Consider the following 249,277-nt stretch of genomic DNA (forward strand, 5'->3'; position numbering starts at 1 on the left):
ACAGGGCTGCAATAACTTTTAAAAGTTCCCACCACCACCCCATAATGCACATCGAAAGCATCATACATACATCACTTGTGACAGGGTAAAACGTCAGAAAAGGGGAAGGTGCAAGGGGCATTAGCATACAGGTAAACAGGAGCCAGGTGGCGCTGTGGTTAAAACCACTGAGTCTAGGGCTTGCTGATCAGAAGGTTGGCGGTTCGAATCCCTGTGACGGGGTGAGCTCCCGTTGCTTGGTCCCAGCTCCTGCCAACCTAGCAGTTCGAAAGCACGTCAAAATGCAAGTAGATAAATAGGAACCGCTACAGCGGAAAGGTAAACGGCGTTTCCATGTGCTGCTCTGGTTTGCCAGAAGCAGCTTTGTCATGCTGGCCACATGACCTGGAAGCTATACGCCGGCTCCCTCGGCCAATAATGCGAGATGAGCGCGCAACCCCAGAGTCGGTCATGACTGGACCTAATGGTCAGGGGTCCCTTTACCTTTAAACAGGAGGTAAACAGGATTAACATAAGGTAACAATGCACGATGTCCCAGGACATTGATAAGCAAGTCCCAGTAAGTATCCTTGAGTACCTGGCGGGGAAAAACAATGGGTCCAGGTGTGTGTATTGCCTCTGGCTTGGGGGGGGGGGTCGGGAATGGCAGGAGATGGTACCTTAATGTATTATGGATATGCAGAGGAGCACCACCCTGGCTCCGTGACCTCTCGCTTAAAGGATTATGGCTGTTCCCTGCATCCCTGAGAGCCCTCTGCCAGAGTCGCAAAAGGGAGTTTCATTTAGAAATACAGATACACAGTATTCATTCATAAAGAAATATGGTTACATAGAGTCTCGGGCAACAGAGAAAGGGTAGGAAAGGGAGCCTTTATTACACAGGACTTGATCTTGAGGGCATTTGTGCCAATCTTGATTCCCAAATGAAGCCTCGTTTGGGTGCCCCCCCCTATAAAATTCCCTAACAACTTTAAATGGGAATTAAATCAGATTTCTCCCTCATTCCTCCCTTATATGAAAGCCCCCAGGGCTCTCTGCAATGAACAAAAAGGAGGAAAGTCCCACTTCTTTTGGTTGCATTAAAATAATTGTGTAGGGCAAAACCATACAGTCCTTAGATCTAAGGGACTCAATGTGGGAAGATCATATATTTCCATTGCCTGCCCCCCTTAAAGGTAAAGGGACCCCTGACCATTAGGTCCAGTTGCGGACGACTCTGGGGTTGCGGCGCTCATCTAGCGTTATTGGCTGAGGGAGCCAGCGTACAGCTTCCAGGTCATGTGGCCAGCATGACAAAGCCGCTTCTGGCGAACCAGAGCAGCACATGGAAACACCATTTACCTTCCCGCTGTAGCGGTACCTATTTATCTACTTGTACGGTACTTTGACGTGCTCTTGAACTGCTAGGTTGGCAGGAGCTGGGACTGAGCAACAGGAGCTCACCCCATCGCGGGGATTCGAACCGCCGACCTTCTGATCGGCAAGCCCTAGGCTCTGTGGTTTAACCCACAGCACCACCCGCATCCCTTACCCGCACCTCTTCATTTGTTAATGACAGTGATGATGGTTCTTAATGCCATGGTTGACTGCTGTTCACTTTACGTGGTTGAAATCCCCGTAGTTTATTAAATAGTTTAGTACAGTGGTACCTCGGTTTATGAACACAATTGGTTCCGGAAGTCTGTTCATAAACTGAAGCGTTCATAAACTGAAGCGAACTTTCCCATTGAAAGTAACGGAAAGTGGATTAATCTGTTCCAGACAGTCCGCAGAGTACTTAAACTGAAGCGTTCATAAACTGAAGCAAACTTTCCCATTGAAAGTAATGGAAAGTGGATTAATCCGTTCCAGATGGGTCCGCGGAGTACTTAAACTGAAATGTTCATAAACTGAAGCATGGGTGTAATTGGTTCCGGAAGTCTGTTCATAAACTGAAGCGTTCATAAACTGAAGCGAACTTTCCCATTGAAAGTAATGGGAAATGAATTAATCCGTTCCAGATGGGTCCGCGGCGTTCATAAACCGAAAATTCATAAACCGAGGTGTTCATAAACCGAGGTTCCACTGTACAGTGGTACCTCGGTTTATGAACACAATTGGTTCCGGAAGTCTGTTCATAAACTGAAGCGTTCATAAACTGAAGCGAACTTTCCCATTGAAAGTAATGGAAAGTGGATTAATCCGTTCCAGACGGTCCGCATAGTAACCGTTCATAAACTGAAGGGAACTTTCCCATTGAAAGTAATGGAAAGTGGATTAATCCGTTCCAGACGGGTCCGCGTGTTGGGGTTAAAAGCAAAATCAGCAGAAACTGGTTGAGGAACTTACACATAGAGACCAAGGCTTAAACAAATGCTTGGTTTAATGGAGAAAGGAAAAATTACAAAAATTAAATTAGGCTTACACAAAATACCCACACAACCAAACCACCCACCAAGAGCACACTGGGAAAACGCCCAGCACAGAGGCAACACACAACACCCCTGATATACCCTGCATCATCAGCTTCACAGCAACACCTGTAGAGCTGCTCCACAGCTGCAGAGCCCCAGTCATTAAATCTTTCCTGACTCTTAAAGGTACAGTGAAACAATAATGACACTTTTACACAATCATTCAACATATCCCCTGCAGTTCATTATTGTGAAACAGAGACAAACTTTGTACATGTCTTTCATGCGCAACTTTTGGAAGTGCTTTAGTAAAGATGTCTGCAACTTGTCTGTCACCGGGGACATATTCAAAAACAACTGTTTTGTCAGCAATCAAATTCTTTACAAACTGTAAACGTAATCTCAACACTCTAGTGCGCTGTGTGTTGGTTTCTGAGCACAGGATAGCAAGTCCACTCTGGGAATCAAGATAAACTTTTACTGGGAGTGATACTGGCATCTTTAAGTCTTCAAATATTTGTAAATACCACTCTATATCACGGATGGCCTGAGTACAGGCATATAACTCACTTTCAGTTGAAGAAAGACAATTAATCATTTGATTCTGTGCTTTCCATTCAAAAGGACACCCATTATAAAAATAAACCATACCAGATGTACCTTTGTAATTATTTTGCTCTACAGCATGAGATGCATCACAATATATTTCAAAACCTTTGTCAATAGATGGTGTAAATTCCAACCTATAACGTTTTGTGTGTTTGAGGTACATCACCACTCTCTTAAGAGCTTTGAAGCATTGGGTAGTGGGTTTTTCTACAAATTTTGCCAGAAAATGAAAAGCATAAGTTACATCTGGCCTTGAAACTCTTTGAATAAAATTGAGCTTGCCTATGGCAGAGCGATACAAAGTTTTGTCAGAGAACGTGTTATTGCCATCTGTAAAAGTAAAACCACATACCATAGGCGTTTCTTTCCCATTTGCATTCTTTAAACATAACATTTCAACAAGATCATCTATTTTTGCATTTTGATGAATCAGATAAGAACCATTTTTGCCTTCTTCAATTTGCATGGATATATAGTTTTTAGCTTTGCCTAATTCTACCACATCAAATTTTTCTTGTAACAGTGACACTATCTGTGTATATTCATGTTTAGTTCTTGTAGAAATTAGTATATCATCTACAAACACACATAATTTGGTCACAGAATTTCCATTTTCTTTTGTAAATACACAGTTATCTGCCTTGCCTTGTGTAAAACCAAAATTCAGCAATTCCTTCACTAAAGTCTGATGCCAGTTTTTACCACTCTGATGCAAACCATAAAGAGATTTATTTAGTTTGCACACTACTCCTTTAGTGGAGATTACGCCATCAGGAACACGCATAAAAATTTGTTCTTCTAAATCTGCAAACAAATAGGCAGTTTTTATATCTACATGATAGACAGAATGTCCACGCTGGGATGCATCTTTTAACAAAAGCTTAACAGATTCATACTTTACGCTCGGTGAGTAAGACAAATCATAGTCTTCACCTGGGATTTGCTGGAAACCTCTGGCTACTAACCTAGCCTTGTACCTTACAACTTCGTTTTTATCATTCATTTTCACTTTATAAACCCATTTTGAATCAACTCTCATGTCTGGGGTTTGTGGTACAAGAGACCAAGTGTTATGCTCTTTTAAAGAAGCTATTTCATCATCCATAGCTTTGTACCAATTTGCAGCTTCATGCAAAGGTAATTTTTGAACATCGTTGTAGCATTTTGGCTCAAAAACTGCTTTATTGGCATACACAGTATATAACTGCTCTTTTGAAAACCGTCTTGGTTCCTGTCTCTTTCTGTCTGAACGTCTTAGTCCTGAAGAAGAGCTAGGCCCTTCAGAATCAGTAGAACTATTTGGACTTCTAGCTTCAGACTGTAAATTGCTATCATCAGACTGATGAGACTCTTGTGGGCTTTTCTTACTTTCAGAAAACTCAGAAGAACTTAACCTTTCTTTAGGTGTCTGTGTCTTTAAATTTTCAAACAAATCACCAGACACAACAGGCTTTTCGTCTTCAGATTCACTATTATCCCCTGCTCCAGCTTCTTCCTCTTCTACTTCTACTTCCTCCTCATCAGCATTATCTAAACCATCACTATCTTGAAAAATAGCAACTCTATTCCAATTTACAGTTTCAATCATGCTTCTGGTAATATGAAATTTGCCAGTTGCTGGTACATAAACTCTGTACGCCCCCTGCTGGTAGCCCATAAACTTTCCTTGAACACTACGCTCATCCAACTTGTGTCTAGCAGGGTAGTGAATAATAACGTCTGAACCCCAAATTCGCAGGTATTTTAAATTAGGGCGTTTTTTAAACAACATTTCATAGGGTGTAACATTTAAACTAGAATGATAGGATCTGTTTTTAACAAAAAGATAGGCATGAAGAGATTCCGCCCAATATTCTTTCCCCAAATTAGCATCATGCAAGTAAGTTTTAACACCTGCCTGCAAATCACGTTGCACTACTTCTACAATCCCATTCTGCCAAGGACTTCTAGGGCAGGACAACTCGTGAACAGTCCCCTGCGCTTCCAGGAAATGTGAAAATTCCTCAGAAACAAATTCTCCCCCCCTGTCAGAAAACAAATGCTTTATAGGTTTGTTAAAGTGGGTTTTTACCCAGTTGCAAAAAATCTTGTACTTCTCAAGTGCTTGTGACTTTTCAGCAATGGTGTAAACAAAACAATATCTGCTGTACTGATCAATAAGAGTAAGCCAATATTTTGAATTTCCTAAAGAAGGAGGGAGTGGCCCTACTAAATCACAATGCACACGTTCAAATGGCTCTGTTACTTTCCTGCCTGAGCATTTACCCTTTCTTGCAACTTTTATCTTATTCTTACAACAAGATACACATTGCATATAGTATTTACATGGCTTTAAGTTTAGTCCATCAACAATCTTCTTTGTCTTTATCACATCTGTGAAATTTAAATGTCCCAAAAGTCTATGCGCCTCATGAATACATCCGGAGTGAGGCTTTACATTTCTCAGCCCCTGACTTGGCTGGGTTACTCTGCAGTTCACTGGTGGCTGTGAATGCTTTTTAAAATATAGTCTATATAAACCTTCAGACTCTCTGGCATACAATACACGCTTTCCCCCTTTGTAGAACTCACATAGTGATTTTGTGAAGCACACAGTTACTCCTTGGCGTGCAAAGCAACTTACTGATAATAAATTGTCCACTGATGGGCAGTAAGTGCAATTTGCTATTGTTATGTTTAAGGAGTCAAGTTTCACAGTACCTCTGCCAAGCGACTGTAGAACGTCGGAGTTGGGCAGATGAATGGTGCCAATTTCCTCTTCGAAAGAAACAAACAGACTTCGGTCGTTACAAAGATGAATTGACGCCCCGGAATCTACTACAAACGATTTCCACGTGTCATCTTTAATTACTTTACGACCTAATTCACGAGCATGGAATGCTCGCGGCTCACGTCCATCTTTACGATGTGCTGCCGACTGCTGGGTTGCTGTCTGTGATTTACGAACTGGAACGGACCCTGAAGCATTTTGCTTTTTAAATCTGCAGTCCCTCGCAAGGTGCCCCTGCTTTTCACAAAACCAGCAATGCTTGGAAGTTTTGAAAGCAGATGAATCACCACAGACTTGCATACGGCGTTCCTCATTATTTTTAGAAATAGGAGTGCTAATCCCACAAGCCTCCCTTCTGTCCAGCTCGCCCATCAATCTTGCTGTTACCCCTTCCACAGTTAATTGTGCTGGAGGTACAGCAGATATCTGGCTAGCTATGGCAGACGCTGACTCCTTTCTAACGTGCACTGCCGCAAGACTGTCCCACATTTCTTTGGCAGTTTTCTTATTTCCTATATGCACAACTTGCTGATCACTAACAGACAAGTTAATTAATGCCCTTGCTTTAGCATCACCTTTCGACCAGGCATCGGTCACAGGAGCAGGAGGGTCCTCGGTCACGTACTTCCACACATCACGGGAAGTCAGAAGTGCTTCCATGCGAAAGGACCATAAACTGTAGTTCTCGGCCGTTAGTTGTGGGAATGTTAAAGCCTTCTCAGCCTCAGCAACACGGTCTGCCATGCTGGAACTTTTCAACCACCAGCCCACAAAACCGTTGCAGCAAAAAGAAGGAAAAAACCTTTCTAAACCTTTCTCCAAAAACTAACATGTGCAGTTCCACGCTCAACCACTGGGCCCATAACCAAGATGTTGGGGTTAAAAGCAAAATCAGCAGAAACTGGTTGAGGAACTTACACATAGAGACCAAGGCTTAAACAAATGCTTGGTTTAATGGAGAAAGGAAAAATTACAAAAATTAAATTAGGCTTACACAAAATACCCACACAACCAAACCACCCACCAAGAGCACACTGGGAAAACGCCCAGCACAGAGGCAACACACAACACCCCTGATATACCCTGCATCATCAGCTTCACAGCAACACCTGTAGAGCTGCTCCACAGCTGCAGAGCCCCAGTCATTAAATCTTTCCTGACTCTTAAAGGTACAGTGAAACAATAATGACACTTTTACACAATCATTCAACACCGCGGAGTACTTAAACTGAAGCGTTCATAAACTGAAACATGGGTGTAATTGGTTCCGGAAGTCTGTTCATAAACTGAAGCGTTCATAAACTGAAGCGAACTTTCCCATTAAAAGTAATGGAAAGTGAATTAATCCGTTCCGGATGGGTCTGCGGTGTTCATAAACCGAAAATTCATAAACCGAGGTGTTCATAAACCGAGGTTCCACTGTACAACATTTGATTCAGAATATTTTTTTTCTTGTTTTCCTCCTCTAAAAACTTGGTGCCTCTTATGGTCAGCTGCGTCTTATGGAGCGAAAAATATGGTAAACAGAAAACTTTTTAAAATATCTAAATTACACTGATTCTGCCTCAGGGTGGACCCCATCTCTTCCAGGTCAGTTAAAAGCATCACTCTTTGTCTCCAAATCCAAACCTGCAATGCCATCTTTCCTGCCCCTGGTTCCCACCCTTGCAGGTACTCAGTCCGGAGAAAGTCTAATTTAGTGACTTAGACTCCTTGAGGAAGCATGAATCCCTATTAGCAAGCAAAGCAGCTGAGCAAAGGCTGGTTACCAAGTGGCCCTAAGTATGCCATTCCACACTCTCTACATCTTCCTGTGGTTGGAAGTTTCAGGAGCTGTTAATAGGTCATTTTTCTTAAAAGGAGAATTGACACATCTTTTTGTTTGACAAGCTGGGCAGGACAGAGCAAACAGACAAGGGCCACCATTAAAGTTTCATCAGTTCCTCAAATCTTCTTCTTCTTCTTTGGCAATCATTCGTAGTCAAGTAAGATTGTCTTCCACGAAGGAAGGGCAGGTGAAGTTAATGGACTATGCCATATTGGTGAAATTAACCGAGGAAATTCGGACCAGCAGGACCAGACCTTTTTGAAAGACTGGAATAAATTTAGATTCAGGGCCGTCTTAAGCAGTAAGTAAGTAAAACCTTTATTGGCATCAAACAAACTCCCAGACAAAATAATAACAGATTAAAAATGTCACTGTGGCAAACGCTGTGTTAAGAGAGAGAAGGGAACAATCCGCTATCCGCTTTCACGACAATGGGGCTTCAAATAATTCAGATGACTGCAGAGTATAACGACGGGAAAATAGTAAATTAAGATATTGAGCCACCATCTTGGTGAGGACCTGGTCCTTCCCCAGCAAAAGGAATTGTAAGATTTCCCGCTCTGGTCTTCTTCTGGGGATGCAGAGCCGGTCCAGGAACTGTTGACGAAGGTCGGCGTAAAGATTACAATGAAAAACCATATGTAGAAGGCTTTCCACCTGAGCGTCATGACAGAGACAGATCCTCTCATCCTTCGCCCTGCCCGAGAATCTTCCCCACAGGAGGTTCGATGGATTTGCGTTGAATCTGGCCAACGAAAATGCCCTTCTTTCTTGTGGGTTCAGTAGGAAGTCAAGATAATTAGGTTTTGTTTCATGAGCCCACGGGAGGTGGAAAAGAAGGGGGGAACATGTTGTGCCTGCTGCCGCTATAAGATCCTGCCTCTCAATGTCTTAAGCATATTGGGCGCCCTGGCGCCGTGGTGTGAAGATCGCTCCGGCGCGCCCCCCCCACCCTGTTTCCCACCGTGGCTGTCTGGCGGGCGCAGCACCGCTGCAGCGGGCACAGCCATGTGGCGCCCCCCCTGGCGGCCCAGCGCCCTGGCGCCCTGCGCCACCCCGCCTTGCCTTAGAGCTGGCCCTGTTTAGATTGTATTTGAGAGACAATTGTAAACAATTGGCATCGTTAGTAGGGCTACAAGAAGTTTTGTAAGGTTAGAGATATCAATTATTATCAATATGATGTTTAAATGGTGTATTTAAGATTCGGATTTAAGGGAAATAACAACAACAACAACAACAACAACAACAACAACAACAACAACAACAACAAATGCAATATTAGAGTATAATTAGGAAAACCATTAGTTGAGAAGGAGGGAAGTCTCAGGCCAAGAGGTTTTTATATATTATATGTAAGATGGCGTTTTGTCAATTTTTAAAAATAAATTTCAATAAAAATTATTTTTTTAAAAAAATTGTCTTCCATGAACACAGTCTTAAATAGGTGACTGTGGAGGCCAATTCTGGATCCACACGTCCTTCCACAGTGGGGACATTGGTTTCCAGGTGGGAGTTGATCACGGTGTGGATTTGCCAAGCGTGCCTTCCTCTTAGCACGTTTCTCCCTTTCTCTCCAAACTTGACCAGTCCAACGAAGTTGATGTTGAATAATCACTGCTTTGACACTGGTGATCTTTGCCTCTTCCAGTACACTAACATTAGTTCTCCTGTTTTCCCAAGTGATATGCAAACATTTTCAGAGACACCGTTGATGGAATCTTTCGAGGAGTTGGAGATGGCATTTATAAGTGGCCCATGTTTCACAAGCATACAGTAAGGTTGGTAGTACAATAGCTTTGTAAACAAGCATTTTGGTTTTCCTGCAAATGTCCTAGTCCTCAAACACTCTGCACTTCAATTGGGAGAAAGCTGCACTCGCAGAGCTCAGGCGATGCTGGATTTCGGCATCAATGCCGGCCCTTGTGGAAAGATAACTGCTTAGGTAGGAGAAGTGATTGACACTTTCCAGCATTACACCATTGAGTTGGATTTGTGGCACTGCAGAGGGCTTGTTTTATGCTTGTTGATGCAGCACTTTGGTTTTTTGGATGTTGAGTGATAGCCCAAGCTTTTCGTAAGCTTCTGCGAAGATATTTAGGATGGTTTGGAGGACATCCTTTGAGTGTGCACACACTATGTTGTCATCAGCATACCGTACAGCCCCCACCTCCCTGCTGTTTCTTGACAGCCAGCTGCAAAAATGTGGACTTCCTTCTTTTTGCTGGCTCCACATTTAGACAGCCACACTGTTTCTCCTTTCTCACACGCACACAAGTAGGGCGTGCAGTAGCTAATAGCCACCAGTTACCAAAGGCTGATCCAAAAGCACTGGGAGGAGGTAATGGTGCTGATCCAAAGAGGATGCAGGCAATGATTCTTGCAACTCTCTAAATGCCTCCAAGCACCACAAAAGCAGGAGTGGAGAAAGACCGCATTGCCAGCAGAAACATCCCTTTCCTCCTTTCCCTTTTGTCAAAAAGGGCTAAGCTGATCCAAAATTCTGCTCGGCCCTCGGAATCTGCCGCTGACCTTGCTTGAAGGTCCAGGTGAGCAAAAAGAAAAGAGCAGGACTCAACAAACAAGCACCCATCCCCACCCCCACAAGCTTCCACCCTTGCAATGAGCTAAGGCAGTCACAGGCCTCATACTTCCTCTAACAAAAAGCCACAAAGGAAATGCCCTGCATGTGTGTTTTTTCTTTCTTTTTAATGCACCAGACTTAGCCCTAGAGAGATGATTTGTCCGTTTTCAGGGCTTCAGTCCACTTGTTCAGATGCAAGGAAAGATAGTCCACCGTGGTGCTTCAGCAGATGACAATGTGATGGAATGAGCCAAGGACGATGGGATCCCGGATCAAGTAAGAACATGGTGGGCTGCAGGGTGGGGCTTCGTGTCGGCAAAGCCTGCTCACCTTCACTTTCCTTCAGTTTTAATTCTTCCATACAGCAAAGTAAATCAGGATCTACCTGAAACCTTTTCCTACCCCAACTGATCTGAGAGTTGGATCCCACTAGAATACTTTGCAATGCTGGAGGACGTGTTGTGGGCCAATTCTTCAAGTTGTCTGTCGCTGGGATAATTAATTGCTGATTCAGGCCACAATCTCTTGGCTTGTAAACAGTTTTAGGTCCAGGGTGAACAGCCTAGATGCTGCTAGACTACAGCTTCCATTAGCATTATTCCATTATTACCAGTGGCCATGCTGGCAGGAGTTGATGGACACTGGAGTTCAACATCTGTAGGTTCACAGTTGTCCACTCCGGTCTTAGGAGGTCATTGTGTATGGTGGGATTCTGGAAGAATCAACAGTCCTTGGGTTACTAGAGCCAAGACATACTTCACAGACAATACCGGTAGGATAGGAACAGATAGGATAGCCATTTATTTGTCTTCAGAAACTACCGGTAGGATAGGAACAGATCGGATAGCCATTTATTTGTCTTCAGAAACTGGCCATGGTAACAAGGCTATCTCCTGCAAGGCACTTTGCTCTTTCTGTGCCCCAGCCAGTATTTTGTTTTCTGTTGGTGCCACTGATGATATATTGTCTGTTCAGAATGGCAGCTACTTTTTCCAGATTCTCTTGACCTGTTCTGGTACCTGATATCACTTTTTAACCAAAGAGAACCAGGAAGAATAGTAGAAATCTTATCCAGTCTGGTATCTCCAAGGCACAACATTCCTGGCATGAAATCCAGCTCAGGTACTTCAAATAGGCTGCCTATTATTGAATAACTTAGGTGCACACAGACTTGTTTGTTGCTTCAGTTGCGAGGGGCACAATTAACATTTCTGCCCCACTCACCCCAGTCTACCATTTCATGCCTTCTGATTGCCTCTTTATTCCTGACATGTTGGAGCAAAGCAAACTAAAGTCTGGCAACTCCGATTCAAGAAAGGAAATACTCTGAGCATGTGCAGTTTCACATTTCAAACTCACTTATATCACAGCACCCTCATGACCGCAGGAATAAAATATTGTTTGCTTCATTGATCCAAAAAAAATATTTTTTTTAACCTAGGAATAAGCACCATTTTGCAAGGAAAGGGTAAATCTATTTGTAAGGCAAAATTTTAAAAAATGAGCATGTGTAACCATGCATATACCTGATCAGGGAAAACACACCTTCTGCACATGCAGTCAAAGTGCCAAATAGCCACTGTTTTTGGAGACAAATGGTGTATATCTGATCTGATAGGGGAAACGGGGAGATTAACTCCTATGCTACTTTTGTTTTATGTGATTGAGGATAAGAACGATATAGGCTTAGAAATTACTAGTACAGAGGTCCTGTTTAACGTTGCAAAGATAGTGTGGGCTACATGCTAGAATATGGAAATCTCAGCAGCCTGCATCTAATTGGGAATAGTTATTAAACTCCTTGGAACTGATATAAATGGACAAATTAACCAAACTGATATGAAGGAGAGAGAGTAGACTCTGAAGTGTTAACTTTACACAGAGAAAGGGACCTATTTTGCAGATTGTTAAAATATATTATATGGAAATGTAAGGCTGGAGACTTCAGATATTAAGAATTAAGTTTGACTCTATCATTTTTGGTTCGGTTTGATCATGATGAAGTCACAGAATGTTGGGAATCAGATGATGATCATGATTATTTATTGAATTTATACACTGCTTTATACCCGGAGGTCTCAGGGAGGTTCATAGAACAAAATCAAAATATAAAACCACTATATATATATATATATATATATATATATATAGTCAAAATAAAAATAACAACCGAATAACACCCCCCAAAAAAAACCCATACAGTGTTTTAAAAGTGCATAATAATATAATAATAATAAATTTTATTTATACCCCGCCCTCCCCGGCCAAGACCAGGCTCAGGGTGGCTAACGCCAGGTATAAAAACAATTGTTTAAAATACAACTTAAAATGCAGCCTCATTTCAGTGGAAGCTCAGATCAAAACTGCTTGGGGGGAGAAAACGTCAAATCTTCACCAAGGCCAACTATCCAGACTGGTCCTACATGGGCCAGAAAACAGCCAGGGAAGTCCCCAAATAGGGGTTCCATCACAGAAGGAAAAAGGAAAGAGGAGGAGGGGATCAAGCTGATTCCAAGCCAAAGGCCAGGCGGAACAACTCTGTCTTAAAAGCCCTGCGGAAAGAAATCTGATCCCGCAGGGCCCTGGTCTCATGAGACAGAGCGTTCCACCAGGCCGGAGCCAATGTTGAAAAGGCCCTGATTCTGGTTGAGGTTAATCTGACTTCCTTAGGGCCCAGGACCTCTAGAGTGTTGCTATTTATGGACCTTAAGGTGCTCCCCAGGGCATACCAGGAGAGGCAGTCCCATAGGTATGAGGATCCTAGGATGTAAATCAGACCAACCAAAGGCCTGGTTAAAAAGGAAAGTTTTTGCCTGGCGCCTATAGGTGTATAATGAAGGTACCAGGTGAACTTCCCTGGGAAGAGAAGAACATTCCACAGACAGGGAGCCACTGCAGAGAAGGCCCCGTTCTTTTGTTGCCACCCTCCAGACCTCTCGAGGAGGAGGCACACGAAGAAGGGCCTCAGAAGATGATCTCAGGGTCCGGGTAGGTTGATATGGAAAGAGGCGGTCCTTGAGGTCCTGAGGTCCTGAGCCTTTTAAGGCTTTATAGGTCAGAACCAGCACTAAAAATGCATACCCACAAACACGGGATGTGTGACAAAACGTTGCAGTATTTCCTCACCTCCTGCCTGATCAACGCCCTTGCCAGTCTATTGCACCTTCCTCTTTCCCCTACAACCCAGTATCTTGCTTTTATTTTCCAATATGACAGACAACATTTTGCGGCTATTGAGGGTGGGATGGGAGGGGATCTTTTTGGAGGGGTGCCTTATGGTGTGTCTTTTTTTTTAATACCTCTGCAAACCTTGGCGTTTACCAGAGCATGCAGATATCTCCCTGTTATCTCTCAGAGCCTTCTATTGCTGTCAGCACACTCCACCTGAGTTCAATATCACAGGAAGTGTGTGTGAATATACTATATTTGCTCTGGTTCGTCATCACACTATTTCCAAGGGTCTAAAGGCAGGAGCGGGTTAAGAAGAAGTGGGCAGGAATGCGGGGAAAGGGGGTGCCTCGTGTCTGTAGTAAATGATTGCAGGGGTTAAGGGAAGACGGGAGAGAGAAAAGGGTCTCTCGGTGTGTGTGGTGGATTTAATTCTTTGGAGATGGTGGGGGGAGAGAAAGGAGAAGGAATTAAGGGAGGGTAAGGGTGGCATTTGGAGGAATGAGGGAGAATATGAGAGACAGAAAGTTGTGTGTGTGAGAGAGAGAGAGCTTTAGGGTCCTGGTGATCTGGGTAAGAAAGCTGGAGAGGAGGAGGAATTGAGAAGGAGCCTGGCCCACCCATGAGGCGGGGTGAGGCCATTGCCTCAGGCAGGAGAGACCCATGAGATGGCAGCCCCATTGGTGCCCAAGCCACCCCGCCACTGTCGCCACCAGTGGAGAAGCAACACGGGCATTGGCAGTGGATTCCTTTGGGGGCTCATGAGAACTCTTCAAAATATTGTGAGATCTCGTACGCCCCATGAGATCCTGCCAGAACTCGTTGCTGCTTTGCCCATGCAGAGAGAGAGACTTCCCCATCCTTGTAAATATTGTCCAAGAAATCCACGGGTCTGCTCAAAGCTCTTCTTCTTGCCTCTCCTTACCAGCTCTGAGTTCCTTGGTCCCTCTTCTCTCTCCTCAGGGAAAACCCTCAGAAAATATTTGATCTGTTCTTTGAAGCTGCCTGTCCAACGCTTGCGGATGATGGTGAGTCTCGTCTGTGGTGGGAAGCGGTGCTTTTGGGGTGGGATGTTTGTGTATCAGTGGGCCAGATTTTTAGGAGGCTCCAGGTAGCCCTTGCTGGGGGGAGGTGGGTTGAGACCCACCCCAATTCAAAGGTGAGTCCTATCCCTTTCTGTCTCACTGCTACCTCATCCACATCCCAATCACAAAATCATAGAATTGTAGCATTGGAAGGGGCCCTGAGGATCACCCAGTCCAGCCCCCTGCAGTGCAGGAACATGCAGCTGCCCCGTACAGGGTTGGATTTAGGTTTAATGAGGCCCTAAGCTACTGAAGGCCAGGGACGCAGGTGGTGCTGTGGGTTAAACCACAGAGCCTAGGGCTTGCCGATCAGAAGGTCGGCGGTTCGAATCCCTGCGACGGGGTGAGCTCCCGTTGTTCGGTCCCTGCTCCTGCCAACCTAGGAGTTCAAAAGCATGAAGTGCAAGTAGATAAATAGGTACCACTCCGGCGGGAAGGTAAACGGCATTTCTGTGCACTGCTCTGGTTCGCCAGAAGCGGCTTTGTCATGCTGGCCACATGACCTGGAAGCTGTACGCCGGCTCCCTCGGCCTATAGAGCGAGATGAGCGCCGCAACCCCAGAGTCGGTCACGACTGGACCTAATGGTCAGGGGTCCCTTTACTTTTAAGCTACTGAAGGTAATGGGGCCCTTTGTATGTCTAGCTGTCCTTTGTCAACAACAAATTGTCGCTGTTTTTTGTGTTGAATATACGCTATATGGTAATTTATGGACCTAATAGGTATCTAAAGCCATTTGCACATAACAAAATATGTATTTTATCAAAGTAATTGTTGAACTGAAATGCAATTAAGAAGAATATATTAATAGTGAAATCATTATTAAGCCCTAGCTTAAAATAATTTTTTATTCATAAAAAACTTAATAATGCAAACACATTGGCATTTGGCAATAACAAAAGTTCCTTTAGAAACACAATTTACAAAGACTCATAATCTAGTCTCTAGAAACTTGCTATAACATGAAATAATAATAGATGTAAATATATGATGCAAACTACTAATAATTATAAATAGCAGAATTTAGGCATCCTATATATAGAAATGAGCAAACCAGTGATATTTTAGGGAGCCGGCTAGCAGGCGGGGCCCATGACTTACATCATAGAATCCTACACAACCCAAAACACTGTTGCTGTACGTCGGCTTTATTTTATTTGTTTTTATCTTATATTTTGGAAATGTACATCCAGGTGTTTTTTTCTTTACATTTTTTTGGGGCCCCCAAGAGAGTGGGGCCCTAAGCTATAGCTTGTTTAGCTTATACATAAATCTGGCACTGGCCCCATACAGGGATCGAACCTGCAAGCTTGGTGTTATCAGCACCAAGCTCTAGCCAACTGAGCTATCCATGGGGTTGTATCCAGTTCTGTCCCTGCAGCCCCAACATTGCAGGGCTGGGAGACCCTCCAGAGCAGATTTAGGAAGAACACAGAGATGGGGCTGCAGGTGAATTCCTGGACATTGCTCCCCTCCCCATGCCATTGCCAGCTGAGTGACATTTTTGAAACTACCCATTACCTGTGGTGGTCAAAGGAAGTAAAAGGAAGCCACAGCAGTCAAAGTGCTTAGTTCAGCAGCTAGAATTGGTTTGAGGTTGTCTATTTTCGGGTTGCTTACATGGCGCTTCCTACAAACTTCTCTCATGGTGGAATGAAATCCTGCACAATGTGGAGAAAATGGGCCAAATATAATTTTTCTCCCCTCTCTCAGCACCAGTGGATTAGTATTAGATGCAGAACGGAGAAAACAGAGCGTTTCTTTGCACAGCACAGCAAATAATTAACAAATGGACCTCGAAGGTGCAATATATTTATTTTCACGTAACATTTCTACATCACTTGACTTGTACATCAGGTGGAAGATTACAATACATTAAAACATGCAAGAAGTTAAAATAAGAAAACAGATTAAATTCACACCAGCATTTCTAAGTATCTGGGTAGGGGTGCCTAAACAAGAATGTTTTCAGCGGGAGCTGAAAAATATGGCGGTAGCAATTGGCTTAAAGGTAAAGAGACCCCTGACCATTAGGTCCAGTCGTGACCGACTCTGGGGTTGCGGTGCTCATCTCGCGTTATTGGCTGAGGAAGCCGGTGTACAGCTTCCAGGTCATGTGGCCAGCACGACAAAGAATGGAGTTGGTCAAGGGAGCCGTGGACTCAAAAAGGTTGGAAACTTCTGACGTAAGGAAACTGGTGTCCCTATCCACCTGCGCCTCTTCCAGTTCCAGGTGTCCCTATTTGACAGAGATAGTACTTAATTTATGTGCCCCCTTCCCCTTGCTGCTGTGGTTTTCTCCAGATGGCTTAAAATGACTGTTGGATGGCTGTTAAAAATAAGAAAGAGAGGGGGAAAGGGAAGTCTCCGCTTAAGCTGTTCTACTCAAGGAAGCCGGCAAGGGAGAAACCCCGTCTCTGCCCAGAGGCAGCGCGAAACTCTTTCCTCATGTCCCATCCGGTTCTCTCCTTCCTGTCTGCGTGTGCAGGTTAGTCTGTGCAACTGAGGTGCAGGGTCTCATGCGTGCCTGGAAGCCAGGCCTCGAATCTCAGCTGCGCCTCTTCAGTGGTGAGGGAAATGTGCACATCTTCAGCCTGGAGGCATTTTCTGTCGGCTGTCGCCGCTTTCTAGCACTGAAAACCGGTTTCAGAGTTAGGCAGTCCTGGCCAAATTCAAACCATGTACAGTAGCTTGCAAAAGCTAATCAAGGTACTGGGCCTCATGGTTCACCGTACAGAGAGCTTCTCATTTAGGGCATCTCTGCTCTCGGGTTTTGTCAAATGGGTTTCTATTACACACGAGACAGAGGGGGAACTGCACTATTCCTAGCACGTCACAAATGAAAATAGATGTTTTTGTAACATCCTATTCGTACAAGGACTGTCTTCCTTTACTCTTTGAAAAATCAGTTGTGCACAGGGCTTTTGGAGCAAAGAGATGTTAGTGAACTGACCATAAAACTGCTTAAAATAATATTTAATTTTACGACCTCTGATTTGCATAGGACGGGGGTGGGTTCTGGAGGAGGGTGGAGTTTGAGATGTCTGCTTGAGGGTCTCTGGCTGATGATGCACTGTCCCATTTTGCTCTAATGAGAGCCCTCCTTTGCCTGATTCTTTCAACCGGAGATAATTAGGGATTGAATCTGGCTTCCGGTTGGCCGCGCCATCTTGATCGGTCGGGGGTCCGTTCTGCAGAGCGGACTTCGGCGCTTCAGAGGTGGAGGGAATCGTTCCAGCGAAACGAACCCTCCTAAAAAGCCCCAAATCGAGCTTTTTGGGGACAGATTTTGTCTGGCGGCGCCATTTGCGGGCTCTCTCTTTCCCGGATCGGCTTTGTTTAAGCCCCCGAGAGCGAGGAGGTGAACCGCAGCGGACAGACTTAGATTGCTACTCTGAGAGCGCGAAGCTGCGTGACTGGAAGGTGGAGGCGGTCAATTCTTCTACGAAAATTCAGCAATAGATCGGACTGTGGGTAATTGGACTTTTTGGAATTAAAAATTATGGAAATTTGCTTGCGGAAGAGAGGTTCTAAAAATGGAAGCTGACCTCCTTCTAATGATTGCAGCAAGAAGCAGTTAAGAAAATACCCGTTGCCAGGATAAAATTGGATTTGTTGTGTTTATGTATCTGCAAGAACTGAACTGAACTCCCCTTTTGTGGCAGGGATAAGGGGAGAAGTGTGTAATTTATTAAAATCCCTGCAATTTGGGTAATTGAGGAGAGAAAAGCCTCTTCTTGCCGCTGGAATCAGCAGCCCGGACGGACTCAGCGAGACTTGTGAAAGGAGGGAGAGTTGAAACAATGTTGATAAGTTGAACTGCAAGAATCATCTACGAAAACTCCCTCTGGATACTGTAATTACAATTTGGAAATAAGTAACTGATTTTTTTTTAACTTGAGGATATATTGTAACCAGTTTGGAAAATGGCGATGGAATGAAGAAATGTAACCACTTCCTGTGCTTTGGAACAACACTGTGTCCTTGACAGGAGTATAAAAAATGTCAACATGCGAGTATGCCGCTGGATTCAAGGAAAGAACTTTGAGACTCTTATGGGAACTTAGAATTGGACCATATTAAGACAATTTGCAATTAGGAGAGATGAAACAACTTCTCCAAAGAGACAAGGGGAAAAAAATGTTGGATGAAGAGATCAAAGAAGAAATTGATGAAGAACAAGAAGTATGTCAACTTTCGTGTCAGGAGGAAGTTTGCCATGAGAAGAAAGAGGGAAAAGTCTTCAATCAAGCATATCAGAGAAACAGTGCCCCCATAGAAGGGAGAGCACAAATTATGTTTGGACTTCAGAATTCCCATAAGGAACAAAGACTGGTGGAGAAGATTAATCACAATGAACGGAACATTCAAATAAGAAAAGGGCAACAGGGAGGGAATGGAAAATTTGGGCATGTAAAACATTGCAGAAAGGGAGTGGGGTGAAGGGGAAAAGGATGTTATGTTTAAAGGCTGGTCAAAATGGTTTTGAAACTGGTTTGTGGACTTTGGAGCTCGCTGAATCGAGAAGGGATATGCTGTGAACAGGGGGGGAAGAGTCTAAGTTAGAAAGAAAAGATATAAAATAGAATAAGAAAATAAGTTTTGGCATGAGTGTTCTTGGAGAAAAATTCAGGCAAGGGAGGAGAAGTAGAGGATAGTGAAGGTTAAAGTGTTTTTTAGATTAGAAATGGGAATATTAGTATAGCTTTTAGAAAATTGAATTGGAAGGGATAGCTGGGTGCTTCACCCGCCCCTATGAGTCGTCTCCGTTCTGGGATCCCTTGGTAGCAGGGGGGGTTTCCAGAGTGGGGGGGGGACGGGGGCGGGGGGGAGGATCCAGCTGGAAAAGAACCAGCCCCTGCTTGTCTTCCACATTCTGGAAACTCTCAGTGGCAGGGAGAGTTCTGGGGTGCGGGGGGAAGGAGGGAATGGAAGGAAATAAATAAATATAAAAATTAATAGATAATTTGATTAAATGGCTAAATAGATAAACATAAGTTTAACGAGATTGGAATAGTTTGTGAATAGTAAAACTGTAAACTGTTAAAGGTGATTTGGCAAATGAAAATCAATAAGGGGGGGGGGTCTGGGCAAGCCCATGGGATAACATTTAGGAAAAATGATTAGGTTTTAAATTTTTGGTGTTAGTGTTTGATTTAGCGTGTTTTATTTTGTTTTTATTTGTATTTTTAATGTCTTTTTTCGATATTTTTTTCTTTTGTGTTGTGAAGAGAATTATGTTGGGACAATTATGGATAGATTTATGTATGTGAATTATTGTAAAATCTAATAAAAATATTTTTTTTTAAAAAAGAGATAATTAGGGATTGAATCTGGGACCTTTTGCATTGCTCTCCACTGCAGACCCTCAGAGGGAATAAATATCCTGGCATTGTATGTCCATGGGTATGCATTTACATGTATTATTGTCAAGCTGCATCCACCCGGGGGGGGGGGCGGGGAGCTGCAAACTAAACAACTTTGTGTAGGTGTGTATGCATAATTGCATTTTTTTTTCAAAAATGCATTCTCAGCATCTCCTCTAGACTAGAGGTTGAAAGAAATGAGACAGAACAGGAACCATGCTTTCACGGGGATAGGTGACAGAAAACGGGTCCTGTTTCTGTTAAAAAACAACAGTGGGAGCAAGTGAAACCTACAGAAGTGGGCCTCAGCTAATCAATGGTGGATGCAGAAGGGCTGTAGCTCAGGCAACTGCTTTGAATGTAGCAGATCTCAGGTTCAATGCTCATTCCCACTTTTGCTTGCCCCATATTTTGATTACGTACTGATGCATTCCTCCGGGTCTGAGAGCTTTTCTTCCTGTTCCATGGCTGTGCCTTGCAAAAATCAGATCTCACCCACTGAATCAGATCTCATCAGAAGTGCAGACAAGCCAAAGCTTAGCTTTTGATTCAATGGGTAAAGTTGGATTTTCGCAGGCACAGCCATGGAACAACAAGGAAAGCTCTTGTACTTGGGGGAATTAATTGGTATCCAATACTATCAAAATATGGGGCGAGCAAAAGTGTGGGTGAGTCTGCCGGTATCTCCAGGTAGCTGGGAAAGACTCCTGCCTGAAAGTCTGGAAGAGCCACTGAGAACCCAAGGCTAGCCAATAGGGTGCCCTCCAGATGCAGATGAACACCAGCACCCATCAGCACCTTGATCCCTGGTCAGGGTGAATGATGGGAGCTTAAATCCAGCAACAGTTGGAAGGAACCATGTTGGCTGCCTCTGCTACAGACAGCTCTGAGCTAGATGGGCCCAGTGGTCTAACTCCGTAACAAGGCAGCTTCCTATGTTCCTAATATACAGTGGCAATCATGAGTCCTGTGGCCTGTCGCAAGCGAGCTTGGCTCTCCTATAAATCCATCTGAAATTGGCTATGTCTTTGTTCCATATGCTGACTGACTTCTGCTCTCTTTCCCTGTGCAGATCCTAAAGTGCTTAGACAGTTCCCTCCGGAGTTCGATGACCAGGTCAGTCCCCCTTTGCACAATTGCTGCCCAACTCCACTCTGCATTCCAAAATCATTGCTAGCATGTGCTCAAGAGTCACCAGCTTTTTCTTCTTCTTCTTCTTCTTCTTCTTCTTCTTCTTCTTCTTCTTCTTCTTCTTCTTCTTCTTCTTCTTCTTCTTCTTCTTCTTCTTCTTCTTCTTCTTCTGGATTTGGGGAAACAACCCGACACACAGAAATTAAACGGGTGAATCTTTTCCTGGCATGAAGATAAAATGGGAGCAATTAAACAGCTTATACAGGTAGAAGCTAAAGGCATTGGAAGATATTAAATAGAGACCATTCATTCACACTGCCTTGTAGGCTAGTAACTTGGAAACACAGAAGACTTCCCAATTTGCAGGCTGCAAAGCAAGCTGGCTGCTGTGCCAGTCCACTTGCATGAAATATCACTAAGAAATGGATTTTGGAGGAACGTTGTGGAGTATCTGGAAACAGCCCTAGACACTTTGCCCGGTAGATAGGTGCACACACACTCCATATAAGCCCAAGGGTGGGGATTTACAGTCCAGCAACATCTGGAGGGTGTGCTGTGGTTCAGGACGATGGGAGCAGCTGTCCATCAACATCTGGAGGGCAACCGTTCCCCCTCACTCTTGGTTCTAAGCAGGTGGGGAAGCACCGCATGCTTTGTAAATGATTGGCATTCAGCTTGCAAAGGAGGCCATGGCTGCGGTGCTACTTGCCTGGGACTCAGCCCCATGGAACTGGGGTGGGCACTTCTAGGAAGACTTGCCTAGGATTATGCTGTCAATTCAGATCATTCTGTACGTGCACCAGGCTCCTCCTTGGCAACCGAAGGTTTTTCTCAAGGTGCCTATAAGTTTGTCTGCTGGATTCAGACTGAAATAACCGAGGATCCTTCTTTCTTCCTGTAGGATTCAGTCCAGATGCTGCCCAAGTTTTGCTTCCCCTTTGATGTCGAAAGGTATGAATGGGGACTCTCTGGGCACTTGATGTGTGCCAAGCTTGCACCCTTGCAACTTAGGTTCACCAGCTCTTGAAACCAGCTGTTGGAAGCGGTGCCTTTGGCAGCAATATGATGTGCAGAGCGCCACACAACAAGAAACATTATTTGCTGATTTCTACAGATAAAATTGCTGTTGGTCACAATAGTACTTTTCTCCTGGTCAATTAGCAACCCTCATGAAGCCCCCTCTTTCTTTGTAGCTCCCCACCTTCACCCAGCTGGAAACAGCACCCCAGCGATCGGGATCAATCCTTGTGTAACAAGTTTCCCTTGTAATGGACCTGCAGAAGTCTTCCCAGCATTGGAGGGATCTTTTTGTCCTCTGCTTCACATTGACAAACCATTCTCTCCCATTCCAACTACAGATGTACCTTGGAAGTCAAACGGAATCCGTTCCGGAAGTCCGTTCTACTTCCAAAACGTTCAGCAACCAAAGTGTGGCTTTTGATTGGTTGCAGGAAGCTCCTGCAGCCAATCAGAAGCCACGGAAGCCCTGTTGGACGTTCAGCTTCCAAAAGAACGGTCGAAAACCAGAACACTCACTTCCGGTTTTCGATCGTTCGAGAGCCGGAACGTTGGACTCCCAAGGTGTTCAGGAGCCTAGGTACGACTGTATTATAAGGTCAGAAGTTCCCACATGCAGGTACGTACGTCCTTTGATCTCTTTATTGAACAACACAACACCTGTTATTTTGGCTGCGAACTGTATGTGATGAACTACCTGCATGGAAACGTTTTGTGTTTGGGGGTGATAGGAAGCCTCCGTCTGGAAATAAGAAAAAAATTACGGTAATAGCTTTTACACATTGCACAATGATATAAGGTGCTATCATGCCCCCTCCCTACTCACCTTTTTTGCCCTGCATAAAAATGTGCTATAGACCTGTGTGGCTACCTCTTTCTTAGCCTATCGGCCTGACTATATGGAGAATATTATCTCCTCCTGCTTTCATATGACATTTAAACAATTGCTTTGTGCATTCATCCCACTGGGTTTTGCCTACCAAAACATATGTGCTACAGTATTAGCAGTTTGTCGCTTTAGCCGACTTATTGCATTCTTTCTCCAAAACGGCACTCCCTTACCCAGTCTCCCCACTTCTTTGTTAAGGGTTATGGAGAGCCCCACGATCCAACATTTCACTTTTGTACTCACCGATATGGACGGAAAGCAACGCTTTGGTTTCTGCCGCTTGGCCGTGGCCTTCCGCACCTGCCTGTGTATCCTCAGGTAGGACGGTTTGTTCTTCCTCAGCCTCTTCTCATGGATGGGAATTTTCATGTCACTGGGGGAAGCATTTTCTTGGTGTGGATTGACCCCAAAACTTACAAAACTTTTTGACCCACTGGGTGTCAGGGCTGGAGTCGGATGCAGATCAGCACAAAGAAGCAGAGTCCGTTGTCAGTGAAGTTAACGCTTTATTCAAAGAAATGGCCTACAACTCAGCAAGGCTTCCCAGCAGGTCTTGCTCCTATTGAACAGTTGCCAGGACTGAAGGTTCCTGCCTTCCATCCCCTTAAGGCTCCTCATCTCCTGGATGTTTGGTCTCTTGTTCCTCTGGTCTCTTGTTCTGCCCTCCTCATTATTCTGCTCAGTCTTGGAGACCAGGGGAGAGGGGAGCTTGTAACAGCAGGAGAGGAAGACTCCCGGGATTCTTCAGCAGCCTCTTGAACCCCACATCTGCTTCAGCTCCAGAGTCTGAACTGCTCCCTGTCACAGGCTCTCCTTGCCCCCTAAACCCTGCTGCCTCTTCAGCATCCAGCCCCCTTCCCAATCTTCTCCCTTTGACCTCTCCTCAGTGTCCCACCAGAAATCCCCAGGCTCTGAGCCCTCCCCTTCTGGGGGTTCCCTTGGAGGTTCTCCAGCTGCCGTCTCCCACCATTCCTCATTGTTCAGCCAGATCCTGACCATAGCTGTCAACCCTCCCTTTTTTTGGCGGGAAACTCCCTTATTCCAAGCCACAGCTGACAACCTTCCCTTTTTTCTGCCCGGACACTGAGGTCCAGTGCCGAGGGCCTTCTGGCGGTTCCCTCGCTACGAGAAGCTAAGTTACAGGGAACCAGGCAGAGGGCCTTCTCGGTAGTGGCACCCACCCTGTGGAATGCCCTCCCACCAGAGGTCAAAGAAAACAACAATTACCAGACCTTTAGAAGGCATCTTAAGGCAGCCCTGTTTAGGGAAGCTTTTAATGTTTGATGGATTTCTGTATTTTAATGTTTTGTTGGAAGCCGCCCAGAGTGGCTGGGGGAACCCGGCCAGATGGGCGGGGTATAAATAATAAATTATTATTATTATTATTATTATTATTATTATTATTATTATTATTTGCTGAAAATTCCCTTATTCCAGCGCCGTTTCCCACTGCTATCCTGGATTGTTACCGTAGATATACCATAGACCAGGCATAGGCAACCTTGGCTCTCCAGATGCTTTGGAACTACAACTCCCATGATCCCTAGCTAACAGGGCCAGTGGTCAGGGATCATGGGAGTTGTAGTTCCAAAGCATCTGGAGAGCCAAGGTTGCCTATGCCTGCCATAGACTGTCCCCGGGACAGGTGAGGCTGCTGATCCCTTATTTTCAAACCCGAAAGTTGACAGCTATGACCCTGACATCTGGTGTTGCTGAACTACAACTCCCATGAGCCCCACCCAGCGTCGTCAGTGGCCAGGGGTGATGGGCATAGTAGTTTAACAAGATCTGGAGGGCAGAGGTTCCCCACACCTGGACTAACCAGAAGTGCAGGCAGGTGCAAGCCGTTGCAGAAGCCCAGTTGCCACTGAGTTACCCATGTTCTTCTCCACTAAGTTGGCACGGGGCCAATTTCACTTCTCTATGCCCTTTAAAAATGTGGCCCTTTTGAGGGGAGCTGTTATTGGGTGGTTGTTTTTTATTTTGATTATATATATTCTGGTTTTTTATGTCGATCTTTTCTGTGAACCGCCCTGAGACCTCCGAGTATAAGGTGGTATATCAATTTAATAAATAATAAAAATAAAGTTCTAATTAGACACCCTGGCTAAGGAAGTGCAGGAAAATGAAGTCCGTCCCCCCTCCTCCTACAGATGTATATATATATAAGACATGTATGCCTTGAAGCCCAGCACGGATTCTTCTGACTAGCCGTGACTGCCTGGCCCGGGGGTCTTTGCCAACCGGGGAGGGCAGGGACTGGACAATGGAAGCTTCTAGCATGAAGCATGTGCTACCCTTTGCTTGGTCAGTTGTGCCCCCTGATGCTGATTCTCTTTGCAGCTATGTGCCCTGGTTTGAAGTTTTCTACAAGATCTTGAACTACATTGCAGACAGCTTGGCCAAGCAGCAGGTGAGGGCAGAAATTCTGGATTCCTTGCAGAGCCCAGCAAGTTGCCCTGTGCTGTTCCCACCCACCCTCACCCCAGTTTCCTGGCATTTCCATTCAGACACCAATCTCTGCCTTTATCTCCTCTCTCACTAGTTCACAGAGGTGGATGAGTTCTTGTCTGCACTTCATCTCCATCCTGTGCCTGACCTGAGCAGCCCCATCAGCCTTGAATTTGTAAGTCCTCACCTCTCTGACACAGAGGAATCTGCTCCTATAGATATGCAAAAATCTCAAAACAGCTGAGCTTTGAGTCCTGTTGCCATGATTTGTTGTTTTCCTGGTCGGGCCTTTAAACAACTGTGTGGGCTTCCGGTGAGGGATGGAGGCACTCCAAGAATCTTTGCATTTTGCAGGACCCCTGAGGTGCCACCATCCCTGCATATATACACAGGAAAGAGTTAGTGGGGAGGGTGATAATTATTGGAATCTTTCTTCCCCCACTTCATTCCAGGGGGGAATTCCTGCCTCTGAAGTTGAAATTTGCATTAGGAGGGAATTTTCCCCACCTCCAAGAGGTGCGAATGGAGAGTTTCCCTCAATACATTGTCTTTTTTTTTAAGTTTTAAAAATATACTTTATTTATCTTTTAAAAAATGTTTACAGAACTGGTAGGTAATCATCAATACGTAAATCATATAAATCATAAATATATCAAATCCACTCATCCAACATAAAATTAAGTAAATCATATAAATCATAAATGCTTCAAATCCACTCATCCAACATAATATAACAGATAGATACAAAATCATAATAATTCACTCACATAATAACAAATTAAATTTCAAGAAACATACACGAAAAAAAGAAAGAAGGAAAAAAGAAAAGAGAGAAAAAAAGAAAGAAAAAGAGGAAAAAAAACGGAAAATTTCTTCCTACTATTTACGACACGCTTCCCTTCTCCTAATCATTTTTCATGCTATACCTCTCTATTTCCCTCAATAGAATGTCATGGGAGGAGAGTCTTTATTAATAATAATAATAATAATAATAATAATGTATTATTTATACCCCGCCCATCCGACTGGGTTGCCCCAGCCACTCTAGGCAGCTTCCAACAAAAACCACAGTAAAATATCAAACATTAAACACTTCCTTATACAGAGCTGCCTTCAGATATCTTCTAAAAGTCAGATAGTTGTTTATGTCCTTTACATCTGATGGATGTCAAGGAAATCTTAGGCCGTGTACAGAATTTGTCTATTCATAACTGTCAGTAAAGTTAGCCTGCAATGATCCTGATAATTACCGGTACCACACACACTTGCAGCTGATGCTATTTCCTTTTGAAAAAGCTCAAAACCATCATGGTGTTCAACATTTTTGGCAAAACCTTCATATTTTGCACACACACACACACACACACACACACAAATTGCCATAAAAAGCTCAACAGCTTTTGAGTTCACTGGGTCCATCTTGTAGGCGATGGATTGGGGATTAAATATGTAGATTGACATTTCTACATCCCAATCCCAAAGAAGGGCAGTGCCAAAGAAAGCTCCAACTACCCGCACAATTGCACTCATTTCACATGCTAGCAAGGTTATGCTTAAAATTCTATAAGGCAGGCTTAAGCAGTATGTGGACCGAGAACTCCCAGAAGTGCAAGCTGGATTTTGAAGGGGCAGAGGAACCAGAGACCAAATTGCAAACATGCGCTGGATTGTGGAGAAAGCTAGAGAGTTCCAGAAAAACATCTACTTCTGTTTCATTGACTATGCAAAAGCATTTGACTGTGTGACCACAGCAAACTATGGCAAGTTCTTAAAGAAATGGGAGTGCCTGATCACCTCATCTGTCTCCTGAGAAATCTCTATGTGGGACAAGAAGCTACAGTTAGAAATGGATATGGAACAACTGATTGGTTCAAAATTGGGAAAGGAGTACGACAAGGTTGTATATTGTCTCCCTGCTTATTTAACTTACCGTATATGCAGAATTCATCATGCGAAAGGCTGGACTGGATTAATCCCAAGCCGGAATTAAGATGGCCGGAAGAAATAGCAACAACCTCAGATATGCTGATGACACAACCTTAATGGCAGAAAGTGAGGAGGTTTTAAAGAACATTTTAATGATGGTGAAAGAGGAGAGCACAAAATATGGTCTGAAGCTCAACATCAAAAAAACTAAGATCATGGCCACTGGTCCCGTCACCTCATGGAAAATAGAAGGGGAAGAAATGAGAGATTTTACTTTCTTGGGTTCCATGATCACTGCAGATGGTGACAGCAGTCACAAAATTAAAAGACGCCTGCTTCTTGAGAGAAAAGCAATGACAAAACCTAGACAGCATCTTAAAAAGCATTACCTTGCCGACAAAGGTCTGTATAGTTAAAGCTATGGTTTTCCCAGCAGTGATGTATAGAAGTGAGAGCTGGACCATAAAGAAGGCTGATCGCTGAAGAATTGATGCTTTTGCATTATGGTGCTGGAGTAGACTCTTGAGAGTCCCATGGACTGCAAGAAGATCAAACCTATCAATTCTTAAGTTAATCAGCCCTGAGTGCTCACTGGAAGGACAGATCCTGAAGCTGAGGCTCCAATACTTTGGCCACCTCATGAGAAGAGAAGACTCCCTGGAAAAGACCCTGATGTTGGGAAAGATGGAGGGCACAAGGAGAAGGGGACAACAGAGGACGAGATGGCTGGGCAGTGTTCTCAAAGCTACCAACATGAGTCTGACCAAACTACGGGAAGACAGGAGTGCCTGGCATGCTCTGGTCCATGGGGTCACGAAGAGTTGGATACGACTAAACGACAAATCCCTCATGTATAGGAGAAATACAAAAAGTAACACTATGTATCCAAATGCATTTTGCAAACTATTACTCATTTGAGTAATAGTCTCTCCTTTCTTAGCACAGACCAGCTGTTCCACTGTCTATGTCTATGTCTATGTCGCTGAACTATGTCGCTGAAACTGGTATAAAATGTTTTCTATGATGCCTCCAGATTATATGGAAGTGGAAGTATGTGGAGTTTAATGAACGAAGGGTTTTATATATATAAAAAAAATGGATGCATTATCGTTGAAAGACTAAAAATGTAAACAATTCCTCATCCATCTTCTTTTAATTTGTTGTGGTGTGTGTGTGTGTGTGTGTGTGTGTGTGTGTGTGTGTCCCTTTTTTAACAATTTATTGTTGTCTTACAAGGATCTAAAGAGGAGCAAATTGAAAATTTCCACTGAGAAGGATCCAAGCAAACAAGACAAGAGCCGGGATCTGGACTCTGGGACTGCATCAGTGAGTCAGGGGTGGGGGGGTGGGGGACATGTGTCCTTTACAGGGAATGAAAAACCCTAAAAAGGCACCTTGATTTTGCCCATCAGCAGTTAGCATCTGGAAAGCAGACTGAGAAGGCACACAAATCACCTGGTCACTTTCTTGCCCTGCTGTATTTCTACAGTATTTAATTCCCCCCCCCCCAGAGCGGCAGCCATGCTAGTCTCTTGCAGCAAAAACAACTGAGTCTTGTGGCACCTTAAAGACTAACAAATTTGAGCCCACAAAAGTTCTTCCGTAATAAATGAGTTAGTCTTTAAGGTGCCCCGAGACCCCTTGATTATTTAAATTATGGCAATTTTCTAAATTTGCACCGAGACATTTAGTTTTACACATATGCATCCTTTATACCAGGGGTGTCAAATTCAAATTCATCGGGGGCCGCATCAGCAGTTTGGTCACCCTCAAAGGGCCGGTTGTATCTGTAGGACTATGTGTCCACTCTTTATTATCATAAATTATTGTCACTGCATTCAATTATTACTGTTTTTTGTAATAATGTAAGTAATAACTAGCTCTGAAAGCAGAAACATAGTCAGAATAATGGCAAGTAGATATTCAAATGTACAATTATTGTACAATTTATTGAAAAATGATTTTTGGTAACTGCACTGGGTGGTGGAGGCTCGCTAGGGTTTCATGCAGGACCTTTGCAGAGCTACTGGAGATGCTGGGGTCCTTCTGCATGCAAGACAGATGTTCTGCCAGTGAGCCACCACCCTTCACCAAAGGGACTGGCTGAGGTTGACTCACTGAAGCTGCTCTCCTGATTCCAGGGTTTAAGGGCCAGAAGTATAAAGCAGCATCCTATGTTTCTGAGGAGAGGGAGAGGGAGAGGGAGAGGGAGAGGGAGAGGGAGAGGGAGAGGAAGAGGGAGGGGAGGAAGGAAGGAAGGAAGGAAGGAAGGAAGGAAGGAAGGAAGGAAGGAAGGAAGGAAGGAAGGAAGGAAAGAGGGGAGAGAAAGAAGAGTAGGAAATAAGGAAGAGAATAAAGAAGGAAAGAAAAAGAAAGAGGGAGAGAAGACGGAAAGGGAGAAAGAAAGGAAGTAGAGGGAAAGAAAGAATAATAAGAATAAGGGAGAGGAAGAAAGTTGGGAAGGACGGAAGGAAGAAAGGAAGGAAGTAATGAAGAAAGAAAGAAAGAAAGAAAGAAAGAAAGAAAGAAAGAAAGAAAGAAAGAAAGAAAGAAAAGAGGGAGCAGGAGGGAGAGAGGAAGGAAAGAGGTGAGAGAAAGAAGAGTAGAAAAGAAGGAATAAAGAAGGAAAGAAAAAGAAAGAGGGAGAGAAGACAGAGATAAAGAAGGAAGGAAGGAGAGGGAAAGAAAGAATAAGAACGAGAGAGAGGAAGAAAGAAAGGGAAGGGGGGGTCGCCGCCTTGATTCAGCGCCAGAAAAGAGCGCGAAGGGACCCAGGGGCAAAAAGCATTTCCCCGGCCCCAGCTGTTTGTCGGCGCTTTGTTGGCGCGGCGCTTCAGCAGTAAGGTCCCACTGCTGGGTCCCGCTGGGGCTGGGGCGCTCGGCAGGCCACATGACGAGGTCTGGCGGGCTGGATTTGGCCCCCGGGCCTTGTGTTTGACACCCATGCTTTATACAAATCTGTGTCCTTTTTTTAAAGTCCTTCTTCTGGGGATGCCCAAGTGACCATCCTATTGGGAGATCAGCCAACGCATGTAATGTGTGGCTTGATCTGGTGTAATATGCTGGTTGGCCAGACAGCTATTATCCATAAAAATAAGTGTGTGTGTGTGAGAGAGAGAGGGGGGGGGGGAGAGAGAGAGACTCAGACCACTTCCACAAGTTTTGTTTCACAGTCTTCTTCTAGCTGGACCAGATCATCACTAACCTCTTTCTTTGTCTCTTCCAGGTTTATTTCATTGTCCCTGACCAAGGCAAACTCCCCACCATTCCTGAAAGTGTAAGTCACTTTTGCAGTGTCTCGTGGAACTTTGAGAGAGGTGGTTGTGGTTTGTAGGGGCAGTGCTTGCTTTCTAAAGAGAGAGACACCAGCTTTCACAATTGTGGAAATGATGTCTCCTTTATCACCAGCCTTAAGGGTGGAGTAATCTAGGTCACACAAGCCTAGCTCCCTTGCTGGTGCCCAAACTCCACTTCAGCTCCACAGAGGAGGGCAACCAAAATGGTCAAAGGCCTGGAAACGATGCCTTATGAGGAACGGCTTAGGGAGCTGGGTATGTTTAGCCTGGAGAAGAGAAGGTTAAGGGGTGATATGATAGCCATGTTCAAATATACGAAAGGATGTCACATAGAGGAGGGTGAAAGGTTGTTTTCTGCTGCTCCAGAGAAGCGGACACGGAGCAATGGATTCAAGCTACAAGAAAGAAGATTCCACCTAAACATTAGGAAGAACTTCCTGACAGTAAGAGCTGTTCGACAGTGGAATTTGCTGCCAAGAAGTGTGGTGGAGTCACCTTCTTTGGAGGTCTTTAAGCGGAGGCTTGACAGCCATCTGTCAGGAATGCTTTGATGGTGTTTCCTGCTGGGCAGGGGGTTGGACTGGATGGTCCTTGTGGTCTCTTCCAACTCTAAGATTCTTTGATTCTATGGTAGGGGGCAACTCCAGAAAAACCAGATGACATTGAGGAGAAAAAAGAGGGGCAGCAGGCTGTAGATTCTGTGTGTTGCATGACTGCGGAAATGATAGCTCTTGTTGCAGTGGAGCGGCAAGGAGAGATTACCCACACTTTTGCTTTCCCTGTGCCTAGAAAGCATGATTCTGAGAGATTTTCTGCTTGTCCTCTGCTTACTAGATATGTGGTTTTCTCTTTGCACCACTGCTTTCCCCAGGAAGCTCACTCTTCCACACTGTATTGGAGCAGAGGTCAAACTGCAGGAAACCCAGTTAACAGTTGCTCCAATTCCGCGGTAAAGGATGGGTTTCTCCAGGGGAAAACGGTGGGGAAAGTGGAAGTCTGGATGAGCCCTGAATGGGCTGGGAAAGGACATGGTCTGGCAATGCTACGAAGATTTCAGAATAGAGAGAAGAGTGATTCATTGCAAAAGGGCATTTTCTCCAAGCAGAGTTGGGGAGCGGGCAGGAGTATAATGTGCAATGAATGGCAAACATAAGTCAGGTCTTGGGCCCAGTCTTCTTCAACATCTTTATCAATGACTTGGATGATGGGCTTGAGGGCATCCTGAGCAAGTTTGCAGACGACACCTAATTGGGAGTGGTGGCTAATACCCCAGAGGACAGGATCACACTTCAAAATGACCTTAACAGATTAGACAACTGGGCCAAAGCAAACAAGATGAATTTTAACAAGGAGAAATGTAAGGTACTACACTTGGGCAAAAAAAAATGAAAGGCACAAATACAGGATGGGTGACGCCTGGCTTGAGAGCAGTACATGTGAAAAGGATCTAGGAGTCTTGGTAGACCGCAAACTTGACATGAGTCAGCAGTGTGATGCAGCAGCTAAAAAAGCCAATGCAATTCTGGGCTGCATCAATAGGAGTATAGCGTCTAGATCAAGGGAAGTAATAGTACCACAGTATTCTGCTCTGGTCAGACCTCACCTGGAGTACTGTGTCCAGTTCTGGGCACCACAGTTCAAGAAGGATACTGACAAGCTGGAACGTGTCCAGAGGAGAGCAACCAAAATGGTCAAAGGCCTGGAAACAATGCCTTATGAGGAACGGCTTAGGGAGCTGGGTATGTTTAGCCTGGAGAAGAGAAGGTTAAGGGGTGATATGATAGCCATGTTCAAATATATAAAAGGATGTCATATAGAGGAGGGTGAAAGGTTGTTTTCTGCTGCTCCAGAGAAGCAGACACGGAGCAATGGATTCAAACTACAAGAAAGAAAATTCCACCTAAACATTAGGAAGAACTTCCTGACAGTAAGAGCTGTTCAACAGTGGAATTTGCTGCCCAGGAGTGTGTTGGTGTCTCCTTCTTTGGAGGTCTTTAAGCGGAGGCTTGACAGCCATAGTTTCAAGAATGCTTTGATGGTGTTTCCTGCTTGGCAGGGGGTTGGACTGGATGGCCCTTGTGGTCTCTTCCAACTCTATGATTCTATGACTCTATGATTCTAGGTGCAACCTAGGGGAAGGAGGGGATTGTTTTTTGTCTGTTTTTTTTTTTGAAGGAGGGGATTGTGAAAAGTGGGAATAGGAGGGCAAGATGGGGATTTTTGCTGCATTTTTGTGGACAGGCTGCTGCTGCACTTTAAACAGCTGTGTGACAGGTAAGCAATGCAAGAGCTGGACCTGTTCCTAGCACAAGAGATGTAAGAGGAGAGAAAGGGATTGTATTTCAATGGCAGAGCACATGACGCGCAAGCAGAAGGTCCCTGGTCCAATCCCTGCTGTTTCAGAAGATCAAATGTGATGCAACACAGGCAGAACACGAAGGCACAGAAATAACCAAAGTCTTACTGTATTAATAGGAAATAAGGTAAACGCAAAGTACAGGCGATACACGGTGGATCAGCAACGACGCGACAGACAGGTTGCCGGCGTTTAAGACCTGTTTCGCCCAGGAGCTTAGGCCACCTCATTCTCCTCTAACTAAGAATATAAAGAATACAAGATGCTGAATTTGCAAAATTAACAAGAAAACACTGTGGCCTAAGCCTAAATAAGAAACTGTACTTTCACTAAAGAAGATACCACTGAAGAAGCCCAATATTGGGCGAAACAGGTCTTAAACGCCGGCAACCTGTCTGTCGCGTCGTTGCTGATCCACCGTGTATCGCCTGTACTTTGCGATTACCTTATTTCCTATTAATACAGTAAGACTTTGGTTATTTCTGTGCCTTCGTGTTCTGCCTGTGTTGCATCACATTGGAACTCTGCACGTTTTGGCAGCATTGGCCCATTGTTTCGGTTTCAGAAGATCAGGCAGCAGTTGATGGGAGAAAGACTTCTGCTGGAGATCAACTGTCAAGAGTAGGCAGCACTGATTTAGATGCCAAAAGTAGGGAGAGGACCATGATTTCACTCCAGTAGTCAAAATACACCACCATCAGGATGCTATTAAGCAGAACAGTTTCTAGGCAAAATTAAAAAATTCCTTCAGTAGCACCTTAAAGACCAACTAAGTTTATATTTTGGTATGAGCTTTCGTGTGCATGCACACTTCTTCAGATACACTAATCTATCTGAAGAAGTGTGCATGCACACGAAAGCTCATACCAAAATATAAACTTAGTTGGTCTTTAAGGTGCTACTGAAGGAATTTTTTTATTTTGCTTCGACTCAGACCAACACGGCTACCTACCTGTAACTAGTTTCTAGGCAAATAGAGGTGAGGTACATAGACATTGGAAACAGCTGGTCCACACTAAGAAAGGAGAGACTGCAGCTCCAATGAGTGATAATTTACAAAATGCATTTGGATACACAGTGTTCCCCTTTGTATTTCTCCCACACGCGTGGGATAGGAGGTTTAAATCTCCATCTACAGATTTAGTCCTCAATCCATCTCCTACAAGATGGACCCAGTGAACACAAATGGTGTTGTGCTTTTTATGGCAAAGCTTTTTTGTGTGCGCGCGAAAAATATGAAGGTTTTGCCCCCAAATGTTGAGCTTTTTTGAAAAAAATCTCCCCAGCCCCACTCCACAAAAAACACATGATGTTTTTGAGCTTTTTTAAAAGGAAATGTGCTAAAATCTACACTTCCGAGATTGGTTGCCATATGTCTGGATTTTCCCAGACATTAAAGCGATTTCTGCCTGGACATTGTGCTGAGGCTGGGCATTTCCTGGTGTCCTGTTGCCCCTAGAACAAAGACAACAGAAGATGAAATAAGAGAGCTGGGTGCATTGTACTGCCATGGGTGACACAGAGTACAACAGAAGGCAGAGAACAATTGGGGGAGGGGGACATTGTGCCAAATCTGCACTGGAGAGCCTAACCGGACATTGGCTCCTTCCCACAGAGGAACCTGACAGAATTTGTTGTGGCCGTGGATGCAAACAACATGTTGCGCCTGTATGCAAGCCTCCTCCACGAGCGACGGATCCTGCTCACCACCAGAAAACTCAGCACGGTGAGGGCAAGTGGATGCTTTGGGGGGGGAGGGGGGAACCTAGACACATATAAAAAATGCTGCGATAATGCTTTAGGAAAAACAGTGTGTGTGTTTGTGTATGTGTGTATAGTATATATAAAATTTCCCATTAGCTCACCATCGCCATCTAGTGTCACATTTGTAGAATACATTCAAAACACTCTCAAAACGTTGTGTTTGCAGCTGTACAGCTGGGTTGCAGGTCTCAGGGAGGAGAAAGTTGCCAGGTCTCAGGCCCGGCTCTAGGGGTAGTCATGGTGGCGTGGGGCGCCAGGGCGCTGGGCCGGCAGGAGGACGCTGCACGGTGAAGCCGTGCTGCACCTGCCCATCCACCAGGGCGCATACCTGCCAAGTTCCTCTCTGAAAAATAAGGGACCGGACCGGAAGTAGCATACTGGAAGTAGTGCGGCGGGCATTTTGGAACTGGGCAGAGCAGCACCAAAAGTCGCTTCTGAGCATGCTCCGCCCAGTTCCAAAATGGCCGCCGTGCCAGAATAAACCGGGGGAAAACAAAAAAAAATCTGTTTTTTCGGCTGGGGACAGCTGGAAAAACAGGGGTTTCCCAGGGAAAACGGGAGACTTGGCAGCTATGCCAGGGCGGGGGCGCCGGAGCGATCTCCGTGCCAGGGCGCCCGACCGGCTTGAGACGGCCCTGCCAGGTCTCCTGTGGTTCAAGCCCCAAATTGCAAGGGGCAGAGGTCTGGGAGTTGGGGGGGGGAGGCTGCCTGGTAGGGAGAGGTCTAGCGGTGGTGACATAGTGGAAAATGGGCTAGCCTGACACCCACCTACCCACCTCCTGAATCTGGAGGAGACCCCAAAACGTCAGGCCAAAATCCTGGCAATTTTCAGGAAGAGGACAGGGGCTAAATCCACCTGTAAGGCACAGGCTGTAACTTGGAGGGTGGTTCTGGTCTTCCGAGCAGAGTCAGGCCATCCTAAGGGAAATTTCCTAACGCCCCCCCTCTCTCTCCCTGCAGCTCACAGCCTGTGTTCAGGCATCCCTCTCCATGTTATATCCCATGCACTGGCAGCACATCTACATCCCAGTGCTGCCTTCGCACCTCCTTGACTACTGCTGGTGAGAACTTTACGTTTCTTCTTTTTGAAAAACTGGGCAGGGCAGGGGGTAAGACTGAAAGTTGGGAGCGGGTGGCGCTGTGGTCTAAACCACTGAGCCTCTTGGGCTTGCCGATCAGAAGGTCGGCGGTTCGAATCCCCACAACAGGGTGAGCTCCCGTTGCTCTGTCCCAGCTCCTGCCGACCTAGCAGTTTGAAAGCACACCAGTGCAAGTAGATATATAGGTACCACTGTGGTGGGAAGGTAAAAGGCGTTTCCATTCGCTCTGGCTTCCGTCACAGTGTCCCATTGCGCCAGAAGTGGTGTAGTCATGCTGGCCACAGGACCTGGAAAGCTGTCTGTGGACAAACACCGGATCCCTCGGTCTGAAAGCGAGATGAGCGCCACACCTCATAGTCGTGTTGGGGGGGGGGAAGCCACAGGGTGTGTCTGGGGGGGGGAGCTGTCTCCCAGAGCCTATGCCCAATGACCCAGCCATTTAAATAAAACTTAGAAGCCTGTCAGATTTCCTAGGAGCCAGATGGATGTGGGGAGAGACAGGGCTATGAGGCACCCCCTGAGAACAGAGACCCTGTTCCTGTTTGCGTGGTCCTGTTTTTTTAAAAAAATTATTTATGATTTTCAATTTTATACATTTCAATAACTTTACAATCATTTTGACATTTCAAAACTCGACTTCCTTCCCCCCCTTTCTGCAGTTCCTTATTTTTAATATTTTCTGCACATCTAAATTAACGGAATTTGCTCGTTTATTCATCTGCTTTAAATATATGCTCTTATAAGACTGCAGGTTCTTACAACAATCCTGCCAATGTTTTTATCTGTTTTCCTGTTTGCGTGGTCTGAACCCCCTCCCCACAGGGGCGGACTTTGGTCTCAAAATTCCCTCCCAGTGTGGCAGAACCAGCCACACTACTGCCCTAAATCTGCCTTTGCCCTCACCCAGTACCTTCCAACCAGTGCTTCACTGAGAGATATACAGGCTCAGATCATCCTGGCCAGTGCCGGATTTACATATAAGCTAAACAAGCTATAGCTTAGGGCCCTACTCTCTTTGGGGGGGGGCAAAAAAATGTAAAGGGGAAAAAACACCTGAATGTACATTTCCAAAATATAAGATACAAAACAAATAAAATAAAACCTACATACAGCAACAGTGTTTTGTGTTGTGTAGGCTCCTATGATGTAGGTAATGGGCCCCCATCATTTTAAGTTAGAGCTTAATAATTATTTCACTATTTGTTGTCACAACACTATTAATATACTTCTTCTTAATTGTATTTCAGTTCAACACATACTTTGAAAAAATACAGATTTTGTTATGTGCAAATGGCTTTAGATACCTATTAGGTCCATAAATTACCATATAGCATATATTCTACACAAAAAACAGCCACAATTTGTTGTTGACAAAAGACAGCTGGACATATTACTTTCAGTAGCTTAGGGCCTCATCAAACCTCAATCCGACTCTGTTCCTGGCATCTGACTTGGGGGGGGGGGTTGCTGGGAAAATGGCCTATAAATAAACAGGTAGCGATGGTGATGTCTGCAAAGAATCAACAGCAAGAGCAAGGTAGGCACCATGCATAGACCCTCAGCAGCCGGTTGCTGTTTCTTATCCTGACAATCTGAGTCTCCGCTGCTGTGATTTGGGAAGCTGTAGTTCAAATCAAGTCTCTGTTGTAGACAAATGGACGCAGTAGGGATGCAGGTGGTGCTGTGGGTTAAACCACAGAGCCTAGGGATTGCTGATCAGAAGGTCGGCAGTTCGAATCCCTGTGACGGGGTGAGTTCCCGTTGCTCGGTCCCAGCTCCTGCCCACCTAGCAGTTCGAAAGCACGTCAAAATGCAAGTAGATAAATAGGAACTGCTACAGTGGGAAGGTAAACGGCGTTTCCGTGTGCTGCTCTAGTTCACTAGAAGCAGCTTTGTCATGCTGGCCACATGACCTGGAAGCTATACGCCGGCTCCCTCGGCCAATAATGTGAGATGAGCGCGCAACCCCAGAGTCGGTCATGACTGGACCTAATGGTCAGGGGTCCCTTTACCCTTTACCTTTACCTAGTTCAAATCAAGTCTCTGTTGTAGACAGAGGACCGAAAGGTGGAGCATCAAGTTGAACAAAAGAAAAAGAAGTGTTTCCCTGTACTCCCACCCCTGGGCTTGCCCCCATGTCTCTGACATCTGCTGTGGCGAGGCTTGGACCCCTCCCAGTGCCTAGGGGTGGTTACAAAAGGTAAAGGGGCCCCTGACCATCAGGTCCAGTCATGTCCGACTCTGGGGTTGCGGCGCTCATCTTGCTCTATAGGCCTAGCGAGCCGGCGTTTGTCCGCAGCTAGCTTCCAGGTCATGTGGCCAGCATGACAAAACTGCTTCTGGCGAACCAGAGCAGCGCACGGAAACGCCATTTACCTTCCCGCCGGAGCGGTCCCTATTTATCTACTTGCACTTTGATGTGCTTTCGAACTGCTAGGTGGGCAGGAGCTGGGACTGAGCAATGGGAGCTCACCCCGTCACAGGGATTCGAACCGCTGACCTTCTGATCAGCAAGCCCTAGGCTCTGTGGTTTAACCCACAGTGCCACCTGGGTCCCCTCCCAGGGCCTAGGGGTGTTTACAAGAGGACCTTGTGCCTAATTCATTGCAAAGGTAGAAATGTGAGCTGCGAACTTCAATGAACATTAAAAGCAGGAATCTTTGGTGTATTTAAAGACATAAATTTCATATTTTTTTTTTGTGTGTGTGTGTGTGTGTGTGTGTGTGTGTGTGTGAGAGAGAGAGAGAGAGAGAGAGAGAGAGAGAGAGAGAAATATGAAAGACAGTGCTTAGAAGTATCATTGTTTTCCCTGGAAAGCCCTTACCTATCTGATCTGCTTTAAGCCTGCGTGTGTTTCCCCACAGAAGGACTTTTCCCTGTTCTCGAGGCCATGCCCCATGGCTCTAGGGGCAAAGTAAGTCAGGCAGGCTTCAATGGAGCCTGGGTGGCCAGGGCCGTAGCTAGGGGGTGGTGAGGAAGGTCACCGCTGGGGCACAGGTGAAGGGGGGGTGCAAAACCAGCTAAATAATATGTTCATAAAAATGTCTATAAATAAAAATATTGATAATTGCCTCATAAGAAAAGGTTTTAAATAGAGGGTATTTATTGGGGGGCGGGGTTGGAGGAGAGGTGGAAAGAAGAACTAATTTGTCCATGGCTAGGGGACGCAATCTGGACGGTTCTGAGCCCACCCAAATCTGTTACCAGCTCTGACTTTCTTTCCTTCCTCCCTTTCTTCGACAGTGCCCCCATGCCCTACCTCATAGGAATCCACACCAGCTTCATGGAGGTAAGCTTGCCAATCTATTCTGCCCCTGGCCTCACAGGTCAGTTCTCATGAGCCTGCAGCTGAGTCCTGCAATCCCTGGCCCCAGAGGCACAGAACATCCATGTAATGAAGAGTAGGGGAGCCAACATGTTCCATGAATAGGTGCAAGAGGATGGACAGGGTGGGTGGGTGGGTGGGTGGGAAGAAACTCTGGTCAACATCAACGGAACCTCGACACCCAGGGCAGCCGCCATTTTGTGGTCACTCGTAGTGTAGGCTGTACGGTACTGTTGAGCAAAGTCTGTTTGTTCCATACTTCAGTCCATAGCTGCCAAGTCTCCCGTTTTCCCCGGGAAATCCCCGTTTTTCCAGCTGTTCCTGGAGAGATCAGGTGGAGCTGGGTCACATTTAACATTCATGACAGCGGTTTCCAAAGGCAGTGAATAGAAGAGCAAGCAGTGTCTCTCTTTTAGTTTCTCTCTTTTTGTCTTTGATTCTTCCAGAGAGTGAGGAGCAAGGCCCTGGAAGATGTCGTCATTCTCAACATCGACAACAACACCTTTGAGTCACCCTTCCAGGACCTGGAAGACCTCCCAAGTGATGTAGTTAGTATTGATTTCATAAGATGGTGATGATAAATATCAATAATAAACTATAGTGCAGGTAGTTTTGATGTCCTTCTGAACACCCTGGGTCCTTGGTGGTTTCCTTCCTTTATTCTTTTCTCCCACTGATAGCCCCTCTTCTTCCCCACTGCTTCGAATTATCACAGCTATCTTCTAACAGTTGTTTTTTATGTATGCAAAGTTTAGCTTCCAGTACTAAACTTCCACTTTAAAGCAACTGATTCATTGCTGCCCCCTCTTCTTTTCAGAAAATCTATCAGCTGAAAATGTATTAGCAGAACTGGAAGATGGGAAATGGCCCTGCATAAACTCTTGGGCTATTCTGCCAATGTGTGAAAATTGCAGTTTTCTGCTATGTTCTGACAGAGGGAGTTGAGCTATTTGAGAGAGAGTTCATTTATTTTTATTTTTGCTTAGTATTGTTCTTTAACTCTCTAACTTCCACATACGATTCATAAAACAATTCAGGTTTTGAGCTTTTTCAGATACAGTACATCCCATACAGAAGAAGGTCATAAACTCCTAATGATTGCCACATAACTCCCATACAGTGGGTTTTTACAAAAAGTACACTTATTAAAATCAATGGACCTAACTTAAGGCTCATCCACACTCGCGCTTGTCATGTGCCTAGAAAACACGACCCCCCTTCCCCCGATCCTTTCCCAGGGACGACCCGCTTTTTAGTTCTAAATCGGAACAAATGGCAATCCATGAAAAACCCAAATTGCTGTTTGCTCCGATTGATTCTTCCTTTGCTGGGACTTCTTCTTACTTTTTGAAATTTGGCAACCCTACGGCAATGGGACATATGACAGGACCCTGGCACTTGGTTAGGGCTTCTGGGTACAAATTGTGGTTGAGACACCCTCTTGCGATTTGATGGAAGGACCCCCTGATCGAGGAAGAGCTTGTAACCCTCCTCCTCTCCCTGCACAGGTCTCTCTGTTGAAGTTCCAGCTGAAGAAACAGACCGCGACTACTGGGGATGGAGTCGCCCGAGCTTTCCTTAGGGCACAGGCACTGCTGTTTGGCAGCTACCGCGAGGCTCTTGTTTGCAACCCGGTGAGTAGCTGGGCTCCTCTTGGTTCAAAGTTTGTGCGAAGAAGCAATGATGGATGCTCAGTAAACAGGCTGCCTGGAAGCAACTTCTCCTTATCCCACGTGAACACTTGCGATGCATACCTATATTAGGGTGACCAGACGTCTCCATTTCCCGGGGACAGCCCCCGGATTTGCAAATAAGTCCCCGGACATATTCCATCCCCGGAATGTCCCCGGATTTCATCTAATGTCCCCGGGAAATGCAGCTGTGGCAGTCTCAGCAGCCCGGAGCAGTTGGCTCTGGCTGGCTTCAGGAGCTGCTCGGAAGTCCCCATATGATGGTGGTGGTGTAGGGGCACTAAGATGCAGCTTCTGGGCTGCCTCCACCTTCCCTGACCCCAGCAACTAAGCTGCGAAGGGAGGCTTCATGCTGCCCATCGGAGCAGCCTCCCAACTTCTACTTGCGTGCAAGCAGGAGCAAGGGGGGGGATCTCTCAGCTGTGAAGGGAGGCTTCACGCTGCCTATCAGAGCTTGCGTACAAGCAGGAGGGGGCAGGGATTTTTCAGTTAGGCAAAGGGAAGCCTCTCTTCCCAGCTAGTAGGAATGGGATTGGGGCTGCTCAGATGAAAAAGGAGGCATCGCGCTGCCCGAGCCTTGCCACTGCCGCTGCTCTCAGCCCTCCTTCTCCACCTTCCATGCCTGACCCACAGCACACGGCTTCCCCACCACCACCGAAGAACTAACCACTCAGGGGCTGCCCAGGCTCATGGAGAAAGAAGACAGAAGCCTTGGAGGAACGAGAAACATGGTGGTTGAGGTCAAGGTGGCTGCCGCCCCCCTGCCACCACCATCGCTGCAGCATCAGTGTCCCGAACGTGTAGTATTTAATGAATGAATGAATTAATTAAATTGTCCCCAGATTCATTGGAAAAAACCTGGTAACCTTAACCTATATTGCTTGCAAGCGTCTCTCTCTCTCCCACCCTCCAGCCACACTGACTATTACCTCCCAACTTCTCTCTCTTCTCTCTGCAGGGAGAGCCCATCTCCTTTTGCAAAGACACCTTCTTGCAACAAGGCTCCTGTGCCATGCAGGCTTTCCTCCAGCGGGCCGTGCACCTGCAGCTCTTCAAGCAGGTATGGGCTGATGGAGAAACAAAGAAGATGCTCTTCCACAATTTGAGCACCACTATCAAATGGCCAGGCAGACAGAAGGCATTGAACTGTTCTCCCCTTCCTTGTGTGTACCAGTTGTTGACGCTGTGTGTGCTTCCTTCTCCCGTGGAAGATGACTTCTTCCCGCCTGTTTTCTAATGGCTTCCTTTGTTTCTCTCCCCAACACTGCACCCAACCTCAACTCCACCAGTTCGTAGATGACCGCCTGGAGAAGCTGAATGCAGGAGAGGACTTCTCTGACCTCTTTGAGCAGGAGATCAACAGAAGCCTGTCCCCAGGTAGGGCAGAACTTCACTTGCTTTTACTCTTCAGCTGATAAACATGGAAATGGATCCACAAACGATCCACCGAGCCACAGGTCGTATGGCCTCCTCAACACACCTCCCTTTGGGGGGTACTTCAAAGGTTAAGCTTTGACAACAGCGAAGTGAGAGCAAGAATTTACTGGGAGACTCCTGAGATTGTAGGATGCTTCCACATTAGGGATTGTAACCAGTTACTCTGACATAGAGTAGACTCATAGAAAGCAATGGACATGACTCACTTAGGTCCATGGGTCTCCCCTGAGTGTAACTTAATTGGATACAGCCTTAGGGCACTAGGAAGGTGTGGTTAGCAACACTTTCCAATGATATACAAACTCTGGAACTCCCTGCCTATTGATATCAGGCTGGCACCTTTATGGTATTCCTTTTGGTGTCTGCTGAATACATTCTTATTTAATAATAAGAATTATTATTTTATTATTTATACTCTGCCCCTCTGGCTGGGTTGACCCAGACAAGCCTACTCAGATGTTTGGAAAGTCTATAGGAGTTTTAATTAGTTTCCGTCTTATTTTATGGTGATTTTAAGGTAGGGTTGCCATAGGTCCAGAATTTCCTGGATATAGCCGGGAAAAGGTCGCTTAAATGTCCATGAAAATCTGTATTGGCAACCCATGTTGGCAGTTCGCTTTTGGCAATTTCCCTTAAAAATGGCTCAAAACCTAAGGAAAGCTCAACAACTTGGCCACCCCCCCCCCAAAAAAAAACTGAACAACTTTTTGAAATATGGCAACCCTATTTTAATCTTCTGTATATTTTAAATTGTCCATGGAGTTTTCTTGGAAGGGATACTGGAGTGGCTTGCCAGTTCCTTCTCCAGGTGGATCACGTTTAGTCAAAACTCCCCACTATGACCTGTCCATCTTGGGTGGCCCTGCATGGCATAGCTCATAGCTTGTCTGAGTTATTCAAGCCCCTTCACCATGACAAGGCATTGATCCATGAAGGGGATCAATGATCAATGATCCATAAAGCTACGAACATGAGTTTGACCAAACTGCGGGAGGCAGTGCAAGACAGGAGTGCCTGGCGTGCTATGGTCCATGGGGTCACGAAGAGTCGGACACAACTAAACGACTAAACAAATATTTTAAATTGCGGTTGTACATTTTTAGTGATAAGTATATTGTTTTATCTTCTTCTTTTTGGAAACTGCTTTGAGGGGTTTTCCCCTTCAAGTGGTATAGAACAGGCATCCCCAAACTGTGGCCCTCCAGATGTTTTGGCCTACAACTCCCATGATCCCTAGCTAACAGGACCAGTGGTCAGGGATGATGGGAATTGTAGTCCAAAACATCTGGAGGGCCGAAGTTTGGGGATGCCTGGTATAGAATTTCAATAAAATAAGTACGGTAAGTAGATCAGTTTGTGGGAATCCCATGACGTTTCCCTACCAGCACCCACCCACACATTTCGCGCTACATTTAGGAGCCTTTCTGTGTAGGGAATGTGTTCAGGGCTGCTTTCTGCATCAAGTTCTTCACAGGGAATGGGTGCTTTGTATATTGGTGGGCAGATATAAGGAGTTACTCTGAATATACAGTTCAAATCTCTGTGAAGGCAAAGTCAAGGCCCTCAGGGACACTCACCTGTCCTCACCTGTGCTCTCTTCCCTCCCCAGGTAGCATGCATTCCTATCAGCTATGGGTGGAGAACTTAAAGGTAAATTAATGAAGCACCATCCATCTTCTTTTACCTTGTTATCTCTTTTCCTCACAGCTACTTGTTTTGTTTGCGCTGAGGTCTTTCCTAGGCTGTCTTTTAGGGCCAAGCCCCCAGAAAGCAGCTTACATAATATAAGCGTGAAATTATAAAATTGGGACATTTGATTAAAAAGTCACCCACCATAAAGTATCGTGAAAGACCACACTAGGAATAAATGAAGATAAAACAGCAGTGGAACAAAAACAGGGATAAATAACATTCATCTCAGGATAATTCCACACAAACATGTAAAGCTCTTCAGCACATTTTATTCTCATCTTTTAAAAAATGTGACTTGACTTCAGGGAGGTTTGGTTTTGTATTTTTATCTTGAGAGAGGCTACAAAAAAGTCTTGCTGTGATTATTAACAGTGTGGCCATAAACATGCTTGTGCTGTTGAAGAAGAAAACCTAAGAAAGGGGTTTGCCCAAAGCCGCTTTTGGCAGATGTGGGACTTGAACCCTTGTCTTCCAGATCCAAGCCCAGCTCTAGATGTCTGGGTCCGTTGACCATGCAATGAGTAGGTAAACAAAAGGTAAAGGACCCCTGGACGGTTCAGTCCAGCCGAAGGCGACTATTTCATCTCGCTTTCAGGCCAAGGGAGCTGGTGTTTGTCCACAGATATCTTTCTGGGTCATGTGGCCAGCATGACTAAACCGCTTCTGGTGCAACGGAACACTGTGACGGAAACCAGAGTGCACGGAAATGCCGTTTACCTTCCTGCCGCAGCCTTACCTATTTATCTACTTGCACTGGTGTGCTTTTGAACTGCTAGGTTGGCAGGAGCTGGGACAGAGCAATGGGAGCTCACCCCATGGTGCAGATTTGAGCCTCCAACCTTCCGATTGGAAAGCCCAAGAGCAGGGGTTGGCAACCTAAGGCCCATGGGTCACAAGCAGCCCATGGGGGTCGTTTAATCTGCCCATGGACCCCTGCTGCCTACTCAGTCGTCTCCCATGCGCTGCGGAGAGCAGAGCGGGGACCGCCTTCTGCAATGCTGGCCAGCTTCTCATTGGCTGCAGGAAGCTCCTGCAGCCAATGGGAAGCTGCACATGCCTCCTCCACGCCGGAAGGAGCGCCAGAAGTAGCATTTGCTCCTGCATGCACACACACTCCGGCCCACCGCGGTGTCTGCAGGACCGTGAACCAGCCCAAGCCACAAAAACTTTGTCGACCCCTGCCCAAGAGACTCAGTGGTTTAGACCACAGCGCCACCTGCGTCCCATGCAATGAGTAGAATTCACCCAACCATGAGCCACCATTAAGTGTAGCAGAGTGGGAGAGGTCAGGATCCCGGGAGAGGGAATTGCAGTTGGAGCAGGGTCTGGAGCCAAGAAAGCAATGGTGCGATTCTGCCCAATCCACCAGGCAGGGCAGGGTGAGCACAGGCCTCCTGGATTCTCTGAGCTCTGTGTTTTGGTCCTTGATGTGGGCTGGTGAAATTTAATGGCTAAGAGTCAGAGCATGAATCTCCTTCTCAACATCAGTGCACACACACCCGATCTGCGGTTTGGAGGTAGTAGTAGTGACTTAATTTACAAGATTCTTGCTTTTTTGTTTCTTATTTATTTATTTATTTATTTTTAATTATTTATTATTAAGTTATAATCATAAGGACCCAGGTGGCGCTGTGGGCTAAACCACTGAGCCTAGGGCTTGCTGATCAGAAGGTCGGCGGTTCGAATCCTCGCGATGGGGTGAGCTCCCGTTGCTCGGTCCCAGCTCCTGCCAACCTAGCAGTTCGAAAGCACACCAAAATGCAAGTAGATAAATAGGAACCGCTACAGCGGGAAGGTAAACGGCGTTTCCATGTGCTGCTCTGGTTCGCCAGAAGTGGCTTTGTCATGCTGGCCACATGACCTGGAAGCTATACGCCAATAATGCGAGATGAGCGCGCAACCCCAGAGTCGGTCACGACTGGACCTAATGGTCAGGGGTCCCTTTACCTTTACCTTTAATAATCATAAATAAGAAAGAGGCTGCATTTTAATTTTAATGTATTTAATATTGTTTTTAAGTTGTATTTTAATCAGTTGTTTTATATCTAGTGTTAGCCGCCCTGAGCCCGACCTTGGCTGGGGAGGGCGGGGTATAAATAAAATTTAATATTTATTTGTTTTATGGACTGCAGTTTGCACAAGCCGACACACACAGGCCGGGGGACTTGCTTCCTTCCTGCACATCAAATGATTGTCCCAATGGCCGGGAATTATATCAATTATATCAAGCTCCCTTGCATAGCATCCTTGCCCACTAGTGTCTTTTGAATGTGCTGTTCCTAATAGATGGATGCCTATGCTTCATCTCTCTCTCTCTCTCTCTCTCTCTCTCTCTCTCTCCTTAGAAAGGTGGAGGAGCCCTGATAAGTACCATGAAAAACAAGACCAATCCAGCTGTCAGGAATGCATATCAATATGTAAGGCATTTTTTTTCATAGTATTTAGTCAGAATCTCCTTTCTTGTAACTTGAGGCCATTGGTTTGGGTCCTACCCCCAGAAAAAACAAGCTTGCTCCATCCTCCATGTGACAGCCCGTTGGCATACCTGCCAAGTTGCTGTCGGAGAAATAAGGGACCAGGTGGAAGTAGCAGACCGGAAGTAGCGCTGCCGCCATTTTGGAACTGGGCAGAGCATGCTCAGAAGTGACTTTTGATGCTGCTTTGCCCAGTTCCAAAATGGCCGCCGCGCCAGAAGTCGCACTGCAGCCATTTTGGAACTGGGCAGAGCAGCATCAAAAGTCGCTTCTGAGCATGCTCCGCCCAGTTCCAAAATGGCCGCCGTGCCAGAATAAACCGGGAAAAAACAAAAAAATCTGTTTTTTCAGCTAGGAACAGCTGGAAAAATGGGGATTTCCCGGGGAATACGGGAGACTTGGCAGCTATGTGTTGGATATTTGAAGATGGCTCTCATATCCACTTTTCTCCAGGCTAAACATCCCAAACTCCCTCAACTGTTCCTAATAAGGCTTAGTTTCCAGACTCTTGATAGTCTTGATTCCCCTCCTCTGCACACATTTCAGCTTGTCAATATCCTTCCTAAATTGCGGCACCCAGAACTGGACACAAGACTTCAGGTGTTGTCTGACCAAGGCAGAGTAGAGTGATACTATTGCTTCCCTTGATCTCGACGCTAGACTTCGATTGATGCAGCCTAGAACAGCATTAGCTATCTTTTGCTACTGCATCACACTGTTGCCTCATGTTAAAGCTTGTGGTCCACTAAGACCCCAGATTTGTCACATGCACTGCTAGTAATCCAGGCTCCCCATCTTATATTTGTTCATCTGGTTCTTCCTCAGTGTAGAACCTTATGAACCCTATTGAATTTCATTCTGTTTGTCTGGTCCCAGTTCTCCAGTCTGTAAAGGTTATTTTAATCCTGATTCTGTCTTCTGCAGCATTAGTTGCCCAGTTTGGAGTCATCTGCAAGTTTGATGGGCATCCCCTCAGTTCCCAGCAACCCTTAACAAACTACGTTGCCCAGAATTCTTTCAGGGAAAGAATGTGCTTTGAATGTGCTTTTAAGTACGGTCGTACCTTGGAAGTCAAACGGAATCCATTCCGGAAGTCCGTTCAACTTCCAAAATGTTTGGAAACCAAAGTTCGGAAATCAGAAGCTGCGGAAGTCGCGTCAGACGTTCAGCTTCCAAAAATAGTTCGCAAACCGGAACAGTCACTTCTGGGTTTGCGGCGTTCGGGAGCCAAAATGTCCGAGAACTAAGCTGTTCGAAAACCAATGTATGACTGTAGTTGCAGTGAGGGTTTTGCAAATTCCAACTAGTAGGATGCAATGTTGAAGACTGCACAAAATGGCTATGTTTATACACACACAGGGTGAGCATTAGGTTTAGGGTGTAAAAAAGAGAAAGTTTACTCTCTCTTTTTTACACCCTAAACCTAATGCTCACCCTGTTTGTGTGCAGCCTTCAGAAGCTACACATTTCAATCAACTGATCTATTTTTTTTCTTTGTCCTTGAAATTCTGGGAAGTATTGAACTAAGTTTTACTCAGAGTAGAACCTTATGTTAGTTGTGTCTATTATTGTCAATGCACAGGGGCAGTAGGCAAAACAGGAATGGGGTCCTGCTTACTGGGGTCCAGTCGAATCTCGCTGGAATCTGCCACCTTCACTTCTCCTCACTTCTGCAGCCGCAGGGGTAGGGGTAGGCAGGGGGCCTGTGGGGGCACTGCCCCATGGTATTCTGGCACAAGATGGTGGCTGCCTCAGCCCTTCTCATGGGCAGGCCAGCCCTATCAATGAGTCTTCTCTGAGTAAGACTAGCTTTGGCCCCAACCCTCTGTTTGGAGTGCTGCATATCTCCTCACACCCCCTCCGTGCTCTGTCTAGGCCAAAGGCCATGCCAAAATGCGGCTGAAGAATATGCGGAGCCGTCTCAAGGAAAAGGTAAGCCACTCCAGACTTTTTCCTTAAAACGATTAAAGGTGATGTACGGTTGGATGAGTGTTCAGTGGCTCTTGTTTTTGCATTTGCTTAAAACCCAATTGAAAATTGTTTTTAGAGTTTAATTCTTTAATAAAATTTCTGTTTTACATGTTAGAATATTCACTTAAACCACCTTAAAATATCAGTGAATTCCCTTCCCCTCTTTCCATGGTTCATTCTGCACAACATAAATCCCCCCATATTTTATATAAACCAAACCATTCAGTATTCCGTTAAAAACTTATTTACACTGTTGAATTTATCTTAATGCCGCCCACATTTTCAAATAAACACAATTTCCCTCCATATATTCAATAAACATTTTCCAATCTTCTGTAAACCTATGTTCTTCTTGTTCTCTTATTCTATATGTTAGGTCCGCAAGCTGTGCATATTCCATCAATTTAAGTTGCCAATCTTATTTAGTTGGGACTTCTCTTGTTTTCCATTTTTGGGCTAACCAAACACGAGCCACGGTAAAGGTAAAGGGACCCCTGACCATTTGGTCCAGTCGTGACCGACTCTGGGGTTGCGGCGCTCATCTCACGTTATTGGCCGAGGGAGCCGGCGTACAGCTTCCAGGTCATGTGGCCAGCATGACAAAGCCGCTTCTGGCAAACCAGAGCAGCACATGGAAACGCCGTTTACCTTCCCGCTGTAGCGGTTCCTATTTATCTACTTGCACTTTGGTGTGCTTTTGAACTGCTAGGTTGGCAGGAGCTGGGACCGAGCAATGGGAGCTCACCCTGTTGCAGGGATTCGAACCGCCGACCTTCTGATCGGCAAGCCCTAGGCTCTGTGGTTTAACCCACAGCGCCACCCGCGTAGTGGCATACATTAATAACCTTTTCCGACACCTGGGTGAAAATTGTTTTTAAATATGATTTAATGTTTTACGAACAGAAGAAGAGCCTATTGGATCAGGCCGCTGCTCCACCCAGTCTAGCATCGTGTTTTCACCTTGGCCATCCAGGTGTTTGTGGGAAACCTGCAAGCAGGATCTGAGCACAAGAGCAACACTCTCCCTTCTTGTGGTTTCCAGCAACTGGTATTCAGCAGCAGTAATGCTTCCAACTGTAGAGGCATAGCATAGTCATCATGGCTGGTAGCCATCGATAGCCCTCACCTCCAGGAATTTGTCTAATCCTCTTTTAAAGCCATTGGGGCGGGTGACCATCTAAATAAATACTTTCTTTTATGTGTCCTGAATCTTCCAACACTCTATTGCCAGGGGCGGGGGAGAGACTTTTCTCTATACGCTTTCTCTATGCCACGCATAATTTTATAATTCCTTTCCAATTCTCTGCAACTAGTAGACATGCTGCTACTAAAAGAAAACCAAGGTCCAATTGCCCTCCTTAAAAAGAGTTAACAGTCTCAAACTTAGGGTACATTCCACATATTGACCTGTAATATAGCTTATTTCTGTAAATGGTTGCATGACAACATGTGCAAATGGCTTTAGATACCTATTAGGTCCATAAATTACCATATAGCATATATTCAACACTAAAAACAGCGACAATTTGTTGTTGACAAAGGACAGCTGGACATATAAAGGGCCCCATTACCTTCAGGAGCTTAGGGCCTCAGTGACTGGACCTAACGGTCAGGGGTAAAGGTAATGGTAAATGGACCCCTGACCGTTAGGTCGAGTCGTGACCGACTCTGGGGTTGCGGCGCTCATCTCGCGTTATTGACTGAGGGAGCCGGCGTACAGCTTCCAGGTCATGTGGCCAGCATGACAAAGCCGCTTCTGGCGAACCAGCACAGCACACGGAAACGCCGTTTACCTTCCCGCTGTAGCGCTTCCTATTTATCTACTTGCACTTTGACGTGCTTTTGAACTGTTAGGTTGGCAGGAGCTGGGACCGAGCAACAGGAGCTCACCCTGTCACGGGGATTCAAACCGCCGACCTTCTGATCAGCAAGCCCTAGGCTCTGTGGTTTAACCCACAGCACCATGGTCAGGGGTACCTATACCTTTAATAGGTATCTAAAGCCATTTGCACATAACAAAATATGTATTTTATCAAAGTAATTATTACGAGTCCATGCAGAATGTAGACAACATATATATAGAAATGAGCAAAGTGCTATTTTAGGGAGCAGGCTAGGCCCATTACCGGTACTTACATCAGGCATCCCCAAACTGCGGTCCTCCAGATGTTTTGGCCTCCAACTCCCATGATCCCTAGCTAAGAGGAACAGTGGTCAGAGTTGATGGGAATTGTAGTCCAAAACATCTGAAGGGCCGAATTTTGGGAATGCCTGACTTACATCATAGGAGCCTACACAACACAAAACACTGTTGCTATATGTAGGTTTTATTTTATTTGTTTTTTATCATATATTTTGGAAATGTACATCCAGTTTCTTTTTCCTTTAATTTTTTTGGGGCCCCCCAAGCGAGTGGGGCCCTAAGCTATAGCTTGTTTAGCTTATACATAATTCCGGCACGGGTCAGGATGGGAAGCAAAGCTTATGCTCAGAATAATCTTGTCCCCTCTAGGATTCCAGTACAGGCCCTCATCGTCAGCGAGGGCATTCCTCGAACTGTGACCTTATCTCTGGCCCCATCATGCCCACCAGGAATAGCCAGTCTGAGAGCTTGCAAAGCCGGTTGCCCATCACCCAGCACTTTGGGAAGGTAAGGGGGGAATGAGTCATTTAAAATGGGTGGGGAAACTGCACCACTACCACCGCCACCCTGAGATAATAATAAACTTCAATAAACTTTATTCGCATTAGCCAACGGCCATAGCAACAATAAAACAATACAATATGTACAGTGGTACCTCGACTTACGATAAACTCTAGATACAAATGTTTCTACTTACGAAGGGGGGAAATGACCACGCGCTTGCGAATTTCTTCGACTTACAGTCAGGCCCTCGCCGCCACTGCTCTGCCGGCCTCGCAGGATCAGGGCCTCATGAGATCGCCCCCCCCCCGCCGGCCGCTCTACATCCCATAGGGCCGGATCGGGCCCTCACTGCCGCCGCCGCTCAGCCGGCCTCCTGCTGCTCCGCACTCGCTGCCCCTCGCAGGCCTCCTGCCTGCCTTTAAAGTGCCTTTTTTAAAGAACCCCTGAACAAATTAATCCGTTTCCAATGCATTCCTATGGGAAACATCATTTCGACTTACGAATGTTTCTACTTACAAATGTGCATTCGGAACGGATTAAATTCGTAAGTAGAGGTTCCACTGTAGAAATAAAAACATTGGATAAAAGGCACGTTTTAGCATCCTAAATTATCACTCAGTTGGTGGCCCTTCATCTAATAATTGCACCATCTATGTATCTAGCAACCTTTGCTGTTATCTGGTCATTTCGGTCTGATAAGAGGAAGTGCATTATGGCTGCAGATGGGCGTCCTGGGATGGTTAGTAGAAGTGGGGTAATAATCTCGTTCCTCGGGTCTTTGTAGAGGAAACAAGACAGGAGGACATGTGCCACTGTTTCTATACTGCCATCTCCACAGGGGCAAAGTCGTTTCTCGAGTAAGATCTTTTGGAATCGGCCCTCAAGTACGGCAGAAGGCAGAACATCCAGTCTAGCAAGTTTAAAAGCACGTCTAAATTTTGGAATAGTAAGTTTGTGCAAATATGGAGCCATAGAATCAAAATGGGAGGTAGGAAAAGGAGCATACCATGGACAAAATTTCTTTATAATAGCCAGATTATTCTGGTGCTCTATGTCTTTTAAACGTTGTCCAATTAGACTTTTTGCTTTGATGCGGCCCACCGTGAGTAGATGTTGTGGGGATAGGCTGCAGGAGAGAAGTTTTTGATGAACAGTTTTGGTCCAAGCACTTTTGTGGGAATCTTGTGTTACTAAAGGCAATAAACCAGGTGGGTTTGAATTTAGGTGGAGCCAGAAATTAAGAGTTATTTGCCAGGTCCGTACTTCTACAGAAGGGAGACTTGCCTCCAGTCGTAATGATGCATTTGGAACGCATGGTGGGACAGGGAAAAAAAAATCTGCCTTAAAAACTTTGATTGGACAGATTCCAGAGTGCTACGATGGTTACCAGTCCAAATTTGGGCCCCATAAAGTAGCTTCGCTAGGGGTTTGGCTTGAAAAACTTGTAGGGCTGATGGAATATGTTTGCCACCCTTCGTGTGGAAGAAATGGGTCAGCGTTTTGGCACTTTGAGATGCTTCTTCTTTGGCACATTTTTGATGTGCATCTCATGTCCCCATTGACTGGAAGATAAGGCCCAGATACTTGAAGGCTTTAACCTGTTCGATTGGCTAGTTATCCATTTGCCAGCTATTTTCTTGAGAAGACCATGACTTTGGTTTTCTGATAGTTTACGGCCAACTGTTCTCTCCGGCAATATGCTGAAAATTCTCCTGTCAGTTTTTTTCGGCCTATTTTTGTTTGGGATAGGAGAACCACATTGTCCGCATATAATAGCACTGAGATTGGTTTTGCGGCCAGTTTGGGGGCGTAGATGTTAGACCCTTAACCATGTCATTTATATATAGGTGAAATAATGCTGGAGCTAGGATGCTAGACGCTTAACCATGTCATTTATATATAGGTGAAATAATGCCAGAGCTAGGATGCATCCTTGCTTAACTCCCTTGGTAACTGGTACGGGTCCTATGAGTTGGCCATTTAGGGAGCAGCGTACGTTCAGCACGGTGTCTTTGTAGAGGCAGTTAATCAGAAATAAGAATCTTTTGTCTATGCTTGATGTATGGTGGTACGTTTCCGAGCACAATTCAAAGTGCTGGTGCTGACCTTTAAAGCCCTAAATGGCCACTGTCCAGTATACGTGAAGGCTGCTCCTCCCCCCTCCCCACGTTCCTGTCGCTGGCTGCAGCCGCGGAGGGGGCGAAAACAGCCCAATTTCTATAACCCGCAGCTACTTTTCCCCTTCAGTTTTTGGAGGGAAAAAGTGTGGGTTATGGTCCATAAAATATGGTTTTGTTTTTGTTTTTTGCTTCTGGGGGGGCAGCTGCCCCCCGACCCTCGCTGGGTACGCCCATGCCTCCTGTATGCCCATGTTATTCAGAAGGAAGCCCTTATAGTCTAATTGTGACTGTGCTTCTTTGTGTCAAATGTAGAGAGCAGCAGTGTAATCATCAGAGCTGAGTTCACATTTGTACCGAAAAATAAGTTACAATATGCAAAGCAGAAAGTCGGGATAGAAAATTTGGCTGAATTAATTGCACAACACATATGGGCATTGTGTACTATTTAATTGCCATGTCTTCTGCTAAAGAATCCTGGGAATTGTAGTTTGTTGAGAGTGCGCAGGTATTCTCTGTTGGAGATCCTTAGCTCTCCTTGCAGATCAACAATTCCCTGGTGAGAGGGAATGACTGAAAGCGGGTTTGTTGGCAGTAAAGACACATCTAGTGTTAAGGATTGCCTAATGTTTAGGGAAGTTTTTAATGTTTGATGTTTTATCACTTTTCTATTCTTATTAATATTCTGTTGGGAGCTGCCCAGAGTGGCTGGGGAAACTCAGCCAGATGGGTGGGGTATAAATAACAAATTATTATTATTATTATTATTATTATTATTATTATTATTATTCCGAATGGAGAAAGCAGCCTCGCTGTCCTGAGAGTCTCCAGCTGAATCCATGCCCTACCTTACACTAGAGTGGGGAATATGTAGTTTCGAATCATGGAGAAAGGGCCACTAATCACCTAACCCAGACATCCCCAAACTGCGACCCTCCAGATGTTTTAGCCTACAACTCCCATGATCCCTAGCTAACAGGACCAGTGGTCAGGGATGATGGGAATTGTAGTCCAAAACATCTGGAGGGCTGCAGTTTGGGGGTGCCTGACCTAACCACTCAGGACATTTTGTTCTAGACAAGGGGATCAGAACCCTTACAGGTGTGTGTCCAGTGCTGGATTTACATATAAGCCATAGTTGCCAAGTCTCCCGTTTTCCCCGGGAAACCCCCGTTTTTCCAGCTGTCCCCAGCCGAAAAAACGATTATTCTGGTGCGGCGGCCATTTTGGAACTGGGCGGAGCATGCTCAGAAGCGACTTTTGATGCTGCTCTGCCCAGTTCCAAAATGGCTGCAGTGCGACTTCTGGTGCGGCAGCCATTTTGGAACTGGGCACAGCAGCATCAAAAGTCACTTCTGAGCATGCTCCGCCCAGTTCCAAAATGGCCACCGCGCTACTTCCGGTATGCTAATTTCGGTCCGGTCCCTTATTTTTCAGAGAGGAACTTGGCAGGTATGATATAAGCTAAACAAGCTATAGCTTAGGGCCCCACTCTCTTGGGGGGGGGGCAAAAAAATTAAAGGAAAAAAACTGGGTGTACATTTCCAAAATATAAGATAAAAAACAAATAAAACCTACATCCAGCAACAGTGTTTTGTGTTGTGTCCTATGATGTAAGCAATAGGCCCTCGGTCATTTTAAGTTAGAGCTTAATTATTTCACTATTAATATACTTCTTCTTAATTGTATTTCACTATTAATATACTTCTTCTTAATTGTATTTCACTATTAATATACTTCTTCTTAATTGTATTTCAGTTCAACAGTTACTTTGATAAAATACATATTTTGTTATGTGCAAATGCCTTTAGATACCTAAGGTATTAGGTCCATAAACTACCATATAGCATAAATGTTGTGCTCTCTCTTCACAGTCTCGCCCCAGGCGACCACCAAGACAGAGCAGCAGTACAGAATTGGAGGCACAAAGGTGAGGCCTGCTTTCAGCCGAGCTCTCTTTGCTGTTCTCAGCTCTGCTTGCCACATCCTGTGGGTGTTTCAAGGCTGGCCCAGCAGGTGGATCTGAATCTGCTGGAAAATGATCCTACACAAGCCTCACTGCAATGAGTCAGGTTCGGCGACAGGGGGGAAACCATGCTCAGTTAAACCTCTTGGGCTACAGTGCTGTACACCCTTAAATCTGAGAATAAGTCTCACTGAGCTCAGAGGAAGTTTCCTAGTTCTGAGTAAACCCATAGGGTTGGGAGGATTATCTCTAAGGGAAACCATCACTGCTCTTGGGGGTGTCATTGTGCTCCAGAGTTCCACAGAGGTTTAAACAAATAATTTCCAAAATAATTAAAAAACAATCAGACCAGTGGTTTTACTCATCTGCTCTTCCAAAAACACTCAGGGATAAGGGATTTGTTGTGTCTTGTTAAATGATTAAAAATAACCACAATCCAGAAACAGCTGCCATTATCTTTTTGTGGTAAAAACAGAAGCGTCTGCTGGCACCTTGAGGACAAACTGTTCTACTGTGTAGTTATTTTGTCTTCTAGGTTTATTATTTTCAAATCTGAAATAATAATTTAAACAGCCAAACAGCATATCCCCCCTGAATCGCGCTTCTGAGGAGAAATTTATGTACCAGTATTTATTTATAAACCTCATTTTTTGAAAAAAAGAAGAAGTAAACTGTGGCATATTCTCGAAACAAAATTTAAAAAATCCTTCCAGTGGAGCCCAGTGCTATCAAACTGTTGCTCTTTTGCCAGTAGGATTAAATCACATACTAGTAAATTCAAATTGTGCAGTTAAAGTAGATTTGGTTCCCTGTAACTTCGGTTCTTGTAGTGAGTGAACCGCCAGAAGGCCCTTGGCGTTGGACCTCAGTATCTGCGCTGAATGCTGGAGGTGGAGACGCTCCTTCAGGTATACTGGACAGAGGCTGTTTAGGGCATAGCTGCCAAGTTTTCCCTTTTCTCGCGAGGAAGCCTATTCAGCATAAGGGAAAATCCCTTAAAAAAGGGGATAACTTGGCAGCTATGGTTTAGGGCTATAAAGGTCAGCACTGACACTTTGAATTGTGCCCGGAAACGTACTGGGAGCCAATGTAGGTCTTTCAAGATCGGTGTTATGTGGTCTCGGCGGCCACTCCCAGTCACCAGTCTAGCTGCTGCATTCTGGATTAGTTGTAGTTTCCGGGTCACCTTCAAAGGTAGCCCCACGTGGAGCACATTGCAGTAGTCCAGGGGTCAGCAACCTTTTTCAGCCATGGGCCGGTCCACCATCCCTCAGACCATGTGGTGGGCTGGACTATATTTTGAAAAAAATAATGAACAAATTCCTATGCCCCACAAATAACCCAGAGATGCATTTTAAATAAAAGGACACATTCTAATCATGTAAAAATACACTGATTCGCAGACAGTCCGCAGGCTGGATTGAGAAGGCGATTGGGCTGCATCCGGCCCCCAGGCCTTAGGTTGCCCACCCCTGCCGGAGTCCAAGCAGGAGAGAACCAGAACATGCACTGTTTCCTGCCATCTGAGAGCACAGAAAAGCGTTGGAAGGAGAAGAGTAGTAGCACCATCTCTGCAGATTTCCTTAGCACTATTCTCTCTCTCTCTTTTTTAAGGAGAGGCATGTATTTAATGTGCATAGTGACATATTGAATGGACAGAATATATCTGCCCTCTTCAAAGTGTGGAAAGGTGCCAGGAGCTGCCTATGTAGAAATGCCTCTTTTTAAAAAAACCACAGCAATGCAAGAGACAGCAGGAACTGCGTCCCATTAATAGGCGGAGCCCTGATTAATTCCAGAGTGGGTGTGATTAACTTGCAGATAGACAATTGAAGTAAAATTTAAGCTGGTTCCTATGAACCCAGAGAAATGGATCCTGACCCAGGGAGAGCCCAAGGATCCAGGCAAACAGACGAATTTAAGCGTCTCCTGCCCACCAAATAACAGAGACCAAACCAGGACGTACGAAGCAAGGCACTTTTATTTCGCTGTTGCAACAGGGTCCTTCCTCTCACGCAGGAGAACAAGGAAGGGACCCCAAACAGAGGTGTCTTGCCCTTAAAAAGAAATTTGAAATTGGTTTCAGCCCACCCCCCAGAAGCATCATCCATATGTCACAGAAGGGGTGTAGCCCAAGACCGCTCTCCCTAGATTCATCATAGGTACATCATGAACGGGGAGGTCTGGTGGCAGTAATCTGAGCATCCTGGACCCTGCCCCCTGCCCCCCAAACCTAATCAACAAAAGAGAGAGATATTTACATTTCCCTGTTTCCCAGCCAAGTTAATCACACCCTTTTGTCTGGCACTCAGGTATCAGGATGCCAGGGTTATCACTTTAATTCCTGAGACAATGAGAAGGTTCCCCCCACCCCCCTTCTTCCTTGCAGAGGAACGCCAGGTCTGAGAGAGTCAAAATGGTGTCAGTCAGGCCTGTTTTCCTGTGCTGCTTCAGACATGTTTCTGTACATTCATGTACATGTTTTATGAACAATTATTATATATATATATATATGACCTCAAAATTCTTATAACACACCACTGGTGAAGAATTAGCACTACAACAAGGCAGAGCGCAAAGTGGGGCATTGCCTTTCTATAGTGAGATGGCCCCTCCCACAGGATCATATCTGCAATGAATTCCAACTGTGGCTTCTCTCGAATTCTTTAGCAAACAGGACAGTGTCGTACGAGCTGCACAGCCCCTCCTGTAAAGATACATGAGCCCTGCCCTGTGGCTACCCAACCCGAGTTTTGTTTTCGTGAAGTCCCTGTGAGTTTTGCTCCACAGGCGTTTTGCAGAGAGCATGGATGGGGGGAGAGGGTAACAGAGTAGGCCCAAACAAGCTTTTACAGGTCACCTACACCCAAAATAAATTTGGAAGCTGTTTTTTGGTGCAGCACAACTGTCGTGCGGGTAATGTGTTAATTAGCAGTGTCTAGCTCAAGCGCTGCCCAGGGCTAGTCTGTAAACGATCACAACAACGCAGATCCACCTACCAACCTACTGCCTTTCACATGGGAGAGGGGCAACTGAACATAGCCAGGTTCAAAACAAGGATGAATTGCCTTTCCCGGCTTTCTTCATAAACCACAGCAATCAAAATCTTGCTGAGCGGGGCCAGAAACAATACAAGGAGGGGCAAATAAGGCCGGTTCCCTTGGCCGTTGTGTTGCGTGAACATGCTCACCTCCCATGTCGCTTTACATGGACCTTTTTGAAGGTCATTGTTTTCATGTAGTGCAGGGGTAGGCAACCTAAGGCCTGGGGGCTGGATGCGGCCCAATCGCCTTCTCAATCTGGCCTGCAGACGGTCTGGAAATCAGCGTGTTTTTACATGAGTAGAATGTGTCCTTTGATTTAAAATGCATCTCTGGGTTATTTGTGGGGCCTGCCTGGTGTTTTTAGATGTGTAGAATGTGTGCTTTTATTTAAAATGCACCTCTGGGTTATTTGTGGGGCATAGGCATTCGTTCATTCCCCCCCCCCCGGCAAAAAATAATAATAGTCCGGCCCGCCACACGGTCTGAGGGACGGTGGACTGGCCCACGGCTGAAAAAGGTTGCTGACCCCTGATGTACCGTATAGCAGGCATGTCCAACAGGTAGATCGTGATCTACCAGTAGATCACTGGATGTCTGCAGTAGATCACTGGTAGGTCATTGGCTCCCCCCAAAGAAGCTGAACAACTGTGGCTACCCTTAAAAAATCTCAATATTTTACCTCCTCCCTGAAAAAACTCAACAACTTTGACTTGAACCCCCCCCCAAAAAAAATTGGTCTTCCTCCTCCCTAAAAAAAGTTCAACAACTTTGACCTGAACCCCCCAAAAAGGGGTAGATCACTGCCAGTTTTTAACTCTGTGAGTAGATCGCAGTCTCTTGGGAGTTGCCGTATAGCATTTTATTCCTGATCCCATTTCACATGTGAAACATATATTCTTCTAGGGAAGTTTCCAACTCTTCCAGCTCAAGCTCGCTGGATTGTTCTTTGGAGCCTGGAGAAGAAACTGAAAATCTGCACCCGGGGTTCCTGGATCCAGGTGGGATTGATCTCTTAGGTGAAATCTTTGAGACTCTAAACTTGCTGGAGCCAAACCAAGGCCAGCGGCCACTCTATGGGACGCGGAGCCTGGACTTCTGCAACCTAGAAGAGAGGAACTTCTATACTAAGGTAAGCCCTCCTAGTTTGGCTCCCTGTGCACCTGTCGAAGAGGCCAAGCATGGAAAGCAGCAAACCCCAACTCAGTCTCTTTGTCTGTTGTAGCTGAGGCCCAGCAGGAACACACTTCATGAGCCCCTGTCTGAGGAAAAGGATGATGATGATGATGATGATGATGATGATGATGATGATGACTCACTGTCCGAGGGCACCCTGCTCTCAGCCTCTCTGGATCAGGAGCATGTGCAGAGTGCTCTGCTAGTGTCCACCAGAGCAGCAGAAAATAGCTGCGAGAAGTGGGACCGTGACACCGCTGAACCCGAAGAGATTCCTTGCCCTGAGAAGTCAGCAGTTCCATCGCAAGGGGAGACAGCAGTTGTTACCGGTGGCTATGAGCTGCCAGAAGTGGCATGGACCCGGAATATAGACCACGAGAGTTCCAGCGCAAATGAAAATAGAGCTGAAAGCTGCACTGAGGTGGCGTCCGGACAGGAGTCTAGGACTGACCAGATGCTCAAACTCGCTCCAGCCATTGCCGCCGCAAAGGCAGAGCCACCAGCAACCAATTGCTCCGCCATCCAGTCACCTGTGGCATTGTCCCAAAGAGAAGGGAATGTGGACACTGACTTCAAGACCAAGCACAGCATGCCAGCCCTTGGGGTGGTCACTAGACCACCATACTCCTTGACTTCCCGGCCCTTGGCCAAAGTGTCAGAACTGAAGAAAAGATTCGAGGCCTAGAAATGCTGAAAGTGAGGAGTCTGTAGCCTTGGAAGAGGAAAACCTGTCTGTTTTTTTTTTACTTCCAGGGTGAAGTAGTAGCTTCTGTGGCTGCAGGCTACACCAGAGGCCTCTCCCCTGGTGCCACAAAGCAGCTCTGGGCTTTGAAAAGCACTGGGGGAACCCCCCCCCCATCGCTCTGGGCATCAATAGTGATTGCTAGAAGCAGAAGTGGGTTCTACTCCTAGTCCCAGTGGATAGGACCTGCTTGCTGCCTGACTTGCAAGCTGCCCCCTGCTCACTACTAGGAGACAGCAGTGCTTTTTCTGGGGGGACACAGGGGTACGCATACCCCTAAACATTTTGTGACTCTAAGCAAAATAAAAAAAATCCTTCAGTAGCACCTTAAAAACCAACTAAGCTTTTATTTTGGTATGAGCTTTCGTGTGCATGCACACTTCTTCAGATACACTTGAAACAGAAGAGTCAGACCCAGAGGGTGGTGGGGGTGGGTGGGAATGGGTGATGGGCTGATAGGAGTGGTAAACCTGTTGATGGCTGTTAACGACTGCTGATGACTGCAATTGGTCTTGCGGGGGGGGGGAATCAAGGGCTGAGGCGCTAAAGAATGCTTGATCATGCATAATGAGATAAGAATCCTATGTCTTTGTTCATCCCAGGTGGCTCCATGGTTTTAAGCAACTTCTCTTTCCAGTCTGTTTCTGAATTTTTTCTGTAATAAAACAGCTGCTTTGATATCTTGTATAGAATGTCCTGGGAGATTGAAGTGTTCTCCTACTGGTTTCTCTGTCTTGTGGTTCCTGATGTCAGATTTACGTCCATTTATCCTTTGGCGTAGGGTTTGGCCTGTTTGTCCAATATAGAGAGCTGAAGGGCACTGTTGGCATTTGATGGCATACACAATGTTATACCAAAATAAATGATACCAAAATAAAAACTTAGTTGGTCTTTAAGGTGCTACTGAAGGATTTTTTTTTTATTTTGCTTCGACTCAGACCAACACGGCTACCTACCTGTAACTGTGAATCTAAGTTTGGCCTTATTGAGGGGCAGAATTTCAATATGAGTAGGGAAATTAGAGTACCCCCTAAACATTTTTTTTTGGGGGGGAAAGCACCGGGAGGCAGCTCCCTGCTCGAAGTGAATTCCTGGCACTGGGGGAAAGATTGCTTTAGCTGCATTCCTCTCCTAAACACATGAGACCGCTCCTCATATATAGCTTTCCCCAATATGAGAACCATATCAGGGAAAGGACGTAACTAGAAAAGGACAAGCTGTCATCATGGGGTGGTTCAACACATGCACTGCTTGCCACTCAGTGGCTGCAACATCAATTAATTTGGGGGGGGGGTTGCACATGTGAATAAACATAAATAAAACCAAGCAACGTTAGCTCCAGATGTGGTGGCCACTGACTTAAATGGTTTTTAGGTAGCAGTATTCAATAAATTCGTGGAACAGCCCAGGTCTGTCGGTTGCTGTTATTTACGCTAGCCAAATGGACCCTCCAGGTTCAAAGGCTCTGAATACCAGCCGCCTGGGGTAGGGGTAGCAATGCAAGTGAGGCTGTTTCCTCCATTCACTGCTTCTGGCCTTTCCAGAAGCACCTGGCTGGCTGTTGCTAAAATCAAATAGTTGTAGGTAAAAGCTAAAGATAAAGGACCCCTGGATGGTTAAGCCCAGTCAAAGGCAACTATGGGGTTGCGGCGCTCATCTCACTTTCAGGCCGAGGGAGCTAGCGTTTTGTCCACAGACACCTTTCCGGGTCATGTAGCCAGCATGACTAAACCACTCCCGGTGCAACGGAACACCATGACGGAAGCCAGAGCGCACAGAAAAGCCATTTACCTTCCTGCTGCAGTGGTACCTATTTATCTACTTGCACTGGTGTGCTTTCAAATTGCTAGGTTGGCAGAAGCTGGCACAGAGCAATGGGAGCTCACCCTGTCGCGGGGATTCGAACCGCTGACCTTCTGATTGGCAAGCCCAAGAGGCTCCGTGGTTTACACCACAGCGCCACCCATGTCCCACAAATAGTTGTACTTTTGGTCTGACCCACCAAAGGCATCCTTATGCCCCTGATGTTTTTGAACCGAATCAGTTCATTCCATCATCCTGTGCCTGGGCAATCTAGTGAAATCCATGCAGTTTGTGTGATGCTTTCTGCAGAGATGAAGCCAGACAGCCATCTTAGTACTAACTCGTAAAACATGTGTGGCTCTTCCAAGTTATAGCTGGCATATGCAGATGGTAAAACCTGTTTCTCGGAGAATGAATAATGGAGCAGGAAGGTGCGGCCAGGAACAGCCTCTATCAGCTTCAGTGCAATGTTTACACCGTGAAGTGCAGCCCTTTCTCAAGGGGTACAGATGATACCTATATTTCCAGCCATTCCAAACCCCTTTTGCGCACTACAGAATCATAGAATCTTAGAGCTGGAAGGGACCCAAGGGTCATCTAGTTCAACTGCCCGCAATGCAGGAATCTTGGCTAAAGCATCCACAACAGATGGCCATCCAGCCTCTGCTTAAAAACCTAAAAGGAAGGTGAACTTCTTTTCTAGAGGAAAGGATGCCAGAGGAAGACTAGATCAAGCAAGTATCAGATGGAATATCTGTCCACAATCTCTCCCCCTAATAATAATAATAATACAGTAATAGGTAAAGGTAAAGGGACCCCTGACCATTAGGTCCAGTCGTGACCGACTCTGGGGTTGTGTGCTCATCTCGCATTATTGGCCGAGGGAGCCGGCGTATAGCTTCCAGGTCATGTGGCCAGCATGACAAAGCCGCTTCTGGCAAACCAGAGCAGCACACGGAAACGCCATTTACCGTCCCGCTGTAGCGGTTCCTATTTATCTACTTGCACTTTGATGTGCTTTCGAACTGCTAAGTTGGCAGGAGCTGGGACCGAACAACGGGAGCTCACCCCGTCACAGGGATTCGAACCGCCGACCTTCTGATCAGCAAGCCCTAGGCTCAGTGGTTTAACCCACAGCGCCACCTGGGTCCCAATTAATACAGTAATAATAGTAATTTATTATTTATACCCCGCTGCTCTGGCTGGGTTTCCTCAGCCACTCTGGGCAGCATCAAACATAAAAAAACCTTCCCTAAACAGGGCTGCCTTCAGATGCCTTCTAAAAATCAGATAGTTGCTTATTTCCTTGACATCTGATGGGAGGGCACCACTACCGAGAAGGCCCTGTGCCTGGTTCCCTGTAACCTCACTTCTCGCAGTGAGGGAGCTGCCAGAAGGCCCTTGGAGCTGGACCTCAGTGTCCAGGCAGAACAATGGGCCAGCAGTTTGGGGGCACTTTTACTTCACAGTCCCCAGCCGACGCACATGAAAGCAGAGGAAGTGACACTTTGCAGATGAGGGTAAGCTTTGAATTTTCTGAGACGACTTGCAAAGGGAAGGGAGGCTCCCAGTATGACAGGAATGGGGGACCCTGTGCCGCCGCCCCACAATCTTATTGGACTGCAACTTCCATCATCCCTGACTATTTAGCCATGGTGTCTGTTTGGGGCTGCCAATTCCCCATCCATGCAGTACAGTACCTGTCGCTGGCACAAGGCATTAGGGAAAGAAAATCATGTGTACATAAGAACTTGCAGGAGTAGGGGAATACTTATGGACAGGGCAGTGCATATCATAGCTGCCAAGTACCCCGTTTTCCCCGGGAAACCCCCGTTTTTACTTACCTTTTCCCGGTGGTCCCCCGTATCACTTCGTCTCCCGTTTTTCTCCTTTATTTTCTCCTGCTGGCGGCCATTTTTTTTCTTTCCGATTTGCCCTTCTATGGGCACCAAAAATGGCCGCCGCCGGCTTCAAAAGTCGCATCTACGCATGTCCAGAAGTACATAGACGTGACTTCCGGTGTCGGCGGTGGCCATTTTTTGTGCCCATAGATGGGCGGAGCGACACCGGAAGTTGTGTGACGCACTTCCTGACATGCGTACAAGCGACTTTCGAAGCTGGCGGCGGCCATTTTTGGTGCCCATAGAAGGGCAAAGCGACACCGGAAGTTACTTCGACGCAACTTCCGGTGTCACACGGCTGCCGGTCCCGGATTCTGCAGTCCGGGACTTGGAAGGTAAGGTGCATATGTTCTCAGAGCACAAGGTAACAGCACCGGCTTCCCATACATCTTATCTTCTCAAAGCATCAACAGAAACCAGCAACAATATAAAAATTCAGTTTATTTTAGGAAAAGGGAGAGGGGAAGATTTTCAGTGAAGAAAGAATAGTGGGTTGACTTTGCAATGAGAAGGAAGAGAGAGGTACCCTTTCTTCTCTGTAACAGATGCTAACCATTCCTCCTCTAGGGTGGAAGATTTCCATGCCGAGGCATTGCACAACGCTACTGCCTTATGGGGAGATGGATCTGCAAGCAGTGGAGCCTGTTGGCTTGTGGAGGTGGACCTGATCCACCGGGAGATCCACCAGGGAATCATACAGCAATAGTGGTTTCACTTCTGGCATCAGAGTTGCATGTTTTAGCAACTGTCATATTTGATTTGGCTGAGTATCCCACCTGTTCAAGGATGTGAAAGAACAATTGGATCAGGGGTGCAAGGACACACAAGGAGACATCTGAGCATTCAGACTTAGAAGAGTACATTTCTAAGCTGCCTTCTCCCTCCTCCTAAAAAAACATAGTATAACTCGTGCACATTGCCTTGCCTTTGCAAACAGCTTGGTAAAATGCCTCTAATGGCAAAATGCTACTGAGGACACATCACATAGCCCAACGCAACCTCCTGTTACACATGCCTAGATATGACATGCATTTGTACCTTATCAAGTTTACATCTAAAAGCATGTAACGAGATCCTGATTATTACAGTGAAAAGCCAATTGAGATGCTGTTGTATATTGCATTGATTACTGTGGATTGAACCACTAGGCAGAGGACAAAAGCCAATAATAATAATAATAATAATAATAATAATAATTTATACCCTGCCCATCTGGCTGGGTTTCCCATTTCCCAATTGGCTTTTGCTTCATTTGGTCTGCAATTTAATCATTAACACCCAGAATAACTCTTCGAGTTTTCCGTGACAGTGGTTTCAAGTTTGAAAAGATATCGTGTAAATAATATTGTGGGAGAAGCTTAAGGAGACCCAGGACTAAAAGCAAGCAGTGTCCCATAAATGCTGTGTCTTTTTAATGATATATTTTGTTGGAAACGTAACATCTGAGTGAAGCACAGTGAGAGCCAAACCTCTATTCCTCAAGGCTACAGCCACAATTTATAAAGACCTGTGCCAGCGGCTGACACTTCCAAGCGGCAGGCTTTTGGACGGCCTTAGAGCTGCAGATAGCCAATCTGGACAATATTCCCCAGAGATGTTTTCCTACACACATCCTACTGAGGCAAAAGGAAGCTGCACAAAAGCCCCACAGTGCATGCAGGAAAAATTCCTCATGGAAATTTAAAATACATTCCCCCCTCCCCTTCAAAAAAGATTCCCGAGAACTGTAGCTCTGCGAGGGGGTAAGCTACAGTTCTCAGGATTCTAGGGTGGGTGGGGTGTGCTTTAAATGTATGACACAAGTCTTTGTGACCAGCCTTAATTGTCCATTGGTATTTTGGGCTAACTCTAGTTTATACCGAGGCAATCTATTGAGGTGGCCCCTCCCTTTAAGAAATGAAAAACAAAACTAGAAGGCAAGTTCATGAACCAAGTGTTTCACACAGTGGAGACTTCTGAAAGGAAAAACAACAACAGGTTAGCTTGTCTGCCCTCATTCACAGAGGGTCAATGAGGGTGGAAACACTTGCTAGTCTGGCATTTCAAGGGGCTGGAATAATACCTTTCAACTCTACAGTTCTATGATTCAATGGCAGATTTATTCATTTTTTTATGCATTGCCAATTTGAAACTGTGTGTCTGTAGGCAGGTTGCAGTCTCCAGCCAACTTTCCCCAGGTAAAAAATATTGTGTGTTTCCAAACCCAAGAGGGAGGTGGAAACAGAGCAAGGCACAATCACCTTTCCTTGGGAAAACTAAGAGTCGTGGATCAGAAAGGAAGTGCAAAAAACAGAGCTGCCCTTAAAAAAAGGAGTTCCCTTAAAGAGACAGGACGTTGGTGGCACAGAACCGCTGAAGCCAGTTGTGCAATGCAGTTCTGCCACCTAGTGCCTGTGGTGGAATAAAAGACTTTGCCACCCTTTGAATTGTCACTGTTCCACTGAACCAGGTCCTGTCATGTTATTTGGCTGACCTGATCAACATCCCATACCCTTTTAAAATGTGGATTTTGGGGGGGGTATTATTGGGTTATTGTTTTTATCTTGATTTTATATACTGTGACCTTTTTATGTGAACCACCCTGAGATCTCTGGGTATAGAGCGGTATATAAATTCTGATGATGATGATGATGATGATGATGATAATGTGGATGCCAGGGTAGCTCCCACCAGCCCCTGCCAGAATGGCAAAACTGTAGGCCCAGAGCCCCTGGGAGGGCCACAGCTCTCCCCTTCCCTACTACGAAACATTTAAGAGCCACCTGCCAACTCAAACTGGCCAGCTGTAAGGCAACGGGGTAATAACACTCTAGGTTGTGTCGACTTTTCTCTTGCCAGAGAAGGGAGATTTGCTTTTATTAAATAGTGGCATTCTGAAAGGCACAGCGCAATACATTTTCCTTAAAAATAAAAAGGGCAGGCCTGCCCCAGATCGAACGTGGCAGGACCCTTAAAGCCAAGAGCAGCCTCCCCAACCACCCTCTGCTCTTTTCCTGTTCGCACAAAAGCAACAACTCCTGTGTCAGCTCCAGTTGCAATTCCACGCACTCCCACTTAGAGTCAGAAGAGTTCGTTCTTTGGGGCAGCATAAAGAAGGGAGATCTAGCACTGTGCGGTTGGCATTGTGTGGGCTGAGGGCCGGGGCAGCCCTCTCTCTTCTGTGTGCCCAGAGAGGCAGGGTCCAATCTTGCCTTGAACTGTCTGCCTCTAGCCATTCCCGGCAGTGTGCATGTATGAGATCCAGCCGCTCCTCAAAGCCCTTTCTAAAACACATTGGGGGCGTCTCCTGTGTACAGCAGTTCGCATCCAGCCTGCAGGAAAAGCTTTAAGAGGCTTGCCGGGAAATCTCAAGCCTGGCGGCAGCACCAGCTACGCCAACACCAGCAACAGCAGCAGCAGCAGCAGAACCACCCTTTTAAATGTTAGTGTTTTTGGTTTTTTTGGAGTCCAGTGTGTTGAATGGCTCCGTCCAAGCTGAGACCCAAAAGCAGAGCCCTTTCCCCCCATCTCAGATGAGTCGCTCTTCCGGGGGAAGCTTGAGGTTGGTGTTAGTTTCAACGCGGGCACCCACCTGCTCCTCACTGCTGGGCCGATAAGTGCCCTCTGTCTGCCGCTTCTCCCGGATTTTGAGTCCCATAAAAACCAGCAGGCCGATCAGCAGGAGCCCCCCCAAAACGCACGGCACAGCAATGGCTGCCTCCAGCTCCGACTTCTGCCACGGGGAAAGAAAAAGGGGGAGAACATCGTTACAGTGGAGGAAAGTGAGGCAGGGCCTAACATGCCGCGGGGGGGGGGGGGGGAGCCTGGTCTCCCCTGCATGCTCCTTAGACTTGCGCACCTTAACTGCACAAATCAAAATGGGCATGGGCATCTCTTGAAAATGTGGCTGCCCAGATCAATGACTTAGCTTTTTTTTTTAAAAAAAAAAAAAGCAATTCATTTAGTTTTCCAAATAAACACATTAAAGACAATAAACAAACAAACATTCAAAAAACAAATACCACACACACAATTATCTTTTTAGCAATTCTTCCCAAATCTCTCATTCCCAATGCTCTGCCGAGTTTGACTTTCCTCCCTCCCCTCATTTGGTTTTCTTTTCTTATCTCGCAGTTCCTTTATTCCATCCATTTAAAGTCAATTTGTAGGATTTATTTCAGTCCTGCAAGTGTCTTTAAACTTCTACAGTTCTTTTCCATATAGTCCCCAAATTTGCTCCAATCTTTTTGGAACCTTGTCTCCCCCTGGTTCCGGATCCTGCTAGTCAGTCTCGCTAATTCCGCATAGTCTAACATTTTTGTCTGCCACTCTTCAATCCTTGGTAAATCCTGAGTTTTCCATTTTGGGGCTAACAAAGTCCTAGCCGTGGTTGTCGCATACAAAAACATTATATAATCCTCCTTTGCAATCTCTTGTCCAATAAGTCCTAATAAAAATGCCTCCGGTTTTTTGGGAAAGGTGTACCTAAGAATCTTTTTCAGTTCATTATATATCATTTCCCAAAATCTTTTAACTTTTTCGCATTTCCACCACATATGATAAAACTCTCCCTCCTTCTCATTACATTTCCAGCACATTTCATTACTCATCCTATACATGTTAGCTAATTTTGCTGGTGTTAAATACCATCTATACATCATCAATGACTTAGCTTGCTGGTGTAGCTTGGACCAATTGTGAGCAAACGGATGACCAGCCCAGCACCAGGAGGGTCATGTGACAGGTGCAAACCTTAACTGTAAGCCAGGTTTTAACCCCAGAGATGCTGCCCAAACCCAGTCCTTTGACGTCAACATTGCTGCTCAACTGACCACAGCACAGGAAGGAGGCCAAATCCAGCCCTCTTCTATCCCCCCCCTTGAATCTGCTACCATGTTGTCTCAATTGGCTGCAGTCATTTTTGGGTAGTGGTGATAATAGCCGCAAGCCTCAAGCATGTAAATATCTATCCAATTTGCCACTGCAGGCAAGAGCTTCAAAAGACCCAAGGTGCCCTTGCCTGGGGTAAGGAAAGGCAGATCGAGCTAAGCTACAATCAGTCTGCACCTGCTTTGCCCAGACAATGATGTCCCTCTTTTAGGCAGCATTAGACGTCCACATCAAGCTCACCCCCCCCCAAAAAAGCTGACACACACAGACCGTGCCCAAGAGAGGCAGACATACATACCGAAAGGCGATATGAAGTAGCGGGAGGCAAGGCTGTGGTCTCCACTGGAGTGCTGTTAGTGCCTTGTTTTGGAGAGAGACAAACAGTAGGCTTTAGAGAAGGAGGACAAGCTTCCACATGACTCAGGTCATCTTTGGCCAGACAACAAATCATTTTAACTCCTCCCTGTTTCATTAAACCACAGCCAAGAAGTAACATGCAACATAGGGCACTCTCCCCATGGAGAGCCATATTGCAGAATGGACCAATTCATGAGGTCTTCACACACAGACACACTTTTTTTTATTAAATAATTTTATTAAAAGATTTCCATGAATTGCAAAAGAACGTGCAAAGTCTCTTTTTTAGGGGTTCAGATTAGACCATAGCTGCCAAGTCTCCCGTATTCCCCGGGAAACCCCCGTTTTTCCAGCTGTCCCCAGCTGAAAAAATGGATTTTTTTGTTTTTCCCCAGTTTATTCTGGCATGGCGGCCATTTTGGAACTGGGTGGAGCATGCTCAGAAGCGACTTTTGATGCTGCTGTGCCCAGTTCCAAAATGGCTGCAGCGCAACTTCTGGTTTGGCTTCTGGACTTGGCTTTGGAAAGGCGGTGTGTGGGCTCTAGCAGGGTCCTAGAGCCCCCCCATCTCCACCCCCAAGCTGGGAAAGTGTTAACTAGGCTTCGGGACGGAGGCATGAGGGCCCTGGGACACTGCAAGAGCCCTTGTGCTGCCTTCTCAAAGCCCCACCTTGCCAGGGAAGGAGGACCGTTTGAGAGGTTCCCGACTTCATGCATTTTCCCAAATAACGTGTGGACCGCTGGAACTGAACCCTCACACAAGATGCGAGTTACCTGCAGTTCAGTTGTGTGGTGGCAAGGGGAGGGGCACACATGTGACCCTATTTATGGCAGTGGGAGGGGAGGTCGAGCAGCCGGTGCAACTGCAGAGCGGGTAAACTTTTGCCATCTCTGCATTTGCTGCTGATCCCCCTTCAAGGAGAGAAGAGGTCATCCCCCCAGGGCCCACCCCCACTGACATGCAGAGAGGAGAGATAAGGTTTTTTTTGGGGGGGTATTGTTGTTCCTTGCATTGATTTGTTACTTACTACATAAAATGTTTCATACTGACTCCTAACTGTAAAAGCATACAGTGGTACCTCTACTTACAAATTTAATGCGTTCCGAACGCACATTTGTAAGTCGAAAAAAATTGTAAGTCGGATCCCATAGGAATACATTGGGAGAAAAAATTCACAAGTCGAAGCAACCCTATCTATAAATTCATAAGTAGAAAAAATCCTATCTAAACCGCATCCAAGATGGCGGACGGAGCTCCGTTCGTAAGTACAGTGGTGCCTCGCTTAACGAATGCCCTGCTTAACGAAATTTCCGCTTAACGAAAGGATTTTTCGAGCGGAGGTTGCCTCGCTAGACGAATTCGTTTTATGAAAAATTCGTCTAGCGAATTGCGGTTTCCCATAGGAATGCACTGAAATTCAATTAATGCGTTCCTATGGGCAAAAAAAATTTCAAAAAATATTCAATGCATTCCTATGGGGTTCGCTAGACGAATTTTTCGTTATAAGAAAAGACCTGTGGAACGAATTAAATTTGTCTAGCGAGGCACCGCTGTAGAAACATTCGTAAGTAGAGGTACCACTGTACATAATAACAAATTTAAAACAGCATTGAAAAGTGTCTACCCTGTGGCCTACACATTATAGTTTTGGCTTCTGCACCGCAGAGGTTTACAGTGCACCCAACCGACACCATGTACCGATGAAGCACATTTGCACATTTATTTCACTGCATAAAGTTGTTGCCAGAGCATGTATCAGTGATGTGCACACATGGTGAAACAAATAGCACCTCACACGCTACGGTCTCTAGGGAATGGGGGGTGTCCGGGTTTGAGTTTTATTTCTTACCTGCTGGTTAGTGGGTGGGGGGTGTTGCTTTTGCTGAGGCATCCAGGAGTTATTTATTAAGTCTATCACGTGCCTGGAAGAGCAAACCTTGGACTGCTTGAGGGAAGCACCAGACAGCCCAATTCCGGTGGCCATGGACAAGCTTGAGATTTGACACTGGATCAAGGGTGAACCAGTTGAGGAGAGCTCAGTTCAGACCTTTGGAGTCTGGACTGTGGCACGGGCAAATACAGCCTGTGTCATGTTCTGACCCTTTTCCCATCTGAAGATTTGGTGGTGACTATGCCAGCTTGACCTGGGTCTCTGGGTGCGGCTTGAAAATGCCATGTTGGTCCATAATAAGATGTCCCTCACCCCAATTTAATCAAGGATGAAGAAGCCAATGGGGCATCTATAAGTAAGGCCTAGGTGGGGCAGCAGTGTGGGGTTGGCCTCCCCCAGCAATGCCCCCTGAGTACCAAGTGTACCTCCAGGGTGTGCTTGGGGGCTGGTTGGGGGGGCAGTTACTGTTACTGCCCTACCGATTTTCTACCTGAGCTATCAAACATGGTTTCAGGCCTGGCATTGTGTCCCCCAAGACTGTTAGACTTGAAAGATGTCAACAGTCACCACCAAGAAAGCCCTCTGCCTGGTTCCCTGTAACCTCACTTCTCGCAGTGAGGGAACTGCCATAAGGCCCTCGGAGCTGGACCTCAGTGTCTGGGCTGAACAAGGGGGGTGGAAACGCTACTTCAGGTATACTGGGCCGAGGCCGTTTAGGGTTTTAAGACAGCACCAACTGTCTTTGGCTCCTGCTAAAGGTAAAGGGGGCCCTGACCATCAGGTCCAGTCGTGTCCGACTCTGGGGTTGCGGCGCTCATCTCGCTCTATAGGCCGAGGAAGCCGGCGTTTGTCCGCAGACAGCTTCCGGGTCATGTGGCCAGCATGACAAAGCTGCTTCTGGCGAACCAGAGCAGCGCACGGAAACGCCGTTTAGCTTTCCCGCCGGAGCGGTCCCTATTTATCTACTTGCACTTTGATGTGCTTTCGAACTGCTAGGTGGGCAGGAGCTGGGACCGAGCAACAGGAGCTCACCCCGTCGCAGGGATTCGAACCGCCGACCTTCTGATCAGCAAGCCCTAGGCTCTGTGGTTTAACCCACAGCGCCACCTGGGTGACTTGGCTCCCAGTCACCAGTCTGCATTTGGGATTAGTTGTAGTTTCTGAGTCACCTTCAAAGGTAGCCCCACACAGAGCCCTTTGCAGTAGTCCAAGAGGGAGATAACCAGAGCATGGACCACTCTGGCAAGACGCTATATAGACAGGTAGGGTCTCAGCCTGCGTACCAGATGGAGCTGATAGACAGCTGCCCTGGACACAGAATTGACCTGCACCTCCATGGACAGCTGTGAGTCCAAACTGACTCCCAGGCTGAGAACCTGGTCCTTCAGGGGCACAGTTACTGCATTCAGGACCAGTCTCCCAAACCTGTCCGCCCCCTGTCCCCCGCCCAAAACAGTACAGTGGAACCTCGGTTTACGAACACAATCCGTTCCACGGAGGCGTTCGCAAACAGAGGCATTCGCTCCCCGAAGGCATGCTTCTGCGCATCCAACTCCGCGGAACCCGGATGTAAACACTTCCGGGTCCGCGGCATTCGTAAACGGAGGCGTTCGTAAACAGAGGTAGTTGTAAACCGAGGTTCCACTGTACTTCTGTTTAATGACAGCCCAACTAGTCCTCAGGCTCTGTACTGTTCATGCGGGTTCTTCACCAATGACAGGTGATGTGGAGACAGGTGCATTTCAGAAAGGACCTCCCCTTGGGCACCTAAGGCCTTAATTACCAGACCTCCACCTCCTCCAGAAGCCTTCACTTACAGAACTAAGCCCATGGTTTTGAACCTCTCCTGGGACAGGTGTGGTTCTTGTTGAGACAGTTCTTTCTCTGGGGAATTCGGTTTCCATTTCAGGCTGGGCACTGCCCAGGAACCAGAGGGTGCCTGGTGGAGCAACCTGGTTTGTGCCTTCTCTCTTGTGTTCCAGGGAATCCACACCCACCGTGCTGGGGAGGGCACGAGTGAGTCAGACAGAGCTCACTCCTTGAGCCAAGGGAGCCAGAGGCACGCCCTGAAAGTGCTTTGCAATTGACTGGTGAAGCCTACAAAAACACTTCAAGGAAGTCCAAAGTGGCTCTGACACATTCCTAGAAAAAGGAGCTCCGTTCTGCTTTCGGGGATGATCAGGCGTCTTTCCTTCAAACTATTTCAGGACCAAGAAGAATCCAAAGACCTATACACCCTTAAATTGAACCCTAGAAAGAAGGGTGTGTGACTTTGATGCCCAAAATGAATTTGCTTAAAGGAATTTGCTCCCCCCCCTTTTTTGTTGCAAATTTCAAAGTTAAATATTCTCTAGACCAGGCTTCCCAAACTACGGCCCTCCAGATGTTTTGGCCTACAACTCCCATGATCCCTAGCTAACAGGACCAGTGGTCAGGGAAGATGGGAATTGTAGTCCAAAACATCTGGAGGGCCAAAGCTTGGGGGTGCCTGCTCTAGACACTCTACATCTGTATTTGTACCGATTACCATTTTTAAAAAAAATCCATGCTATTTTGATACACTCTCAACATTTAGTAGTTGCTATCTAATAGTACAGTGGTCCCTCAACTTACTAATTACTCGACATCCGTAGGTTTCGACTTACGAACGGGACAAATGGCTGCACACATACGAATTTTTCTACATCCGAACGGAAACCGTTGGCGGCTTTAAATGCGGTTTCCTCGACTTACGAATTTTTACATGCGGTTTTTTCGACTTGCGAATTTTTCCGAATATTTTTTTCCTATGGGAAACCGCGTTTCGACTTCCGAACTTTTCGACCTACGAATGTGCATTCGGAACGGATTAAGTTCGTAAGTCAAGGGACCACTGTATTCTATTGTTGGCATGCGACACTGTTTGGCAAGATATGGCATCTAATGGTGTTTTATATTGAATAGTATCTGAAGGCTGACACAGCGGCGGAGCAAGCCAATCGGGCGCCTGGGGCGATGCGTGTGCCCTGTGCTCAGGGGCAGGACCAGCTACCCGCGGGGCGGGACGAGCTGGGGCAGGACGCTCCGCAGGGCCTCCAAGGAGTCTGCCTGCCTCCTCCCACTCAGCCACCCTACAGATGAGGGGGAGGGGTGGGCGGACCGTTTGGGCAGAGCGGAGCCTGTGCGCACCCAAGCCACCGAGTCTGTCCCAGGAGAGACGCGTGGCTTGGGCGTGCTGCTGGCCCAATGGTGAGTGCCGCCTGGAATTTTGTCACCCCCCCTCAGTGGTGACACCCAGGGCGACATGCCCCCACCCCCCTTCCTCCACCCCTGGGCTGACATTCAGTAATACCTAGGAATTTAAAGGTTCCTAGGTATGAATGGTTTCCCCTGCCCCCCCCGGCTGCCCCCAAAAAAGTTAACCTATGGCAGGCTTGCATTTAACCAATCGACCAGGAATCCCATGCAGGTGAGTAGCTAGCACAGAAGCCAAGTACTGTAAAGGGGACCCTTCCCCCCCACCAACTTGTTTGGTTCAAAACACGTTTCTTTATTAGCTTGAGGAATTCAGCACCCCGCTAACATTACCATTCCATCACACCAAGCAATTTGGCTTGCCAGACAGAACAATCCCCTTCCCCTCCCCCCCCCCTCATGTGTTGTTCTGGGTGTTCTCCCAATTTCCACAGAGCCAATTTTAGGGGGGTGCAGTGGGTGCAAAGGTGTGGGGGCAGGGAAACACCATTGGACAAGCAGAAGTCCTTGCTGTTGGGACTCAGTTGTTGAATCCCACTCTGTGCTTCCATGCAAGTGGGGGGGTTCCCCCTCTGGCCAGCACAAAAACACAGGCTTCTAGCCGTTTAACAGGCTCTTTTCTTTTTTAAGGCATGTCAGTAACTTTTATGACTTCTTTGCATGACTGACTCATGGCAGGTTTCCAGGGGGGGGGGCGCGTTCTGTTACACTGAGATCCATGCTAATGCCAAAGGGGGAGATTTGTTGATAGTGGGGTTGGGAAAGGTGATTTTAGAGAAAGCTTTCTGCCTGCTGGTCACTGAATGCTCTCTAAGCCAGGCACCCCCAAACTGCGGACCTCCAGATGTTTTGGCCTACAACTCCCATGATCCCTACCTAACAGGATCAGTGGTTGGGGAAGATGGGAATTGTAGTCCAAAACATCTGGAAGGCCGAAGTTTGGGGATGCCTGCTCTAAGCACTTACTGTAGTGGTGGGAAACCCTTTTGCAGGCCAAGGGCCACCGTCTCTTCTAGGCAACTCTTCAGGGGCCACATGCCAGTGGTGGGCAACGCCAGTACACAAAAGTGTACAGAGAAATGAATTTACATTTCCCCTTTGTACAGTACACTAATTTCTACACGGACACAACCCTCTTCCCTCTCCATTCTCTTTCCAGAGAAATAAAAGTAATTACTGGAGTCTAAGGACACATTGCAGCCAGGGGTGTACAGAGTGGGGGACAGGGAGGCTGCCCCGGGTGCCACTCTGGGGGGGGGGAACAAGATGGCCCCTGCCTCCCTGCCCCCAGCTGTAGAGCGGCCGAGGGTGCGTACAGTCAGTATGGACGCCTCTCGCACGACGACTGTACGGACTGCTGCGCATGCGCACTCTGTACTGGATGCCGCACATGCGTTGCATGGACGGCGCATGCGAGCGACAGCCTGTACGGACGCTGCGTGAGCGACAGCCCATACCAAGTGCGCACACGTGGGAGCCCATACAGTCGCTGCGCGAGCAGCAGGCATGCGCACCCTGTACGAGATACTGCACATGCACACCCTGTATGGATGTTGCGTGTCACGCATGCGCCACCGGGCGGTTCGTCCCGCCCCGGGTGCCGGAGAGGGTTCCTCCGCCACTGATTGCAGCCAGACAAAAAACACTCAAGGAAGCTGTGAAGCAAGGTAAATGAGGCTTGGGGAAGAAGTTGTGGTTGGGGAGGGGACACGGCCTGGGACTAGAGATATAGGCCAGTGCACACACAGACACACCATACTGATCACTTTTCCTGTTTGCGACAGCGAAGGGAGCACTCACCTTGACACAGAGTGGGCTGTAAGCAGGACTGGAGAGAGACTGCCAGAAGGAATCCAAGCTGTTTCAAGCGAGCCATCACCCTCCTCCCCAGCCAGGAGTGGGGCAAGGGGAAGGCAGAGGTTCCCCCACTGCCTCCGCCAAGGAAGGAAGGGAAGCCGCAGGCCAAGATGCTCCCTTTGCCCTGCAGTAGCCTCCGAAACGCCTCAGCCAGTATAAGGTCCTGCAATATGCGGTGGTGGAGTTAAAAGGCCTGGAATTTTGAAAGAGAGGGAGAGAGAAAGGAAATCTGTGATACTCAAAAATCCATGGCTACTTTTGCTACCTGCATTTGCAGGGATGGAAAACCTGCACACACCCAGACTTTGCTGGCATCCAGCTCCCGTTTTCCCCTGGAAATCCCCGTTTTTCCAGCTGTTCCTAGCTGAAAAAATGAATTTTTTTGTTTTTCCCCGGTTTATTCTGGCGCGGCGGCCATTTTGGAAGTGGGCGGAACATGCTCTGAAGCGACTTTTGATGCTGCTCTGCCCAGTTCCAAAATGGCTGCAGTGCGACTTCTGGCGCGGCGGTCATTTTGGAACTGGGCAAAGCAGCATCAAAAGTCACTTCTGAGCATGCTCCGCCCAGTTCCAAAATGGCGGCAGCGCTACTTCCGGTCTGCTATTTCCGGCCCGGTCCCTTATTTCTCTGACAGCAACTTGGCAGGTATGCTCCCAGCATCCCCAATGACCTGGAAATTATTTACAGTGGTCCCTCGACTTACGAATTTAATCCGTTCCGAATGCACATCCATAGGTCGAAAAGTTTGTAAGTCAAAAAAAGTGCTTTCCCATAGGAATGCATTGGAAACGGAAAAATTCGTAAGTTGAGTAAACCGCATCTAAAATTCGTAAGTCAAGAAAATCCCATCTAAAACCGCAATGGTTTTCCTTTAGGATGTCAAAAAAAGTAAGCGTGCAGCCATTTATTTTTTCATTCGTAACTCGAAATTTCGTAAGTCGAGTACTTCGTAAGTCGAGGGACCACTGTATTTTATTTTATTTTATTTATACCCCACATTTGAGGAGAACTTTCCAATATATAGGAGCTACTTATTTTAAAAGCAATACAGTGGTATCTTGGTTCTCAAATTTAATCCGTTCCGGAAGTCCGTTCCAAAACCAAAGCTTTCTAAAACCAAGGTGCGCTTTGCCATAGAAAATAATGCAAAATAGATTAATCCATTCCAGACTTTAAAAAACAACCCCTAAAACAGCTATTTAACATGAATTTTACTATCTAACGAGACCATTGATCCATAAAATGAAAGCAATAAACAATGTGCTGCAGTCACACAATCAATCAATCAGGAGCTGAAGTGGGTTCCACACAGTCACAAAAACAAAAACTTTTCAGCTACAGGAAGTCTGCACTGTGCCAAGCAAATGGGCTGAGATGCTGATGCAGGAAAAAAGGGAACAGCCCCAAGTTGCAATAAAACAGGATTCAATGAATCCCAATTTGAAGCTTGCACAGTTCTTCATCGGATAAATCTAAATACCATTAATAGCTGGCCATTTTTTGCTAAGCAATTTGCTTGCTAATGATCTGAGGGTAATTTCCCCAGTGGGAGCCAATGATGCATACAGATGTTCTTCAAATGGGCAATTTTGCCAGGGGAAAAGAAGGGGGGTGGGGATCAGGGGTGCCCTCATGCACTCTTAAAGTTAAAGGGACCCCTGACCATTAGATCCAGTCATGGACGATTCTGGGGTTGCGGCGCTCATCTCGTTTTACTGGCCAAGGGAGCCGGCGTACAGCTTCCGGGTCATGTCGCCAGCATGACTAAGCTGCTTCTGGCGAACCAGAGCAGCACACGGAAACGCCATTTACCTTCCCTATTTATCTACATGCACTTTGACGTGCTTTCGAACTGCTAGGCTTGCAGGAGCTGGGACCGAGCAACAGGAGCTCACCCCATCGCGGGGATTCAAACCGCCGACCTTCTGATTGGCAAGCCCTAGGCTCAGTGGTTTAACCCACAGCGCCACCCGCATCTTAGATACAGGCAATGCTTCCAGTGGCAATTCCCTTAAGTTTTCAGCCACCATGGTGGTTGTTGTTGTTTTAAAAAATATTAAAGTTTTTTAAAAGTTTACAAAAATACGTGCACTGTCTCTTTTTTCAAGCTGTGTTTTCTACAGATCAGTTTCATTTGTTGTGAGACATTAGTGTTACATACAGTGTTAGGTTAGGAAGAAAAGAGGGGGAAAGAGGGGGGAATTTTGAGTGGGGTGGGATGGGGTGGCAATGCTCCTATTCTTCTACTTAGTGTGGGGTTTTGTGTCAGCGTCACTTGTGTGGGTTCTCTTACTTGTACAGTATTCGCTTGTTGTATTTCCTTGGTGGTGAGAGAGGTTGGAGGTGGCCTAGGGCAGGGGTCAGCAAACTTTTCCAGCAGGGGGCCAGTCCTCAGACCTTGTGGGGGGCCGGACTATATTTTGAAAAAAAATATGAATGAATTCCTATGGCCCACAAATAACCCAGAGATGCACTTTAAATAAAAGGACACATTCTACTCATGTAAAAACATGCTGATTCCTGGACCGTCCGCAGGCCGGATTTAGAAGGCGATTGTGCCACATCTGACCCCCGGGCCTTAGTTTGGGGACCCCTGGCCTAGGGTGTAGTTGGTTGTCTTTGGTTGGCTGTGTTCACACAAGTTTCCCCAGAAAAACAACAAGCAATAAAGGCATGGGGGTCAGAAGGAGCTGAATCCTTAGAAGTGGCAAGTGTGCCCCATGAGGAGTCATTTCTGAATGGCTACTCTGGCCCCTAGAGTCACTTACAGATTTCATTTTCCAGGTGCACACCGAAGGTACGCCATTTTTGGGTGAGTCCGATATGTACGTGACCGCACACACGTGCATCACGCCGAACCTGGAAGTGACCCAAAAACATCACAAAAAGGGGCGGAAGTGACATGGGGTGTTTGCAGGTTTTTTCAATAGGTGTTCCGAGTATACGCAAGTTCACACAAGCGCGCAATGACCTGGAACACAACCACCGTGCAAACAGGGAGTTGCCTCTACTTAAAAATGTAATGTGTATTTGCAAATACATCTCCCTCTCCCTCTCCCTCTCCCTCTCCCTCTCCCTCTCCCCCCCTCTCTCTCTCTCTCTGTGTGTGTGTGTGCAGGTCCACTCATCAGGGAGCCAGAACTAGTTGCTCCTTCCTGTCCCATGTACTCAGGGATGGCATGTCAGTTTAAGACAGGCGCCAAGTGAGCTTGCAAGGTCTATCCTTGCAACACTCCCCAAGTGGATCTGCGAAGGAGAGCAAGTCCAAGCAGCTCAGCAAGAACCAGCTAGAGCTAGACCAATTATCAGGGTCATAATGCCCTTTTTCCTTTGAAAGCACCTTTGTTATAGGGATGGGGAATCTGTGGCCCTTCCAGAGGCTGTTGAACTCAAACTCCCATCACCCCCAGCCAGCAAGGGCAATAATAATGGGTTTTCTAGTCCAACAACATCTGGAGGGTCCACGGCTTCTGTTAATAATAAGATTGGGATGCGGGTGGCACTGTTGTCTAGACTCTAAACCACTGAGCCTCTTGGGATGGCCGATTGGAAGGTCGGCAGTTCGAGTGTGCACGACAGGGTGAGCTCTGTCCCAGCTCCTGCCCATCTAGCAGTTCGAAAGCACTCCAGTGCAAGTAGATAAATAGGTACCACTGTGGCGGGAAGGTAAACAACGTTTCTTGCACTCTGGCTTCTATCACAGTGTCCCGTTGTGCCAGAAGCTGGCCACATGACCCGAAAAGCTGCCTGTGGACAAACGCCGGCTTCCTCAGCCTGAAAGCGAGATGAGCACTGCACCAGATAGTTGCTTTTGACTGGACTTAAACTTCCAGGGGTCTTTTACCTTTACCTTAACAATAATAAAATATTTATTATTTATCCATTCCTAGACCAGAAACTCATGTAAAATCTAAACAAATGCTAACAATTAAGAATTTAGGTTATCATTTTAGTGTCGTTATGTCAGAGTTCTGGCCAAACCACCACAAGCTACAGGGTCTGAGAGATGGGCAGAGAAAGCGGTGTCTGTCTTCTGAAGAAAACCCATGTGAATGTACACATCAGACCCACCTCATCCATGAAGGGAAGAAGAGATGCATCGCCCTGAGTGCTTTTCCTACTAAATGGAGTCAAGTAAAAGTAGCATAAAATAAATTATTAACCAATACAGTGGTACCTTGCAAGACGAAATCAATTCGTTCCACAAGTCGCTCTGTATAGTGAAAATTTCATCTTGCGAAGCGCGGTTTACCATTTACCCGGTTTACCCGGTCTACCCATTTAATTAATGTGTTCCTATTCATCTTGCGAAGCTCGGCCATAGGAAACTTCGCCTTGCAAGACACCTCGCGCAACGCAAAACACTTTCGTCTTGCGAGTTTTTTGTTGCACAAGGCATTCGACTTGCGGGGTACCACTGTATTAGACTCCTTCTACAACTTCTTGCCTCTCCCCAGTCACCAGTTACCATATATCTGTGGGCCATTTGTTACATTCTGTTGTTGTTGAGGTAAAAGAAGAGGTTTAAAGACTCTCTCAAGGCAAATCTACAAAAATGTACCAGTAGTATAAACAGCGATAAATGGGAAACACTGGCCTATGAGCACGACAATTCGAATACAGCCTTTACCAAAGGTGTCATGGACTTTGAAGACGCTCGAACTCAGGACGAAAGGGAGAAATGTGCTAAGAGGAAGGCACGCTTGGCAAACCCTCACCGTGATAAACTCCTGCCCGGAAACCTATGTCCCCTCTGTGGAAGGATGTGTGGATCCAGAATTGGCCTCCACTTATGGATTCACTGTTAAGATCGTGTTCATGGAATACAATCTTACTCGGCTACGAGTGATCACCAAAGAAGAAGAAGAAAGACATTCTGTTGTCACCAAAGTCCACTCAAAGCAACCCAATGTGAGACAATTTTTCACATATTACACTATCAAGATAACCCAAGTGCAATGAGCAGGTGTTAAAAAATGTGTACCTCATTTAGGTATACTTGCTGGAGACCCAGAACTGGCCGTAACTCATTTTTCAGAATACACACAGTGGGGGAGACCTCAGAACTGTTGCTAGGAAATGTGTGAAATGACAGGCAGAGGAACCAAGCTGACAAAGGGTTGCAATCTTTTCACGTTTACTTCAAAATAAGTCCCACTGACACCTATGACTTAACTCCCGCTAGCATGTGGTCTGAAGCTCAACATCAAAAAAACCAAGATCATGGCCACTGGTCCCATCACCTCCTGGCAAATAGAAGGGGAAGAAATGGAGGCAGTGAGATATTTTACTTTCTTGGGCTCCTTGATCACTGCAGATGGACTGCAAGAAGATCAAACCTATCCATTCTGAAGGAAATCAGCCCTGAGTGCTCACTGGAAGGACAGATCGTGAAGCTGAGGCTCCAATACTTTGGCCACCTCATGAGAAGAGAAGAATCATTGGGAAAGACCCTGATGTTGGGAAAGATTGAGGGCACTAGGAGAAGGGGACGACAGAGGACGAGATGGTTGGACAGTGTTCTCGAAGCTACGAACATGAGTTTGACCAAACTGCGGGAGGCAGTGGAAGACAGGAGTGCCTGGTGTGCTATGGTCCATGGGGTCACGAAGAGTCGGACACGACTAAACGACTAAACAACAACAAGCATAGCATGGTGGTTCAGTAGCTGAGCTATGAACCAGAAAACCCCAGTTTGGATCACTACAGGCAGGAACTCTTTGGCCTGGGCTTTAGGCAAGCCACCCATTGATCTGTCCATGCACTGAGGGGCCACATAACACAGGCCTACATAACAAAGAGTTGCAAAACTGACCCAGATTAAGCTTGAAACACTCCAAGGCAATGTGATATAAATGCACATAAAGGCAACAGATTAGCATTTAAATGATGCTGCCTAGAGGGGTAACAATGGGCTTTCCTGGATTTGGAAGAGTTGAGTTCACCGGGTTGCCTCTGGCAAAACACATTCTCAGCCTAAACCTCACCTCCGGGAGGTAGTGGGGAAAGATGAAGTGACACAGGCCCTATCATCATCATCATCATCATCATCATCATCATTATAGGGTTATACTGCAATTTAATGCTCAAACCTTCAGGGTTGGGTGGGGAAAGAGGTCTAAAAATAGCCAGCTTGCATTCACAAACTGGGGCTAGGCAAGAGTCACCGGGAGTGACAGACTTATTTCACATGATGATGTACAGGTAAGTCCCTGTGTAAGCAACATCACACTTCCAGACATGGAGGAAACCAGAGGGAGGGAAGAAAACATGGCAGAGGAACAGAGCTTGGCATTGCAACATCACACAGGAACTGGGAAGGAAGGAAGGCAAGCTAAGAGCTTATTCATTCATTCATTCATTCATTCATTCATTCATTCAAATCACACCTGGGCAGGATCTCTCTTCCTGGCTCAACTTCCCCCACTTTTGGCAAGCAGCCCAAAGTGAAGTGGGGAGTCTTGTTGAACAACCTTTAAGCAGGACTCCCTGCCTCCCCCCCCCACGCCCCACTGTTCCCACCCACCTACCTTTTTTGAAGTATTGTACCCAACCTCTTTCAAGGTACCATAGACCCTAGAGTTTCATGCTGTACCGGTACTATTTTCTGGTTACAGTACAATATTATTGCGCCATTGTTGTTGCTATTTCTGTAGGACACCCTGGGAGTGCCAGCAACATTGGAGGGGGAGCGATACAACTTCAGAAATAATAAAACATACAAACATACCTGTGACGTGCTATAAAGTTATCGGTGATTTGAACAGTCACCTGCTTTGCCAGTATTCTGGCTGTTTATGTGTATATATTGTTGTAAGTTTGGGGGGGAACCCACCCCCCAAACCCTAGAAATTAATAAATGGTAGGATTTTGATTATTTGGGATACGAAGGGAGAAATACAAACTGCAGAGGAATTCCTGAGCTAGCCTCTGCAAATGACCTGGCCAAGCTAGAACTATTAAGAAACAACACAGGGCCATTGAGGGTCATTGGCAATGGAAGAGAACTGTCCTCCCCCCTCCCACCACTGTGAAAAGAGTTTGCCATTTCAGAAATGAAGATCCATTTTAGAGGAGGAGAAAAATTGTTCTGAGCAGAGGGAGGAGGAGGAGGAGGTCAATTTTTTTTATATTACTTTGCTCATCGGTTGGCACTCTTTCACTGCCAGCCTCTGCTGCAAAACAGCACAGCTACATTTCCACCCACAGCTGCTCTCAACTGCTCAAACAATGTGTATCTGTACTCACCCTTAGTATGCCATCACTGTTGTAGGAAGTCCTAACGCCACCCCATCCCTCTCCACGACTTAATCCCAATGCAAAATGGTTGCCACTTTCTCAGGCTGAAGAAACGCTCCCGATTCAGATGGAAGACATCTCTGTAAGCCTCTACACCCAGGAAAGGGAAGCCCACAGCAACTCCTCTCTGCTGGGTCATGCCCCAGTGAACTACAACTCCCTCGGCCCAGTATACCTGAAGGAGCATCTCCACCCCCATCATTCTGTCCGGACACTGAGGTCCAGCGCCGAGGGCCTTCTGGCGGTTCCCTTGCTATGAGAAGGCAAGTTACAGGGAACCAGGCAGAGGGCCTTCTCGGTAGTGGCACCCACCCTGTGGAATGCCCTCCCACCAGAGGTCAAAGAGAACAACAATTACCAGACCTTTAGAAGGCATCTCAAGGCAGCCCTGTTTAGGAAAGCTTTTAATGTTTGATGAATTTCTGTACAGTATTTTAATATTTTGTTGGAAGCCGCCCAGAGTGGCTGGGAGAACCCAGCCAGATGGGCGGAGTATAAATAATAAATTATTATTATTATTATTATTATTATTATTATTATTATTATTATTAGGTAAAGGGGCCCCTGACCATCAGGTCCAGTCGTGTCCGACTCTGGGGTTGCAGCACTCATCTCCCTCTATAGGCCGAGGGAGCCGGCGTTTGTCCGCAGACAGCTTCCGGGTCATGTGGCCAGCATGACAAAGCTGCTTCTGGCGAACCAGAGCAGCGCACGGAAATGCTGTTTACCTTCCCGCCGAAGCGGTCCCTATTTATCTACTTGCACTTTGATGTGCTTTCGAACTGCTAGGTGGGCAGGAGCTGGGACCGAGCAACAGGAGCTCACCCCGTTGCAGGGATTCGAACCGCCGACCTTCTGATCAGCAAGCCCTAGACTCTGTGGTTTAACCCACAGCGCCACCTGGGTCCCTAGTAATCATCATGCAGACTGAGGCCAACTGAAACTGTAGTCCAAAATATCTGAAGGGCATCATGTTGGGGGGGGAGGCTGTCTTATGCCATAGCTATCTCCCCAATGTTAGCAATCCTCAGGCCTTATGCACATTCTAGACATTGTTGCTTGCTGAGAAGCATGACTTTCTGCCACCGCCAACTACATCTAAGTCTTCAGCCCTCTATAACTGGGGGGGGGGGAATCACATATTTATTCTTGCTGCTCCCACTTCCTGTGTGTCAGGTCTTAGTCTGCAAGCTCCTCACACCAGGGACCTGTCGTCTTGTTCTCTGCAAAGCACCCCGCACCTTGAAGCCACTACAGTGGTGCCTCGACTTACGAATTTAATCCGTTCCGAAGGCACCTTCGTAAGTCGAAAAATTCGTAAGTCGAAAAACGCCATTGGAAACGCAATTTCCCATAGGAATGCATTGGAAACGAAAACATTCGTAAGTCGAAGCAACCCTATCTAAAAATTCGTAAGTTGAAAAATCCCTATCTAAAACCGCCGCGGTTCTATTTCAGATGTCGAGACATTCGTAAGCGTGCGGCCATTACGCCCATTCATAAGTCGGAAAATTCGGTTGTCGAGTCGTTCGTAAGTCGAGGTACCACTGTATATAAACAACACTCCAAGGACCTTTCACGCCCTTGGACCTCAAGGAGCTCTGTGAAGTTCTAGTACATGGGTAGGCAAACTAAGGCCTGGGGGCTGGATCCGGCCCAATCGCCTTCTAAATCCAGACTGCAGACGGTCCGGGCATCAGCGTGTTTTTACATGAGTAGGAATGTGTCCTTTTATTTAAAATGCATTTCTGGGTTATTTGTGGGGCACAGGAATGTGTTCATCTCCCCCCCCCAATATAGTCCGCCCCCCCCCACAAGGTCTGAGGGACAGTGGACCCGTTGGTGCCTTCCATTTTCAGAAGATTTCAAACAAAAACACACAAGCACCCCACCAGTTTCGCAGCAGAACATTTCAAACTGAACATTCCCCAGATTACTGGTTCAGTGGGAGTGCATGTCAAGCGCTCCATTTCCAGCGCTGGAAACAAAACTGGAGCATTGCACAATAGTCATGTCGGCAGGAATTTTAATTTACTGAGTCAGATCCATCAATCGTCCACCTAAGCCCAGCTTTCTGCCTGCAACAATACCACGAGATGTGCCTCGCAAGTTCACCAGCAAGACACATCTGGCAGCCACAACCGTCGACACAAAAGGTTGCCCCTTGTAGTTACTGTGTCTGGTACCCACCAGTGAATCAATCTACCGGTTAATCCTTTTCTAAAAGCTTTACCACGTCCTGTGGCGATGAATTCTTTTGCTTAATTACACGTTGGAGGGGATCCAAAGGGCTGCTTTCGGTACGTTCATGGGCTTCGATGTGCTCCCCCCCAGCATGGGATTTTTGCCTCCCACACCACCACTTGGAACTGCAGGCAGATCACACTTGCACAAACCATTGCCACCACATTACAAGCTGCGCTCGGAAAGATCTGGAGGGCCCCAGGTTGGGGAAGGCTGATTACCTAACAAATTTGGAGATAACTCTTGGTTTACAAACTCAATCCGTTCCAGAAGTCCGTTCTTAAACCAAAACTATTCTTAAACCGAGGCGCGCTTTCCCTAATGAGGCCTCCCGCTGCCGGTGCCCTTCCACTGTTCGGATTCCATTCTTAGGCAGAGGTAAAGTTCTCAAACCGGGACACTATTTCCGGTTTTGTGGCATTTGTAAACCAAATCCTTCTTAAACCGGACTGTTCTTAAACAGAGGTACCACTGTATAGTTAAAATTTCTATAAAGGTAAAGGGACCCCTGACCATTAGGTCCAGTCGTGACCGACTCTGGGGTTGCGTGCTCATCTCGCATTATTGGCCGAGGGAGCCGGCGTATAGCTTCCAGGTCATGTGGCCAGCATGACAAAGCCGCTTCTGGCAAACCAGAGCAGCACATGGAAACGCCGTTTACCTTCCCGCTATAGCAGTTCCTATTTATCTACTTGCATTTTGATGTGCTTTCGAACTGCTAGGTAGCAGGAGCTGGGACCAAGCAACGGGAGCTCACCCCGTCACAGGGATTCGAACCGCCGACCTTCTGATCAGCAAGCCCTAGGCTCAGTGGTTTAGCCCACAGCGCCACCTGGGTCCCTATAATTTCTATAAAAGACAATAAATTTCTATAAAATTTCTATAAAAGACAATAAAATCGCAAGTAACTTGCCATAAAATTTCCTAAAAATTAGATAATAAAAAAGATAACACAAATAAAACTGAACATTGTACAAAGTGATTTTTGAAAAAAAAAATAAAGTACCCCGGAAAGCTTGGGTAAACATGTTTTTAAGAGGCATATACAGGTCCGCCACTGTCTGTGCCTCACTAGCACACTGACTGTGCCATCACTGAGAAGGCCCACTTGTCTAGTGTCACCAAGTTACAATCTGATAGTCATGAAGAGACTAGCAGGGTCTCCTTGGAAGATCTTAAAGATTAGCTTTATCTGATCTTGCATAGGCGCTTATTTTTTGACCCGCTTCTTAATGTTTCCTAACATTGGGATGTCCTTTTTCAACCCCACAGCCTTGCAAGTTGATGCTTCCAGCGCTCCAGCTATTCTGAGCTCAAGACTCCTTGCCTGCATTGTTTCTGCCACTTTGGTGCCCACCAGTTTATTACAAAGTTGACGCTTTTCCGCCATTCTCATGCATACAGGCCCACTATATATAAAGTCAACAAAATCAGGTGCTGAACTGCATTGGGCTGTATCTTGCAATGACCACTTTGAGGCGCAGGGGACGGGGGCAGGACTCCCTGCACAGAGAAATATAGCCTATCAGGAAAAAGGCTAAGGTGCGGTCTTCTTCCCTGGTGTGCTCATTTTCTGTGTGCAAGGCTTTTGTTGTTGTGGAAGGATTAAAATATTCAGTTACCTAACTGTAGTGTGAAATGGAAAGTGCACCATTCCAAAACTCTAGGCCAGGGGTTGGCAACCTAAGGTCTGTAGGCCACAAGTGGCCCACAGTAGTCGTTTAACCAGCCTACGAGCCGCCCCCGAACCGAGCCACCCGCTCGGTGAGTCCCCGCCCGCTGCGCTAAACCGGCACAGCGTGGCGCGGGAACTCGTGTCCATGGCGCTGGAAATTGTGTCTGTGCATGCGCAGATGCCGGAAATCACATCTGCACAGATGCCAGAAATCGCGGGCGCACGCACAATCTGGCCCACGGAGGGATCTCTGCTGGAGTGAACTGGCCCAGGCGAGGGAAACCTTGCCGACCCCTGCTCTAGGCCATGGTTTTGGCAAGATTTGCATTCATCACACAAAGTTGTCCATCAATGCCTGTTCTTTCCCCATTTATTCAAAGGCTAATTCTCTTATCCCACAGTTAGTTGCAAAATCTCAAATTATTCATGTTTCCATAGGCATCTGGTTGGCCACTATGAAAACGCTTCAAGTTACAAACTCCGCTAACCCGGAAGTAGTACTGTACCTCGGGTTGCGAACTTTGCTCCAGGATGAGAATGGAAATTGTGCCACTACTTCCGGGTTAGCGGAGTTTGTAACTTGAAGCGTTTGTAACCCAAGGTACCACTGTATAGGAGTGAGCTAGAGCAGGGGTCCCCAAACTAAGGCCCAGGGGCCGGATGCGGCCCAATCACCTTCTAAATCTGGCCCGCAGACGGTCTGGGAATCAGCATTTTTTACATGAGTAGAATGTGTCCTTTTATTTAAAATGCATCTCTGGGTTATTTGTGGGGTATAGGAATTCGTTCATTTTTTTTCTTTTTCAAAATATAGTCCGGCCCCCCTGCATATCTACACCATAGTGTGATATATGCTGGTTCATTTGTATATTTAATAAAATCATACCATACAGTGTAAATATTGTCTTGTTTTTTTTTTCTCCTCTTCCTGCCTTCAATTTTTGCAACAACTTTTCCATTATAGCTGTTTTCCAGACTATGTTACACCAGTGATCAACATTCATTAATTGCAAGTTAATTTTCCAAGTTCTGGCTATTACTATTCTAGCTGCCATTAATATAAAGGTAAAGGGACCCCTGACCATTAGGTCCAGTCGTGACCGACTCTGGGGTTTCGCGCTCATCTCGCATTATTGGCCGAGGGAGCCGGCGTATAGCTTCCAGGTCATGTGGCCAGCATGACAAAGCTGCTTCTGGCAAACCAGAGCAGCACATGGAAACGCCGTTTACCTTCCCGCTGTAGCGGTTCCTATTTATCTACTTGCATTTTGACGTGCGCTATTAATTCTTTACTTTTGATTAGTCCATATCTGAAGTATATAAATTAAGTAAGGCTAAAGCTAGAGTTATTGGGATTGTCTGAACTGTAATCTGAGGTAACTCTTTAAAAACTTTCTCCCAAAATTGTTCTATTTATGGACATTCCCTCCACATAAAGGTAAAGGTAAAGGTGCCCCTGACCATCAGGTCCAGTCGTGTCCGACTCTGGGGTTGCGGCGCTCATCTCGCTCTATAGGCCGAGGGAACCAGCGTTTGTCCGCAGACAGCTTCCGGGTCATGTGGCCAGCATGACTAAGCCGCTTCTGGCGAACCAGAGCAGCGCACGGAAACGCCATTTACCTTCCCGCCGGAGCGTTCCCTATTTAGCTACTTGCACTTTGATGTGCTTTCGAACTGCTAGGTGGGCAGGAGCTGGGACCGAGCAACGGGAACTCACCCCGTTGCAGGGATTCGAACTGCCGACCTTCTGATCAGCAAGCCCTAGACTCTGTGGTTTAACCCACAGCGCCACCTGGGTCCCTCACATATGCTGGTATGTACCTATAATTTAGCATCCTCTCCAACATGACAAGGAGCTATTGGGCTTTATATAAGATAGGCACTTTGGTGCTACCATATGTAAGAGCAAACATTCACATTGTATTTTGCTCCTTGCCCGAGGCTCCTATGAAAGACATCATGGCAGTTTCAAATTCCTTGGCAAAGAGAAGTCTAGGTCAGAAAGGCAGCTTCAAGACAAAGACTCATTCCCATGACCTTTGGCAGGTTTCTGTGAGTCATCTCTCAAAATGGGAGGTGATACCAATTCTATGCAAGCATGACAAGCTCCTTTTACGTTGAGGGAAGTTAGCTGTGTGACGTTGAATCACTGTGCGAGGCTGGATCCTTGTCAGGAACAAATCATTACCATTTATATTACGTATTTATTCATGCCCTGCCTTCTTCCCTGACGGGACTCAAGATGCCAACACCACAACCAATGGTGCAAAGCGAGAAAGCAAATATACCCAGAGAGACTGAGCAGGCACCAGAACCACATCATGCACAAATTGCCCACAAGGCTCACGGCTAGCTAGCCCAAGACATTTTGCTGCCTTAGATGAAGGACAAGATAGTGACACATCCCACACACGCCCCCAGTTCCACTTACAGAAGCTGGCCAAACTGGCAACTGGATCTTACTTCAACAGCAGGGCCAGAAAAAGGTCCTCCGCCATGCCCGAGGGCAGCAGGCGACTTTAGGGGGCACAGTGCAGACCATATGGCACATGGGGCTCTCTTTGCCAACTGAAGTGCCTGTAGCCCAGTGGGTGAGCCGCCATCACCACAGAACTTTTCCCTGCCTGAAATAAACACACCATGGAATAATCCTAAAGTAAATAAAGTTTAATTGCCTGCAAATAGTTACTGGGTGTCTCTCTTTTAATAGCTAGAGGCATACCAGCACCTGTTTGCACTCAGTTCAGGAGTTGGTAACTAGAAGGTACAAAATCCCTTTGAACTCAGTACATCTACAAAGTTCTGAAACACTTGAGAACTATTTGTATATTTCAGCATATGCCAATCCAAGGCATTTTTTTTTTAAACAAACTGTATGAACTCAGGAGGATGCAATTTCTAGTGGAGTTTTAATAGCAGCAGGTCAGGCAAAAATTCAGCAGGTAAAGCTTTTCCAAACATGCAAACAACGTTCACCTGGTCATTTCTGCCTGTCATCCAACAGTCAAAGGGCCAGGGAGTCACAGAGGCCAGGAGAAAGAATACTGGCAACCGTTCTTCTCAGGCTTGTTAAAACGTGAGTCACCAGACCCTCAAGAAACATAATTATTTGCCCACAAAAACAGAGCAATGCTACTAGTGAATGCCTGGCCCGAAAAGTTGGAAACCTAGGCATTTACTCTGAAAACCTGGCTGTACCAGCCAGAAGTCTGACATAACTGTATTAGCCCTAAATGAAGTTTCAGAGGCATTTCCAAGGGACTCCGTCAAGTGAAATGAAGGCCCCAGGTAGGCCGACCCATAAGCAAACAACACATCAGGAATCATAGAGTTGGAAGAGACCACAAGGGCCATCCAGTCCAACCCCCTGCCGAGCAGGAAACACCATCAAAGCATTCTTGACATAAGCCTGTCAAGCCTCTGCTTAAAGACCTCCAAAGGAGGAGACTCCACCACACTCCTTGGTAGCAAATTCCACTGCCGAACACTTCTTACTGTCAGGAAGTTCTTCCTAATGTTTAGGTGGAATCTTTCTTGTAGTTTGAAAGTCAGCATGGCTCTAACCAGGAAATCAAAGGTGAATGTCAACCAAGAGAGGATTAAAAAATTAATTCGGCACCATGCATATTTGACAAATTTGAAAAGGAAATACAATGGAAATACGAGGAGGAACAGCCACCACCCCAGATGTCTGTTCTGGTCTCCATGCAGCGATTCCAAGGGTGCTCCAGATTGCTGCCATTAACTGCCATTAAGCAAAGCAAGATGGGGTGCTTTGCCTCTCTTACCATGGGCAGGAACCCAGGGCTTCGCCAGCTGAAATTCCTCCTCCTATCCCACAGTGGTGGTTTTTATGGGCACAGGAGTCCTGCCCTCCTTTGCATATCGCCACCTGGAAACCAGGTGGGCCGAATGTAAAGTGCTAGCGAGTTTCCTGCAGGCTATTTCATGCCATTGGTTGCAAAAATGAAAATGAAAAATGCTGGGCTAAGCAGACCTTGGTCTGGCCCAGTAAGGCACAGCTCCTCACATCCTTAAAACTAGGAAAGTGCACACACAAACATACCCTAGAATTGCTTAGCAGAGTAATTATGTTTTTTTTTAGCTGCTGAAAGGTACTAACAGATACACACAGCCCAGCAGGGTAAACAGAACACACACTGCCTGGCCATAGCAATTTGAGGTGTGTTTTTAAAAACACAACAACACCGAGGAACACACCCGCAGCAGCAAGAAGCACAGCCGGCTCGGGACTATTGCAATCCCAAAGGCTGAAGAATTTCTGGGTTATTCCCAGCCTGCAAGGCCCAGGTTGGGGGAAGGGGGGGGTCGAGAAGGTGCTCCCCCCCCCCTCTCCCCGGGTTCCAGGCTTAGGTTGCGATCAGTTCAGGCGTGCTGCTTAATGGTTAACTCGGCCGGTTAGGAAAGCCAAAAGTCACAGCGAGCAGCGGCAGCAACTCTCCTCTTCCCCCTCCCTCGGCCCCGCAGCCGGCTCTCCTCCGGCGCCTCTTTGCACATGCCACGCAAAGCTGCCTCGGTTTCCTCGCGAGCTGGGGAGGTAGGTGCGGGGGAGGAGGAGGGAAGAGGAAGAAAAGGGAAATCACTTTCCCCCGCCGCTGCCCCCGCCCCAGATCCGGGGCAGAGCAGAAGCGCCCCCTTCCCAGGAGGCTTCGGACTGCAGACACCTTCTTTGCTCAGGAAGGAACGGGAAAGTGGAGGCGGGGGGGGGGGGCTTAAAAGGGACTTGGGGGGGGGGCTACAGACGCGTACCATTTGTAGGGAAGTCCGGGCCGGACGATGGGAGCAGCAAAGGCCCCGGGGGGCAGGAAAGGTCCAGACACCAAAGTGGGAGGGGAGCCTCCATTTCCCACTCTACTCTACCCCACCCTACCTGTGCCACGAAAATCGCCCTAAGAGGAGCAAGATCGGCGAAGGAGAAACTTAACAACCCACACACGCCCGTCCGGCAGGTGTCCCGGGCAAAACTTGCCTCCCTGGCCGCGGGTTGCCAGGCCGCGCGGTGGGGCTCTTCTGGGGCAGGTACCCCCCCAACCATTTCCCCCTTCCTCCTCCCCGCCCCGACGCCTCTCACCTGCTCAGCCACTGTCGGGCCCTTCCCGATCCCGGAGCTGCTTCGGCCAGAGCACTTGTTCCCCCGCGAAGGCGACACCGCGACGGCGCCGCCTCCCGCTCCTGGCCACGTGACCCGCCCAGGTACTTCCCTCCGTGCACCTGAGTCAGGTGAAGCGCCGCCTCTACGTTTACCTAGCGGCGCAGGACGGCATGGCCAGGACGGCGGCAGCCAGCCAGCCAACCCGCGGGCCGGAGTTCTCACCATCTGCCCTGCCTGCCTCCTGTCAGCCTCCTGCCCTGCGAGTGTCCGATCGTCGTGGTGGGCGCCGCCCTTCCTCGATTTCGGCGGCGCCTTGCCTGGGATTTGGTAGCCCTGCTGGAGCTATTGGTGCGCCTGGAGCTGGACGGAGTAGAAAGAGATGGAGGTGGGTCTCTGCCCCGAGGAGCTCAGGACCCAAAATTCCTCCTTCGGCAATGCTACAAAGGGGAGCAGATGGACTCCCGCGGCAGGAATATTGATAGGTATATTGGGGTGGGGGCTGAGGAAGAGATGCTGTTCCAAGATTGAGTTCCAAAATCCTTTATATGTATATATTAATTAATTTATTTGGCTCTTCAGGTTAAAATTTTACAGTCACATGTCCAAGATCCCCATCAATTGGCTCTGCCGTTTTTAAGTACGTACGCTTGGCAGCTTTTCTTTCTGGCAAGGGTCTAGCACAGGGGTCAGGTCCACTGTCCCTCAGAACTTGTGGGGGGCCGGACTATATTTTTTGGGGGGGGGAAATATGAACGAATTCCTAAGCCCCACAAATAACCCAGAGATGCATTTTAAATAAAAGGACACACTCTACTCATGTAAAAACATGCTGGTTCCCGGCCCGTCCGCGGGCCAGATTTAGACGGCGATAGGGCTGCATCCGGCCCCCGGGCCTTAGTTTGGGGACCCCGGGTCTCGCATCTTGGCCTTGCTGCCTATGTTAATTTCGAAATTCTCCAGGAGAAGCTTACAGGTGCAGGACAGAAATAAAACCATCACCTGTTGAGTTCCGCTTGGCAAGAAGCTGATGAAGAAATAAAAGAGGGTGGTCCAGCGTGTGGCCTTCAAAGCCGTTTTGGGTGGCCCTTGGCAACTTTTTATGCCCCCCCCCAGCCCTGGCACTGGGTAAGCAAGGCACTGGGCTTAAGAAGGAGGTTCAAAGACTCTGGCAGGGTCCTAGGGTCCTGCCTAGTTAGCATTTTCTCAGCTTTAGGAAAGAGGTGGGAGGGCTGAGGGGAGCATCAAATTTTGGCCTCGCTCACCCCGCCCCCTCATGCGACCAAACAGTGTGCAGCCCACGGGTTCTGTGTGGTAAAAGGTAAAGGACCCCTGGATACTTAAGTCCAGTCAAAGGCGACTATGGGGTTGCGGCGCTCAACTCACTTTCAGGCCGAGGGAGCTGGCATTTGCAGAAAGCTTTCCAGGTCATGTGGCCAGCATGACCAAACCGCTTCTGGTGCAACGGGACACCGCAACGAAAACCAGAGCGCACGGGAACGCCGTTTACCTTCCCGCTACAGCAGTGCCTATTTATCTATTTGCACTGATGTGCTTTCAAATTGCTAGGTTGACAGGAGCTGGGACAGAGCAACGGGAGCTCATTGCATCGCGCAAATTCAAACTGCCGACGGCAAGCCCAAGAGGCTCAGTGGTTTTAGACCACAGCACCACCCGCATCCCTTTCTGTGTGGTAATACCTTTGCAGCTCACTTAATATGAAAAGTTGGACCACCCTGAAATAAAAAGTCTGTTTTGGGGTGGGGGTCCATTTTACTCCAAAAGGTAAAGGTAAAGGGACCCCTGACCATTAGGTCCAGTCGTGACCGACTCTGGGGTTGCACGCTCATCTCGCATTATTGGCCGAGGGAGCCGGCCTACAGCTTCCAGGTCATGTGGCCAGCATGACAAAGCCGCTTCTGGCAAACCAGAGCAGCACATGCAGGGCCGTCTTAAACGCCGTTTCCCAGCGCGGTGGGCGGGTGGGCGCAGCGGCGGGCGGGCAGGCACAGCGCGATCTCTCTGGCGCCCTCCCGCCCTGTTTCCCAGCGCAGTGGGTGGGTGGGCGCCACGTGCAGCGCGGCGCCCACAGGCACAGCTGCGCGGCGGGTCGGCCGGCCAGCGGGCGGGCGCAGCTCGCGGCGCCTTTCTGGCAGGCTGGCGCCATGGTGCCCTGCGCCACTGGGGGTCTACCTAGAGCCGGGCCTGAGCACATGGAAACGCCGTTTACCTTCCCGCTGTAGCGGTTCCTATTTATCTACTTGCATTTTGACGTGCTTTTGAACTGCTAGGTTGGCAGGAGCTGGGACCAAGCAACGGGAGCTCACCCCGTCACAGGGATTCGAACCGCCGACCTTCTGATCAGCAAGCCCTAGGCTCAGTGGTTTAACCACAGCGCCACCTGGGTCCCAGTTTACTCCTACAAAACCTTTAATAGCAGCTTGATGCACAGAAATGAGCAGGTGAAGGTCTTTATGGTATGGGATTAAGCAGCAGCACCTGCTAAAATTTACACATGGAGGTGCTGTGAGAGCAGCCCTAAGTGTATTGGTCAATAAAGAAGATGGTTGTTCTGGTCTTGAGGCAAGGTGAGGTGATCAGCTCAGGCGGAAGATCTTACATGCTGTATTTCCAAATTGTCTAGCTTCAGTCATTTGCAAAAAACATAGAGGAAATTTAGTAGCTGAAACTTTCTGGACACTTACCATCATGTCAGATAAAACTTCTGCTGCTAAATTTGTGTGCATGTGTCAGTCAACCAAGAGATCAGAAAATAACTGTCCTGGCCTGCTGCTGCTGTGCCTTCACTGCATCTCAGTGTGCTGAAGTCGGCAAGGGAAGTATTTCACTGCATGAAAATGTGCAGTATCACCTAACTGCTATTAAAAAGCACAGCTACAGAGATGGGTTGAACAGTTGGCATCTTTGATGTCAGGCTGCTTTTAAAGGCGCAGAAGAGGAGCAGAGCCAGTAAAAGAGCTGAAAAGCTTCCAAACAAGGATGGGGCTATGCTCAGGAGGCAAAGGGTTGCCAACTTTTCAACCTGCTCCTGTAGCTGGGCCTTTAAAAGCCAGTTGATGTGGTAAGCAGATCTTAACGTACCATAAATCTCCATGCTGTGAGAAGTTTCACCGAGTTATTTCTGCGTGCTAAGCAGCTGTAAAAGACATGAGAGTAGGCCACACTGCTTTTTGCAGTGGTGGCTGCTGTACACACTTTCTTGAGAGTAATTCCCACAGAACTAAAGTGATGCTTTCTTCTGAGTAAACATGCATAGGATCCAGCTATGCGCTGGGAATCACAAGAGTCTTCATAATGACCAGGGAGCCACTAGATCCCATTCCACTTCTAGTGCTGAGAATAGAATCCAAAATTCTTGGACTGCATTTACAAGTCCATTCTGCTCTTTGCCAATAACTCTCAAGTCCTATTTCCAACTTTTCATGTTTTAACTCCCCACTTGACACCTGTTCATATTATTTTCTAGTGAAACGTCTCCCCCTAGTGGGGGAAAATGTACTACACATCACATGGAAGGTCTGTTTCCAAAAGGGGAATAGAAAGCAAAGGGGCAAGTCTCTCACAACAAAAGCTACCTACCTACCTTAGGGTTACCAGACGTCCTCGTTTCCCAGGGACAGTCCCCGGATTTGCAAATTTGTCCTCGGACAAATTCCATCCCCGGAATGTCCCTGGATTTCATCTAATGTCTCCGAGAAATGTGTCAGGAGCAGTGGCAGTCTCAGCAGCCCCGAGTCAGCCTGGTGGCGCAGTTGGCTCTGGCTGGCTTCAGGAGCTGCCCACTGCCGTGGCGCCCACCATTTTGCCTTGCTGGAAGTCAATAGACAATAGAATAGAATAGAATAATTTATTGGCCAAGTATCAACCATACTTGGAATTCTGCTTCGAGTACATTGCAATGTAAAGAAATACGCACCTCATACAAACACTATTCCCCTCACAATACAACAGCACAGCGAAAAAACCCCATACCGCCAACTGACCTCCCTTTAGCCCACAACTACAGATTCAACAATTTGTAGCTATTCCTGTGCCTAGACGTTTTTGTATATAGAGTCCTGTACCGACGTCCGGATGGGAGTAAATCAAACAGGTGATGACCAGGATGCGGAGGGTACAGCAATTCTCTCTGCACTCTTCCTGACTCGAGCGGCATAAAGTGTCTCTATTGGAGGCAAACTAACACCAATCACCTTCTCAGCAGTTCTTACTGCTCGTTGGAGCCGCCTCTTGTCCAGCTTAGAGGCTGTACCATACCAGACAGTAATGGAATTACAGAGGACAGTTTCAATAGTACCTCTATAGAATTGGACCAGCGGTTCTTGGGGCAGATTAAATTTCCTTAGTTGTCGCAAGAAATACAATAGAGCCCAAGAACTTAAAGGACTCTACTACTACAACTGTGTAGTAGGGACAGTTGTACAGGTGGCGCTGTGGGTTAAACCACTGAGCCTAGGGCTTGCCGATCAGAAGGTCGGTGGTTCGAATCCCTGCAATGGGGTGAGCTCCCGTTGCTCGGTCCCAGCTCCTGCCCACCTAGCAGTTCGAAAGCACATCAAAGTGCAAGTAGATAAATAGGGACTGCTCCGGCAGGAAGGTAAACGGTGTTTCCGTGCACTGCTCTGGTTCGCCAGAAGCGGCTTTGTCATGCTGGCCACAGGACCCAGAAGCTGTCTGCGGACAAAACGCTGGCTCCCTCAGCCTATAGAGCGAGATGAGCGCCGCAACCCCAGAGTCAGACACGACTGGATCTGATGGTCAGGGGCCCCTTTACCTTTACCTTTACTACAACTGTGTTACCAAGAATGGAGATTGGCAACGAGATGGGAGGGTACCTTCCAAAATCAATTATCATTTCCACTGTCTTTTGGGCATTTAGCACCAAGCTATTCTTGCTGCACCACAATGATCTCCTTCCCGCCTATATGCAGATTCATCCCGGAGGAGCCCAATGACTGTTGTATCATCCGCAAATTTCAAGATCTCAACCGACGGATCAGTTGAGCTGCCGTCATTTGTGTATAGAGAAAACAGCAGTGGGGAAAGCACACACCCCTGGGGAGCACCTGTACTGATGGTATTATTACTTGATGTAATTTCCCCCAGCCTCACCTGCTGCCTCCTGTCCGTTAGAAAGCTGCATATCCATTGGCAAACAGAAGCAGGTACATTAAGCTGGAGTAATTTAGAAACCAATTTGGATGGGACAATGGTATTGAAAGCTGAGCGAAAATCCACAAACAAAACTCGCACGTAACCCCCCCCCCCCGGGGAGTCCATATGTTGCAAGATGTAATGCATTGCCACGTAATCTACTGACCTATTAGCTCGATAAGCAAATTGCAAAGGATCCAGCTCTGGGTCAGTAGTATCCTTCAAATAGGTAAAGGTAAAGGGCCCCCTGACCATCAGGTCCAGCCGTGTCCGACTCTGGGGTTGCGGCGCTCATCTCGCTCTATAGGCCGAGGGAGCCGGCGTTTGTCCGCAGACAGCTTCCGGGTCATGTGGCCAGCATGACAAAGCTGCTTCTGGTGAACCAGAGCAGCACACGGAAACACTGTTTACCTTCCCGCTGTAGCGGTACCTATTTATCTACTTGCACTTTTTTTTGATGTGCTTTCGAACTGCTAGATGGGCAGGAGCTGGGACCGAGCAACGGGAGCTCACCCCATTGCAGGGATTCGAACCGCCGACCTTCTGATCAGCAAGCACTAGGCTCTGTGGTTTAACCCACAGCGCCACCTGGGTCCCTAGGCCAACACTAATCTTTCAAAGACTTTCATGATGTGTTGCACACAAGACACATCATATGGGGACTTGGTGTAGGGGCTGAAGACGCGGTGCTGGGCACTGCCGCTGGGCAAGAGCTGTGCGGGGTCGTTGAGCTCAGTGCGCCGCTGTGACTTGGTGCTCAGCTCGCCATTGGTACTGCTGTCCAAGGCCATCGGCTTGGGCTCCAGCTCAGCCTCCAGGTGGTGCTTGGGCGGCTGCCATTGTGCTCCTCGACTTGCAAGCGGCGGCTCAGCTTGTTGGCCAGCTTGTCATTGGCCATCGCAGATGAGAGGCGAGGAGGAGACAAGCTGATCTGACCCAAGCGTGCCTCCTCCCACTCACTCACCATTCTGCTAATGCTTACTCCCGAGTAAGCCTTTAGGGGATCTCAGTGCAAGGAGAGAGAGGGAGGGGGGGGAGCATGGCTAGTGCTCCAAGAAATGCCGGGACCCAGAGGAAGGCCGCGCAACAGAAGAGACCACAGAAGAGAAGATACTACTTCTTCTTTTTATAACTTTTCCACTCTTTTTTATTGATTGATTGATGGGTCCCCGGATTCATTGAAATAAATCTGGTAATCTTAACCTACCTATTTATCTACCTATTTAATGTATTTTAATTTTTTGTCAAAAGCCGTCCAGAGTGGCTGGGGAAACCCAGCCAGATGGGCGGGGTACAAATAATAAATTATTATTATTATTGTGACTCAGTATAGGCCAAGAACTAAGTTCAGAGTGAACCCATTGACATTAACGAATATTACTAAATTAGGTTCATTAATTTCAACTGGTCTACTCTGAATAAAACTTAATTGAATACGAACCCAACGTATTTATTACAGGTTAAGCACTTTTCCAAATCCATGAAGTGGTTGCCTAGGTGAGTGTGTAAACAATGGGAGGCCAAAACCAGTTAAGAAATGTGTGAGACGGTGGTAGGTGTGCTATGGGCATAGCCAGGATTTATTTTAGGGGGGCAGGCTATATGTTTGGGAGGGGGCAGAACAGAGTTATTTATTTGCTCCCACCACCACCTCCCCTGGCTACACCTGTGAGGTGTGCCACAGTGCTATGAGGAACACAAGTGTACTGAATAATCCAGTCATGAGTGAAATGCTTTGGGTGACAAATACTGAAGTTTCCAAACAAAGAAAAATAATTTTCTGTCAGGAGTTAGCGATTTCCAGGAACTGTTGAGACCAAATCCCTCAGTGTCAAACACCCTAATAAATTTTAATATAGTGACTATAAGCTTGCTGGAGTCTTCCTTTGGTTCTGATTTTTGTTTTTTGTTTTTAAATTTTTTTAAAAAGACATTTTATTAAATTTTCTGATTAAACACATTAAAACAATAACATAACAAACAAAACAAGCAACAACAAACACAACATAAACATACTAAACACAAAAATTTTCTTCAAAGCCTCTTATCAATTATTACAATTTTCTTTGCTCTGCCGAGCTTTGACTTCCCTCCCTCCCCCCAATCGGTTTTTTTGTCCATTCCTGTCTTGCAGTTTCTTTACTCCTTCTATTTAAAGTCAATTCGTAGGATTTATTTCAGTCCTGCAAGTGTCTTTAAACTTCTACAGTTCTTTTCCATATAGTCCACAAATTTACTCTAGTCCTTTTGGAACTTTGTCTCTCCCTGGTTTCGGATCCTGCTAGTCAGTCTTGCTGATTCCGCATAGTCCATCATTTTTGTCTGCCACTCTTCAATCGTCGGTAACTCCTGAGTTTTCCATTTTGGGGCTAACAAAGTCCTAGCCGCGGTTGTCGCATACATAAATAATACTTGATCTTCTTTCACTATCCCCTGTCCTATAAGTCCTAATAAAAAAGCTTCCAGTTTTTTGGGAAAGGTGTATTTAAAAATCTTTTTCAATTCGTTATATATCCTTTCCCAAAATCTTTTGATTTTTTTCGCACGTCCACCACATATGATAAAATTCACCACCCTTCTCTTTACATTTCCAGCATGTTTTACTACTCATCCTATACATATTAGCTAATTTTACTGGTGTTGAATACCATCTATACATCATCTTCAAAACATTCTCTTTCAGGGCAGTACATGCAGTAAATTTCAATGTTTGATTCCACAATTTCAACCACGCATCATATTCAATATTATACCCCAAATCTTTTGCCCATTTTATCATCACAGGTTCTGATTTTTGTTTTTAAAGGGGTTGGAGTTTGATGACTCAGAGCAGGGCTGGGGAACCTGGGCTCTGAGACTGAAATTCTCCCTCGTCTGGTTTCAACCTGTTGCAATATTTCACATCTAGTGGATGTCCAGTTTTTCTCTGGAGTAGAGGCTGACCTGTTTGGACTATAGAACTGACAGAAAGGCACTGTTTGCAGATGATATCCTGTAACAAACAAGGTGTGCAGGTGAACGAACTTGTGGTGAATGAACTGGCGGTGTTGCCTGAGTAAATAAGGGGAAACAGAGTTTTTGTCCTGGGACTCAATAACAGCTCTGGCAAGCCACCTGGGGTAGCTACCCTCCCCCCTTGTTTCACTATTTGACGTGAACATGCAGCTGAGTAAGAATTCCAATAAGCTTATTAAACCCAGATGAAGCAGGGCCTGACCCAATTTTAGATTGGGACTGTCCTGGCACAGAAGATCGTTTCCCTTTGCCCCAAATTGGCAGTAGTTCAGCTACTTGCAGTTTCCATTTTATTTCTAATGTTACACACAGACACTAATCAGGGAAGGCTATTGTGCTACCCAGGGACATACCAAAAAGTGGTGCTGTGGGTTAAACCACTGAGCCTAGGGCTTGCTGATCAGAAGGTCGGCGGTTCGAATCCCTGTGACTGGGTGAGCTCCCGTTGCTTGGTCCCAGCTCCTGCCAACCTAGCAGTTCGAAAGCACATCAAAATTCAAGTAGATAAATAGGAACCGCTACAGCGGGAAGGTAAACAGCGTTTCCATGTGCTGCTCCGGTTTGCCAGAAGCGGCTTTGTCATGCTGGCCACATGACCTGGAAGCTGTACACCGGCTCCCTTGGCCAAAAATGCGAGATGAGCGCGCAACCCCAGAGTCGGTCATGACTGGACCTAATGGTCAGGGTTCCCTTTACCTTTACCTATGTTTATCCTAAGTCTACAACACCAGCTTTTCTGTGTTCATTCCATATTTGCACACACTGCTCAGACAAATGCTGCATTTTCTTCGATAGGTGGGTGCATACCTGCTCGTCTCAGTCACTAAGAGCATACAGTATTTCGATGTGCATCTAAATTACATCATGTGTTAAACAGCTATTGTGTCCCATCATTTACCCTGCAGTCCTAAACATATACATGTATTTATGAGTTCAGTGGGACTTGCTCCCACCTAGAGAACTGCAGCCTCATATGGCATATATCTTTTCAGCTGGAAAACATGGGCTCAGTGTGTGAGCTGGTGTTTCACAAATATACAGTATTAATGATGCAGACCCTCCTACATTTTCTTCCTAGTTTACTGCAGACTTCTCTCCAAGGTTACAGTTTTCTGATGTTGGTTTCTAATTCAACAAAATATAGTGTTACCTCGGTTCTCAGTAATCCATTCCAGAAGACCGTTCAACTTCTGAAACTTTCGACAACTGAAACTGCAAGTTCAGTTGGAAAAATCAGAAAAAATACAGCGGAAGCCGTTTGACTTCCGAGGCAGGTTTAAAAATGGAAGCAATTAGTTCCAGGTTTTCAGCATTCGAAAACTGAGACGTTCAGCTTCCGAGATACTCGAAAACCGAGGTACCACTGTACTGTAACAACCATATCAAGTGATCAGATCTGACTGTGCTCTTCTTGTTTTTCCATTCAGATGGTATATGAATCATATCTATTTACCTATAGTTATTTATAATTTATTTATAGTTGTAATTACAGGTAGGTAGCCATGTTGGTCTGACGTAGTCGAAACAAAATAAAAAAATTCCTTCCAGCAGCATACCAGATACAGTGGTGCCTCGCTAGACGAATTTAATTCGTTCCACGGGTCTTATAACGAAACATTCGTCTAGAGAATCCCATAGGAATGCATTGAATTTTTTTTTGAATTTTTTTTTGCCCATAGGAACGCATTAATTGAATTTCAATGTATTCCTATGGGAAAGCACGATTTGCTAGACAAATTTTTCGCAAAATGAATTCGTCTAGCGAGGCAACCTCCGCTCGAAAAATCCTTTCGTTAAGCGGAAATTTCGTTAAGCAGGGCATTCGTTAAGCGAGGCACCACTGTACCAGTGTGCACGCACACGAAAGCTCATACCAATGACAAACTTAGTTGGTCTCTAAGGTGCTGCTGGAAGTAATTTTTTTATTCATAGTTGTTTATCGTTATTTACTTGAGTTTCTTTATTTATCGTTCATTCTTTTTACAGACACACACATCCTGTTTCTACTTTGAGGGGAAACAAAGTACTTTGGATAGTTTCTCATGCGAGTGATGAAACATTAGCAGGAATTTAAGAAGATTTATAATAATTAATTTCAAACCTAGACCTCCACCTACATTGAAGCTCATACTTGTTTTACATGTCATCACTGTTGTTGTTGTTTAGTCATTTAGTCGTGTCCGACTCTTCGTGACCCCATGGACCAGAGCACGCCAGGCACTCCTGTCTTCCACTGCCTCCCGCAGTTTGGCCAGACTCATGTTGATAGCTTCGAGAACACTGTCCAACCATCTTGTCCAGGGCCGGCTCTAGGTAGACCCCCGGTGGTGCAGTGCGGAAACCATGCATCACCCTGCGAGGGCGGGGGTGCCGGAGCGATCTCCGCCCCTCAGCGCTAGAGCGGCCGACCTGCTCGAGACTGCCCTGATCTTGTCCTCTGTCATCCCCTTCTCCTTGTGCCCTCCATCTTTCCCAGCATCAGGGTCTTTTCCAGGGAGTCTTCTCTTCTCATAAGGCCAAAGTATTGGAGCCTCAGATTCAGCAGGATCTGTCCTTCCAGTGAGCACTCAGGGCTGATTTCCTTAAGAATGGATAGGTCTGATCTTCTCGCAGTCCATGGGACTCTCAAGAGACTCCCCATCATTACTTGGGGGTAAATTAACCCCCTCCCAAGACAAAGGAAGCCCAGGGTGCACAAAATCAAATCGGATGAAGTTCTAATACAAATTATGCAACGCATCAGGAGGAAGAGATCAAAGTGAGCAGCAAGCTGGGTGGCAACAGGTCCCTGCGGAGAACTATTGTACTGTTTCACACCATCCCAATCTCCAAGCACCGAGAGACTTTAGGGGCTCCAAGTGCTTTACTGAGGGTTCGGTTTCCTTGGAATGAAGGTCAGCAGAGACTGGAGTGTCTTTAGGATACATGGTTTTATTTATACATATATTTAACTTGAGTTCAGGACATAGGGACTCACAGCATCATCACCCCAACAGATCTTGTTTCTCCTTCTTAGGTTTCCAGGGAAGCATCCAAGTCACAACTTTGGATCCAGCACAGAGCAGGCACAGTTCTGTCTCCACCTTCTAGCACAGTGATGGTGAACCTATGACACACATGTCAGACATGACACGCAGAGCCCTCACTGCTGGCACACGCTCCATCGGCCCATTCCCCCATTTGTTCTCCTGCTCCTCCTACAGCTTGTCTGTTGCTGGTAGCCAGAGATTGGGTTTTTTTAACCCTTTCTGTGCTGTTTTTTTCTGGCGCTTTGGCAGACTATGATTGGGTGTAACAGCAGTCATTTTTTAACCCGTTCTGTGCTGGGTTTTTTGGCCAACTAGACCAGCGAAGGTATTATTCATCATTTATTTTTGTTCTCTTCCCCCCCCCAAAAAAGCGCAGCAGCTTTGGGGCATCCCCCCCAAAAAAGCAAAGCAACTTTTGCACCCCCCAAAAAAACCTCCAAAGGTTAGCAGCTCCCCCCAAAAAACTCAACAACTCTGGGCACTTTGTGATAGATAAGGGTTTTTTGGTTTCTTTTTTTTTTTTTAAGAAAACCTTTATTGATTTATACGAATAAAAACAGTAACAAATAGCAAACATTTGTGTAATCCAAGCATATTACCATAACACGAAACGATAAAATTGACAAAAAGAGGAAAAAAGGAAAGGAAAGAAGAGGGGGGGAAAAAGAAAAAAGAAAAAGAAAAAAAGAAGAAGAGAAAAGGAAAGGAAAAGAAAACTAATGTCCAATAAGGTAGGTTACAACTTCCACCGCTTCTTCATACAGTTACGTCCGTGATATATAGCCTGTCTTTTTATAAATAACATAATTATATCACCTTAACAATTCGCAAACCATCTAGTTCCGATTCTCGTATCCGGCAAGATCATTCAAGGCACAACCAAATTTTGGTCCCCTTGCCAAATTTCCCCAGGTAGTCATTTAAGCATTCCCATTGCTTTCTAACTTTATTTTTAGGTTTTTGATGAATTATATCCGTTAATTTAGCCAGCTCTAAATACTCACACACTTTATCGACCCATTGTCCTTTAGATGGAATGTTGGTACTCTTCCAATTGCTGGCTATTAACAATCTTGCAGCCGTTGAAGCATACAAGAAAATACTTTTTTTTCCACTCGGTATATTGTTATTCAAAATACCTAATAAATACATTTCTGCTTTTTTTGTAAATGAAATTTTTAGTAATTTTATAATCTCCTCATGGATTACTTCCCAGAAATTTTTTACCATCGGGCATGTCCACCATATGTGAAAAAGGCTACCAGGAGCTGCGTTGCATCTCCAACATTTGTTACTTAGAGATTTATTTATCCTGGCCAGTTTCTCCGGAACCATGTACCACCTATAGTGCATCTTTATGTAATTCTCTCTTAACGTATAACAAGCAGTAAAGTTTATATCTTTTGACCAAAATTTTTTCCAATTTTCGTATGGAATTTCGTAGCCTAGATCTTGTTCCCATTTTACTAACCATTTCCCTTTTTTTTCTTCTTCCTGTTCTTTTTCACCTAGCAGCTTATATACTTTGGCTATAATCTTATCGTTGTTTAGCAATATTTCCTTTTCAAATTTGGTTATTAATTCCTCGTGTTCTAACATCTTTGTCATATGTAGCTTTCAATTGGAAGAATTCTAGCCAGCTTATCCCTAAAGATTTTAACACCTCGTATTTTTTTAGGTTGTTGATCCCTTCCTTGTTTTCGGTCAATTCTCTGTAAGTCGGCCACAATTTTTTCTTGTTACACCTCAGCGTGGCATTTGCCTCCACTGGGGATACCCATCCGGGTAGTTTGTTCATGGTTTTATCTTTAGTTCTATCCCATACCTCGAGCAGGGCTTTCCTCAAGATGTGGTTTTTAAATCCTTTGTGTATCTGTGCCTTCCCATACCATAGGTAGCCATGCCACCCAAAAACCTTATCCCATCCCTCAATGTTCAAGGTTTCTGTGTTCTGTAGAAGCATCCATTCTTTAAGCCAGCTCCAGCAAGCTGCTTCATAGTATCTTTTTAAGTCTGGGAGCGCAAATCCTCCATTATCCTTTGATTTTATTAAATTTTCCATTTTTATTCTGGCCTTCTTCCCCTGCCAGATGAAGTCAGCAAGGTCCTTCTGCCAGTCTTTAAAATGTCTAAGTCCCAAGATTATTGGGATATTTTGAAAGAGGAACATTATTTTTGGTAGGACCACCATTTTTATCATTGACACTCGTCCCCAGATTGACAATCTTAGTTTACTCCATTTAGCCATCTATCCTTAATTTCTTGCCATTTTTTAAGATAATTGTCTTTAAGTAAATTGGTGTTTTTGTTCGAGATCCAAATTCCCAAGTAGTTAACTTTTTTCTCTATTTTAATTCCCGTATTCTTTGCTAATTCTTCATTGTCTTTCTCCCTCATATTTTTAGTTAATATTTTAGATTTTTCTTTATTTAATTTGAACCCCGAAACCCTACTAAATTCTTTCATCTTGGTAAGCGCTTTCATGATGCTTTCTTGGGGCGTTTCTGTGACTATTATTAAATTGTCTGCGAAAGCTTTCGTCTTGTAACATGTTGGGCCCAAGCTGATGCCTTTTATCTCTTTATCTTTTCTTAACGCTGTTAAGAGTGTCTCAATTACCATAATAAACAATAGGGGAGACAGGGGACACCCTTGTCTCGTCCCTCTTTCTATATTAAAACCTCCCGTAATTTCGTTGTTAATAATTATTTTTGCCTTTTGTTCTTTATATATTGCTCTTATTCCATTTAGTATTTTATTTCCCATTTTCAGGTTTTCGCAGACATTAATCATGAAGGGCCAGGATACACTATCGAATGCCTTTTCCGCATCGACAAGTAGCATCGCGATTTCAAGGCCTGGTTTCATATCGACATATTCCAAGATATCTATAATTATTCTGATATTGTCTTTTATTTGCCTTTGGGGGAGAAAGCCTGCCTGGTCTTTGTTTATTATTCTGCTCAAGAAGTTTTTTAATCTGTTCGATAATATGCTTGTAAAGATTTTGTAATCTATATTTAATAAAGAAATTGGCCTGTAATTTTTTATAAGCTTCGGATCCGCATCTTTTTTAGGAATTAAGGTAATAAAGGCTTCCCGCCAGGATTCTGGTAATTCTCCCTTGTCTAATATTTCATTCATTATAATTTGGAGTTTGGGTGTTATCACATCTTCTAGTTTTTTGTAATACTTCACCGGGATCCCATCTGGGCCCGGTGATTTACCTTCTTTTAAATTCCTAATGGCTCTTTGGATTTCTTCTTTTTCGATGTCGGCATTTAGAATTGCATATTCTGTATCATTAATTTCAGGTAAGTTGTTATCAAGTATGTAATTTATGGCTTCCTTTTTATCGATATCCACCTCTTTGTATAAATTCTTGTAATAGCTCACAAATTTATCTTTGATTTGGTCAATGTCCGTAATTTCCTTTCCTTCATCTATTATATTATTTATTATTTTATTAGCCTGTCTTTCTTTTATCGCCCAGGCTAACATTCTTCCGGGTTTGTTTGCCTGTTCAAAGTATTTTTGTTTTGTCCAAATAATTTTTTTCTCCACCTCTTTGTTGACCAAATCCATCAAATGTGCTTGCAATAATTTAATTTGTTGTTTTATTTCGTCATTTTTTGGAAATTTAACCAATTCTTTTTCTTTACCTCTTATTTGTTCGTTAATTTCTAAAATGTTTTTCTGCTTTTCCCTCCTTATCCTGCCCATCTGTTGTATCCCAAACCCCCTCATATAAGCCTTACTTGCTTCCCATATAATTTTCCTATCTGATCCTTGGCTTTCATTTATCTCAAAAAATTCCTTGAGCGTCTCCTTGGCCTTAATAACCCTTTGTTCTTCCCTCCATATCTCATCATTAAGCCTCCATCTCCCCTTTGTTTTACTTTTAAATTTTAATTGAATTGTTACAGGGTTATGATCAGAGACTGACTTATTTAATATTTCGGCCTTATCTAGATGTAGTGTTAGTTTCCTTGAAATCCAGATTGCATCAATTCTTCCTCCCGATTTCTGTGCATCCGAATAGTGGGTAATGTCTCTAACATTGGGATTTTTGATTCTCCAAGCATCATGCAGGTCGTAGTTTTCCACAAATTGAAAAAATGATTGAGGGAGTTTACCTGATTTAATTTCTTTGTCCCTGTGCGTTCTATCCAGCTCTATTGAGACCACCCCATTTAGGTCTCCCATCACTATCATATTATCTCCCATGTGGTCCCATAAAGCCTCTTCTACCTTTTTAAAGAATTCATCTTTCTTGTCGTTGGGGGCATAAATGCCCACTATTATTATTTTTCCTTCTCTTGTATGCGTTTCTACTCCCAATATCCTACCCTCCTCGTCCTTAAATAATAGTTTTGGTTTTAGCACTCCATTTATGTACATAACTATCCCTCTTTTTTTCTGTACCTGAAGATATAAATTCGAGACCCAGCCTGCTGTTTTTTAGCACTCTTATATGGTTTTGTACAATATGCGTTTCCTGCATACAGATTACGTCCCATTTCTTTTTTTTTAATAAACATTCTGTCTTATTCCTCTTATATTTACTATTCAATCCGTTTATATTCCAAGAGATGCACTTCAACATGGTTGCCCTTTATTATATATATAATGAGTTCTATATTACTGCCCTATATCCACCTGTCAAGTGGTAACCAGGTAGATACAGAGGGATAAAAAGGAGGATAAGCCTAAAAAATATCAGTAAACAATGAAACAATGTCAGGCAAATCACTCTCTAGATGAAAATTTAAAAAAAAGAAAAAAGAAAAAACAGAAACAACAAAAAGAGCAAAACGTAAACCGTTAACAGAAAAATGTAAGCAAATGTAAACAAATAAAATTCCTTTGTAAGGGAAAGAAAAAAAAACAGAAAAAAAGCTTTACTTTACAAATGCTAAAAAGACTTTCATTCCCCACAGAATTACTTGGTGTCTCCCTTTGCCTCTGGTAGTTTCTCCCCACCTAGCTCGTCCCAGTATTTTCTCCAAAATATTTTAGTCTCCTCTACTGATCTATAAGTTCGTTTTCTGTCTTTATATGTAAATGTAATCCCTTCCGGGAATTCCCATTTAAACCTAATGTTATTTTTCCATAACGCCGATGTTATGAATCTATAGTTCTCCCTCTTTTTCAAAATTCTGGTAGGCATCTCTTTCTTTATCTCGACTTGTGTTCCATCGATGTGTAGTGGGTCTGTTCTGCCTTTTGATAGTAATTTGTCTCTTAGTAATGTCGAGTTGAGGAATAGTAGGCAGTCCCCTGGGCCCTTTCTTCCTTTACCTTTGTTCGATCTTATTCGAAATATCTTTTCAATGTCTAATAGTAAGTCTTCCTCCTGCACATAGAGCCAGTTCGCAATAGCTTTTACTAATTTGGAAGATATGTCTTCGTCCTGTTCTTCCTTGACGCCTCTCACTCGGAGAGTAAGCTCTTTTTGTTTCATTTCCAAGATCGCAATTGCGTCATATGTTTCTTCCTGGATTCTCTTAAGCTTGTCGATTTCCTCTTTATTTTTTTCCTGAAGCCTTTTCGCTTCTTTCTGGTCTTGTTGTATCTTTTTCATCTGGTCCTCTTGCTTCTGTGTTTTGATTTTAACTTCTTGCATCGAAACTTCTATTTCTTTATTTTTCCCAGCTATTTGATTGATTTGTTCAGAAAGGTCCACAATCAATTTGGAATTATTTTCTATCTTTGAACCCATATTCTCCATTTTACTGTCTACTGGTTTCGTTAAATAATTAATTTTTGGTTTATTAAATACAGTTATATATTACAATTATACATTTTTGTTATTTAAACTAAAATATCGCGAAATTATGGGTTTTTTCTCAAAGTGACACACCACCCGAGTTATGCTTGGGTTTTTGGTGAATTTTGACACACCAAGCTCAAAAGGTTGCCCATCACTGTTCTAGCATCATTCCAGCTCTCACACACACCTCCGATACCTAGCACCCCTTCACCTATTGTCCTTCATTCTTATTTTTGGTTATATGGTGTAAGCGTGGTGTATATACCGTATTTTTCCATGTATTGGACGAGGTTTTTTGACTCAAAATTCACGTCAAAAAAACCTGGGGCTGTCCAATACACGGATAGTGGCATGGGGGGGGGAGAGAAGCGGCACCAGCCATTTGGTTGGTGGGAGCATGTTTTTCCCCGATACCACGGGGAGCGGGGAGCGATCTGGGGGGTGCTTCCTGCCCGCAGCTGCGTGGGGGGGGAAGAAGCTGCGTGCCTCGAGCCAGCTCGTTGCCGGGAGCGCAACTTCCCCTGATGGCACTGCGTGGGGGAAGCACTCCCTGAAGAATTGTTTCCTGTGCACGGCGGCATTGGAGGAGATTCCGCTCCCGCAAACTGGATGGCTGGCAGGAGTGCAAATTCACCTGATGCCGCTGCATACAGAAATGATCTAGGGAGTGTTTCCTGCCCACAGCTGCATGGGGGGAGAGGCTCAACAACTTTGGGCCATCTCCCCTCATTTTCTTAAAATTGAGCCCCCCCCCAAATAGGGGGGTCTTATACAAGGGCGAGTCTTATAGACGGAAAAGTACAGTAAGTTGGTGTAAGCTTGGAGCTGCATATTCCTGGCTTGCAGGGGGTTAGAAGAAGAGGAGGAGTTTGGATTTGATATCCCGCTTTATCACTACCCGAAGGAGTCTCAAAGCGGCTAACAATCTCCTTTCCCTTCCTCCCCCACAACAAACACTCTGTGAGGTGGGTGGGGCTGAGAGACTTCAGAGAAGTGTGACTAGCCCAAGGTCACCCAGCAGCTGCATGTGGAGGAGCGGAGACGTGAACCCGGTTCCTCAGATTACAAGTCTACCGCTCTTAACCACTACACCAGACTGGTTAGATTAGATCAGGCATCCCCAAACTTCGACCCTCCAGATTAGGGTGGGTCATAAAAAACTTTATTTATTTCAAATTTGGGACAAATCGGTTAATATTTAGACCCTGCTCCTACAGATTGAAATTTTGCCTCACTACGAGTGATGAAAACATAGGAATTTGACTCATTTATTCTCAGTATGTTAAATTGTGAACTAATAAACATAAATTTTAGGTTTTATGTAGAGCAATAATAGTTGCATACTATTATTTTCTGCAATATTTATTTATTTAAGATAAAACATGTTGATAATTTACATGAAAAACCAATGGTTTTAAACAAATTATATGGAACAATTAAGCAAATGGTGTACCAAACAAGTAAACATAAACATTAAACAATAAAACACCACTCATATTATGTGTTGCATCACATTATACTAAATATATTTAGTATATATTTAGTATATATTTAGGGTCTAAATATTAACCGATTTGTCCCAAATTTGAAATTTGACTATGTTTATACCATACGCCTGATATAAGATCAACGGAGGAAACATTTTCCAAAAAAAGTTTTTTATGACCCACCCTACTCCAGATGTTTTGGACTACAATTCCCATCTTCCCTGACCACTGGTCCTGTTAGCTAGGGATCATGGGAGTTGTAGGCCAAAACACCTGGAGGGCCGCCGTTTGGGGATGCCTGGATTAGATTATCCTTGGGGTCCCTTCCAACTCTGCAATTCTGTGAATCTATCCTAAGTTGACTTGCCATCCAGCCACACGAGGGGGGGGGGAGCCCACTGATTTGCCTCAATGGCCACAGAGCTGCTTCTTTGGATATGTTAAATGACAACACTTAACTGGCCAGCCTTAACAGAGAAACTGGTTTGGCTGGTTTCCTCTTCTAGATTCTTTTACACACACCCCACTGACACAGTATCATAGGTTTGAAAGGGTCTCAGGGGATCATACAGAATGATCCCCCAAACCCTCTTTTAACAGTATGTTATGAGCTAATTACCTAACTGTAGTTGTTTTTTTAAAAAAAATCCAAAGCACACTTACTTGGCTGTGAGGTTTCACTTTATGTAGTGCTTTCAAGCATTCAAAGCACGTCACCTGCATCATTCAGTCATAATCTTCCTTACTCAATCCTAAAGTAAGCTGGCGTTATTATCTGCCATATCGCAGAGGACTACGGCTGAGAGGGGGCGGGGAGGGCTTACGTAAAGCCATCCAGCGCATACGTGGCAGAGGGGGGACATTCAAACCAGGGGCTTCCTGATTTTCAGCTCAGCCTGCTAGTCCCTTCACTCTGCCAGCTCACTTGCCACCAGGATAGCAATGGCAAGAATCAGGCAAAAGAATGCAAAGGGGTGCCGCAGAAAGAATGTACTTGGTCAAGGGATCCATGGACCCAAAAAGGTTGAAAACCTCTGCAGTATGGCAATATTTTTGCTACAGTACAGCCTTTGCCAGCTCTACAACTTCCACAAGCCCCCAGGCAGCACAAAACAATTGGGAGAGTACCAGATTGGCAAAGGCTGCTGTATTGTAAACTTTGTATCATATACTTTGCAAAACATATTTGATATAAATTATGATGAACTGCCTGTGACTAACCGGGGGGGGGGGCACTTCTTGGGTTTGTGTAGATAGTTCACAGAAAACATCAGCTCAACAACGAACCACTCAGCAAATCCCATATTTGGAATTGCTAGGAAAGGGGTTAAAAATAAAACTGCAACATGCAGAGTTCTGGGATGACCCCATTTTTCTTATTTATTTCACTGCTACCACACTACTGAGTTCAGAGTCACTGCTCTCTTTTTTTTAACCAAAGTCTCACCTTCCCTTGTGCCTTTAACACAAGGCCAGCCCAATACCTTTTTGCTGTCTGAAGGGAAGTACAAGATTTCCTCCTCACTGCCCCATTCCATATACAAAAGCCAGCTGGATGCAGGGCTGCCTCTGAAGATGGTTGCTGATCGAAGCAAGACGGTTTCAGCATATCACACCAATCCTGCTCCAACTGCACTGGCTACCAATTAGCTTCCAGGCCCAATTCAAAGTGCTGGTTTTGACCTAGAAAGCCTTAAATGGCTCAGGACCACAATACCTCAAGAATCGTCTCTTTCCATATGAACCTACCCAGATCCTGAGATCATCTTCTGAGGCCCTTCTTCGTGTGTCGCCTCCTCAAGAGATCTGGAGGATGGCAACATGAGAACGGGCCTTCTCTGCAGTGGCTCCCCACCTGTGGAATGCTCTGCCCAGGGAAGTTTGCCTTCATTATACACACGTAGGCGCCAGTCAAAAACGTTCCTTTTTAACCAGGCTTTTGGTTGATCTGATTGACATCCTATGCCCTTTTAAAATGTGGCTCTTTTGGGGGGAGGGGGGTTATTGGGTTGTTTTTATTTTGATTATAGATATTGTGGTTTTTATGTTGATCATTTCTGTGAACTGCCCTAAGACCTCCAGGTATAGGGTGGTAGGTAAAGGTAAAGGGACCCCTGACCATTAGGTCCAGTCGCGACCGACTCTGGGGTTGCACGCTCATCTCGCATTATTGGCCGAGGGAGCCGGCATATAGCTTCCAGGTCATGTGGCCAGCATGACAAAGCCGCTTCTGGCGAACCAGAGCAGCGCACAGAAACGCCGTTTACCTTCCCGCTGTAGCGGTTCCTATTTATCTACTTGCATTTTGACGTGCTTTCGAACTGCTAGGTTGGCAGGAGCTGGGACCGAGCAACGGGAGCTCACCCCGTCACAGGGATTCGAACCGCCAACCTACTGATCAGCAAGCCCTAGGCTCAGTGGTTTAACCCACAGCGCCACCTGGGTCCCTTATAGGGTGGTATATAAATTCAATAAATAATAATAACTATAACTGGCAGCTCTTGGTGGGAAACAGAAGAGGTCTAGGGGCTGGCTTTTCTTTCCACTTCCTCCAAGGCTTGCAATACTCCAATCAAGAGCTGGCAAGAAGCAGGCAGGCCCCTTGGGCAATGCACTGGTTCCCATTCCTTTTCCGCATGCACAGCAAGGTGGTAGGAAAGATGGAAACATCCGTCATTCCCTTCTCTCCACCCAACCTCCCCTCCTCTCCAGCCAGACAAATTGCCCCACCAGAGCTGTAGAAGGAACAAACAAAAGCATTCAAGGCTGAAGGAAGATTTGGAGGCAAGGTATGTACGAAAGCAGGAATTAAACCTGGGCATGCTTACGACACTTCCAACGACAGCAACAGGCAGGGGGTAGAAAATGGAAAAAAAACGAAAACCTGCGTCCGGCTAATTCATGGGAAGAGATTATCTTTAGCGTCAGTCGGTGGGCAGAGCTTGCTGGTGGGTTGGATCCAGTCTCGAGATCCCACTCCACCTACCCACCCTCCTTCCCTCTGCTCTGCCAAGAACTCTCAAATCTTGGTAGAAGGAGATGAGGCAAGGTGGCTTTCTCACTAGCAGTTGTGACAGTGCCACGAAGGAGGAGAGCTTAGAGGGGTTCAGGGAAAATAGGCCATATAGCTTAGTGGCAGGTCCAACACAGCAGAACCTCCAAAGTTCCCCTTGCTAGCTGGCTTCAGCCCATTTAAACATCCATGGGCAACTTTGATCTGAGGCAGCAATCTTATACCGTGTCAACCTTGTGTTATTGGGTTGTGGTTTTCATTTTGATTATATATTTTGTGGTTTTATATCTTGATTTTGTTCTGTGAACCGCCCTGAGACCTCCGGGTATAGGGTGGTATATGAATTCAATAAAAAATAAAATAAAAAACCCATTGGTCCACCTTTCCCACTATTGGCATCTCAACTGGCTTTGATCCTCTCAGGTCTCAAGTAGGGCTGGGGTTGGGGGATGGTATTGTAAAGGCAATCTACCTAATGTCCAGTTCCCCAAACTATGGATTGCAGGTGAAACACAGCCTTCTCTGAAATCTTGCTAAGCCACTGCTGGACAGTAGACTGGACTAGATGGACCAGTGTGGTCAGACTCTGTCAATGGAGAACTGAAATTTAAGTAGTGGCTTCCCTAAAACCATTGTGAGATCACGGCAGAAATGGCATGTGAATTGCCAGGGTATTGAGGGCTGCCAACCCTTTAAAAAGTGAATCTGCAAAGCTGTGCAGGATAAGACAATTCGAGAGCTACGAGTCATTGCAGGGGGTTGGACTAGATGACCCTTGGGGTGCCTTCCAACTCAACAAGTGTGTGAGTCATCACAGCTGTGGTTTACCTGCCGTTTGCCGGAAGCCGCAAGTGAGAGCCCTCACATCCTATTCACAGGCTTGCAACAGACATCTAGCTGTCCACAGTGAGAATACAATGCTGGATGACGTGGGGTCTTGGGCCTGATCCAGGAGGGCTCACCTTAGGTTTCTCTGAGCTCCTGATCTGCAGCTCCGCACAAACTTAGCCAGGACCCTGGAGGGGAGGAAGCCCTGTGGGAGCTGCCTTCTTCGTCACTGCCTGCAGGCTTGTTGCAGGGAATGTAGTAAAGTTAAGGCTTAATGGGAAATGATATATATTGAAGTGAAAAGGATGTTTTAAATAAAGTTTGTAATAAGAAAAACAACAACCCAGAAGCTTTCCTTTTGGGAATTATAGGGACAGAACTACCTAAAATATATAGAAATTTATTCATGTATGCTACTACAGCGGCAAGAATATTTCTCGCCCCAAAATGGAAAGAAGCAGAAGTCCCAGCAAAAGAAGAATGGGTACAAAAACTTATGGAATATGCAGAAATGGCCAAACTTACCTGATGAATAAGAAATCAAACTTTTTATAAAAGGATGGAAATGGTTGATTGAATATTTACAGGTAAATTGTAAACCTTGGCAGGATTATTATTATGATAATAACCTGCAGTTTCATGAGAGTATATATTTAAAGAAGATTAGGCCTAATAAATGGAGCAAATTAAGTTAATTTGGATATGCATAAAACAAATTTGAGGAATGGCAGAAAGAGGGGGGAAGGAAGTCAAGTTTGGAAATGTCAAAATGATTGTGAAATCAGCGAAATGTATGAACCTGAAAATTATAAATTTAATAATAATAATAATAATAGACTTGTTGCAGCAGGGAAAGTCTCCTTACAGGGCACGACGGGAGGCCTCTCTTGGCAGGCGCAGCCAAGAATAGCAGAATGGCCGCTGCGGGAGAAGGCAACGCTGCAGGGCAGCTCGGATCCTGCGCATTTGCCGAGCGATGGCTTGCGGAGCGCCTAAGCCCTCCTGACGCGGTCGGCCCCCTCCCCTCCCCTCCCCTCCCTTCCTTCCCCGCCCCCTGGAGGCGCATTAACCCTTCGGCGCCCGTTCAGCGCGGCTTCCTCCCGTTTTCTCCCGCTAAGCGGGGAGGGGCAAGAGGAGGAAACTGCCGAGGGAGGCGACGCCAAGCAGCCGTCGGTTAAATGCCCTTGCGCGGGCGGGCGGCGGAAGCGTCTTCCTTTGCTAAGCGAGCCTGCTGGAGGCCGGGCAGCGGCGCAATGATGGCCCCCGGCCCGTCGGGTTCCTCCGCGGCCAGCAAAACCCGCCTGTTGCCGCCGGGGCTCCGGTGAGAGCGAGCAGCCTCGGGCCAGGATGCTGGGTCCCCGGGAGAGAGCTGCGCCCCGCCAGGCGCCCCCCACCGAAAGCGCCCGGGACCCCGACCACCACCAGCGCTGGGCCAGCCTCTTCGAGCAGCTGGACACCAACAAGGACGGGCGCGTGGACGTCCACGAGCTCCGCCAAGGCCTGGCCCGGATGGGCATGAACGCCGGCTCCCAAGCCGAGCAGGTGGGTGGCCAGCGCGGGGAAGGCGCCCGGGGAAACGGAGGAGGGGGGCGCAGGGCGGGAGACCCTCGGGGCGCCAGGCACCTCTCCATGGAGCGCAGGCGTCTGGGTGGCACGCGGTGCCCCTCCGCCCTCCCAAGACCCCCTGCAAAGAGGGTGGCCGGAGTCCAGCGGGGACGGGGCTCCCGCTGGACCCTGGAAGCGCAGGGATCGAGGAGGGGGGTGTTCGCCGGTGCCGCTGAAGCCGGGTGCAAGCGGCGACTTCCCGAAGGTGAAGGAGCCCCCTTCCTCTTTTGCATCTTCCCTTTCTCCGGGGGTCTCCAGAAGGGAGCCGTCTGCTGGCTGGGACAGGGTTGCTTGGGGCGCGCTGCACGCGGCGGCTGGGGAAGAGGCCTCCTGCATCTTGCACAACCGATGAACGGGACGGATTCCGCCCCCCTTACGTGCCCGACTCCAGCATTACATTGAGGCTTTCCTTATGAGTCAGCCCTGGTCCTACTCCGGCACTAGAAAAGCGCTCTGCCCCCGCCCCCCACCCCACGACCGGTTGTCAGAACGGTGACAATATAATTTCTCCCGCTTTGCAGTGGCAAAAATAGGTGACGGTGTAGAGAAGTGGGTGCATGGTCTCCAGCCAAGTCTAGGAAGGAGGGCAGGGCGCCTGTGTTTTTCCCAGGGGTCTGTAGGAGGTGGGGAATTTCACCTGCAGCAGCTTCTCACCCCAGCCCTGACAGGTGCTGCCACCTCCACCCCCCAAATTGAACAAAGCATTAAAGGTACAAAAAACCCCTCTTTGCACCCTGACAAGTTCAAAGGGACCTGCAGGTGTGTGTGTGTGTGCAGGATTTAATTTGGGTTATGGAAACTACATTGAATGCCAGGGATCAGCAAGCGGAATCTGCTAATAAAAATTCCTTTGAACATGTGCAGACTGTATATACAGGGTAACCGGCAGTGTGCCCTGCATTCAGGAGGATTAGAAGCTGGGCTTTCCAGGACAGCTGATACAGCTTTTGAACATGCTTCTAAGTAATTGCCTGTTTTGTGCAGTGGGAGCAGCTGTGTTAAGTCTGTTGCAGCAAAAGCAGCAGTAAGTCTGTGGCACTTTGAAAGATGAACAGAACTGCTATGGTAGGGGTGGACTTTGGTAATCTTTGGTACTATATGGGGCTTTGAGCAACGCCAAAATTTGGGGCCCCCAAATGGGTCTTCTCAATTTTGCACCCCCTCAGCTTGGCGTCCTGTGCGGAAGAACTGCCCACACCACCCTAAATCCAGCTCTGGTTGTGGCACAAGCTTTTGTGGATTTTTTTATTTTTTATACACTTATGTACAAAATGTTATTAGGTTTGTGAATATGTATATTCAGTGTCTGCCCGGACACTGAGGTCTAGTGCCGAGGGCCTTCTGGCGGTTCCCTCGCTGCGAGAAGCCAAGGTACAGGGAACCAGGCAGAGGGCCTTCTCGGTAGTGGCACCCACCCTGTGGAATGCTCTCCCACCAGATGTCAAAAAGAAAACCAACTACCAGACTTTTAGAGGACATCTGAAGGCAGCCCTGTTTAGGGAAGCTTTTAATCTTTAAGAAATTAGTGTGTTTTAATATTTCTGTTGGAAGCCGCCCAGAGTGGCTGGGGAAACCCAGCCAGATGGGCGGGGTATAAATAATAAATTGTTGTTGTTGTTGTTGTTGTTATATATGGATGTAGGGAGAAAAATAATAAACGGTGGAGTCAAATGGCAATGAAATGCTACTGCAGAGTGGGCTAACCTTTGATGTCTCTGGACTCCCAGTGGCTCCAGCCAAGCAGAGGTGAAACTAGGCTTCATTTCACCTGGGTCAAAGACCCAGTTTGACACATGCGTCCAGCCCGTTACCTGGCGGATATCCACTACGTGGAATACCGCAGACTAATTACTGCGGCTAGACTGAATGTCCTTGATACGGCGGTTTTGAGGGGAAGATTTGGAGGAGTCCCATACGGTCAGAGAATGTGCCATTGTGCCTTGGGTGAGGTAGAATCCACAGAACACATTCTACTGAGTTGTCCCTTTTATAATGATTTAAGGCAATATCTTATAGACCCGTATTTATCTCAGTTTAGTTCCCGACCAAGAGAACGGCAGGCAGCATATTTGCTAAACAAGCCCACTGGGAAAATAACCTTCTCAGTGGCTAAATTCCTCTTCCTGGCGCTCAAGTGTCGGAAACGTATAATCGAATGTCTTGATGTGGGTTATCTGTAGGAGGTTTAGTAGCGGTCATACCCCATTTATGTATCCCTCTGATGCCTTCAGTTTTATATTTTTATATTTTTATGTATCCCTCTGATGCCTTCAGTTTTATATGTTTATCTTTGTATTGAGAAATGTTTTTTTGTTTCTATCGGTCGAATAAAGTATATTGATTGATTGATTGACACGTGCGCGCACACACACACACACAGAGGCTGGGCGCCTCAATGGCACCCCTCTGGAGGCTTCACTGGGGGCAAAATACCTGGCTAGCTCCCCTTCCCATAGCTGCAGCTCTGCAGCCAAGCATGACCAAAGGTCAGGGATGATGGGAATTCAACAACTGGAGGATCACAGGCTAGCCACCTTTGGACTAGTGTATAGCAAACAGTGTCATGAATCCATATGCCTACCCAAACCCACTGCTAGGGTTGCCAGACTCAATAGAGGACAGGACTTCTGTGCCTTTAATTGCCCTGCTCTCTTTTGAGTCTGGAAACCTTAAAGAGAAACCAGCAGACCCTTTGCTTAAACATAGGGTGTGCTGGTTTCTCTTTAAGGTTTCCAGACTCAAAAGAGAGCAGGGCAATTAAAGGCACAGAAGTCCTGTCCTCTATTGAGTCTGGCAACCCTACCCACTGCCTTATGAGCTACTTTTTCCATTGACCAACAAGCAAGGTTGAATCCAGGTTAATGGTAGTCCTGGGGCAATATATAATTATAATTCTGGGAGCATTGGGAGAAAATAATGACTATCTCAATCATTTGCCCGACTGCCCTTAAGATATGCATATTAATAAATGTAATCCTGAGAAAGGAGAGTATTTTTGTTGTTTGCTGCCTGTCGTCTGTACTTTTCCAGATGTTATTTTGCAGCAGCTAATGCATCCTTGGCAATCTCTGTACCTTCATTCAGAGAGCACAGGGTGGCTTGTGTGGTTATTCTTGATAAGTGTCTGCCTGTGGATCTATTGCTCGTTTTTATTTTTAACTCTGCTGCTTGGAATAGTCTGGTGAAAAGGAGCAGAGGTTTAAAGTAGGGATGCAAAGCCTGTGGCCCCCCTGAACTTGCTGGACTCCAAGTCCCATAAGCCCTGACCACTGGCTCTACTGGCAGAGGCTGATGGGAGCAGAGAGTCCAGCAACATCCGGAGAGCCACAGGTTCCCCACCCCTGGTGTAAAAAGAGCTGTAATGAAGCTATCCTTGCCTTCGGAAGAGATATCTGGGGTACTTCGCAGGAGAATGGTGCTGAGCTCAGTGTTTTCATTGCTGGCCAGTAAGCACATCCACAGACTTTACTTAATAATGTAAATTATTATTAACTTAATTATTGACTTTACTCAATAATGCGAGATGAGCGCGCAACCCCAGAGTCGGTCACGACTGGACCTAATGGTCAGGGGTCCCTTTACCTTTATCTTTTTAAGCAAGGGGACCCAGGGGGCGCTGTGGGTTAAACCACTGAGCCTAGGGCTTGCTGATCAGAAGGTCAGCGGTTCGAATCCCTGTGACAGGGTGAGCTCCCGTTGCTTGGTCCCAGCTCCTGCCAACCTAGCAGTTCGAAAGCACGTCAAAATGCAAGTAGATAAATAGGAACCGCTACAGCGGGAAGGTAAACAGCATTTCCATGGTTTGCCAGAAGCGGCTTTGTCATGCTGGCCACATGACCTGGAAGCTATACGCCGGCTCCCTCAGCCAATAATGCGAGATGAGCACACAACCCCAGAGTCGGTCACGACTGGACCTAATGGTCAGGGGTCCCTTTACCTTTACCTTTTTAAGCACATCCACAGACTTTACTTGCTGAGTTATCAGATAATGAAAAGAATGTTTGAGGGTTCTCACCTCACCTGAAGGGCTCTGTTAAAAAAAAGGACTGAGTTCACATGGAGTTCAATGGACACGTGGCTTGGAGGTTAACCTGCTGTGGCTTGTTCACTCAATGAATTCTCAATGTGTACATGAGCTGGCTCTGATGTGAAGGCACAGAAAATGGTGTGTGGGTGCATTTCATAAAGAAGTGCTGTGGGAAAACTTAACAAATACTTGGATGATTTTAAAAAATGGTCCCATTGACCAAGGATGGGGAACATCTATTGCTTTTTTTCATCTCTGTTGGAAGGAAGACACTGGTGAAAAGGAACAGCAGTGTGGACTTTGGGCTCTCAAATTTCAGCAGTGTGAGGAGCCTGAAGCCCTCCAGATGTTGTTGGACTGCCACCCCCCTCTGCCAGTACAGTCAGTGGTCAGGGATTATGGGAGTTGGAGTCCAGCAAGTTCAAGGATTCCAATTCCCATTCTCCTTGACCATTGACTATGATGGCTGAGGCTGATGGGAGGTGGAGGCAAGCAACAACTGGAGGGGCAGAGAGTCTCCATTCTTGATGTAAGGGATAAGCATTTGTTGTTGTTTTAACGGTTATCTTCTCAAACGAGAGCTAGGTAGCTGGCAACACAATGGAATCCCACAACCAACTGGCTTGAAGCCAAACTCCTGTTTGGTAGCTCATATTCTTTATTTTGAATTCGGTATTTTAAAACAAAAGCTGGAGCATGTTGCCAAGGAAACTAGTGGCCTAAAAAAGAAATTCAAGAAGATGGTATAACCCAACGTTATGACCACCGTTTAGGTCTCAGCAAATCAGGCCATTTGAAGTAAAAAATACACAACTCATAAAATGTTGAGGTGACATCTCAAGGTCAAAATCCAACATTAGAAATATAGGCAAATTTCCCAAAATTTATTTTCATCCTTGGAACAGGCAGCTTGGTGAATTCTGGGCTTAAGGAGGAAGAGGCAGCTGGAAGTACGATGTCGCTTTCTAATTCTGCCACCTTAACTGACAGTGCAAAGTGGATATATTCAGAAATATGTGCATTTAGGAATATAGCCTGACAGTCAGTGCAATACTATACCCACCTACCCAGAAGTAAGTCCCATTGAGTTTAATGGAGATTATTCCCCGGTAAGAAGATCGCAACCCAAGAGGTTCTTCCAGTTTTCTGCATCTCAGTTTCTCAATCTTAAATGAGAGAGAGAAAGAAAGAAAGAAAGAAAGAAAGAAAGAAAGAAAGAAAGAAAGAAAGAAAGAAAGAAAAGAGACCCGATGGGATAGGAGAGCTGTACTCAAACTTTATTAAAGTTATGCCATTTTCACCACTAGCCAAGAACCCATTTCTCTGACAATGTTGTGAAATGTGAGCTATTACAAAGAGGAAGGAATGTTAATAGTGTTTATCCTCAGCATGCATACAAATGGCTGCAGAAACTGAGTTCAAGACAGGTCAAAAACTCTCCATGCAGCTGCACTCATATATATGTGCCCCAGGATCCTTTGTGCAATGATGTTTGCCTTGGGGAGGTCTCATGGTGTGTGCAGTGTGGAATGCACTTTTCGGTTTGCATCCCTCTTCCTTAACGCTCCTGGATGCATTGTTGAAGCCGTTGGAATCAAATGCTGGGGTATTGTGCAAACTAGGTGCGCTCATTAGCAGATTTCCTTCACATATTTTCCACCAGCTGCCTCAGGATCTTGCCATACCCTGGGATGCCATGATCACAGAGCTGGAAGGGCCCTTGTAAGCCATGTGGTTCGACCACTGCTTAATGCAGGGAGGGGGGGGCGGACAATCCGTCTCTTTCAGTCTGGCTGGAAAAGAGGTTTCAGTTGTCCCTTCTGAAAGTGCTTCACAGAAATGCATACAAAGATGAGGCATGTTCATATATGGGGGAATGTACTGAGGTTGTTGGCCTACTTACTGTTTTAGAATTGTTGCACAGCCCCATCTAAGAATACCTTTTGCCAATGTAATGTTGGTGGAGCTTCTCAGTTCTACTCCCACTTCTTACTTTCAGTGTGTGAACATATCCTTCCTTAGACCAGGTGTGAGGAACCTTTGGCCTTCCAGATGTCACTGATCTACAATTCCCATCAGCCCCAGCAAGCATGACCAATGGCCAGGGATGGTGAGAGATCAGCAACATCTGGAGTTGCCAAAGACTCTCCATATTTGTCTTAGAATCTGAATTATGTGGATATGTTGTTGTTGTTTTTGTTGTTTAGTCGTGTCCAACTCTTCGTGACCCCATGGACCATAGCACGCCAGGCACTCCTGTCTTCCACTGCCTCCCACAGTTTGGTCAGACTCATGTTGGTAGCTTCGAGAACACTGTCCAACCATCTCGTCCTCTGTCGTCCCCTTCTCCTTGTGCCCTCAATCTTTCCCAACATCAGGGTCTTTTCCAAGGATTCTTCTCTTCTCATGAGGTGGCCAAAGTATTGGAGCCTCAGCTTCATGATCTGTCCTTCCAATGAGCACTCAGGGCTGATTTCCTTAAGAATGGATAGGTTTGATCTTCTTGCAGTCCATGGGACTCTCAAGAGTCTCCTCCAGCACCCTAATTCAAAAGCATCAATTGTCCATTTTAGTTCACTGATGCCCAGGATCTTGCCATCTCATTGGATAGGCTATGTGGATATGTGGATATCCACATATGTGGATATGCTTTCACACAAATCTTACAAATGAATTGTGCACAGGCAGCGGCGGAGCAAGCCAATCGGGCATCTGAGGCAGCGCATGTACCCTGCGCCATGGGGCGGGGCCAGCCACCCATGGGGCGGGGCAAGCCAGGGCAGGACGTTCTGTGGGGCCTCTGAGGAGTCTGCCTGCCTCCTCCACTCAGTTGCTCTACAGCTGGGCGGGCGGACCGTTTGGGGCAGCATGGAGCCTGCGGGCACGCAAGCCACCACGTCACTCCCAGGAGAGACGCCTGGCATTTTGTCACCCCCCTCAGTGGTGACACCTGGGGTGACCCGCCCCCACCGTACCTCCCTTCCTCTGTCCCTGTGCACAGGAAGTCTGCAGACAGGAAACTGCAGAGTTCACACCCATTGGTGCTTTAAAGCCCTACTTGAGCATTTGGACTCAGCAATCATTTGATGGTGAAACCTTCTGCATTCACAGCTGGGAAGAAATGTTATCCATGCAAACGGTGTGAAAGTTGCCTCTCCTCAAGTTTCTAGCTCCCAATTCCTCACAAAGTTTGAACCAGAAAGCATGCCAAAGCAGGCTTTGAATTAAGCCGAACTTCAGGAAGACTGAGCCTTGAGAACCTGTCAGATACCAGGGTTCCCCTGAAACATGAAAAGCAGATATGAAATGATGGAGACTGAAACCCCGTATGTGTCTTTACTTGAAAGTAAGGCACACTATGCTTGGTAGGATTTATTTACGAGTAAGCAATTGTGGATGGGCCTCACCATTAGGCAGGATGAGGTGAAAGGGCAGAAAATCTATTTTTGTTTGCTTTTGTTTTGTTATTCTTGTATTTTTTACTACCAGTAAAGATGAGTTTGTGGGATTAGTTACAGGTAGGTAGCCATGTTGGTCTGCCGTAGCCGAAACAAAATTTTAAAAATTCCTTTCAGTAGCACCTTAAAAGGTAAAGGGACCCCTGACCATCAGGTCCAGTCGTGTCCGACTCTGGGGTTGCGGTGCTCATCTCGCTCTATAGGCCAAGGGAGTCACCGTTTGTCCGCAGACAGCTTCCGGGTCATGTGGCCAGCATGACAAAGCTGCTTCTGGCAAACCAGGGAAACGCAGCGCAGGGAAACGCCATTTACCTTCCCGCCGGAGCGGTCCCTATTTATCTACTTGCACTTTGATGTGCTTTCGAACTGCTAGGTGGGCAGGAGCTGGGACCGAGCAACGGGAGCTCACCCCGTTGCAGGGATTCGAACCGCCGACCTTCTGATCGGCAAGCCCTAGACTCTGTGGTTTAACCCACAGCGCCACCTGGGTCCCAGAGACCAACTAAGTTTGTCATTGGTATGTATCTGAAGAAGTGTGCATGCACATGAAAGCTCATACCAATGACAAACTTAGCTGTTCTCTAAGGTGCTACTGGAAGGAATTTTTATTTTATTTTATTTTATTTTGTGGGATTAGCTGCCTTTAATGCCAAAAATATATTTGCTTGTCTTGAGCACCAGGCAACAAAATATCTTCCGCCATCCCTGGTAAATATGCATAAACCTTGCTGCATGCCATTGCCTACCACCACCACCACCACTGTAAAGATTCTGGATCCACAGACGTGAGGAATGATGTGACACAACTTCATTCTTAGGAATTGTGCAACAGCCTCTGAGCCTCTTTCCTAATACAAATGGGATATCTCTAAATTATCAGCTCTACATAATAAACCTATAGATTCCTCCCAGGCCTCTGGGACTAGAAGAAAGGACAGTTAGAGAGCATGGCTTGGTAGGTCTGAAACGCAGCTTCCAAGAGACAAAAAAGCAGTTTAGCTCCTGAGCCCTTTTTGTCAACTCTTTCTAAGTGAAAAAGACCTTCCGCACAAACCAAAGCTGATTTCTCGGCAGGCGGGGGGAATTTGTGATCTCCGAAAGGTTTGTTGCAAAGAATCTTCTTATACCTGCTAGGAAAAACCCCACCCTTTGGAGTGTGTATCTGTGTGTGACGAAGGTGTGTCCCTACACATATGTAACCAGAAATGTGAAAGTCCCCAAGGCAGTAAGCCAAATGGGCTGGACTTGGGGATTGAAACACCCAAATAAACACAGGCAGTTATAAATAGAGGGTTGCTCATGGCTCCCTCCCAGTTATTTTTAACCCGTCTGTGGTGGCCTTTTCGCTGTCACTGAGGTCCCTGGTGACAGATGAGGAAATGACCTGGGAGCTCTGGAATACCAGCTCCTTCTTAAAGGGAAAAGGGAAGCTCTCTTTCCCTGGAGATTGGATGGCCATCTGTCATGGATGCTTTAGCTGAGATTCCTGCATTGCAGGGGGTTGGACTAGAAGACCCCTGGGGTCCCTTCCAACTCTACAATTCTATGATTCAAAGTGGTGCTCATGGCCTGGTATGACCACTAAATGGCAAAGGGGACCCAGAGGCGTCTCTAGCCTTCCCAGTCTACATGTCCACACACCTCAGTGCCCGGGCAGAACGATGGGGGAGGAGACGCTCCTTCCCTACCATGCTGTGCATACATAAGGTACTGATCCAGTTTCACCATCATAAACAGGATATGGTACCTACATGGGGACTGAGGAGAGAAGGAGAGATCCAAGAGAGATCCAGTTCCATCTCCTGATTTCTTTTTGTCCCTAGCTGCAGGATAGAGAAACCACAACCCACCCCGCTCCCCAGCAACTTTGCTGCTCTTCCTAAGATGGAAGTGGTGAGCCCCTTGTTTAGCGGGACATCAAAGAGGAAGCTGCAAAGCGAAGTCCGGTCTCAATCCAGATTATTTGGCTGTAGTGGCACAAAGATCAAGTTTGTTCTGCTGATAGAGCCTTTGGCTGCTGCTTGGTTCTGAACTTTTATTATCCCATTATTTGTCTCTCAAGACCAGCAAAGTGTAATAATTGACCAAAAGACCTATAGATTGGGATACTTCTCTGATCAAGTTATCCTCCCCCACACACCCACACACCCATCACTCCTGCATTTTGGGGATCTGAATTATCACCCCTTGTGTGCAGTGTGTCTTTAGCATCCTACCATTTTTTTTCAATTTCAATTTCCTGGTTTTGTTCAAGCCACTGCAGGCACACAGTTTGCTACAGTTTTGTATTCTGCATCTCTCTTTCCCTAAGGAGTTTCCGACCCATCGCCGCACATCACTTAAAACTGCACAAGCAGCAAAGTTTGTTTATTTTATTATTTGTATATTATTTGTTACGAAATATGTTAGTCGCTTTATCTTGCCCAAAGCAACCCAAAGTAACTAGCAACCAATCAAACAGATAATAAACTCCACATAATTATATTAAAACCAAGAGGAAAGAGACATATATTAAAAACAGCCCACACACTTCTAATACCAAAGGCCTGGTGAAGAAGTTTTTGCCTGGTGCCTAAAGGTGTATAATGAAGGCACCAACCGAATGTCCCCGAGGAGAGCATTCCACAAATGGGGAGCCACTGCAGAAAAGGCCCTTTCTCGTGTTGCCACCTTCTGAACTTCTCGTGGAGGAGGCACACTAAGAAGGGCCTCAGAGGATGATCTCAGGGTCCAGGCCGGTTCATATGGAGAGAGGTGGTCCTTGAAATATTGTGGTCCTGAGCTGTTTAAGGCTTTATAGGTCAAAACCAGCCCTTTGAATTGGCCCCAGAAACTAACTTGCAGTCAGTACAGCCAGTGGAAATTGGAGTTCTTGGGAAAGTCCAGAAATAAACGATAAATTGCAAGAACTCGGGCCAAAAGAAGATGGATTTCAAAAAAATCTTCACAGGGTTTTATTGATTTGATGTGGAGTTTAAATGGGAATCAATCCCAATGTTGAAGGCAAATAAAGATAAATTCCAGTAAAAATCAGGACAAGGCCCTGTTTTGACTATTCTTTGTCAGCAAAGATTCACAGGTCAAAGTGTACAGGTCAAAGTGTACCAATACTTGGTACACTTTGACCTGTGAATCTTTGCTGACAAAGAATAGTCAAAACAGGGCCTTGTCCTGATTTTTACTGGAATTTATCTTTATTTGCCTTTAACATTGGGATTGATTCCCATTTAAACTCCACATCAAATCAATAAAACCTTGTGAAGATTTTTTTGAAATCCATCTTCTTTTGGCCTGAGTTCTTGCAATTTATCGTTTATGTCAGTACAGCCAGGCCAAGATGGATACTATATGCTCACACCGTCTTGCCCTAGTGAGCAACTTGGACGCCGAATTCTGCACCAGCTGAAGTTTCTGAACCGTCATCAGAGGCAGCCCCGACTGTAATGTGTTGCAGCAATCCGACCTCTATGCAAGCTGGAATCTGCTGCAGATGTCACCTTCTGAAATTAATTCTCAGAGCTCCAAATGCAGGCAGTGGAACATGGAGCAGAGCTAACCCAGGAAACAATTCACTGCATTGTTCTGCTTCAGGCGAAACTGAATCCAGTTCCAAGGCCACTCACAGATACAGTAGTTCAAAAACTAAGGCCTGACAGGAGGTCCAGGGTCAAAATACCAGGACAACACAAGAGGCCAGATTGTAAAGGAACTCTGCTCAGGGAGCTGCTGTAAGGAACTAAGGGCTTTCCCCCATAAGGCAGTGATGATGGCCAAACTTGGCCCTCCAGCTGTTTTGGGACTACAGTTCCCATCATCCCTGACCACTGGTCCTGTTAGCTAGGGATGATGGGAGTTGTAGTCCCAAAACAGCAGGAGGGCCAAGTTTGGCCATCACTGCCTTAAGCCTTCAAAGACCCACCCTGGAGGACAGCTGCAAGCCATCCAGACTGCCTGAGGTCTACTCATGAGTAACTCTTATTCCAGAGTCCTTGTTCCTTTGGTGGGTGCTCTGGCATCTGTATCTTTGATCTCTTGGACTTGGGAGGCTGCTCAGCCGCAACCTCTAATTCTGCGCAGGAACTCTTTTGTGTTGTGATCTCTGAAGGTCCCAGATCGCTCTGCTCTGTCTCATTGTCCATTGGCCTGGCCTGCTGCTCCTTAGCATTTGCCTTGGGGGCCCTCCAGGTCCTCTTGCAATTGGGGGGGGTTTCCTACAGCAGGGCCATGACATACATAGAAGATGGGTCAGTCGATTAAGCTCATTAGGGGTTTGGTGAAGGGAGCGATCTCCCACTTGCTTCTTGAAAGCACCCTCTGTGGCTGACTTTCCCGAGATCTGGATTCCAACAGCAACTGAATCTAGAAAAGTGTGTTCTTCCCCCATTCCCTGCCCCTCATACTTGCTCCCAGCAGAACTCCTTTTGAGCTAATACCACACTTGCTACAGTTTTTTCCTGTAGCAGCACATTCTAACTGTGAGTGTGTGTGCTTGGGAGATTGGGGTCAGTGCACCCGAGGGTTTTGTTTTTTTACTCCTTTGGCACCAAGACACAGAATGCAGTAACCATTTCCTTTAAATTGGCTCTGCTTAAAATGACAAGCAAAATGCAAGTTACACAGTTGCAAAATAGAGGGAAGAATACATAGAAACTAAGCCTTATTCATTGGCTTTGAAGGAAAGGTAGGGTTGTTTTCAATGTAGCACTAAATAAGTACAGTGGAACCTTGGTTCCCGAACAGCTTAGATGCCAAACAAATCGGCTCCCGGACGCCGCCACAAACCTGGGAGTAATTGTTCCAGTTTACAAACGTTTTTCGGAAGCTGAACGTCTGGTGTAGCTTCCGATTGGCTGTAGGAGCTTCCTACAGCCAATCGGAAGCCGCGCCTTCGTTCCTGAACCATTTCGGGAGTTGAACAGACTCCCAGAATGGAGGAAGTTTGGGGAACAAGGTTCCACTGTAGTTCCATCAGCTCAAGGATTTACGCTGGCGCGACAGAGCTTCTTCTCTCGTCCTCCAGACCACATCTAAATCTGTTCAAGGGGTTCCCCCAACCCTCCAAAGCAGCTTTGGGGAGGCGGAAAGTTGCATTGCACAGACGAGACAGGTTAGTACAAGACTGCCTTAGACTCTCCTAATGACAACTCTTTGGTGCAAAGTTCTCAGCCGCAGGACCAAAGCATGCTTGACCTGAAGTCTCTTGCCAAACAGGTCTGCTGGGTTTCTCTCTGCAAGATCACCCCTATGGGGCTCATTCACTTGGTCTCGTTCTCCTCCAAGGGGCTCATCTGGCCCCAGTCCTCACTTCCCTCGCTGATGCCACACTTTGCACCCAGTGAGATGAAGGAAGGACGCCCAAGGGAGCTCTTCCCACCTTCACTGCCCGCCCAACTGCTGCACAACAGCCCTGCAGCGCTGCCAGGGGATATTACTCTCCAGTAGTTGTGGCCACCACCCTCCCACTTACTCCTGCAACCCCAGAGGGGAAGGGACCCTAGGATGCTCTGAACAAGTTGTTGTGGCTGGCATCCGCCTGTCTCGAGAGACAATGGAGTGTGTCTTCAGGGGTGACGCCAAATCGCTGTGTTTAACAGCACCAAAGTGATCACCTCGGGGTGCAAGCCTGGGCAGTGTGTATGGAGGTCCTGGGCTGCCCAGAAGACAAGGTGCCCCTCTTGACCTCACTGATGTGGTCCAAAGGAAAGCAGAGCAATATGTTTGGCACCAGCTTGGCTGCAGTTGCCGGAAGGAGGCGTGTGAGGCACCACCCTAGCCTTTTCTTCTTCTGAAGATATCCTGCAAGGCAGTGGAGCTTTAGGGTCAAGAATTTTCTGTCTCCTAGATGCAGAAACCATCTTCTTGGCCATTGGACCCACTATTGCTCTTGTCTGCTCAGTCTGCCAGAGCCAAAGATGGATAAACTACCCCAGAAGGAGCATGACGTGCCCCCACCGAAGTGACTGCCCCTCCCCACACACCCCTAAACAATCACTCTTAAAAGGGTTCTGAGCCAGGGCCCCAGCACTCCGCAGTTCAAGCTGCACCTTTGTGGTTTCCTCAGAGCGTAACAGAAGACTGCACCCTCTCAAAGTCTCCCTCAGACCTCAGAAGAGTGTGCCAGTCACTTACAACTCTAATCCTACCCTCCCTGGAGCCTGAATGCCAGGCTTCTAGGCATTCAGGGATTTTAGAAGACATCTGAAGGCAGCCCTGTTTAGGGAAGTTTTTAATGTTTGATCTTTTATTGCTTTATTATTATTATTTTGTTGGGAGCTACCCAGAGTGGCTGGGGAAACCCAGCCAGATGGGTGGGAAATAAATAAATAAATAATACCCCGCCCATCTGGCTGGGCCTCCCCAGCCACTCTGGGCAGCTTCCAACCGAATATTAAAAACAGTACAGCATCAAAAATTAAAAACTTCCCTAAACAGGGCCGCCTTCAGTTGTCTTCTAAAAGTAAAATAGTTACTTATTGCCTTGACATCTGCTGGGAGGGCATTCCACAGGGCGGGTGCCACTACCGAGAAGGTCCTCTGTCTGGTTCCCTGTAACCTCACTTCTCGCAATGAGGGAAACGCCAGAAGGCCCTCGGTGCTGGATCTCAGTGTCCGGGCTGAACGATGGGGGTGGAGACGCTCCTTCAGGTATACAGGACCAAGGCCGTTTAGGGCTTTAAAGGTCAGTACCAACACTTTGAATTGTGCTCGGAAACGTACTGGGAGCCAGTGTAGATCTCTCAATAATAATAAATTATTATTATCATCATCATCATCATCATCATCTTTATCTTTATTATCATCATCATTATTATCTAAAACCCTGAGGTTGGCAAACATACACACTTCAATCAAATTTAGAAACTTTATTAGGATTAAAATGTGGGAAATGAAGGAACTTTATTAGGTTTAAAATGTGGAGGGAAATGAAGGAACTTTATTAGGATTAAAAGTAGAGGGAAAGCAGGCAGAAGATCCAAACTGAATACAAGATAAACCTGAGCACTGTGGCTCAAAAGCTGAACTAATCCTAGTCTATTCACTGCACTCAGTTTTGCTCACAAAGAATCAGCAAGGGAGTCTTGGAACCTGGTGCTGCAGAGGGAACTGGATCCCCTGATGTTAGGAGGGAAAGGAAGCAGCAATGGGAGTTCAGCTTCTTCAAGGCTCTTTCCCACCCATGGGAGGGGGCTCTTGGTTCTTTCTCCTCCTGTTCCTCAGGTAGGCCCTTTAAGTACTCATTTTCCATATGTTGTTGTTGTTGATTAGTCGTTTAGTCGTGTCCGACTCTTCGTGACCCCATGGACCATAGCACGCCAGGCACTCCTGTCTTGCACTGCCTCCCGCAGTTTGGTCAGACTCATGTTTGTAGCTTCGAGAACACTGTCCAACCATCTCGTCCTCTCTCGTCCCCTTCTCCTAGTGCCCTCCATCTTTCCCAACATCAGGGTCTTTTCCAGGGAGTCTTCTCTTCTCATGAGGTGGCCAAAGTATTGGAGCCTCAGCTTCAGGATCTGTCCTTCCAGTGAGCATTCTGGGCTGATGTCTTTAAGAATGGATAGGTTTGATCTTCTTGCAGTCCATGGGACTCTCAAGAGTCTCCTCCAGCACCATAATTCAAAAGCATCAATTCTTCGGCGATCAGCCTCCTTTATGGTCCAGCTCTCACTTCCATACATCACTACTGGAAAAACCATAGCTTTAACTATACGGACCTTTGTAGGCAAGGTAGACAGGAGGCAAATCACAACTGGACTTAGGGAAATGGTGGGCAGCTCAGGGCCCTTCTTCACACCCAGGACTGCGAGGAAAGTTGAATACCTTCAGGCCTGGGGATTGAGGGAGAAGCAGCATCAACAACCCACTGTTCTTCCTGCCCTCTGCATAACCCTCATCAGGCAGTAGCATCCATGGTGACTCGCTACCTACCCTGCGGGGGGATTGAAATGAGTGGAGAGGATGTCACTCTTTGACAGCCCCCAGTGTTAGCTGCTGTGCTGAGGTTGGGTTTATCACGGGGGGGGGGGGGAGGCACCAGTTGTGGTGGTGTCCTGATGCTTAGACCTTTATATTTCATCTTGTTTCGTCCGAGGCTATGAAATCCTTCGTTCATCCATGATGTGTTAAGCAGCGCTTGAGTGAACGGATGTGGAATAGTGTGCTACCTGATCAGTTTTGTAGAAAGGAGAGCATGTGGTTAAAAAAAGCAACAACCTGGAATGGAAGGATGGGTGGAGCTAGGATACCCAGCCTGAAATGCTCTGCTCTTCAGCCCTTAAATGCTTCTACAAATTTGTTCAAAGCACGTGGTGCTGGTCTATTTTCATACCGCTGTGTTTACATTCCTTTGCCCTGCCTGGCTCCCAGTTCTGCCCTGGCTGGTCATGTGAACATACCACTGAAACACCCACTCTCCTATGAACGGCAGAAAGCATTTGGAGTTAAGAATCCTGGCTTCTATTCTCAATTCACAGAATGGAGCACAGTAAGGGACATGACTTGAGCTTGTAGAAATACCTGTCCTTGTGCTCTTGTGGCAGATGTATCCCCACCCCGGGCAAACTTCATTCCTTGGCTCCCCCTTTGGAAAACTGGACACCTGAGCAAAACGAGTGTTTCTTATGCAAGTCCAGTTTTATGTAGTTTACTAATCGTAGGGCAGGATTATCTAGGCAGGTTTCTTCCTGTCTGTGCCAGATCTCTACAGATTATTAGGCCATATTTTTGTAACAAGAAAGCATAATGCCTATACAGTGCCAGATTCAGGATGGGGGGAGGGGGCAGGAAGAGACTTTAATCTGAAAGAGAAGGAGTGTATAGGGAAATCTCGCATTGTTCTTAGCTGACTTGGGTGCTTTGTGTGGAATGAGAATGGCGGTGCCGTTGGGGTGATGGACCCACTGCTGGTCTTAGGGCCCCTGGCAAATGCTCAGGTTTGCTTCCATCTGGGACTTTGGGTTTTTGCGTGATCACTCAGTTGGTGTTGAAGGGGAGGAAGGGTGCCTAAAAGGATGTAAAAGAGGAAAAGAGGTTGCTGCGTGAAGTAGCAGCAGCAGCAGAGAACAATTAGAGAAAGTCTGCAGAAGGAGTTGAAAGGTTGGGCATTCAGAATGTTAGCAACTGCCAGAGGGGAAAATAGGATCAAAGAAGAAGCTGGCAGGCAGGCAGGCAAACATCGCCAGCTTCAAACATCAAGGAAAAGGCACAGCTCTTAACAATGTTACATTTGCTGTGGAAGATACAGTTTCATGAGATGGCATCTGGAGATAGAAACTGGTCCCTGGTGGTGCTCTGTTTCTAGATTCTCATTAACTGTTCTTAAGTGTTCTGGTTTAGACTCCCGCAAGCCAGTGCTGAAGCTTTCCTGGAACTCCTGAATGTACTGTAAATATAGTTTCTCTCCGCCGTTTATTGCATAAGATGCATTGCGCAAGAGGTGCCCACCTAGTTCAAAGAGCATTTTATTGAATGTTACCCTGTTCCTGTTGCATCAGAGGAGGTAAAATCATGTACAATGGTACCTCTACTTACGAATAACTCTACTTACGAATGGAGCTCCGTCCGCCATCTTGGATGCGGTTTAGATAGGATTTTTTCTACTTACGAATTTTTAGATAGGGTTGCTTCTACTTACGAATTTTTTCTCCCAATGCATTCCTATGGGATTCAACTTACAAATTTTTTCGACTTACGAATGTGTGTTTGGAACGCATTAAATTCGTAAGTAGAGGTACCGCTGTATTATGTTGGTCCACGACCTTCAAAACCTTTTGCAGCATTTTCAATCCATACCTTTGCTCAGGACCAGAGAACCTGCAGCCCTCCATATATTCTTGGACTCCTAACTCCCATTAGCCCCGGCCAGTGCTCAGAGATTATGGGCTGCATCTGGCAATGCATTACCATCAGTAGCAGCAAGAGTGGGGTTCTTTTGAAGCTTAGAACAGCCTTGTAAAAGAGGCACATGGTGTGATCCCACCCACCCCTGTGCCATTGAATCCACTGGCGTGTTGTCTGAATCCACTGGTGTGTTCCTTCAGTAGGAATTCGGAAGATCTTCCAGCATTTCCAGCTGCTTAAATTAAAACAAGGGAAATTTACCATGTTACCTGCTCTGTTCAGAACAAGAATAAAAGAAGGACAGAGCCTGTTAAAGAGAGGTGGTGTGAGAGAGGTGGAGGAGGGAGGGAGAAAACATGCAACAAGTTTGTTTGGCCTCGTGCAGTTAAATAATTTTCGGGCTCATGTTTCTTCTAAGCCTCTTGGCTCATAGGCAAACATATATCAAGTGAGAGCGATCAGTGAAAATACGCTAGCCAGAGTGTAAGGGGAATAGACTAATTGCAGGGGTCAGCAAACCTTTTCAGCAGGGGGCCGGTCCACTGTCCCTCAGAGCTTGTGGGGGGCCAGACTATATTTTGAAAAAAAGAAAAGAAAAAGAACAAATTCCTATGCCCCACAAATAACCCAGAGATGCATTTTAAATAAAAGGACACATTCTATTCATGTAAAAACACACTGATTCCCGGACCGTCCACGGGCCGGATTGAAAAGGCGATTGGGCTGCATCCGGCTACCGGGCCTTAGTTTGCCTACCCATGGACTAATGGCTGATGCTGCCACCAAATATGCCCCCCCCCCCCCGCTTTCCATAGAGACTTCCCAGCAAGGTCTCTGATCCCAAAGGACTTCCTTCTCCCCCTCTTCCTCCCCACCATATTTAGGAATGCTGAACCATTTTCAGCCCCCTGGTGGGGGCTCACATGATGGGGTGCTCTTCCACACAGAAGCAATTCCTTCCACTTAGAAAACTGGTGTGCCAGGAAGAAGCCGCCTCAGAGGCATTTTCTGTTTATATTTTACAGACTCTCATTCGCACACTTTTGAACCGACCTCACGAAAGCCAGTGTGGCAAGGTGCCAAAGGGGAAAAGCCACAAGTCAGGAAGTACGGTTCAAATCTCACTTCTGCTATTTGGTGGCAATAAGCAGGTCATTTTCCTTTTCAGCCTCAGCCTCGCCCTGTCTCGCCCCCGATCTGCAATATGGGGGATGATAAACCTATCTCGCCGGTTTGTTGCAGGGATTATAATAAGATACAATATGTGAAGCACTTGGACACGAGTGCTCTGTCAAAGTTACATGCCACTGTACCAAATTGCACAGAATATATTTGTGGTATTTTCATGGCCGCCCAATCAACAGAGACGCACTAATTCCTAATGGTGTGTGCTCTGGCATCTGCACCCTTTATCTCAAGTACTTGTGCAAATTATTGCAATCAAAGTAAATACATGCACCCCTTAAATATAAGCCTCCCTACCTACGACTCTTGTCAGCTATATATTGTCTCGGCTCCAACATCCGCAGCTAAAGTTAATCATCTACGGTGCAAGAAGTGGGCTGGGTTCTGTAATCCAACAAACAGCCACCTAGTTGAATACCTTCCTCATGCAGTCCCTTTGCAGATGTTCTAAAACAGTGCTTCTCCCTTTCTTTGGACTGCATTGTTAAGAGTGCAACTCAGTGCTCACCTTCTGAAACCCACTGTTACTTTCCCTGCTTGCAGGATATCCTACGAGAGGGTGACACAGACCATGACGGGGAGCTTAATTTCGAGGAATTTACCCGCTACCTCCAGGAGCGCGAACGCAAACTGCTGCTGATGTTTCACAGCCTGGACCACAACCATGACGGTATGAAGGCACCTCCAGCTGCTTCTAGCCCAACCTCTGCTGCAGCCTGGAATGGAATGAAAACTTATTTGCTTACTTGTTCTTTTATTTATTTATGGCATGCGTACTCCATTCTCGAGGCCGAAAGGTTCTCAGGGAGGCTGATGAAAACCAGTTTTGTAAAGGTGTTACTACAAATACCCTTTAGACCTCATGACTTGGCTGGTTTCCCTGAAACACACTTTCGCTTCCTTTGTTACATTAGCATCCTGTGTTTCCTCCGAGAAGCATAAGGTGGCATGCATCGTGTACTCCCCTTCCCCAATTTCTCCTTACAACTCTGTGAGGTAGGCTATCCTCAGCGATGGTAAATGGCCCAAGTTGACCCTTGTTTGCTTCACAACTGAGTACAGAATTGAGCGCTCCTTCAGACTGTTGTTTTTTGCAGGTATAATCCACAACATGCCATTGATGCAGTGGATTAGTGGTAGACTGACCCTGAACCATTCACCTATCATTTCACTTTGTGGGATGTTTTGCGATGTCTCCCCAGTGTTACTGCATTATCGCTGCCTGGAGGGACACTCTTGAGCTATGGGGCAAGAGAAGCGGAACAAAATACCCTTTTCTGTATAAAAAGTTATAGGCTTTCAGCAGGAATATTATTTAATTTCAATGTTGTTGTTGTTGTTGTTGTTGTTGTTGTTATTATTATTATTATTATTTATACTCCACCTATTTGGCCAGGTTGCCCCGGCCACTCTGGGTGGCTAGGATGTTGTGACAGGAAACAAAGCAGTATGGTCGCCGTGAAACCTTTGCAGGTCCAAAGAGTGTTGAAAGTGGAATTGCATGCAACTGCCTGTTCCCATCCTGAGCAACAAAACATTATGAGTGCACAAAGGAGAGGCTGGTCCTAATCTGACACTCTAGTCCAGGCATCTCCAAACTGCGGCCCTCCAGATGTTTTGGCCTACAACTCCCATGATCCTTAGCTAACAGGGCCAGTGGTTGGGGAAGATGCGAATTGTAGTCCAAAACATCTGGAGGGCTGAAGTTTGGGGGTGACTGCTCTAGTCTAACCCCTACACCACAGTGGTTGTCCTAACTAAATCTATAATCATGCAAACACTGCCCTTTCCCACCCCTTCCTGTTTCTCCCACAACAGACTGGGTAGACCCATCCCTGGCTACCCCCCCTTTTTTTAACAAGTGAGGTTCTGATTTATTTTAATGAAAAATAAAGAAATAAAATGCCAGGAACTCATCAGTTAAGTGTAACCACATTTTAAATTGCAACCAAATAGTATCTGGCTGATGATAAAAGGTAAAGGGACCCCTGACCATTAGGTCCAGTCGTGACCGACTCTGGGATTGCGGCGCTCATCTCGCGTTATTGGCTGAGGGAGCCGGCGTACAGCTTCCAGGTCATGTGGCCAGCATGACAAAGCCGCTTCTGGCAAACCAGAGCAGCGCATGGAAACGCTGTTTACCTTCCCGCTGTAGCGGTTCCTATTTATCTACTTGCACTTTGACGTGCTTTCGAACTGCTGGGTGGGCAGGAGCTGGGACCGAGCAACGGGAGCTCACCCTGCCGTGGGGATTCGAACCGCTGACCTTCTGATCGGCAAACCCTAGGCTCTGTGGTTTAACCCACAGTGCCACCCGTCTGGCTGATGATAGTTGAAAGTAAAATATTTTAGAATTGAATCCTGCCATCTACAGGGCTATACCAGTCTCGAGGAGGTTCATGACTATTCTTCCCCTCTGACTGGGCGCCCACCCCAATCCTGGAACAAGAAGACCTAACTGCAAAGCTTCCTATTTCCTTTCAGCCTATCATCAGCTTCCCCACGCCAACTCCAGATAAAATGCGGGCCATTCCTTGCAGGGACCAGTTAAGGGACGCAGATTGAATAATGACCATAGTGTGCTCCATAACTTCCTCCATTTGGGACTCACTTGTGCTAGCTGCATTTCAGAAAAGATGGAGGCGCAGGGATAAGATCATAGGAATTTATGTTCCGTGAGGCTGAAGAGAGCCGGGAAGTGCCTGTTCTGTTCTGCAGCCTTGAATAAAGGATGTCTGTTTGACGGCTCCAAGACAAAATCCAGGCATGGCTGGCCTCCCTCCTTGGCAATCTCTGCCCCAAGGAGTGGGTGGCCTAGCCTCCTGCAGCTCTTTCCAATTCCTACCAGATGACTGTAAATCAGGGGTCAGCAAACTTTTTCAGCAGGGGGCCAGTCCACTGTCCCTCAGACCGGGTGTGTGTGTGTCGGACTATATTTAGGGGGGGGCGAATTCCTATGCCCCACAAATAACCCAGAGATGCATTTTAAATAAAAGCACACATTCTACTCATGTAAAAACACCAGGCAGGCCCCACAAATAACCCAGAGATCCATTTTAAATAAAAAGACACATTCTACTCATGTAAAAGCATGCTGATTCCCAGACCGTCCGTGGGCAGATTTAGAAGGCCATTGGGCTGGATCCAGCCCCTGGGCCTTAGTTTGCCTACCCATGCTGTAAATAATAGATGCATGAGATGCACCCGAGTGCCGGACTCTGCACGGGTGGGTGCCTTTTCCTCCCATTCTGGCCTAGTCAGAACGGATTTCCAGGGCTGTGTCTTATACTTTGACACATGGCGCATGATCCTTGTGGGAGCCAGGAGTGGGGTACCTTCTTCACATTCCCTTCTGGGCGCCAAATGCCTGTGGTGGGCAGGTAAAGGTAAAGGGACCCCTGACCATTAGGTCCAGTCGTGACCGACTCTGGGGTTGCGCGCTCATCTCACATTATTGGCCGAGGGAGCCGGCGTACAGCTTCCAGGTCATGTGGCCAGCATGACAAAGCCGCTTCTGGCAAACCAGAGCAACACATGGAAATGCCGTTTACCTTCCCACTATAGCGGTTCCTATTTATCTACTTGCATGTTGATGTGCTTTCGAACTGCTAGGTGGGCAGGAGCTGGGACCAAGCAACGGGAGCTCACCCCATCACAGGGATTCGAACCGCCGACCTTCTGATCAGCAAGCCCTAGGCTCAGTGGTTTAACCACAGCGCCACCTGGGTCCCTTGGTGGTGGGCAGGACCAGAGGCAAAAGTAGGCAAAGCCAGAAATGTCAAATTACCTTTGTACTAGGTGGCTAGTTTCTGCACACGCTCCTCAAGTGGGGTCCTGGACATTTTGCCGTTAGAGGCAAACCAGAAAATGCTGCACTGTGTGCCAGGCATGTACCCGCTTTTATGCCTCTGCCCCCCGCCATGCAGCAGTGGGCAAAGGAGGAGGGGGCCGACAAGTACAGAATGCAGATCTGCCACTTCTCCCAGCTTTCCGGAGCCTGCTGCCCTGAAGCAACTGCCTCACCCTGTCTCATGGGTGGGCCGGCCCTGTCCTCAAGCAAGAGGCATCATCAGAGTTCAAGGACACATTTCAACCAGGCAAAAGCAGGGTGCAAAACAGGGATGCTGAGGCATGTGACCTGAGAAGACGGGGTGTGTGAGGGAGGAAAAGTCCTGAGGGGGGCGGCTAGAGAGGCTCAGAGGGCCTCATCTGGCCCCCTCAGGCCCACGGTTGCCATTATTAGTGGAGGTTCCAAAGGGGCTGGTCCAGCTTGGGGACTGGTTGGTTTAGCAAGTCATCTTAAGGCTGTCCCGGATCTGGCCCTGGAATCAAAGTCCTCTGTATGGTGGGGGCATGACAGCAAGCCCTGAATGTGCCACATTCTTCCTGCCCCCACCCTCCACAAATAAGGCAGAGGGCAGAGGGATACAGAGGCCTCGGTCATACACCTGGAGACTTTGTGTGCCTCATCAGTGTTTACTGTGGAAGACAGAGCAGGTGGAAGGTGGATCACATGAGCGAAGCCAATATTTGTACAGGGATTTTTGCGTCTGTTCACCTTGCACTGCGAGGGTGGTTTATGATCTTAAGCTTTGAGCTGCTCCCAGACTTGGCCAAGCAAGGAACCTACACATGGGGAGAGAGAGAGAGAGAGAGAGAGAGAGAGAGAGAGAGAGAGAGAGAGAGAGAGAGAGAGAGAGAGAGAGAGAGCCTAAGCTAAGTCTTTGAGTATCTGACCCTCTGGCTGAGTCTGCTTCTGCTTCGTGTTACAGCCGCCATGTGAAGGCCACATTGAATGGCTGTCTGCAGGACACAGAGTGGACTTCCACTTGGATTGTGTAAGGGTGGGGGGTGCTCTCCGCAAGAAATGGTGCTGACCACTCAAAGCTATACATATTTCAGGATTTATTTACTGTTCTAAGCAAAAATCTGCTCTTATTCCCTTATGGGGTACACAAGAGCCTTATTGGGTTCTCCATCGGTCGGAGAATATACAAGAGGCCAACCAGAGAAGTTTGAGAAGCAAAGCCTTTATTTGCTGTTGCAACAGGGTCCTTCCCCTCACGCAGGAGAACAAGGAAGGAACCCAGAACAAAAGAGAACCTCCACTTTTACCAGTTTTCCCATCACCAAGAAACACCCCCAAAATACATCATTCCTACATCACAGCTATGTAATCAATACCTCACAAAAAAGGTTCAAGGTAGAAATCTGATCACTTTTGACACCTCCCCTAGTCCTCCTCTCACCCCTCCCAGGTGTGAATTCCTAAACACAAAGATAAATTAACATTTTCGTAAGAGTTGATCACTGTCTTTTGTTTAGAGGAGTCTTCCATTGTGAATGAGATGGCTAGCAGTCTGGCACCATTGATGGGGAATTATGGCTCCCAAATTGCTAGTCATGGGGAAATGTGTGCATATGCTGATCCTTAAGCCTTCCTTAAGGCAGGGTTGAGTCCAAGCAGGAGGGGTGAGGGTCTTTGAAGCGGAGCGGAGACGGGGAAGATGGCGTTGAACAGGATTCTGGGTATTGCAGCTGTCAAATTCAGTCACCCCTCTCTGTTCATTAATAATGGTGTCCTGATTCTCCCCCCCACCGTATAATTTTCTATAACATTACATATGTACAAAGCAGCAGACATCATTCACCCATCTGTACTGTCTGACTCAGATCCAGGAAGTAACTTTTGGCGGGTTCTTTTCCAACATAAAAGCTTAGGCAGTACTAATCTCCGCCTCTGTGTTTTACGTTTCCACTCTCGCCTCTCCCTGGCTGAGGGAACCTGCGTAATCTCCCCCTCTGTACCCGAGCTGATGGAGCGGTGCTGAGGCTCCTGCTCAGCATCTTCCGGCCCTTGCACTCCCCGTCTACTTCCTGCCAACCCCTCTCCTTCCCCTACTGCTATTTCCTGTCCTTTTTCTCCCAGCCGTTCCTGCCTAGCCTCCTCCTTCCTCCTCCTTCCTCTCTACCCTTAAGGTCTCGCTGGGCAGTGCCCTGACAGATTGCGTCCCACTTCTCCATAGGATAAGACCCCCTCCATATGATGACCACCACATGGGGACAGAAAATGCTCTAAGAAATTTCCATATCCTAATCAACAATGTGTCAAGTGATGCTTGGGGAGATGAGAGAAGGGCTCTTTGTTGCAACAGGGATGAGGGTCATGGCTACACTCTTCACAATCCACAACTGCATGGCAATGACCTTTTTTTTATTGAAGTGGAAATTGCCATGGGGCCATGGGGATTAGGTGTGTTCCTACTACTTTGGGGTCTTTCTTCTTAGCCTTTCCTTCCTCCCCCCCCCTTTTGCTCTGATTATGATTTCATGTAAAGTGTTACAGCTTGGGTTCACAGCTATTGTTGCTGTTTAGTCGTTTAGTCGTGTCCGACTCTTCGTGACCCCATGGACCATAGCACGCCAGGCACTCCTGTCTTGCACTGCCTCCCGCAGTTTGGTCAAACTCATGTTCATAGCTTCGAGAACACTGTCCAACCATCTCGTCCTCTGTCGTCCCCTTCTCCTAGTGCCCTCAATCTTTCCCAACATCAGGGTCTTTTCCAAGGATTCTTCTCTTCTCATGAGGTGGCCAAAGTATTGGAGCCTCAGCTTCACGATCTGTCCTTCCAGTGAGCACTCAGGGCTGATTTCCTTAAGAATGGATAGATTTGATCTTCTTGCAGTCCATGGGACTCTCAAGAGTCTCCTCCAGCACCATAATTCAAAAGCATCAATTCTTCGGCGATCAGCCTTCTTTATGGTCCAGCTCTCACTTCCATACATCACTACTGGGAAAACCATAGCTTTAACTATACGGATCTTTGTAGGCAAGGTAATGTCTCTGCTTTTTAAGATGCTGTCTAGGTTTGTCATTGCTTTTCTCCCAAGAAGCAGGCGTCTTTTAATTTTGTGACTGCTGTCACCATCTACAGTGATCAAGGAGCCCAAGAAAGTAAAATCTCTCACTGCCTCCATTTCTTCCCCTTCCATTTGCCAGGAGGTGATGGGACCAGTGGCCATGATCTTGGTTTTTTTTTTATTATGTTGAGCTTCAGACCATATTTTTTGCTCTCCTCTTTCACCCTCATTAAAAGGTTCTTTAATTCCTCCTCACTTTCTGCCATCAAGGTTGTGTCATCTGCATACCTGAGGTTGTTGATATTTCTTCCGGCAATCTTAATTCCGGCTTGGGATTCATCTAGTCCAGCCTTTCGCATGACGAATTCTGCATATAAGTTAAATAAGCAGGGAGACAATATAAAACCTTGTCGTACTCCTTTCCCAATTTTGAACCAATCAGTTGTTCCATATCCAGTTCTAATTGTAGCTTCTTGTCCCACATAGAGATTTTTCACAGCTATACAGTAGTAAACCAGTCTTGCCTTTTGAAAAGCAGACATTGTGCAGGTGAAGCTTTCGCGGGCACTGAGGGGCAAAGCTTCGCTGTTAAAAGGCAGGGGAGGAGAGGCAGCATGAAAAACCACCACTGGCGGTCCTACTGCTTCTGAATCAGACCCCCCCCCTTTAGAGCACAGGGTGGACTTGAAAAGTGGACTGTTAAACGTACCAGATGGCGGATGAATGTTTGGGACAAAGCCGAAAGCTTGGAGAGAGCACAGACCACTGAGTCAGTAAGTGCTGCAAGCCCTAGTGGCGTCCGACAAATCTGGAATGCACCGGGCTGCTTTTGCCAAGCCTCTCCTTCCCGCATCTAGTACTGTCAGTTCAAAAACTATTCCGTTTCTTCCAAAACATGTCTAAAGGGAGCTTGTTTCAACAAGATGCCCACCTGCATCTCCTGTTTGGTGAGTCTTCCTGCCTAGCCAGAATTCCAGGGAGAGGGCCAGAAGCCATAAATGGGCAGTTTTGTCTACTTGGAGATAGGAAAAGCCCCCAGGCCCATGTAGTCGAGCATCCTGTTGTCACATTGGCCAACCAGATGCCTAAGGCAGCAGCCATTCCCCCACTTGTGATTCTTGACAACTGGAATACAATACAGCCACAGAGGTTATGAGCCACTGATAGCCTTGGTCTCCATTAATCTGTCTGTTCCTTTAAAAAAAACAAATAAACACAGGTTTAAAGACTCAAAGGAGACGGGGGCGGGGCAGAGAGGCACAGCTCAAAAGACTTATTGAAACAACCCTTTGTCCCATTATTAAATAAATCATAAGCCCATCTGATCCCACCTGTCCTCCTGTGACCTTGCAACTCTTGGCTAACTCAGCAACATGCAGTAGAGTAGACATCTGTAATATTGCCCAAAAGGGAAGGAAAGAAAGAGAAGGCATCAGAATGGGGGGGGGGGGAAATGGGGCGGCCAAGAAGGAAAGAACAGGGCCGTCTTAAGGTCATTGGGTGCCCTGGTGCAGGGATCCGTCGGGCGCCCCCCCCCCACACTTTTTTTTAAAAAAAGGAAAACTCTTACCTGGCATGCCGGGTGACGGGAGCCTCACGGCGGCCCCCGCACCTCACAGCAGGGCTGCGCTGTGCCGGAGGCCGCCTGCCTGTCCGATGCCGCCAGATTGAGTGGGGGAGGGGGCGCCGCTGCTCCACGCGGCCTTCCTCCCTTCTCCCAGTGGAGCGGGGTGCCTGGGCAGGCCGGGCCACGCCGGGTTCCTTCCCGCCAACAGGGTGCTGCATTTCATTGGTAGAGGTGCTGCCATGTGGCGTCACCTCTACCAATGAAACGCAGCGCCGGGGTGAGGGATGACCCTGGCGCTGCAGAGGGGAACAGGGTCCTAGTGCCCCTGTTCCGCTCGCTTCCCTCCCTGCTCTCACGGTGCGGCTGGTGGAGGGAAAAGGGAGGCCGCCGCGAAGCTCCCCCACTTGCTGGGGCGCCCCTCAGCACCCCCTGATCGCCCAGGCGCCGTGGTCCATTGCGCCACTAGAGTCAATGGGCGAGCCGGGCCTGGGAAAGAACAAGAGCACAGAGAACAACTGACTGTTCCTTTAAATACACAAAAAGGTTGTCCACTGCTCGTGGGGTCACTCATCAGACTCTCAGACCCTCCAAGTGTCCCTGTTTTCCAGGGACATCCCTGACTGAGTGAAGCTACCCTGGTTTCTGATTTGAGCCCACAATGTCCTACTTTTCCTTAGGATGTCCCTATTTTCATTGGAGAAATATTGGAGGGTATGGAGTTATTCAGCCCCCAAGCCGTCAGAAGGCAATCCTGTATACTTAGGGAAGTTTTTTAAATGTTTAATTATGTTTTAATATATGTTGGAAGCTGCCCAGAATGGCTGGGGCAACCCAGTAAGATGTGTGGGGTTATAAATTATCATTATGGAATGGGACATCCCTGTTTTCATGGGACAAATGTTGGAGGGTATGGACTCTGTAAAGATCCGTATAGTTAAAACTATGGTTTTCCCAGTAGTGATGTATAGAAGTGAGAGCTGGACCACAAAGAAGGCTGATCGTCAAAGAATTGATGCTTTTGAATTATGGTGCTGGAGGAGACTCTTGAGAGTCCCATGGACTGCAAGAAGATCAAACCTATCAATTCTGAAGGAAATCAGCCCTGAGTGCTCACTGGAAGGACAGATCCTGAAGCTGAGGCTCCAATACTTTGGCCACCTCATGAGAAGAGAAGACTCTCTGGAAAAGACCCTGATGTTGGAGAAGGGGACGACAGAGGACGAGATGGTTGGACAGTGTTCTCGAAGCTACGAACAAGAGTTTGACCAAACTGCGGGAGGCAGTGCAAGACAGGAGTGCCTGGCGTGCTCTGGTCCATGGGGTCACGAAGAGTCGGACACGACTAAACGACTAAACAACAACAACAACAATGGACTCTGTGCACACACGATGCCAGAGGCAGCTTGTTGCTTTAAAGAAAGTTGGAAGTGGTTTGGGGAAAGTTTTGCTTCCCTCTTTCAAGCTGCTTTCAACTGAAGAAACTATGGTCAGCCTCCAGCCTAAACTAACAACCATGTGGATAATGATCTCGTTTCGTTTCCCGGAGATGTTTTGGTCCAAATTTAAATGGAGGCTATTAAAGATCCATTAAGCAGCAGTCATTCAACCCCACCCTGCAGTAGTTTCAGGATTTCTCATTGCCTCATGCCCTTTGTGGTTACCCAGTGTACCTTTCACATTTGTGTGGAGGCGACTGTAAGCTGAAAATTGCTAGAGAAGGCAGATCTCTCTTAAGCTAGGTTCCAAAAATATGTGTGCTCCTGCTTGTTGGACTTAACAATATGTAGAAACAAAAATTAGAAGAATCCAGTGGATTTAGATGCAGACATGGCAGCCATTTTTTCTGCCTTTAAAGCTTTGAACCTAAAGGTAAAGGTAAAGGGACCCCTGACCATTAGGTCCAGTCGTGACCGACTCTGGGGTTGCGCGCTCATCTCGCATTATTGGCCGAGGGAGCCGGCGTATAGCTTCCAGGTCATGTGGCCAGCATGACAAAGCCGCTTCTGGCAAACCAGAGCAGCACATGGAAACGCCGTTTACCTTCCCGCTGTAGCGGTTCCTATTTATCTACTTGCATTTTGACGTGCTTTCGAACTGCTAGGTTGGCAGGAGCTGGGACCAAGCAACGGGAGCTCACCCCATCACAGGGATTCGAACCGCCGACCTTCTGATCGGCAAGCCCTAGGTTCTGTGGTTTAACCACAGCGCCACCTGGGTCCCTAGACAACTGCAATAAGGTTATTCAGGGCTGCCCTAGATGACTGTTCAGAAACATCAACTGGTGTAAAACACCCTGGATGTTCTCCAAAGTCTGAACCTGAGCATCTTCCAGAACACTGGCACGCACTTTTATTAGGACTCAAAAGTTTAAACAATTAGTCAGTTAACCTAACTGGGATAAAACTTAGGTGAGTAAAAAGATTCCTCTAATTAATCAGGAAGCAGCCTTTATGTTGCCTTTCTTGGATTTATTATATATCCTTCATACTAAGGTCCCCTATATTATTGTTTAAAGCCAACCACAAATGCAAAGCCACTAATGCAAAACCAAAAACACGTTAATTAGCAATTGTCAGGTAAATAGGGGGGGGGGAAATACTTTGATTCCTTGGGATAGCTCTGTTGATAGAGGATGAAATTCTAAATCTCAGGGTTGTTGTGGGTTAGAGCCCCACGCTGGGCAAAAAATTCTTGCATTTCAGAAGGTTTGACTAGATGACTCTTGTGGTCCCTTCCAACTCTATGATTCTATGACCCTCTATTTTCCAGAGTTTAGGAAATCACTTAGTGAAATATTGAGCTTTTTGGACAGAACTGATACAGTTCTGCACTCTAATGGAGGGCCAAAATAACTCTTACAAACTCAGCCTGACAAATCCCTGTTGTACTTGTTTTAGACAACGTCCACCTGCATTTAGTAAAACGGCGGTGTCTTACAAACAGTATGTTTTCTGTAGCTTAAGGTCAGGCTTTTAATATGCTATATTGCAAAAGATCTAAATCCTGGCCCACATTCTGCTAGAGGCACTGTTTGCCAAGATGTACACAGCACATGCGTTTATTTTGTCCTCTGCTCACCTCTGGCCAAACAGGCTTTGCAGGTTTTTGAAACTATACAGAACCTATTCAACAAGGGCAGAAGTAGAATCATTGAGCAATGCTTCCTCTTTCAAACTACCTTGAAATCTCTGTGAAACATGCATATGTGCACTGGGGGGGGGAGCTATCTCTAGGAGCAAGCACATTTCAGAGGCTGAAAGCATGCAAGGAAGGGACGCATAGCAATCCAGCGCCTCTTTAATACTCAGAATGCAAATAATACATTTTGTGCTACCAAAGTTCTGATACACTCACTATTCTTTCCAATCTCTTGAGGAAATGGGATCATTCTTAATGAAATGGTTAAATGACCTCTCTCTTGTACAAGAACAGCCAGCTTTTCCATTTCAGTCACACACTGTGCTTTCTTCAAGCGTTTGGAAACCTCGGGGAGCACTTCATTTTGTTGTATCTTACTAAAGCAACATGCCCCTCTTTTATTCAGGGCTTAATCTCTCAGTTTCTTTTTTAATCTGGACCCCAGGGGACAAGTGAAGTCTTTCTCTTATCCCTCCCCTTTAAATAGGCCCCCTCTGGGATATGCTGTGCATTCCTGCCTCAAGCTTTTCCTCCGTTGTACTGACTGCAGCAAACTGAATTTTGGCAAACCAGACATAACCTTCGGGGAAAACGGGAAGCAGAGAGACTGAAATCGACAGATTCCGATTTACAGTACATATTGGCAGCATCAATTAGTTTCAACTTAATCAGGATTTCCAGATGAGGAAGCGTCCTACCCTGTGCTTTCCTAGCAAAATGAATGCTCCTTCTCCTTCTATATCTGCAGGTAGAAGATAGTTACAGGGAACCAGGCACAGGGCCTTCTTGGTGGTGGCACCTGCCCTGTGGAACACCCTCCCATTAGATGTCAAGGAAATAAACAAGCTGCCCTTGTATACATAGAATAATAGAATCATAGAGTTGGAAGAGACCACAAGGGCCACCCAGTCCAACCCCCTGCCAAGCAGGAAACACCATCAAAGCATTCCTGACAGGTGGCTGTCAAGCCTCTGCTTAAAGACCTCCAAAGAAGGAGACTCCACCACACTCCTTGGCAGCAAATTTCACTGCCGAACAGCTCTTACTGTCAGGAAGTTCTTCCTAATGTTTAGGTGGAAAGAACTTCCTGACAGTAAGAGCTGTTCGACAGTGGAATTTGCTGCCAAGGAGTGTGGTGGAGTACATACAGGGACAGCTGTATAATAAACACATCAGCTGAAGGCATTAATACTGTTCTGTATCTGCAGAAAGTTCCTGTGCATGCCCATTTTCTGGTTTTGCTTGCATCCGAGGCAGGGATGGGGAGCCTGCGGTCCTCCAGCTGATGTTAGACTCTTACTCCCATCAGCCCCAGCCACTACAGCCAAAAGTCAGGGATGATGGGAGTTGCAGGCCGACTTTATAGGGAGGGCTACCTGAAAGACCTACATTGGTTCCCAGTACATTTCCAAGCACAATTCAAAGTGTTGGTGCTGACCTTTAAAGCCCTAAACGGCCTCAGCCCAATATATCCGAAGGAGTGTCTCCACCTCCATCATTCAGCCCGGACACTGAGGTCCAGCGCTAAGGGCCATCTGGGGTTCGCTCACTGCGAGAAGTGAGGTTACAACGAACCAGGCACAGGGCCTTATTGGTGGCGGTGCCTGCCCTGTGGAACGCCCTCCCGTCAGATGTCAAGGAAATAAGCAACTATCTGACTTTTAGAAGACATTTGAAGGCAGCCCTGTTTAGGGAAGTTTTTAAATGTCTGATGTTTTATCGTGTTTTTAATACTCTGTTGGGAGCTGCCCAGAGTGGCTGGAGAAACCCAGCCAGATGGGTGGGGTATAAATAAGAAGTTGTTGTTGTTGTTGTTGTTGTTGTTGTTGTTGTTATCATCACCATCATCACCACCATCATCATCATCTAAAGCTTTCTTTGTTGCCTGGTACCCTCTTCTGACTGTGCTTACTGCTTCATCCTCCCATGTTACCGTAGTAATAGTCCTCTCCAGTGCGCACACACATAACAGCATCTCTGAGATGTAAATATGGGGGGGGGGTCTTTTCCAGAACTGTAGGAGGCTTCCTTCTTTCTCCTCTGGCGATGGCACCCCCTTGCACCCACTCTGTAGCCCTCTCTGTCTCTCTTCCAGGTGGGACGCCGGCAGGGGGCTCAGTGTGGGAATCCCGAAGGCTGGTATGGCTGACTGCATGGTGTCTCCCTCTCCACCCCCCCTTGCAGCATGTGCCCCTGGGCCAGCTACCAAACTGCTACCCACCCACTTCCACCCCTTCAAGAAATCCCTCAAAACTCACCGGTTCCTTTTGCTCTTCCGCAGGTCTGCGGCCCAGGAAGCTCTGGGCACACCTCACTTCCTGTCATTGGGGGACCCTGTAGAACCCTCTGGCCTCCCCAGCTTCTCCTAACCCAGTGATGGGCAACCTTTTGAGCTTGGTGTGTCAAAATTCGCCAAAAAACTGAGCATAACTCGGGTGGTGTGTCACTTCGAGAGAGAAAAAAACATAATTTCGCGATATTTATAGTTTAAATAACAAAAATGTATAATTGTAATATATATCTGTATTTAATAAACCAAAAACTAATTATTTAACCTAACCAAACCAAACCAAACCAAACCAAAAAAAACCATTATTTATCACAAAGTGCCCAGAGTTGTTGAGCTTTTTGGGGGGAGCTGCTGACCAAAGTTTTGGAGGTTTTTTGGGGGTGCAAAAGTTGCTTTGCTTTTGGGGGGGATGCCCCAAAGCTGCTGCACTTTTTGGGGGGGAAGAGAAAAGAAATAAATGGCGAATAACACCTTTGCTGGAACTAACACGCAGCACCGACATAGTCTGCCAAAGCGCCAAAAAACCCAGCACAGAACGGGTTAAAAAACGAACGTTGTTACACCTAATCATAGTCTGCCAAAGTGCCAGAAAAAAAGCAGCACAGAAAGGGTTAAAAACCAATCTCTGGCTACCAGCAACAACAACAACAACAACTAAAAAGGATCGGGTTTTAACAGCGGAGACAAGCTGTAGGAGGAGCGGGAGAACAAATGGGGGGGGACAACAAACACAGCGTGAATGGGCCGATAGGGCGCGTGCCAGCAGTGAGGGCTCTGCGTGTCACGTGACACGCGTGTCGTAGGTTCGCCATCACTGTCCTAACCCATCAGTAGCTTAAGATGCACCCTGGCCCCTCCAGACAGACTGACCCTCTTTTCTTCTGTGCTTGTGCTGCAGGCCACATTGACGTGTCCGAGATCCAGCAAACCTTCCACAGCCTGGGCGTTTACATCTCCCTGCAGCAAGCGGAGAAAATTTTGCACAGGTGAGGCTGCCCCACGACCTTTGCTTTGAATTCCCACCTCCCTGAGCCCCCCCCCCAGTCCCGGTGTGCCCTCGCCCACACTGGCTCCCCCCTCCGCCCTTCAGACTCGCTCTACTCTGTTTTGTGTCTGTTGCAGCATAGACAAGGATGGCACCATGACCATTGATTGGCACGAGTGGCGTGACCACTTCCTCCTCAATCCGTTGGAGAACATGGAGGAGATCGTATACTACTGGAAGCACTCGACGGTAAAGCAGATTCCTACTCCTCTCCAGACCTGAGGTTGTTCTGTTCTCCACCCTGATTCCTTGATTCTCAACATGGAGAAAATAGGTGACAGTGGTGCCTCGCTAGATGAATGCCCTGCTAGATGAAATTTTCGCCGGACGAATGGGTTTTGCGATCGGACGTTGCCTCGCAAGACGAATTCGTTTTGTGAAAAATTCGTCTAGCGAATCGCGGTTTCCCATAGGAACGCATTGAAATTCAATTAATGCGTTCCTATGGGCAAAATAATTTCAAAATAATAATTTCAATGCCTTCCTATGGGATTCGCAAGACTAATTTTTCCCAAAACGAATTGACTCACAGAACGAATTAAATTCGTCTAGCGAGGCACCACTGTATATGAATGGAGAATAGTTCGTATTCAGTTTGGATTTCATTGGACTGAGTGATGGGCCTCACAAAATATTTTTAATATGCAGCCCTCTAGGAGAGAATATTCATACATTCCAGGTAGGGGCTTTAGTGGGGGTTTTTTAAATGGGTTTTCTCAGCTGGGAAGGCAAATAAAGAAATAGACCTTACAATCTCTGATAACTTGTCCCCAAGTTGCTGCTGTTGTATTAGATCAGGGGTCGGCAACCTAAGGCCCGTGGGGGTCGTTTAACCGGCCCATGGACCCCCGCTGCCCGCTCGGGGACCCCCGCTGCCTGCTTGGTCGGCTCCCGTGCGCCGCACTAAACCAGCGCAGAGCAGAGCGGGGACCGCCTTCCACGACGTCGGCCGGCTTCCCATTTGCTGCAGGAAGCTCCTGCAGCCCATGGGAAGCTGTGCACGCCTCCTCCGTGCTGGAAGGAATGCCGGAAATAGCATTTGCACATGCGTGTGTGCACACTCCGGCCCACTGCGGTGTCTGCGGGACTGTGAAGCGGCCCAAGCCACAAAAACTTTGCCGACTCCTGTATTAGATAATGAGGTCTATTACCGTAACTACAGTGGTACCTCGGTTTAAGTACACAATTCGTTCCGGAAGTCTGTACTTAACCCGAAGCGTACTTAACCTGAAGCGAACTTTCCCATTGAAAGTAATGGAAAGTGGATTAATCCATTCCAGACGGTCCATGGAGTACTTAAACTGAAAGTACTCAAACACAAGTGTACTGAATAATCCAGTCATGAGTGAAATGTTTTGGGTGACAAATACTGAAGTTTCTAAACAAAGAAAAATAATTTTCTGTCTGGAGTTAGCCATTTCCAGGAACTGTTGAGACCAAATCCCTCAGTGTCAAACACCCTAATAAATTTTAATATACAGTGGTACCTTGGTTTAAGTACACAATTGTTTCCGGAAGTCTGTACTTAACCCGAAGCGTATTTAACCTGAAGCGAACTTTCCCATTGAAAGTAATGGAAAGTGGATTAATCCGTTCCAGACGGTCCGCGGAGTACTTAAACTGAAGCGTACTTAACCTGAAGCGAACTTTCCCATTGAAAGTAATGGAAGGTGGATAAATCTGTTCCAGACGGGTCCGCGGAGTACTCAACCTGAAGCATACTTAACCCGAAGTATGAGTGTAATTGGTTCTGGAAGTCCGTACTTAACCTGAAGCGTACTTAACCTGAAGCGAACTTTCCCATTGAAAGTAATGGAAAGTGGCTTAAACAGTTCCAGATGGGTCCACGGAGTACTTAAACTGAAAGTACTCAAACCGAGGCGTACTTAAACCGAGGTATGACTGTATTTGTATTGCCACCCAGGGCTTTTTTCAGGGAGCCAGCTCCCAATCCATCCAAATTCCTCCACCCAGAAAACAGACACAGAGAGGGTCTGCCGGAAAGCTCAGGAGAGGTGCTGGAGTGTTCAACCTGGGGGGGAAAGCCCTGTTGCTACCCGTTCCCACCTGGGCAAAGTTGCAGAGAAATGACATCAAGCTAAGATTCCCGGCAGCATCCCATAGGTTAATCAGTCAAGTGTTTCATAGGGTTGGTTGACCAATAAACAAAGCACAAAGTATAAAACACAAATCACAGTCTCAGTGGAACCAGTTACAGGTAGGTAGCCGTGTTGGTCTGAGTCGAAACAAAATAAAAAAATTCCTTCAGTAGCACCTTAAAGACCAACTAAGTTTTTATTTTGGTATGAGCTTTCGTGTGCATGCACACTTCATCAGATACACTGAAACAGAAGCCACCAGACCCTTATGTATATTCAGGGGGTGGGGGGTGGGGGTGATGGGAATGGGTGATGGGCTGATAGGAGTGGTAAACCTGTTGATGACTGTTAACGACTGTTAATGACTGCAATTGGTCTTGCGGGGGGGGGGAGCAAGGGCTGAGGTGTTAAGGAAAGCTTGATCATGTATAATGAGATAAGAATCCTATGTCTTTGTTCATTCCAGGTGGCTCCATGGTTTTAAGCTTGCTAATGAGTTGCAATTCAGCAACTTCTCTTTCCAGTCTGTTTCTGAAATTGTTCTGTAATAAAACAGCTGCTTTGAGATCTTGTATAGAATGTCCTGGGAGATTGAAGTGTTCTCCTACTGGTTTCTCTGTCTTGTGGTTCCTGATGTCAGATTTACGTCCATTTATCCTTTGGCGTAGGATTTGGCCTGTTTGTCCAATATAGAGAGCTGAAGGGCACTGTTGGCATTTGATGGCATACACAATGTTAGAAGATGAGCAATTAAATAGTCCTGAGATGGTATGTTGGATGTTGTTGGGGCCAGTAATGGTGTTGTCCGGTTGTATGTTCAGTGGAACCAGTTACTATTAACACTGACAAGCCAAGAACTAATTATCATAGCAGGTCTGAGAGATGTGGCAACATTTAGCCACATGTTTGGTAATATATTTATTAGCTCCCTTGAGGAAAAGACTCAAAAAGGTCTCTAGGGGTCAGCTAGGAAACCTCCTCATAAGAAGATAATTACGTGTTCGCTAACATCTAGCCAGGAGCACTGGGAATCCAGGTCCACAGTTATCTGTGGAAGAAAGGGGCAGGAACCAGGACTAGTAGGGTGGACAGGGATCTCCTTTGCTCCTTGCAGGTGTTGACGTGGTGTGCAGGATTGGGCCCATAGTCAGGACTCCTGGCTTCGTTCCGGTAAACATTTTGATAGGAGAGGTGGTTCTCTTGAGTATCGCTGCAGAGTCACTAGATCCAGGGGCGGAGGAAGGGCAGTGCGGAGGGTGTGGGCCGCCCCCGGGTGTCACCACTGAGGGGGGGGTTTAAAATGCTGGGCGGCGCTCACTGCAGGGTCTGCAGCACGCCTGAGCCACATGTCTCTCCTGGGAGAGATGCGGTGGCTTGGGCATGTGCAGGCTCCGCGCTGCCCAAACGCCCGCTGCCTCCCCCCCAGCTGTAGGCATAGCTGCCAAGTACCCCGTTTTCCCCGGGAAACCCCTGTTTTTACTTACCTTTTCCCGGTGGTCCCCCGTATCACTTCGTCTCCCGTTTTTCTCCGTTATTTTCTCCTGCCGGCAGCCATTTTTTTCTTTCTAATTTGCCCTTCTATGGGCACAAAAAATGGCCGTCGGCGGCTTCAAAATTTGCATCTATGCATGCCCGGAAGTGCATAGACGCGACTTCCGGTGTCGGCGGTGGCCATTTTTGGTGCCCATCGATGGGCATAGCGACACCGGAAGTTGCATCGACGCACTTCCTGACATGCGTAGAAGCGACTTTCGAAGCCGGCGGCGGCCATTTTTGGTGCCCATAGAAGGGCAAAGCGACACCGGAAGTTACGTCGATGCAACTTCCAGTGTCACAGAGTTGCCGGTCCTGGATTCAGCAGTCCGGGACTTGGAAAGTAAGGCTGTAGGGCAGCTGAGTGGGAGGAGGCAGGCAGACTCCAGAGGCCCCACAGTGCACCCCGCCCCTATAGGCGGCTTGCCCCGCCTCTGGGCACACCACCACAGGCACCCAAGCGGTTTCCTCCACCGCTGACTGCATCCTCTGTTGCTTTCCAAAAGGATCCCCAGGTCTCAGAACAATCTGGAGCAGCACGTTATGGTCTGTTCAGTCAGAAGTGGTGGTGGGAAAACACACTGAGGTTTTATTACATTCAATCAGTAAGTTTATCAAACTTGTGAAATACAAAATAAACTGATGGCCCCCTGGATGTTGTGGGACTAAAACTCCCTTCGGACCAGACCACTGGGCATGCTGGCTAGTGCTGATGGGATCTGGTTCCTCACCCTGGTGTTAAGAGAACAGATTACCCTCCCTGGATTTTTGTATAGCTTGATGATATGAGCGCTGATGGCCAGTTGATCTCGTCAGAGCCTAGAGCAGGGGTAGGCAACCTAAGGCCCATGGGCCGGATGTGGCCCAATCGTCTTCTCAATCCGGCCCTGGAATCAGCATGTTTTTACATGAGTAGAATGTGTCCTTTTACTTAAAATGTATCTCTGGGTTATTTGTGGGGCCTGCCTGGTGTTTTTACATGAGTAGAACGTGTGATTTTACTTAAAATGCATCTCTGGGTTATTTATGGGGCACAGGAATTCGTTCATCCCCCCCCCCAAAAAAAATAGTCTGGCCCAGCACAAGCACTGAGGGACGGTGGAATTTTGGGAGGTTAGATGGTTACAATGGAATGGTCTCGGTGGTGGGGCGCACATTTTTATTCTTACTTATTTATAATGATTACTTTGTCAAAATAAAATTAAAACATAAATAGGCATTCATTCTGCACCATCTGCAGCCTCCAGACCAGGGAGCTGCAGCGTGCGACCCATGGGCCAGATGCGGCCCATGAAAACCATTTTACTGGCCCACAACCCACCCACCTTCGCCGTTGCGCTCCTGGAGGTCGCGCCGTCCAGGAACGCGACGGAGAAGGTGGAGAGACGTCGCAGGAGCGCGACGGCGAAGTCCCGGCCTCGCGGAGGGGTTGAGAGAAGCGAAGCCGGGCCTTCGCGGTCGCGCCCCTGCGGGGTGGAGACAGACGTCGGCACAGGGTCAAGAGAAGCAGCCGACGACGAGCCACCCCGCGAGCCACCGCGAGCCACCCCGGCCAGTCCTGGCGCCTGGTGGTGGCGGCGGCTGCTCTGAGAAGGAGGAAGGTCGCCCGCCGGCACCGCGGAGCGAGAGAGACGGAGAGCCGCCGCCGCGGCGCAGTGAAACGACTCAACAAGCCTCTCGCCGCTTGCCAAGCAGGGGAGAGGCTGTGTCATGCAGGGGCTGCGGGAGCTGCAGCAGGGGTCTCCACCTGCCTCCTCCTCTGCAGCCGCTGTTGCTGCTGCTGCTGGGAGCCCTTTTCTACCCGCGAGGTAAGACCGGAGCGCTTCCATGGCCTCGGAAACCTCGGGTTACTTACTTCCGGGTTTCGATCGTTCGTAAACCGAAAGTTCGTAACCCGAGGTGTTCGTAAACCGAGGTACCACTGTACTCCCAGAGTATCAATCTGCTACTTTAGGGGCAGGAACATCCTCGCCAGAAGCAAATACCAGGCTTATACTGTCTGTCTTGTACTTCATTCCGCTCTGGTCAGACCTCACCTGGAGTACTGTGTCCAGTTCTGGGCACCACAGTTCAAGAAGGATACTGACAAGCTGGAACGTGTCCAGAGGAAGGCAACCAAAATGGTCAAAGGCCTGGAAACAATGCCTTATGAGGAGCGGCTTAGGGAGCTGGGTATGTTTAGCCTAGAGAAGAGAAGGTTAAGGGGTGATATGATAGCCATGTTCAAATATATAAAAGGATGTCATATAGAGGAGGGAGAAAGGTTGTTTTCTGCTGCTCCAGAGAAGCGGACATGGAGCAATGGATTCAAACTTCAAGAAAGAAGATTCCACCTAAACATTAGGAAGAACTTCCTGACAGTAAGAGCTGTTCGGCAGTGGAATTTGCTACCAAGGAGTGTGGTGGAGTCTCCTTCTTTGGAGGTCTTTAAGCAGAGGCTTGACAGGCATATGTCAAGAATGCTTTGATGGTGTTTCCTGCTCGGCAGGGGGTTGGACTGGATGGCCCTTGTGGTCTCTTCCAACTCTACAATTCTATGATTCTATGATTCATGCTTTTTCACGCTCAATATCGTGAATAAAAAGACCTCATTAAAATGCAGCAAACCTGTAGGAGACCATCCTCATGAGAAAGTTGCCATTGAGAAAAGGCTGCTCCTAGAATCGCCTGCCCCTCAAGGAAGCAGGGAGCGTGAAGCATAGCCAGTAAGCCAAGGGTTTCCAGGGAACAGCAAGGAAGCTTCCTGTGATGTCCCCCCCCCCCCGATCTCCCTTTCTACCCTTCCTGAACTCTACGGGAGGCGGGAGGAAATAGGAAGGGAAATAGTTCAGATCTCTGGACTGGGCGCTGGCCAAGGCCCTCTTTCTTCACTGTCCTGTTCCAGCCACACTAATCTCATCAGCCGATCGGAACAGGGCAGATTAAAGTTTATATTTAAACACAATGTGTGTCTCTCCCCTCCCTGTTTGCCAGACTTTGCCCATAGTTTCAGCTGGAAGGCCAGGGGAGACAGGGCTTGGACAGTTTCAAGGTTCCCTAGGCACAATCTTCACCTCAAACTCTTTGCTCTCCAGCATGTCCTGTTGAGCTCAGATCTGACCATTCCACTCGCATCCCTTTCTCCCCTGCTGCACTTCAAGAGAGTGATGGAGATGGCGGCTGGCGCAACTCCAGGCATAGCTGCCAAGTTATCCCTTTTTTTAAGGGATTTTCCCTTATGCTGAATAGGCTTCCTCACGAGAAAAGGGAAAACTTGGCAGCTATGACTCCAGGTGTTGAGTGCCCGGCACCGAGAGAGGACTGGGGAAGATCTCTTGCCCATGATCCCTTTAGATGAGCAGGAAGTGTGCAAGAGCACAGCAGCCCTGGGGCAGCTTCCATTCACTTCAATATGGTGGATGTCGGAATATTTCCCCACGATTATGCACCAGGCTCCCTGGGTGGGGTCTATGCGTGTGCTGTTTGGCCTTTCTGCCTTGGGCCCCAAAATGTCTCGGGTCAGCCCACAGGAACCAACTCCTAGGGGACAAGGTCCCTTCAGCCCCCACCCCACCCCATAAAAGATTTGAGGGGGCCCGGCCCTCCCAAAGTTGGCAAGCATTGCCATTCAAATGGTGTTTGTGAGCCATATCTTGTGGTTGATTATGCAAGGCGGAGCTGACCTGGGCCTCCCCCCCCCCATATTTTATTCAGGTGGCACCCCTTCCCCGAGTTCCATTTCTTTCTGACTCCCCTCTTGACATTGGGGGCCAGCCCTCTGCGTGTCTGTAATCCGTAGGTGCAGATGGGATTGGCTCTTGCACCTATGCCCCTCCCCCTGATTATCCCTCCAATCCCATTAGGAGATTGCAGGAGGGTTTATTGTGTGCCCTCCTTGTGGTGCCCTGCACTTTTCTGCGCATTCCCAGCATGGAAGACCTGTCTCCCGTCAGGAAGGGCCCCGATGCCCAGAGGACCTCGGGGATCCATGGGAATTCAAGGCTGCTGTCCCTGGCTGAGCTGTGGGAAAGTGACTACAGGCGCCCCAAAGGCTTCGAGTCCATCCTGGGGGAGCATGAGATGGTAGGGATAAGTCTCCGCTGCTGGGACTTTCTATTCTAACTCTCCTAACCCACAGGCTGCCTTGGGGTACCAAGGCATCTCTCCAGAATCCCTGGCAATGAGTAGACCCACTGGCATTAATGAATGTGATTAAATTGGATCCCTTGATTTCAACAGGTCTACTCTATTGGATCCAGGCTCCCTGTTTCCTCCCCGCCCCCTCCCTTTACCTCTCTAAGCCAGTATGCTCAAGTTTGCGTCGCTCAGGACCAAACCAGGAGATGCCTTGTTTCCTTGCTTCCTGTGGCAGCCGTGCGCAGGTGCTTATGCTGGCGATAGGCACCCTCTGGGTGATGTTGGCCTCCCACTCCTGCCAGCCCCAGCCAACACGGTCAGCGGTCAAGGGTGATGGGAGATGACCCCCCCTGGGCTACCCCTGCTGCACAGAACCTGTCGCTCAGTGTGCAGAATGAGGCTTGTGGTGCACCGCTTTTGTAGGAAAGAGTAACATCATTTGAGGGTGTGTCTCGACCCGTTCAGTTCAGCAGGTCTTCCCCAATGTCTCTGAAAAGAACACAGGGGGGGCTGTTGCCCATCACCACCTCCTTCATTCTTCTGTCCCCAACAATCACAGTGCTATCAGATTTATCTGTGTAAAACCTTCCTGCAATTACAGTGGTGCCTCGCTAGACGAAATTAATTCGTTCCATGGGTCTTTTCTTATAGTGAAAAATTCGTCTAGCGAATCCCATAGGAATGCATTGCATTTTTTAAAAAAATTTTTTTGCCCATAGGAACGCATTAATTGAATTTCAATGCATTCCTATGGGAAACCGCGATTCTCTAGACGAATTTTTCATAAAACGCATTCGTCTAGCGAGGCAAGCTCCGCTCGAAAAATCATTTTGTTAAGCGGAAATTTCGTTAAGCAGGGCATTCGTTAAGCGAGGCACCACTGTAGTTTGGACAGATTTGTGTGTTACATCTGTCTCCTATCCTACCCCGCACCCCACTCACACAGAGCTCACAGCAGCATGCAAGCCTCTTCCCACCACACCTGTTTTATCCCCACAACTCTGAGTTAGGTTAGAGCAGGCATCCCCAAACTGTGGCCCTCCAGATGTTTTGGCCTACAACTCCCATGATCCCTAGCCAACAGGACCAGTGGTCGGGGAAGATGGGAATTGTAGTCCAAAACATCTATATGGAGGGCCGAAGTTTGAGGATGCCTGGGTTAGAGTGAGATGTTCCAGCTACCCTACAGCCTTGCAGTGAGCTTCATGGTTGTGTGAAGATTTGAGCCTAGGTCTCCCTGGTTCCTAGACAAACGCTCTAGACAACGCTAGCTAAAATATTTCCTTGTGTCCTATAACCCAGCCACACTCTCAGTGAAATATTATTTCTTTAATAATAATAAAAATTCTACAAATTTGCCATCTCACTATAGAAGTGTCACCCCTTCCCAGGGCCGGATTTAGGTTTGATGAGGCCCTAAGCTACTGAAGGTAATGTCCAGCTGTCCAGCTGTTCTTTGTCAACAACAAATTGTCACTGTTTTTTTGTGTTGAATATAAGCTACGTATATGGTAATTTATGGACCTAATAGGTATCTAAAGCCATTTGCACATAACAAATAGGAGCCTACACAACACAAAATACAGTTGCTGTGTGTAGGTTTTATTTGTTTTTTATCTTATGTTTTGGAAATGTACATCCAGGTATTTGTTTTTTGTTTTTTAAAAAATTGGGACCCCCCCAAGAGAGTGGGGCCCTAAACTATAGCTTGTTAGCTTATACATAAATCTGGCACTGCTCTTTCCTTTTGAGAATGTTGTGCATGTGTGTGTTGTGTTGCTTCTGCTGAACTTGCACAGACTTGTTTACCCCACTTCTCTCCTATAATAATCACTTCATATTCTCGTGTGTGTGTGTGTGTGTGTGTGTGTGTGTATGAATATATATCTATTTAAACCCATCATCCCGAGAAGAGGAGAAATGTATGTAAAGGAAGCTGTAACTGTCGGAGTGTGTTAATGCAAGCATAGCCAAGGTGTGGGTTCTCTCTAGCCAAAACAGCCCAGAGAATATTTACCAAGTGAGGAGATCCAAGGACATTGTTGCTCTGACGACATTAATATCGGCTGTGCCTTTTGCCGCTACAGTAAGCTCTCTGCAAACTGATCTTTTTTTGCATGTGTCTGATCTTCTGCTTAGTCTTATTAAATCATGTGAGTCCTTGAGCATAGAAATGTTTTCAGTATTAAACTCCTGCTGCCCTTGAACAGGATCTGCTGTAGGTCATTAGCTGGTTGCTGTAGCAAAGGCTTCTGTGATCTGCTGTGATTTACACTCCCTGCTTTGGCATGGGCTGTGGCAGGTCCATTGGCAGAATTCTTGGAAAGGAGGCAGGGCAGCATTCCACAGCAACAGTATGGAATAGGAGAGTATTGTAAAAGGTGGCACTGTGGGTTAAACCACAGAGCCTAGGGCTTGCCGATCAGAAGGTCGGCGGTTTGAATTCTTGCGACGGTTTGAACCTAGCAGTTCGAAAGCACGTCAAAGTGCAAGTAGATAAATAGGTACCTCTACAGTGGGAAGGTAAACAGCGTTTCCGTGTGCTGCTCTGGTTCTCCAGAAGCGGCTTTGTCATGCTGGCCACATGACCTGGAAGCTGTACACCGGCTCCTTTGGCTAATAACGCGAGATGAGCGCCGCAACCGCAGAGTCGGTCACGACTGGACCTAATGGTCAGGGGTCCCTTTACCTTTTATAAAAGTTAAAGGACTCCTGATCCAAGCCCTGAACAACTCTGGGGTTGCGGCGCTCATCTCGCTTTACCGGCCAAGGGAGCCGACGTTTTCTGGGTCATGTGGCCAGCATGATGAAGCCACTTCTGCCGAAACCAGAACAGCGCACGGAAACACCGTTTACCTTCCCGCCGGAGCAGTACCTATTTATCTACTTGCACTTTGATGTGCTTTCAAACTGCTAGGTTGGCAGGAGCTGGGACGGAGCAACGGGAGCTCACCCGTCATGGGGATTTGAACCGCCAACCTTCCGATCGGCAAGCCCTAGGCTCAGTGGTTTACACCATTATAAGTCAATCCAAACGAGTGAAAGCCCTAAATATAAGGTTGAATACGATTGCAGTACAATCCTATCCATGTTTGCTCTGAGCAAGTCCTCCTGTGATCAGCAGGGCGTGCTCCATTGATTTGTAGGACTGCAGCTTCAAAGTGATTTAATTTAATTAAATAATTTTAAGGAAAACAAAGTCTCGGGAGCATCTCAGTCATTCCCAGTGTCTTTGTGTTCTTTGGCTAGAATGTTGGAAGCTTGAAGCACGTTTCTTTCTTGCTGCACAACCGATAGGCGGTAGCATTTGCTAACTGACACCATGTAGTTATTTGAAAGTTGAGAGGTTATGAGATGGCATATATTACATTTGCCCGAGGCAAAATAAGCAAGGCAGTCCAACGAATACTTGAGAAGTACTCGGATTTCAATGCTCAGTAGAAAACACCCATTAAACAAAATTCCACCTTGAAATTTTGAATCTAAAAAGTGGTGGAAATTGACGTTTTGGAGCATTTAGAATGTTCGTAAATCCAGACCTGGGACTCAGCTATACAGTGGCAAATAAAACGTTTTAAGTGTGTTGTAAAGTGCATTACACAAATGAGACACTAGATGGTGATGGTGAGCTATGGCAAATTCAATATATTTTCCAAAGCATTTTTTTAAAAAAAAAAAAATTCCACAATTTTTTTTATGTGTCTAGATTCCACCCTGGAGGTGTTTCTTTAATAACAGGTGCTTCTCAGTCAAATGTAGGCAGAGTTGCTTGTCTTTTCTTTAGCTTTTTCCTCTTCCGACTGCGTTCCTCTGCAGGTCCTTGACATTGGTGAGTGCCTCACCGTCCCAGATGAGTTTTCCGAGAAAGAGAAGAAGACAGGGATGTGGTGGAAACAGCTCATTGCTGGAGCCATGGCTGGTGCTGTCTCCAGGACTGGAACTGCCCCATTGGACCGACTGAAAGTCTTCATGCAGGCAATGAGCTGCTAAGAATTACGGGGTGGGGTGGGGTGGGGTCAGTATTTCTTTTTTTAAAAAATAAAATTTTATTGATTTTACATAGTAAAGAAAAACATACATAACATATTATCCCCCTTCTTCTACCCCCCCCCTCCACGAGCCACCTCCTGCCACGAGAGAATCCCATGAAAAGTGGGCAGTCGAAGGTGGTCCATTTTATAATTGGGTTTGTCCTCCCCCTCCCTCCCTCCCCCCAGAACCTCCCCCTGCCACCAAGAGGCTGTAGGATGACAAGGAGAGATGCAGGCGAGTGTCCACCCAACCAACTATCCAAACATACATAATTGATAAACAAAATAATACACACTAAAGACTAACACACATTAAACACGAACACCAAAAATCATATACCTTATCATTTTTCCTAAACATTAACTCATGGGCTTCCGCCCGTATTGATTTTCATTTTCCAAATCACCTTTAACGGTTTTTCATTCTGCATTGGGACCTAGAATGGTGGCATCAGTTCATGTGGTGTGGGGCAATGACAAACTGAAATGGGCCTCTGTTGTGACCCAGAATGCCATGCTGAGGATGTTACGACCAATTTTGCACATGAAGACTGTAAAAGGAGAAAAAGGGCTGCCCCATACAATAGAGCAGGCATGTCCAACAGGTAGATCCTGATCTACCAGTAGATCACTGCACACCTGCGGTAGATCACTGGTAGATCATTGGCTCCCCCAAAGAAGCTGAACAACTGTGGCTCCCCTAAAAAAAGCTCAACATTTTACCTCCTCCCTGAAAAAAGACTCAACAACGACCTGAACCCCCCCAAAAGGGGGTAGATCACTGCCAATTTTTAACTCTGTGAGTAGATCGCAGTCTCTTGGGAGTTGGCCAACCCAGCAATAGAGATACTCAAAGGGCAGGAGCCAACAGGTTCGGGGGTCTTTCATTTACCTACCTGATTCCTGAAATATGGCAGGGGAAACGGCTGTGTAGAATCAGCCTTCTCATTGGGTTTACTCATCTTGGAATTCCACCATGTCCAAAGACAGCACTCTGATGAGCGCAAGCGATGCTGTTACCTGCAGGCTCAACTACAGCAGAGCTGGCCATTTGCGTGTGAGTTCAAAACTTCCTGTGCCTCTTAGTTTCTGCCCTTGGCATTAAACTCCAAGCGGTTTTGAAAGACCGGCCTTGGAATTGTTGGGAAAATACCAAGCTCTTCGCCTGCAGCATTTGAAGATAGCAAATGGGAGGAGAGACTGGATGTTCAGGGAGGTGCATGCGAGACTACAGAATTTATTTCTTCTCGGAAGGTGGCTTACTTTCTGACTAGGGTTAAACCTTACCTACTCCCCTCGGCAAACCTTAACATTTAGGGAAACAGTGACCCAGGTGGCACTGTGGGTTAAACCACGGAGTCTAGGCCCAGCACCGCGTCTTCAGCCCCTACACCAAGTCCCCATATGATGTGTCTTGTGTGCAACACATCATGAAAGTCTTTGAAAGATTAGTGTTGGCCTAGGGACCCAGGTGGCGCTGTGGGTTAAACCACAGAGCCTAGTGCTTGCTGATCAGAAGGTCGGCGGTTCAAATCCCCGCAACGGGGTGAGCTCCTGCTGCTCAGTCCCAGCTCCTGCCCACCTAGCAGTTCGAAAGCACATCAAAGTGCAAGTAGATAAATAGGGACCGCTCCGGCGGGAAGGTAAACGGTGTTTCCGTGTGCTGCTCTGGTTTGCCAGAAGCGGCTTTGTCATGCTGGCCACATGACCCGGAAGCTGTCTGCGGACAAACGCTGGCTCCCTCGGCCTATAGAGCGAGATGAGCGCCGCAACCCCACAGCCGGACACGACTGGACCTGATGGTCAGGGCCCTTTAGCCGTGTTGGTCTGACGTAGTTGAAACAAAAAAATTAAAAACTCCTTCCAGTAGCACCTTAGAGACCAACTAAGTTTGTCATAGGTATGACTCTGGTGACTTCCGTTTCAGTGTATCTGAAGAAGTGTGCATGCCCACGAAAGCTCATACCTATGACAAACTTAGTTGGTCTCTAAGGTGCTACTGGAAGGAATTTTTTTATTCGTTTATTTAGTTATTGCACTCATTTCCCAAGCTTTTCTCCAAGCTCTTCCAGGTCCTACACTCTTAACCACTGCACACCATAGAGCAGTGTTTCCCAACCTTGGGTCTCCAGCAATTTCTGGACTACAACTCCCATCATCCCTAGCTAGCAAGATAAGTGGTATGGGATGATGGGAATTGTAGTCCAAAAACAGCTAGAGACCCAAGGTTGGGAAACACTGCCATAGAGGACAGTGTGTGCAATCAAAGAGTTGCACCAACCGCAATGAAGAAGAACATGGCTGGGTCAGCGTCTTCTCCTAGTGCTCCTAGTTTTTCCATAGGATAAACGCCAACCTTGACTTCCTCCTGCATCCCTCCTCCTTTCTCCCAGAAAATAGCAGCAACACCTTCTGGGAGCCTTTAAATTTTGTGCATTTAGCAATCTTGCCTCCTTTGCCTTCCCAGTGGGCTCCATTGTGAAATTTGAGGGGCGATTTGGAATGCTGCAAACGATACTGGGATGCAGCTCCCGCAACACGCACTGGCTTTTCATTGATGCCCCCACCCCTGAAAAATGGCCCTTGTTGCTTATGCCATCAGGAAGAAGAGGGGCTCTCTTTTCCTTGCCCAGGCCCTGACGTGGTTCCATCTTGCTGTAGGTTCACTCCTCCAAGAACAACAGCATGAATGTGTTGGGCGGATTGCAAAGCATGATACGCGAGGGAGGCATCCGCTCCCTGTGGCGAGGCAACGGGATCAATGTGCTCAAGATCGCACCTGAGTCTGCCATCAAGTTCATGGCCTACGAACAGGTACGCCCTGGGCATGGGCACACAGCATTTTAATTCCTTTTTTTAAAAGTCCTTCATTACTCGAAAGAACAACAGTTTCCATGCAGCACAGTATTTTCCATTCCGAACTGCATGGAATTCCACCTTGGGCATGTCTTTATTGCAAAAACTCGCCCTAAAAGGATCACACTTCTTTTACTCAGCTGCATCGCCTTCACTCAGCCCAAAGTGCCTAAGGGGGGGGAGTTCACCAACACTATCTGTGGCTCGCAATCCATTGCTTATCATTGCAGATCAAGCGGGCAATTCGTGGGCAGCAGGAAACACTGAGGGTGCAGGAAAGATTCGTTGCTGGCTCGCTGGCTGGCGCCACAGCACAGACCATAATCTACCCTATGGAGGTAAGCTTTCTTTGGTAGTAGAGCTTGAGGGGCAAATTCTCATTCTTTTGCTGACTTCATCCATGATATCCACCCAAATGAATGTGAGAACCTAGCACTACAGTGGAAACTCAATTTTTGAACGTAATCCATCCTGGAAGAATGTTCGACTTCCGAATCATTCGAAAACCGAGGCGCAAAGGGCTGTTGGCAAATTCAACTGAGAAAATAAAAACACACACAGCGGAAGCCGCTCGACTTCCGAGGTGCGTTCGAAAACCTAAGCATTTACTTCTGGGTTTTCGATGTTTGGGTTCTGAAACTTTCGTCGTTCGAGAACCAATGTTCCACTGTACTGTTAACTAATACAGGCCTAGAAGAAGTATCCCCCTCTGCCCCCACCAAGCAGGACTCTGCCATGCAATTTCTCCCCAGTTGTCCCTACTAATCTGTGGACAGATACTATGAAGACATTTCGCCAGAAGGAACTTTAGTATTTAAGGGACAGGAAGGGCCTGATCATTTTCCCCCCCAGTATGGTGGGATTTTATTTAACAAAGTTTCATTTCAGATGTACTGGTCTCTTGCCCTGTACCTAGAGGAATATGGCTGTCGTGATTTCAGACTGGGGGCTGTTAATATTAGGGGGTGACGGATAAAGAAGGGATATTCATCATGCCTTAGTTCATCTGACTCCCCCTCCTTCTCCAGGTCCTAAAAACACGGCTGACCCTCCGCAAGACGGGTCAGTACTCAGGGGTGGCGGACTGTGCCAGGCAGGTCCTGCGGAAGGAAGGGATCCGTGCCTTTTACAAGGGCTACCTGCCAAACATGCTGGGCATCATTCCCTACGCTGGCATTGACCTGGCAGTTTACGAGGTGAGTGGCTGGGCATGGGGTTGGCACGAACAGCAAGGGAAGCTCAACCTCGCCTGCTACTGGCTACTCCTCCTCTGTGAGGAAGGATACTGACCTGGAAGCCTTTTCTCCCTGAGGCCCTTTTGAAAGACACTGCCACCATCCTTGCAGGAACCCTTTCTCTCCCGTGCCGTGTGGCAAAACGGCAATCTCGCCAGATTCCCAGGCTCGGCATGAAAGCTGCTTGCCTCCCCATCTGTGTTGGGCCCTGGGGTGCACCTGTGCCGGATTCCCAAGTTACCGACTCCCCCTCCCCTCTTCCTTTTGCGGCAGACGCTGAAGAACACCTGGCTGCAGAAGTACAGCAAGGACACAGCTGACCCGGGCGTTCTGGTGCTCTTGGGCTGTGGCACCGTCTCCAGCACCTGCGGCCAGATCGCCAGCTACCCATTAGCTCTGGTGCGGACCCGGATGCAAGCCCAAGGTGAGATTGTGGCATCATCCTGACTGCCTGGCCTCCAAGGAGGGCACTGAAGGTGGCTGTGACTGAGGCATAATGAGCAGGAGGCTGGACTAACTGCAAAGCCCCATTAACGATGGGGGGACATGAGGAGCGTGGGGAAGAAACTTTGAGGAGGGAAGAGACTGGAAGGGCTACGAAACAATGGCCTGTTAACATAATATCTCCTCATACTTGCAGGGTTTCAGGGCTGGCTATGAGTTTTCAGTTTAGACCAGCACCCCACCCCCACCCCCCGCAAGGCTTCACTCTGAGATATTGGGCTTAGCTAGACTCTGATCTCTGATCTCATCAGGCAGCACTAGGCTCTTTGGGCAGCTTCCAATTATAAATTATAAAATCACAGTAAAACATCAAACATGAAAGACATCCCAATACAGGGCTGCCTGCAGATGTCTTCTAAAAGTTGTATAGTAGTTTATCTGCTTGACACCTCATGCGACAGCATTCTGCAGGGATGAGAAGGCCCTCTGCCTGGTTCCTGTAACCTCACTTCCCACAGTGAGGGAACCTCCAGAAGGCCCTTGGAGCTGGACCTCAGTGTCTGGGCTGAACAATGGGGGTGGAGACACTCCTTCAGGTATACAGGGCCGTTTAGGGCAACAGTTTGAATTGTGGTCGAAAACTTACTGGGAGCCAGTGTAGGCCTTTCGGGACCGGTGTTATATGGTCCCGGAGGCTGCTCCCAGTCACCAGTCTAGCAGTCACATTCTGGATTAATTGTGGTTTCTGAGTCACCTTCAAAGGCAGACCCACGCAGAGCGCATTGCAGTAGTACAAGCGGGAGATCGACAGCATCAGAGGTGGCCATCATTGCGCACCTGCCGAGGCCCACACCCCTGTAGGGGGACCACTGCTGACAATGCCCCCCCACCCCAAGCCTCTATGCTGTTGCTCCATCTTCAGTAGCTGAGCATGCAAGCATTGACAAAAGCGAGGAGGCAGGGTAGAGGAAGGGAATTGTATCTGGCCAGCAGTGTGTGTTTGTGTGCGTCTGTCCCGTGGGGCCGCTTTGACATGTGGTCAGGTTGCTCACGTGTCAATCACCTGAAGTCGCCATTGCCTCAGGTGAAGAGTTTCCCATGAATTCAAGCTGGTTTGCAGATGAGAAATGTTTGCTTGCACAGAACCCCTTCACCTGTGAGCTCCCAAAGTGGGCTTGCTGTCTGCGATTGTTCCTGACGGCAAGCCCTGCCTTCAGCAGTGATCAGCTCTACCTGTGCGTTCCTTGTTGGGGACTCCCTAAGCACAGCTGATCCCACGAGGGCTTGCTGTTAGCACTGACAGCAAGCCCTGCATGGCAGGGAACAACCAGGAGCACATGTTGCTCCTTTGCAGCTACACCTTTTCCTGTCCCACACCTAATGTCCCATGATATGAGGTGTGGGGCAGGTGGCTTAGAGAACACAGCCTGATTCAACCCAGGGGGCAGAGGTTCTCAGGCCTGCAACACAGCACCATCGTTCACATGCCTTGCACTCACCCTCAGGGCAGTTTGGGATTTGGCCCAAAAGAAGAGGGCAGTGAAAGACGGTCAGTGAGGAGGAGTGGGGTCTCGATCCAGGGGAGGACATCTTGCCAAGGGCCTCTGAAACCTGGAGCCGGCACTGAAGTTGACAACTCTGCTCTGGATTGTTGGATAGGCCTCACCAAGATACATATAGAGCAGTCAAATACAACATTCCTAGAATGGACATGAAAGGGGATGTTTGCTCCAGCCAGTAGAAAACTTCCTGTTTCCTCCTGGGCTGGGGCAAACTTCCTCTGCATGTGACTAGAGGTGGGCATGACCTTACCTGTGCAGGTAACAAAAGCACTAGGCACACAGCCCCCCCTCTCTCTTTGACTCCATTCGTCAGAGAAGCAACAGCTATCCATATGGGATAGATTCCACATGTACATACTTTGTAACCTAAGTCTTCCTTCAGGGATCCATCTGTGAACTGAATGTGTGAGTAAACATCTTTTATACTTTTTACACAATATTGTGTCGTGTCTATTCTTTTTAAGGGGGAAGAAAAGGGGATTACCAGGAATCCTATACTGAGAAGCTTATACAAGCTTGCAACCAGCTAACCGCTGTGCACATTTAGAACGGGAATGCACTCTGCTAAGTAAAGGGACTTGCTAACGCAAGTTAGGAAGGATATTATTAAATAATATATCCTCTCCTGCGCCTCTGAACATTCCCACACAGAGGTTGGGTGGGCCCAAGCAGGGATGGGTTCCGTCCAATCACTGTTGAAGCAGGAACCTCCTTGGCCGGGTCTCACTGAACGTTCGCATTCCATTCCTATGCTGAAACAGCTATAACATTAATTGTAAGCTGGGGCCACTTACAGAAACAGAAGTGACCCTCTCCTGGAACTTTGTTGGGAGAAGCTTTCAAACATACGGCCCTGACCTCTCTGCTCCTTTCCCCTCTCTCTGCAGCAACCATTGAAGGTGGCCCGCAGCTGAGCATGCTGGGCCTCTTCAGACACATCCTCTCCAGAGAAGGGGTGCTGGGCCTCTACCGCGGCATTGCCCCCAACTTCATGAAGGTCATTCCTGCCGTCAGCATCAGCTATGTTGTGTATGAGAACATGAAGCAGGCCCTGGGGGTCACGTCCAGATGAAGCGGATGAAGCCTGCTCCCCCAAAGTGGCCAGGACCTGCCTCTCAAGAAGGACCGCTCCTCCCGACAGTGTGTCCTGAAGGCAGCAGTAGGTGGGGACGTACCTCCTCTGCTCTAGTGCTCTGTGGGGCAAGGAGTGGGCAGCTGGGCGGAGGAAGGCCAAAGAGTGCTGGAGTGAGCGGGCCCTTGTTCTCCTCATCCCCAGAAGAGCAGAGTTCTTCCTCAGCAAGGAGGACCAAGGAGGCATGTCCCACTTGCTTACAAAGGTGTCCCTCGTCCCCCCCCCCACCAGACGCCGGAGGATGGGAAGTGCCATGGCCCTTTTGAGGTAGATTTTCATAGGTCTCCCAAGTGCTGGAGTCTCTGGGGACGGCCACCTCAAACGGGCTTGCTTCTGAGTCAAGGCTACTCGCCAGGAGCCTGCTGCTCTCGCTGCATGTGTGTCGTCTTCTTCCCTGCCCCCACCCAGCATGTTTCCTGTTCTGCGTATTTCTGCCAGCCATACCACGATCCAGCAGGAAATCAACCCCATTGACGTTCATTGCCGGTGACGTGTGGCCAGATCTGGAATGAGCAGCTATCCTGTTAGCAAAATGGGGAAGGTACTCTTCACCCCACTTCACCCACGGTCTCTCAGCACAGGAGATGATGCATTCAGGGAGAATCTGTCATACACTGGAGGTGTTAGAAAATTCAGCAATTGCAACCAGGCGTTTTCCAAACCCTTTTGTTGACACCCCGGCATCTGGGGGTTTGAGGATACACGAGGACACGTTCTTACTCCACCCCAGATATCCGGCTGCAAAAACTGAACCACACTGATCCCTCTTCTATTCCTCTCTCTTCCACATCCTGTGGGGGCGCTGGAGCACCAAGAGGTTGCATTTCAGCCCAGCCCTGCTTTATCTTTACCTATGTGGAAAGTGTCTGTATATTTTGCACGTTGACTTGTTTTTAACTTATAAGACTGGTCTGCACTCTCTTCTCGACCTAGACATCGGGAGATGAACTGAAATGTCTTCCCAACCCCAATCTCTCCCTTTCCCCTCTGAGGTGGTGGACAATGGAGAAAGACATTTCAAGGGCTATTTGCTGTCGTCGTCAACACTCTTTACCTGAGGTCTCTGGATTTCTTGTGTGAACACATTTCTGCTTGCTGGGAGATGTTTGCGCTGGTCACATCAGCACTGTGGCTTAAGAAGTGACACACACATGCACACCCACACACCCCAACAGTAACCCTTGAATCCATGCTCCCTGGTTTCCATGGCCCTCTTCTGTCTTGCTTACCTCTACGTATTGGCAAGTTGTAATACAAAGGAGGTAGGAACTTATTTTTCCTCTCCCCACCCCCCCGTGGGATATTGCTTTGAAAGATGTAGAAGAGGCAGGACGGCAGGTAGAAAGATTGCCCAGGAATACCTTCCTCCCCACCCACCACCCAGTAGTCATAGTAATAAAAATAAAAACCTGTTTTCAAATGATTTCCCAGAGCACTATCTTCTAATGTGTACAGTTCTGGGGCATTAGGGTTCCAAGCCTAAAGCCTAATGTACAGTGGAACCAGAGTTGCACTGAAAACAATTAATGGGGGAAGAATCTGCGGCAAGAAAAGCTTTCATCTTTGTTTTTCATAGTCATTTCTGCTTCTGCTAATCACGGGCAAGAAGATATGAAGGGCACTAAATTCCTCCCACCACCAGTAGCAGCAGCTATATTCAGGAACCTCTCTGGCTCCCATGCTTTGCAACCAAAGGGCAGGACCAGGGAAGGACGCCAAATGTTAGGGACGGCACTTTTGTAACCACAAGAACACAACAGTAACCCACGTTCCCCCAGACCTTTAATGCAGTCGTACCTTGGATCTCAAATGCCTTGGCTCCAGAACAAATCGGCTCCCGAACGATCGATTGTTCCTTCCTGCAGCCAATCAGAAGCCGCACTTTAGTTTCTGAACGTTTTGGAAGTCAAACAGACTTCTGGAACAGATTCCATTCGGCTTCCAAGGTACGACTGTACTTGGGACACAGATGTGGATAGGGTGGTGGTGGTTGTTGTTTTAATGGGATACTTTTATGCTCAAAAAGGTGCACCTGTACTTTTCATGATCAGCTTCCAAGACAATAGGAAGTCAGCAGCGGCATCTACAGTAGGTTGAAGCTGCGGGACCTTAGACCCCAGATAAGCAGTAGCAATGTTGATGGCAGCAGCAAGGCTCTGCCCCATCACACATGCACAAAATGGACGCTTCGACAACCAAAGGTTTCGACTTATGAAGAGCGCCGCGGAATGGAGCACCTTCATAAGTCGAGGTACCACTGTAGTCATCTTCAAATAGCTAAAGGGCTGTCACATGGAAGCAAGCTTGTTTTCTGCTGCTCCAGAAGACAGGACCCTTACTAATGGATTCAAGTTACAAGAAAGGCGATTCCAACTAAACATGAGGACGAACTTTCTGATTGGAGGAGGCAATGCTATTTTTCTAGAAAAAGAGGTACCAGAACTCACCATGAATGCCTCCCTCCTTCTCTTAGAATGGCAATGGCACCCACCTGAGAGGTGCTAGAACTGAGTTCCGGTTGAAAAAAAGCCCTAGTAAGAGGTTTTCAACAGTGGAATGGACTACCTAGGAAGGTGGCAGACTTCATCAGAGATATGGGTGGCTATCTTTCAGGAATTCTTTAGTTGTTATTACTTCATTGAGGGTGGGTTCGATGAGATGACCTTTGCCTTTCTTCCAACTCTATGATTCTGTGTTGCCTGATGAGCATGGTGAACCTATTCCAAGTTAGATGGGGGTTATGATCCCTTTAAAGAGCTTTGAGGAAGGCATTAGTTCCACATTTGTAGCTTCTCTGATTCCAGCGAAGGAAAAGGTAGTTGCTGAGTATCAGCTCTCTCTTTCAGAGCATTTAACAGGAGACCTTACCTATAAGAAATGAAGAGCAATTATAAACGTATGCACCTGGCAGTATTCCTATCCGGTTGTGTTCCTGGGCTGACGGTACAAAAATCCAGAAGAGAAAGAAAGGTGGGGGCCCACTGTACAGAACTGAGGCAATGCTAGAGAGAGAGTTTAAGATTGTTTTCAGTGGAAACTTATGATTTAAGGTTAATGGCACTTTGATTTTAGTAGCAAAATGGGGAGAGCAGAGTCAAGAAACAGGCAAGACTTGGGAGCTTACAGGGATAAAGTGAAACTAAAAGTATTTCTTGAGCCTGGCTGGCAGCTCATACTTGGGGCAACTCGCCCCTCTCCTGCTCGCAACACTGGGGAGGACAGGTAAGGATTGCTCAGTTGCAGCCTTGAGGCCCCCACCCTCCCATCAACAAATTGGGAGAAAAGGCAGAGGCCGTTTCTGCTGCCCATTCCCATGTTATGCTCCTTCCTCTGCTAGCTATAGCAAGCGAAATCCCCAGGTGCGCTGCCCAGAAGGTGGGTGAATAAAAAACACTGGGGAGAAAATGGGTGGGGGATAAGCTGTCGCTGCCTCATCTCCTCTGTCAGCTGCACATTTAAAGGTGTTTTAGGAGAAATCTTTGAGATGTAGACTAGCAACCCTAGTGAGAGAGTTAATTTGGTATGTGACCTAAAGCATGGTTTAGATGTAAGTAAAAGTTCGGAGAATCTGACTGTGGGGCAAAGGACCTGTTTGCCTTCAGATCCCCTCCTGCCATTGAGTCTGCAAAACAGCTGTATATCCTGTTATCCAGCTGTGGCCCTGGGCTTCCTGCTGCATGACTGTTTGAGCATTGAGAAGATGTAAATAACAAATGATCCCTGACTAAAATGTTCTACAGAGAAACCAGCTACCTCTTGTTACTTTTTCCCAGAAAACAAGTGCGGGGGCTGGTTCCTAACATAGAATCCCTTTTTTAGGGACTGAGCAAAGTGGAAAGTCCTACCCACATCTTTTGCATTCATCTTGCACTTTCTTTATAAATCTTGCCTGAATCTGACTCCAGCAAGGCAACTTCCATACATCTGTTGCTGCTGCTTTGTGTTGGTATTTCAAAGGGAAAAAAGAACACACACTAATAAATTTTCTAAACTTTGCTTTATGTTTCTTGGCCTGCTTATTATGAAAATGGTTTCAGTGGCAGAGTACCAACATTTTAGGGCAGGAATCAACCATATCTATGTTGCCTTTGTACTAGGAGCTGCATTTTAATTCATTATTCTTAACTTCCTGACCCAAGAGAGACAGGAATTCTGTGCAAGGTTCACTAGTCCTCCTGGCTTGCAGTACAGTGTGGTTTATTGGAGTGAACATTTTGCCTCTGTTCCAGCTGTATAGTATTGTTACTCACTCACACCACCAAACTGCGAGAAGTTGCAGGGATCATGTTATAGTACAGCTGGGGAACCTGCAACATTCTTGACGTGCTTGGACTCCAGTTCCTGCAAGCCTTTGCCAGCATAGTCAATGGTCAGGGTTGATGAGAGTTGGATTTAACAACATCTGGAGGACCACGGGCTCACTATCCCTGCACTACAGTGTGGTTCCTTTGGAGGAAAGAGTACTGGATACTTAGGGTTCATCCACACCTCCAGTTCTCCATGCCTAGAAAGCAGTTTTCTGCTCATCCCTCATTTTCTAGGCATGGATCCAAGCGGTTTTGCCTTTTCCCTGCTGCTTTACCCCAGAAAAGCAGCTCTTTGGCACTGAATTGGAGCAAACACCGGTAGCAATCAATGGAGAAACCAATTGCAGTTTGTTTTGATTCAGTGCTGAAGATCATGTTTCCCTGGGGAAAAGTAGTGGGACAAGCAGAAGTGTGGATAAGTCCTCTGGGTGTCTTTGTAATATTCAATTTATGCAATTTGCAAGTAGTGCCTGGTGAAAGCAGGCAGCTGTGTGGCAGGGTCACAAAGCCTGCTGACTGTGCACCAGGTTCCCAAAGGGAGCCACAGCCTCCCAAGAATGCTTCTACTGCAGCTTAACCACAGCTCTCTGCCTCCAAAACTGAAAATACAGAATTTGGCTACAGCTGCCACTCCATATCTGTTATTCAGTTTGGTTTGGGGTGGTTTTTTTTTTTTGCCCCAGAGCATTCCCTGCGAAGACCCATTTTTTCGTGCTCAACCAGAGCAAACATCAATTTAGTGTTTTCACTGATTGCCATTTGCTCCGACTGAGCTTTAAAGGGCAGGCTTTCGCAGGGAAAGCTCCAGAGAGAGAGAAAAAAGGGAGGGGGGAGCACTTGGAGCTTTAATGCATGGACCGTGCCTGGCAATAGCAGAGGAAAGTTAAGTATAGATAAGCCCTTACTTCTGAGGTGTGTTACCATCACAAAGCAGGAGAGATTATTCAGTCACCAGGACAGGTGAACATTCTACCCACTGAGGACATATCTACTGATGATTTCTGAACATTAAGCATCTCTGCAAAATTCTAGAGTTGCAAAATGTATATTGTTCAATTTGAACAAATGACACTGGGGTGGCAACCTGTCATGGATGCTTTAGCTGAGATTCCTGCATTGCAGGAGGTTGGACTAGATCAGAGTTTTTCAACCTTTTTTGGGCAAAGGCACACTTGTTTCATGAAAAAAATCACGAGGCACACCACCATTACAAAATGTTTAAAAAATTAACTCTGTGCCTATATTGACTATATATAAAATAATTCTCTTGAATAGGAATCAAATAAACACAAAGAAAGTATTTTATAATTACTTTATTATGAAATAGTAAGTAAACAGAAATATGAAAAATTATAAAATACTTTATTCAGTGCGCAACCTGGGCCTGTTTGGCTGAACACAAAGCTGATATTCTGGCTGGAATCGAAGACAGACACACACGTAGCTCTTCGTCAACAGCTCTCAGTCTCTCTCTGTATTTAGTTTTTATAGCAATCATGCTTGAAAAGCTCATCTCACACAGTAAATGGGAGCAATGTCAAAATAGCTTTGTTTGCCAGAAGGGGGAACTCCTTGGCAGTATCCAACCAAAAACTGTCCAAAGGTAGATCAGCAAATCTTAGCTTGAAACCACGATTTTGTCTCAGTTCAGTTAGTTCCTCCTGCTCCTGTAAAGTCATGTCCTTTCCACCAACTGATGCTGAGCTATAAGGGTCCCTAACCCAGTCAAGGCATTCAGTGGAGACTGAAGAGAAATAAAATGACAACTTCTCCTCAAGAGTTTTTAAATGTTTAACTATTATCTCACACAGTGCAGCAGTGTGAACACCTTGCCATTGCTTGGTGAGTGTGAACATTTCAAGATTGCCACTTTCCACGTGTTGATGCCAGAGTTGCACCTTTGAACGGAATCCATTTATTTTATCTGTGCTTGTAAGCAGGTTTTCATTTCGGCCTTGCATTCGTGTGTTCAGTTCATTCAGATGATGAAATATATCTGCCAGGTATGCCAGCCTTGCACACCACTCATCACTTGCAAGCAGCTTTGCGCCGTAATCTGACCTCTCATTTGTCAGAAACACTTTAAGTTCCTCCCGCAGCTCATACACACGAACCAAGACCTTGCCACGCGACAACCACCGGACCTCCTCACACAAAGCTGCAAATATGCGACTTTTCACGGGTCGTGACTTTACAAAGTTTACCATGCGCACAACATCATCCAACACATGAACTAGGTCTGCTGGTAAAGTCTTGGCTACGAGGGCCTCACGGTGTAAAAAACAATGCGTAACAATCACATCTGGATTTCTTTCCTTCACTCTGCTTACAAAGCCTTTGGTGCGCCCGACCATGGCTACAGCTCCATCGGTGCAGACACTTGTGCAGTTTTCCCACTTAAGTCCTCCTTGTTCAAGGTATTCTGATGTGACCCGAAAAATTTCTTCTCCTGTTGTTTTTTCTGGCAATGCCTTGCAAAAAAAGAAGTTTTCTCTAATTGCATCACCATCAACAAAACGCACATTGGCCAAGAGTTGAGCATGTCCACTGATATCAGTAGACTCGTCAAGTTGCAATGCAAATTTCTCACTGATACGGATCTTTTCCATAACCACACTTTCGATGTCTGCAGACATGTCATTAATACGTCTGGAAATTGTGTTGTCTGAGAGAGGGACTTTGGCTATTTCCTTAGCTGCTTCAGGTCCGAGCATCTCCTCTACAATAGCTTTGCAGGCGGGAAGTATTAATGTCTCTGCCACAATGTGCGGCTCTTTTGACTTGGCTATAAGTTCAGCAACTTGATAGCTAGCTTTAAGAGCTCTTTCATTTACCTTTGTGGTTTTTCTCATGAAAGTTGCCTGTTTCTCCGTGTTTTCACGCAGGCGAACAAAATAGTCCGCATTCTTGTTTTAAAGCGAAGGGTGTTCCGTTTGGAGATGGCGTTTAAGTTTGCTTGGGACCATAGCACTGTTAGCTAGCTTTTCACCACACACCACGCACAGTGGAGTTGGTTTGTTTGCATCTCCGGTGAAAGTAAATCCAAATGAAATATAGCTTTCGCTATATTGCCTTGTGCCAGAGAATTTGCTTGAGCTAACCATCTTTGCTTTTTTTTTGATCCCCACTCATACTTGGCTCTCATCTGGCTCCAAATTTTGTTCAGAGTTCAGTTCTTTCCTTTTCAAAAACTTGTCCATCACTGCAGTATCTCACTGTCACTCAGTACTTACTGCGCTTGTCTCCTCCAGATAGCCGCAACTAAAAAAATAGGTTAAGCAGTTACTAAATCATATAATAAAGACATTATTAATTTCAAATATTTGTGTTGCCATGTCAAAGTCCCACAGAAAATATGATTATTACTACATACTTATTTACATACACAGGCTGCAGTGCTGTCCCCCTGAGAGCAACTCCCATTTAACTCAACAGGGCTTTCTTCTAGGTATACAGGTATAGGAGATAGGGCTGTGCTGTTAATCCACCTTTCACCCCTCAGGACCCCCCCCCCAAAGCCCTATTCTTATGAATATTTAAGTCTCACCATTACTATTTCAGTTCAATTCTTTTGTCAAAACCACAGGGTCATAACTCTATAGGAATGGAGTTATGGCCCTGTGGTTTTGACAAAAGAATTGAACTGAAATAGTAATGGTGAGACTTAAATATTCATAAGACTAGGGCTTTTGGGGGGGGTTATTATTTTGTGAAAACAACATGGTCAAAAAACATTCCTGTTCCTTTCTTCTTTCATTATTCCTTATTCCCATTGCTATTAGTCAATTACTTTATCAGTGATGGTGCCATAAAGGCATTCTTATTCCTTACTCCTATTCCTCAGTCCTATTTTTACTATATTCTGCCAATGACAACTTCCAACTCCAATAATCACCCCTACCACTCCAATAACACCCCTACCCATCACTACTGCTACCATTTTAAACAAAATTTCATTTTATTAGCCTACAAAAATGAACCAAATACGAAGAGCATAAACAAATACTGTTACAGAAAGGCTGAAAGCAGCACTTGCCACTGAATTCCTGCACGCGCACACACAAAAATACCTGCTTTCTCCCCCTAAACCTGGCTTACACGTATTCTTTTTATACTGTTCGTTAGGCTGTTTTTATATGTATTCTTTTGCAAAGGAGTCCACTTAATTTTGTTGCTACGGTCCAAATTTCCCCAACCCATTCAGACATTGTACGAGCTACACTTTCCCTCCACATCATTTTTCAGCTAGTACTGGCGCCGCCAGCAAGAGGAGCGAGAGTGAGAAAAGGAGCAGCAGCAGCACCCGCCGGCCGCCTCTTGCCGCCATCTTCTCGCGCGCGCCACCGCCGCCGGCCACCAGCCGTGGCCTACTCGTAGCGCCGAGCGTGAGGGCGGCGTCGGCGTCCGAGGCCGTGGTGGTGACTGTTCAGAGCTGCGCTCGCCCCGCGTTGTGACCCGGCCGGCTTCCTTCCCGGTGGGGCAGTGCCCCCTAATGGCAGCCGCCTTCTCGTCGCCTCGGCTTCCCTCCTCATAGAGTAGCCGCTCAAATTTTTTTGACTTTTTTTTAAAAAAAATCTTTCGAATTTTTCAATTTTTTCCACGGCACACCAGGCAACATCTCACGGCACACTAGTGTGCCGCGGAACAGTGGTTGAAAAACACTGGACTAGATGACACTTGGGGTCCCTTCCAACTCCACAACTCTATGGTTCTATGACTTCATAATTTGCATGAGCAACTGGCTAGAAATTGGCCGCGTCAACTACACAAGCAACCAGGCACTATCAGGGAGTTACACCTCTGTTTGCTCTTCAGGACTTAAGGGTTGACTGGGAAGAGGTGCAGCACTTTAGGGCCGTACTTCCCAAAGTGTGACACATGAACCCCCAGGGAGTATGCAAAGGCGTTTCAGAGGGTATATGGCAGAATTTTTAATGTTATTTTATCATAGTTTTTAAGTATTATTAAAACTACCCCCTATCTTCTGGGGTTTCACAGTGCATTATTTAGCATAACTTTCTTTCTGAAGAACTAGGACATTTCCACCCTACCTTTGGCACAAATAACCCAGCTATGCAGTTACAAGATGGACATCTGAACAACATCCACAGGCCGAGTGAACACTATTGAGGAGAACAGACCCATTTGTATGCAGCCAGGACATTCCTATGATAAACACCTTTAACCGTTCTTTAAAGAGCTTTTCACACACTAGGCAGTAGAAAAAGTTTGGTTCAATACACTGAAATATACAGTGCTTTCCCCCAAGGGGTACTCAAGGGTACGCAGTACTAGAACCTCATTTTTCTGTTGTTAAAAAATGTGACACTTACTGCAACAACTTTACAGTGAGTAAAGTTTACAGTGAGCACCTATTTTTCTAGAAAAAAAGCACTTTCATTCAGACAGTTTGCAAGCTCAAAACAAGTGTTTCTCCACCGAGTACAATCACAGAGTTTAGAAAGAGCAGGGAACTCTCTCTTTGCTGTGGTGTAAACCACTGAGCCTCTCCGGCTTGCCAATCGGAAGGTCAGCGTTTTGAATCCGGGCCACGGATTCAACGGGATGAGCTCCCATTGCTCTGCCCCAGCTCCTGCCAACCTAGCAGTTCGAAAGCACGCCAGTGCAAGTAGATAAATAGGCACTGCAGTGGTGGGAAGGTAAATGGCGCTTCCATGCGCTCTGTCCCATTGCGCCAGAAACGATTTAGTCATGCTGGCCACATGACCCGGAGAGCTTTCTGCGGACAAATGCTGGCTCCCTTGGCCTGAAAGCAAGATGTGTCGCCTTTGACTGTACTTAACCGTCCAGGGGTCCTTTACCTTTTACCTCATATTATTATGTATTTATTTATAACCCACCTTTTCCCTTGGCCAGAACTCAAGGCAGCTTACGGATAAAAATAAGAGCATCTAAAAACCGGGGTGGGGAGTGCAATAATTAAAAAGCAATTAACCATTAAGACCACATGCAATCTGTTTAATTCATGCAGGTAGTCACAGTAAAACTAGCGCGGCACCAGGCCTGTCATTAAAACCGGTCCGTACACAAAACCCTGCGGGAACAAGGCCTCCTTCACCTGCTGCTCGAAGGGAAGCAAGGAGGGGGGTCCAGTTTTCACTCCACTACGCAGGTCCAGGAACAGCTCTTGGACTTCAGCGTCTTCGACCAACGCACAGCATCTTCTGGGCAAGCCTGAAATCCGCCCGGCGCCTCCAGTCTGAGGGATGTCGGCCATTGTCCCGCCCCTTCCGGCAATCGCTGCTGTAATCGTTATGGCAACCCCAAGGGTAGGTTGAAGAGGCCAGCTAGCTCCGTTCCGCCTCATTGGTCCAGCCTCGCGTCGATCATGCTGTACTTCCGCCTTACTGCAGCTCTCCGACCAATCGGCTTCTAACTTCAAGGGGGCGGGAAAGAAGCAGAAGTGGGGGTTTTTCCGCCCCCCCCCGTGCGAGCGCTTTCCCCTCTGTCCTCGTGCAAGCGCCTACGTGAGAAATCTGGATTTTTGTCCCTGCTTATTTTTGGCTGGCCTCCGGCAACGCACACGTCGAGCGCGATTAATTTTTTTGCCGTTATAATTGTTACTATTAAAGGGCCGCTTAAGAAACGACCTAACCCCACGTTAGCCCCGCCCTTCCAGACTTCAACCTCTGAGGCAGAACCCGGTTGTCGCTTTGGTTGAAACCAGCGCATTCTGCCACATGACGTACTCTCCGTTTCTCCAATGGAGGGGCTTGAGTTTTAGCCACTTTGCCTCCCTGATTGGTCCAAGGACGCTTCTCACCCCGCCCCTGCCATTCTCTAAGAGGTCGCAAACCATATAGCACGCTCCTCCCCTCGCTAGCCACTCGAGGAGCACCCTGACACTCAAAGCTGCAGAGCCCGCCTTCTCTTAGGTTTTAATTGGCCGGGCGTTGAGGCCGCCTGTTTCCTTTTGTACCCACTGGCCGTTTGCTATGCCAGTCACCAGGAGCCCATAAACGATTGGTCCTCCGAGGAGAGGTCGGAGGGCAATGGGTTGTAGTCCCGCCTCGCGTTCCCAGCGTGCAGTGCGGACGTGTGTCTGTGAGTGTGTGGTGAGGGAGACGGGCAGAGTACTCGGCCTGCTTCCCATCTTGAGCCTTCGGTGCCCCGCTCCGTCTCCGCCGCCATGTCGGACTATAACGCCGGCGGTCCGCCGCCGCCCTCAGCTGGGCCGCCGGGCGCCGGTGGGGGAGCCGGACCGCCAGGGCCACCCAACCAAGGGGGCGCCGGCGGGGCCGGGCAGGCCGGCGGAGCGGCGGGTACCGGACCTGGCGGGATCCGCAAGGACGCCTTCGCCGACGCGGTCCAGCGAGCCCGGCAGGTGAGGGAGCTGAAGCGGACGGGGGAGGGCGGCCCGGCGGCGAGGGAGCGGGCAGCAGCGCGGTATCTCCCGCCTCCCTCCCTATCCTCTACTCCCTCCCCCCCACGGCAGGCCCCGGGGATGGCGATGCTGGAGAGCGACTCTCCACATGTAGCGGGGCTTGTGGAAGTACAGTCCTGAGGCAACGGAGCTCTCGGCTGTACCACTTCAGGTTAAAAGCGCGCGCGCGGAGGGGGGTTCCGACCCTTCACGCAGAAAGGTAGCTGCACAGTTCTCTCTGGCACGTGCAGGACGCATGCTGATCGTTCCCTATTCTCTAAGGCGCGCTCCGATGGAATGGCAGCGGGATGGATTTTACCCACAAGCGTTGCATTGTTACTGTAGCACTCATGGACCTTGATTAAGATTTCAGACGAGCTGTTTGAAGCATGTTGAGATGATGAGCTTCTTGACCTAAGGAGAGGTTGGGTGGCCATCTGGCATGTATGATCGAGTTGAGATTCCTGGGCCCTTTTAAGATTTTTTTTTGGGGGGGGGAGTTATTGGGTGGTTGTAGTTGTTGTTTATTTTGATTTGTGGTTTTATATTCTGATTTTATCCTGTGAACTGCCCTGAGACTTGTGGGTGTAAGGCGGCATATAAATTCAATAAATAATAAAGTAAAAATAACTACAATTCTGATTCTATGATGCAGTCATATTTAATTCATGTTAAAAACTTTCCTGCTCCCAGAAAACTATGAAAAGTGTTGTACAGTACCATATCTCCTTCTGTAATGTTCATATTTTCTGCATACAGGTCGTTTGTGGGTGCTTGAAAGCAGTATGAAAATGAAATGAAAACTTGATGCTCTGTGGAAGACAGAGTACGTAGTAAGGTTGAATAAGGATAGAGCTTGCTGATTTTGTTGTTGTTTAGTCGTTTAGTCGTGTCCGACTCTTCGTGACCCCATGGACCATAGCACGCCAGGCAGTATTTACAAATAGTTAAGCCTTAATTTAAAGCCACACTCCACTCTCAATACAATTAAGTGCAGAATGTCACTGTCTACCATTAAGAAGCAGGAACTAGGCCCTGTTTGGGTTTAGATTTTGGATGAAGGTTTCCAGTTCAGAGGGGAGTGTTTCTGAGATAGTTTCTTTCTGTGCATCTTGCCTTTTGAATAAAGTTTGGTAAGTAGGGTAAAAGAGTGTTCAGAATGGGTAGTTTAGTTATTTTTCCATACTTTTTATCCCCATATCTTCCAAGTTGCATTAAAGTCCTGTGGGGGAAGGTTACCCTCAGACCAATCATTCTCTTGCTACCTATCTGGGGAGCCTCATGGCTGTATAGGGTTTGAACTCAGTCCCCTTTTCTAATATCTGGTTTCCCTATGGGATTTTTTTGTTTTGTTCATCATGCATGCAGTTTGGAGATATGAAGCTGCTAAGTAAAGCTGAGGTTGCTGCATACAGTATTTGATTTATTCTTCTGAATTGACTTGTAGATAGGAAGTAGGAGAGAGAGTTCCTTTTAGAAGCATCTTGTAGGAAAGGACTACGTAAATAGAAAATTAGGGTTTCTTTTGTTTCAATCCTGAAACTTTCTTTGATATGAGAAAACACCATTCAGTTTTAAAAGCTATATGAAAAATCAGCTATCTGAAATGTAATGGCAGCACTTCTTTTAAGCATTCCATCATAGAATGTCTACCATCATTAGCTAGTGAGCTGTTCTATGTTTCAGCAGTGTTTTATTAGAAATCAAAGTATTCAAGAAGACACTGACTTTCCTCAAGTTGAAAACTGATTAGGTCCTGGTATGATTTTCATGCCATGGATTATTTATTTGTCACCAATGCAACACATTACAGAGTGGAAAAGGCCTGAAATAGTTTTGTTCATCAAATTTGTTGCATTTGTCCATGACGGGGGCGAATGTTTGTCTAAAAGTAGGATTTCTATACTGCCATTGATCTGAGGATCACAGGGCAGTTTACAGTATAAAAACACAAAAATATGTAACATAATAACAAAACAATAAACCACTTCCTCCACCCAAATTTAAAAGGCCATAGATTATTTAATCTGCTCAAGGCCTGGGTGAAGAGGAATGTTTTTGCCTGGTGCCTAACTAACTATATGTAATAATCCCAGGGAGCATTCCACACATGGGGAGCCGCCAGAGAAAAGGACTGCTCTTGTGTTGCTGTCCTCTGGACAGCACATGGAGGAAGCACATGAAGAAGGGCCTTTGGTGATGATTGCAGGGTCCAGATCTATACAAATGGCAAGAGGCAGTCCTTGAGTCCTTGTGGTCTTGAGCCATTTAGGACTACATCAAAACCAATGTTTTGAACTGGGCCTGGAAACCAATTGGTAGCCAGTGCTGTCGAGCCAGGATTGGTGTAATATGCTCAAACTGTCTTGCCTCGGTGAGCAACCTTGCTGCTGAATTCTGCACCACCTGAAGTTTCTGAACCTCTTCAGAGGCAGCCCCTTGTACAATGTGTTGCAGTAATCTAACCTAGAGGTTACTAGGGCTGGACAATATATTGATATAGTGTCCGAAACCAGTTTGAAATCTATATAATGATATCACTTTCATAATTTTTGACCTGGCAATATATCATGAATCGTTTGTGTGTGTGTGCTGTGCAAAAATCACAATGTGGGAAAAACTATGAAGCCAGCCAATGCCTCTACATAGCTCCATCCTTAATTCATATAGAGCAGTGGTGTCCAAACTTTTTTTCAAAGAGGGCCAGATTTGAGATTTGATGAAGTGAAGGGCCATGGGGACCGGTCAAAGGACCAACCAAAATTGTTGAGCTTTTTTTTAGGATTGAAGCTCTTTTTATGATTTTACCCCATGATTAAACCGACCGGCGGGCCACATTAGGCCCCCGAAATGGACTTTGGACATGCCTGATATAGAGTAATGCATCAGTATATAGTGATGTTTAGCTGGTTGAAACCCAGATATCGCCCAACCTCAGAGGTTACCAGAACATAGTGTCCAGATTGGGGCAACAGCTGGGCACAGCCAGTGCTGATGGAAGGAACTCCATGCCACAAAGACCACCTGAGCCTCAAGCAACAGCAATGGATCCCGAAGTACCCCCAAGCTACGTACCAGGTTCTTCAGAGGGAGCGTAACCCCATCAAGAGCAGGCCACATCTCCAGCCATCTGTTCTAGGGAACGGCCCACTAACAGTGCCTCAGTCTTACCTGTACTGAGCTCCAGTTTGTTGGCCCTCGTCCAGTCCATTACTGAGGCTAGACAACAGTCCAGCGCATCCACTGCCACACCTGCAGATGTAAATGAGAAGTAGAGCTGTGTGTTACAGATTTGACTGTTGAGCATATTTTTAAAGCAATTTTTAAGCATTCTACTTTTTATGATCTATTTTTCTTGGGAAATTCTCAATGAAACATGAATTTAAAGACTTTGACAATTCTATGTAGCTAGAATTTGTGTGTCAAGGAGAAAATTTCTTATTTTTAGGAAGTCATACAGGGATAACATATACTAGTGTTAATCTCTTATGGCTATGAGCAGTGTTGCCCGTATTCCACCTGTTTTTGTTAAAGTGAGAGTCATTGACCATCACAGATGCCTTTCTGCTTCCTCCAGTGATTGAATAAAAAACTTGCTCACCAGGTCCTGACAGCACTGATATAGCTCTATTCTATACTGTGATGTTTTGGTGTTTATTTTAGATATTCCCTGATACAAATTCAGGTGAAATTAATTTTTGTATTACAGTACTTTTGCAACTGGCTTGATGAAATTCAGATTCTCAGAACCTTGGGTTGTTTTTTTTAATGAACATTCACTATATTGATTGATGAGGTCAGTAGGTATACTTTTACATAACCAGGAAACTCTTACCTGGTTTGCACTTCAAGCTAAGCCTAGCTAACCCATCTCTTAGCACAACCATTTTACTCCTGCTTTGTTGTTTTTGCGGCTGCAAAACAAAATAAACATGGACTTGTTGTTTATAATCAATGTTTTCCCTTCCACTTTTTTTTCTTCTGCTGGCACATTTATTGTCAGATTTGATGGGTGGTTCTTGTTTGTTCCTGCTAATCAACATAATCACTGCAACCCTTTCCTACAGTATCAGTTTTGAAGTTTTAAGTAGGCTGCTGACTTCCTTGTTTCAGATTCTTTGCCCTCTGGATACCCTTTGTTCAGCCAATTCATTTCCACAGCTAGTCCATCTTAGGAATTTGACACAGTTTTTGTCTTCTGAGCACTGTGCTAGTAGTATTAGACTTGTTGTAGTTCAGATTAGATAAGAATGATAGTTTAGTTTTTAAAAATTTTAAATTCTGTTTCTTTTAAATAACTAGGTTAATATTAAGTCTGTGTATAAGCATGCTCGTCCTACAGTTACCTGGATTTCCTCCTTCCCATAGATTCAGCTGGTTAAGACAATTCTGCTAAACCTAGAATAGCCACCCTAGAATAGCACTCCTGTGATCCTTGCTTATTTTTCTGGTTAGTTTACCAGCACTAGTTCTTGGTTCTTGCTTAATACAAAACAAGATCTTCACTCCGAAGCTGGAACGCAATAGGAGAGAGGAAGGTAAAATTGTTTTAGTGATTGTCCAAATCAGGTCATTCACCAAGTTCTAAAACTTGTGACACTTAGCTTTGTAATGTCAATAAAATTGACCATTTTTGATACAGCAAAAATCTCATTCACTTATTATTTCTTATATTTATTCATACATTTTCCCTTGGTTTTTCTTCATCTTTTTGAAAATGACAACTTCTATACTTGTTCATTTTCACAATTGACACCTGCAGTCAAAACTTACAGTTTCTTTCTGCTATTCAAGCACTTTTTACAAAATAAAAATAGTTTTTATATTTCAAATCAGTAGTGTTCCCTTCCACTGAATATCTACTTTAGACCAATTATATTGGGCTAAAAACAGTTTCCTGGTCCTACTTGCAATTTTAAGCCCCAGGTTTCTATTGAAATTACAGTATTGCTGTGTCCACCTGTCTCCTAATTTTAATGCATACATTCTAGATCAGGCATCCCCAGACTTTGGCCCTCCAGATTTTTTGGACTACAATCCTCATCATCCCTGACCACTGGTCCTGTTAGCTAGGGATCATGGGAGTTGTAGGCCAAAACATCTGGAGGGCCATAGTTTGGGGGTGCCTGTTCTAGATAGTAAACCTTTATTTTCAATGAATAGTCATTCCTCAAAGACTTGTTGTTCCAGCTATTCTTCTACTAGCATGTTGTTGCACTGAAGACTTTAATACTGTACTGTGTTAAATTATTTATAAAAAGGAACCCTTCCATTCAACAACTTCAAATAAATAAGCACCCTTAAGAAATAAAGTGTTTTGTAATCATTTTTCTTTATAAGTGATTACCTAATGTTTTCTTTAATAAATATCTATGTATACTTTCCTTTAAAGCTTTCTCAAACCACTGTTCATAAAGTCAATTAATAAGCCTATATAAGCCACTGATCACTTTATAAGTCCTATGTCTCTTGATAAACTTAAAATAAAGCTCCGAGTAACATCTAGCATGCCCTTCTACACTTTCTGTGCACTTTCATTCAGTAGGCTTGTCCACAAGTAAATGGGTGTAAAATTGCAACTTTAGTTTCTTTTAATGAAATCTCCCTCAAATACAAGGCCTTACTGCCACCCATAGTCACGGTTTAATTTCTATGTTGTTTTTCCACATACAAAAATGTAAACAACTGTTTCAAGAATATTTCATTTCAGTACCATGTTGAACATTAAATAATAAGCTAGAAGCTCAAAACATCTGCTGAAAGTGTATAGATATAAAAAGTAAAATAAAATTAGCCAAGCCCTAAAAAATAGCAGAAGTAATACTAAAATTGAGCTACATGCAAAAATACATTTGCAATACCCCCAGCCAAAATGGGAGCAGCTCAAGTTATCCTCCGAGCTTCTTCATTTCATCTTCCAAGTAGTCCATTGGTGGTTTCTTAATCTTAATTCTTAAGTCCATTGGTGGTTTCTTAATTCTTTTTTAAATGAAAACACAATTGCAGACCTTCTTGAGATCTGTGGTTTGTATCCAGCAAACTCATCTTGTTAAGTGCAAGGATTTCAACCTGCGCATTTACGGTAGATGACTTCTCTCCCCCCCCCCCCCCAATCCCCAAGTGTTCTGAGGATTCCTCTAACCTTCTGGCGCAAATATGGAGGGGTGGAAGAGAGGGGGATGAAGTCCTGCTGTGCGGGTAGAAATCTTTGTGCTAAAGGGAGGACTTTACCAGTTGCTAGCATGCTAGCAACTGCAGGAAGGGAAAGTGCTTTTGTGCTCAGGTCCTTGCTGGTTTCCTGCAGACATCTGGTTGACTACTGTGAGAACAGGATGCTGAAGTAGATGGGTCATTGGCCTGATCCAGCAGGCCCTTATAAAAACATGCAACATATGACTTCTTAATTGGATATGATCCTCAGTCTGCTTTCTTATCAAATATTCATCCAATTTCCAGATCCTCTACTTTTTTATTTCCATTGAGTAATTAATGAGAAGCGATGAGCAATCTGAAAAAGTCTTCATTCCTGTTTTACAATTTTCTGATAGTATATAACAATGCTTTACAATGTTTGAATACAAAAAAATCAATCCTCAAGTGTGGCTTAAAATCAATGGTCTAAACTTATATTTGGGGTTCAACCACCAGCAAAACTCAGCTGAACTCAACTTTTCTAAAGTCTGTTCAGAGAGATTTGGCAAAATATTGGCGGACGTCCTGATTTTGGGACTTCTCTATCTTGGAAATCCGTAGTGCATTAAAGTCACTCACTAGAATGATTTTTATTCTGATAAAAAGCTTGCAATCATGGTACCAATCTTGTTTGGTTGTTGGGTATATAAATATGCACCTGCCCCTTCTCTGAAACCTCTCTTCTTTGGTGCCATGATTGTATTAGTCATGTCCCCCTGATTGGTCCTATTCTGTTTAAATTTCTCTTGACCTTCAAATGCTTTCCATCCACTTGCTCTTATTTCGTAAGTTTACTCTTCTCCCTCTCCACGTCCCTTGTTATCCCCTTTCTGCTCTCGTATTCATCCACCATAAACCCAATCTATATTGCCACTCTCTGCCATGAGAACTCTTTACCACCAGGCATCCACCTGTCTTCTTCCCTCAGTATTTCCCCCTCAATAATTCTTGTCTGTTACCTACATTATACAGGTAGCCCTGGGTGCAGAGTCTGTGCCTCTTTATTTGATATAAGTATACCAACTAATTCTATACCAACTAGAGAGGACTATTATTGGCATCCCCATCACTATAGGCCTTACTGTAGCAACTTTCAGGAGAGCTGGTTCAGAGAGCTGCAGGCATGCATACTTGGCCATAGTGAAGAACAGGTGTGGCCAACCTTTGGGCTTCTGTACGTTTAAGGGTTGTGCAAAGGCGTGAATTTTAGGAGATGTAGAGGTGTCACAGTACTGCAAGTATGGAAAACCTGCCCTGCCATAATTCTCTCTTCCTTATTGTTAAAAGTATTGGGAGTTGTAAAGAGGAATGGAAGCCATTCCTGGCAGGGAATCAGTGCAGCTTTAGGCTTTACTGTGAGCTGGTGTGAAGGTCAAGTTCTAGAAGGAATTGGGACTCATTGGGGACAAGCTATTGACTCCTTCATTTGAGTATTGCTGGTATGTTTTGTGGTGCAGAAGTAGAGTGGTATCCAATGGCTAAAAATGTTGATGCTTCTCTGAGAAATGGTGCTTTTCTTTGGAAGTTACGTGTTCGGCAAGCTGAAAATCTGAAAGCTACTTCTATTTCATTGATGTAGAACTTAGCAAGATAACTTTGTGATGGGGCAAAATACTACATACAGTTGCCATAACAAAGTTGCCTTTTTAGTTGTACGTAAAAATTATTCTTGAAAGAAAATATAAATGTGGAAATACTTAGGATTTAAATGTTGTTAACCACACTTTTTTGCAAAGAGTTAGGACAGACAGCTACATCATTACAAGATACAGTAGTACCTCGGAACTCGAACGTAATCCATTCCGGAAGACCGCTCGTCTTCTGAAACGTTCAAATTCCAAGGCATGGCTTCTGATTGGACAACAGCTAGGTTTTTGCACAGTGGATGCTGCATCAGATGTTCATATTCTGAGGAATGTTCAAAAACCAGAACACTTCCAGGTTTTCGGCATTTGGGAGCCAAAACATTCAAGAACGGAACTGTTTGAGTTCCAAGGTAACACTTTAGTACAAGACTAGCCTGTGCTTTAAGAGGGCTTTTAAAACTCCTGTGTGCCAAGGAAGGCATGAGAAGAAAATACCAAGGTGCTCATGTGGTCATTTTATCATAAGCAATAGTGCTACTGTTCTGATGAGAAAGTCAAAGTAACTCAAAAGCCAACTTAAAGTCAACTTCTAGCCAGGCACCTAGCAGAATGGTGTGTCAGAGCCATATCTTAGGGAGAATAACTTTTTCACCACTGAAAAAGCTGTACTCCTTGTGAGTGCCTGCTGAGTGGCACCCAGGCTAAGACTTCATGTGTTGAACGGTGTCACATGAGTCACATACAAAAGAATGCTGTCTTTGAGATATCCCATTCACAAATGATTTAGGGCAGGCATCCCCAAACTTTGGCCCTCCAGATGTTTTGGACTACAATTCCCATCTTCCCCGACCACTGGTCCTGTTAGCTAGGGATCATGGGAGTTGTAGGCCAAAACATCTGGAGGGCCACAGTTTGGGGATGCCTGATTTAGGGCTTAAAGGTTAAAATCAGTACTTTTATGTTAAGCCCAGAAGAAGCAATCAGATTTGAGTAACATTCATCAATTTGCCTGTTGCTTGTTCATCAACCAGTGCAAAATGCTGCTGCCAGTTTAATTTTCAGAACACTTCTTAAAAGCAACACCGCACAGAGAGCATGACTGTAGTCTAAATAGGGGGCAACTAGTGAATGAATTACCATGGTGAGATTTAATGGCTTGCCATTTTTAATATATAGACCACTTTGGGCTTAGGAAAAGCACAGTCATGTGCCATGTGTTGCAATGTATACTTAATGACTTGATGTTCCTGGGTTTTTGAAATGATTATGTATTAAACAGCTCTTGGTTCTTTGGATAAGATTTAGGGAAGGCTAACTAGTGTCTATTCTACTTTCAGATAGCAGCTAAAATTGGGGGGGACACAGCCACAACAGTGAACAACACTACACCTGACTTTGGATTTGGTGGTCAGAAGAGACAACTAGAGGATGGAGGTATGTGAGACTCACCCTAGTGGGACACAGTAAATTCAATTGGCAATACTTCATGTAGAACTCTGGATTTTTAGGAGTGTGAAGTGCACACACACACACCTTGCTATAGGTAATGCAGTTGTGTTATTATGCCTAATATTGCCAATCCCTCAAGCATGGCTGCAAATATTCCATTTGCTGTGATAGGATTTGCTGATCCCATTCAAACGAGTGGAGGCTACACAAAATCGGTACTTGCACCAATTGCCTATAAATACATTTATCTGAATGTGTTGTTGATATAGTTATCAGAGCCTGTGAAGTTTCCAGAATGCGCCTTCCATGTAGCTGCAATCCTGACTGTTAGTTTTGAAAGCTGGAAGAGAGGAGAGACTGTCTTTTAATTTTTGAAAGAAGTGACTATATATTTTTATTTTGACAGACCAACCAGAGAGCAAGAAAATGGCTCCCCAGCCAGAACGTAAGCATATTATTAAAGAGTTGTAGAATGATCTGTATTAACTATGTGGAAATTCTATTCATACTTATTTTCATATTGATACGGAAAAGTGGGAGGACATGTTAGCTAATTCTTTAGGTGGGGACAGTTCCATGGGATTAGGAAGGTCAGCTTTGCATTTTAAAAACAGGACCTTTTAAAACAACAGCAGCAGCAGACTGGGAAACCCAGTGACTGATTTATAGTTCACCTTCAAGAATGTGGATTCATAACCAAACCCTTGCTTTGCTTTCCAGCCATGCCACCACCCCCTCAGCTTGGACCGATCCATCCTCCCCCCAGGTAAATTAGCTGTGTGCCTCTTTTTTTTCTCCCCACATAGGCTTGAGCCGGAAAGGTTAAATCAATGCTAAAAGTATTCAGCTTGTGAGTTCAGGTTGACTGCAAGGGGGCAGCATTTCAGTACCCCCAAAGAGAAAAGGCTGCTTTTGTTGGGTGAGGTTGTCATCCAGATTTGTGAGTGATGTCCCACTAAAAGACCAGTCACTCCCAAGCACTTGCGTGCCTTGGTAGGTAGTGAAAGGTTGTGCTGGTTGGCCATTTCTTAGATACTCACATTCTTTTGTAGCGTCTGGTTTTGTAGCTATAGTTTGTGAAGCCTGTGTCTGCGCCTTGTGGGCAGATGCTGGGCTGCTTAGTTTGCAGCAGGTTCTGCCAGGTTGCATGGGTGCATTTTGCACGGGTGCATGGTGATTTCCTCAGATAATTGCTCAGCCACCTTCCTGTCTGCCCTCCCAAGAGGAGGAGGAAAGCTCTCCGTTTTTGCTTCTTGGTGGTTGCTGGTGAACACCAGCTCCATTTCTGTAACCCTCCCACTCCTTACTTTAAGCTGCCAAACTTTCCCTTGCAGGTCTACAGTGACTGAAGAGTACAGAGTACCTGATGGCATGGTGGGACTCAGTGAGTATTAGACAGAGAGGGCAGAAATCTGCTGTTGCCGTAGTTGAAAGACTGTCACTTTACCTTTACTAACCAGTGCCTTCTTGATTTCTCAATGCCTGTTGGCTGAGCTTTCCACAGGGAAGGCTCAGGCAGGCTGGTTTGTTTTGTGACCCTTCTGTGTGTCTTTCCTGAGAGATGTCAAGTGTTTGAGTTGACCCTGTGTGCTTCAAGCTGTGTATGGTACGTAGCTCCAAAGATGTGGGCTTGGGTGTTCTGCTCAATAAAGTGCTCCGGCAAGCCTTCGGTTTAAATTGGTAGGAGCTGGTTGCTGAGGACAACTTGAGGCTGGTGTCCTATGAGCACTTCCCATGCGTAGCAAGACTTTTGTGAGTTGAGCAGTGACACAGATGTGCCCTGGACACTTCCGAGACTCAGGCTGGGAGTGCTGCAGTGAAAAAAAAAAGAGTTCCTTTTTGGATTGCTTTTGGCCTTTGCTTTGGATTTATCAACTTTCTGTGAGTGATCCTGAATAAGGTAGAAGGCCCTGCGCTGGCCTTTACCAGGAGGAATGGTGGCTGCAAAACACTGCCTGAAGCAGAGTTTTATGTTAAGTAGGGAAGGATTGGTTCTCAGAAGGCATTTTGTTTACAAGCCCTGGTTTTAAATTGGCTTGGCATTCAAGCTCTGAAGGAGAGCAGAGAAATTGGTTGAAACTTGACCTCTCTAGTTCTTGTAGGCTATCATACCCTCTGTGGCATCATGAGACCCTGGAGTTCTTTCTTTCATGTTTGTGTGAACTTTGTTTAGGAGGAGCAGTTCTGTCATCCTTCACTTATATGCCATATAAACAGCGAAACTTGATTAGATTACGTCTCCACTTAGCTACTGTCCCCAATGCACATGTGCACACAACCCTTCATGGAGTTGTATTTACTGTTAGAAGATCCTTTCAATCTCCTGTGGAGGGGAGAGAGGGGAACCTGTGTTGTCTTCAAGCCTCCCTCTTAGGATAACGACAACTGCTTTTATCTCAGGCTTGAGTTTCTTGATGCCCCTCTCCTTACTTTGCAGTCATAGGAAGAGGTGGGGAACAGATCAACAAAATACAGCAGGACTCTGGATGCAAAGTACAGATCTCTCCAGGTAGGTGTGAGAATTGCATGGGGTGTAACTTCCAGCATATGGAGCTGCAGGTGTAGGCTGTTCCTTCTGAAGCCTATAGTCGTGTCAGCAAGTAGCTCAATGGATATAATTGTGGTAAAGAATGTAGTTCAAGAGAAGTGTGTTGCCAGTAGCGTATTCTTCTGAATATGCTAATGCACTCTGCTAGAAAATAGGGGGGAGGAATCTTGTTGGGACGGCATGAAAACAGTATTCTCACAAGGCAAATGGTACTTACTAGCTTGTGGTAAGTTAACTTTGTTTGAGTGGTGAACCATTTTCAGTTGCTAAGTTTACAGGTGTCTTCACCATTTTCAGTCCTTGTACTACTTCCTGTTGACTGATCAGCATTTGCATTATAGAGAGGTTGCCCTTAATAATGTTGTGCATGTGTGTGAAAGACCTACTCTTTCAACGCCAGTTCATACCCTGTGGATGATACATGATTTGGAGGAGGGATCAAACTCTGAGGAAATGTGTCGATGTGGAGAGATGTCTCCTGATGGCCTTTATTTCCTCCTACAGACAGTGGAGGGATGCCAGAGCGAAGTGTGTCTCTGACAGGATCACCAGACTCTGTGCAGTGAGTAGCCTCTTGTCCTTTGTCAATATGCTATTTCAAAAACATAAGAGAGAAGGGGGGGGGGGAGAGAGACAGGGTGTGCCAAAAGAATCCAGCCGCCAGGTGGCATAGTCGAGGATTGTGGCAGAGGTGCAGGGCATCACAATCAGGAAAACAACTGGGGCTTCTTAGTAGCAATACCCAAATTGTGGAACTTCCCCCTAAAAGCAGTTGAATTGGTGTCCAGTTTTATGCCTCTCACTTGCTGCTGATTTAACAGATGTATTTGCTTTTACTTCATTGTTTTTATTGTATTTTTACTCTAGAAGCTGCCTTGTGGTCTCAAAACATGGTAGAAAATTTCAGGAATTAAAAAAAAAACTTGGCAGGACTTTGTATCTCAGCACACCAAAGCCACTTCATTCTGATGGGCTTTTGATGTTCCCTGTGGGGAAGCATCTGAGCTCTGGGACATGTCTGGTTTGACTGACATTGGTGGGTGGGGCTAAAAACTTACTGAGAATTGCAGTTGTGGCACCACTCTACCTGGCAGACAAGCAGGATTTTTCCTGTTGGTGTTATGAAAGAATGTATAGACACAAAATGCAATGTCATTAAATCGGTCATTACTATCCAGAGCAAATATAAAGTGCTTGTATTCGCAACTTGAGCTGGTTAGGTTACCTGCTGTGTGATGTTGTAGAATCAGCACAACAGCAACACTGAACTACAGGCGATTTGAGAATAAAGAACACTGCTATGAGTTCCATTTCATGTTATAGTACCTTCATAATGAAAGAATAGAGCCTGTAAGACTCACCATCATGTTCTTTGTCATTCCACCTCTCTGCAGGAAGGCAAAAATGATGCTTGATGATATCGTGTCTCGGGGACGTGGTGGGCCACCTGGTCAGTTCCACGATAATGCCAATGGGCAGAATGGCACAGTGCAGGAAATCATGATCCCAGCTGGGAAAGCAGGCCTGGTGATTGGCAAGGGAGGGGAGACCATTAAGCAGTTGCAGGTGAGGGCTATGCTGTGCTCCCAGCCAAATTCCTTGCATCAGAGCTGGTGCTTGCCCTCTTTTTCCTTGCCTTCTTTCTTGCTTACAGCACTTGGCTTCTCTGGCCTCTTGGGGCAAGGATGGTTTCTTAGACTGGAGCCTCCTGAAATTCAAATGGCTGTTAGTTTAAGTCCTGTCCAAGGAGACAGGGCTTGCAAGAATTCTGCACAATTGTGTAACCTGCTTGACCTCTCACTTTCTGCCAATGTAGGAACGAGCTGGAGTGAAAATGATTTTAATTCAAGACGGTTCACAAAACACAAATGTAGACAAGCCCCTTCGGATAATTGGTGATCCTTACAAAGTACAGGTAAGCATTTTGAATAAAAGCCGAAGAGATGAATTGTTCAGTGAAATTTCTTGTTTCGCAATAAGTTAATTAACTTGTTTTTCTATTTAGCAACAATGATCAACAATCTCTTTTGTTCTAGTAACAAAAAAATCCCAGTGAAATGTTGTGTTAAAGTTATTTGTCCGTTTCAGTGCTCAGTTGACCATGGTGGTGGTGTTTTTTTTAAGTAGTTAGATACCCAACTATACTCTCAACATTGTGAAAATGGCTGCATACTCACAGTTCAGACTCTTGCGCCGGTGGTTTCCTGCCATGACTATTGCAGCCTTCCTTTTAGACTTGCCTTGTTATACTTTGGTCCCCTCACTCATTTACAAAACTCTGCTGCCAAAGTCGTTCACCTCTCTCCTTCATACCACATGATGTGCCTTCTTGAATCCCTGCTGTAGTTTCCCATCAGCGTATGATGCTACCTTTATACTGAGTTGCTAGTACAGCATTAAACTGGGTTACTCATTCAGTTTCGTCTACTCAAACTGAGACTTTTTTCTAGCTACCCCAAAGTTTGCTCTTGTTGCCCTGCCCTGCCCTGCAGTGATTGTGACTAAACTGCCCAGCCTCAAATCCAGGTATTCACAAGTATAAAAAAGGGCTTCTTCCTTGGAAGTTCTCATGTCACATCTACCCTGGGAGAAATACTCTTGAGAGAGGTGCCCAAATAATTCTAATATTAATGTTCATGCTTCTTTGCAGCAAGCCTGTGAAATGGTAATGGACATCTTACGAGAACGGGACCAAGGAGGCTTTGGTGACCGAAATGAGTACGGTTCCAGGATTGGTGGAGGAATAGATGTAAGGACATTGGCTTGGATTTGTTGGGACAGGGGGGGGACATAATTTATAGTGTGACATTTTGTGCTCCCCCCCCCCCCGGGTCTCTGTATTGATACTCACACTTGTCCAGTCCTAACATTTCTTAGAAATTTGATCTGCTCTGACCTGATCTTGGTTCTGCTTGTCATTTTCTTGCTTGCTCAGGTCCCTGTGCCCAGGCATTCTGTTGGTGTGGTTATTGGGCGTAGTGGTGAGATGATTAAGAAAATACAAAATGACGCTGGAGTTCGGATACAGTTCAAGCAAGGTCAGAAGACTAAATCTCTTCCCTGTCATGATCTGTCTTCATACAGCATGCTGAAACATCAGGCCTATTGAATGTTCTAGGGCTTTTCTCCCTATACTATTTATCACCTCTTTATCTGATCTTTTACCTTCTCTCCACAAATTTTTGTCCCGGTTGTAATTATGTTCTGCAATATACTTTTGAAAATCACAAAGTGAAATCTTTTCTCAGAGAGATCCCAGATTTAAGGGTTTACACAATCAAAGATCCATACGGGCTTGGTGCATTCAAATCTAAGCATGGCTGGTAGTACCCATTTTCTGAAGGGCGGTGTTGTCTGTTTTGTGTGTCTGGGTTCTCTGTGTGAACTGTGTGTGTTCTCCTTCCACAGAACTGGAGTGGCATATTACTGCAGAGGGGAGAAGGTATTAAGGAAGCTAAATGGATGCTTGTCTCTCTCTTTTGAGAGCTTATGCTGTTGCTGCACCAAGTGGCTCAAGAGCTAGTGGACTGGTTCTGAAACTAATTGAATGTGGAACCTAATGAAGTTCCCTGTTTGGTTTGCATTTCAGATGATGGGACAGGCCCTGAGAAGATTGCCCATATCATGGGTCCCCCTGACAGATGCGAGCACGCCGCCAGGATTATCAATGAGCTTCTCCAGAGTCTCCGGGTATGAAATGCTGTTGCCTTGACCCTCAAAGCCTTCGTCCATAATGTCTCATCTTGTGTACACAGGAGTTGTGTTGAATACGTTTGTCAAGTAGTTTCAAAATCTTTTCAGTCATGTTTTGCTAATAAGGTGCAAGAGCTCCTCAATATCATCGCACTGAGAACTTGGCTCTGGTTGTCTTACCAGCCCAAGGTAGAAATCACACCGAAAAAGTAGATGTTGCTATTTCTCTTCAGCAGACTTTCACGCTCTACCTTCAGGAGAGCCCTTTCCATGTTGACTGGCTTGTCAAGGATCCCCAGCATGTTGCACACATTATTCTGGGGCATGGTGGTGGTGGCAGGTGTAGTGGTAGCCAGGCCACACTGAAGCAGAGTGCATCCCAAAACGCATTCAATGCATCTCTGTAGCTTCGCATTGCGGGGGGGAAACTATTGATGGTGGGCAAAGTGTCCTTCAAGGAAGTTTGCCGCGAATGGTCTTCTCATTCAGGAACCCCTGATGAACTTCGGCAGCAGCCAAGGAGGCCACTGCTCTGTGGCATTGAAGATGCACCCACTAACCACAGAATGCTTCCCGTTTCCTTTTCCCATGAAGATGAATTGTGTTCCTGTCTTGCAGAGTGGCCCGCCAGGTCCCCCAGGCTCAGGAATGCCTCCTGGAGGCAGAGGCAGAGGCAGGGGGCAGGGTAATTGGGGGCCCCCTGGAGGAGAGATGACATTCTCTATCCCCACTCACAAGTGCGGACTGGTTATTGGCAGAGGTAAGTGTCTTTTCCCCTCCCCAGCTTTCTCTCAGCTGTCCTGAGGTGGTATGATAATAATAATAATAATGATGATGATGATGATAATGATAAATAATAATTAATAATGTTATTTATACCCTGCTCAACTGGCTGGGTTTCCCCAGCCACTCTGGGCAGCATCAAATATTAAAAATTTCACTAAACAGGGCTGCCTTTAGGTGTCTTCTAAAAGTCAGATACTTGTTTATTCCCTGGACATCTGCTGGGAGTGCATTTCACTGGGCGGGCGCCACTACCCAGAAGGCCCTCTGACTGGTTCCCTGGAACCTCACTTCTTGCAGTGAGGGAACTGGCAGAAGGCCCTCTGAGCTGGACCTCAGTATCCGGGGTGAATGATGTTGGTGGAGATGCTCCTTCAGGTACCAATCACGTCCCTGAGGTGTTCCCTCCATGTTCTCTTTTCAGGTGGAGAAAACGTAAAGGCTATCAATCAGCAGACAGGAGCCTTTGTAGAAATATCTCGGCAGCTACCACCCAATGGAGACCCTAACTTCAAGCTGTTCATCATCCGGGGATCACCTCAACAAATTGACCATGCCAAGCAGCTCATTGAAGAGAAGATTGAGGTATTTGCCTGCCCTTCACTGTGTGGCAGATGGGAGCGAGCCAGGAATGTTAGTGACTGTGTTCTGGATGTGGCAGTTTCCACTTCAGGGATTATTCATCTCTTCCTTAGGGTCCCCTCTGTCCAGTTGGACCAGGACCTGGGCCTGGTGGACCTCCTGGACCGGCTCCAATGGGCCCCTTCAACCCAGGGCCTTTTAATCAAGGGCCACCTAGTGCCCCCCCTCAGTAAGTACTAAGACTGCTCGAGTGTGCCTCCCTTTCGGGCCATTTTGCCTTCGACACCCCTTTCCATCTTCCCAGAGATTAAGATCTACACTCGCTGTCTTGGAGAGACGCTTGTGTACTGCTCAGTGTGATGTGCCCAAAAGTTGTGGGGGAAATGCTGAGCTGAGCATGAATGTCTCTGAAGTCCCTTCTATGAACAGCCCCACCCCAATTTGGGGATTTTCCCGAAGTTTATGCAAACGGGGTGAAAAAATGTTACCTTCAAGACACACTGCAGTACACTGTCACTTTCTTGACAAAACAGTAAGAGAGGGGGCATGGATCCACAAAGTTTATGCAAAAAGAAGTTTTTCACAGAGTGGTTTGGCTTTGGGCATGTTCCTTGCTGCTGCTACCCTCATTGGCATCTTTCACTTGAAACAGAAAACCATGTGGCAGTGTAGCACAGCACTTAGCAGGGCATCTGGTACCAAGAAAGTGGTACTAGGGCAATCTAGTAGGGAAACAAAACCACTTGCAGAGTTATAGGGATCTGCTGTCGTTGCTTGGTGCTGTTAAAGGAGTAAAACTTGTGCTTCCAAAAGCTAATATATCAAATAAGACGCTTCTTCTTTGGGAAGTTAGAATAGACCCTCTCTCGGCCATTGGCAGGTGCTCACCATGATGCTTTGCTCCTTGATAAGATTTGGTCTTAATGCAGTGCAGCTCCCTTGTCTACCTATTTCATAGAGGAGATTGGCCTCGATCTGGGGTGTCTTACTACAGGGATTGAGAACCTGTCACCCTGCGCTTTGCGTCATCACTGGCCATGCTGGCTGGTGCTGATGAGCATTGGAGTACAGCAACACCTTCCCTCTCCCTGCCTTATTACCTGTGAAAAAATGAAGGCGCTCCAGTTTCCCTGTGCAGTTACTTTTGGGGGAATTCAATGTTGTGCTGTGTTGAATGTACAACAGGGCTTCTGCTGACAAAGACTCACTAGGTGAATCCCACCCTTTGTTTTCTCCAGTGACTTCCTGGAGCAATTTGATTTGCTGCTCGGCAGGTTCCAGATTTCTGAATCCTGAGCCTAGAGGGTTGCTTATTGTAAATACTGCCAGTGACCTTTTCCCTCCTCTTATTTCAGTCCTGGAGGGCCACCACCTCCACAATACCCACCTCAAGGCTGGGGGAATGCCTATCCACAGTGGCAGCCTCCTGCTCCTCATGACCCAAGTAAGTATTTGTATACCAGCCCTCAAGAGTCAATCATCAGAATATAGAGTACAGTGGTACCTCGGTTTTCAAGCATCTCGGAAGCCGAACATTTCAGGTTTCTGAAGGCTGAAAATCTGGAGGTAAATGCTTCCCTTTTCGAACACGTCTCGGAAGTCAAACAGCTTCCACTGCATGTTCCCTCCCTCCATTGACTTTACAGACTGCCCTTAGCACCTCGGTTGTCAAACGTTTCGGAAGTCAAACGGTCTTCCGGAACGGATTACGTTCGACAACCGAGGTACCACTGTACCGTTGCACATTCAAGGTTCGCGGGGGGGTAAGGGAGAGGGGCTGGAAGCATTCAGGTTTTTTGTGGTGTCTCCTGCCCAGGTAAAGCGGCGGCAGCGGCAGACCCCAACGCTGCCTGGGCAGCTTATTACTCGCACTACTACCAGCAGCCCCCGGGCCCAGTTCCAGGAGCACCACCTGCCCCCACGGCACCACCAGTGCAAGGAGAGCCACCCCAACCGCCCCCCACCGGACAGTCAGACTACACTAAAGCATGGGAGGAGTATTACAAAAAACTAGGTAATTGACTATCCAGATCCTTAACCTCTTTTGATAGGAGTAATTTAATGGGCTTGCAGAAAGCAACTTGATTGAGAAACTACGCCGAATAACTTCCTTCCAGTCTCCCCTGACGAATAAATAACATACTGACTCAAAATGCTTCAGCATTTGTTTTCTGTTCCTGTTAAACTATTTCTGCATCTTGATTTGTGAATGTCATGGGGGTTGGTGGCCCTTAGGGATGGCCCATTCAAATCCAGGCATGAATGACTGACTTAATTGGAAGGCCTTCTTAGGTTGATGCTTCAAGCCAGTACAAGTTTTGCCAACAGCTACTTAATTTCAAGATTTTTTACCACGAACAAACAAAATTTTGGCAAATTATGGTTAGGTTAAGTTAGCATGGCAACACTATAAACAGCAATACCATTCGAAGACCGTTTTTCAAAGCAAGTTTGCTTTGTTTTTTTGTAATGGTTCCCTATGAGGAATTTTTCATCTTGGTTATTTACCGGTAGCTCAAATCTCTTAAATCTGCTGCAGGGAAGAAAAAGCTGAAGCCTTTCAGATGCTGAGAGTCACAAGGCAGTTTGGCTGCGGGTCCTTCCATGCTTTTGACTTAGGAGTCTTGTCAATTGACTTTCTTCTGTTTTGGGGGTGGGACTGCTATGGATCAGGGGTCTATGAATGCTCTCCCCAAGGTAATCATACCTCCCACTTCTAGAGGGAATGACTTGCTCTACACTGTACTTCAGAAGTGCTCCATGCTCCTCTAAAGTTCAGCACATTGTGAGCCAAGACATTACTTCTCCCTCATTGGTCCTAGTGACTGCTCTTAGTAGTCGGTGTCATTGTAAACCTTTTAGAATCTGAATCCTGTAAGTGAGGTGGATCTTGAGTAGTTGAAAGCTTTGCATGACCAGGGTCCTGTTGTCGTTTGACACTGCCTACAGGCCAGCAGCCCCAGCAGCCTGGAGCTCCACCACAGCAGGACTACACAAAAGCCTGGGAAGAGTATTATAAGAAGCAAGGTGAGTTAAGGGTCTGAGCTTCCTTGGAGGATATGTCCCATAGCACTTCTGTCAGTTTCTGGGTTTGGAGTTACCTCCCTGGAGTGTCTTAAGGTTGCAGCCCTATGCGCATTTATCTGGGAGCAAGTCTCACTGAGCTGAGTGGGGCTTGCTTCTAAGCCGGCATGCCTAGGATTGCACAGCTAGTCCCTCTTTTCTTTTTGGAAGCAGCTCAAGTAGCTACTGGGGCAGGGCCAACGGCACCACCAGGACCTCAACCAGACTACAGTGCAGCCTGGGCAGAATACTACAGACAACAAGCTGCGTACTATGGACAGACGCCTGGCGCTGGTGGCCCAGTGCCACCACCCACACAGCAGGGACAGCAGGTGAGTTGCAGAACTACAGCCAGGGTGGCCTTTCTGCTTCAGAACAGGTACCGGTATCTGGCTCCAGACTGGGCTCCACACACTTTCTACAAACTCCTGTGAGACATTTTGAGATGTAATCCTTTTTAAATTTGGGGTGGCTAGTTTATGTCAGCTCTTCCCTCCTGTCCAAATCAGACTTTTATGCTGCCTTTTAAGGTCTAATCCAGGCACCCCCAAACTTGCAGCCCTCCAGATGTTTTGGCCTACAACTCCCATGATCCCTAGCTAACAGGACCAGTGGTCAGGGATGATGGGAATTGTAGTCCAAAACATCTGGAGGGCCGAAGTTTGGGGATGCCTGGTCTAATCCTAGGGGCTTTTTAGAGAAGTTGAAATGCCTCAAATGTTTTTCTTAAATCTGGAGTGAGAGATCCAGGTTTGTGGGGTTTTTTTCCATCCCAGTAGCAGAAGTATTGTCAGCTGGGGAAGTATTATTGCCAGTTCAGAGAGGGGATAGAGTATTCCAGATGAACAAGCCTCCAAAATCCTTGCCTTCACATATGTGAGGTGAAACCTTCTAGCACCACCCACATCTAAGAGTTTTCTGCTCCATAATTAACAGCAGCAGTACCTGTCCACCTTCCATAATGGAAATTTCCTTCCTGGCTTCATTTTTTGATTCCAAACATTGATTTCTTCAACGCCAGTGTCAAAAGCCTAAGCCATATTTCTTCAGTCAAAAGTCTTACAAAACCTCCTTCAGTCAAACACTTTCAGACTGGTTCACTCCAAGCCAGACACCAAAAAAAGGATGGTTATCATGTAGCTGCCTCAAAGTTAAGACTATCATGCAAGTTATATGCTTGTGAGGAGCATCAGGGTGCATCAGAGGTTAACCCCAATCCATTTGAGAGCCCAGGCTCTATTGTCAACTAATAAGGCACCCATATAATTTAATGGTGCTCTAGTTGGGGTATTTTTAATGTTCCAACAAACGAAGAAGGTACAGTAAGTTGGTGAACAGAAATAATGTACAAATAAATCCTCTTTTCCTAATTGGGAGGATGTCTGTTTGGGAGCGGATGACCAGGAGCCTCCTGGTGAGTATTGTGTTAAGTTTTTAATACAAAGTGTTGTAAAATATTGTCTGAGCTTTAAGGGACTAGGAGGGGGGACACAAAAAGGATGCACGTTTTGGGGAGAATTTAAGAAAATCTAATGAACACATCTGGAACATGAGCCATACCTACAAGTTGAGCATTGAGCAATCTCCAGCCCATGATACGCTTTAGTCTTTCTTTGAAACCCCTGATTCCATCTGGTATGAGGAAGAAAACCATACGCTGAACACATGCAGCCTGAATTACACGTTAAGCAAAGTTAGCTGTGTTGGCTCCATAAAGAGAATTTTGTTCCCACTAGTTATTGGTAGAGAAGCAAGAAGCTAAACACTCCTGCAACACTCGCATCCAATATGTTGCTCATTTGCCACCATAAAATCTAGAAACCTGTAGTTCTAACCAAAGGAGAACTTGTGAGGACACTTCATTTTGTGTCTGACGTGTCTCCAGGAAACTAGTTCCCAAACAGGTATCCTCCCAACTAGCAAAAGAGAACTGGTTTGTTGAATATTTCTGTTCACCAACCCCCTTGACCTCAAACTCTCTGTGCAGTGTGATTATGGAATCCAGAGCACAGAGTCCCTGATAGGCTCCGTCTAGCTGTTCCTTTAGTGACTGGCACTTCTCCAAAAGCAGGGAGACAGTTTTGTCAGCGGCTGGACAAATGAGTTTATACAAATGAAGTCTGGTTGTGGGGTTTGTACAGATCTTAGTAGATCCAAGTATTTGAGCACACCAAGTATTAGAGCATTCAGCCATCTGTAGGACTGGGCAGGTTCATGGGTGGAGATGAAGACGGAGCACATCCAGGGCAGTAAAGTTTAATTTAGGTTCCAGGTTGTCAGAATTACAACGTCTGCTACCATTAGGACCAGAGGATTGTAAAACTGGGAATGGCTCTGGGATAGGAAAAAGTTTGGCGCTACTAATAGTCCAAAAATAGGTAAGGGTTTACACGTTAAGCAGACACTGTCGCCTTTTCTGTGTGCTGTGCTTTTGTTTCTGCTATTGTATAACAAATACTAAATAAAATTCAAGTTTTTAAAAAGGCAGCAACTGCGTTCCAGATAAGCCACATTCTGTACCTGAGTCCATGGAATACACAGCCTTGCGGTTGCCCCTCTTGCTTCCTGCTTCAAGCTTCAGTAACAGGTTCCCATCATGTTTTTCTCCTTTCAACAGGCTCAGTGAGTTGAATGTGAACCTCCCCATCTCTGAGAACCTTTTGTTTTGGAAAGAGGTGGCTGCTGCAGGAAGTGACAGGGTGGGAAGGGAGCTGGCCTGTTGCTCTGATTGCTGGGTTTCTCCTGGGAATCTCAGCTACGCCGCCTTCAAGTCTCTCTTAAAATAAATCCAGATCTCCAAACCCCTAATGTTGAGCCAGCAGCTGTAGAAGATAGCCGACTAAAACCGCCGCCGCCAGACCCTATCCTGCCTGACACACACCTCAGTTTTCAGGGTAACACTTCCTCTTTTATTTCTGTTTCGTTTTAAAAAAATAAACTTTACAAGGAAAAGTCACTCTGCTTTTTAGTTAGAGTTGGAACATTCCTCGGACAAAGGTGTTGGTGTTTCAGACAAACCCTGCCCTGGCCCTCCATTTCTCCACTGCTGGGACTGATCTGTCGTGTTTTTTGTCTGTTCAAGAGGAGATTGAAACAAGAAATTGTATGCTCAATTTTTACTTTTTACCGCTCGTTTTTAACTTCACAAATAAATGATAACAAAACATCCCCCCGTGTCTGCTGGGTGGTGTCTGTTTTTCTCTCTCTGTCCATAGGGTTTTTTGAAGCTGATGTTTGTTCACAATATAGCTGTTGTAAAAGCCTGATAATGGTCATGAATTAAGAGCTTCCTGTGTTTTTATAGTTTGAGCAGGCATTTGTGCATTTTTGTTGAATAAAATGCTTTTTTGTTTTAAAGTCTCTGATGCAACCGTGTGTGTTTCAAAAGGTAGAGCCCCAGAGAGCTGTTCTAGTTTCACCAAGAGCTCTGGGAATAAGAAACAGGTCCCGACTTTTGGATGGTACTGAGCTTGGGAGCAGGAGAAAGCTGCCTCTCAGGGGAGCTTTTTAGTAGACTAAGCTTTGGTTTGGTTTTGGGGACTCCTGCAAGTTCAGTTCATTTGGTATATCATCTCTTGACAGTTTGAAAATAACAGTAGTCTTCTACTTGGATTTACAAATATTGGGGGGGGGGGTGTAGTGTTACACAATCGAAATTTCTGGAAGACTGCACCAGCTGCTGGAAGCCTTGGGTGCTTCAGCCACCTAGAATAGATCACGTCTCATCGTTTTGTGACTCGATGACACTCAACTGCATTACTCAAGATTTTCTGCCGGATCTGAATGTCTTGACTGACACCAACACGAAATGGCATTTCCTTGAGCTGTTTTGTGACCTGCCCAAAAGGTGACTAGAGCATAAATGGTGCAGATGGATTCTGGGAGAGTTCTGGCTCCAGAGGCTGGTGCAGTAGATTTGGAGACCAACTATTATGCTCAGGTCTCCCAGGGTTGAGCCAGTGCGAAACACCTGTTTGTATTTGGATGCAATGATTCTCTTACTCTTCTGTGTCGGATTATACGAAGGGGAAATGGGGAGGGTTGTGGTAAGTGGCGCTGGTGGCTTCTGTTCTGCTGAGCTGCTTGCTACTCCTACTCTCCCATACATCCTCAGTTGTAGGCTGTGTAAGAGATCCTTTGTTGCTGGAGTAAGCACTCGGTGCTAAAAAGCACTACATAGCCTTTTGGATAGCCATGTGTCCGTCTGTCCGTCCCCCCCTTTTATAGACATTCCCTCTTCACATATATTTCCTTTTACAACTTTCAAAAGGAAGTTATATGTGGAGAAGGAATCTATTAAAGGGATAGATGGACGGACACATGGCTACTTGACAAGAAATACATGAAGCATGCCTGAAACGGAAATAGCTTGCATTTATCTTGCTACTGTGCTTCAGTGTTGTAGAACCTCTTGACTGCTTGGTAACTTTACAAGTTTCTAATCCTGGGGGTCAGCTTTGCCTACTCGGAAGAAAAGTCATAGAAGGATTGCGGGAGCATGGTGCAACAGCCTGGTCTTTATTGATCTTGAAATGCAAAACGCTCACTGTATACAGCAGCTAAGAACAGGTGTGAATGGCCCACTGTAGCAGGAAATGAAGGGGAACTTACTGAAGAAACTATTAGTACGGATCACATCTTCCATTTACAGTAAGGATGCTTCTGTGCTAGTTACTGCCCTGTGATCAGTTGAAGTAGGTGCTAGCCATGTGGCTTGGGCATTTTTGTGAGCTGCATCCTTTGGCCAGCACTGGGCCCTGCTAGCCAAGGGCTATTAAACACATACATGCTCATTGATTGATGAATGCACCACCAAACACACGATTTTCCAAAGGAATTTGCAACTAAGGTACAAGTCGTCAAGCGATGTATATGTGTGTGTGTGTGTGTGTGTGTGTGTGTGTGTGTGTGAACTAGCTCGGAGACTTAAAAAAAAAAGCTTGCAAAGGACAAGCAGCATAAATCTTTATTTTTTAGGTAGAGATAACTAGCTTTGCACTTCATGTCGTGGTAGCTGCCTTTATCACTTCATCGACTACACTGCAGGATTTGGTAAAAATGGTGTCTGGTGGTTCTTCCCCAAGGATCTGTAAATAAATGGAATGAAGAGCTCTTGGGCACATCTGGAGACAACTACTTACAGAGGAGACTCTTCTGTTTGTTACCACCGGGTATAGAAAGCCCAAGCACGCCTCTGTTTATAAGGAATTATGCCAAGTATGCAACAGAAAACAACACTTGCTGCTGCCCCACCCCCATGCTGGGGTAGACATTGACAATGAAAGGAAGCCTGCCCAGTTTTAGGAGGGCTTGGAGCAGAGCAGGTATGGCCATCACTGGTGCAGCTGTTAAAAATTTCCCATGGGATAGTCCCACAGATAAGAAAAAGAAGCAAATTGCTGTGGGGGCCAAATGTGTTCTGTGCCCCCACTCATGGGGTGAAAGAACACACAAACCCCTGTCCCTATCTGTAGCCTCTTTGCTCAGTTTAACTTAATTGGTTCCTATAGAGGTCTTGTGCAAAACAGGCCACATCTACTGTCACTGGTAACAGGGGAGACTAAAAATCTTCCTTGACCTCAGCTGCTCTAGAGCAAGAAGTTTGCTTTCTGTTTAGATTATGTTTGGCTTAATTCACATCTGACAAAATTGCAGGCAAAAAGCAAAGACAGCTTTGTTGACCTATAAGAAGAGATGCAAAAATCCAGTTGAGTAATATATTGAGGTGCATCTTCAAATCCATCAATACCATCAATACCAAATAGAGCCTAATCCGATTTAACTGAAGTTTTGTCGGCGTTAACATATTTAACACTAACAGAGTAGCCACAAAGTCCATACAGTATTCCATTGAGCCAACCTTTTTTTCTTCCTACCCCCTGCTTTGCTTAACAACCAGCCTAATGAAGAATTTTGGAGAGCTCAAAAGCATTCTCACTATTTTGTAACAGTTTCTTTGGGAAAGAGGTCCAACGATTTAACGGTTTCTTTGGGAAAGAGGTCCAACGATTTAATACCTTGCCTTAGTCTTTCCTTTTGCCATCAGCATGGATGGGAATTTGATCCCTTCTAGAAGGGGGGTGGCTCCTTGTCATTCTTCAGCTGCCCTTGGGCACCTGAGGGGTATGGGGCCAGCTCCCATCAGATAGAGCTGCTCCTGGAAAGCAGTTTTCAGTGGCTTCTTTAGAGCAAGAGGCAGTGATGAGTTTTGGACTACAATTCCCATCAGCCCTGACCACTGGTCCTGTTAGCTATGGATCCTGTTAGCTATGGATCATGGGAGTTGTAGGCCAAAACATCTGGAGGGCCGGAGGTTGGGCATGCCTGCTTTAGAAGTTCTTGGATACAGTGGTACCTCGGTTTAAGTACACAATTGGTTCCGGAAGTCTGTACTTAACCTGAAGCGAACTTTCCCATTGAAAATAATGGAAAGTGGATTAATCCATTCCAGACGGTCTGCGGAGTACTCAACCTGAAGCGTACTTAACCCGAAGTACAGTACGAGTGTAATTGGTTCTGGAAGTCCGTACTTAACCTGAAGCGTACTTAACGTGAAGCGAACTTTCCCATTGAAAGTAATGGAAAGTGGACTAATCCGTTCCAGATGGGTCCGCGGAGTACTTAAACTGAAAGTACTCAAACCGAAGCGTACCTAAACCGAGGTATGACTGTATCTGCCATCCTGCTTCAAGGAAGGGAATTGTAGCAAATGATCTACTAGAGGGCCCTTCTGCTTATGATCCTATTACAGTGGTACCTCTACTTACGAATTTAATGCGTTCCGAATGCACATTTGTAAGTCGAAAAAAATTGTAAGTCGAATCCCATAGGAATGCATTGGGAGAAAAAAAATTGTAAGTAGAAGCAACCCTATCTAAAAATTCGTAAGTAGAAAAAATCCTATCTAAACCGCATCCAAGATGGCGGACGGAGCTCCATTCGTAAGTAGAAACATTTGTAAGTAGAGTTATTCATAAGTAGAGGTACCACTGTACTTGGTTGAGGAGTGAGTGCATTTGAGATTTTGCATTCCAGTATCACTTTTGTACAAGCATTTCTGGAAGACCTCCCTGAAATAAGAAGGTTGGGGTCTAATGTGGCGGTTTCCAGCCTCCTGCCCTTCCTTTTGTCTTAAAGCAGGCAACCCCAAACTGCGGCCCGCCAGATGTTTTGGCCTACAACTCCCATGATCCCTAGCTAACAGGACCAGTGGTCGGGGATGATGGGGATTGTAGTCCAAAACATCTGGAGGGCCAAAGTTTGGGGGTGCCTGTCTTAAAGCTTCCTTAGGAGGGGGAGGGTCTTCAGTAAACCCTCCCATGCAGTAACGTGCCTCGCTGCCTATTGGACACAACTTTTCAAATGGCCCTGTTAATAGGCAAGAGAGAGTCATTCTGAAGGGTGCTTATCCACATCAGAAGCAAATAAGCTGCTCTCTTGCAAAGTTGCCAGGACTTCCATGCCTGGATTCTGTGGGAAAGGACAAGGGAGGGGGCCCAGCCAAGTTCTCCGAGACCTACATGCCGAAGTAGGCTTTTCTGTAGGTAGTGGGCGAAGACGGGCTCACACAGTGTATAGTAAGTCTCAAGCCGGTGCCGGATGATTTGATCATGGTCGTCCACCCTCTCGCCCATCTGGCTTCGGATCAGCAGTCGCTGGACCATAGTCTCCGTTGAGCAGTCAAGCACTATCACAATGTTGGGTGCACGCCCCACCTGCAACATGAAACATACAACTCGGCTGTTAATTGGTTTGCACTGGGTGTATAGGAACTGAGGAGACTAGCCAGGATTCAGGGCAGGCATGGGGGGGGGAGTGGATTTCTTTGTTCATTTTATTTTAATCCTGTTTTTAAGTTGTATTTTAATCAATTGTTTTTATACCTGATGTTAGCCGCCCTGAGCCCGGTCTTGGCCAGGGAGGGAGGGGTATAAATAAATTTTATTATTATTATTATTATTATTATTATTATTATTATTATTATTACCGTGTTTCTCATATTTTAAGTCATCCCTACAAAATAAGCCATGGCAGGATTTTCCTGAGTTGAAGAAATATAAGACATACCCCAAAAATAAGCCGTAGTGGTGGGAGCAGGTCTGGATGGCGCCATGGAAGAGGAAGATGCCTGTCAGCGCCCGGAACCGGCTGCTGCTGCCCCTCCAAAATGTCCAGCAGCATGCACCGCGCCAAGCGCTGACCCGGCGGCGGGACTGGCAAGAACCGCAGTGCGTGCTGCTCCAAGCCCCGATCCGGCGGCGGGATGAAGCAAGAGCCGCAGCGCGCGCTGCTCCGAGCCCCGACCCGGCGGCAGGACCCGGCAAGAGCCTCAGCGCGCGCCGCGTGGAGCCCCGACCCGGCGGGACCCAGCAGCGTGCCCTGCTGAAGCGCCGACAACGCGCGCAGCAGCAGCCAGTTCCGGGCGCCGAGCCGCGACAGGAAGAGGAGGGACGCAGCGGAACGCAGCTACAACAACAAAGAACACCCGGCCGAGCCTTCATTGGCCGCCGCGGCTGCCACTCGCTGGTCCCTCCTGGAGCTCCTTTGCGAAGAGGCTGCCCCACTGGAGCTTTGAACTGCTGCGCGCGGAGGCAGCAGCGGCGGTGAGTCTTGCTGGGAGCTCGGCGCCAAGCAGGAGCGAGTGAAAAACGCCCCGAGCTTGAGCGTGCTGCGGCTCTTGCTGCGTCCCGCCACCGCGTCAGGGCTTGGAGCAGCGCGCACTGCAGGTCCCGCCGGTCCCGCTGCTGGGCTGGCGCTTGGCGCTGGCGCTGCTCCAAGCCCCAACCCGGCCCGGCGGGACCCAGCAGCGTGCCCTGCTGAAGCGCCGACAACGCGCCTAGCAGCGCAGCAGCAGCCAGTTCCGGGCGCCGAGCCGCGACAGGGGAGGTACGGTACCATACTGTAATTTTTTTAAAAAATAATAAGACACCCCCCGAAAATAAGCCATAGGCTTATTTTCTTGAGTAAAAAAAATTATAAGACATGACTTATAATATGAGAAACACGGTATTACATTTCTGTCCCACCTTTATCTCCATGCAGGACCCAAGGCGGCCCACGGCATGAATTAAAACACATACAGCGAAAAAAACACAATATAAAACTTTAAAACATTAAGTAAAAACAGTGCTGAAAACACTTAAAAGCACAAGAGAAAAGAGAAAATGTGGCTCAGCCACTCCCAGAAGACCCTGCCACAACAACCAGCTAGTGGCCAGAGGCCTGTCTGAACAAAAGCATTTGCCTGCTGGCAAAAGGAAAGAGAAGGAGCTAGCCTAGAAAGCGAGTTCCACAGTCTGGGAGCAGCCACCGAGAAGGCCGTCTTCATCAAAGTCCGTATTGCTTCTACAAGCCAGTCAGATGCTTGTAAAAGCCCAAAAGTGGAGTACAGTCATACCTCTGGTTGCGTACGCTGCAGGTTGCGTACCCGAAAGTGTTTACTTCCGGCTTCTCCTCTGTGCACGCATGCACATAAGCATTCACGCTTTGCGCGTGCGCAGAAGCACTATCGGTGCTTTGCGCATGTGCTAAAGTGCTGCTCGGGTTGAGTACTTTTTGGGGCGCGAACGGCACCCTGGAATGGATTGGGTACTCAACCCGAGGTACCACTGTATATGAAGGCAACAGCTCTCCCTGCTGTTATCCTCCCCCAGTATACTGCCTCTGTGAAATTCCATTTAGCCATCATTTATTAGTCATTGATAGGCCCCAACCATGAATTCATCTAATCTCCTAAGCCAGGGGTTCCCAACAAAATTTTCTCGAGGACCCCTCATTGAGCCGCTATTGTGACAAGGACCCCCATTAATTCCTAATCCTAAAATTAAAAAGAGAGCCCTGTTAGGTGGCGCTTTACAAACACTACTGTTTTGCAAAGAGGCAGCGCGCGCCAGGGAGGAGGGAGGGGAATGGAGAAGACAGGGTACCTGCGCAGTAGCGCACAAATGAAGCCGACGCGCGCAAAGCATCTTGGGGAGGTGAGCGTTAGTAGAATGCGCGCGCTGCCTCTTTGCAAAACAGTAGTGTTTGTAAAGCGCCACCTAACAGCATACAGCAGAACTACTGCCTCTATCTAATTCTAGTTTTGCGCTAGACTCTGCTCATGCAGGAAGCAGCCAAAGCAAAAAATCTGTTATCATACGAAATATATTTAATATATTTTTTATTCTAATAGCATCTTGCGGACCCCTCTGGCATAGCTCGTTGGGAACCACTGTCCTAAGCTCATAGAAGCCAATAGGATTTAGGGAACAAGGTGATGGATTCATGGTCACAGTATAACTAAGGTAAAAAGGGGAGGTCACAGTATTGGGCAGCACAGCAACAGGAGCTGGGTGGGAGAGGACTTGTAAGCAGGTGCTGTTATCTGGACATAATTTCATGTGAAGTGCCACATGAAACCTCTGGAAGCAACCTTACTTCAAGGCACGGTACGGCGTGTGGTCTGAGATCCTGCTGTAAGGAGTTAGCTGCTGGTCTGGCTGACACCCCCACCCAATCTGTACTAAACATTTGATGTGAAATAGGCAAACTTCTGTAGGCAAAACACAGTTGTGAATGTGGTGTTCTACGTCAGTGCTCCCCAACCTTTTTATCGCCTGCGGACCAGTCAATGTTTGATCATTTTACTGCGGTCCGCTGAGGGGGGGGGGCGTTGATTGTTTATATATTTTTTAGTTACAGGTAGGTAGCCGTGTTGGTCTGACACAGTCAAAACAAAATAAAAAAAATACTTCCAGTAACACATTAGAGACCAACTAAATTTGTCATAGGTATGAGCTTTCATGTGCATGCACATTGTATCTGAAGAAGTGTGCATGCACACGAAAGCTCATATTTTATTTAGATTGTTTTGATTTAATAATTTTAATTGTATTTAATGTTCCTTGGGCGGCCCGGTGCCAATTGATCCACGGACCGGTACCAATCCGTGGCCTGGGGGTTGAGGACCACTGTTCTACGTGACAACATGCTGGTCTTAAAGGTTAGTACTTCTCAGCTCAGAATATTTTAGAGGTACAGTTCCTTCTCTGAGCTTGCAGTGACAGGGATAGAACGCCTCTCGCAAACAGTAGTAAGTATTGCCCAAATTATAAAGACCTGTGAGAGAGCTGAAAAACAAAGTACGTTTCCGAGCACAATTCAAAGTGTTGGTGCTGACCTTTAAAGCCCTAAATGGCCTCGGTCCAGTATACCTGAAGGAGCGTCTCCACCTCCATCATTCTGCCCGGACACTGAGGTCCAGCACCAAGGGCCTTCTGGCGGTTCCCTCGTTGCAAGAAGCCAAGTTGCAGGGAACTAGGCAGAGGGCCTTCTTGGTGGTGGCGCCTGCCCTGTGGAACACCCTCCCAACAGATGTCAAAGAGGAAAACAACTACCAGACTTTTAGAAGACATCTGAAGGCAGCCCTGTTCAGGGAGGCTTTTAATGTTTAATGGATTACTGTGTTTTATTTTTCTGTTGGAAGCCGCCCAGAGTGGCTGGGGAAACCCAGCCAGATGGGCGGGGTATAAATAATATATTATTATTATTATTATTATTATTATTATTATTATTATTATTATTATTAAACCCAGGCAAAAAGAACCAGACCCTTTGAGCTATGCAGTCAAACCTCAGTTCCCGAATGCCTCCAATGTTGAACGGTGTTCGGCTCCTGAACGCCGAAAACCCGGAAGTAAGTGTTCCGGTTTTCAAACGGTTTTCGGAAGCCGAACATCCAACGCAGCTTCCGCTTGAGTGCAAGAAGCTCTTGCAGCCAATCGGAAGCCGCGCCTTGGTTGTTGAATGTTTCGGAATGGGCTTCTGGAACGGATTACGTTCAACAAACCAAGGTTTGACTTTACTTGATTTTCACAGCATCACCTGACTAGGGATTTGCATTGTTGCTTTCCAACCAGCTTTTAATTTAGCTTCTGACCCAACAAAACAGTTACAAGCACAGGATTCTTGCATCTCTGCTATCTATGCCGAACTGTTTCCCCCCAGCCCTCTTCGAGTAGGAAACAGAACCCAAAGATCTGGCATGCAACCAGTCAGCCACTGGACTATTGGGAATGTATTCCTTGCCAACCCACAAGTTACCCATTTGATGTTGCACATTTCAACCTGAGAGCCTCTGGACCATTTCCTTCCTTGACACAGGTCAAGCCTCTCTTTCCCTTTCACCTCCCACTCAGAAGCCACACTCACCACTTTCTCAAATAGCTTGGCCTGATGGATTTCCCGGGGGAAGCCTTCAACAAAGAATCCTTTGACGTTTTCGGCTTTTAGCATGTTGTCAGTAAGCAGTTTCAAGATGTAGCCCTGGAGAGACAGGCATCTCCCATCGTCAAAGAGCTTTCTTACACCAGATAAATACAACTATAAACCACCCAAGCTAGCGCTGTTTCATCCACCTTTCTGATGTCCTCTGAGGGCCTCAATCTCTGGCCATATTCAAGTCCCTGTAAAGAGCGTTTTAGGTTTCAGTCCAGAAAGAACTAACCTATGGGAGCAGTTTCCCACTATAATAGATTAGACCGCATCGCAGCAGGCGGCCTGTTTGTAAAGTACTGTGCAAGCAAACCATCAGCAGTAGCCATAAACATTTAGCCAACACTAGTATAAGTAATGGGATGCGGGTGGCGCTGTGGGTTAAACCACAGAGCCTAGGGCTTGTCGATCAGAAGGTCGGCGGTTTGAATTCCTGTAGATAAATAGGTACCGCTACAGCGGGAAGGTAAACGGCGTTTCTGTGTGTTGCTCTGGTTCACCAGAAGCGGCTTTGTCATGCTGGCCACATGACCTGGAAGTGTACACCGGCACCCTCAGCCAATAACGCGAGATGAGCGCCGCAACCCCAGAGTCAGTCACAACTGGACCTAATGGTCAGGGGTCCCTTTACCTAGTAAAGGTAAAGGGAACCCTGACTGTTAGGTCCAGTTGCGGACAACTCTGGGGTTGCGGCGCTCATCTCACTTTACTGGCCGAGGGAGCCGGCATACAGCTTCTGGGTCATGTGGCCAGCATGACAAAGCCGCTTTGGCGAACCAGAACAGCGCATGGAAACGCCGTTTACCTTCCCGCTGTAGCGGTACCTATTTATCTACTTGCACTTTGACGTGCTTTCGAACTGCTAGGTTGGCAGGAGCTGGGACCGAGCAACAGGAGCTCACCCCATAATGGGGATTCGAACCACCGACCTTCTGATCAGCAAGCCCTAGGTTCTGTGGTTTAACCCACAGCGTCACCCGCGTCCCAACAGTTAGCCAACACTAACTGTGGGCAAATTCAGGAAACTGGTCTGAGCTTACCAAGGCAACCAAGCCCTGGATTCAGTGTGATTTTCACTGTTGCTTTCAGAAAGGGAGAATTAAAATACGTGAGCGAGAGAGAGAAAGAGAGACCGGCTGCAGTTGTGTTCAGGTGGTGGCGGCTCCCCCTTGAAAGAACAATACTTCTGTTCCAGTTTGCGCCACAATCAAGACTCTCTTCTGCTCTTGCTATTCAGAAGACCAGCCAAAAGAGTGGCCACGGAACTGATCAGGTGGTGTTCCCAGTGCTGTAGGAATGCAGGTGGAACATGGAGGTAGTTCAGCATCCTGTCTCACACTCTGGCCAACCAGATGCCTTCAGGAAGACCGCAGGAGAGGCAGAAGAGCAACAATCTTATTGCCCTTGCCAAGGCTTCTACATAAGTTTCTTTGGATGCAGGCAGAACCTTCCTTGCAGCCCAGGACCCTTATAAAGCAGGGTCCCTTATTGCATGGAGCAGTCTACTCCAAGCATGTTACTTTTTTAATACTTACATTGAGTATTTCTGTATGGCTGTGACTGGGCCATATAGATTCTTCTGTTTCTCCTCTGAAGGTTTTATTATCCGAAACACAACATACACAGTGCTTATCTAATCTAATGGAAAGGGGTTCTGCAGGTGGCAGGTGTGAGGGTTTCTTACCGAGGGCACCAGAGCCCCTTTCAGTAGGATGTCCCTAATGGTCTTGCCTTTCCGGGTAGGCCTGCTGGCTTCCGCTCGCAGCAGCTCTCCGATGCCAACGTGGTAGAAATCATACTTGCTGGCGAGCCTGTGACCATGTATATGCTTGCCGCAACCTGGACCGCCTACCATAAAAATGATGATGGAACTCTGCAGCTTCTCTGCAGTGAAAGAATGTGAGGTATAAGAAAGGGAACTTTCTACTTAGCAATAAGGTGCAAGAATTAAATCACTGCAATCTGGGGTTGAGGCAGCCCTTCCAATAAGCAGCGTGGGGATGGCCACCTCAGGTGGGACATTTTGAATGGTTTCAAGGCATTAAACACAGGTTCAACATTTTTGTGTTGCAGACCTTTTTGTTTTCCAAATATACTATTGATATATACCTATTTATGGGCAATGTTACGGCCGAGTGCAGATGGTACATTACTGTGAAGACCTTACTGGTAGATGGTGCCAATGTTATGAAATAAATAAGAGAGTGGTCTTCAATCTCATGGAAGCAATGACATCCTCAGGAGCTGCTAGTCTGCCGGTTTTGGTACTGCCTCCTCTGCCTCATTAGACACCTGTTTGAACCCCCAGCATGTATCTCAATTGGTAGGTTGGTAAGGGCAAGTTTCTGTTGGGCTGTCCAAAACAATTGAGTGCCAGAGGCCAAAAATCCAAATTGATTGCTAATTAATATGGGCCACAAGCTACCAGTCCGTTCTCCTTAGCAGCCCCCACTGAAACTAGCAATGCAAGAGCACCACTTTGGTTTGTGAATAGGGACAGGTAAACTCTACCACAAGTGGAGCAAAAACTGCACCAGGCAGCAAAATGATGGCTGCAGGGTAATGGAATGGGAGACAGGTCTAGTCCACAGGGCACTATCCACTGCAGAATTAATTCTCTTGTGCAAACCCTGTTGGGTGAACCAGAATTCTTATGTTCATTCTTCTGCAACTTGTTCAGAACTTTCTGATGGTTTGTGCCCTGGGCAGGGCTTGAAGTGGATGCCTTTCTCTGTCCCAGACCTGGGAGTAAAACCTAAGGGAAATCTATTGACTGGAACGCTGCAGAATGCACAAAACAGAAATAAATGCAATCAGTTACCTTGTAGTTCACGTTTCAAGGGCTTGGTGGATTCTGGAAGGCTGCCCTGGCAAATCCCCATCCCTGTGCGCATCCAGGGATCTGCAGGTACTGGTCCCCACAACCTTCAAATTCCTGTAAAAAAATAATTTGGCCATTTCAGCTGAACTGATCTGTGACTCCCCTGAGCTGTCTTTCTGATGTCACAGACATGTGATGTCATAGATTTTATGGCAAGCAAAACTGGGGCAACTAGACTGAACTACTTTGGTAGGGGGGCAGAGAACAGATGGGCAGAAGGATTGGAGGCAAACTGAGAAACTGGCATTTCATTCATATCTGGACTTAGTGTTCAGTTTGATACTGAATAAAATAAACCATCTGATATAATTGAAGGTGGCTAGCAGAAAAGGAAGTACCTGTCTCCTTTTCTTGATTGTAACTCCCACGGGGGATGGGGGGGGGGAGTAGGCTACTGAAGGCTGCATCCTGACAATTGCTATTATTGCATTGCAGAACAAGTCAAGTGCCACAGGGTGAGTATGGAAGTAGTCTAAGCTTTGGCCTCCCTCAGCTGTTTCTTGTCTACAGCTTTTGGATCCTCTTACATCAGGCTGCTTAAAAATTATTCAGTCCTCAGTACTCTCTTCCTATAGAAGTTCTTCTAAACCCAGTTTGCTAAGCTCAGGATCTGCAAAGCACTGTGCCAGACCAGACTTCTCAAGCCCTGACAATCACAGCTTGTGGAGCCTGGTGTCCCACAAGACTAGGCGATCAGCTGACTAGACACAGCCTTTTGCACGGGGCTTTCAGGCCAGCCATGATGATGTACGATGCACAGAACTCTGCTGGTTGGCACCGTACCAACATGAGTCTGACCAAACTGCGGGAGGCAGTGGAAGACAGGGGTGCCTGGCGTGCTCTGGTCCATGGGGTCACATAGAATCGGACATGACTAAACGACTAAACAACAACAACGATCAGCTATTGGGCAGGTGTGTGTGGCTTTCCAAAATTGACTCATTGACCAAATTGGGGGGGAGGGAGACTTGGTGAGCCTAATCAGGCCCAGGGGCAGGAGATGCCCCACCACTACCCTAGAATGGTGCTGGTCACCAAAGATCACACAAAGCCTTTATCATCCACCTGGCTCTGGCTTTGGGTAGAGGTGCAGTGGGAACATCCCACCTTTGCACAGAGATGCACACAAACATGTCCATGGCAGGAGTTCTCTGCATGGTTTTCCTGTGGGCCAGATGAAGATAGGATAATACTGTACGTACTGTATCTGCTTTTGCAATTACATCGGACACACAAAAGAAATAAAAAAGAACAAGCTGCTTCACACCAGCATAGACCTAACTGCTGACAAACCTGAAACTGCTTCAAAACGCAGTTGCCCACCATCAAGACACTTGCGTTTCAACATTTACCATAGGTAATCGCCAAAGAATTGATGCTTTTGAATTATGGTGCTGGAGGAGACTCTTGAGAGTCCCATGGACTGTAAGAAGATCAAACCTATCCATTCTGAAGGAAATCAGCCCTGAGCGCTCACTGGAAGGACAGATCGTGAAGCTGAGGCTCCAATACTTGGGCCACCTCATGAGAAGAGAAGACTCCCTGGAAAAGACCCTGATGTTGGGAAAGATTGAGGACACAAGGAGAAGGGGACGATAGAGGATGAGCTGGTTGGACAGTGTTCTCAAAGCTGCGAACATGAGTTTGACCAAACTGCGGGAGGCAGTGGAAAACAGGAGTGCCTGGCGTGCTCTGGTCCATGGGGTCACGTAGAGTCGGACACGACTAAACGACTAAACAACAACAAATGTTAAATGTGTTGTTTGGCTCTCCAGCGAAAGAGGCACAGTTATACAGACAACCAGTGCTTTTTTCCTTAAAAATGTTTAGGGGTACTCTCATTTTCCTACTCATATTGAAATACCCTTCAATGAGGCCAAACTTGATTCACAAAATGTTTCAGGGTATGCGTCCCCCCAGAAAAAAAAAGCACTGCAGACAACTGTGGTGGAGTGATTAAAATAATGTCTGACTGAGAGACCAGGGTTCAGGTCTCTGAACACGAGATTTTGTGCTATTCACTCATTTGTGTGCGCGCGCGTGCGTCCGCAGCCTACCCTACAGGGTTATGATGATGATAGAACAGGGTAATCCCCATATATCCCCTTTTATGCCGCCGTGGCCTTGGAGAACAGGGATTTTTTAAAATGAAATTTAAAAACTAAACAGCAGTTGCGAACACCTGACTGTCTATGAAGAAGGTGCAAAGCTCTTTCCTCTGACAGGCCAATAAACGCGACATTAATCCGCATTCATCTGCAACCTTGATAGATTTAGCCCGCATTCTTAGCGTCACGGCGCGTCACAGGATTGCCTTTTAAGGCGAGAGGAGGTGCTAATTTACGTCACGCCCCTTCCGATGGGCGCGGTTTCCACAGCAACCGGTTCGGACTCCCCACTTCCGGTAAAAGGGAACTGGCCCTTCTGCGCATGCTCAGTTTAACCGGCGGGTGTGGTCGCGGTCACAAAGCTCCACGCAACCGCGACTTAAGGTTCCGATTAGGACGCAACGCAAAAAGCAGGGCAAGTATCGTATGCAGAAATCCGTCGTGTGTGTGTTGTTTAAAGGAACAGTCACGGGCTCCCTTTCTTTGGAGATGAGCCTAGAAAATGTGCACATGGTCATCTAGTAGAAGCCCAGAACTAGCAGTCGGGAAAAAATTAAAAAATTGTCCAGTAGCACCTTATAGACTATCTCTTTTTAATTAATTTATTTATTTCGACTGCGTCAGACCTTCCTGAATCCAAATAAAAATAAAAAACCCACCCTCCCACCGCGTTTTTTAGTTCCTACGCCCCTCACATGGCGGGTGCCAATGAGTTTGGCACACGGGTACCGGAAGTGTCAATGGACTATGGAGCCACGGAGACGCCTCCCTTGGTCCTCGCGCATGCGTGGGTGGCGACGGCCGGGAAAGCGCAGGAGTCCGGTGTGTTGCTGCTGCCCGGCAGGTGAGGCTGCGTGTCGGGCGAGGAAGGAGCGGGGAGGGAGGCGGGTGCGGGGTGTGAGCGTAAATACGGTACTCCAGCAAGTGCTGCCACGGAAGCTCCCCGGTCTGCCCCACCCCCATTCCCTGGAAGGGACCCAGGAGTCCGGGTGCCCCCCCGCCGGTTCAGTCCTTGCATGGGATTCACAGGTTCGTCCTCCAGCCCAAAACCCCAACGCGAAAATTTAAAAAAGAAGACAACAATACAAAATCATTAGAAAACAAGAAAAAAACCAACATAAATAATTTTTTTAACCATTATTTTTGCTTGACTTCCCTTCACTCCCCCCTCTTGATTCCATTGTTTTATGCTTGTTCACGCATGTCCATAGAACCTTACATTCTTAACAAACCAATTTTAAAACCTTCATCTTATTACAAGAGAGTTTTTAAAGTTATACTAATGTAGAAGTCTATACACAAAGTTTAAAAGATATGCATTAAACTTTTGCCCCTTTTAAGAAAAATAAAAACAAAAAACAACTCAAAGTCCTCTTTGTTTCTTGGGTTTCAAATTGTCTATTTTGTCCTTCATAGTTCAATTATTTAGTTTGCCAATGTTCTTCGTCTTTTTTGGCGGAGGCTTCTTCCTTCTGTAGGGACTGGCTTAGGGTTGCCACTTTTGATGGCAAAGGACAGGACCCTGTGTTGCAATGACTTCAGAGCATCCCATTATAATGGGTTGTTTCTAATGCTGGCCATGCCCAATGAAATGTACGGATCTAAGTTAGAGGGACCCAGGTGGCGCTGTGGGTTAAACCACAGAGTCTAGGGCAGGCATCCCCAAACTTCGGCCCTCCAGATGTTTTGGACTACAATTCCCATCATTCCTGACCACTGGTCCTGTTAGCTAGGGATCATGGGAGTTGTAGGCCAAAACACCTGGAGGGCCACAGTTTGGGGATGCCTGGTCTAGGGCTTGCTGATCAGAAGGTCGGCGGTTCAAATCCCTGTGACGGGGTGAGCTCCCGTTGCTCGGTCCCAGCTCCTGCCCACCTAGCAGTTCGAAAGCACATCAAAGTGCAAGTAGATAAATAGGGACCGCTCCGGCGGGGAGGTAAACGGTGTTTCCGTGCACTGCTCTGGTTCGTCAGAAGCAGCTTTGTCATGCTGTCCACATGACCCGGAAGTTATCTGCGGACAAACGCCGGCTCCCTCGGCCTATAGAGCGAGATGAGCACCGCAACCCCATAATCGGACACGACTGGACCTGATGGTCAGGGGCCCCTTTACCTAAGTTAGCAAATGCACTTTAGCTTCAATGACTCACAATCTCCCCACCTGCTGAATTACTGCTGAATTACCCCCCAAAGGAGAGGGGCCTGTGTACATCCCATATGTGGCTCATAGAATTATTATTATTATTATTTTATTATTTGTTGAATTTATGTACTGCCCTATACCCAGATGTCTCAGGGCTGTTCACAGAAAATACCAGCATAAAAACCACCACCATAGAATTCTAGAGTGGGAAGGGTCCCTGAGGATCATCTAGCACAGAGGCTGAGATCTACTTTCTGAATTAAAATCTGGCAGTGATCTACCCCGTTTTGGGTGGGTTCAGCTCAAAGCTGTTGAGCTTTTGTGGGGGGAGCCAGAGATCTGCCACTGATCTACCACAGACGTCCAGTGATCTACCGGTAGATCATGATCTACCTGTTGGGCCATGCCTGATCTAGCTCAACCCCCTGCAATGCAGGAATAGGCAGCTGTCTTATACGGGGGATCGAACCTGCAACCTTGACGTCATCAGCACCACGCTCTAACCCACTGAGCTATCCTGTGTGTATGGGGTAGAGGTAGCAACAAATTCTGTTTCTCTTCCTCACAGAGCTTTGCCTTCACAACATCCCTTTCCATGTAGCTGTTAATGTCAATTCATTCTCACACATACTCATGCATCATAGTCAGGCAAGTTCATCCAACCACTGGGGCAGAGCTTTCCAAACTTTTCATGCTGGCGACACATTTAGACATGCATCATTTCGCAACACGGTAATTCACTTTTGCTACCAAACCGGAAGTTAAACTAACCCCTTTCCAGCCCTGGGAAGAGTGCGGGGCGCGTTTGCGTGATGCACCCACACACTGCAGCCGGCACACTAATGCGTCGCGATACACAGTTTAGAAAGCTCTCCACTGGGGTGTTGTACTCCACTACAGGGTTTGGGGGGTCTGTCCTTTATACAATATAGTGCATCAAGTTAAATAAATAAAAAAGAGCAACCATCTTAAAGCTTCAATCTTCTGCCTACTTATTTGAAAGTAAATTCAGCTGAACTAACTGGGACTTCTTTCCGTTTTCAAAGGATCAGGTTGAAAGTAAATTTACAATTGTGACAGTTTTGTGTAAGCGAGTAGCTTGCTAGACTGCTGCATGTTGGCAGATGGTCCACTAAAGAGCAGGGGTTTGACGCCTCATCTGCAGTACACATTTAAATCGCTTCAAATAGTCATGGTTTTTGTTTTGTCTTTTGTGTGTGTGTGTGTGTGCGCGCGCGCGCGCCTAAAGAATAGGTTTGCAAGATCCACCCTACCCCTCTATAAAGGAACGGGGTCAGGAGAGCACGTAAAAGCAACAAGGACCCACACAGTATCAACTGTTACTTTCTGCCCAAAAAGGCATATTGGGTGCATTTTGCAAATGGAACATCCACTTACCGTACTTGGACATCTCAGAGACAGGCCATTAGGTTTAATGCCCTCATGACTGCTGCCACCGCTTTCCCCTCCACACACACTGTTACACAACAAGTTTAAGCTGCAACCCCTTGTGGACCGTGGCCTAGTATCCTCCATTTCCCTGGCCTACGGGAAAATAACTGTCAGCTTTAATGAGAGAGACACGTGCGCAGGCAGGTTCACACTGTTAGGATTCATTCCCCGTCTGCAGTCATAGGGTTATTGTGTATCATATGACTCTGTGTGTTTTTATTCCCACAGAGTGGAAGTGACGTAGACAGGATGTTTACGTGGGACTGTTGTTTTCCTTTGTTCTTTCTCTTTACTGGCCATGATGTAGAGCTCCCGGTTTGTTTATATGTAAATAAAGCAGTTTAGCCTTATTTACTGACTTGTGTGTTGTTCATCACGTTTGTGAGAGCAATCACATATTTGACCTGTGGGACCAACTGGCCCCCGGGACGGCCGAATTATTGACAGTGGTAGCAGAGTTCTGGCTGACGATCATCAGACTTCTGTCGTGATGGATTCCAGGCGCAGTTTTTTTTCTCCTGTTGCTGATTACTGGACCAACAGCCTGAGTTACACAATAAGTTTAAGATGCCACGCTTTGTGGACCCTGGCCTAGTATCCTCCATTTCCCTGGCCTACGGGAAAATAACTGTCAGCTTTAACGAGAGAGACACGTGTGCAGGCAGGTTCACACGGCCCTCCCGCCAGCCAGCCTCTTTTCCCCCTTCCTCCCCTCCAAGGCACTTCCAAAGTCACTCCGTTCTTTCTCAACCTTGCCCCTACATTCCAGACTTTCTGTATCTTTCTGATGCTTTATTTTTATTTTTAAGCAGCTTCCTGGCAGAAAGGAAAAGGCCCTCTGTGCATGATCAGAAATACTCTGCCCTGTTACGGTGGGTGGGGACAACCCTGCTTGGAGATAAAGGCACCCTGCACACATCCTAAGGGACACCGTGAGGTGCCAAGGATTCTTGAAAGCAGAAAGTGGCAGCCCTCTCTCTCTCCAGCCCGTCATCCAACGTCTCCCCCAATTCTTCTATTCCTCCATGTGGGACTAACTCTTCCATTCTCTTTCTTCCTCAGACGTGCTTTTGGAGAGGCTTGGCTGGATACCTGCGAAGCACGTCCAGGAATGACTTCTTTGGTGAGCTGTCATTCTGGGATGGAGGCCAAGAGTTGTCTGAATTGCACCTGATCTTTGGGTCTCATCCTGTTTCAGTACTGGATCAGTTCTGGGAATCCCCACTAATTTTTCGCCATCCCAAACTGAAAAGGCATGGTCGGCTATTTCCTGCCTGCCCCCCTACCGCTTTTGCTGCCACAGCTTCAGGACACCAGCCAGATTAGTGAGCAGTGTTAGAAACTGAGATATGAAATGCTACCTTAAAAACCTAGGTTGTGGGAGCAACAGCGGAATGTCTAGGCACACTTTTTTATAACAAGAATTCAAAGCTGAAAATGAACGAACTGCAGCTAAAATATTATGTTCATTTTTCACATGGTCTGGTCCTTCCCCTGCCCACCCCCCTAATATTCTTAAGAGGGTCTCTTCTCCGGTCTTCAGAGAGTAGCTGGAAGTGGGGAGGCAGAAAAAGGTCCTCCTTTCCTTCCACTCTGCAGTTTTAATCCGAAATCTTAGGCGCAGTACTGTGCCCAGAGCTCAGAAACTGCTCGCGCTAATGAAATTCTCTGTTGCAAAATGTGCCTAGAACAATGGGAGTTTCAAACGCTGTCTCTGTTGCTTTTTTTTGTAGGGGACCAGCAGTCAGACAGCAACTGAATATGTGGTCCGTGTTCCCAAGTAAGTGTAATCCTTTTTCCTGCTTTCTTTCTTCAGATGTTCTGGTGTTGTGGTTGAATCTCCTTCATGTGATAGTTTTTCCTCCTCTAACCCAGGCAGGTGCACCATTTGAACATACCAGCCTTTAATAATAATAATAATAATAATAATAATAATAATAATAATAATAATTTTTTATTTATACCCCGCCCTCCCCAGTCAAAAACCGGGCTCAGGGCGGCTGACACCAACAGAATTACAATAAAACATAAAAACAATTAATTAAAATACAGATGAAAATGCAATGTTAAAATTTAAAGTGCAGCCTCATTTCAAGTATTCCATAAATCCAAGCCATGAGGGAGGAAAAACACTGGGGTCAAGCTGAGTCTAACCCAAAGGCCAGGCGGAACAGCTCTGTCTTGCAGGCCCTGCAGAAAGATGACAAATCCCACAGGGCCCTGGTCTCCTGGGAAAGAGCGTTCCACCAAGTTGGGGCCAGTACTGAAAAGGCCCTGGCTCTAGTAGAGGCCAATCTAGCCATCTTATGGCTCGGGATCTCCAGAATATTGTTGTTTGTGGACCTTAAGGTCCTCCGCAGGGCATACCAGGAGAGGCGGTCCCATAGGTACAAGGGTCCCAAGCCGCATAGGGCTTTGTGCATTGTGGTCGGGTTGTTAGATTTTAATGTCTACCCAGTGAAGCAAAGCCTTAAGTGGGTATTCTGAGCCTGCTGTAGATATGCATACATTGAAATGTGGCTCTTGGTAGCACTGAGCTGCAGGCGGGCTTCATGCTTCTCTGCAGGGGACAGGGGTGGGCTTCCCCTTAGACCAGAAGAAAAAGGGGTTCTTTGGGTGGAGCATTCCCACTCGGTTCCAACCTGTGATGCTGGGCAGTGATCTGACTTATTTCTGTTTCCTTTCTCCACAGAAACACCTCCAAAAAATACAACATCATGGCATTCAATGCTGCTGACAAGGTGAACTTTGCAACTTGGCACCAGGTAAGACTCTGCACTCAGGCTGCTGAAGCTTTCTTTTTTTTCTTTTTTTGAAATCATTTTTATAAATAAAGAGTTAAAACAGTACCAAATCCATATCCATATATCCAGATTCCTCTGAATCTCGAGACTTCCCACCATCCCCTCCTTGGGTCCCTATTGTCAACATTTTCGACTGCATATTATTTCGTAATTATATTTTGAATCTGTCCATATTGTCCGTAGTGTTTGTGACATTTCAAGTGTTGTCAAAATCCTGCTATTGTTTTCATCTGCTTACAGCAGTCTCCTCAATAAGTTATATTCCCATTCTTTCCTGAAGTTTTTGTCATCTTGGTTCCTGAGCTTTCCGATCAGTTTCGCCATTTCGGCGTAATCCAACAGCTTAGTTTGCCATTCCTCACTGGTAGGGACGCCTCCTTCTTTCCCTCTCTGGGCTAGTAGCATCCTTGCGGCTGAAGGTTTCAGTCACCAAGCCAGGCAGCAGCCGATTGAATGTTCCATATTGAGCACTTCCCATAACTACCTTGGGCTGGCTTATGTGAAGGATTGTTTGTGTCCATACAACCCCAGGGCCTTAAACTCAGCCTCTTAAGTAAGCCCTGCTCTCTAGCTTACTGGGTACTAGAGACATGGACCTTTCAGTGGTGGCCCCACACTTTTTGAATGCTCTCTCTGGAGAACTCAGACATTTCTCCACTTTTTAAAAAACCCTGGCAAAGAGACCTTTCGCAAGGCTTTATACAAATAGTTTTTGTTCAGTGTGTATCTATTTTATCCGGGTGTTCCCTACTGTTGGAAGATTTAGTACAATATTGTTGTAAACTGTATTATTCTTTATGTTTGGGTTTGCGGGCCTCTTTGGAAGCATTTGTAAAGGATGAGAATTATTATCTCAGCACAGAGGTACTGGTTATCTCTAAAGCATTCCTAGATACAGTGTTTATTGCTGGCAAAGGGACGACCTCCCCATCTCAACAAACTGCTACAATCTCCCTGAAATATGAGCCGTAGGAGAATCTCTGCTAGTGAATCAGCTTGTGAGGACCTCCTAGTTCACACCTCCACTGGGCTAACCTGTTCAGCATAGCTAAGGTCTAGGTCTTCCTGAGGCAGGAAGCCTGTGTCTTGGCTGTGATGCTTCAGACTAGTGATGGGAGCTCATATGATTGAATGCTCCCCTATGGCAGTGTAACAGTCTACATGCAGGCTTACAGCCTCAGTGGGAACAGGCCTTCGTCTGGGTCCATACTAAAGTCTTGGCTTTACACATGCATAAAGTCTTGGCTTTACACATACATAAAGTCTTGGCTTTACACATACCTATATCATCACAGCGGGTGGCGCTGTGGGTTAAACCACAGAGCCTGGGGCTTACTGATCAGAAGGTCGGTAGTTCAAATCCCCATGACGGGGTGAGCTCCTGTTGCTTGGTCCCTGCTCTTGCCAACCTAGTAGTTCGAAAGCACATCAAAGTGCAAGTAGATAAATAGGTACCGCTCCAGCGGGAAGGTGAATGGTGTTTCCGTGCGCTGCTCTGGTTTGCCAGAAGCGGCTTAGTCATGCTGGCCACATGACCTGGAAGCTGTCCGTTGGCTCCTTCGGCCAATAACGCGAGATGAGCGCCGCAACCCCAGAGTCGGTCACAACTGGACCTAATGTTCAGGGGTCCCTTTACCTTTATGTCATCAGTAAAGAGCTGCTTGGCCTTCGTGACCCTTGTGGGCTTCTCTATCTTCTCCACTGTTGCTGCTCTGCTTTCTTTCAAACCCTCATCCTGGTTGTCACGATAATGTGGCTGCAGCTGAATAGAAAGCAGGAACTTTATGTGGTCAAGAAACAGTAGCAATGGGTACATGGCAATGGGTACGGTAGTACCTTGGTTTCCAAACTGCTTAGTTCTCGGACTTTTTGGCTCCCGAATGCCACAAACCTGTAAGTGACTTTTCCAGTTTCTGAACTATTTTTGGAAGCCAAATGTCTGCCGGAGCTTCCGCTGCTTCCGATTGGCTGCAGGAGCTTTGGTTTCTGAGCATTTTGGAAGTCGAACGGACTTCCGGAACAGATTCTGTTTGACTTCCGAGGGACGACTGTATTTAATTGGAATCCATACTTTTTGCTAGCAGACCTTTAGTAATGAATTGGAGCTGCTTAAGAGCAAATTCATCCCTGCCTCTTTCTTAGAGACAACACAATATGGTTTGTCCTTGGCCCTTTTCTGCTCCTCCATACAGGCAAAGATGGAGCGAGATCTCAGCAACAAGAAGATCTACCAGGAAGAAGAGATGCCGGAGTCAGGAGCTGGCAGCGAGTTCAACCGCAAGCTGCGTGAGGAGGCGCGGCGCAAGAAATATGGCATCATCTTGAAGGAGTTCAAGCTTGAAGACCAGCCCTGGATCCTGAAAGTCAATGGCAAGACTGGGCGCAAGTGAGTGGGTGATGGTGCTTTTTGCCCAGTAGAATTTTGATTCACAGCTCAGTTTGGGAGTTTGGGCTTGCTTCAGTTTGCTTGCACTCGGTAAAGTCTAGAATTGCAGCATGTGATGAACCTCTCCCGCTTCATGAGTAGGGGATGGAGCAACTTTGACATCTAGAAAGCTCTAGTTCAGGCATCTCCAAACTGCTGCCCTCCAGATGTTTTGGCCTACAACTCCCATGATCCTTAGCTAACAGGACCAGTGGCCGGGGAAGATGGGAATTGTAGTCCAAAACATCTGGTGTTTGGTGATGCCTGCTCTAGTTAAACATTTGCAACTGGGAAAACTTAAGTCTCAAAATTAGAAAGTTAGGCTATAACCCATATGTGCGCCTTCTGTGATTTTTGGACAGTTAAATATTTTTTTATCCTATGAATCGTCTGATTCCAGACTTGTGGGACGAGGGGAGGGGAAGGAAATGCATAATATGGAATTTAAAATACATATATAGCAGGGAGCTAAACTGTTCCTACATCCAGAACCTGTGATTTTCTAGTTTTAAGAACTACGACAAGTGGAGGATTTAATAATAACAATACAGCTTTATTTAAGCAGAAACTAAAATTCTTGAGGTTCTCAAAAACTCAACAGATTTAGTGTTTCAATCATATCTCTAGCTGACACCAGAGTCTTAAGAGGCGTGTCTTCCCCTGATCTTGCCTTGCTCCTTTCTGGAACCGAATCCCTAACATTAAAACCTTTGGCGTACTAAGAGTGCTTGCTGCTTCACACTTCATGCTGCTTCTTTTTGCTCAGGTTCAAAGGTGTGAAGAAGGGTGGGGTGACCGAAAACACCACCTACTACATCTTCACCCAGTGTCCAGACGGCGCCTTTGAAGCCTTCCCAGTCAACAACTGGTACAACTTCACACCCATTGCCAAGCACCGCACATTGACTGCAGAGGAAGCTGAGGAGGAGTGGGAAAGGTGAGCCGAGGGACTTCGGTGGGCCTGAATGAGGCACGGCTGTTAATTTCATGGGGTCGATTCCTAGTGAAAGCTAGTAGACTACAACGCATGGGGTGGAATTCAACGTAAAGAGATTGTTCCATCAGCTCATGCATCTCTGCCTGCCTGGTGGAATGATCCCCCATCTCCTCCCCACCGGTACACTGTTCTGTGGGGTTCTCCTGACCCTCCAGAGAAGAAGAAGAGAAGAAGAGTTAGGATTTGATATCCCGCTTTATCACTACCCTAAGGAGTCTCAAAGCGGCTAACATTCTCCTTTCCCTTCCTCCCCCGCAACAAACACTCTGTGAGGTGAGTGAGGCTGAGAGACTTCAGAGAAGTGTGACTAGCCCAAGGTCACCCAGCAGCTGCAGATTTGGGCAGTGCACGGTGGCAGGAGAGTCCTCTTGAGCTAGCAGGAATCATTGTGCTGGTTTCTTTTTCTTCCTTCCTTTTTGAAATCATTTTTATTTGATTTTACCAATACAGAATTATAAAAATCCAAACATATATCCATATACAGATATTTCGGCAAATCTCCGGGCTTCCCACCCACCCCCACCCCATGGAATCCCATTTTAAACATTTAAAACTGCATCTTCTTCCAAATTCTAACTTTTATATCAATTCATATTGTCCATAGTAATTATTACACTACAAGTGAAGTCAAAATCCTGCCCATGTTTCCATCTGCTTACAGTGGTCTCTTAGATAACTTATATATTTTCCCCATTCTTTTGTAAAGTTTTTGTCCTCTTGGCTCCTGAGTTTTCCAGTCAGCTTTACCATTTCGGCATAGTCCATCAGCTTGGTTTGCCATTCGTCTCCTTGTCTTCTTTGCCATTCCTTGTCTTCTTTGGACCATCTCTGGGCTAGTTGTTCCGTACATAAAAAGTCTTTTCTGGTCCTTTGGGGTGTTGGTACCTGTAATTCCTAATAAAAATGCTTCTGGTTTCTTAGCAAAAGTTATTTTAAACATTTTTTTATTTTTTATCATCTCACATTGTGCTGGTTTCTGATAGCACAGCAAGTTAGTTGAATGCAGCCCGTACATCTTACCCATGCTAGCTAGAGAAGCTGCTAGGCCTGGGTGGTGTATCGATACATCGCCCAGGATCAGTTTGAAGGCCAGAGTGCAATGGCTTCTTCACTGAGTGGTATATCGTGCATAGCTGTCAACCCTCCTGTTTTTGGCAGGAAACCCCCGGATTTAAATCCGCTTCCCACCGCGACCCTGGATTGTTAAATACCCCGTAAATTTACCGGATTTCCAAGGAAGCAGCTCCTCTCCCTCCCTGCTAGCCAGGGAGGCTCCACTTGCCCCCCCCCCCCCAATGAGCGAGCAGCCAGCCGCCACCCGGTAAAGCGCCTTGCTTGGCAGCTGGCTGCTCGCTCACTTGCTGAGTGCTGCCGAAAATCACCTCTGCGCATGCCCAGTTTCTGGTGCCGCGCAGCCCTGCCCGTGTCTGGGCACCGAAAGAAAATCATGCACAGAAGCGATTTTTAGTGTCCAGACATGCGGACATGGGCAGCCGGCACCGGAAGTCGATGCGCAGAAGCGATTTTCTTTCACTGCCCAGACATGGGCAGAGCCAGCACCGGAGGTCACTTCTGCGCATGTCCAGACATGCGCAGAAATGACTTCCGGTGCCACGCTGCTGGGTGAGTCTTCTGATCCCTTATTTTTCAATGCGGAAGTTGACAGCTATTTATCGCGAGTGAAACTGCCACCACTCCTGAGTCCCTCCACCACTAGAACTCGGCGTCTGGAGGGAGAAAAAAGCTGCATCTGCACCGGCGCCTCGCTGGGCCAGGACCAATGTAGCTCGTTCCTCCTTCCGCTTTTCAACATCACAATGTATCACTACATCACAGTGTTTGGCTAGTAATACATTGCAATGTTGAAAAGCTGGTATCTCCCAGCCTTCTCTTGGCCTAGTGGAGAGATCTTTAGGAAGCTTCCAGGGTGTGGCGATGTCTCTCACCTTGGGTCCAGTGCTTCTGTTCCCCTTATAAGGTAAAAAGGTAAAGGACCCCTGGATGGTTAAGTCCAGTCAAAGGCGACTATGGAGTTGCAGTGCTCATCTTGCTTCAGGCCAAGGGCGCCGGCGTTTGTCCGCGGACAGCTTTCTGGGTCATGTGGCCAGCAGGACTAAACCGCTTCTGGCGCAACAGAACACCATGACTGAACCCAGAGCAGCGCACAGAAACACCATTTACCTTCCCGCCACAGCAGTACCTATTTATCTACTTGCACTGGTGTGCTTTCAAACTGCTAGGTTGGCAGAAGCTGGGACGGAGCAACAGGGACTCACTCCTCCGTGGGGATTTGAACCGCTGACCTTCTGATCAGTAAGCCCAAGAGGCTCAGTGGTTTAGACCACAGCGCCACCCGTATCTTATAATTTGTATAGCATCTTTCATGTGCATAAGAAACATAAACTGCAGCATCCCTGCCTGGCGCTTTAAGGCTCCAGCCAGGTTTCTTGCGAGTCCCCGTGCCATGTGGCCCTTGCCTCCCAACCACAGTGCCTTGGGGAACCGGGGCTTTAAGGAGCAACCCAATTGAGTCTGGCCCCCTTTTTTGCCTTTTGCAGGCGGAACAAGGTTCTGAACCACTTTACCATCATGCAGCAGCGGCGGCTGAAAGACCAAGGCGATGAAGAAGAGGAGGAGAAGGAGAAGAAAGGCAAAAAGAAAGGGAGCGATCTAAAAATCCATGACCTGGAAGATGATCTGGAGATGAGCTCGGATGACAGCGAGTTCAGTGATGCGGATGGTGCGAGGGGCAAGGGGTGGGGGGGATGGCAGCTCTGACCTGGATTTTTTTTATACATAAGAATTTTATTAGTTTTCAATTACAATAATCCAACAATAACCTCATTATAACAATGCCAAATTATAATACAATTACTGATACCAATCATTCAGATACCAAATTATATAATTTAGGTGGCCTCCCGCATGCTAGAATGGATGGTTTGATGATTTTCTTTATTTCTGCGTTCCAAAATCTTACTAATTTCAATTATACTCCAGTTAAAATAACAATCCCTTATACATCAACTGCAGTATTAACAACTTCCATTCGTATTGACATATTACATGATTTATAAAACTACAGGTGAGGCACTCAAACTATATCCTTGTTCTTCCTGTGTGGCAATTATTCTGTCCCTGACGTTTCTTCCTGTGCTTGTAAAATATTTTATCTATCTTTTCTCAGTTGTTGCTGCTCTGCATCATGCCTTGGGCGGAGCTAATATCCCATTGTTGTTTCAGAAATTCTCCATTGCTCCATCCCATGCTTCATTGTTTTGCAACTTTAACAACAGCTTCAAAAAAACGCAATAAATTACCTGTTTTCTGACCTGGATTTTTGAAGGATCTCTCTGAGAGACAGTGGCTAGCTTTATAGTGGGTTCCCTTTCACCCCCACTGAAGCTTTCATTCTTTCTCAGGTGGGGGAAGGCTTGGGCAAGGCTTCAGGAAGGACCAAAAGGACAGCTACGTCCTATAAGTGAAACAGTGAGGGATGGGAGAGGCAAGGCATAGATGCATAGTCACTGCGATAGGTAGCAGTGACAACATCTGGGCCATGCAAGAAGAACTGGGGCGCTTCCAAAAGTGGTTGGGCTTCAGCAAACCTTGAAACACTCTTCTGCAGCTTTTGTCTCTGGTATTGCTGGATCTTTTCCTTGTTTGAGTTCATGGCCCGCACAGAGGGCAGATCTCCTTTGACGCTGGCTCTGTGCATATCACCTTGTTTATAAAAATCAATTTGCGGTGGAAGATTCTGTGCATTTGCTATTTGCCGCGGATGGGGAACCCGTGGCCCTCGAGATGTTGCTGGACTCCCACCAGCCCCAGCCAGCCTGGTCAAGGGTCAGGGATGATGGGCGTTGTAGGCCCGAGACACCTGGAGGGTCCCATGTTCCCCACCCCCTGCTCTGTGCTGTATAAAATGCACCCCTTTTCTTTTTCTCTCCTCTTCCCCTTGGGTTATACCTCTGGGCTACCACTCCCAGTGAGATTTCTCGAGATTCCTGCATTCGGATAAAAGTGTTTAATGTCGTCCCATTATTCATCAGATGAGAAACCCAGCAAGCCCAAGAAGAAAGCCCCTCTGACAAAGAAGAAAAAGAAGAAGAAGGGATCCGACGATGAAGCCTTTGAAGACAGCGATGATGGGGACTTTGAAGGGCAAGAGGTTGACTACATGTCTGATGGATCCAGGTGGGCACCGCCGTGGACAGGAAGTGGGCAGGTTATTTTTCCCAGCAAGGGGGGGGGGGGCAAGCATTGCCTGGTCTCCCCCAGGGTGGTCAATCTGCTGCTGCTTCTCTTTCCTATTCCCCCTGTTGGGACGGGTGGCTTTCCCTGCCGACACTTCATGTTGCCTCTGTGTGTTGTGTCCATTCTCACTGAGGGTTCTCTCTGTCCTCTTACAGCAGCTCTGCGGAAGAAGCCGTGGGCAAGCCCAAGGTCACCAAAGAGGAAGACACCCCAAAAGGTGTGTGGCTGAGCAGGTCGTGCAAATGAGCAAATCCTAAAGTTCAAGATGGCAGCAAGACCTGGAACAGCCCATTGGCATCTTGGTGGTTTTTATCCGTTGGCTCATCTCCTTTGTAAGATGTGTGGGAATGTTAAGGAGAGTAAGAAAGGATATATTGGATAAGTATTATCCTTCCTTCACTCACGCTAGTAAGTGATGTAGCAGAGCAGATTCCCCTCAATATAGCTGGGAGCTAGTTTGCAGATTCATTTGAATCTCTTAGTTAAGATTATTTCCTGGTGTCCCCTTTGATCCCTCTTAAAAGGATAAATACACGAGAGTCTCTGAGTAAAGTATGATCCCTGAAAGGCAGGCTTTACTTAATAGTTACTCAAAGAAAGAGTGAGTTTATCTCATAGGGAGACTGAACTCATGTGCTGCTGGCTGAGAGCCAGCAGACAGCAAAATTACATTAATTAATTACATTAATAGAGCAAAATGACTGCAGGAGAGCACCATGGCAGCAAAAGATCAGCAAGAGCAATAAGAGACAAGACGAACTGAGAAAATGGCTGCATGGCTTTTTTGTGGAGTCAGCCAGAGCCACGCCCATCTCCCAGGTCACATGCAGGGGGAGGAAGCTCCAGACCAGTGGAACAGGAAGCTACACTGACTGGATGTCCCCCTGCTTGTGCCCACTCTAGGGAAATAAGGAATGTTGCATTTGACTGCACCAGTGGATTACATCCCACAGTATGCATGTTGGTATACATACTGACGTTGACCTGCAAGGAGACTCTGTTCAGTCCAGTGGCGGAGCTTCATGCTCCGGCGCCGGGGGCAGTGGCGGGGCTGGCACCCGTTCCAGGGCCATGGCACGCCTCCCGGGGGACTGTGGCGCACCTCCCGGGGGCACAGCACACGGTCCGGGGCAGGGCGCGCCTCCCAGAGGGGTGTGAATCGCGTTCCGGGGGCGGGGCGTGCATTTTGGGGGCGGGGTGCTTGCCCGCGATGGCGCCCCTTGGAGCCCGCCGCTCGGGGCTGGCCGCCCCCACCGCCCCTATCTTCCTATGCTCCTGGTTCAGTCTTTGTCCTAATCTGAGTTAGATCTACCCAGTTTTGTGCCAGCTTGCATGGCATGGCTTCCCCCAAATAATCCTCAGAGATGTACTTTGACGTGGCTGCTCAAAGACCTCTAGGGCCTCTCTGCACCCCTCTCAGAACTGCACTTCCCTGCAGAGAGGGAAGCAGCAACCTATCTGGCATAGGCTGGGGGAAACTGCCAAGCGAATTTGCTTGGTGATTACGAGCAGCCATCCCATCCCTGCATATGCGCTGGGCTGGATGAGCTGCTATGAGCCTCTGTGACTCCAAGTCAGATCATGCAAGCTCCTGAGGAATGGTTGCCCCAAAACAAGTCAACCCCAAATCTGTTGCCTCCTAACCCCATTGCCTTTCTGCTTTGCAGGCATAGACGAAGCAAGCGAGAGCAGTGAAGAGAGTGAGGAGGATAAGCCAGCAGAGGAGAAGGAAGAAGAAGAAGAAGAGAAGAAGGCCCCAACTCCCCAGGATAAAAAGAAAAAGAAAGGTGACGCTCAGTTGGTAGAGCATGAGATCTCAGGGTTGCGGGTTTGAGCCCCACGTTGGGCAAAAGATTCATGCTTTGCAGGGCTAGATGACCCTCGTGGTCTCTTCCAACTCTACGGTTCTGTAATTCTAAAAGCCTCGAGTACTGAAGCAGCATAAGAAGTTTGGGAAGGGGAAGCATGAGTCAGACTTAAGAGAGGCAAGACTAAGCTTATGCTGCAATTTCACAGGTTATGGCAGTGGGCATAGCATTCAATTTCCCAAGGATCTTGACTTTCACTTGTTGAAAAAACCAAGGCTTATAAGCCTTTATGGCCTCAAAGACATGTGTAAAGAATGTGGGTGTTGGCTGTTGGAATCAGGGCTAGAGTAGCCTTTATAGCAGCTAACGTCTCCCTATAGCTAGGCTGCAGAACTTACTGCAGATATTAGTAATGTGCAGCTTGAAGCAATGGGGTGCATAAAAACTGAATCCTTTTGGAATAAAAATTGTTCAGACCCATAAGTATTATTTTAAGCTTTATTAACCAGAACTTCAAAACAGGTACAAAAACAATCAGTGGTATGCCTATGCTTTATCCCGAAAGTTGTATAAAGCATATGCATATTCAAGCACAGATTCTTCTTAAATATATAACATAAATACGATCAGAACAAAAATCAAAGCTTCAGACTATGCAGCTCCTCTTTGTTGTCTCTCTGGCATCCAGAGACTTGCAGTTGAATACCCTCATGTGATCTAAGGTTAGACACTCACACGAGTGCTAGCAGAGAACAACAGTTAATTACCAACTCAGAAGCTTAGAGAGCTTCAGTGTGGCCCAATGGAATTTTCCAGTGTTAAACCCCTCACAACATACATACAGTACAGACATTCTCTGTTCCACTGTGCATTTAAACAATTATACTTAACAGAACTTTGCTTCCTTGGGGCAGAATTTCAACAGTTGTAGCATGCGCCCAACCCTGGCCTGCTGAAGTAAGTCTCCAGAGACGCACCTGGAAGCCCAGAAGGGGCAGAAGCTTGAGCATCAAAACATCATTTCTGGCTTTGGGAGATAGTTTAGTTCCCAGCTTAGGGCCCTCCAGATGAAGATGTTGCGCTCCAACTCCCAGAAGCCCCAGCCAGCATTGCCAACAGGTAGAGATGGTGAGAGCTGGGAGACCACAACAACTCGAGGCCACCATATTAGCCACCCCAGCCTAGTGCTTTGCTTTTTATCTGAGTGGTCTTGCAGTTCCCTGAGAGAGCCTTGGTGAACAAGCAGCAGCCTGTCCTAGAATCTATGTGACTTGTTTGTTTTGAAGTCTGCCCACGAAGACAGCAAAGGCCAGATTGACTTGGTTTGGCTCTGCTTTACAGACACCAGCGATGAGTCTGAGACATCTGAGGACAGCGACATTGACAGTGAAGCATCTTCAGCACTCTTCATGACGGTAAGCCCAGATGCATTGTGGGTGGGGGGTGGCATTCCAGGGGTAGGGGCCTTGTTTGGAGAACAGCTGTCATTTCCAGCCTAAGCCTGGTCCCCATACGTGGTAGAACGGGCTGTGTGACACTGACAGTGGCATTGAAAAAAACCATATTTTTAAAAATATCCACTTGTACTAACTTCCTGCAGGCAGAGAATGAGCATTGCATCAGCTGCAAGTTTTCTCCCCGATGTGGTAGATTTGCAGGGGTCGACTTTCAGGGATTTCTTTTATCAATGCAAGAAAGCATTTTATTATTATTATTCTTACATTCCTCCCAGCTGCCAACTGAACTGGTCCAGTCTCCCTTCCACCTTGAGATTCTGTCATTCCCACCTGCTTCATAGATGGGCTAGGCTTCCATCTCAAGGTGTGTTATGTGATTCATTCTGCTGCCTTGGCTGACAAGCTTAACATGGGGACAGAGTGCTGACCCCCTACTTCCCTGGCAGGAACAGAACAGTGTTTTGTTTTTGTTTTTTGCAGAGAGCTGGGGCCATTTTGTTTGTAGAGACCCCTCTATAAAAACTCTTAATATGTATCCAGCCATTATCATTTTTTCTTTGGTATGGACATAATCGTGCTAAGGGTTATAGAACTTTCAATTTTTATTTTATTTATTTAATTTCTATACCGCTTTATATTTTTAAGAAAAATCTCAAAGCGGTTTACAGCATATTAAATCAATAAAACATAAATAAAATAAAAATAATATTTAATACAGCATAATACAGTCGTACTTTGGCTCCCAAACGCCGCAAACCCGGAAGTGATTGTTCCGGTTTGCGAACTATTTTTGGAAGCCAAACGTCTGGTGGGGCTTCTGTGGCTTCCGATTGGCTTGAGGAGCTTCCTGCAGCCAATCAGAAGCTGCACTTTGGTTTCCAAACGTTTTGGAAGTCAAGCGGACTTCCAGAACGGATTCCGTTTGACTTCCAAGGTACGACTGTATAAGTAATTCCATTCCTTTTATTTTTGTTCTCAGTTGCTTTCCTTAGGAGGTATGGAGCTACGTTTTTGATGTTTTAAAGTTGATGTCATTTCTAGCAAAAGCTCTGTGGGCTAGAGCCATTTTCACACAGGTGAAAAGAGGTTCCTGTTTGGGGGCCTGTAATTCGGGGATGAAGCGCCCGTGGCATTGGACTCCCAGCTCCCATCGGCCCCAGACAGCTCAGCCAATGATCAGAGCTAAAGCCCAACAGCGTATTGAGGGCGCCACATGTACTGGTGGTTCTTGAGTGGAAAAGGGAACCCTGGCTGAGCCTGTGTTTCTGCCCTCACAGAAAAAGAAGACTCCTCCCAAGAAGGAACGCAAGGGCTCGGCTAGCAGCTCACAAGGAAACAGCCGACCAGGGACGCCCTTGGTGGATGCCGGAACCTCATCCACCTTGCGGGCCGCAGCCAACAAACTGGAACTAGGTACAGCCAAGGAGCTTCTGAGCTTTGCCTCTAGCTTTGTATTGTGTACTGTATAAGCCGAAATAGCTGCCCTCTTCTTTGCTTCTTGAAAGTTTCTGTTGCCTTGTATGTATTTTGGAATACAGGCAAATGGCTCCCACGATCAATGGGCAGGGCTCCTCCGCGAGCCTGAAAACCGTACCTGTTCCACTTTTCTTTGTGGCCTTTGGTGCCTCTCCCCTCCCATTCTTTGTATCCCATAAAAAAATTCCTTCCAGAAGCGCCTTAAAGGTAAAGGGACCCCTGACCGTTGGGTCCAGTCGCAGACGGCTCTGGGGTTGCGGCGCTCATCTCGCTTTACTGGCCGAGGGAGCCGGCGTACAGCTTCCGGGTCATGTGGCCAGCATGACTAAGCCGCTTCTGGAGAACCAGTGCAGTGCACGGAAACGCCTTAGAGACCAACTAAGTTTGTTCTTGGTATGAGCTTTCATGTGCATGCACGCTTCTTCAGATAGACCGAAACAGAAGCCACCAGATCTTTATATATAGTGAGAGGATGGGGAGGGGTATTACTCAGAAGAGTGGTGGGAATGGGTGATTGGCTGATAGGTGTGGTAAACCAGTTGACGACTGGTAACGACTGCAATTAATCTTACAGGAAAAAGCTAGGGATGAGATAGCCAAAAATAGCTTTATCATGTATAATGAGATAAGAATCCAATGTCTCTATTTAGACCAGGTCTCTCCATGGTTTTAAGTTTGTTAATAAGTTGTAATTCAGCAACTTCTCTTTGCAGTCTATTTCTGAAATTCTTTTGTAATATGACAGCTACTTTGAGATATTGTATAGAATGTTCAGCGTATCTAAAGAAGTGTGCATGCACACAAAAGCTCATACCAATAACAAACTTAGTTGGTCTCTAAGGTGCTACTGGAAGGAATTTTTTTTATTTTGTTTCGACTATGGCAGACCAACACAGCTACCTACCTGTATTTTGTATCCCATAGTTAGAAAATAGCAATACAGTTGTACCTTAGTTCTCGAATGTAATCTGTTCCGGGAGTCCGTTCGACTTTCGAAAACGTTCAGAAATCAAGGCGTGGCTTGCAATTGGCTGCAGGAGCTTCCTGCACTCAAGCAGAAGCTGTGTTGGACGTTTGGCTTCCAAAAAACATTCAAAAACTGGAACACTTCCGGGTTTTCTGTCTTCGGGAGCCAAAATGTACGAGTTCCAGGGCGTTTGAGAACCAAGGTACGGCTGTAAATGAATAGTAGCAAAACCCACAAATGCACAAATTACTGAGGCATCCATTCCCTCTTTAGCCTCATTCATTCGGGCTCCAGGGGTGGAAGGGAAGGTGCATTGCAATGGTTGTCCTGAGGCCAGCTGGTTTTCTTTTCTTTTCCTGGAACAGGAAAGCGGCAGGCAGGGTCCAGTGAGCTACCCGCAGCAAAGAGGCTGAAGTTGGACGCTGGGCCCCAGGCCTCCACCACCTCTGGGAAATCTACCCCCCAGCCACAGTCGGGCAAGTCAACACCCAGCAGTGGGTAAGCATATAAATTCACCTTCCTGCCACAGCGGTACCTATTTATCTACTTGCGCTGGCGTGCTTCCGAACTGCTAGGTTGGCAGGAGCTGGGACAGAGCCACAAGAGCTTACGCAGGGATTTGAACTGCCGAACATCTGATCAGCAAGCCCAAGAGGCTCAGTGGTTTAGACCACAGTGCCACCCGTGTCCCTATAAGCTGCGTTCCCGCGTGCTTTGGTTTCCGCCACGGTGTTCTGTTGCGCCAGAAGTGCAACAAATGGTGGCCACTCGATCCGGAAAGCTGTCTGTGGACAAACGCCAGCTCCCTTGGCCTGAAAGCGAGATGAGCAACGCACCCCATAGTTGCCTTTGACTGGACTTAGCCATCCAGGGGTCCTTTACCTTTTTTATTTAAGTGTATAAGTGCTAGCTCTTGTTTGGGGCAGAGGGGGGGAGGGTCCTTGCTGTGTGTTGGACCCTTCTGCAACTATGATGACACACTTTGCATCAGTGTTGATGAGCTTTCCAGAAGCAGTTTGAAGAATTAAGCAATTGTATTAACTCCCTAATCCGTAGCGGGCGACGATGGGCGTGGCTAAGAATGCAGGATGTGAGGATCAGTTCATGCCCCCCCCCCCCGGTCTTACTAATGGCTGCCTTTGGTGAGCCTCTGTTTCCGAGAGCCACCACCACGCTCACAACACGGGGGCGATATTTGTGAAGGGTACGAGCCCTCAGATCCCGTTTCTAAGCAGACTGACAGAAGACGTAGGGTTCTGTGAATGGTGGAAACCCCCCCACCCCACCCTGACCCTTGGAATTATGCCGGTGCTGTGCTCATACCTGCCAAGTTCCTCTCTGAAAAATAAGGGACTGGACCGGAAGTAGCATACTGGAAGTAGCGCGGCGGCCATTTTGGAACTGGGCGGAGCATGCTCAGAAGTGACTTTTGATGCTGCTGTGCCAAGTTCCAAAATGGCTGCCGCACCAGAAGTCACGCTGCAGCCATTTTGGAACTGGGCAGAGCAGCATCAAAAGTCGCTTCTGAGCATGCTCCGCCCAGTTCCAAAATGGCCGCCGCGCCAGAATAAACCGGGGGAAAACAAAAAAATCCATTTTTCGGCTGGGGACAGCTGGAAAAACGGGGGTTTCCTGGGGAAAACGGGAGACTTGGCAGCTATGGCTGTGCTGAGGGAGACACAGCTGAGTCAGGTCAGGCCCATCGTGACCTTAGTAAAGCACCAGCTCAGCTGCCTCATTTACAGTTGAATCGTCTTATTATGAACTCCTCCTCCTCCTGCTTTTCCAGCAGCACCACTAGGTGGGAAGGTGAGCTGCTATGACAGTCCAGGTCTTGCTACCTGAAGGATGTGACAGAGAAAGGCCACAGCAATCAATGTCCTACCCACCCACCCCCAATGCCAAACCTTCATTTAGGTGTGACGCTAGTGATCAGGGCAGCTCAGGCCTGTCACCCAACTGTCCCCAACTCTGTTGTCCCAGGCACATTATTGCCCACTTCTCTGCAGCAATAGCCGGTTCTCCAAAATCTCAAGAGATGATAATAATAATAATAATAATAATAATAATAATAATAATAATAATAATAATAATACGTGTGGCAAGCCAAATGGTTAGGGCAGATAATCTAATTATCTCAGATATTCAGACCTAATGAATAAGCTAATAAGGTTAAAAGAGGGACCGCTGTAAGAATTTATGAGAAATGCCTGAAAACACTCTGTAAAGCAACGTTTTAAATATTCACTGTTGCCGATCAGGATCTGGGCACTGCAAAGCTTAGGGCCTGAAGTTTTTGGCGAGGTTTAGAAGTACACCTGTGTTTTCGAGCACCGTGGTTGTCCTGGACTGCTGCACGAGCCAGAGAAGGGCAGGGGGGCCAATTCTGGCACTTAGGTTTTGCCTTCCTCTTCCACCCTGCTCCGCCCTGCCTCGTGCCATTGCATTAACCTGCCCTTGCTTCCTTGCAGCGATGTGCAGCTGACGGAGGATGCCGTGCGCCGCTACTTGACCCGAAAGCCCATGACCACCAAGGATCTGCTGAAGAAATTCCAGACCAAGAAGACGGGGCTGAGCAGTGAGCAGACGGTCAATGTGCTGGCCCAGATCCTGAAGCGCCTCAACCCCGAGCGCAAGAACATCAATGACAAGATGCACTTCTTCCTTAAGGAGTGAGGAGGGCAGAGGCTGGGCCAGACACAAACTGCCACCCACCCTCCTGCTGGGCAGCTCTGAGCCCCCTTACCTTTGGGGGTGGCTACATCCTAGAACCATGTGAACTGGCATTCATACCCTTTGGGGAAAGCGAAAGAGCCAGTCTCCTACCTATGTGCTGGTGGCCCCCTTGGGATTCAGGGGGTGGCGAAAGGGGGCAGAAGACTGGGGCATTGAAGCCATGATCTCTCTGAATAGGAATACTTTTCTCTATCATGTGGAGGAGTTGACAAATGAAATGCTGCCATTTTTAGAATAAACGGGAATCTTTTTACACGCAATCCACAAACACCCACCCCGCACCTTTGTGTGTTCTCACATGCTGGAAAGCCTTGAGAGGTAAACCATTCTCCTCCGCGAGTTGTTTTGCAACCCGTTCCACTCTTCTCCCCTCGCCTCCCCCACCCGAATTCACAGAGACTCTGAGTAAGCCATTACTGGTACACAAATATTTTTCCTTGTATTTTTTTTTACGCAGTCTAAAATTGTGTGTGCTTTGGCAAACAGAGAAGGGCACTGCTCAGCCTGCCCTGCTGTGACTAGATTCCTCTAGCTGGATGCGTCCAGTTGTTTTCAGTCTGCCCTGAAAAGGTTTTTGGGATGGGTTTTTTTTTTGGTAAAAGCTTGGGATTCCAAATTTGACAACAAATGGGAATAAATTAAGCAAATTGAATGATTTGCATGTACACGCTTGCTGTTCATGCTCTCTGAGCACTTCATGGTTCCATGATCCATCTGCTTCTGTGCTGGATTCTAGATTGCTCCCCTACACCTGTGAATTACTACAAAGAGGACGCTTTGTGCAGCCCTGGACTGGTGCTCCAAATGGGCACAAACATAGTAATAATAATTTATTATTGACTAGTGTCATTCAGCCCGTTGAGTAAACGGGTGCTAGAACGTATGACAATTCTTCTTTTGTTTCAGGCGGGGGGGGGGGGGAGGCAGCAATCAGAGGTGAGAAATGCGGGGGGGGGGCTCCGATCCCACGTTCAGCCTCGGCTACGGAGCTGCGTTCTTCTTTGTTTGCAGCGCTCCCTCCCACTTCTTGGTGGGGTGGGAGGAAGAGAAAAAGATAGAAAGGAACCCAAGAAGTCCCGCCTTCAGAAAACCGCGTTGCGCCTCTTCACTTTTCCTGCATCTTCGGCTCTGCCCCCCCCCCGATGCGCTACGGCTCGGGGAAGCAGGCATGGAGACGGCAACAGCCCGCAGCTTCCCGGGCTGTTGCCGTCTCCCTGCCTGCTTCCCCAAGCCAAAGCGTGCAGGGGACGGAGCCGAATTGCGGCGCAGCGGGGGCTTTTCGCCGTTTGCCTTCCCCAAGCCAAGGGGGAGGCAAACGGCAAAAAGCCCCCGCCGTGCCACAATTCGGCACGGGGACTGGCTTGGCGGCGGCGAGAAAAAGGGGAGGAATTCCTCCCCTTTTTCCCGCCGCCGCCAAGCCAAAGCCGGCTTCGCTTTGGCTTCCTCGCGAAGGCAAGCAGGCGGGCATCAAACATTAAAAACTTCCCTAAACAAGGCTGCCTTCAGATGTCTTCTAAAAATCAGATAGTTGTTTATTTCTTTGACATCTGATGGGAGGGCGTTCCACAGGACGGGCGCCACTACCGAGAAGGCCCTGTGCCTGGTTCCCTGCAACCTCACTTCTCGCAGTGAGGGAACCACCAGAAGGCCCTTGGCGCTGGACCTCAGTGTCAGGGCTGGACGGTGGGGGTGTGGAGACGCTCCTTCAGGTATACTGAATGTAGGCAGAGAGATGAGGAAATATGTTGCTCTTGTTTGGGCCATTCCTGTATGCCACACCCTGATTGGGAACCACTTTGCCAGAGAAGTAGCCTGTACCCTCCAACACGGAACACATGTTCAGAGGAGCGAATGGTCGCATACAAGATGGTCAAAAGCACCTGTGTCGCAGGTCCAATCAAGTGCATATGGGGTCAGGTCATAGAATCATAGAATCTTAGAGTTGTAAGGGACCCAAGGGTCATCTAATCCAAGCCCCCGGCAATGCAGGAATCTCAGCTAAAGCATCCATGACAGTTGGCCATCCAAGCTCTGCTTAAAAACCTCCAAGGAAGGAGAGCCCACCACCTAAACCCCATCCCTCCTCATACCTTGGTATGCATTTTGACACTATGGGTGTCAAAGCCAGCTCTCGCCATGACTATCTTTCGCAATCTCTCTCTTCCTCGTAATGCCTACCTTCCTTCACAGCGCTGCTGATGTATCAGACCTTGGTGCTATGGGGATCACCTGCTTCCACAGGCTTATCACGCTAGCAAAGCAACTGCCTGGGCGTGTCTTGTCATACTTGTCTCAGGAAGTCCTATGTAAGGGGGGCTCCCCTTTTGGTGCCTCGGCAGCTTTGTTGCTTGCTGACCTCTCTGGCCCTTGCATCACCGCCACCTCTTGTTCAAGCAATATGTCTCACACTCTCTGGGATGCCCGGCATGTTGTGATTAATTTGCTGAAAATGCTCTGCGGTGTCTGCCAAGCAGCCTTGTGCATCTTTGTGTCCTGTGGGCTCTTGAGGGAGGGGGGATGACAGTACTTCTGGGTGGTGGCCCCCTCACTCTCCTGGCACCGTTGCCTTCTATGGGAATGCTAGCACGATTTGGAGATGATGTCATCCGAAGCATTAAACAGGGACATATACATGCTTGACAGCTCTGTGATCACAGCACTTAATCCATTCATGAGCACCAGCAGCCCGAGCCAGAACCATTGTGTGTATGCACACATCTGGAGTTGCTGTTTTGTGCATACATTTGTCCTAATTATTATTATTATTTATTATTTATACCCTGCCTACCTGACTGGGTTTCCCCAGCCATTCTGAGTGGCTCCCAACAGAATATTAAAAACATGATAAAACATCAAACATTAAAAAACTTCCCTAAACAGGGCTGCCTTCAGATGTCTTCTGAAAGTCAGATCTTTCCTTGACATCTGATGGGAGGGTGTTCCACAGGGTGGGTGCCACTACTGAGAAGGCCCTCTGCCTGGTTCCCTGTAACTTCACTTTTTGCAGTGAGGGAAGCGCCAAAAGGCCCTCGGAGAAAAACCAAAAAATATCTGTTTTTTCGGCTGGGAACAGCTGGAAAAATGGGGGTTTCCCGGGGAATACGGGAGACTTGGCAGCTATGGAATTGCGGCACGGCGGGGGCTTTTTGCCGTTTGCCTTCCCCAAGCCAAGGGGGAGGCAAATGGCGAAAAGCCCCCGCCGCGCCACAGTTCGGCTCAGGGACTGGCTTGGCGGCGGGAAGAAGGGGATGAATTCCTCCCCTTTTTCCCGCAGCCACCAAGCCAAAGCTGGCTTCCCTCCGCGCCCGCTGCCGCTTCAGCTTCCTTGGTGAAGGCAAGTAGGCGGGCTGCTGCCGCCGAGCCGAAGCGGCAGCGGGCAATTCCTGCGTGAAGGCAAGTGGGCAGACAGCCCGCCTGCTTGCCTTCGGCCAGAAAGCGCCCACTGCCCCTCCAGCTTCCTCGGTGAAAGCAAGCAGGCAGACAGCCCGCCTGCTTGCCTTCACTGAGGAAGCGCCGTCCCATGCCGACGGTGCGCGGCAAGGCGGCGGGGGGGGGGAGGAGCGCTTCTCTCCCCCGCCGCCTCGCCGCGCACCTCCAGCAAGAGACGGGGCGCTAGAATATTCAGCCTTTCTCGTTGGGGCACTGCCCTGAGCCCAGCAGGGCAGCGGGCGCCCAGGAGAAGGCCGCGATTCGGCCTCTTTCTGCGGCGGCGGCAAGGGAAGCAGCCTCCTCCTCGCGCAGTGAGGCGCTTGTCCGGCCGGGAGCGGCGGTTGGCGGGGGGGGAGAGTGTGCGTGTGTGTATGTGTGCAGTCTCTGCGTCCAATCCCTGTGTCCGTGGGGCACATGCGCAGTAGCGCGGACACAGGGAATACTGGACGCAGAGACACTTGCACTTTATTATATAGGATGCACCTCTGGGTTATTTGTGGGGCCTGCCTTCCACTTGAATAGAATGTCTGCTTTTATTTAAAATGCATCTCTGGGTTATTTGTGGGGCATAGGAAATTGTTCATGTTCCCCCCCCAAAAAATTAGTCTGGCACCCCACAAGGTCTGAAGGACGGTGGACTGGCCCCCTGCTGGAAAAGTTTGCTGACCCCTGCTCCAGATGTTGAATTCCCATTCCCCCTAATCCCTGGCTACGCTGGCTGGGGACAGTGGAATGGCAGGCAGAAGCTGAACAGGTAAATTCGTCTTTTCTAGTACTGTATAGGAATGTGATTATGGAGAAAGCTTCACCATGGCTGTATGCTAACGTTGTGCTATATGTCATGCCCCCATGGCAGCCATGTCCCTCAATATTCAAAATGTTCCCACTGGTCCAGAAAGGTTGGCAACCTCATATTTAATGCATAGGCCCAGTTAACTCTTCATAGCAATATTGCGATATCTCTAAAACTAGCCTAGTCCTCCACTCACATTATTCCTATTCTGACTCAGATACTCAGATATGGGAATTTGTATTCTGGTTTCTGGTGCATTTAGTTGCAGGTTTGCCTCAATATAGATACCAGATCACATACAAGGACAGCGTTCTATATTATGACCACAAACTGCGCTCCAAGGCACGGGACTGCAACAGCAATATATTGATTATGAGACATTTTAAAATAAAGTTTCAGTGAGGCTTGCAAAGAACCATAGAGGACACACACACAAAAAATTCTTATATGGAAGAATGCTCTAAGTAGCTGACAGCGGGCAGGCTATTTCAATTATCTTCCTGAGATGATAATGCAAAAGCATTCCCCTTGAGGAACTGACAAGCATTTGTATTACCAGTGAGTGCGATTAGTTTCTAAGGTAGGTTCCACATGTCAACCGCACATCCCGGAAACATTTCGAGGCCCTGATTGCAGTTTTCACTAGTGGGAGAAAGTCAGGTATGTTTATCTGCTCAAATAAGTTACTCGATGCTGGGGGAGACTCTTGAGAGTCCCATGGACTGCAAGAAGATCAAATCTATCCATTCTTAAGGAAATCAGCCCCGAGTGCTCACTGGAAGGACAGATCGTGAAGCTGAGGCTCCAATACTTTGGCCACCTCATGAGAAGAGAAGAATCCTTGGAAAAGACCCAGATGCTGGGAAAGATTGAGGGCACAAGGAGAAGGGGACGACAGAGGACGAGATGGTTGGACAGTGTTCTTGAAGCTACGAACATGAGTTTGACCAAACTGCGGGAGGCAGTGCAAGACAGGAGTGCCTGGCGTGCTATGGTCCATGGGGTCACGAAGAGTCGGACACGACTAAACAACAACAAAGTTACTCAATTCTGTGAGGGTCCAAATTTTAGGCCCTGCCTATACTTTGCATTTGTAACTTGGTCTACTGGATTGTAAACTTCTTCTCGTCAATATGTTGTTAGGTTAGAGTTCTGTGCCTTTCAGAACTATTCTGTGGTTGATATAAATACCACCAGTTATCTGTGCAAAGCCAGTTCACAACCAACAGACTGACATGCATAGCTGAGTTGATGGAGCATAAGACTCAGTCTCAGGATTGTGGGTTCAAGCCCCACATTGGGCAAAATATCCCTGCATTGCAGGGGGTTGGACAAGATGACCCTCGTGGTCCCTTCCAACTGCAATTCTATGATCCCATGAACATGAATGTTTTTGCAGGTCCTGCGCTGGCATAAGTAGGTGCTGCGCCTGCAATGCTCTGCTCTGCTCTCTCTCTCCTCTGCCCCAGCCTCTGGGCACTGATCCCTTACACTTCCAATACAGTTTCCTCATCCATCATCCATTCAGGAGCATCAAGGGAAGCCCAGTTGTGATTTATCCTCTGCAAATCCCCTATCCTCCAGACTGGAGCAGCCCCAGCATTCCTCAAATTGTTCCTTGCATGCCACTACCCACTGCGGTCTCTGTTGGCAAGAGAGCAGACCTTTAGATGTCCTGGCTAAAAATAACATGCTCAAGATAACACCTGCATGGCCTCCCCTTCGGACTAGGTCCCACCTCTTCGGGTCTTGGTTATGTCTCTGCAAGCCAATATGTTGCTCTGCTTGGAAGCAGAGTAGTGCCAGTAGTGTCCTGGGTGGGTTGCGGGTCTTCGGTGCACAAAACCTTATTGTGCGCTATTGTGGCGGAGCTAGGTGGTCCACAGTCTTCTCAGGCCTTCCCAAGATGGCCACATTGATATCCACTGCATAGCAAAGCGTCAGTAGGATTTCTCCCAGTGGCTAGAGCATGCACCCCCAAACTTCAGCCCTCCAGATGTTTTGGACTACAATTCCCATCATCCCTGACCACTGGTCCTGTTAGCTAGGAATCATGGGAGTTGTAGGCCAAAACATCTGGAGGACTGCAGTTTGGGGATGCCTGGGCTAGAGTCTTGGTTTGCAAATATAAATTGCCACCACTGTGTTTGTGGGTCTAGTGTGGGTCTAGAGAGCCAGTGTGGTGTAGTGGTTAAGAGCAGTAGAGTCCTAATCTGGGGAACTGGGTTTGCGTCTCTGCTCCTCCACATGCAGCTGCTGGGTGACCTTGGACTAGTCACACTTCTCTGAAGTCTCTCGACCCCACCTACCTCACAGGGTGTCTGTTGTGGGGGAGGAAGGGAAAGGAGAATGTTAGCCGCTTTGAGACTCCTTCGGGTAGTGATAAAGCGGGATATGAAATCCAAACTACTACTCCTCCTCTTCTTCTTCTTCTTCTTCTTCTTCTTCTTCTTCTTCTTCTTCTTCTTCTTCTTCTTCTTCTTCTTCTTCTTCTTCTTCTTCTTCTTCTGTTCCTTTTTTTCATTAAGCACAGTGCCAAATTAAAATGCCAAGACCATTTAAATGCCAAGTAGCTAGCAATGTCAGACAAAAGGGATGTGGGTCTCTGTCCCTAGTCCCCTGTGAGTCCTTAACTGGACATTGTCGGAAGATGGTTGCGAATTATTAAATAATATTTCCTTCCCCAGTTTCCCGCTATAAAAAGATAATTATATAGTTGGAATAAAAAGATGTGCCACACTTCCTTGTTTCAGGTGTTTCTTAGACTGGCCATGGGGAGGCTTTCTATCAAAGTGATGGAGAGCAGAAAGGACCATTTCACACAAAGGGTGGAATTCAACATTACACTCCTGTTCCATCTGCACAAGAATTTCAGCTTGCCAAATAAAACTATCCTCTTCCTTCCCCTTTGCACTGTCCTGAAGGTTCTGACACACACACACACACACACACAGGCCAGAGCCAATTTCAGGGGACAAATGAGATTTTTATGTTAGCTAAAAGGAGTATGAGTTTAAGAAGGTTGAGAAAGACAGGCCTAGGGGTTGGAATCAGAGTCATAGACTGCCTAGTGGAACCGTGGAATTTCAAGTGAATTTGTGGCAGGCTTACTGAATCCTGTTCCCTACACATGCTTAATAAGGTGACTGACTCTCAGCTTCTCTGCCAGATTTTGTTTTTTTAACTTGCTCTCAAGGAACCCTTTATGCGGGGGAACCCTCAAATGTCCCAGAGGATAATCTAGACCACGGGTGTCAAGGACAAGGCCCGGGGGCCTAATCCGGCCCGCCAGCCCTCGTGATGTGGCCCGCCGCCCGCCCGCCGCCAGACCTCGCGATGTGGCCCGCCGGCCGCTTCCCCCAACCCCCGCTGCCGCCCGCCGCCCGCCCTCCCACGGCGCGCCTGTGGTGGCTTTCTTTTGGATTATTTCCGAGGCTGCCGGGCTGGGGGGCCTGGGAGGTGGTGAGGGGCGGGCTAAGCAGCTGCAGCCAATCAGAAGTGACGGGCGCCTCTGGGCGCCGCCCCTTCTCCGAGACAAACCACACCTGCCGCGGCAGGAAGACTCGCCCGGCAACACCCCCACACATGACGGAGCCTGGCCCGCCCCCGCCGGGTCGCAAAAGAGGGCCGCTCTCTGCCTTCCCGCTTCCGCGAGCTGGAAAGCAGAGGGGAGGAGGAGGAGGAGGAAGAGGAAGCAGCGGAATAAAAGCTCCTCCCGCCGGGCTGCTGCCTAAGGGCAAAGTGCAGTGTAGTGAGCGACCTTGCTCTCTTTCCCCTTTAGGTCTTTCCCGTCCGCTGTGCTCTCTCCGCCCCAGTCAAGGAAGGTCACGAGGCGGCCGGCTTTTTTTTTTTTGAAGGGGGGGCAAAGGCTCTTTGGAGAATTAACCCTGTCTGCCTTCCTCTCTCCCCCCCCCCTTCCCCGTCATTGAAAGGTTTTCCCCGAAGCTCTCCAAGCGGGAGCCCTCACGCCCCGAGGAGGAGGTCTTGTAACACTAATCTGGACACACGGGTGTGCATCTCGTGTGCATGAAGAGGGGGTTGTTGTTTCGTGCGTGCGTGTGTGTAATGGGATTCTTGGGGGCGAAGCTAATAGCAGAAGCACTGCAACTATAGTACTTACTGCCACCACGGCTGGCTGACTGGCCTTCACCACCACTAACTCCACCATGTACCTTTCCCTTTTTTGGGCAAGGGAAAAGCTGGCAGGGTGCTGCAGCCTGAAGACCTCTCTGTCTGTCAAACACACACACACCGATTTTGTCCGCTTCTTACAGATCGGCCCCCAAAGCTATACTTCTCTTTTTGCCTTTCTTCCTGAGGGGGCTGCTGGCAATGCCTCTGCTTTTTTTCTCCACCGCCCCCTCCCTTCCAGGAGCCCGGGTCAGGATCCAAGCGCCACCCAAGACTTTTCTCCCTCTTTGCTGCTTTGGGGTGAGCACGGAGGATGGCTCCACCTCCTTCCCTCCAAAGCAGCTCCGCTCCGGGAAAAGCGAGCCTGCCCCTCCTCCCCTGCTCCGCAAGCTGCGGGGGGAGGGGGAGAAGTTTGTCAGGGGGCAGGGAAGGCACGGGGGCTGCCTTCACGAAGAGGAGGGGGGCAGCCCTTAACGATGCTCCTCTTCTTCCTCCCAAGCCACTGCCAGCGTGCTCCGCTTTTGCGGTGGGGGGGGGAGGAACGAGCAGCCCACCCGCGTTAGCAGCCGTGGTGACAGGAATAAGGTTGCTTCCCTCAGCTGCTCTTTGTTGAACGGGGCGAGGGGCAGAGAGGGCTGCTCCAACCCCAACATACACACACAGAGCCCTTAAGCTTCTCTTCAACACCTCTTTACTTGCCCACACACAAATACACACCCTCTGGCTTGCTTCAACACACACACACACACACACACACACACACACACACACACACACACACACACCACTTGAGTTTATTCAACACCCCCACACCTTTATTTGATTCAACACCCCCCTACAAACGCACACACACACACCTTGATATGGAAGATGGAGCAAATTTGTTTTATCCTGCTCTGAAGGGCAGGACTCAAATGAATGGCTTCAAGTTAAAAGAAAGGAGATTCCAAACTAAACATCAGGAATAACCTTCTGGTTGAAA

The 249,277-nt window shown here is 46.9% G+C and overlaps 7 protein-coding genes across 13 annotated transcripts; 4 read left to right on the forward strand and 3 right to left on the reverse strand.

Moving 5' to 3' along the window:
* Window positions 1–9,896: 9,896 nt before the first annotated feature.
* On the forward strand, window positions 9,897–60,423 carry DENND1C (DENN domain containing 1C). Of its 3 annotated transcripts, XM_060268702.1 has the most exons (23): window positions 9,900–10,457; window positions 14,313–14,377; window positions 20,872–20,915; window positions 21,832–21,881; window positions 23,035–23,154; window positions 25,180–25,249; window positions 25,382–25,462; window positions 28,450–28,539; window positions 30,440–30,490; window positions 34,481–34,591; window positions 35,590–35,690; window positions 38,973–39,018; window positions 39,501–39,602; window positions 40,563–40,688; window positions 41,704–41,805; window positions 42,035–42,122; window positions 43,792–43,832; window positions 46,220–46,291; window positions 48,224–48,280; window positions 50,832–50,969; window positions 54,958–55,013; window positions 58,997–59,222; window positions 59,316–60,423. In XM_060268702.1, exons 1-23 carry the CDS (start codon window positions 10,441–10,443, stop codon window positions 59,949–59,951), a joined length of 2,490 nt encoding a protein of 829 aa, XP_060124685.1. In that variant the 5' UTR covers window positions 9,900–10,440; the 3' UTR covers window positions 59,952–60,423. The 3 variants fall into 3 exon arrangements, with proteins under 3 accessions (XP_060124687.1, XP_060124686.1, XP_060124685.1); XM_060268703.1 differs by lacking the exon at window positions 50,832–50,969 and having other exon boundaries at window positions 9,899–10,457; XM_060268704.1 differs by lacking the exons at window positions 54,958–55,013; window positions 58,997–59,222; window positions 59,316–60,423 and adding an exon at window positions 51,805–54,290 and having other exon boundaries at window positions 9,897–10,457.
* Window positions 60,424–62,966: 2,543 nt separating this feature from the next.
* CRB3 (crumbs cell polarity complex component 3) lies at window positions 62,967–92,356 on the reverse strand. 4 transcript variants are annotated; one of them, XM_035097026.2, is made up of 5 exons: window positions 92,232–92,356; window positions 75,865–76,114; window positions 68,880–68,941; window positions 67,284–67,424; window positions 62,967–64,488 (listed from the first exon to the last, which is right to left on the reverse strand). In XM_035097026.2, the coding sequence occupies exons 2-5, from the start codon at window positions 75,938–75,940 to the stop codon at window positions 64,405–64,407; spliced, it is 363 nt and encodes a 120-aa protein (XP_034952917.1). In that variant the 5' UTR covers window positions 75,941–76,114; window positions 92,232–92,356; the 3' UTR covers window positions 62,967–64,404. The 4 variants fall into 4 exon arrangements, with proteins under 4 accessions (XP_034952917.1, XP_060124681.1, XP_060124680.1 ...); XM_060268698.1 differs by lacking the exon at window positions 92,232–92,356 and adding an exon at window positions 91,137–91,874; XM_060268697.1 differs by lacking the exon at window positions 92,232–92,356 and adding an exon at window positions 78,215–78,308.
* Window positions 92,357–115,669: 23,313 nt separating this feature from the next.
* On the forward strand, window positions 115,670–172,586 carry SLC25A23 (solute carrier family 25 member 23). The gene is made up of 10 exons (XM_035140814.2): window positions 115,670–116,111; window positions 135,225–135,351; window positions 149,436–149,523; window positions 149,660–149,771; window positions 161,147–161,305; window positions 164,023–164,175; window positions 164,448–164,555; window positions 165,246–165,413; window positions 165,726–165,876; window positions 168,346–172,586. The coding sequence occupies exons 1-10, from the start codon at window positions 115,917–115,919 to the stop codon at window positions 168,528–168,530; spliced, it is 1,446 nt and encodes a 481-aa protein (XP_034996705.1). The 5' UTR covers window positions 115,670–115,916; the 3' UTR covers window positions 168,531–172,586.
* Window positions 172,587–174,195: 1,609 nt separating this feature from the next.
* Window positions 174,196–179,533, reverse strand: LOC132591257 (zinc finger BED domain-containing protein 5-like). Its single transcript, XM_060268950.1, has 2 exons — window positions 178,977–179,533; window positions 174,196–176,158 (listed from the first exon to the last, which is right to left on the reverse strand). The coding sequence occupies exon 2, from the start codon at window positions 175,747–175,749 to the stop codon at window positions 174,412–174,414; it is 1,338 nt and encodes a 445-aa protein (XP_060124933.1). The 5' UTR covers window positions 175,750–176,158; window positions 178,977–179,533; the 3' UTR covers window positions 174,196–174,411.
* Window positions 179,534–179,944: 411 nt separating this feature from the next.
* On the forward strand, window positions 179,945–203,345 carry KHSRP (KH-type splicing regulatory protein). Its single transcript, XM_035140873.2, has 20 exons — window positions 179,945–180,242; window positions 189,397–189,493; window positions 189,915–189,953; window positions 190,229–190,274; window positions 190,843–190,892; window positions 191,946–192,017; window positions 192,561–192,618; window positions 193,451–193,622; window positions 193,873–193,971; window positions 194,707–194,805; window positions 194,992–195,094; window positions 195,646–195,746; window positions 196,368–196,509; window positions 196,957–197,117; window positions 197,228–197,343; window positions 198,470–198,558; window positions 198,931–199,128; window positions 200,064–200,141; window positions 200,352–200,509; window positions 202,795–203,345. The coding sequence occupies exons 1-20, from the start codon at window positions 180,048–180,050 to the stop codon at window positions 202,801–202,803; spliced, it is 2,082 nt and encodes a 693-aa protein (XP_034996764.1). The 5' UTR covers window positions 179,945–180,047; the 3' UTR covers window positions 202,804–203,345.
* A 1,821-nt stretch (window positions 203,346–205,166) lies between these two features.
* On the reverse strand, window positions 205,167–215,314 carry LOC118075336 (adenylate kinase isoenzyme 1). The gene is made up of 5 exons (XM_035097247.2): window positions 215,254–215,314; window positions 214,117–214,316; window positions 212,370–212,483; window positions 207,698–207,892; window positions 205,167–205,264 (listed from the first exon to the last, which is right to left on the reverse strand). The coding sequence occupies exons 1-5, from the start codon at window positions 215,312–215,314 to the stop codon at window positions 205,178–205,180; spliced, it is 657 nt and encodes a 218-aa protein (XP_034953138.1). The 3' UTR covers window positions 205,167–205,177.
* A 2,452-nt stretch (window positions 215,315–217,766) lies between these two features.
* On the forward strand, window positions 217,767–240,202 carry GTF2F1 (general transcription factor IIF subunit 1). Of its 2 annotated transcripts, none has more exons than XM_035141191.2 (14): window positions 217,767–217,836; window positions 222,078–222,138; window positions 222,749–222,795; window positions 223,708–223,780; window positions 226,012–226,205; window positions 227,011–227,181; window positions 229,800–229,981; window positions 231,294–231,438; window positions 231,654–231,715; window positions 233,166–233,285; window positions 234,648–234,721; window positions 236,041–236,176; window positions 237,572–237,704; window positions 239,678–240,202. In XM_035141191.2, the coding sequence occupies exons 2-14, from the start codon at window positions 222,127–222,129 to the stop codon at window positions 239,880–239,882; spliced, it is 1,554 nt and encodes a 517-aa protein (XP_034997082.2). In that variant the 5' UTR covers window positions 217,767–217,836; window positions 222,078–222,126; the 3' UTR covers window positions 239,883–240,202. The 2 variants fall into 2 exon arrangements, with proteins under 2 accessions (XP_034997082.2, XP_034997081.2); XM_035141190.2 differs by lacking the exon at window positions 217,767–217,836 and adding an exon at window positions 218,102–218,265.
* Window positions 240,203–249,277: the final 9,075 nt, after the last annotated feature.

This window comes from Zootoca vivipara, chromosome 16, assembly GCF_963506605.1.
Source record: "Zootoca vivipara chromosome 16, rZooViv1.1, whole genome shotgun sequence".
NCBI classification, from domain to species: Eukaryota; Metazoa; Chordata; class Lepidosauria; order Squamata; family Lacertidae; genus Zootoca; species Zootoca vivipara.

Bases quoted from the DNA above. Each gene is read 5' to 3' on its own strand.
- DENND1C (XM_060268702.1), top strand. The intron at 55,014-58,996 runs GTGAGGCCTGCT...ATATTCTTCTAG, and splicing joins ACAGAATTGGAGGCACAAAG to GGAAGTTTCCAACTCTTCCA. The intron at 59,223-59,315 runs GTAAGCCCTCCT...TGTCTGTTGTAG, and splicing joins AGAGGAACTTCTATACTAAG to CTGAGGCCCAGCAGGAACAC.
- CRB3 (XM_035097026.2), bottom strand. From the start codon at position 75,940: ATGGCTCGCTTGAAACAGCTTGGATTCCTTCTGGCAGTCTCTCTCCAG. The intron at 67,425-68,879 runs GTATGTATGTCT...TCCCCGTGGCAG, and splicing joins CTACTTCATATCGCCTTTCG to AAGTCGGAGCTGGAGGCAGC. The intron at 64,489-67,283 runs GTGGGTGCCCGC...ATCCTTGAACAG, and splicing joins GGCCCAGCAGTGAGGAGCAG to GTGGGATACTCAGCCAAATC.
- SLC25A23 (XM_035140814.2), top strand. From the start codon at position 115,917: ATGCTGGGTCCCCGGGAGAGAGCTGCGCCCCGCCAGGCGCCCCCCACC. The intron at 149,524-149,659 runs GTGAGGCTGCCC...TGTCTGTTGCAG, and splicing joins GCGGAGAAAATTTTGCACAG to CATAGACAAGGATGGCACCA. The intron at 164,556-165,245 runs GTAAGCTTTCTT...CTCCTTCTCCAG, and splicing joins CCATAATCTACCCTATGGAG to GTCCTAAAAACACGGCTGAC.
- LOC132591257 (XM_060268950.1), bottom strand. From the start codon at position 175,749: ATGAGAAAAACCACAAAGGTAAATGAAAGAGCTCTTAAAGCTAGCTAT.
- KHSRP (XM_035140873.2), top strand. From the start codon at position 180,048: ATGTCGGACTATAACGCCGGCGGTCCGCCGCCGCCCTCAGCTGGGCCG. The intron at 190,893-191,945 runs GTGAGTATTAGA...CTTACTTTGCAG, and splicing joins TGATGGCATGGTGGGACTCA to TCATAGGAAGAGGTGGGGAA. The intron at 192,619-193,450 runs GTGAGTAGCCTC...ACCTCTCTGCAG, and splicing joins GGATCACCAGACTCTGTGCA to GAAGGCAAAAATGATGCTTG.
- LOC118075336 (XM_035097247.2), bottom strand. From the start codon at position 215,314: ATGGGGATTTGCCAGGGCAGCCTTCCAGAATCCACCAAGCCCTTGAAA. The intron at 212,484-214,116 runs GTAAGAAACCCT...CTGTCTCTCCAG, and splicing joins AAGGGGCTCTGGTGCCCTCG to GGCTACATCTTGAAACTGCT. The intron at 207,893-212,369 runs GTGAGTGTGGCT...TTCATGTTGCAG, and splicing joins CCAAGCTATTTGAGAAAGTG to GTGGGGCGTGCACCCAACAT.
- GTF2F1 (XM_035141190.2), top strand. From the start codon at position 218,117: ATGGCGGGTGCCAATGAGTTTGGCACACGGGTACCGGAAGTGTCAATG. The intron at 218,266-222,077 runs GTGAGGCTGCGT...TTTCTTCCTCAG, and splicing joins GTGTTGCTGCTGCCCGGCAG to ACGTGCTTTTGGAGAGGCTT. The intron at 227,182-229,799 runs GTGAGCCGAGGG...TGCCTTTTGCAG, and splicing joins GCTGAGGAGGAGTGGGAAAG to GCGGAACAAGGTTCTGAACC.